The 243,793-nt window shown below is 34.9% G+C and overlaps 1 protein-coding gene and 1 non-coding gene across 2 annotated transcripts; one reads left to right on the forward strand and one right to left on the reverse strand.

The window, feature by feature from the left end:
- Window positions 1-104,700: 104,700 nt before the first annotated feature.
- On the forward strand, window positions 104,701-242,815 carry trps1 (trichorhinophalangeal syndrome I). Its single transcript, XM_088928427.1, has 6 exons — window positions 104,701-104,934; window positions 129,117-130,054; window positions 144,519-145,639; window positions 152,780-153,374; window positions 224,332-224,454; window positions 238,265-242,815. Exons 2-6 carry the CDS (start codon window positions 129,119-129,121, stop codon window positions 239,324-239,326), a joined length of 3,837 nt encoding a protein of 1,278 aa, XP_088784553.1. The 5' UTR covers window positions 104,701-104,934; window positions 129,117-129,118; the 3' UTR covers window positions 239,327-242,815.
- On the reverse strand, window positions 217,166-217,237 carry trnag-ucc (transfer RNA glycine (anticodon UCC)). The gene has a single exon. It is a non-coding gene; the product is annotated as a tRNA-Gly (tRNA).
- Window positions 242,816-243,793: the final 978 nt, after the last annotated feature.

Genomic DNA, 243,793 nt, shown 5'->3' on the forward strand with positions numbered 1-243,793 from the left:
GTGAAACTTGGAAAAGTCCATAGCACAACACTTTAACACTAAAAATGAAAGTCATAGAATGTCATAGATACACAATTTTTAATTCACAGCTATTTGATTTAATAATACAGTACATAGTGTGGCACTTTGTAGTCAGTGTTTGGGATTCTTTTATGCATGATCATTAATTTTATTTCACTATAGGTAAGCAACTGAATTTTTTTTCTAATTCTAATGCATTCTATTCATGTAAAGAGGTTATCGTTTTGTGATAATAAACAGGTATCACTGGCTTTTTTTTAAAATCTTTACAGCCTGCTTACATTAGAAGCTAGAGCTTCTAATTTTCCAGGTTCTTGGGTTTGCAAAGTTTCAAAGAACACAACTTCCTTATTTACATAAACGTTTTGTGTTCAAGTGTTACTAAAGCTGTTTTTCTAAGAAATTAACCCTTCACCCATAAGAAAGATACATATCTGCTGCTTTGTTGCATGACGTGACCACTCCTATTGCAAATTAGCTTTATAATGAACCTGCATCTCAGTAGTTTTCAGAATTTAGTCTGTCAGTGTTTTAATTGCTGGACAATGTATTCTTAAACACACATTTCAACGGTTTTTAGAAGCGTTCTGTTCAGAGAAGACTGAATTCCCCTGCAATCGCGATTGACACTGCCTTTGATATGCAACAGCATATCAAACAAATGTGCTTACAGGCAAAAGTACAGCAGTTTGTGAGGTGCCCATGATAGTAAAAACCAGGTCTCATGATCCAGACATGATACTGGAGTAGGAATGCTTAGAAAAATTAAACAACAGGAAATGTAATATCTGGGATTTACCAGAAATTGTGTGTGGTTATAATAATTCATTGTATCTGTGAAGATGCTTTGCATCCAAAAGGATTCCAAAGCCATTAACAAATAGAGGTGATCCACTTTGTTCACCAATGAATAAAGCCCCCACCTACTGTATGGGGCAGCCATCGTGTGCAAGCAGCCCCATTAAAGAACAGATTAGGTATAAAACTGGGAAAAAGGCTAGACTATGTAAGGCTTAAGAGGAATATGGAACAAGTAATAGGTTTATTCCATGCTGAAAAGAAAAGAAAGAAAACACAATGTTTCGGCCGTGGAGCCTTCCTCAGGTGTGAGGGGTTAAGAGGAATATATCCAGGATATTTGGGTTAATATTTCTGTTTTTACAAACAGTACTAATGGACCATTTACAACCATGTAGTCAGGACCCTGATTTAACATTTCATCTGAAGAACAGTACCTATAGAAAACTGTATACTCTTAAGTTTTACTTATGTTAAGTATTATTAGGGTTAAGAGTTTTTGATTTTCATATTTATCACATTTTGGTTTTATTATTGCTTCTGAGATCCTCTGGGTCAACTTAAATGAAATAAAATAAATCGATACATATTCACCAGTGTGTGGCCCAGTTAATGTATATGGCACATCTAGTGGTTATTTTGAGGAGATCAGCAATGTCTTTGCTGTGGGCAAGGGTTTCTAAAGTGAGTATGAGAAACAACATAACATCAACTGTGGCAACTGTTATGAAAGGTTTACTATATCAAGTCAAAATGGTATTAAAAAAGTAATAGCAGTCTTTCAATTTCATATTCTGTTATATTCAGTTGAATACTTAGATGGTCTGAGCTTGAAAATGATAAATTGTGTTTTAGAATATGTTTTTGCAACCATATAACAAACTATTTCCCAGGGTAGACAGATTAGCATCTGGCAGACAGCGGATAGATTGTGTGAAAGTGGGTATAATTTACTCTACTGCAACATGTAGGTAAGTCCCAGTCTGTTTCCAAACTAGAAATCATGTTTTATACATCGTTTACATTTGTTACTTTATCACAGCACAACTGAAGTACAGTAGTACCCATCAAGTGGCTACAGACTACTTATCTCCAAACAGTTACACAAGTACTGATAAGACATGATAGGTGTGACAGTGTACTGTATTTAACATTGTAGTTACACTAGAAGTCACAGAGTGATGACCACTTCATAGGTACAGACATTCGAGCTGGATAGATTGTCTGGAGCCAAACAGAGAAAGTTCTTCATAAATCCATATAATTGATTTTATGACAGCTGAAAGTTAGCTACCCAGGCATGATGATTTCAGATTTTAATGCTTTTGGGAGTTTCTTTCATAACTCCACATACTGAACCTGATGCAAGGAAAAACAACAGTCTGGTGTTTCAGATACAGTATACAATTGACATTTGAATCAAATATGAAACTTAGTGATTATGCTTCAGAGATCTCCTTTTTCTATACCAGGGGTTGCTCATTTCTGGTTCTGGAGGACTGATGCGTCTGCTGCTATTTTAGCACTCCTAAAAGTCCCTGCACCTGAGAAGCTGAGAGAAGTTGATAAATTGGTCCAATTAAGCCAATAATGGGTTGATTTAGGTCATTAAGAGCTGAGTTGGGATGAAAGCCTGCAGGCACACTGGCCCACCAGGACTGGGATTGGATAATAATTACTAAGAATAATTACTAAGAAAGACAAACCAGTATCTTCAATACAGATAGACATTTTACCCACTCCACAGTAAAATGCTGCACTACTGTACGTCTGTATTTTCAAACAAAGTATACAGCATTTAAAAGAAAAGGCTCACATATCACTTGTACTTTCTGTGATACAGATGAGTAAGCCAATCTTGTCATGAAAGTAAAATTTACAGCAGTTGTTAGTTTTCAAGAATATAAAAATACATTTTTTTACTCATTCAAGTTTGAGTCTGAAAGGACTGAAGGTCAGATTACTTTTTTTTTATGTGACAGCGAATGCAGCAGAAAAAAGAAACAGAACGAGACACTTACGTTAGACTTGGCTTTAACATTGAATATTAACAGGTTATGAGAGTTTTTTTCCCCTTTCACCACAGATTTTAGATTTTGAAGGATGGTACCATTTTTCTTTTCAAAAACAAAGGCTTGATTGTATGGCCCATTAAGTTAACTAGTGTACTATGCCCAGAACCATTTCGGCTCATACTTTAGGTGAGGTAATGTTTATGTATGATTATGCTATGTCACTTACAAAAATTAAATGAATACAATAGGCATATTCACACACCATTTCTCTCAACAAATGGCAGCAAAAATAATAATAAAATAAATCCTATATTTCTAAGTTTAATAGGCATAATTATATTGGTGATATGGTAATGTGGAGCAGCTCTCTTCAGTCTGCTGTAGGGAACAAAGAAGTGGTTGTCAGACTTTTTCGAATCAGATGTTAATGATATTTCATGACTTTGTTGAGTCTGGGTAGAAACGCTACTGCACCTAAAAGGGAAATGACTTCCATGCCTAACCTATTTCATCCAGGCTCTCTGATACAGGGGAAAATTGGCACTGAACCACTCTGTTTTACTTTCTGTGTCTGAGTATGAAATAAAACTTTCAAGACATTATTCACAAGTTTTTCCACCAATATCAATGGGGGTATTAAGCTTTTCAGAAAAGCAAACAAATTCTATGAAGAGAACTGAATAACTTCAGTCAAATAATTTGGGGTATTATTATTTTAATTTTTTGACAGTGATTTTGTTTTCCAGTGTTTACTTAAAATGCCAAATTTGCTTTCATGAGTGTTTTTCTTGATCCCTTGTCTTGGGGTACAACTCTCCCAAGATCAGAAATATTTCAAAATCTGTTTTTGCAGCTTGACTAAACTCAATGAAACAAATTATTATAATTATTATATTATATAATTATTATACAATTCTTATCAGCTATTAAAATGATGTGTTAATATTTGTGTTTACATCAAATACTTTTTTATATTATGGTAATATAGTATATGTAGACATTAAAATACACAAGGATTGTGATTTAACAGACAAAGAATTGGTTATAACTGTCTGGTTAGTGATTTTTCCCATTGAAAGCAAAGGATTAAAACAATTTATTTGGCATTTTAAAGGTTTTCAACACAGTTGTTTTTCTAGAATTGACACTGTGTTTTAGTTAGGGAATCATATTTAGCGATCCATGTATTTATTTTGATCACACACAAAATTCATTATGGGGCCAAAAGAGCATTCCACATAAAATATCTGTTACAGTAATATAAAACTAAATTCAATATTATTACAGTATATATAGTATAACCGCAAGAAGCCAGTGACAGTCACACATTATAAAGCATCATACCAATTTAGCTTTACTAGCTTACAGTCGCATTATAACTGCTGTAGGCTTCACTATTTGTCTTGTTGTTTCTGATCATGTTACAGCCAAACCTAGATTCTGTATCAGTGTAGTTCTTGCTTCACCCAGGCTTTACTTTTACATTACTTCATTAGCTGAAAAAAGTACATTTCTTTCCAGGCCTGAAAGGCATACATTTTAGTTGTCATCCAATTATGAACTTTTTAATTTCAACACCCTTTTATGCACATCGCATAAGCTACAGTATTATAAAAGTATGTTTAAAGGACAGTTTGGGGTTACATCTGTATGCATTGCATAATGAGACAACTTCAGCTTGAAGACTGAAACGTAAATTTGCACAGCTTTTAACACATTTAAAACAAGTGCCTGCATATGTTAACTTCAGGAGAATAGTATCCACTTTTGGACCACACATTAATGTATGCTTGCTAAAAGCAAAAAAAGATATTTGGTATTGTTACAAACGGGGAGTAACAAAAATGGAGAAAACTGGGAAGTGACCGAGCGCATAAATGAATAAGAAAAATAAATAATCATCCTCCCAACTTGTAAGGATTTTTCTAAGAATGTAGCTGATTGGTTGGTATAGTTAGAGGTATGAGAATTCTTTGATCTCTGGCACAGATCTGATGAGAAGAGTAATAATTCAGGCACACTTTGTTAAACAAATATTTATTAACAATTACAGTGACACACACTACTCTACACACAACATAAACATACAACAAACAAGTTTCTTTATTTACAAGTTTACAGACAAGGCGTTTTAGAGACCTATGTCTGGACCACCCAGAAAAACCCCAGACTGGTACAAAATATTTGATTCTTAAATAATGTCTACAGAGGCCAAATGTAGAGAAAAGCTATGTTCTAAACTAAATAGATTACAACCTGTGGTTAAATGTCTTTCTCTGCAAACATGGATATCACAAAACATACGGGAACCTATCTCCCAATTCTAAAATGCACTTAATCATTTTCCGAGAACTGAATTAACTAAGGTGAACCCAGGTAAACTTTATGATTGCTTTGATCAATTAATCTGAACCCCTTGCATCTCAGCAAACATCCCCTTTGCTTTGATGCTGCGAATTTTGACAATATCTAGGCATTATCCATTGTTTCTAGATTCCTCCAAAGTCACCTACAGCTATAAAAATATTATGACTTTTAAAGAACTGTATTCTGTTTATTGAAATATGTTTAGCTCTAGAAAGTGCAAATGGCATGGGAATGAGAAAATAAATAATGATATTAGGAGGGTAACCATATGATCCTTAATATATTGTTTTTGTATGTGATATATCATTTCAGAAATGCATATACCCTTTTGTCAGAGTTCTGCCTTACAAATTTATCTTTGCACATGAAGGGTATTTAATCATCGCATAATCTAGTATTGTAGAAGTCTGCAGAGTAGTGCTATTTGTTTGGCGTCGTGGTTGCACATGACATACACTGACCTTATCTGTTGCATTGTAAGCCTATTTATAGCTCCCCTAGAGAGACAGATCTGACGAGGTAATACTTGTTTTCCACTAGCATTGCTTTAATACACCTTAGCTGAATATACTTATGGGCTGGCAGAGGTTTAACTGAAAAGCATTTTCCTGTATAATCATTTACAACACCTTACAAAGTATTCTTTCCTTATTGTAATTGATTAGTTTGTACCGTATATCGCTGAATAGAGTTAGAGTGAAAAATGACTTCAAACAAAACAGGGGATATGGAAATAGAAGAGTAACTATTCAGATTTCACAGGGCTGTATTGTCTAATGTCTTTCCCAGGTTTCCAATTAAAAACATGAAGTATCCCAAACAGGTTTTCCTCAAACCCTTGCTCAAATCTAAACTAGACCATAACCGAAGTGTCTTCTTCGTAACTGTTTCACTGTATTATACTAATCTTTTTAAATCTTAATCTGGAACGTTTACAGTATCCTTTGTGTAATCCATCCATTTTCCAACTGCTTCATCTAATTTTAGGATTGCAGAGGAGCTGGATCCCAGCAAGCAATGGGCACAAGGCAGGACATGATTCCAGTCCGTCACAGGGCACACACAGACACAGACACGCACAAACTCATGCCTGGGCTTTGGAGTGTAGGAGGAAACTGGAGCACCCAGTGAAAGCTCATGCAAACAAGGGAAGAACAAACAAACTCCACGAAGATAGCACCTTAAATCCAGAACTGAACCCATGGCCCTAGTGCTGCAAGCAGCAATGCTAACCACTGTGCCACCAAATTACTGTATATCAGCCAAGCTAGTGGGGAATGGTTCTCCACATTGTATACCTCATGATTACCAAGGAATGTAAAGAAATAGAAGATGATACCATTTCCTCTGTGTGCTGACCAACAGTTTATATAAATGACTATTGGTATATGTCGCTGGTGCATTACCTAAATCATCTCAAACGTGGCTAGCTAACCAGATTACGCAGTGCATGGGCAAGAATTAGCAGACACAAAAAATACCTAAAAGAAAGAATTCAGGTCGCAAGAGGCTACCGATGCCGAGTTGTGTCACCTGCTGTATGAGTGAATGTTGCACAGATTGACTAAAAGGTTAACTTGAAGTATTTGTATATGAAACCTTTATAAAAGCATTGTCTTTATTGCACACACAGATTGGCTAGCTATTTATAGTTATTAAAAATGTATAATAACTATATATAATTAAGAATATAATAATTATTTTCTTTCGTCTTATGCCCTCGACTGTAGGTACAAAAACGAGATTTGCAGAAAATGTCCATAAGATTCTAGACAAACCTGATTTTATGTATCTTCAATTGGGTCTTAATTGTGTGGTTTCAGACAACTGAGTTTAAAAACTTTTTACTTTATTGCAAATAAAAAACTATGGTAAAATAAAAGACAAAACAAAAGGCAAGAGCAGCTTCAGAGAAAAAAAACTTCAAATAATTTATTCCCAGGCGCCTCAGAAACATGTCAATTTACAAAACCAGCAAAGGTTATATACTTTTTAAAGTTCGGTAGGTTCACTTATCTTTTCTGTTTTTGTGAACCACTGCCTGAATAAGATATGTTGAAGCCTAAAACATGTGGAACTGTCATATACATATTTTGAAACTATGGATTTTGTTTTATTTAATAATTTTTTGTATTTTTCCTTTCTGAGCAGACCTTTTCTGTCATGGTGTTTTCTAAAAGGTAGAAATCTAGAGAAAAAAATGCTATCAAACGAATGTATCATAAAGAATAGTTTTGTAATTTTAGCTGGAGTTTATTAGCAAAATTGTAAATGGCACCCTTTTTATGTGACATATGGAATTAACATTTTCTGGTTTTATTAGTAATTGTGTAGACAACTGCATTGTCTTTCCATGTCTTAATTGGATTATAATTACATTACAAACAACTGAATAAAAGCTTGTAATTTAATTAGTGGGTTCTGTGAAACCTATTTTTTTATCTTAGATGAACTCCATTTTATGATGGAAAAATGTTTTTTGGCCAGTGTGTGCTTTTAGTAACATACAGTAGTACTTAGAGAAGGAACTTAGGTAATCATTTAATATACAGTATTTAGTCAGATATTTCAGTTAAAATATTACATCAGGCCTGACACCAGCCTTACAAAAGTCATCCCTTCCTGATTAGAGAATACTGAATGAGGTCACATGATTTTGAGCCATAATCAAAATAACATGATTTTAGTAAAAACAATTGGACACTAAGAGACGAAAGATTATTGCACAAGATATAAAAGACAGAAACACATATTTATGTTATGTAGTAGCTTTATTTAACTTAAAAAAGGAAATGATTTCATCTGTACTTTCCTAAAATTTTAAATTTTTTTAGATTTTTATTTTACTTTAAATTTTAAAATTTACGTTCCTTCAATTCCCAATACCCAATAGGTTTCAGTTCATCAATAAGAAATCCACTGGTGAAGATGGATTGCAAGCTTCTCTTCTGTCTCGTTGCTTGTACCATACTGTTACTGTATATTCTGTTCATCTTCTGCCCTATATGCTTTGTTTTAAGAATAATATATGGACACTTACTGTAATTTCCTGATAAGTGGTCTAGCCATTTAGTCTCCACTCAAATTGAGATGACATTTACTTAGATACCACTGCACCAATGTATATACCTCATTACCTCTTTCATCTAGCCATTTCACTATACTAATACGTGGATGCTTCTTTCTTAAATAATGGATAATAATTTAGTCATTTTAAGACCTCTAACACGTAACAGTATGGAAGAGACCTGGAATGTAAGAATGATTAAACACTTTCAGACAACCTCAAGAAATATGACAATAATAATATAACATATAGTATGAATAATATGTCATAATATGTCAAACATACTGTAAGTTTAAAAAAATAAAAAGGGCATTTGGAAATATTCCTAATAAAAACAGGCACCTTCAAACACATACTACATTGTATTTCATTAGTTTTTTTTAATTAATATTAAAATATATTAGTTAAAAGTGGAAAGCAATTTGCAAATATGTATTTTTTTCAAGGAACTAAGACATTCATGCAGCGTGAAGGAAGGCTTTAAAAGTCCAAACCTTTGTTTTCAAAGTATTCACCGCAAAAGGCATGAAAAAAGGGGTCCAAACACTTGTGGTGAATACAGTACAATGCAGGATACATCCTTATTTCACTGTGTGGAAAGCCAGGTTGAAAGGAAACTAGGAATGCCATCTGGAGCCCCAGGAACAGCTCCCACACTCACGTTAACAGCAGCCGCACGTAACACCACGCTAGGAATACGTAACGTAAAACCTGCATGTGGGTTACAGTTAAAACCTGCTTGGGCTACAGCATGTGGATGAGTTTTGTTGGGTACTTATGACAAGGCAAATGGTGAATGATGTGCAGTGTTACATTATGAGCTCTGATCTTCAAACCAAAGTGGTGGCAAGGCTTCTGCCTACTTTACATGAAATCCATGTTTTGCACACCTGCACTAACTTTTTTAACTTAGTGTAAACATGTTGATTGATGACAGCCACGGGGAATGTGGACAACAACATGTTGACTATCATATTGTCCTCGTGCATATACAAAGAGTGATTTAATACAAAATAAATAAAAATACAAAGAGTGATTCTACCGAAACCCATCCCATGGGCTTTTGGGGGGGAGTCAAGTCAAGCTTTGTCAGCAAAACTGGAAAAATTGATCCAGTTCTGATAAGTTTGTTGGAGTCCATTAGGAATTTGTCTTTTGGCATACCCCAGCTTGCTCAAAATGAGACACACAGGCACAGAGACAGGGAGAGAGAAGCTTGGGGTCAGAGCGCAGGGTCAGCCATTTATACGGCGCCCCTGGAGCAGCTGGGGTTAAGGGCCTTGCTCAGGGGCCCAACGGAGTAGGATTCCTCTGCTGGCCACGGGATTCAAACCGACAATCTTCCAGCCACAGGTGCAGATCCTTAGCCACAGAGCCACCACTCCACCCCACGCAGAGCCTATCCCAAAAAAGCATTAGGCAGAGGTTAACCATAGCCTATCCATTGCATTGCAGGGCAGACACACTAGCGAAGGCCAATTTTTCCAGAAGCCGATTAACCTACCAGGATGCTTTTGGGTTGTGGGAGGAAACCAGAGCACCAAGAGGGAACCTACATAAACACAGGGAAAACTATAATATAAATATTAATATTTATTAATTAAATATTAATATAAATATTTCAAAGTCACTACTGAATTCATAGTGGCAACCCTAACCAGTTTCTTGTTTGCTTGACTGGTTGGTTAGGAGGTGGCCTGATGTTCATCCAATGCCTAATGAAAAACGTCACTGTACATAAAGCAATGAATCAGTGAGTTTGGAATTTTCATGTAACCTTCGCCTGATCTATGCTTCTCTACTGATTTATCCCTAACTTGTTTAGAAAGCTTTGCTTTTCCTGAATAGTTTGGCATTTTACTATATGTGTTGTGGATTAAAATTCAATATTTAATGGAACAATCAGAGACAGATATGTTTACTCTGATGTCAAGATGAACATATCAAAGGGGTTTAGTACTTATGTAATTGTGAATATTCTAAAATTGAGAAGATTTTCTTTGAAAATGTACATTATTTTTGTAACTTACTATCAGCAGTTTTAGCCTTATCCATTTGGATAAGTTCTAAATATATAGTCTGGTTTAAAACTGGTATTATTGCAAGCTTGTAAAAAAACAAAATGTGAAAGATTTGGGTGGAGAATGCAAAATGTTCGTAGGGTATTTTACACAGACAAGAGACATTATTCATGACTCAGTTCTATAGTTCATCTGTGCATTTTCATTGAATATTTTTGCATTAAAAGAATAAATTTCCAATTTTTTAAAATGTAAAAAATGAATGTAAAACTTCCTTTTTGGACTTTTAAATCAACATATTAAAAGGTTTATGTGGCTCATTAGAGCATTACATTAGAATTATTCCTAGGTAGCAACAGGTGCAACTTGAAAATTGTGCTCAATATTTTATTAATGTGTATTAATAATAATGTTATGTATGTTATTAAAAGAATGGATAAAGTACATATTATTTTTCTTATTTTAATTTTTAAGGGTGGTATAGTTTCTTTAACACTCAGAGCTTGTAAAAGCAAACGGGTCTTTAATTCAAAATATGGTTACTTTGCATTGCTTTAATATGACTTTGGATTCTATCAAGTAAGATACTAGCTGTTACAATAACAGAAATATCCTTGTTTCATAGAACATACTGTTACTAACTAGAGAAGAGTCAGATGTATCTCTTGATTTGATTAGTACTATCAGCATCTCCAAATCACAATGACCTTTTTTAATGGCATTTCTTGGGGATGCACCCTCACTGCCTCCGGCTACAGTATGCAGCACTAATAGCTATAACATTTAGTTAATTACAGCACGAAAATTACAAGGTTAGTTCAGTCTCAGTGTATGTCTACAATGGCATTTATAATTGAAATGTTTTCCCAAATGCTATGAATGACACAAGAAAATGAAAGTGTTATATTCTATTGAAATATTTCTGAAAAATCAATCCAGTTAAAAAAAATCAAACCGTAATAATTCTTATATAGCTATTTCTAAGATGTGTTGAACATCATCCCAAAAAAATATTTAATTCTGTTGGCATTATTATTTTAAATCTGGCCTTATATCAAGAAGTTCTGGTGTATTTTTCTGGACGGAAAAAAAGTTTTAAATAGTGGCATATAGTAAATTGTTAGGTTTTGCCAGCATTATGAAGAATGATGTACCAAGTATGTGTGAGGGAAAAAATCACATCACTTGCTGATTTAGTGATAATCTTAGTTTAAACAAATATGTTACGATAGCATCTCAGCCCACACTATTACATTGTGGTGACACAATGCCTTTTGTTGAACAGAAACATGAGCGGTTTGACTAAGAAAATAAATACGGGTGTGTTAGTTTTATGATTGTGAAGCAATTTTTATGCCGATGTTCATCAAGCTCAGAGATTCGACTCAACATAAAATAGTTCTAATCTGTAAATAGCACTGTTTACATTGTTTTTGCTGGATGTTTTACATAAACTTTTAAGAGCTCTTATAAACTTTAAGTGGGGCATACACTGTCTGGTTCACTGAAATCTTGGAAATCCATCCATTTTTTCTTACTTCCTCAGGGTTTACTCAACGTGGAAAAGATGAAAACCATTTTACAGAACTACAGCATAAAACTTTCAGAATGCTTACAGTGACATTTTAAAGATATTTCAGAATGATGCAAGTGTGAGGTAAGTAAATGATAATGCAGGTGTTTTTCTGTGAAAGCTGCCCCTATTTGACAAGATATGAGTCTATTACTCATATCCTTGAGTATTATGTTGCATTTTATTGAAACAATATTTTGGAAGGAAGTGTTGTAATGTAATATGACTATCTTTATAACTCCATACTGAATTGGGGTTCACCCAGGACTGTTGGGTTCTAAGACAGTCCTGATGAAATTGATGGTTGGTTATTTTATGAACTCTATGAGCGTTGAAATAATTTGAAGACGTGCCATATGAGATTCGATTGGACGCATGCATATAATAAACATAAATATACTAGGAATGTTGACTTTTACATCTTCCATAAAATGTAGGGAAGCAAGCAAATAAAAAATTCATATCAATTCTGTTAGATTGTACAATGCCCTAGTAAGGCAGGGTAGAATATTGTGTACAATTTTGGTTACCATGTCACAAAAACAAAATACTGCTCTGGAATCAGTATAGAGAACAGCAATTAGATGCATTCCAAGACTTAAAGGAATGTCCTACACTGTAAAGCTGAAAGAACTGATCATTTTTAGTCATGAACATGTTTGTAAAACTATGACCGTATCTGTTACAAGTATTCAAAGTTCTCAAAGCCAACACAGGTGACTTCTTCAGAATAACCAGTGAAATACGAACCAGAGGAACAAGTGGAAATTATACGGCAGTGCATTTAACAAATTTACCCAAAAGACTGTAAGAATATGGATACAAATATGGATAAAGCTACCTGCCATGGGGTTGAAGATGACACGTTCAAGAAACGGCTCTTTGAGATGCTTGGGTCAATAAGCTATATTGTGTTTATTCTTTCTTTTTTACCTTTCAGTGACCTCTAATTGTTCCTTTGTCTGTGTTATATAGTTTGTGAGAGATATTGTTCTGTACTATGCTGCAAATGCCACAGCATGATATATGAAATGCTGGGTTCATAAAAATAATGAATGACAAGACACCTGTAATAATGTAACATATCAGGAGTCATAAAAAATAAGTTTTGTGAATGTTCATTGTTATCTTATTATGTTAAGGGTTAAATGAAATTAATACTCCCCGTGGTTTTTCACTGCATTGCTAACAATAGTCTATTATAGCGATCTTGGTAGTAATGGAAAGTCTATCATAAAAAAACACTATTAATTCTGGTTATAGAGCTTCTAGAATGTTCCAAAAGAATGTGTTATGTGAGATATTTGATGTAATTAGGTTTTAATCTTGGTACAGTCTTGGTAGTTTTTCCTCTACTGTGTTCACAGAGAACATGACATTGTATATAAACATGGTGGGAAATCAATCTCATTCATGTTGTTTCTTGTACAGTATTGATCTTAGAGTTATCATTATCAAGCTGTTTATTAAAGGATCCCTAAAGACCTGGCTTCAATAATGGAGATTCACAGATTATTCAATACTGTATGAAAATATGTGTATGAAAAATTGTATTACTGTTTCTGCATATTATTGGGTATGTGTATATAATGTGTATTACTGGGTTCTGTGTTTGAAATAGTGGCTTTGGTTGTGTTTGTACAGATATACTATTAGAGACTCTTGACCCTCTTCATTTCTGAAATGTTACTATGAATTACTGTAATTCTGAATTCTGTTTGCCTGTGCATAATATGCCGTTAGAACAGAAAACAGCGATAAGTCAAAATGGTTTCCAAGGTAGCATAATTGCTTCATTTCTGAGCAATGCTGTTGGTTTCCAACTTGTTTTACCATTTTTATTTTATTTAAAGCAATACTGAGAGTGCACAAATATTTTCATGTGTATACAGTGTATGTCTGCACCAGCTGTTTATTTCGGGTTTTTTTGCAGCATTTCTAATTTACCTTTTTCTTGTGACGATAGGATTATTCATTAATAAATGTATATTCTTCTTTTTTAAAGTTCAAACTGTTCGGTTTGTGGATTAAATCATAAAATTATAAAATAAACATGGTAACACATCAGCCTTGCTATAAATGACAATTGTTTACAATATACTAGCGATTAATTTTATTTCATAATAGACTACTTTGTGCTTGCCACTGATTTGTGTTCACCATGCTTTGCTTTAATTTGTAACTTGTATGTTTTTAGTATGTATAGATATTAAATGTTTCAAGTGGGTAACTGCATCAACATGTATAGGCTAGATATGAAATTAACTTGCAAAAAGCATGTATTATGATTTGTTTTAAAAGTACTGAGGATCTTAAGTGGTAATATTAGAAGAATATATATTTTCTAAAAAGAGAACAGCTAAGAATAACAAAGGCAGGAACCATAAGAACATGTCCTTTTAATTCTTTGTTGGATCTATAAATGCTCCATTTTATATTTTTAAAATTTCAATTTTCTTAACAAACACCAGGAGATGCCGCTTCTTCCCTTTAGTATTGTAGCAACAAATGTCTCTTGAGGGCAGTGAGGGCAGTAAAGAGTCAAGGAGATTTCTTACAGACTCATGGGAAGCTTTATTGACCATTTTATTTAAAATAGGTGTGCTAATCATTTTGAGGTAGCTAAGGCCAGGGACAGAGGAAGAGAGAGAGATGGGCTTTCCTTGGGAGAGCACAATAGAGAAAGTGAAAAAGCAGGGGGCTCCCCTCTTTTTTTATAGAGTAAAAAATTGGGAAAGAGGAAAAGTCACTGGAGCAGTCCATTGCAAGGGGGACAGAATGCTACAATATTTATTACAATGTATTACTCATTTACATGAGTAGTTTTGTCTTAAAGGAACATCAAAGGGGAGTTCAAGGTCTTGGGCAGGCTGTTTCACTCCTGTGTTACTTAATGTCAAAAAAGGTGCTTTTACAGAGAGAGACTTTGAGGATTTTTGGAGCTTTGAAAGACAGGTAATATAAAATGTACTGTAACTGAATGTTCCAATTGACTCAATAGACTATTCAAATAAAAATAATATATGCAGTGTCACCAGTGCTGTTGGCACTTGTTTAATCATCTGTACCACCACGCTTTGCACACTTTGTTGTAAGAAATAGGTGACAAAATAAGTACTATAAATACAATCAGTATCAGGTCCTGATACCAGTTGCTCTGCAAGCAAATTATTAAAGTAACAATAATACACCCTCTATTGTCAGGGAATACCAAACATCACCAGCACAACATAAGACAAAACTATTTTTCTTTGCATCAATGCACAATTTTTGAACTACTACTACTGTATGAAAACATATTGAAAATACTGTGAGCATCAGAGTTTTACCATCTACAGAGATATATACAGTATATAGCTAAGCACAAATAAAGTATATGGGAAAAGAGGGAAACTGTTCACTCAAAATAAAATGTATTTTTCTCTAAAATAGATGCTAAGCAAATAGGAACCTATCTACCTATTTAAAGTAATGAATAATGAGCAAAATGAGCTATTTATTTTAGCATGTTCATTACCACAAATAGGAAATCTGTATTTCCACTGATATGAAACAACAGTCCCTTACTTAAGTCTAGAGTTGGGCTCTTCAGTGCTCAAATTTATAAAAGTTATATATTCCTCGTCTACAAAGGAGAAAACTAACACGGCCTAGTTGCTTATCCTATCATTTCAAGTCTCTTACTTTTCGCATACCTCTCCCTGCTTCTATTTGCTCTTGAGGCCTGCTTTGCTGTCTCATATCTTATGCAAGCTACCTTAAGGATTTAAATGCAATTCATTTAGTCCTAGCTAAAAATGACGACAGTTGTTTGGCTGTGCTTACTGCTTCAGATTTGACCTGATAAAGACGGCTGTGTATACTGTACATCTCATTGTCTTACATTTAAAGAACAGGGTACTTTGATGTGAATTCTAAAGATTTTGACACCTCCCCAGATGTAACAAGATTACAATGGGATAGTACTATGTGTGGTTATTTACAAATAAAAAAACACACAGGTCCTTGAAACAGAAATATACTGTACAACCTAATCAAATTCCAATGGCATTGGCTGATAGACTGCACCGCTTTAGGTCTGGAATGATTTTGTTTTTTAAAAGCCTGTTTTTGTCTATTCAGCGATTCATATAACGTGGAGAAATCAAGAACAGAAGAAACAAAAATGCATTTTTAACTTCCTGTAATCTTTGGATACAAGTATATCATTTAAATCTTTAAGTAGTTCATGAAAAATCTTCAAAGGCAGATTTGAAAGATGGTGTAAGCTTCTGCTTAGGTAGAAAATCACCTGCATTATTAAAAAGACTCTAATAAGTGCATGTAGAACAGGTACTGGCATGTAAATATTTGCAATTTCAGCATTCTATGATGCAGAAGTAACTTGCTTATTTGTTAATAGAAGTCTGCCCAGGAGATGGGAATAATTTCAATAAACTAATGGTTATGCCATTACAATATGCTGACCACTTAATCAATTTAGGTTTAAGTACATCTAGTCCACCCTTTTTAATAGTGTTAATTTTCTTCACTATTGACAAAACTTCAGTTAGCTTTCACATTCCTGAAACACATTTTTGAACATACACAGGTTCAATATTTCAATCCATATGTCTCCACATTCCATTCAATTCAATTCCATTCATTTTCACCATCAGAAGACATATTGGCATGCAAAACATTTACTCAGATATAATGTTCAAAGCATTACTAGTCTGCAAGCATGTTTGCAAGGACTTGATTTTATTTTTCATTGTATTGGATGATTGGCAGAGTTCCCAAAAATAATCACATCTTTCCACAACTGCTTAGCTTTGACAAAATTCTGTATATATTTATTCCAGTAATACTGTAGGTAACTTTAAAATTTCTAGTGTTAGTCTTACACATGTCCCGTGGGCCGTGATCAATTTCCTAATCTCTAAATATCTTTGTCTTTCTAAATTTGATGAAAGCAGTACTCCTTACTCTCATCCAAGGCTTGTCTTTTACCTTAACACTTTTTTCCAAGCAATATATCACAAACCACTGTAAGTTTAGAACAGCCTATAATTCCATGCTTCTCAGACAGATCAACCCAGATCAAAATTAATCTAATTTATATCTAGAACAAATTAAAAAAATATATCTTAAACAAATGCCGATGTCCTAGTTTTAATTACCCTAGGTGAGGAATAAAATTAGTTTTTGTGTTACCCACTGAAACAACAGGCAATTAAATGTTTGTCTAGTATGGATACAAAAACCCAGCTAAAGGTGTAAAAAAATATATATATATATAAACGTGAAAATATTCAGATTTTCTGTTTATTTTTGTTAATTGCTCAGCTGATGACTGATTAATTAATCAAATAAAGAGCACTCGGTGGTTTTAACCTTTTTAAGTAAATGTGTATTACCTAGATTTTTCCTTTGTCTTTGTCTCATGCAGTCATCCTGTAGTTTTGAATTACCGATTTTTAATCAAGTAGCACATTTCTAATTCATCACACTGTATGGTTGGTACAGGAATCTTAACAGGTCGGATCCACCTGGTAGCCCCCACTGTATTTCAAAGCGTTTTTAGTTCCTTTAAGCAAAATTCAGGCCAAGAAAGGTTCACAATGCCACCCCTGATTTTGAAGCTTTATTGGGAATATTTTCTAGCATACTTTTGTTTAACTTATTTGTTGTAATTGACCATAGCTTCCTTCTGCAGGAGGCTGACTGTATTTCATATACTGTAAGATCTGCAGGTGTAATTAGATTTTATTCCTCAGCAAAGAGAATCCACTTTACATAAATTCTCAGCAATTTCTATTCAATCCCAAAAACATACAGAGCAAGGCTACACTACACCCTGGACAGAATTCCAATCCATTACAGGGCACAGACACAATTAAGAGACACCAATTAGGAGGAGGAAAGTATGTAGAAAAAATTCCACGTGCCATGGCTATAACATGTAAACCACATGAAGAAGACACCCCAGGTTGGAATAGGCCCCAGTACAAGGGTACTGTACAAGTACAGGTACTGTACTGTACAAGTACGAGAAGTGAGGCGGCACTTATAACTACCATGCCACCTAAATTAAAAATATGAATGGTAGTTTTTTAGTGTGCGTGTGTGAACAAATAATCTGTGTTTTGACTCATTAGTCAGCTGATGAACCTGGAATTGGGAAGAACATTTATCAGTAAGTGAGGTGAAACTATAGTTTGATAAAAATCAAGGATCTAAATCCAAGATCAAATTCAGAGTTTTTTTTTCTAAAAACATAAGTTAAATATTTCCAATGTAAAACTTGATATGTTGGTATACCCTTGAGCCTCACCCTTTTCACTGAATCTGAAAATTGCCCATGAAAGGATTCAGATCTGCCATATAACTTAGCATCTTAATATATATTTTTTAAATTGAGTACTTTATTAAATACCCTATGGTAGTTTTCATAAGAGTGGGTGTGCTCACCCCAGTATCCTGACTGAATTTCACTCTGACAATACAGCTTGACAATACGGCCTGCCTAAAACCCTCCCTGAATTTCAAATAGTCAAGTCACTTCTCTCTTCTCTACCTGATATGCTGTGTAATGGGGCTGCTAGCATATAAAGGCTGCCACATATCATCCAGAGTGCTGCACTTCAGTGAATAATAAAAAAGGTTTCTACATATGTAAAGTGATTTGGGGAAACTTTGAGATGAAATGTGTTATATACAGTAAATGCAGTTAATTGGTACTATTAGTATTAATTAAACAAGAAATCTGTGGGTTTTTAATGTACAAAACAAAAGTAAATGAATAAATGTTGTCAGAAATACATAAGAATTTACATACATAAGAATTGTCAAGGACAGGGATTAAATCAAAGCCTTGACTCAACTGCTAATTACAAATGTAAGAAATGCCACTTGATGACAGTTTTTTATTTGCCAGTGGTTTCAACACCTACCTAGCAGAAGCAACCATCAAGTGCTGGATTTGAAATATACAGTTGGTAAGAAGCCATGGTTACTTTGGGCTTTTGCCAGCACATTTGATTATTCATTTATATATATATGTGTGTGTGTGTGATGTAGTGAGAGGTGGCTCATGGAGGAAGCCACCATCTTGGCTTAAAATCCAGGCTCGGTGGAGTGGCCAACAGGTAAGTGAAAAGAGCAGCTGGATTAGACAGCTGGACTAACACTAGCCTAGAGCACTCCAAGGGTTCTATGGCATGGAAAGAACAATCAGGATGGTAGATCGAATGGTCATGGAATTAGTCAAACCTCTGAGTAATCCAGAAACCTAAAAGACCAGCCTAGAAAAAAGGGAAACAGTGTGCATCTAGGCTGTAGCCTAGAGTGAGTGAAGGTGTTTCTTGATATATTGAATTGAGCTGGCTAAAATCCTGTGGGACTCTGTAAGCTTTGGGATAACTTTAATAAGGTCAAGTAAACGCTATACTGAGGTGTGTCACATGTCCTGGACAGGTGGGCTGCATGGGTAGTCTGTTTGCCAGACCTAACAGGGAAGCTCTACACTGTGGATGGCTAGGAATAGGAATGGCTAGTTGGACCAGTTTGGACAGGAGGTGTTAGCACCTTGAGAAGTAGGGTATTTGCCTGGCAAGGCAGCAAGTATATCCATCCACCACAGAAAGGTGAGCAAGTAAGTGGCAACACAGAATGAGTCCCTACAACACCCTATGTCTTAATAGCTGTACATAGTCATCCTAAAGAGTGAGTTAAAGGGAAAAGAACAGTTGATCTTTTGAAGCTCTCAGGGATGCTAGGTTATAGAGAAGGATCCCTGGCCAAAGTGAGATAGATCCTGGGAAAAGTGAGATAGATAAAGAAAATGAGATGAGTGTAGTAAGAAGACTGTAAGGTGTAAGAAGAGAGAGAGTTTATGAAGAGAAAGTAAACTGGGCACAATAGAGGAAGTCAGATTGAATGCTATACCTAGTAATGAGAATGAGAGAACAAGAAAGAAAGGGTGCCATAGAGTGAGTCAACATCTATTTTTCATTACCTAATGTAACAGAATAAAAAGGTTTGTGAGAAGAGGAAAAGAAAGTGTGTGCAGTCAAAAGCGTTGAGTTTGATAGAAAATACCAAGATAGAGATGATAGAGAGCTAGGATTCCAGCGAGGGTCCAAGTACTGTAGTTATATGAAGTCCAAAAAAAAAGCCACTAAAAAGCTTAAAGATCATGTGATATGGCTAGCAATAGGTAAAGTAAGGTAGGTTTTTAGGAGACTGAAAACTGCAAATCAGCATTATTGGTAGATGGAGTAACTATAACTGCATTTTTTTTAAATAATGAATTTTCTGCACAGTCCTTGTGAGTTTAAGCTGAATAAATAGGTAGATAAAGTGTAGATTAGTACAAAGCTATTCTTCCATTAGAGTCAGCATATTGGTCTGTATGCTGTGGCTTTACACCGTCCCCCAGGTTATATATGACTCAACATTTGTAAATTTTGTCTTACAAGGTCCCATAATAAAATTAAGAAAGTTAAAGAAAGCTTCAGTTACATACAGTACATAAAGAGCACATTGTGTGGTGAGTTCTTTCCATTGATAAATAGTGTGGAATAGGTAATTACTACCAGCATCAAACAGGGCTCAATTTTACACTTTGTCTCATGTTGTTCATGTGTATAATTTATTATTATTCTCATCAGCATATTGTTTTGTGTTTTCTTGCTGAAAATTGTGAATCACACATTTTGCATTAAAATGATAGTTCATTTTGTGTTAATTACCAAACAGTACAGTTAAGTGTAATGAAATATATAGGCTAAATTCGTTAAAAGGTAATACTCTCTTTTATGTGGTCACATTTAGTGTTTAAGTATTTTAATTGCATGTTTTTAAAATGTTTTCTATTAAGAAAAACATTTCATCCTAATCATTTCTGACTTATGCAAAAAATAAATGAGTTGGGGAATGGGTATACTTCAGTCTACCAATGTCTTAAAAACACCTACACAAAATGTGTTTGTGTCTGAGTTTGTTTCCATGTGATGCTAAATTTATATATTCTCCAGTACACATCACATCTGTTTTCAGGGTTTATTTTTCAATACTAATCCATAATACTGTAATGTTACTACTTCTCAACCATTTACAAGCAGTTCCATTCATATTCATTTAAAATTAAAGGTTTTTGTTTGGGGTGCTAGACAAGGTCAATGATAAAGTCACCTGTTCCTGTACTGAGTGTTGTCAACCCTTGTAGCAATGTCACTGTTGCTTCAATGCTTCATTTACCAAATAAAAGCTTGAATCTCACTTTGGGAAATGGTATCCCATGCTGTGCTAGAGACCGCGGTTGTCTTTTAAGATCACAGTGCAGACACTTACAGATGTCTCTGGGATGTTCACCTGGATTTAAATCTCAATTCATAAAAGTCATGTTAACCTACTGAATCTGAATTTCATACATGTACTGACTGGATCATGGATCTGTGTGGGATGAAAACCCGATTTTTGAACATGTTGATGGGCATGTACTCATCTTTCACATACTGTAGATGCCTCCTATGGTTTGTTGAGCACCTTGGAAGCATTTTGTGATTATTTATTATTCAATTCTGTTGCATACACTTGCTATTTGTTTTTTAATTTAGTTTCCAATATTCCGATTATATCTAATATTTAGATTGATTTGTTTTAATATAACTGGACATGATATCCCATTTATTTTGTCCAAAATATATGTTAAGATTTTTTAAATGAATCACGCAATGTCTTTAAATCAAGTTAAATGGAATATGGCAAAGGGCTCAACAAACACCTTACATTCGTTTTTTGATATCTACTGTAGGAATGATTTTGAGATATAGCTAGGTGACCCAACAATGGACAGAAGTGAAAAGTATGTAGATGTGCATTTAAGACCAAGAATAGGAAGGCATTTCTTCACACTAAGTGTTGGAACAAGTTAGTGTTGTTGAAGCTGGTATCCTGGTTTCTGTCAAGAAATGTCTGAGTAAGATCCTGAGATCAATTAGCTACTAAATAAAACATAGTTTTTGAGCTGAATGCTCTCCACATTGTGACTTTTCTTAAGTTCCTAGATATTTAACAATATCATACATTCAATTTGAGATATCAGTGAATAACAATTTGTCTTACTGTAAATGTAGTCATATTTGAACACTCTTCAAAGTCAATGTATTGGCCAGCAAGAGACTGGGCTAAACCCTGACATCTGAGACCAGTTCTGGTCCCTGTCAGCAGGAGGTTCACCTGGTTTAATAATTTATGTCCACACTAGATAACAGTAAAATGGATAAAATCATTTAATTGTCTATTTCAAAGAGGAGAAAGAAAACATACTGTTTAAATTTTCTGAAATAAGTTCATACAATATTTAAACTGATATTTAGACTAAGTAACTGACTGACTTAAAGGACCAGAACTGATATTTACATTTTATAACAACAAAGTTGAAATCTGGAACCCAAGCAACATTTCTGATAGAAAGCACTCTGGTCTTCAGGTGTGTGTCAAGGAATTGCAGGTGTTGTTTTATTTGGTATTTATCTATCTCAAATCCATTATCATTTTGTTCTTTATATGTTTATATGTGAAACTTACCAATAGTTTCACATCCAAGTAACTATTCTTGGACAACCTAGTGTTCTTTTATTTAAACAACTCTAGGAATAGCTAATCTTGGTGTGTGAAACGAGTCCATACAGTACAATGTCTATCATTTTTTACAGGATAGTGAATAACAAGAATCAAGACTTAATTACCATTTATTATTATTTAACCATCCATAGTCTATGAGCATCTCATGGCTGTTCATTTGCCCAGCCACTCTGACAACACCCTTTTTATAATCACAGCATCAGATTTACAAAGTCAATGACTGTACAGTCCCTTCCATATAATTATTCCTTGATCCCTATCGCCCTTCATATACAGAAACAAATGACATGCATGGAAAGCAATATGTGAACAATAAGTGTTTTGAATCTTAATCCCAACTTTGATACAAATATGTAAATATTTAAAGTGTATATAATTCACTTTTATGAGCAGTATGTAGAGATGTAAATACTGCTTTATTCAGCATTAAAGTTTTTTATTTGGTCACAATATCCTTCTGTGCACATGCTATCTCCACTGTTCTTTGCCAAGTACAGGGTGTAATTTTACTCTTTCTTTAAAGAATCGTTCATTGAAACTGACAGAATCTGTAACCTCTGTGGGGTCATATCTCTAAATAGATTAGAGCACTGAAGTCTGAGTTGCAAAGCTTAGCAGAGAGACCTAGGCCAAAGGGCATCACATTCTAAATTTAGGAATAGCATGAAAGGAATTTAATGCAAGTCGAAGAAAAGAAAGGAAGAAGACTTATGTCCTTCTGACAGCTTTTTGAATTAAAGCTTTTTTCACAGTGAGTGAGAATGGGGCAGAAAATCAGTAAGACTAGAAGCTTAATGAGACACATTCATCCAATATCATTGCCTACTTTATTCTCAAATTAGCATAGTCTCTATAGAAGAGAACATTATGCTTTTTTACTTATGTGGCATTTGTGCACATCTCAATTTGTATGTACTGGTCTTATTTCATAGACTGCATGCCAATTATATTTTAATTTGTGACTTTTGATTAATATTGGAATCAAATCACACACTTTCATTGAACTTGGGATGAGACATCATCTTGCGGTGCTTTTCTTGGACATTGATGTATGCGAGTTCAAATTGAATCCAAATACTATAATGATGTGTATTTTTTTTTTGCTCTTTCACAGCATCTCATGTGTTGGAAACAATACAGATTACAAATGATTTGACCCTCTGCAAAATAAATAGAAGTTCAAAAGATTTTGCTGCAATATGTGATAAAAGAAATGTATTATTAGCTGTACGTTTTGTCTATTTTTTCTTCATGATTTTGTAAAGGACAAAGTTAGGACAAATGCAAAGAACCTTTGCTTGAAAAACATCACAGTGGAATCTTGGCAGAATGGGGCACAAGGTACACACATAAGCTCAATTGAGAGACACCAATTACTGTATGTACTGTAGTCGGCATGTCTTGGAAGGAGTAGGATGAAACTGGAGAACCTAGCTACAATGCTTGTGAACACAAGGAATGTTCAAATACTGCAAAGAAATGCCTTGTTCAGAATTGAACCCAGGACCTAGGATCTGTGAAGTAGCAGATCTTGGACAACTCTGCTGTCCAAGATTCACACCAGGAGAGGAGAAAAGAAGACAAAAAGTACAGTATGTGTCCTACAAAACATGAGCTGTTTTATTTCGTAACAACAACAATAATAATAATAAACATTATTTTATATAGCAGAGTTAAAAGTGGCTTCTCAAAGAGCTTTGCAGAAAAGAAACCCATACAAAATGAGAAGAGACAACAGAATTACACAGTTAAAAAACTGCAGTAGGAGTGCAAATGGCCAGGCACAGCAATCAGTTAAATAAAAGCCCTACAGAAGAAGAAGGTTTTGAGTCTTGATTTGAAAGAGCCCAAGGGAAGTGACTCTTTTGGGCATAGCAGGAGAAATTCTGTTACCTATAGCGTGTAAACGGGCTTGGGAGACATAGAGGAGACAAGAATGAGACAAATGAAGTTTGAGAGGTTGGGAGACGGACAATAGTAACTCAGACAGGTACTGGAGTGCGAAGCCATGCAGAGCCTTATTGCAAGTCCTGCAGTACAAACAGCAGGCTACTGGGTAGAGAACTGTTACATCTTCATTGATAATCTTCACCGTTCCCTACGGTGTTCAAGGGAATGTTTCCACAGGTCTTTCGTCACGGCGGCTGTCAGGGTGTATAACGCTGCCCTAGGCTAGGACTGTTAGCCCTTCATCTGCTCGTCTATGGACAACATGTTGCTCCATTATTATACTTTTTGGACAATCAATTTGTATAAACCTATGCACATTTTTCTATTGTTTTTTTGACAGTGACTATGATCATCATATTTTGCACACACCTATGTATTTATTTTTATTATTTATTTTATATTTATTTTGTATAATTCTTCGTCTATTCTGATGCCTGTTTTTGCTTGTCTTGGGCGGGACTGCTGTAACACATCAATTTCCCTTCGGGATCAATAAAGCCTTATCTATCTATGACACTGTAAATTCACAAGTGTACTGTCAGCCAAAAAGGCCATAATCTATTGTACCCATCTGGGGTGCATTTGGAGAATTGTCCACTACTCTTAGGGAGTTCCAATGTCAGATTTAAATACAGATCTCTGATCCTAAGAAGACTAACTTTTGAAAATCTGCTAATTAGTGTACTGTATACAAGTGGCTAACTTTGCAAAAAAAAAGTTTGTGTTTAGCATGTCTCATTAATCTTTTATAGAAATGGCATGGGTTTCAGGAAATCATTTCGCATGTGTGTAGATTTTCCACTCAAAAATTATTTTAAAGTTTGAAAGATACTGTAGCTGTTTTGAAACAAACCAACAAAACCTGAGTGTGTAAAAAGGTTTTTATGCCAGCATGGTTCCTATTGGAAAAAGGACAACTGTATATTTTTTCATTTCAAGGATAATAGTGATTTTTTTAAAGAGTAAATAGTTTTGTAAAAAATATTCTTAAAGATATACTATAATGATTTTTGGGCAAGGTGTTTATGAATTCTTCCAGAATCATACTGGTAGGCAATTGTGCTACAACAAAATGAAATTTGTTTTGTAATTTATTGTTGTGATTTGTAGGTCATGCACATCTGAAAGATTAAAATCAATATTAAGTGACTAAGGGTATCACAGCAGTTTGAAATGAAAAAAAAAATATTTCTCAGGGGAAAAATTTCCTTGAGAAACAAAATATTTACCACAAAATATGTCAAAAAGGCTCATATAAACTCTGAAACTCTAGTTGTTTCTGCCTGATATTTTAACCGATGAAACTGTTCTTTGAAGTAAAATGTCCACTGGTACTACAGTACCTAGTCACTATAATTACAATAAATATATTACTAGACCACCATTCTCTTGTTATATTTTCAGTCTTGCTTTTAAAACTTCTGTTTAATTTCTTATTTTTTTTAATTTAAGAACTGCTTAGGCATAATGCCCAGTATCAGTGTAGTTGTTTGCATCATGTTGCGATTTCTATTGAAAAATACTTATATAATGGATTTACTAGCAGGAGATTATGGACCAAACAATGATGATTCCTGCTCAGGGGTCTCATCTAAGAACTAATGAAGGCCATTTGTCATTTTCCTACTGTGTTCTGTGAATTCTGTGAACATGCTTTTGTGGCAATGTTAATGTTAATCAGCAGTTGCTTGTTCCAACTAAAAAAAAACAGCTTTTATTACATGATGTGGTGTTACCTCTTGCCTTTCAAAAAGAAGCCACTAAAGACATCATTAGATCTTAATGAAAGGGGCTGCTTGGACAGCACAGCAGCACAAAGCATTACAGATGAGGTCAGGCCGTGCCTTCTGGCATTTACTGTTACACTGGTTTTTCGTTATTTTTTTTAAAACAGAAAAAGCCAAACAATAAACTATAACATACAAAAAATGGAATAAATGGGAGCTCACAAAAAAGAAAAAAAAGGAGGCTAATCAGACAATTTGCACAAGCAAAATGTAATCTAGCTCTATTTCTTTTCTTTCTTAGGAGCATTTTCTGCAAATGAATGGAAGCCGTTTAGGGGTATCTCAGTCTTCAAGTCAGTTTCAGTCAGTTTCATTATCTCACTTGCCACTAGATTTTTGATGTAGTTAGACCTGTGAACAAAAGATATAAGGCTTGAAGATTGATCGTAACCTGAGAATTGTTATTTAACAGTTGAAAGATAATCAGCACAGTCACCGAAAATACATTAATCACCTATTCACAAAAGCTCTCTGTCACTGGACACTCCCAAAATATCTGTCGTAGGCACCAGGTACACCCAAATTGCTTTTATGATAGAGAAGTGCCGGCACGGTGATGCATGTACAGTATTTAATGTGCAAATTTGAAATTAATTAATTGAGGTGTTATATTTATACAGGGAGAGAATGTTTTGCCCCAGACTACATAATATTCAAGACAACTGCCAAGCTTGTTCTCTATCCCACATAAAAATGAATGGGAGGGGACTGATTTTAACTGTGAAAAGAAAGGAGACTAGATGTTGAAACTATTACATCAGTTACTGGATGTGATTGTAAAACAGTGTTACACAGCACCCCATAGGCGCAAAGGACTGAACAAGGTCTGTGATAGATAGGTTAGGAAAACCTAGGAAGCATGTTTTCATCAGATACTGAAACATGAGCAGACCATTACTATCAAGGATGTCACCTAGAGTATGAACATTTCTTGTGACCTGAGGACTTCTCAGTAACAGAACATAAACAAAAGAATTAGGGCTACATTCAGGCAGACGTGAGCCAGCTGTACAACCTGTAAATATAAATGGTCAGATTGTGGAGATTTTTCCTTGTTTTAAATATCTGGGTACACAGATTGATAACAAACTAAATTTCTCAGACAATACAGAATATCTTTTCCAGAAAGCCATGCAGAGATTATTTCTCTTGAGAAGGTTTAATGTAAGACAAATTTGATGTCTACCAAGTCTGGTAGAGAGTGCTGTTTTAACATCTCCACTTGCTAGGGGAATCTTGATGACAAGGGTAGTGCCAAAGCCCTCAAAAATATAGGTATAGACAACAAATTTATTGGTCAGAAACAGAGCCCGTTGTACCATATCTATACTAGACATGTTTACAGGAAAGCAGGGTTAAAAAATACCATCCAGACAATGTTTCAGAACACCTAAGGTTATAAAAAACATTTTTAAGAAGTCATTAATTCAGAGTGCCATTACTCTTTTAATCTTTGATCTTTTACATTTTCATAGGTTTAGTAAACTTTTATCCCTTCAGAGCATTGCATTGACATCATATACTGTACTGTATATGCTTGCAGCTCACACTTGTATCTTTGTACTGCATTGTATGGTACTGTTATTTACTGTATATAACATTAATTGTATACATCTGTAAAATCCACTGAATGTTTTATATACTCTGTATATACACTGTTTTTATTGTTGTCTCAATTGTTGTCTCAATGAGGCCAAAGGAAAATTTCCACTGTATGTGGACAACAAAGTAGATTCTGATTCTAATTCTGACATTACTGGAAGTTAGTGAAAGCTTGTGAAATCTTGAGAGGTTGCCAAGGGAGTTATTGACTTCCAAATTTCCACTGAGTTTACAGTGTCTGGGCCCATTTGCCCTTGGTAGCAGAAAATAATAAAAAAATCTAAAATATAAGTAAAGCTTATTCAGCTGGTCATCATGAAGACGATGTCTCTTGGTCCAACATTACATACCTGAAAACAACTGAAACATAACTGGAATTAGATACTTTCAGGCCACCAACATCTTTGAAGTGTAAAATTGTCTGCCAAATCCTTAGCCACTTACTCCTGTAAATTAAACAATTATAATAGAGGTTGTTTCATTAGGCATTGTGCAAAGGGGAAATTTTATTATTGAAAATAAAATGATTTAAAAAGTTTATTATTTTTTATTTTGGAGATCTTACCATATAGTGTAGCCTCAAAAAAGAACAATTAATATAATCCAGTTTTCAGTAAACAAATTATTTTTAGAATTCAGCTGAAAATGAAATTTAACATATAAATACAATAACTACTTTGTGATGCAACTAAAACCAAAAATAACATTAAATAGTTATAATACTACTAAAAGTACATACTGTAATGCTGTATTCACTTGAAAAAGCTTTACTAAGGGTGTTGATGTTATGTACTAGTTTTTATTCATTCCAGGCAAGAACAATGATTATAATAGTTCAAAATAAGATCAATATCAATTAAGTGGAATATCCTTCAGAATTTGGGTTAAAGAGCACAGAGTTTGAGTTTATTAAGAATACCAAGAATAGATACAGTATAATTATACTGGAAGAGACATGGTGTCATTGTGTTGGGCAGACATGGCCACTTACTGTCCCTCAGGCTACTGGGTGATCATTGTTCCCACTATTAAAAAAACAACAGTAAACACTCAACACACTTGGTTAAGATACTCGGGATCATGGGTTATTGTGTGGTACACAGCAGAGTTTAGTGACTCTATACAGCCTGTAGAAAGAGAAGAGTCACTAGTTTGGTGTATAATCTGCAGAATATTATCTCTCCATCACGGAAAATAAGGATTCACCACTCACAGATATGCCACTTTCAAGGGAAGTGTGCTACTTTGTTAAGACCTCAATGCAAGAACAGGCACACTAGCAGACTTCATCAGCAACCCAGGGACTATACAATCACTGATGTGGACCCCTCCTTTTAATAATGCATTCAAATATATGACTACAAACTCCCTCTGTGACCACAGCCATATAATACTGTACATCAAGAGCACACCAGTCCAAAGGCACACTGATAAAGCCCAGAAAGCTGTATTGCCTTAACCACATGTCACATTACAGTATATCACCACATACCATGAGATAGGGCTGAAGCCTGAGACAAGTACTTTTCAAATTCTGTATCAATGAACTAACAGAGGTGCTAGAAGTCCTCATCTACTGGCCTTTATACTTGGCTGGGTAAACCAGGAAATTCCAAACTCAAACTGGCAAAGGGATTTCTGAATTGAGGCAAAACGTTGCAATGAAAGTGGAATAATCTGGGAAGAACAGGTGCATCACCTGTGTTATACCATGATGATGCATTTAAATTTCTGGCTGACTGAAGGATAAGCTGTCAAATAGTATAGTAAAGAAATTTTAGAAACAGGTTTGAGCCTGATGGTACATGGCTTGCTGCTCCATCTCTTCACCATGCCTTCAACTGCTTTTGCATTTTTGATGTTCTATGGTATCTTAGGGATGGCTTCTGTTGTATCTTTCTTCTGGTTCGACATACAGTATGTTCACACACTACACTCTGACTATTCTAACTACAACACACATACTTCACACCACATTTGGATCTGAGGCAGGCTTTGCTAACACTTCACTCTATAACAGGGTCACCTACTTCATCAAGAAGGAGAGAGCTGCTGCAATCTTTTCTTTAGCTTCTGCAGGTGATGCAGACAACTTTAACATCAGCACAAACACTGGTTTTCAGCAAGACCAGGGGTAACATATAACAATGTCCTTCAGCATATGGTGCAACAGATAGTCATGCTAATACTTGCGCCACTGAGCAGTCATATCAAAGTATGGTGAAAGCATCTGCTGTATCTGCTAAAAGCTGTCTGTGTAGTAAGAAGCTGTTTTCTTCTTTCTTACCACTGATTTTGGAGGATCTGGTGCCCTGCTTCATGGCTGCCAAAACGTACTTTTTGCTGTAATCATGGTGAGACTATACACTTGGAGAATGACATACACTGAAATTTTATTTATTTTAAGTAAAGCTGGTTCTAAGATGCAGTTCCTTGATTAATGAAGCACTTTGGCCAGGAGCCATAGGAAGTCTCACATTTCATTCCTTTTCAAAAAGTCCTTGGTATTTTGGTAGTGGTTCAACCTCAACTTGGACTATAAAATATTTTGTGGTCTATTTAATGCAGAGTGCAAAACATTTTTCTTGGTGTAAATTTTGTACTCGGATGAACAGATGGCTATAAAACAGGGAGTTTGTTTTTTAAAAACATGCACTGGAAAGTAAGCAAATACAATTTAGGTTCAAGCATGGAACTAAAGGATACGTGATGCTGTGTTTTATTAACAAAACTATATTTGTTTCAGGTTTCTAACTTTCTTTCCTAGATTTCTTGCAATGTCAAAGTGAATAAGAACCAATAAGAATTTATTCTAAAATGTACCTTTTGCAGCTGAAACATAAATGAGATTTAATAGTACAGAGTATCAGATCATTGTGATATAAAATATTATAATGATGGCACAAACCCATCAAAACCATTACCTTTATTGTATTGGCATAATGTTAATTATCCACTCAAGAGTATAAGTGGAATTATGACCACAAAATAAAAATATTTTTAGTCTTTTTAAATTGGAATATTTATGACATATACATGAGAAACATTTCAGTCTTTGTTCCCAGAATTTCTTTATTTTCTGTATTACTGATTTTACAGGCAGGCATGTTTATTAGCTCATATATATTTCTATTAATATGTATTATAATATTATTATAATATATAAATATCTAAAACACTGTTTGGTAGTCATTTTCAATGGACACTAGCTTCCCTGCGGAATATGAATAGTAGTGAATTTTGTTTTACAGTGTTTACAAAAAGCTTGATGCATGTTGTGTTTATGTTAAACAAGTTTGATACATTTTTTACTAGTATATTTGAATTTAACTTTATAGCTTGCTTCATTCTGCTCAAACTTATAACCTTTTATAAATAGCAAATTTCTCAGCATGTTGTCATATGCCTCATTACTGGCATTAATATTAAATAAGAAAGTAATAAATATGTAGATTTCAGCTTCAGATTTTCTGAAGTTTTTAGTAAAATTCCGGCTGAGCCAACACAACGCAATTAATTATTATGTTTTTTAATAAGAATAAAAAAATACACTTGTTTCAATTTTAAAACTCCCTAACCAGAAAATCACAGGGAAATCACTTTATAGAGATACCATGCAAAAGAGTCCATGCTTACTAATGACAGGACACTAGCACTTTTGATGTGGTAAATATTTAGGGTGCTTGCTGCATAGCTTATGAAGCATGACATATTGAAACATTATAATGACTATTCATAAAAATCATTACTGGGCTATAATAATAAAATTTCATTTATGAGTACTTTTTAAGAAACTTATACCGCTGCTGTACTACTGCAATAATTCTTGTATACTATCATGTATTATACAATGGAAATCAAAAGATAAAGAATGAGAAGATGACAGTTTTAAAAAATTCTCTAATAAATCTGGACAGTGAGATCTGCTGATAATGAACTGCACACCTGAAACTTCTAACCCTTATTGTGTTAAGCCAGGTCTTTATCAGAGTACGATTCAACAGGCTTATCTCATATTAAGAGCTGCACTATGCCTGATGTAACTATCTGAAAAAAAACGATGTTGGAAGCTTTTGAGCAAGGCCTCAGCCACAATTTAACTTCAGGAAGATGTATGGTATCCATATCTTAATATGTATAAGGAGCAGAGACAGTAGAGGTAGTATAAGACTGCCCATTGAAAGAAAGTTTTCCTATTTAATTTCAAATCTGTGTAATCTGTGTAAAAAGAACCAAGGACTGACTAAAAAACAGTAAACAGAATGTAATTTTAAAGGGCATAAACTAACACAGTAGTGAAACAAGATCACGTGAGGACATAGGAAATTTAAGGGGAATTAATTTAGAACAGAGGATAGAAAACATCTATTTTCTTCCAGCATAGAACACAAGAAGCAAAAACGAATGAAAACGGAGAGAAACGAAGCCGTAGCAAAACAAAAGTGAAACGAAGCTGAGCTGAGCAGAACCGAAGTCAAGGGAAAGGCCCCTTCATTCTGAAAACCTCCAAGTTAAATACTGAATAAGCTGAGTTCTGATTGCTCGAGAGTTGATTGATGATTACGTAATACGGGATATCAACAGGATGTCATGGATGATAGTATTAAAGCTGCACTTAAATCCAGAAGTCAAAGAATATGAAATAATTCACTGTGATAAAATCAGGCTGCAAATGTTCAGAAGAGCTCATTAGATGAAGACAAAATTGTAATTGACCTGCTAATTCCAGCTTCCTATTTTTTTTCGAGTAAGACAAGTGGGAAATAGCATGTCAAATACTTTGATATTTGACTAATGATATTTGTCAAATTCTTTAGGGTCCAGAATATTACTGCAGCCACTGCACCGATCTGCTCGTCAATCTCATGATCCTCTCTACCCCCACTCGTGAACAAGACCCTGAGGTACTTAAACTCCTCCATTTGGGGCACCTGTGACCCCCTCACATGTAGAGAGCAATTCATTCATTTCCTGGGGAGAACTATGATCTCAGATTGGAGGTGCTGACTCTCATCCCAGCCACTTCACACTTAGCTGTGAAATTGTCCAGTGCACGCCAGAGAGATCACAGTCAGACCAGACTACATGAGGTAAAGAGGACAACATCATCCCAAAGCAACAGAGATACAACCCTCAGATACCTAAATTGGATAAATAATAATCATCCAATAAAATCAAAACTCAGACAGCCCTGACCAGATCAGGAACACTAGAACCCAACCCTGGAGCCTGGCCTGGGGTGGGGGGGGAGTGTGTTTGCCAGCTAACACCTGGTGTCCAGGCCACCCACATAACCTGTTTGGGCTCAGCTCAAAATGGCTATGATGAGCCATAGCCAGTCAACCAGCAAGGCGAAGGGATTGAGCTTAAGTGCTATGCCCGTTGGGTGACAGGCATTAGCGTGACAAATCTAAACAAACTAGACCCTGACAGTGGAAACTGCCTCTTGGGATGTGGAATATCACTTCACTGTAGGGGAAGGAACTAGAAGTTGTACAGGAGGTTGAATAGTACCAACTAGATATACAGTAGGTGATATTACGTCTAAACACAGCAATGGCTCTGGAACTAGACTTCTTGACTTAATCCGATAGTAATACAAATTATAAAATTTGTGTTTTTATTTAACTCTTTATGGCATGTTGGGACTTGAAACTTGAAATTACATCACTGTTTGGGACATCGAAGAAAATATAGTATGAGTCATGGTATCTGCTGTATCGTTTTCATAAATGGGGGTGATATGTTGTCCCAAAGTTTAAAATGAAATTCTATAGCCAAGCCATGTATCCACAGGTAGTATTTGTGAATAAAACTTCTCAGTATATCTTCAGATAGTTTACTTTTCTTAGCTTGAAATAGTTGGTGGAGGTCCACTGAGCTTAGAAAAACTGAAGAGTAATATTTCACATTAGGATTTTGAGATCTGTAATTTACAATATTTGAACCCTTTCTCTGTCATGCTCGCCCTCACTGACAAGTGGCAGGGCAAGCTAGCATTGATGCAGCAGCTGGTTACATCATCTTCCAACTTGTCTCTTAGCCCAGGTCACCATGGATACCAATTGACAGAAGACAGAAGATGATTTACAATAATGCCCACTTCAGGTGGTTCAGAATATAAAACTCTGATCTGACAGAGCTTGGAGTTTTGCCATAGAATTTGATATCTGAGCTTCTCAAGTTACCCTCTCGAGTCCCTAGCTTTGTTTCTCTGCTGTGCTTTGTAAAATAACTATCTCTGCTTCTTGCTACTTCATCTACGAATCACTCCTTGGCTTGGTATCTCTCTAATGTTTATCCCGGCTTGGACCCCGGTTTGCTTTTACCTTGCCTCCCAGATGTTCCGTTTGTGCTGTGTTATTGTGTCTTCCTTGTGTACTGTGGCCCACGAAATAACATGGGAATAGTGAATGACAAGCTGAACTCCAAGCACAGGATTTCCAAGATGCCCTGGAAGTATTTGGAAAGGCTCACAGGGAATAAGGATTAAATGAGTGAATCTTAAATGAACAAAATTCTACAGGCTGATTGGAAGGGTGAGAGAAGATGAGTGAATGAGCGATTCTTGTAGCAGAGAATGCTACAAGGATGGCAAGTTTTAGGAAAAAGGTGTTTGTTACATAAAGTTAAAGCAAGAGCTAGCACTGTTAACTCTAGCTCAGTGTTGGACCACTGAATAAGTGGGAAAAAAACCTTAAGTAGCCTGCTTAATTACTTGATTGATTGTGAGCTTGACTGCCTGATTGAAAGACAGGCAGTCTTTGAGAAATGCATCCAGAACACATTCGCAGAGGGTCAGAAGGAGGCTAAGGCCTCTGCAAATGTGCTGGTTGCCCACGAAAATGTTGGGACACAAGCTGCTCCCAGCCTGGGTGTAACACTCGACTTTGACCCCAGTCTGCTCGACCATGAACCTGGACTGTTTGCTTCCTGGTTTCCTTGCCTGCCCCGGCTCCATGCCGTCAATCTGCCTGCATAGTTCCCCTGTATGGATGCAGCACTGTGCAATTCCCCTGTCTGTACACTGCCTGCAGGTTTTCCTGACTCATCTGCCTCTCGCCCAGCATGTGGGTTCACTCTATGCCTCATAGATCTGCTGCTAGTTCCACCACAGCAGTGAATTATTACACTCTCATTAATAAATTTCATATTTCAGTGGAGATGCAGCTGCCAAATTGGGCCTTTACAATCTTATAGTCTGTGTATACAGTACAGTCACAGTTGCCGATACACAACTGCAATATATATTCACAATTAATAAATCTGTGAACTTAGTCAATATATTATATACACCAATGGAAGTATTCTCATGTGTTTTATTTTTTAATTCATTAATGGGTCTGAGAGAAAAAGAAAGTGTGTGTGGTGTTATTCCAGTGATATTCAGTGTGCATTTTTTTAAAGTATGTCTGAAAATATATTATTCATAATTTTCAAATACAGTAGTTAGAATAATTAAAAAAGGATAGTTGTTTCTGAAGGCATTCTGAATACAGGTGGTGCTAATCAGACAGCCCAAGATTAATAAGAAATACTGACTGAATTAACCATCACTCTAAAGTGTTTAATTTTTGTTGTTTAGGTTTTGGTTGTGTAGATTTGTTCCAGTGTTTAGGAGGAATAATGCTTATTCCTGTCAATATCATTTTTGTATAAAAATATAAAATTTTGGTACTAAGGGTGATCCATTATCTCCACCTAGCATATCTATCACAGTAAGGTGAACCCTTTGGACAAGGAATGTTCCTGCTTCATGTATGACTACGCCACCTAGCGGACAGAGAGTTAGGCCCCTTTTTACCACAGGTTCGATTTATCTCCCAGAATCACCAATGCACTCACAGACCAGCAACAGACACTAGTATTTGTTAAGTTCCCTTTTTATTTTCTGCATACTGTACATCAACATGATCTATTGTTCTAAGAAGCAAAAAATAAAGACTTTCCACAGCAACAAAAAGGTAGTTCCAAAGGGCACAATGAAATCCAGAGGAACAGCAGTCTTTTCTGTAAGTACTGAAGAGAGGCCACTAGAACATTTCTTCTTAGTATCTGTAAAAGCAGTTGATGGGTCAGAGAAGAACAGCCACTTTAAGGAGAGGGGTACCACGTACAGTAGTTTAAGTTCCCAGTCTCCATTCAGGTTACACTAGAAATCCTCCCTGGGAGGGAGGGCTGTATTACATTCCCCTCAGTTTGTATCAGCTATCCGGGGAAGTTTCTTTGTTCTTTGGGGTGTGATAGTGCTGCCCTTAGGTGTTATGGGCCCTTTTCACTTCTTTGTTCACTTTCCTGCTCTCCCTCTTCCTCCCTTGGCCTGGTTAAAACTGGCTCAGCAACTCCTCACACTTCATGCATCAGTACCTAATTGCTTCCTGAATGACTTGGGTGTGACCGCTGTTACTGACTGTTCCCTGCTAGACTGTATTCATTAGAACAACTGAAGTTGCAAACTTTGAGTGAGGGGCAACATTGACACCATCCTGGCAATCAACATAACCCAATCAAATCACAGCCTGCTACTGCCTCAATGACCCACATCCTGCGACATATCCTTTTACCATTTTTGAATTATTGAAATATAATCAGAGAATAAAAATAAAGAACACTTAATTCTTCAGTTAAGAACAAAAAGAGAACCACTCATTGTATGTACAGTACCACTGACATAAGAGAGTTAATGATCTACACTACTTGTATATATATATAGATCTGTTTTTTTCAGTGCTGGATTTTTCAAGTGAGGCCTTAAGACATTCTACAGTATAATGAGCATATGCTTTTTATTTTGATTCTGTTTTACTTGGTATTGTTTGTCTGCTTCAAGCTAAGATATATGTTTGATCTTTATTGGTCATGTATTGTATTGTAAACTTCCAAGTGATCACAGTCTTTTGTGCTAGTCAGCCCAGGGCTGCTTTGCTACCCAACAGCACATTCCATTCAACTGTCAACTTTCCTTTCTTATATGGAATGGTCTGAAAATTGTGAAAATACAAGTTGCCCCCTATCTGCAAGTATACATTTTCTATCACTTAGCCTTGTCAAGGACCAGTTATTCAAATGTTAATGGATTGTGTTGTAAAAACGTTGAGAAATTTTAACAAATTTGAAAAAATATTTTCCAAAGACACCTCAGACTTGGTTTATTACAGTAGATTGTGATCTTCAATAATGATTGAGGGTTTTCTTATCAATATAGTCTTGACTAAAATTGCAAATTAGGTACAATATTCTAGACCTTTTTTTATAGTTATGAAAAGGAAAAAAGGAAGTAATAGTTGACAAATCTAAATTTAAAATTAAATTCTGGGATTTGTCATTTCTTCCATTTCAATTAACTTGTATATCAAACATGTCACTTTTAATCTAAGGTCTTGTCATTGTGGTTTCATAAAATCAATTGTTATAGTCTGTTAACAAGTAAACTTTTTGAGTAGAATCTGAACCAGCCGTAATTAAACGAACTCAATAAAAAAAAGGATTAGCTAGCTTGTGTAGTTTGTATGATTCCATAAACTTACATGTCCATGTTTAATTTGACTGCTTCCAAGTAATGTTCAGTAAGTTAATATCTGTTCCATATTATAAAGAACATCAAATGTAAAATAATGCTATATGTGCATTATTATGAAAGGCCCTAACATGTTGCTCATATTAACTACATAACTCCTGTTGTGATTTTATAGTATAACATGGTAGGACATTTCTAACTTGCATAACAAAATAAATGAGTTTTCAGGAACTTTAAAAACTCTAGTTGAGCTGTGGCACAGTGTGCCACATGCATCAGTATTTTAGCTGTGGAATTTCTGAAAGAGGGCCAGTTATACAAATTGCCTATGAACAGCCTGCGCCCTTTTCCCAGTAATCTCTGCATGCAGGGGAGTATAAAGAATCAGGCACACCAAGACAAAGAGAGTATAAAGAAGAGTCTCTACGTTTGTGAGGGCTTGGTGCCGAGAAGCGTTATGAATAGTCAAATTGGCATAGAACAAAGTCCAACCCTATTGAATAATGTATTACAGCATATAGTACTGTACAGTATGTATGGTTAAGATTTAAGTAACCCTCCCTCAACAGTACTATAACAAACGTATAGTATTGATTAAAATAATCAAAATAAATCCCTCCTCTGCATCCAGCCTGGACATTCTCTGCCTCCCTGATTATCAGGCCCCACTGTAATGAAACAGTCACTGTGAAGTCATCTCCAGCTTATCTTTTTCCATGTTGAGGACACAAAGTGTTCTCTGGAGTGGTTATTACAGTGTTCTGGAGTGTCCGTTACAATATAAGAACAAGCAATATATAGCCTGTTGTAATGTCGCATATTACAAATAATTTTGTACCAGACTACTGACGCTTTGAGGAGATGTATCACTTGAAGGCCAACGTCCCTTTCCAAACAAAAGAGGTTAATCTGTAAATTACCTGTTGGAATGGGGAGAATACTTGGACAAACCTTTCTCAAAGGGCAGAAATGATGTTTTGGATTTTATCCATGGAGTTTGTGCTTTGTGTGGTACTATGTGAAAAGTGAAATACTTGCAGAAGTAAATGAATCAGCCCTGAAAAAACAAGTTACCACCAAAAGCTTTGGCCATCACTGGATTTGTGGACTAGTTTTCCTTCGATAACTTCTTTTTGACTGATGCCACAAGATGTATTGTAGCCAAAATGTGTATATTTTGACAAGTGTGGTTTTGCCTTGTTGTGGATCTTTGAATTGAAAGGAAGCTGTCTTGTGTCTCATAGTTCTCCAGCATGCATATTTGTTTCTTGTGAAATGTGAGACACAAAACTTTTCATCGTTAAACAGTTTTAAATGGTCGGCTTTAGTTAGATTACAAGAGAGAACTACTTTGATATTGGACTTTGAGGGAGTAAACTTGAAAGTCTCCTTCATTCTTCAGTCAGAATCAGTGCTGGACTTTTTCATGTATATCCTCAGTCTCAGAATATGAATTTAAAAATAAACTGGATTTGTTTTTCTGTCAGACATTTTTTGCTGGTATGCGGACATCGCTATAATCGGGCTTTCTCTCAAGCACTGAGTTTAAAAACATGCCAGAGGGCAACACAGACATATAAAAATAAAAACAAATATTTTCACAGTGCTTTGTAATTTAGGAAATTGTATTTTAAAAGTTATAGGACATACAATACATTCATTACTCCCAGGGGCTCACAGAACTTTTGATGTATAATTGCATCCGTAATACTCGTTAGTTAAATGCCAGACTTAAAATATTGTGCACAAATGCGTCTGTGAAGTTAATTTTATTCACAATTTTTTAACTGTGATGACAACTTTTTTTCTGTAAAGATTTTCAGAAATATGGAAAAAATACAAGATGGAAGAAAACAGACTGGATGGTGCTACTTCCCCAAATAGTTAAGATATCAGAAATGCCATCTGAGGTAACTTGAGAAGAACATTAGATTATATATATTCTTGCATGCTTCACTTTCTGAGGCACACACTCCACACATTCTCTGAGAATATCAGCTCTGCTGCAAAGGGGACAACTATCGTAATATCAATTTCACCTGAGCCTTACATCATAGCCTGCTGCAACCATGGCTGCGGGTGCTGCTGTACATGCCATTGTGTGTCTCTGCGTTGGCCCACCAGGTAGATACATCTGTTCTGACCAAACTATCCTATTTTCTCCCCACATGTCCGGATGGCACCCGGTCTGGGCACCATTTGAGATGGATGCTGCATCACTGCTATGGATCCAAGAGGGACATCGTGGATATAGCTATCGTTTAGGAGGATTTTGCTGGTCTACAGAGATGTGCATTGAGAAATTTATTAATTTTTTCCTTTTTTTAGTTGTATAATGTTAGCATGCCCAAAGGAGTTAGGCAGCCAGCTGACCTTGGACCCCTAGAGGTTTTTTTTTCTCCTTACTACGGAGTTGAGAAAATTAACATGGGAACAGGACATTCTTCTGCTGACTTGACTTGGAATAGACTGCTGTTTTTAGCACCTTGCTGCAGAGATATACAGTCCAACTCCTCTGATGCTTTCCAGATAGTGGACAGTTTAGTGGCAGTAAAACAAAGGTATGATGAGAGAAACTAAGTCTATAAACCTTCATCTGTGTCCAGTAGGAAGGTACCTCTGTTCCCTCTGATTAAAGAGACTTCAACACTAGCTTATTTATTTAGCTGATTTATCTAATCTCATTGAACCACTGGATTCTTATTCTTGTTCCTGTTCACATTATATCACTGTGGTTAGTTTGAAAGCATTGTATACTGACTGCCTAATAGGAAAAAAGAGTCACTTCAAAATCACTTTTTATAAACAAATGAATTGATAGAAACAAAGGTTTCAGTAATGATTTGTTTAATTAGTTACTTTTTGCCACAATAGATATGTGTAACAGAATCAAACAGAGTATTTGTTAATTTTTCATTATGTTTAATAATCACTGATTGTTTACTTATTGATACTGGCATGTGTTGACATCCATTAAATTACAGAGCAACATTTTACAAACATAGCTTTTAAATGGATGTTTTCATCCACGTAGTGCTGTCATCTAAAATTCTAAATGCAAAATTCTGCATGCTTTTCATTTCTAGTTAAATGTCTACAAGATATTTAAGAATAAAATATCTTAAGAATTTAAGAAATCTGTTATCCTTGCAAATGAACTCTCCTAAACATCAAAGTAGTCTGCAGGTCTGTATAATCTGTAACCATTTTTGAATATTATTTTCATTGCTTAACATTTATTCCCCATTTTTAAAGAACTTCCTCCTTTGCCTTTATATATTAGACTAAACCTTAATTAATTAATGCATTTGTAAGCTGAAATCCTGTGGAGCATGCATTGATGCTGATAAAGCATTTTTGATCATTACTATTAGCTGATCACAGCTCAGTACATTACATGATACTTTTTTCTTCTAAAGTGTCACATATACCACAAAATAAAAGTAAAAAAGAGCCAATACTAGGTATGACCTCAAAAAAGGGTAAGATCACTGTACCCATTGATAACTTTGAAAGGCCATTATAGAATAATGCACTGTATATGGCTATGGTTGTTTAGGACATATACAGAGTAAAAATATTTTGTGATCGATACTGTAAATAGGGACTTCCCTTTCTGATATTTCTGTTTAGGAACCTGGAAATTGCTACAATAATTAACCTTTTAAAGTTTTGATGTTTTTTTCAGCACTGTCTTCTGCAAGGGCTGAGAAGGTTCTTGGTCTGTTCATGCATAGAGCAATGTCCAGTCCTAAAACAGGGAGAAAGACTACGCTTTGTAGTTTATTAGAAACTCTCGGTTACATTAATACAAAGAAGATGAAAATACAACACTTGCATTAATACTGTATATTGTGGCGGTGGAATTAGCTATAAACAAGTGCGGAAACCTATTGGAAATACTGTATGTTAAGAACTCATGTGTTAAATACATTTTTAAAAATGTATTAGAAGGTATATGGCTCAAAAACTCAGTACTTTATGAACCATGAGGGTGAGCCTTGTTACTGTAATAGCCGGTATTTCAAAATAAATGCGAGGTTAATTTTCCATTGGTATTTTATGGGGTAGCAATGTGGAACTTGATTAGTTCAATTATTTTCCTTTTTTAAGACATTTCTCTTAGGTCATATAAGTATGTTAACAGAGGTATTTAAAGTCTTCTGTCATGGAACGGCTGCCCCTGAACCTTTTTTCCAGTGATTTTATCTCTGTTGAGATTGCCTGCTGCCACAGTAGCGGGGAGATTTCTGAGCTGTAGCCTCAAAGAATTTTATCACTGTGATAAATCTATCATCTAATACAGAGTTTTAAGATTAACCTTTGAATTTAAGGCCAAAATAAGTTATGATGCCATCTAAACAGATTTTAAAAAATAAAGCTTTACATGCAAAGTAGAAAAAGAAAACAGTACAATTACTCTCAGGATGTGTTTTATTTATTTAATAATTGAAATATTATTAACTTATTAACTTCTATTTACTTATAACTTGATTTAATAAATAGAAACACAGCACTTACCAGTTGTAAAACATAGGTATCACTTACTGTACATATGTTGCCTGCCTATTTAATTTGCTTAAAAATGTCAGAATTAGAAATGGACCAGTAGAAGTCAGATCCTTCACACAATTTTAATAAAAATTTACCATATCTTTTCTCTTCTTTTACCTTTGCAAATTAAATTAATAATGCTTCATCTCACATATAGAGACTATATTATACTCTATATCCTAGTTATGGTGTTCAGGGAGTCAATGAAGTAACAAATATCTATTTAAAAAATTAATATTTTTTTATTATACTTATTTATACTAATGAAAACACCAAATGCATCATCAACTTTAACATCATTTGGCTGTATCACTTTGTACATTTTGCAAACATCTGAAACAATAAAAAAGCAGTTATAGCACCATTGCATTAAAAAAATACAAAAATACAAATAATACTGCACTCCATAAAATAGCACCGCATACTGTACCACACAGGACTCATACAGTATCTCACAGCACTAATTTTATAACACTACAGAACAATATCAACTATAGAAAACAAATGTTTTATCACTACAGTATCAACTAGAGTACTAGAGTACTTTATCATAATGTAGAACAATATCCAAAATTACAGAATTAAAAAAATGTTTTATCTATTTATATATATCAAAAACTGATAAATGATTATCAATATAAAGTCACTTTATCTTATTTATATTATATACATTTAATATACTACAGTATATGACTCTCTGTTCAGTACATAATATGTACAGTCAAAACTTGTCACATCTACCACATTTAGTACAATTTTCATAAATACAGATTCCACAAAATGACATTTATATCTTTGGTGAAGATGCATGTACAGGCAGCTCTCCTGTCTTCAGACAGATTGAGTTGAATGATTTCAGCTGCAAGTATTTCCATATTTGTTTTCCTTCATTTCAAAATGTTTCTAGGAGGTAATGTCTTACAACTGTTGAACACTTATACCAGCTGTGGGCTCATTTTTCTTTTTTTTTTGGGGGGGGTCATGTATTATTTCTTTAAGAAGAAATTCTACTGACTTAATTCCTACTTTCTTTAAATCCTTACAAGAACTTTGAGTAGGTTCCAGAAAAATGGTATCCATCGCAGACAAAGCGAATGCATTTACACTTTTACATATCCTTGACTGAAAACAATTGATTGTGAGCATCACATGCCTTTTGCCATCTTCTCCCCAAGTGCCATGGGAGCAGATTGATTTCTCTCGGTCCATAATTCAAACTCGTATTGTCAGACTCTCTATGCAGTGTGCCTTCATATGGCTCTGGGGTTTAATAGAAATGAACGGGAGTGATTTGAAATCTCTTTTATCTCACTCAGTGGCAGTTGGAAAGGAGAAGGAAGATGTTTAACCCAAGGGGACCAAAATATCTCAGACAGCGTCTTGGGAGTTTGAGTGGGGTTGCAGAAGGGCTTTAAAGGTTTTACTGAAGAATTGCAAAGCTGCCACAGTTTGATTCAAATATTCTACAGTTTCCAGACACCCTGCAGCCTTACAAACCCCAAATAGATCACCCGTTACTTCAAACACTCAATTTTACAATCTGTGCAGAAAGTATATATATTATATATATATATTCTGCCTCGGTTCTGATAGGTTGAAACAAAAGCTGCAAAAATATTTTAACTTGTTTTGTGTGTGTTTCACCATGTCCGATTTTACTAATAGACCCAATTAGTTTATTGCTTTCTACTGTATACAGATTATTAGATTATTCAGAACTCTAACAAAGTAATCCAGCATATGATGCGTATAAAAATGTTCCTCATAGCAAAGGGTGAATAACATAAGAGGGGAAGTATTCTATTTTACTTTTGCACATACATTACTTTTGTACAGAAGTATTCTCTTTTCTGTTTTTACAACCGTTTGCATTCTACCAATCGTTTTCTTGAAATTATTCTAGAAATAGCAACTTTCCACGGTATATTTACACTTTTCTGCTTGTTTTTCCTTTAGATTTTACTCCAATTAAAATCACATAACTAAAGTTTTGTGTGGCTTGGCTATACCATCGTAGTGCATTTATAACAGGGCTCATGCACCAAGCCAGTTACAGAAGTGACATAAAACCCCCTTTGGAAAGCTAGACAGGGTAAAACTGCTGAGACAGAAGACCAAATCTAGTGGTGCAGCGTAATTCTCTGCTGGCTATAGAGTGGCACTGTTTGGCTCTTGGTTTCCTAGCAACTTTGATCGAATTCTGGCATGGACAGAGTTGTACTAGTAACTGGTCTTTTGGCGTGACAAAGTTGCTGTGCATACTCAGAGCATGTGAGAGATTCTAGTTCTGACAGGCAGAGAGAGCTGCGTGCATTACACATTATTATAAAATTCAGTATTGACACTTTTATCCATGATAAATAACTGGAATTGATGTTTTGTACGATATTACCCTTTTCATAGTTTACGATTATAAATCAATGTATAATAAAAATAACAATTATTGCATTTATATGAGGCTTTTCAATCCTAAAGGTGTCCAGATTTCCTACTGAACATGTACAACCCTGGGGATGTGCAGCAACCCAAATATGAAGAAAACCAGTTACGGAAGTGTAAAACTGATGCATAAATGAGTTCTTGGAAACTTTATGCATTCCTGACTGTGTAAGCTCAGAGGGGAATTTAGCCAGGACACTGGGGATAACTCTCCTAGTTTCATAAACACTGCCATAGGATCTTTATTGACCATATAGTAGCATTTTTATATCTCTTTTATCTTTATTGTGTAAACTACTTCTTTAAACATACTGTAGATGTACAGTAAAGATTTGGTGAACGACAATTGAAGTTTTAGGGCCTCTGATCTATGTGCAGGAACCAATGTATTTTATGGCTTATGGCATGGAAGAGTGTTTTTTGTTTAAAAACAAACTTCCCAGAGGGATACGGTACATCTGGCTATTGACAAACTATACTTTAAGGATCTTGTCCCTTCTATATAAAATAATCAGCATATTTAAAAATAAGTGCTGTGGTTAGGTTTTGCTATAGAAACTTGACATTTTCTGCACAGTTTTCTGTATTTTCCTATTAGCGGGTGGTAACTAATGACTAGAAGAATTCTGCTGCCAGGGATGTCCTTACCACTGGTTAAACATTCTCTCATTCTATGGCTGGATCTTATATTTATATTTCCTCTGGATTTATATGATATATAAATATTTCCTGTGGAAAGCAACATTTTTTAAAAAAGCTACTAGTTTGTTTAGAAAAACTTGAGTATTTTTGCAGATATATCTGAATCTAAAAAGTTGAGAATAATGAACCAAGTCTCTGCAAACCCTTGGGCATGAGGAGTTGTAATGCAGATAAGACCAAGAGTTGGTAGCTATTTAGTAATGTTAATAGTGGAATTTAAAGCTGTGATGGAAATGTACAATACTCATTCCATGTTCTATATATTCCAACCTTAGGTGGAAATGTGCTACCAATTGAATGATATGCTATTGTCAATATCTATTCTGACTTTCTTTATTGGAGTAACTAGGTGTGCTAATGAAAAAATAGTTACTTTTTTATTTTTTACTTATAAAAATAGTTTTTATTTTAAAAATACAAATTGATATGTATTTCTCCAAGTCTTTTTGAATGATTGGGTTATGTGAAGCAGCCTATGTTTTTCACAAGTGTGCGGGAAGTTTCTAGAGTGATCATAGCCAGCTTTATATCCCAAGTACAAATTTAATACAGCTTTCGATAAAACATGATGTATTACTTCACCCAAATGTACAGACAAAAGTTTGTAATCTTATGTTGTTTTGCTAAAAGCAGGCTTCATAAAAAAACTGAGAATATAACAACAGCAATAATAACAACAGCTTATTTTAGTCAAATTAAATCTGGATAAATTAATGCGCTTTGGACATCTGATAAGACATAAATTCTGGAACTACAGCACTCTTTCCTTTTCAGGATGTTAAGTGTACTTTTATTATAATTGTAGTTTTGTATAGGAAAATACCTTTTGTTTTAATGTTTGCCTCATTCTCACAGTGAGACAGGAAAAAGTATATATTAATTTATCTTCTAGCAAGTAGGTATTATAGTATAGAGTTAGTGGTATACTACTCTATACTATACACAGCTACCTCCTGTACATCTCATTTCACCCCAACCACACTTCCTTTTTCACAGTTCCTTAGGCTACAACGATTATGCAGTGACAACATCGACTTTGAGAACCAAGCCCTCGAAATGTACTCCTTTTTCATCAACAGAGGATACCCCAGCAGTGTGATTGACAGGGACCTTGCCCGAGCCAAAAACACCCCCCGGACCATCAACCCGATCAGGAACTCCCGCCGTAACAACCGCATTCCTTTGGTGCTTCCTTACCACCCTAACACACTTCCTGTCCCCAGGACCATTAACCACAACTTTTCCATCCTACAGGATGATCCCTCCATTGGGGCCCTCTTTTCTGATCACCCTATCATCTCATATCGCCGACCACCTAATCTGCGTAACCTTCTTGTTCACAGCTCCCTTGACCGCCCTCATCAACCATCCACACCAGGCACTTTCCCTTGCAACAGAGCTCGCTGTATCACCTGCAAGTACATATCCACCACCACACTCATTCAAGGCCCCTCAGGACAATTCCGGATCACCCAGACAGCATCTTGTACCTCCAGCAACCTTATTTACTGTATCTCTTGCAGTAAATGCCCAGCCATCTACATTGGAGAAACAGGAAGGAGACTCGGAGACCGCTTCAGAGAACACGTCAGGGCTGTGAAGATTAAAGATCTCTCCAAGCCCATTGTTTCTCATTTCACTTGTGATGGCCACGACCACTCTAATCTCTCCGTCTGTGTTCTCAAAGACGGTTTTCCGAACTCATACATCAGAAAGACCACCGAAACCAAAATTATTCTGCAGCTAGGATCACACATTCTCCCTTCTCTTAACGACAGACTACTGTTCTTTTAAATTTTCTCCATTCATTGGAAGTTTCATTTCACACCTCTCTGCACCCATTCTGACTTCACACCTCTTGATTAGCCTCTCTTTCTGTCCCCTGCTCTCCCGCCTCTCACTCCTCCTCCCTCCCAGCCTTTGTTCTCCCGCTACTTTACCTTTGCCTACTGCCCTGTCTCTCTCACACCTGAAGAAGGCTCCACAGCCGAAACATTGTGTTCTCTTTCTTCTTTTTTTCAGCATGGAATAAACCTATTACTTGTTCCTTAGAGTTGGTGCACTGTAAGTACTGTAATATGATGGAGGTTTCTGTTCACTATTTAGAACTCTTGTAAATCCTGGTGTTATGGAACTATGTTAAAGATAAAGATATGGTGGAGTAGAAGTGTATATTTTATGAAAACTATATTTAGTCACCAACTTATTAATTAATGGGCAATACAGGGGGTTCTAACAGTGAAAAACTATATAGTATGCTTGAGTTTAATGAGTTTCCATCCTGAGTCATACTCCATGTACATTAGATAGGTTATACAAACACCAAAGCATATGCTAAATCTAAAAGGTCTAACAAAAATAATCTGTTATGAAAATAAGCTCCTTTGATACTGTGTAAGTTTTTTGCTTTAATCTTTCCTGACAAAAAAATTAATGCAGATGTATCCTTCACAAAACATCAGTATTGTATACGTTTCCAGAAGTAAACATTTTCCCACCTTCCTCCACTTGCAACAAACCAGCAGTTTGAGAAATCCTACAGAGGTATTGTGATTATATAAAAACAGTAAGGCAATTCTGGGCTTCTGCTGTCCAAGAACAGTTGCACTTCATAATTGTATTGATAGAGGTGTTAATTAAATAAGACAATAAGTGTAAAGGTTACAATCCCGATTAATTTGTGAATGAGCGATCTTTCACATTCATTGACAAACCATGTTAACACAAGACAAAAATACAATGCACCTGCTAAAATTATTTTTTGACTGAGAGAAATGTTGTTACAATACAATAATACACAATTGTTACAAAGATGACAAAGCAAATACAGAGAACAAAAATCAATCAAATGTACATAATGTAACAAGACATAACAAAACAGAATGTGACAGTGTGAACAAGTGTACGTGTAAAGCAAATACAGTTTTATCATGCAACTGCATATGTCCTTAGATACAGTACAAAGGTTGATAGGCTCAGTTTACTGATTGTTCCAATCATTGGCAGCAGCAAATTGAGAGGATGTGCACCCAAAGTTGGTAGTTGCTCTCGGAAGGCTCTATTTGATAAATGTGCTATATCATAAATTGTAAGATGGCACAGAGAAAAGCAATAAATTATACAGATAGTAAGGTGTTTTCCCAATTAAAGACGTGTAATTAACTTAAACCAGCGAAGCATTTGTCTTATATGCAGAGTGGGTGAATCAATCAAACAAGAAAGATTGCAATGATGTTGTGATAGTGGGCTCCAGGGATTAATTTTATGGAGACATTACGTTTTACAAGAACAGCTTTAGAGACCATTCTGTACACAACAAAACCATAGTTCAAAATGGGAACTGTGTACATTTGAACTACTGCACACCTAGAAGAACATGAATAACAAGATATGTTTGGGATAAGGAAACCAATTCTAGACTTCACCTCAGCTTCTAATGTATTAATTTAATTTTTCAAATTTTAAGCACTATCCTTCCAGTTACCTACATATTTGACATGCCCCAAGTTTTTCTTACTTAAAGTAATGATTTTTTTTTATCAGTTGAGCTAACATTTTATGAAGGTCAGGCTTAAGAGCCCTCAATCACCAAATGTTCACCACCCAAGTAGTCTCTCCTGGGACCCTCTTTCCTTTCGTTTTACCATTTTTGATCTAGTAATATCTTTTGGCATCCTACCAGCATAACTGCCCCCTACTACTTTATCTCCCCAGCATGCAATTTCTAAGACGAGTCTTATAACAACATTTGTATCTTTGCTTTTCCAAGTTTTTCACAGACTTTTTTCTGCTGCTCCCAAAGCTTTAAAACTTGCGATAAGAGCTTTTTTTCTGCTTTTCGAAGAATTCAATTATTTTTAAGGTGAAACTGGAGGTGACCCAGATCAGGGCAGATACAGATCATGACACCTCTGGCAAAAGGTCTCCTCTGGAAACATTATTTTGGAGGTTGCTCATAAAGAGTTTTTCTTAAATTATTCCATGTCTTATGAATACAGAGATCATATTAAAAATTATATTACATTCACTCGTCTTTGTGGTCCTTGTGCTACACACATACAGTATGTACTGTATACTGTATGTTCTCTGGCTTCACAGATTATTAATCTGTAAGCCATATTTTTCACAAAAAAAGATGGAAAATCCATATTAAGAGTTGGCAGAAACTGATAAAAATAACATTGAACTACCTGGTTTCTTTATTTTAGTCTGTCTGAAAGACTTTGTGATTGAGAGATGGGTCAATTTGTGTTAAAGGGTTCTGTTCTTGCTTCATCTAAACAGGGAAAGATAAAAGCAGTTCACAGCACAATGCTATCTGGGACTAAAACGAGACGTGCCAGGGCTCAATCACTATGAACTAAACCATAGGAAGGTTATTACAATTTTCATGAAGACAGTCTGGATGGAATTTGGTCTGTCATATTCTTCTATTTTTCTTTAATAGCCATCTCTGATCCAAGTCTGTTATTTGTGCCCCTGAATGATTGAATCTTTTTCAGAAAACTTATGACTTCCAGAGCTGGTGTCAGCCTCCTAGTAAATGGGGCTGCTGAAGTGGTCTTAAAAAAATTTGGGATCACTTCATGTGGATGGGTTACGGGGACAACTACACAGATGTTTTCAAAAGTGGGTCCCCAAACCTTCTAGAACAGCTCCTGCTTATAACGTCCAGCTACAGTTTCCAAATTATAGTAGATATTAGAGGATAAAGAATTTATAAGTATTTAAGAAATCGCTATTGTTACACTAGTTATTCCCATGTTTGTTCTTTTACTTCATCTTTTTTTTAGCATTTGTTTTAACCACTAAATTCTCACCACCACTGTCTGCATTTCATTAGCTCACTTTTCTAAAGTTTGTCTTTTTTTCTGCAATGAAATATAATTGCGTCTGTATTTTTGCACATGAAGTAATGCTAACTTTTCTGGTTCAGTAAAAGCTCTTTTATTGTACTGTACTTGAGATAATTAAATGTTATTAGCAGATGTGAACACTGAGTTTAATATGTAAGTTATTTGTAAAATGTTTGTTTGTATTTCTTTCTTAATTACTTAATTTATCCCCATACCAAAGTACTTGTATTGTTTTGCTTGGTTTATACATAGTTTTTTACACATATTTTCTTAGATCAATTAATGATATGTTTAACAAAATTAACAGAAAAATGCTAATTTCATTTGTTAAATTATTTATTAATTGTATGTTGTTTAATTTATTATGACCAGTAAGGATGTTTTCCCCTGTGTCTTAAAACTTTTGATCCAACTCAGTTTTGGAATACAATTACTGAACAGTGCAATATACAATATAAACAGCCAAAACTACATTAAAAAATTGAAGATAGTAGCAAAATATTACTCATGCTTAAGTTCATTTGGGCCACAAAATCCAGCACTGAATGTAAAAAATGTCTAAGTAATGTGGGATTGCTTACCCTAACCATAGTTGGGGTTTTAACTGAGCAATTCTGCGATCTATCTCTGAAGCCCTTCAGTTGATCAGATTTGAAAATGTTCTCAAACCAAAAAGTATGAGTCTAAAACAATTAAAAGCATTGAAAAAAGCTTTTGGAAATTCATATTCTTCAATAATGTCTTCTTTAGACACATTTCCAATCAGCTAAAAACAGCTGGTAATATGATAAGTAAATGAGAGTGTATTACAGGCCAGTGTACAGTTAAGGTTACAGGAACCATTAAATGTTTATTCCAGTTGTACATCTAGTTGCAACAAGATTGAGAGAGTTTACCCAATAAAAAAAGGTTTTTTTAAAACCAATTTTGGAATACAATTACTGAACGGTGCAATATACAATGCAGGCTGCCACAACTATACAAAAAAAAAATGAAAATGGGAACAAAGTAACACTCATCCTAAATTTAATTTGGTCCCCACATTGCAGCACTGAATGTAAATAAATGTCTAAATGCTGGAATGATAACCTTAACCCTAGCTGGGGTTTCAAGTGAGCAATTCTGCGGTCGCTGAAGCCCTCCATTCCTCAACCAAAAAAAATATGAGCCTAAAACAATCGTAAACATTGGAAATTTATCCTCTTCAATAATGCATCTTCTTTAGGCAAATTTTCAATCAGCTAGAAAAGGCTGGTATATACTGTAAATAGCAGTGCATTTCAGGCCTGTGTACAGTTAGTACAGTTAGAAAAACCATTAAACCATTAACCATTAGATTAAGAGAGTTTACCTAATAGAAAAGTTTTTTTTAAACTAGTTCTATGTTGCCACATTAAAATAAATACTTCTTTTGTTTATTAATTCTTAATGCATTGTTTCACAGCATACTTAAAATATACAGTAAAATAAGTTTTTTTTAGTGCATTTGCAAAAGCTGAAAGTGGGGATTTTCCTTTAACTTTAACTATTAATACTTTTTGCACAGGGTTGAATACAAAAACTACAACTCTAATATTTTAAAGTCTTCTTATTCCAAAATTATACATCTTGTTTAGCTCAAAATTTCAGCCTTTTTGAAAACTGGCCCAGCACAATGAAGTGTAAGAAATACTGCAGTCACCTTACAATGCTACAGTATAAGAGTGATGGGGGTTTGGAGAGTTTGCTAGAGAACATGAACAGTACATGAAAGGACATCAAGTCTTCCCTGTTCTGTTTCTTCAATTTTCATTTAAAACCACATTAGAGAAATTGGCCTGCCATTAAAAATATATGAACTCTTTTATATGTATCATTATGATGTGTACAGAACAAAGAGATGAGTTCTACACTGTCTCGTGACTCAAAGAAAATAACTTAATTAAGCTGCTTTCTGTATTTGGAGGCCCTATATGTCATGAAAAATACAGATCTGTGATGGGGAAGCCCTGGCAAAACCATAGTTACAAGTGATGTGGAGACATTTGCTTCTTAAACTGTCCCATGAAAGGGAAGGGGATGTGAGTTTTCTGGCATACAGCCAAGCTGAATACAAAAATGCCAGAAGACAGATCAATTTCTGTGGAAGAGCAAATGAAGTGAAAGAGCTGTAGAATTTAATAAAAGGGGCAAATGAGGTCTTGAACATTAATATTGCCAATGAGGACCATAAGGATAGAAGTACTGTTTAGGACTTTGAACAAAAGACTTAATTTCTTTAGTAGTAGTTTTGTTTCGCCCTTTCTCGTTTTCCTCATATGGATTTCTGTGTGCAACGCAGTGTTACAGATTTTTAAATTTTCCCTTGAAGCTTTTGCAAGTACTGTATGTATTTTTACATAGCTCAGTTTCATTGAGGAACATACCAGTAGACATTTTGGACACCACATAAACTGTCATTTTTTTAAGAATGCCTCTAAACTGTAAACTGTAGAGAGCTTTAGAAACAGTGATTTATTTGAACGTTCTTAATTATAATAAACAATTAAATTCTTAGTCATTCATAATCTCGGCATGTGATACACATTGCAAATCTTTATATCTTATATATATCTTGTATATCTTTATACATAGTTTTTGTATGAAAGGTATGGTGTGCCATGAGGTTGATTTCGGACTCAAAGTCCTTTCACGTTGATTATTTGGAGAGGAAATTTCATACACAAGTAGTTAATGTGTGCAGTTTCCCCCATAACCCAACACCATATGCTGTACTGGTATCCTTTCCATAAATTGATACGATCGTGTTGCCTCAAAAAACAAATTTTGATTTGAATCTTTATCATTTTATAATTGATTCTATGTAATAAAATGAGATTCAAAAAAAGTAATAAAAACTCCCCAAGTCAAACTGAATTCTTGATGCAGTTTCTGTTGGACAGAGACTTCATGCATCTACCTGCCTTTAAATATCGATTCTGTAACTTTCAATAGGCTTGTGAGACAAAGCTTTGTTTAAACTGGCCCAGGGTGTGATCACTGAGGAATGAGGTAAACAAATCATTCAATCATGTATCATTTCAGGCAATTTGTTCAGTTAATTGCTTTCAATGACTTGTCAAAGGCAAATGTTTACAGTCCTATCCAGTCTGCAAAATGTGTATGCATATCAGAGTTGCATTAAGTGCATGGGGATAGTATGTTTCTCAGACCACATTCAGATAACCGGCTCAAAACCTTTCTATATACTGTAGACTGCATCTTTCAGTCTTTATCTGTGCATTGTGATGTACAGTATGCAAAAATATCACCAGCACTGCTCTTACATGGCACACAACAGGAGATTCAGTAAGTACATTTTGTTAAATTATTCATTTTTCTGCGTTGGCATTTTTCTCTGCATTCTCGTTTCTTTGTCAGTTGTGTTTATTGTTTTTTTGCATAGTACAGTACGTTTGCTTTTCTGTTTAACGTATCTATTTGATATTGCTGGCACCTATTTATTTTCTATCGCAACATTGCATTCACTTTAACACTTTAAGATAATAATATGGTAATGCAAATAAATTATTAACTTTACATCACATTGGAAGAAAGCCCCAATCAAATTAAAAAGTCAACATTTGTCACACATTATCATATTTTTTAAAGTGGTTAGCTTCTTGGCTGAATGTGTAGATGTGGCTATCTACCAAAGGGCCAGTGGGTTTTTAAGCCTTTTTTGCACTGTTAATCATTGGTGTTATTTTGTTTTACTTTTATGTGTTTTGTTTCTTTTTCAAAATCTGCCTTCACATGAACCATGATATGAAATAGTTATGCTTTGCAAAGTTGAACTGGATTCGTTCAGACCTTCCTTACAGACACCCATGAGGTAAAAGCTATCCTTTGTCCTTCAGCTTTATGTGAAGAGACAATTTTGTGAAAACGTTTGAGCTAAAACAGATGCCCTCAAGTCAGCTCCTTCGAAGAGCTGCAGTGCTTTGCTTTTGTATGGCAAACGGTTGTTACATGCTGTATGCAGTACTGGGCAGTCAGTAGTCAGTGGACAGGCCTTATAGTGGGATGAGCTGTCCAAGTCTGAAGTTTTCATTATCAGTTTTCTAAAAGATGTCCAAGATGCCATTTTCTTGGTCACATTTTAAATCACAAAGGTGTTTGCCTTAAAGCATTTGCTGCATGATTTACCCATGGAAATTATGCAATAAAATAGCACACTGATCCATTTCATCAATATGGCCTGGAGTTTATTAGGTTGCTTGGAAGGTGAGAGCCCCACTTGAGAGGAGAAAAAAATAAGTAAGGGCTATGTGACAAAACAGCATAGATCATTCTGAAATGTCAGGGTGTTGTTGTGCTACTAATAAGGATGGGAGAAGAGACACTCTGTCAAAGACGAAATGGCAGCATAGGCAGTTTTGGCATCATTCCCATCACGGAAGATCTGTGGAACTGGAACAATAACAATCAGTCACATTCTTTGTAGCTAGATGACAAAAATATGACTAATGGGACACTTGCTGACCTCCAACTGCTTACATGTGACCATGCTGAATTCCATCAATAGATTATGCTCTTGACATTATTATTCAACAAGCACTAGAGCTGATGTGAAGTACAACCTACAGAGGAGTATCTGGTTTTTCATCAACAGGAAAACTGTTTGCGCTTGCACAGAAAATCTTTGTGGACTTGATACTAGGGGAATTAATATATATGTGTGAGTGCATGAATATATTATAGACAAATATATGACATGTAAATTGAGAACTTCATTATCAGGATAGGGATTTTACTGCTGTCAAGTGTTCCATTGAGATTTTCACTTTTGAAGCATTAGTAGTGATTTAGGCTTGATCATTTGGGGTCTGGGTAATGTATGCACTGTATATTATGAAAAACATTTTCAGTTTACGGGCTGTTGCTTTGTCCATAAAACATTGTAGCTTTGGCACATTGTTAGAGATTTTTTACGCTGGAAATCTACAATAGCCCTCTATTGTTTTTATCTTTCCTATGTTTTTTGGCATTAATAGGACTACAGTACAAGTGTCTCTTTTCTGCTTATTATTTTTATTGTCATTAAATTTTTAACTGTTTTCTGTAATGCGTTCATGCTCTTAATTACCTACTGCATCTGGTTCCTATCATGTCTTGAATTTGGTGTTAACAGATTTATAAAATAATCCTTGTACTCTTGCATAATACACTTCATTTTGCAAAAGGGGCCATTTTGAATGACTGAGTGTGTCTGGGAAGGGCAGAGGGATAGAAATTAGAGTACTTTGTAAGCTACAACTAAATTGTTGTCTTTGTTTAAACTAAGACAGTATGTGAACTGCAAATTTGTAAAAATTATCTAAAGGCGATGGAATACCTAAAGTTTCTTATTCCTAGTTGATATTTTTGCAGGTGTTTCTGTTAATATGGAATTCATGATGAAAACAATAGACCTGAGAGTCAATGTTAATTATGTCTTACTAATGAGCACCAAGAAGACCAAAACAGTTGTGGCTACTAACTGTATTCATATTTAATAATATACTTATTGATATTATTACCTACGTTATACTTAATATGAATGTCCTTAATTCATACCAACTGCTTGCTCTAAAGAAAAATAACCCTGAAAAAATGTTCCCATTCCATAGGTCAGAAATATTACTTATGTAGGTCATGGATGTTGCTAATTATTATTTGTGTATAATAATACGTGAAGTAAATTATTTACTATTCTATGTTTGTGTACAGTATAAAACATATTATATTGTATACAATGATGTTATGTTATATTGTTTATAGCACTGAGTAACTTAATAGGAGTAGATACTGTATAGTAGACGAATAAATAGTATGGAGATATTCTATAGTTTCATCAATGTCTACCTTTGATCAGTCAAATAAAAATTTACTATTTCATTGGCTAAATTAAAAAAAACTGCTGCACCTGTCAAATAAATACATTAATAATATAGATACATATGCATTGTTACTGACAATATCAAGATGATAAAATCTACCCTCTATTGCTGGCTAACACAGGGATTTTTTGGAGGCATTTTTAGCATTATATTTTAATGTTATAGAGAGATTTAAGAAATTAAAATGTGTGCAGTAATTGCATTAGATCCCCTCTCTCACTGTCTGCACTGAATACAGCACAGTGAATTCTAAAGGAGAAAATAAATCCCATTTGTGTGATACTTGTAAAAGGTCTGTACCTCTGAGATTATTCTCAGGACAAACTGACATAAGCTGAGAAATGAAGAATGAAAAATAAAAAAAGATAATTAAAAGGAAATTTCTGGCTATGCAAACTTGCTTAAGGTACTTAAAATGGATGCATCAGCAATATGTATAGAACATTGTTTCCAATGTTCAGTCAGTATATCCACTGACTAGAGAAAGAGATACACTTATATATTTTTAAGGATCCTGTTCGAATAATGTCATTCCTATTAGGGTTAAAAAATAAAATGATATTAGCTGAAACTATGAAGATGGAAGTTGTAAAACACCAGCTATCACAAATTGGGTAACAGATCATTATTGCACTACAGGTTAAATGTGGAGACATCTTCAAAAAAGTTGCCAGGAGTTATTCAATTTTTTGCTTTGCTTCGATACAGCCTGATGAGATCCTTCTCCCTTTATACAGTATCCTTTCTTGTAGTCTTCTATTTTCTTCAAAGAAACAAAAATTAAACACATTCCTAAAATTAACCATTAATAGACCTTCTTTTCCTCTCAAAAAATGCAGTTATTTCAATTTGCAATTTTAAGCTTGAAAGCACAAATGAAAAATGAGTCAATCATTTGGAAATATTAGCCAAGCAGTCCATACTCTAGTTACAAAATGTGAAGCCAAAATAGAAGATTTTTTAATATCCTCTACTACCTCAGTCACCAATTTGCATAATGGGATGCAAAATGTGGCTTTATTAGAATTTCAACCACAATGTCACATTTGATCATCATCAACGTAATGTCTAATACTGTATATGTGGTATTGCAAATGAGGTATGAAAAAGTTAGATAAAAACCTGTAATGTCTATTAGTCATATTATTTATTGCATTTTAAACAATACCTCCTCCAAGCAACCCTATCTAAGTCTACAGATATTTGTAAATTAGTACAACACGAAAATATGTACAATATTAAGATATTACAAAATTACTGTATATCATACTGTATGTGTATAAATATTCTTCTGATTGTGGTTATTTTCCATTACTGTGCATTGGAATATAACATGAAAGTGCAAAAGAAAAATAGCCATTGTACCAAATAAGGACAATATAGACAGCTGACAGCATTCTATGGATCCAACTATGAAGACTAAGAACTTCTCAGTTTTTATGTGGTTAAAAATGTTTTCACATTAGAGCTTCCAAGTGACCCAATCACTTGAGGGCTCAGTTCAGAGCATTGGCTGGACCCTGTAATTAAGAAAGTATTGGTTTGAATGTGGGCTATGCCATTAGTGATCCATGACTGGCTGCCCCTATTGAGTGGTGAACATTTGATGGAGTACTGCTTTGTTTAAGTGAGTTTAGATTAAGCAACCTTTTTTTTAACTTGACACACAACAGGGACCATGAAGGCATGTTTGATACCATTGAGCTTGTAGCAGCATAAGTTATGAGCTCAATCAACCAACCAATACTGTGGATCTAATGTTGGTACTGTGGGCTTACCATATGAAAAGTCCTTACTGTGCCTTTCTAAGGCTTCAATGTGCATATCTCTCCAGTACTGATATAAAATATTTACCAATGAGCCAAGCTGATAAAATATGGGGATAGCACAAGAAGTTCCGGTTCTTTTAAAAATAATTAATTCATACTTTGCACTTATCGCTATTTTCTTTTTCTTTCTGGTATTATTTTTTCAACATAATGCATTTTGCATGAAGAAAATACAGTGCTTGTGTCCATCATAGTATGCATGGTTTAAATTTATACAGTATTTCAAAACAAATGGATTGTTGCTGCCACGGATGGCGGAAGGGACGAACTGTGGAATGGCAGGAGAGTGAAAAAAGACCCTATGCGTAGCGGCGGGACGGGGGTTAGCCCGGGCTCAGCTGTTCAGGAAATGTTGTATAGAAACCTATGTCCTCAGGCCACAGATGTGGGGCGACCTGGTACCTGGTCAGGACATCCTAACCTCAATGCTTAATGAAGAGGAAAGCGTGACCCGGAAATATATAGCCCCAGACAGAGACACACCGGAAGGACAAGCAAACCACAGGAAACTAGGGACAGGACAGAGTAGGAGTGCCCTCTAGCTGTAGAGGGCGTGACAGTTGCCAAGAGGAATACTGTACATCAGCTCCCTTGGATTCATTATATATGATTGGTCCAGAGGTGATAACAGCTTACATATTGAACGCTAGTGTTGCAGAGCCTGCTTCTGCATAGCTTTTTCTGAATAGCCAAAATGACAGAAAATCATAATTATTTTCAAGAAAAAACAAACATTTGTTTTGGCCCTTTTGAAGTGATTAGTGCATATTGCGATGTTACAGATTCAAAATAGTACCCCCTGCTGTTCAGAGAATGTATGAGATTTGGCCTGTAACAGCACTTTCATAAATAACAAGACATGAAAAACAGCAATAATCTAAGTTATGAACCTAGCAGACAAAGCTTCATATCAGGAGTGGCAATAATCAGCATAAATTATGGCCAAATACACAACAAAAAACTGTGCTTTTTTGGATAATGATACTGTCAGCAAAAAATAATGCAGGATCAGCATGTGTTTGAATGTACTCAAAATATGTTAAAATAATTGTCCTTTCTCTTTAGTCATTATCCTTTATACTTTCTGTTATTTTCATTGGATGAAATGCCGGTTTTCTACTAGAAGTCAGAAAAGTATCCAGAGCTTAAAATGCATGTGTGGAAGACATCAGTCTTAAAAACCATTTACTAATAGGTAATTAGATTACAACACCTTGTCAGTCTCACCATGGAGCTGTTTAAAGACCTTGTCTCTTGCCATGCAGTTTTCAGCTTCTGAGATTAAGAGTACTACACATGAGCATGTATAACAGGATCAACCACTTTTTTTTCAAGAAGAGATAATTTCAATATTCATCGAATTTGTTTCTAAAGGATTCTTCCAAATGAAAGTGCTAGCTACAAAATTTAAGAATTTGTTGGGTGGATTTGTTTTTATTCATTAGCCCATTGATAGAGCATTAAAAAACATTAGAGCAAAAACGATCTTTCAAAATGATGTTTGTTCTGGTTATGTGTTTTTGCTTTTTTATTGCAAAACACTTAGTAATTAAATTTATAAAATGAAATTATATATGAACTGATAGCCTAATCTTTGAGGGGACTGTATTGTTAGCGTCTCATGCATGACTGAAGTCTTCTATTATTTGTAATAGACACATTGGGTCATAAATAGTTAATTAACAGATATTGGTGATGGCTTTAAAATGCACTTTCTCACATGTGTATGGTATATAAAGGTAGCATCAGAAACTGAATTCATTTGTTCCTTAGGTACTTGTATTTGTTATATCATATCTGCTTATAAAGTCAGAGTTTTTTTGCTTTTCACAGATGGCTTGCGTTGACAGAAATCACACAGATTTCACAGAAGATAGTGAGTAGTCTACTACCTATAAGAAGTTCAAATCAGAAAACCACATTCAACCAGGTGCTAAATGTTATGATGTTAACATTTTCTGTGTAGTATTAATTTTCCTGTAGTCTGCAGTGATTGATAGAATGTTCTATTTATTCTTGCTTGTGCCTTTGTCCTTTAAATCTAAACAAGAGAAATTAATTTAAAAAATGTAAATTAGACTAAGAGTTCGATTTTAATTTTACCCAAAATTTTCTTCAACAGCATCCAGTACATATGCATCTAGAAAGACATGACGTTTGCCCCTCATCAAGATGGTTGTGGTAAAAATCAAAATCACTTCTGTTTAATAACTTTGTATGTTTTTATATTCATGCCTCAAGAACATGGTACACCATAACTTTGATACGTACAATTCAAAAGCTGTAAAATGAAGGAGTCTGTAAATTGTGGAACTTCCTTTAAGTCAAATGCATGTGCTGTAAAGTACAAGATCCATCCAAGTCATGAAAGGTCTACTTTTTAATAAAGAATCACAGTGTCAAAAGCTGACAAAAAATGACCTTGAACTCTACTAATCATAGTAGGATGCTGTAGTAAGTAAACAAATTCCTGTCACTCAGTACAGAGACAGATTCTGTTTTATGGGAAGTGAGAATCCTGTGAATAATTTAACCAATCAATTGCAGTTGCATGGATATAGCTTTCCATTGCTTTGGGGAATTCTCAACTTCAGACAGCAAGGGGCACAGTATTTAAACCAGCAGTTCTTAGGCTGTAAGTTTCATTGTGATTCATTAAGGGAAGGAGACTCTCAAGAACCCAAAACATTTACCAGTGCAGTTACAAATGTGGAATGTGTTTAACTTTCCAATCTGTAAATGTAGCCACTTCTTTAAAATAAACATTTCATTATTTCCTAACAAATGAGTCACTAGAAGAAGTGTAGTTGAAGAAGAAGAACATTAAAATAAATTTAGGTTTTTCTTGTCCACAATTATATATTATACTAATAATATTAATACACATTTTTTACAACCTGTTTTTGTACTTGAATGAACATATTTTACAATCTTAAAATGAAAATGGTATCTAGGAAATAGATATCTATCACTGAAAATGCAACATACAGCAATGTACAGCATAACTATCAGATATAAGATGAAATCATACTACTCAAAATATGTAAATATATCATGTTCATATTCCAAATGCACCTAATTAGATAAATAAACCATTTACTTTAAAAATACAACTATAAATATTTGAATTATTCTTTACTATTGAATTTTTTTTGCATTAAATTACTTGCAGTAATTTACAACACAAAATACACGTTTTCAGTCTACAAAAAGTCGTAAATCACACCATATATTAGATATTTTTTGTCCAAAAACCAAATCTTAAACAAAACATGCAAATACATACCTCTTAATAAAACTGATATTGTTAAAAATGATTACAGATTACTCAGTCATATATTAAGCTACAGCACAGTCGTTATTCTGCATTCATTTTGCATACTGTATGTCCTGATCAATGCCAGGTAGTGTATTGTGTATCAATGTCTAGTAACACATCAGTTACTGATGCCAATTGGCTAATGCAATACACAGGTCTTTTGGTTGGTGGTTTTTGTTAGGCACTGCTTCCATGCAAAATGAAAGAAATGAAAGGCCTTAAAGGGACATAGAGTTATGCGTTTTAGCCACTGATTCTTCTCAGAACAGAATTCAAAGGTTCAAGTGATAGGATTACAGTATTTTCCTTTATTAAGGGAACTCAGAAATTATAAAGTAATCAAAAATCCCAAATAATCAACCATATACAAAATAATTTTCTCACAGTAATTCACATCAGAAACAAATGTCCAATGATTAGTTTTATACTGTACATGAATTTATTTCAGCTGTGGTAACTGTCCTGTCTGGATTAGTTACTTAACTGTCCAGGACTGTAGATGGGGATGCATGTTTTGTTGTTTTGATGTTGATCCGCAAGTGGCAAATTATATTTTAATATCAGAAATCATGGGTTTGATCTGACAATCCTGTTTTTTTCTTTTATCGATTGCCCACAACACCTGACCCCACTACAGATGCAGTATACTACAGATACAGTATACTATACTACAAATTAATTGACTAACAGTAAGATTTGATATTTTAAAAACCCTACATCTGGACAGAAAAAAGTAAATCAAAAAACTAAAATGAACCCATACGTACATAATAAATAACCTCATATCAGGCAAGCCGAACAGCGAATTGTTTGTTGTAAAACTAGAGGTCATTGATGTATTTGTTTACTTGAACCAACATTTGTTATTCAAGTCTTTTATTCTAACATTTTTTTTATTTGCAGACAAACATAATTACTTTAAATGTTTTAAGACCAAATACAATGTAAACAGAGACTGAGGCAAATGACAGTACTATGCACTGACGTCCAAGAATGTGGTTTTCTTCATGGAAAAATAATGAGTTAAAGATGAAGTCTGGCCTCCAGTTTCTTTTGCATCTATGTGCAATCAGTTTTAGCCTGGGACTGTAATTCAAAGCGTTTAGAATCTTCTTTTTTCCATTCTTTTCATCTGAAAAGCCACATTGGCATTATTGTCATGAATGGTTGTAATGGCAGCTCTAGCGACTATACAGAGATGAACGAATTTAATGACAACGCTTGAAAATTCCTGACATTACCACTGATGTGCCCTTAATCCATCAGGTTGTAACGCATGTACTCTGCAAAATCTTTACCCTGACATGAACTAGACCTCTGCCCAGTGCAGAAGATGTGAATAAAATTGAAAACGTCTTCAGAAAAGCCCTTCATTTTATTTGAATAGGGTACACAGCATTTATATCATACAGTGCACAGACATTTTAAATAGCTGATTTAAAGAGCTGATACTGATACTGTGTACCTAGGTATGTCTGTGAAGAGAAAAGTCAGAATATCAGAATATATTTTAGCATATTATTTAGAGATTAAAAATAGGGATTACACCATAATTTCTATTAATGCCATATGTTTAATTTTAGCTAATTTTCAAATAACATTCTGATAATCTTTTCTAGCACCCACCTTTCTTCTTTGTTCTTATTGTATATCAGAAAATGATACCAAGGTATTATATACAGTACAGTATCATTATACCACAGCATCATCAATTCTTTGAAGAACAAACAGTTCTTCTACATTTTTTGCAAAAAAAATGTCAGTTATCTCTTTTAAATGCCTCCTTTTATTGATTACTTACCAAGGTATTTTTAATTTGTACAGGGTATGTATCTTCATCTACATAGACAACATAAACATTCTCTTTGTTGACCAAATTGTTAAGGACACATTCAAGTGTTTATTACGCCAATGAAATAACTTTTTTTTCAGTAGTTACCTGCCTGTGAGTCATATCATCTTCAAGAACAAGCTATATATAATTTTGTGCTGCTAAACTTTTGACCAGTAAAATATATTTAGATTGTTGCACAACTAAAGCATGCATCAAGTATGATGACAACAGTCTAGTATAAGTCAAGTATAAGGTTATGACTTAATATGATTAAACACTTGATTCTTTTCAAGACAAATAAATATAAATTCTTATACATTTGTGGTTTGTGGTGTGTCTATTTATTTCTATATGCAATACAGCATTGTAAAATGTTGTCTTCAACTTTCTAATATTGATGATATAATTTTAGAAAATCCTCATGATCTTTTTTAATGTGGTTTCATGAATACACAGAGATTGACAAAGTAGCAAATATTTAGTTTAGGGACAAGGTTGAGGAGAATGTTAATATAACGTATTTTTCTCTACTGCTGCACTTCTCAGGATTCCAAGCTACTGACAACTGTTGTCAGTTTGTTTCATTAAGCAACACTTTACACTTTGTAAAATATGATCATTTTGATTACGTTTTTTTTTTTCATTCGCGGGTCTTTTTTTGTTCAACTTCGATCTCTAAATATTCTAGTCCTCTTTCTGTACATGCTACACATACTTTCAGCCTTCCAGCTGTCAAATGTGTCCATTATTATATTAAACTGAGCAGCAGATTTCTGTATTATTAGATTTAGGAAGTTGTGTTTCAGAATCAAGACAGTTTTATTATAAGCCTTACTGATAAACTTGTCTTTATGTTAAAGCGCTTTGCAGTTGTGTCCCACAGAGGTCATTTTCAGGTTCCTTTTGTGGTAAATCTGTAATTGTCAAATAGAAGGATATTAAATTCATTCTTTTAATCGTGGTACAAAAAAAGCAATGTGATCAACGAAGCAGTAATTTATATACATAAAGTATAAACTTTTTTGCTGTGGTCTCAATTTGGCAATGAAGATGCACATATAATCATAAACAGATTTTTGCCAGCAGCACAAAATATACCACAATTTCATATTTTATGGTGGAATACTTTTGTTTTAATATGTTCTTTTACTAAAAAAAAAACTTCAAAGGAACATGCTCAGGCTAAACGTTCCTCCAAGATAAGAGCAGAAAATCAATTTACTTTGGAAACATTTGTTTTTAAAAATCCATAAACATCTTGATGGAATACATTAGGAAGAGTGCTTTCTGTACTTAATTTAACAAACAGAATTATGAATTTTGTACCAATTTGAAATATGTAGTTTCATGTTCTTTTTATATTTGCAGTGACATAAGACTTTTGTTTAATATTTATACTATAACAGACTAATATTGAAAAGGTTTTGGTACAATGCCTATCAATTTCTAAAGAATGGAAAATATCAAGATTTGTTCCATGTGTATTTCTAGTAATCCATCCATTTTCAATAAACACTTAGACTAATAAAGGGGTGCACACATGTGTTTAAGATTTAATTTAGTTAGTTAAAGAAACCCAATTTTAACCTCTTCTACTACTGCTTTGCTGAAAACTGGGATTAAAATCCCTGATTAGTAGGTCTGTAGCAATACCATCCAGCATAATTCTTGTACGCTTGTATTTCATTGTATGATACCATTTATATACAGTAATACTGCACATGAGTATTTTCTGTATTGGTTTGTAAAATGAAAAATGCCAGGAAACGATGAGGATTCTGGTGATACCTGTGCCTAACATTATAAAAGAACAAATGTTTTCAGTATAGTGGTATTTTAACAATTTTTTCTGTAAAATGAATTGTCACTAAGCTGAGGTTTTAAATTAGAAAAGAATGTCCTTAATATTTTCATTTGTGTTTAGAAGAATAAGCCTTATCAACATCTATAATTTTCATTAAACAAAGTATTGACTGGGGTGTAGAATGGTGAAGAATAAAAACAGAAGTCCTATACTCCATGGTATTTAAGGTGTAAAATGCTACAGGACAGCTTCTGTTCACATTGATGCAGAATTTGCTTACAGAATAATACATTCTGTATTATTCTTGGTTTGTTTTATTTACGGGAAAAGTAGGCATTCATTGGCTGGATTGTATGGGAGATGACAGTGGTGTCAGATGGACAATGCTGGAGTTACTGACTCAGCAAGAGGAAAGGGTAAAAGGGAAAAGACTCCTGACTTTTCGTCTTGTTGTTCGGGATGAAGGAAACGGGGACCAGTGACAAAAACAGAATTATCTTTGACTGTCCCCAATAAAATGAGAGACTTAACCTTAAAACTCTCATTTTGATGGGACGGTGGCATTTAGTTTCTCCATATTCTGTACCACAGTAAAATAAAAGATTCTGAGGCAAAAAAATGCCTGTTTCTGGGGTATGATTTATGTGCAGCCGAAAAAAGTAATTTGGCTGAGGGGTAAACAAATGCCATATATTCACCACACCCAGATCAGACATATAATTTCTCTGTGCTGTAGATGCCAGCAATAGGACATTCATCATCGTCAACTTTGATCAGTCATGCATACGATTCATGACAGATTTCACGGGATGTACCCAAAATAAATATTTAAGTCAAACGAATACAGGAATTTGGACTGGAGAAAATAAAAATCTGGTTCGGACATTGTAGGGCTTAAACTAAAACAAAAACATTTTTTTTCCCGAAAATATTATTTACCAAATATGCCAATCTCTTTAGTTTATCACCCCCTGGTTCCAATATAAATATTGAAAAATTCCTTTGCAATACAATTATAGCATCCTTTATTTAGTTTTCTGCACAAAATGAAGTTGCCTTATACTGTATATATGGAAGAAAAAAATCTGGAGATATCATTAAAAGAACACTTTTCCTAAATATTATTTCTGTCCTAAAACACTGCCATGACCTCAAAAAGTATCTACGTTTTGCAGAAATCCTAACCCTAACCCTATCTTTGGGTGTGCACCAGGTTAGGGTTAGAGTTAAGAATTTCCTCAAAAAATTAATGCAATCTTCCACTCATTGGAGTGCAAAATGTACTTCACTGAAACAAAATAATCTTCTGAAATGGTTAAGCAAGCACTCCATACTAAAGAGAATGTATTAACATGAGTAAAATTCAAGTTTTAGACAAGTATTCTACTATTGGAAATGTTGTGTTTGAAGGTGATCTCAATGAGCATGGTTTCAGGTTCAACTGGGGTAAGAGTCAGGAATAGCCCAAATATTTGGGCTATATTTGTTAAAATGCACGTGCATTCCTTGCCAAAGGCATGATTTTGAACTGTATTATCACTTTGTCAAACATTTGACTTTTGGACAATATAGGCAACATCCCCTTTTTGAGCAATGCAGGGCAAATAGCTATAAATGAGAGAAAAAAAAATCTGCAGATACCATTGAAAGAACACTTTTGCTAAATATCATTTCTGTCCTAGAACACTGCCATGGCCTCAAAAAGTTTCTACGTTTTGCAGGAATCCTAACCCTAACCCTAGCTTTGGGTTTGCACCAGGTTAGGGTTAGAGTTAAGAATTTCCTCAAAAAATTAATGCAATCTTCCACTCATTGGAGTGCAAAATGTACTTCACTGAAACAAAATAATCTTCTGAAATGGTTAAGGAAGCACTCCACACAAAAGAAAATGTATTAACACAGGTAAAATTAAGGTTTTGGACAAGTATTCTACTATTGGAAATGGTGTGTTGGATGGTGATCTCAATGAGCATGGTTTCAGGTTCAACTGGGGTAAGAGTCAGGAATAGCCCAAATATTTGGGCTATATTTGTTAAAATGCACGTGCATTCCTTGCCAAAGGCATGATTTTGAACTGTATTATCACTTTGTCAAACATTTGACTTTTGGACAATATAGGCAACATTCCCTTTTTGAGCAATGCAGGGCAAATAGCTATAAATGGGAGAAAAAAAATTCTGCAGATACCATTGAAAGAACACTTTTCCTAAATATCATTTCTGTCCTAGAACACTGCCATGACCTCAAAAAGTTTCTACGTTTTGCAGGAATCCTAACCCTAACCCTAGCTTTGGGTTTGCACCAGGTTAGGGTTAGGGTTAAGAATTTCTTCAAAACATTAATGCAATCTTCCACTCATTGGAGTGCAAAATATACTTCACTGAAACAAAATAATCTTCTGAAATGGTTAAGCAAGCACTCCACACTAAAGAGAATGTATTAACACGGGTAAAATTCAGGTTTTGGACAAGTATTCTACTATTGGAAATGGTGTGTTGGATGGTGATCTCAATGAGCGTGGTTTGAGGTTCAACTGGGGTAAGAGTCAGGAATAGCCCAAATATTTGGGCTTTATTTGTTAATGTGCATGTGCATTCAATGCCAAAGGCCATATTTTGAACTGTATTATCACTGTTTTTCAAACATTTGCCTTTTAGACACTTTAGAGTACATTCCCTTTTTGAGCAATGCAGGGGAAATAGCTATACTGTAGTATTGCTTATTAGCAAATCTACAAACATCTTCTTTGAACGAGCCTTCTGTACCAAGTACAGATTCCAAGTAACAAAATGCCATAGTCCCTCCCTAACCCCCCTTCTTCATTGTACCTCATCAGTTAAAATCACTTTACAGATTTGTATGTGCTACTTCTGTTGCTGAGGAAATTGTTTCATCAAAATTATTCACCTAGTTTACGTTTATTAAATGAAACATTAGGCTGTCATAATGTGTTTGGAGATCGGAGAATGAGAATGAAGATCAAGAAGCATTTTCTGGACAGCTCAGACATGGCACTCCAGTTTCAGTAATCTAATTTCTTAAATCATTTCATAAAATGACCTTTTGCCATTCATGCCAGCTTAATCATTCAGGTCATAACTCATGTTAATCATTTGAAATGTTTTACATTTATTTATTCTCGATCAACTATTGCACTGCCATATTGTGGTCATGCATTAGTGTTCACTTTTTGTGAAAAAGATGACCAGTGCCTGTTAAACATGAGCTTTGAAACCAAAACTTTGCAACTAAACATCAACAACATGCTTCAAAGTGATGATGGGTTAGGGTGCAACGGAAGGGTAATGAGAGCATGGATTTTTGAAGCAGAGAGAAGGGAGTTCTTGAGATGGGAGTTTTTTAGCATGGAGTGTGTACTTTTGGAAGAGGGAGGTGGATATCCTAATATAAATGCTATATTCATGGCAAAATCTATATTTCCCCTTACAGCAAATCTAAATAACTAGCACAGTTAGTGGGAAAGATCAGTCTGTATAGATTCCAAGACAGAATATGGATATTATTCATATCAGAAACCAAATACATTGTCAAGAAATAATGTCTTGATTAAAAAAGAAAAACACATAGCAGCTTCTCAATGAAATAAGAAACAATGACAATGTACTACTGCACCCCACTTTCTCCAATCAGGACAACCTACACAGAAGAAGGGACCACAAATGTGAGCCTCTTTCCCCATATCCCATACCCTAGCCCCATACCCTTGCTCCAATGATATGTAGTAGCACCAGCTACTACATATCAAAATTCCCCTAGTAAAATTCCCTAAACAAATCACTTCAATGCAACAATGAATAGCCATCAGAGAAGAAAAGGAAAAAAAAATAAACAGCCTCCAAAAACATGCAAGAGGTAGGTGCCAACATGGGTAAAAAAGGAAAAAAAGAAGTAATAATTCAATTAACATTAACTATTGTAATACAGAACCTCTGAGTTGATACCATTCTACAGTATGTAACAAAAGCAACTATCTGTGTGTACTGTCCATGTGAAAGATAAAAAAGTTATCTTTATTTTTTCTCCATCAGAGATGGATCAAAACTGGTGATTCCCCCTGCCTCCTGTACCAGTGTAAACAGATAGCTAACATGGGGGATTTTAAGTACAGTGAGGTGAATTAGGAAGGACTAGACACTTTCAACTCCAGCAAAAGCCCATATCTGCACGGCTGTTGGTGGTGTGCGTTTCTCAATTACAGCACACATTATACAGTGATTTTCTATGATAATGAGTATATTTTCCCACAGCTGTGTGCCGAGGGATACAAGTGTAGTTTACGCCTGGCAAATAGGAGCTTTTACAAAATGCCCAAAAAGTTTCTTGCATATTCTCACAGAAAGTTCCTCCTGGAGTTACAATACTTAAAATAAACATTACATACCTTCTGCTGCTTTTCATTTTGCTTTTAAATTGACAGCTTCTGCAGGGTATATAATTTTCATAATGACTGGCACGTTATTTGTATTATTTGCATATTTGCAATAACATCGAAAAATGTTATTTACATGTACAATATTCATGTGGTCACTTAATGAATTATGAAGAAAAAGTACTTCAAATTTTTTTTTTATTTTAACTATTTAATTTGGGTTAAACTGTGATATTTGTGCTGTTTACTATTTAAAATCTTCAGACGCTTTTGTGCTGCAGATTTTCCCAGTAAGCTACAAAGAGCAGAGGTTCATAAAACCCTTCTTATATAGTACTTAATTTTAGGCTGGTCAGCTTGCAGCCCAAAGGGGTTTGCTCAACAGAGATCTGGGGATTAAAAAAAAAAAGCTTTTTCAAAGCCCTTTTATAAAAAAACTATATAAAATGTCAAATACAGGCATAACTTTGATAATATAAAGGACAAAATCTAAAACAATTGAAAAAAAGATTATAATTTTAGCCTCTTTATATGCAATGGTGTTATTCATATGAATTGGGTAAATCAACAATCAAAAGCAATAATAGCAAAGGCACCATCATAATGCTATTTTTGTAAAAGCGATAGAAAGTTTGAGAGCATGAATTTTCACAGTGTGCAAACAGCCTACAGTATGTAATCTATTAACTGGCACAATGGGCAGTTTATCCATAGTAGAAGATATAAGGCCTGGATCTCCTTAAAGACAGCTTCATTCTGCCCAATACTGTTGATCCATCACCAGTTAAAAGTCGAAGTTTCCTGTCCTATGAAGATTTATTTCCATCCATAAATGTACAGACATAATTAACTTTCTTTTTATTATACAGAATTTAGGTTGTGCAGTACTTTCATTTTGCACATTTAGCAAACTGCATCTCCAAAACAAAACAAATACAAAATGTGTTTTTGTTTGGTGTAAGTATTGGCATTAGACACAAAGCATTGATAATAAGAAGTGTTCAATGCATTTTGTGTTCCAGACCATTTAGCTTTTAAAATAAAACTAGCCACTACCTTGAAAGTTAACCACTTTTCCTTCTTGTTCTCTTCTTTTTCAGAATAGTAATATATTTAGTCAATACTTTAACTTATCTGAGATACACCTTCTCCAAGTACAACACAATATAAATAGAAACAACAGCATTGATCCGAATTCACAATTGATTCCAGACTCTTATTTAAATTCTTTATTTATACCTATAATCAAAGATCTAAACTGTAATCTTTTTAACAGAATAATATTTGAAAATCCAGTGGTCATACTCCCTTTTTTAAGTATAAGGAATGATTGGCAGCTCCTATGCCATTCAGTTAAACCACTATAGGATTATAGATGACAATAAATGTGCTCAAATCAAAATGAAAGGAGTACAGTATTCAGTATTTAATTTCTTTGTTGTGCAGCTTTTTTCCCTTTGTTTTTTTTGTGACTGAGCATTGTAGTTTCTGTACTTGAATAATTTGTTCTTAAATATATTTCTCAGGCCTTAAAGTTTATATTGTTTTCTGAAGGTGATGTTTTATAAATAGTCACCTTACTTTTATTTCATTCTGTAAAACATTGCCAACATCATGGTTTAATATTGCAAAAACAGAGACTACATAAACTTAACCAGATACGCAAGTATGGAGAAAAACTGCATGTTCTAAAGTCTTACACAAACAGGCTGCAAAATACAGGTGGGGTAAAGAGCTTGTGGTTCTGCAATGTGCATGGAAGCCAGGGCTCTTGTGTGTGAGAAACCAGGATTCTTGGTGGCCAAAACTGTCTTAAGGGGATCAGAGGATTTGGTATTGTATATAAAGTCATTTTTTCTAGGCTTTATCAATGATAGCCCCAACATGGTAACAAGGAAAGCCATGACCAACCAAGCTGGGATGCTTGGACTCTTTCAATTTTAGCAATTCATGGGCAATGTTGAAGTTTGGCATGGGCCAGTACTAAACATTTTAAAAACTAAATCTCCTAATAAACTAAGGGATCTCATTTACATACCAGGATTGTGAAGGTATGTGGTGACGTTTCATAAGGCAAATTGTATTTACACCACATATTTGGACAGTGATATTCTGTATATATTATATATATATATTTCCAGGTGTTATTGAACAGGTGACATTCATATATACTGTACACAACCCACTCCACATATTCAAAGAAAAAAATATAGATAATATAAAAGAAAAATGGAGAAGCCATGATTGCACAAGAATTTAAATCCTTTTTTGCGGCAAACAGAAATTAAATTAGGTGTCCAAGTCACACCATTAGTTGATTCTGTGCAATAATAGTGGTTGAATACTTTCAGAATAAATACACCTGTCTCTGTAAGGACAGTAAATTCCAAGTAAAAATGCAACAATAAAGACTAAGTAGCTTTCAGACTTCAGGGATAGATAGAGTTGTATAAAAGCACAGAGTAGGCAAAGGGTATAAAAACATTTCAAAGACCCTTAATATCTCCTTGAGCATGGTGACGATGATCATTAAAGTCATCTCATGATGGATGGCCATTTCATAAAGGGGGCTTCTATGGAACTGAAAAAATAAAATATTTAATGCCTCAAATACTGCATAGGGTTTGATACAAAGCACTTAATTGATACAGTAAATGTGGTAAAAGGTTTTATGATCAGACTAGACAAAATTTTGAACTTTTTGGTCTAAACTCATAGTGTTACATCTGATGTAAACCCAACATAACGTATCCCTCAGTCAGCACCATCCCTACTGTCAAGCATAGTGGTGACAGCTTTACTGTACTGTATATAGTTCTGCTTCTTATGAGAAAGGAGTTGGAAGATTTTTTTGTGTAAGTCTTTAACTTGTCAAGACTGATAGCAACATAGATAGAGCAAAGCACTAGAAAACCTAAAACTGGGACATGCATTCAATGTTCAGCAGCACAATGATCTAAAGCACAAGGCCAGTGCTATAAAAGTGTGAGGCTAAGAATAAGAAAGGGAATGTCCAGTGCCCCAGTCAAAATCCTCACTTAAACCCTAAAGTTCTTAATAAGATTTATGAGAATGGGCAAAAAGCTACATCAAGCTGGTACGTAAAGCTTTGTACAAAACTACCTTTTTAGCAACTTCACAAAATCATATAGGCTGTAATTGGTGCCAAACATGTTTCCACCAAATACTGAGTTCACAGGTCTAAATATTTACAGTACACAATCAATATATTTAAGTTTTTCCTCTTTTATTTTTACTGGCAGTTTATTATAACATCTTACACTTATAGGTCTTGGTTGAATATTCAAGTTTTGAAAGACACATTAAGTGAAAAAAAATAATTTGTAATTTCAAAGAAGCAGCTTTTGCAAACTGATGTATCTAGACTCTGTGAATGTTAATTAGTTTTCCAGGGTACTTGATTTTGTATTGAATGCAGTACCAAGCATAATTGGTAAAATGTAACAACAATAAAACACAAGGACAGGTTCATGATGTTTAATGAATGCTGTCAATACCAGTAAGAACTAACACTAAACCTAGACAGCGTCCCTGAACTGCAGGGAACACAAACCCCCATCCAGCTCCCTCCTGGCTACTAATATACCCTATGTTGATTCTGTGGTATGTGGAATCACCAACTAGACCAATCACATCAGTTCTTTCCCTCCAGTGGCATTCCAGTCCCACAAGGCACTAATCAGGCAATTGAGCCAGGTGTGACCACTTTTCACTGCCAGAAGAGAGTAAAAAGCCTTGGCTTGGTCCATCATATAGTGATTGTGTTTAATAGTTTCACATTATATAGTGAAATGTTTTTGTCTGATTGCTCTCTAAATGTTTCCATTGTACCTCTGTCCTATAACTTGTCCTTCTTTAGATCAGAAATCTTCAACCAATCCTTAATTTAGGCCAGGTGGCCATTAAAAGCAAAAATTAATATCTGCCTTCATGCCAGTTGCTGTTTCATTAATTTGTGTTTTAAGTGCACTGAAGTAATTATTTTCTAATATTTATTTTAATATTAGAAAATTGATATTCTACTTGAATAAAGATTAACTTTTGTTAACAATGTGTTTGTTTTGTATTATTATTCCCAACAAATTCAAGCAACAGCTTTAAGGTAAGTTGTTAAGTCATTCCATTCCTTAACGAGCAATTTTGTTTCCTATTGCCATTACTGCAGTATCTTGCTGTGTATGAAAACACATATCCAATTTGCTTTCTAATATGTTTGTTTATTTGACATAATAATTTACAAAACAGGATACATTTTTTATGCTTGAAATATGTTGAAAAAGAATAGGTTAGAATACCTCCTGTCTATAGTTATTTATGTTTCATACAGAAGATACTACACCATCCCATTTACAGTTACACCCAGATCACACAGTGTATGAGTCTATTTTATGGTTCAATCATTTCCTGCAGCAACCCACTACAATATCAAAGAAAGCTTTTTATTTAAACTTTATAACTCTATCATCTTTCGTGCCCCAACAACATGTAGAACTGTAATTATTATGACAGGGATTGTACATTGTGCAGTCCAGTTGGTCACTAAATGGCCATCATCAATACTACCACCAGCATCCAAATGATGTAGTGGTTCATTGTAGACGCCTGGGGTTGGAAAGATGTGGGTTAAAAGCCAAGCCAAGTTTGAGTCAGCCTTAGACCTAAGTCTAAAAGGAGATTTCTTGGTCAGACGAAATGACCACAGAGACTTCATCTACTTCAAGGTTTCTCTGTCTTTGCATGAAGACAGAAGTCTGCCAACAGAACAATGCTGGTTTAAATATGCTTATTAAGAGCACTGTAAAAGAAATTAGATGGGAACAGCAATGTTTGTGACATCTGCTTTCCTTGAAGCTACATGGTACTTTGTATGTGGTGAAATATTGTTTTGATGTGTGCAATGTCTTTCTTTTTAATTTGAATATAGTGTTTGATCTTTTAGAGTTAGTTCATTGTATTAGCCTTTTTTACTTGACTGCAAAACATTGAGCTCTGATATTTTGGCTACTTTAGCTCTAGAAATATTGTGATTTTACTGTTTAAAGCAATGCAGTTTTCATTTTTCAGAATTTAAGATACAACAGAAAGATAAGACAGCACCCAACTATAGTGATTCTGGATTAAAGACCCATAAATCCGTATAGACTAAATGGTGTTTGTCAAATAAAAACCTGGAATGCAAAAAAATCTAGGTTTTTGCCGTGCATCAAAATAGATGTACAGTATTATAGATCAGTCAACAGGAAGACATATCTGAGACTATTACATAAGATAATACCAGACAAGAGACTGAGAATAAGAAACAAGTTAAAATCTTCACATATTGTAAGTTGTAAACTTTATAAGAAGAGAATAATAATCCAATTTAGTTTTCCCTTTCAAATCATTATTTTGGTAATCATTCAAGAACACCTTCCTTTCACTATAATAACTGTTACATTTGCTCAACATTTTTTCCATTGTAAACAGATATATCATACTACTACAATTTTACAACAAAACTCATCATACATTTTGGTATCATCTGTGGGTTTAGCTGTCTTTTAAGTACTGTATATGTCTCATCTAAAAGATTATATATAAGTACAGTGAAAATATTTTAAATACTTATTTTAACACTGCACTCTACATGTAAGTTGTTTTCACTTTAAGACGCGTGGCTGTGTGTGGTTAGGTCATGCTGTGTGAGAGAAATAATACAAATAAATATAGAATATTTTATGAACAAACAGTATGTCAATTTAATGTGCATAACATAACACCTTCATTAACACAGTGTAATACTAGTGTAATGCTGGTCTACCAATACCACTTGCAATGGTGACTTGTCTCCTCACCCAGTATGGAGAATGCCAAACCATCCTTGATTTCTGAGATATGAAGGAATGGTTGAGATATAATTACATCAATATTCTTGAGACTTATTTTCTTTGTAGTTTATTATTTTTCTGTAAATTTCTAATACTTTCTAACCTATTAGAACCACTAGTCACAAAAGAAATTAAGAAATCACAATCCATGCTCTAGATCTATGATAGATAAATATGCTCCACTGGACATATGGGTGCAATGGCAACATGGAAAGCCATTCTCACTGATAAAATGAAGAAATGGACAACACTACCAGTCCCTTCCTTTGTATTGGGTAATTGATTCATCCTGGAAAGCATCCAATTCAACTTCAATCGCCTTGAGTAGATGATTTTTCTCACTGATGCCCCTTCTGGAAGTGCTGCTGCACTGGTTTTCAATTGCAGCTTAATCGAGACACCCAGAGACAATGATACAGTACAGTATATCAAATAATACTGCCTACTACTGAGAAGAAATAACTCCTAAAGCTAATTGTGTGGATCAAAGAACAGAGGAGTTTGCTCAGATATGAATCAATGGATAGAAGCCTAGAAACTTGTTTCAATTACTGTAATAAGGGATTTTCAAACTCTGTCAAGAGGCTTTCAAAAATGCCTCCACAGGGAAATTTTCTGTCTTCTTCTCTGGCTGGTGAAAGATAGTAGGCATGAAGATGTCAGCTGAATAGACAGCTTATGTTTGCTATCAATCAGATCAATCAAGTCTCGATGGAAACCAACAAGTTAGAAGTCGGCGGAGGCAGAACAAAAGGTTCAGCAAATAAGGAGCAATACTGTTCTTTCAACCATCATCATCAGCCGTTAGAATGCTGTTGGAAAAAAAGAGATACTTTGTGAAATCAAAGGTAATTCCTGAAGTGTGATGGAAAAAAAAAACAGGACATCAAAAATCCAATGATAAGGAATAGTTACCTTCTTTTCATTAGTGAATGTCAAATTTTTTCTGTCTTCCGAAAGGGTGCAATTACAGTCTATTTGTTCTGATATATGTCAGAAGGACCAAAATGCTATGTGAACATTTTAACACTTTAGCTCCCGGAGGGTTAAGAGGACCTTGATGTGACAACTCATCCCGATGACAGTGCTTTCCACAGAGAAGGTTCTAGTGGATTTTTTTTCTGATGACTATAAATGTGAGCCAGTTTGACATTTTACTGATTTTACTAAAACACTTGCATTGTGCAATAATTCTACATATTACTTGCTGTTTCAGAGTTCATACACAGTACACCTTAAAACTTTGTCAGCTATTTGTTGTTCTTACCCTAAACATCTGCTACGTCTTAGTTATTTATTTTAATTTGCAGCAAATTGCATGTCAGAAAGTCCTGTTAGAAAGCAAATTTTAAATTAGTACATATATGAAAATAAAAAAGCACAACAGATATGACTATGTATTATTATATGGCCCTTCTGTCATGAGCATTCAAGAATCCAAGATTGATGACAACCAATGTGCACAAAACGGCATTTTTATTGGCATTATATGCACTTCATGTTTAAGCCACATTTGTCATTTAATTAACTTGTTTTATGTACATGATTGTTAATTTACCTCATGTAAATGCCTTTTATGCATTGCATGTCACTCTGGATAAATACATGTGCTAATAGAAATTAGTAATAGAGTTTGTATCTGAAGCCAGGATGAGTAGCTCAAGAAATGGTTGTAATAGTTGTATTGGTTTCATTACAGAAATGTTGCTGCCCTGTTGTCAGAATAGCAAAGTAAAAAAGCCAAAACTGAATTTGTTTATCCTTAATTGACATTCAATGACAGCAAGTTTTTTTTTTGTTTTTGAAAACCGTTGAACATTTGGGTAAAAGAAAGAGTTTGATGGATTTTGTTCGCATAAATTTGGGTTAATCCAGGTTTCTTCATTTATTTTTTCCCTGCTGCATGACCATGTAATTTATTGCATCCTTCTATGTGCATGATTAACAGCAAGACGTGAAAATATACGGATGGCTGTAGCTATTTTTCTTCTTATAACTCCAACATCATTAGCATTGTAAAATATGAAACATTACCTGTGGATATGACTGCACAGCACTACACTTTTTATTTCAGATAAATGAGAGAGGCATTACTACTGATTCAAAAACAGGCACCATCCTTTGATATATTGCTTCTTCAGTGAGAGAAGGATTTTGTTCCTTAGCAGTCATATGTTGATGTGTTGAAATAACTTAGGCAGTTTAAGGAAATAAGAAACAATAAAAGCAACAGGGCATCACAAAGCTGTTACGTGAAATGCATTGTAGCATGCTATTAACCCAAGGAGATAAGAAGTGGGACTGAACTTGGAATGCACTTTGGTGTGTTCCTGATGGTGTAATTATTCATACTGGGAATAAAGGACCTATGGCATATCAGGGTAGAAAACTATTGATGTACTGGTAAGTGTCCAAGTGATAAATTTAACAGATTTAAAATGAGCTTGGAAATGGAGGCTGGTTCCCAAACTGAAAAACCCTAGAGATAATGACAATTTACTAATTCACATGCTGAAAGTATTTGGCAGCACACTCGTTGTAAAACTGACTTTTATCTTTAGCAGAATATGGCACAAGGAAACTTGTCATTGTTTACAGAAATACAGTGCTTGCGAAAGCTGAAATAAAACTCTTCCATATTGCAATTTTATTTCTTGCACAATATAAATAACCAAATGTTTCTACAATTCTAGAGCTATAACAGATAAGGGAAACTTGAGATTTACTGGTGGAGAGATCGTGACTGAATGATACTCTGCACAAATAAGAGCCTTAATAGAGCCGTTCAATATAAAAAATGTGGTCCAGGTTCCTAGAAACAAGGAACTAGAAACAAATTACAGTACTGGATGTATTGTATCCTAAGAATATTTCACATCTTTTCAGGTATTTGATTCTGGAAAATTAAATTTTGTCTGTGGGATCTTGTTTAGTGGGAAGTGTGGTGACAGTGATCAAATATTTGCATTAATAATAGAAATTGTTGATTAACATAATTAGATTTATGTTTGCTAACAGGAGGTTTGCAGACAGGCTGAACTGTAGTTGATCATTTATTACTTGCTTAACATTCGCAGCTTACCTTTCCTCCAAACTCCTGGGACTTTATTCAAGAGGTTTTAAATACAACTCAGCCAAAGCCCATAGAGTTTCTATACTGACACATGCTTTCCTGATTCATGTCTTCAGGCTCTTTAGAACATTAATATCTTGACCTTGGATGCCTCCTGACCGTTCTTTACATATATCAGTCATGTCCATGAATTCTCACTTTACAACCAACATTAATAATAATATACTGTAATCTTTGGAGTGAATTCCCATTTACTCATAATGTCATTACAAAGACAAATTAAAAATAAAAAGCATCAAACCAACAGCGAAGCATTAAATCAATTAATCTTTGCTAGATTTTGAAAAGAAATGCATTTTGAAGAGTAGGATTCTTTACTGATAATATAACAATGAAGTTGCTCCTTAATATTCTAAACAGCATTATAATTAGGGCTGTGTATTCATCACAGCGTATTTTCTAACATTGCAATATAGTATTGAACCTCCAGAGGTCTGTATAGGCACTTAGGTTAGCCGCTCATCTAAATAAAAATCTTTTAATCAATTCATTAAACTGTCTCATTAAGAAATACCCCCATCCTTAATTATAAAGAAGATAAATACAGCTATAAACACATAATTTGTGTGTATTCTACAGTTAATTAGATTAAGTATCTAACACATGTATAAAGACAGATACAGATAGACTTTTTTAGCATTTTTGTCACTATTTATCATATTCTATAACTGGGTATAATATTTGTTGTAAATCAGAAATATGAGGATTTTCTTTTTAAGAGAGAGAGATAAGATCACTTTATTGGCCCTATACAATTTCTTGTATTAGGAATTTGTCTTTTCACATTCCCCAACTTGCTCTGCATGAGACACACACAGACAGGGAGAGAAGCTGGGGGTCAGAGCAAATGGTCAGCCATTTAAACAGCACCCCTGGAGCAGTTGGGGTTAAGAACCTCACTCAGGGACCCAATGGAATAGGATTCCTCTTATGGCCACAAAATTTAAGGCTGGTCTGGACCATTTACTAGAAACATGACCAGTCTCTTCCAGCCATCTAGCTGGCCTAACCTTCTCTTAACTTGTCAAACTTTTGTGATACCACCAGTCTTGAAATATAAATATAATAGTTTATACATATACTTTATATCAAGTTGATATCTGTCACTGTGTGGTACAATCTTAGACAATAAACAAACAATAGCACAAATAAAGTACAACATTGTGTGTTGGGAAAAAAAAGGATGAACATTAACCAGTGAAAAAGAGTATCCAGAAACAAAGGGGTGAAGCGGTGGCTCTGTGGCTAAGGATTTGCACCTATGGCTGGAGGGTTGCAGGTTCAAATTCTGTAGCTAACAGAGGAATCCTACTCAGTTGGGCCCCTGAGCAAGGCCCTTATCCTTAGCTGCTCCAGGGATGCTGTATAAATGGCTGACCCTGTGCTCTGACCCCAGGCTTCTCTCTCCCTGCCTGTGTGTATCATGGAGAGCAAGCTGGGGTATCTTAAAAGAAAATTTGCTTTCTAAATATGCTAAGAAATCATCAATCCATGTCTGTTTTATATTACAAGTATAAAATACTTTATTACACAAGTATATAAAACAAAGAGGAATATAGACAAAAAAATGTCAACACTCTTAATTGAACAACCAGCGAATTACAGTATTTTCAGCCTTTTAAATTTTTTGAGTGGGATATATTTAAACTTCAAATATCAATATTTAGAAATTGTCTTTACGGTATTGCTTATTTTCTGTCTCTGCTTTTTTCTGTTTTATCTCAGACAACATTTTAAATATCTTCTAATGAACTTCAACTTTCTTAACTATTCTCTGTAACGACATGGACAAAATGTTAACACTTCCAATTTAAATTGGAACAACATTCAGATGTTATTAGATTTTGATTTTTTTTTTACACAGAGACCAAACAGAAACAATTGATAATCCTTATATTGTTCAAACCCTCTGATGTCTAGGTCTCTTTGAGTCATTAATTGCTTTGTAAATATGGATTTGGGAAAATGAATTTAATTGAACCCACCTTGCTTTGGAGATTGGAAGTAAATAATTTAAAGAAACCTACAAAACTCTCTCTACAAGCACTTGGATTAGGGATCCTTGAGATGTCAACAGAAAACATGACAAACAACCTACTGTAGTATATGCTGAATCTGAATTGCTTCTTGTAAAAGAAAAGAAAACGTTATGAAAATATGAACATAAATTATACCGTAACATATTGTATTCTTATTTGTTCAAGAGAGTATAAACAGCTACAGCTTTGTCTGCTTTTAATACACTTTTTCTTATTAAAATATCAATATTTTTGATCTTCTTACATTTTAGTTTTTCCTCTATGATCATGGTTATTTGAAATAGATATTAACAATACTATACATGTGAACAATGAAATAGAATCTTATATTTTCAGGTGCTTAGCAATATGAATATGAAATGTATTGTAATATTTTGATTAATAATGGTACAAAAAGTTCAAATCTGAAAAGTTATTTATTTCTTTTAAATATGATTTATTTTAATATGATATGATTTAATCGTGAAAAGAAGAAATATGAGTTTTCTAAGCAAGATGATTTTGTATGTTCGTGTTTTATATAATTTCAGTTCTCAAAAAATGTTGGAAAAGGTATTTACTGTATAACAATACCCACAAAATAATTCAGTTTTGTTTTCTTTTTTGTTTGGCAAGTGCAAAACTATTGAGAGTGAAATCTTTTTTGGAGAGCAAACAACAGGAGATGATACGTACAGAAAGATGAATTTAGGGGAAAAATGTAAAAATGCACATCAAAATATTATTAAAAACAATATCTGAAATTGCAAAGTGCGACAAAAAATTAGTAACCTGACCACCAGTTTCACCGTATCTATACCAGCCTCACCTGCCATATGAAATGTATGAAAAAACAGCACTGTATCCTTAATACACTGTTAATGTCACTGTTAGTCTTTTTTTTATCAATTTTGATTTAATGCAATATTTTGGTTTATTTTATATTTATTGTTGTCTTTTACCAAGTAGAAAAATAGAAAATTGTGTCACCTGATTAAATACTAAAAAAAAATAATGTAATATAATGGTGTGTGAACAAACTGACATTCACTTTCCTTTTAAGAAAGCTTTCAGGAATACTTTAGTACATGGTATAGATATACTGTATACAAATGTCAAATATCACTATTCAACCAGCTGTCAGAAGGCCAAAATTATATCTATGTGATATAGTGACAGGTTGCTTTGTAAGAAAGCTACCATCTTGGCTCAAAACAGTGGCGTGGCCTTGAGCCAAGATGGCAGCCAATAAATTGAGAAAACCTGCAGAAAGAGGCATGGGTGGACTGGACGAGTAAAGTGGACTCAGAGGGGCTGAGATTACACATCAGTGAAAAGAAACTGTCAGGATTAGCACTCCTCAGGACTAATTAAGAGGCTTATAAGACCAGTTGGGAGGAAGATTGTCTCAGTCTATATCTACACTTCAGCCTCCAGAGAGCTTCAGGAGGAGAGCTCTTGCTAGTAATGCATTGGGCTATCTTACAAGAAGGTGGGACTTGAGCTAGGAAGTCTTGAGAAAATATTGCTTATGTCTTACTGAGGAGATTCTGGACAGGTCAAATGGGGATAAACTGAGTGAGCGAGGGCTGCCTCACTAAACCAGGGCTAATGGAGGTGCTGACACCTGAAGAGAGTAGGGCATCACCTAGTAAGGTACAGTAATAGTGTTTCTTCTCCCCACAGTTGTGGAGAGAGATGAGTGTAAATGGCACAGGATGAGTTCTGAGTACTCCGTGTGCCTTGTCTTCAGCAGATAGATGGACTATCTCTGAACGTGAGATAAAAGGAAACTGTAAATCCAGCCGCTGGTGTGTAAAGGATACAGATGTTTATTAGAGAGAGGTGTCTCTGGCCAAACAGGATAAACCAGGGAAAGGTAGTGATTATTTTAATACTTAGTGATATAGTGGATATCTGCAAGAGTAGTGAGTAGAGCTAAAAGAAGATCAGCATAGAAGGAAGAGAACTAGGACCCCAGACGGGTCTGGAAGAACAATGTAAAACATGAAAATTGTGAAAAACACTGGCACACACTCATCGGACATCCTAACACTGCCAGCGTGCCACCTTAGTTGTTTTGCATTTTTATGGTCTTTCCTTTTAATTATGTGCAAGAATTGTCTGGCAAACAGAAAGTCTCTGTCGACTACAACATTTTCTATTTGTACCTTTTGCAGGTCCACCAAATATAATTTAATTTTGGTCACAATCTCTCTCTCAAAATTGTTTTTAGAAACCTTAAACTGAATTTTCTGTAAAAAGGTGCAATTTGATTTTATGGTATGCTTAAATAATTTGAAATATGGACGCATGCAAAATGTTTCAACCTTTTCTCCTGGAATTACAGTGTAACTGAGACTGTAGGAAAATCTAGAAAAAATGCAAGAAATTCAAATTAGTAAGCAAGTGTGAAACTATTTCCTACATATTTTGGCCTTTTACTATAGTAAATAGGAATATTTTCTTTCTTTAAGAATTTATTATTATACTTTATTATTTGTTAGAGGTATGCTGGTGTATTTTTTTCCAAAAGGTTGTCATAAGTTTACAGTACAAGTGCTTTGATATTAATCTCATCGCTAATGAGGACTCGTATGTCAGCAGTGTCCTTCTCTTTGATCTTGCATTTTTATACTCTTGTTGCATACTGTATACAAAGACTGAATTGTGAATCATTTATTTTATTTGGAAACCATGAGAGTTTGCAAGACCTTTGTTGTTGAGTTGATTGACTTTTACAGCTTTTGTTTTCAAATTCTTCATGGTTTATTTCGTAAAAATTAGTACACTGCAAATCATGAGTGATTTGTTAAAAAATATGAAAAAGGGTAAACAGATTTGAATACATAAAATACAGTATAATTAAGTTTTCAGGAGATAAAAATCGGAAGAGGGGACACTTTTTGTTTGTTTATTTTCAGATGATAAATTTATAACAAATTGACTAAGCCTAATCTCATAAGACATTTCAAACATGCTTGGATGATACAAAACTGAAATGATAGATAGTAACAGCTGAATGCTGAAAAAGACAATTAATAGTTTTGTAGCACAGGATCCTTCTTTGAATCCAGACAGCACAAACAAGTTGGTGTCCTACAGGACAAAACTGAATAATTGAAATAAAAGTTATGCTTTAGCTTGTTACCTGGGCCCAATCTCCTCTTTGTAATACCCTTCTGTGTGTAGTAATGTAAAGAGATGTTTCTCAAAAAAAGAACTTAACCAATTTGCACAGAGGGTATGAAAACTGCAGCCAAAACTAGCAAAACATTTTGTTTTGCCCCTAGCAAAACTGTCTCAATGGAAGGGCAGGGTCAGAGCCACCGTGAAACATTGTCATATGTATATACTGTTCCTTCCTGCTCTGGATCATGAAAATTATTCATACAATGTATTTTAAAAGTTTCTGTAGTGAAGAGACACATAGGAGAAAATTACTTGCTAAAAAGTAACAGCTGTAACTTAAGAATGCCTATTATTGCACTACTCATTGTAGGCAGGCTCTTTGGCCTGCATTCCAATCTTCTGAAGAACAACTCAGAATAACCTTAGCCATTTTTATCAATTGAATAGGTTTATTACAATACACAACAATAATGCTACATAACTTGAAATTCCTGATACATTACTATCTAACCCCACCCAAGGGTGTACTATCAAAGCTAGTATAAATGTACAAGCACTTATAAATTGCAGGGATATTGTACTGTATATCGGAACAATGTTCTAACACTTGTATAGAGAACAAAAGAGAAAACATTACTCAAGATCAAGTACATCCCCATTGCTATATCCATTTCATGAATCCCTCAAAAGATTTCCACATTATTATTTTGCATTCTTTTTTGACAAAAATCAAATCTTAATTAGGAAGTCATGTGTGCCATGTCAGTTATTTAGTACTGTATTAACACTATTATAGTGTTTAACTGCATGATTTATGGGTAATTCTGTTAAAAATACCTAATGTAACTAGAACTTCAAGGTGAGACCTGTGTTAGTGTGTGTTGGCTGCAAAGGACAAATTAAAGATTAATTAAATGCTGAAAAATATTAAGGAGAAACACAACATTTTTGCATTCAGCACAGAATTAAACTTGTTCCTTATGAGCTAATTACCTTCAAAGTGATATCACGCATATGTAAACTGAGCATAAAAAACATATCACTATATACACATAGATGTTCTTTGAAAAATAAAATATAGAGATTTTAAATGTTTTGATGCAATTTTTTAAATTCAACAACCAATATGTGCTGCTTTTGAAAAGAACAAAGCCTTTATCTTTAAACAGTCTGTGGTTTTCAGAGTCTCACTTTCTTAATGGGAACAGCATTACTACTAAACCCAGTCAATCAATCCAATATGGAAAACCGTGAGTCAAGATACCTCACTAAGACTGATGAGAAGATCCAAGTGTGATGGTCTGGCCAAAAGTGTGTAGTTGCTACAAAACTCAACCCAACTGCACAGCACTGTAGCGGCGAGGCTTAATAATAAGGCAGAATTAAGTGTTTCTGAGCTTCCCAAATGAGGCCCCATTTCTCTGTTCATCTCTGTGGTGCAGCCACAGAGAAACTATTCATGCAAGATGATTTAAGGTTTCCTAGGACAGCTCCCAAAGGGGGATGCACTTAGCTAAGTCTGGCTATCATGATCAATGGTCATCCACTGGCGCCTATCAGTCTAGGGAGTGCCGGATGGACATCTGGACTGCATTACTAAGTGTCAGGACTAAGTGACTCATATCTCACCTTGATCAACCAATCAGGGACTGGTAGGGCTGAGTAACCCACGTGGGACTCTGATGCCCATGGAACTTTCAGCCAATCAACAAGCTGAAGTTCCTCCAGGTAAAAACAGGCAACACAGGCCTGGAGATTCAGATTCAACAAGATTCAGATTCGGGAGATTCAGTAAGATTCGGGAGATTCAGTAAGATTCTGGAGAGGATTCTGTGGACTGTTCTAAAGGGAATTCAAAGGAGAATTCCAGGGCAGGACGGCCCAGGAGCAGAAGGCTCCCAAGGGCAGGACATTCTCGCAGCGCGCCTCCTGACCATCCCGAGACTCAGCCCGGACAACCACGGAATGGCCAGTGTGTCCGAGTGCCAGAACTTTCCTTTGTTCTAAGAGTCTAGAGTGGAGGTTGCCAGAGAGTAACCAGCAGCAGGCCTCGTGGACAGGTCAGAACTGTGGACAGCTGAATCACTATTCAGAACTAGCTCTTCATCAGGAACGAACCGGTCCTCTTCCTGACTTGCTGGGATCCACAGTCATCTTTTCTCCTGTGCACAAACTTTGCTAGTTAAAGCCAACACTAACTAGCCGGTCAGTGAGCATCAGCAGCGCACCGTCGCAAGCCGCACAGCACAGCCTGGCACGGAGCCAGAGAGCGCGGATTGGACAGCAACAAGCCTGCAGCTGATTGTTTGTGCCTGCAGGAGATCTGAATCCCCAGAAATTGGATGAGTATTCAACTTCAATGCATTACAGTTCGAGTATTCAATTGTTATCCAAACCAGTTGATATCAATTTAATTCCTAAGAGTTATGTACTTGTTTCAAGTATCTAATGTAGAAGTTATAACCAAGTTCAACCACGAAACGGTCTTAATGAATGATATACTGAACGTATGTCCTCTTGATGTGTAACACTTCGTAACTGATTGAATATATATCTTTTGTATTCTGATAACCCTCTCGATAAGATCTGTTAGGTTTATATGCATATTCTATGTATTAATAAATGTATCCTCGTGTATTAGTACCTGTGTGTGTGCGTTGTTTGAGTTATGTCGCATGGTTGGATTCTAAAGCCATCAAAAGAATCAATTTTGTGATTTACTGCTACAATTGATAATTGTCTCAGTAAATGCCCAAACCCTACAGAACTGGTGCCTTCAGAGAGCCACTATGATTACATATTTGGCGTCCCTGAACGGCTATGAAACACTACAGCACTGTATTGATCTAGCTGTGGGGCACCACTTGCTATTTCTTGCAAGTTTATTCCTAGAGGGCAACATCATAACAGGACAACACTCATCCCCATGGTTCTTGTGTAACAGTAGATTTTTTGCAAGATGAAAATGTGACCTATGTGACCTAGTTATGTTGTGCCCTACTTGCTAGACATGTGCCCCGTTAAACAGTTTTGAGATGAGCTGGAATGACGTGCGTCATCTAGGTTGGCCAGGATGGACAAGCTCAGGACAGGTAAAGGACAAAAACCCACAAGACAGCATCTGAAACCTGATGAAAAACATGCATCAAAATTATATTTCCTACAGCAGTGTCTACACCCACTACTAACCTGTGGCTTTCTCAGTAGACCACCTAATGGTCACTTCTGTTCATGAGAAATAGCATAATGAATTTACCTGTCCTGTGTGTTCAATATAACATCATCGCACTGTCTACAAAACACTGACATTTCCTTCATAATAGATTTATGAAATTCTACATTTCATAAAAGTTAGTTTCTTTCCATGCTCAATATATTTACAGTTATGTATTTTTTGCAAGCACGCACACTTTGAATCACCGGTAATTTTCAGTTTTCATACTCTGAACGTGAAACCACCATTTGCTATCCAATTCAGCAAGCTACTGTTTGCTTTTCTCTTATACTGTATAAACATATGTCCCCATTCAGTAATTAAAGACTAAAACTTCAGTTTTTGTAGACAAAAACAGGCATTTCACTTAAGCACAATATTGTGTGTGTCCCCAAGGACAATTAAAAATGTTTTGGGCCAGATTAGCAAAATGTGAAGAATTGATTACAATACTGATCTAATTTTTTCTCAGCTTTGTGTTTTACCATATCATAAGAATAAATCAAGTAGGATTATTACAGCTTTGCACAAATTTTCAATTTTGTTGAGGAATATCTGGTAACATTTCTACATTACATTGTATTTCTGTCCAAGAGAGGTGTTCAACAGTTGATAGCTTTTCAAAATCCATTATATCTCTGGAATGACGCTAGTTCATGCTTTCTGTTGAGAAGTGTTGCAGTCTGCGGATTTCACCTGTCCAACTTTCAGCTGCTCTGGACCTCTTAACAAGCAAATTGTCAATTAGTGATTTTTCACAGAGATCCAGGACATGCTCATTAGGAGAAATCAGAATGGTCTGTCAAGATGAGTCTCACCCTGTCAAAGACAACCTGAGACATTAACCATAAGGGAGTCAGTTGTCAGTTTTTGCCTCACTTAATCCAGAATTATTCTTAATTTTATCATCTGGTGTCACACACAGTGGCTCCTTAGTGTCAGATGTCACTCCAGTTTTGTGTCTATTTTTGCCATTAATGCATTATCAGGTGTCATGTGCATTTTATGTCACTGCTCAAATCATTTTTCTAGTGTACTTCTGCATCTTGTGCCCAAAGTGATTGTTACATGTACTGTATAACTTGAGATGGAATACAAACATACAGTACTAGCACTAGTTGAAAATGACTGACTGGTTTTAACCAGTAATGAACCTTATAAAGGTATAAACCGATTTCACATTTAAAAATGCTTCCAATTACACTAAAAACATGGTACTGTAGATGTCACCTTAACAAATGACTGATTCTTAGACTCTTCCTGCCTTTGCAATGTTTTTATCAAAAAGACACCAGTTCTATTGGTCTGTATAGGTGTTCATGCATGTATTTTCTAACCATTTTATCCAGTACAGGGTCATGGGTGAACCAGTAAGCAACAGATACAAGGTGGGATAATAATAATAATAATTAATAATAATTGCTTACACTTATATACAGTAGCGCTTTTCTGGACACTCCACTCAAAGCGCTTTACAGGTAATGGGTACTCCCCTCCACCATCACCAATGTGCAGCATCCACCTGGATGGGATGCCAGTCCATCGCACTACACAGACACACAAATACTCACACCAGAGGTAGGTTTTTTTTAACAAAGCCAATTAGCCTAATAGTGTTTCTGGACTGTGGGAGGAAACCAGAGCAGCCAGAGAAAACCCAAGCAAATGCAGGGAGAACATACTGTAACGCTTACGGCCGACAGGCACTGTGTAAGAGCCGGCGTACCAGAGCAGGTGATGTCACCGCCCTTCCCTGTGATAGCAGGACTACAGCTACTGGGCTGTAGGGAGATCTCTCTTTAGCTCACCGGGCTGGGTCCCTGCTGAGTGACGCGGGAGTCCCGGGTTCGAGCCCTGGACGGTGCAGGGCCAACCTAATGCGGCAAGGGCGCCCGCCTGAGCCCCCGTTGCGTTACAATACAAACTCTATAACAAACTCCTGCACCCAAGAAATTGTACGATTCTAAATAGGGCCCCGGCACTGTGAGGCAGCAATGCCAACCAATGTACCACCAAGCTGCCCCTTATTGTAGACAGGTATGTATTGTGCAATATACAGTATTTTTACCTTTATGTGCTCCCTTGGAGGGATTTAATACAGATCAGTATTCAAATCAAAATGGGTTTGAAGTTGTTCATGCAGAATTAACCCCCCATGCCTTGCAGGCTGCTGGAAAAATGTATCTGCTAAAGAACTTCTACTTGGTTTTGATGCAGATTTCAAAATAAGGTGATCCAATACCGGTTGGACCAAATATTTGGAAAGGGTGAGGGCGGAGATAAAACTGAAAGAAAAAAACCCACAAATAATGAATGGACTAACACCCAAGTATCTTGTTACAAAAGAACACAACTTTGAATGTTACGGAATGCATTATCTTTAAAAGCTCATGGCAGCTACACTGGAAATAAGACATAAGATTGCTGTTCAGATTGATCATTGTGCAATAAGTGTCTGTTTCTAAACAACAGTATGCCTTATGTGGCAAATAAACATCATCAGTACAGCCTTCAGTCAGCTTCTTTGGTGTACCTCACAGTGTACTCACACAGAACGAATTGTGCCCATTTAGGTGTAGAGTGTGTTAGTGAACACAGTAAAGCCTTGTGGACCCTTTTAATGTAATGAAGTTAACTGATGTGTAGTTGTGGGGTTTAAATGAAAATGGAAAGATTTCCAAAATTGGATTTAAAGCTCCAATGGGAGACGTTTGCACAAATTAATCTTTTTGTAATGTAAATACAATCATATTCAATGATCACTCTTTGAAAGTATGGATCATACAGAATTTACATATCGCTTTTCATCTCATAGTGTTATACATACTGTACATGAACAGGCACACTTCATTCACCACTGAGGTGCACCATTCACCTGCCCGGCATGTTCCAATTTTCAACAGCATCCTCTGTACACACAGATCAGGAAGAATACTGAGAAAGTGAATCAATAGTTTAAAGGGAAACTTTAGGAAGGCCAGATTGTGAACTCCGAAGTAGGAGGAACACAGGGTTTGACGCACCTTCCCTTATAATCAGTGTCTCGAGTCACCATACTGGAATTTTTTTATCTTAACTACTTAATTGACAAAATTAACTAATTATTTGTTTGGCTCTTCAGGTTTTCTGGTTGAAAAATACCTGTAGGACTCTGGCCCTAAAAAACTGGGCTTGGCCATTCCAATTTTCCCTATTTCACTGTCCCCATTGTAGTAATGTTTATATGTACTGTATAGTAATGCACAGCATCTTGGTGGTTAATTCTGATTTCCAGGTCCCTGGATTCAGTTATAGCCTTAGACATCAGCTTGTGTACAGTATGAATGTTCTCCCTTTATTTGCATGGGCTTTTTTGTAAGTGATCATTTTTTTCTCCAAGCAGTATGCTGTCTAGGGCTGGTTGACTAATCTAAATTGTCACTTTCTCTGTTGACCTGCTATGGACTGGCAGCCTGGGACAGGACAACCTCACTGTGTTATGTGGCTTGTTAATAGCAGTTGGATACATAGTGATTATAGGGATTACTAAAAATGCAGTTGCTCTGCTCTAAATTTTACTTTTGAGAATGATCTGTTCTGTCCAAAACAATACAAAATGAAATGTGTTTTAACATTATATGATTGAATTTCTCACACAAATATAATTATCATACTGTATATGTTTACTTTCTCAACAAAAAGCAGCACAAACCTTGCAGCATAATTCAAAGTACAGTATCAGTGATGGGAAGCATACAATTACTTCTTATGTTAAACAGTGCTGTTCACTTTTCATCTGAAATATGAAATATTTGTTGATGTTAACTTCTTACATAATTACATATGGAAAGAAAATTAACTAAAGTAATTCTGCTACTTCTTAGTGTTAATGCAGTTCTGTATGAAGCAATTGCTGGTATTTGTCCAAATTGTGACTTACACAATTGCTCAGGGGAAGTAAGCTTGAGATTCAGTGGTCTAGAGAGAATTTTAAAAGTTTAAATTTTGCTAATGGTATTGCTACTGACAACACCTTACACACAAACTGCAAAATTATATTTATGTACAGTAATTATATCATTCCCTTGGTAATATGGAGCATTTTAAGATTAGTGTAGATTCCTTAATGATTCTTTTATATCAAATTCATTGGAGTGGCTTAACCAACATCTTGATGCTTTCAATTGAAAACCATCTAAGCAGGCTCTACGGATTCACACCTAGAATTTTGCAGAGCCTCACTTATTTACCTCTGTGTCCTAATTTAGTACAATTTCCACAACTTTAGCCTTTAATTTAACAGTAGATGAAATTGCATTTTTGAAAATGATAGTGTTTTAAGATAACGTTTAAGAAGTTCAAAGTTTGTTGTTTCTGTTAATTAATAAAGATGTGAATTAAACTTTGTTAGCCCTGTTAGAGGATCGGCTATAGATTATTTGTACTGAGATTTTGAAGTTCCTTATCTTCAAAACAAGGGGATTTTTGGATATACTGTATGCTCTTCTCCTTTTACAAAATGGAAGCAGTTTTGCAAGGCTAAATGTCGCAATGTGTTTTTTGCTTTATATTTTTTGTATTGTCCAAGATCTATATAAAATAGTGTTGTTTTTAGCATTGGATATTATTACAAATGTATTACTAACTGTGACATAAAGACTAAAAATGTAGATGAAGTGGATAAACTGTATTGAATGATTCTGAATATTTTGCAATCTTCCTGTGGTAAGATGAAATAAATGTCATCAAGAAAAATCAATACAAAATGAAGAACAAGAAGTTGCATCACTTCTTATATTGCAATAATTTGTGGTTCCTCATATCAGCAACTTATGATGACTAAGGCATCACAGTGACAGCCTGAGATTCCCCAAAGAGTCAAATGGTATAAAAATATCCACCTACTGTAGATGTTATGATGAGTCTTAAAGGCCAATGACTGCTGGACTGTACTGTAAGTACTGTAAGTACAGTAGCTTTCCCTATAAACAGGCTGTAGCACTTGGAAAGAAGATATGTTGGAGCCAAGTCTCCTGGAGGGCTATTTGCCTGAAAAATCTATGACGTTTTAATTTTGGATCATTTAGGTGTAATAATATTAACAAACATATATGTATACAATAGCGATGCTATTTAATATGGTATACCGAATATACTGTACACAATAACATGCATTTTTAATACAACACAGCATTGCCTTTCTATTTATGAAATACTGTGTATAATGTATGAAATCAAGCCAGATAGTGAAAATGTCAATTAAAGATAAGTATTGTTTGTCTAATTTGTAATATGGACACAAGCAAATTAATTTAAGAAATTTGAGAGAAGACAGATGTATAGCCGCAATTTAAAATGTGCATGGGTCTTAACGTAGGCCATCTCACGTTATTCATGTAATTGGTGTTATCAGCATAATACTACAGTACTTCAAGCCCATCGCACATCTTGATGTGTAAAGAAACTAACTACTGTAGGTGTAACAGTTACATGTACGTTCTTTGGTACCAAAGACCATTGAATCTGAAAAGTGCTGAAACTTTCTGCAGTGGGAGACTTCAGTCTTTTGATGCACTGTAGCAGAATTCTCTTTTGTCTGGGGAGTTATGCTTGTGAAGCTGAAGCTGGAGATACCGATGAGAGAATGTTTGAATCCCATCAAGGGCAGAGCTAACCCTAATTGCTTTTCCAAGAAATGGAAGAAAAAAATAGTTCTGACGTATGAAGATCTGGCAGAAATTTCTTGATATCTTATTTTATAAGTGACTCTTGTAGCTCATACAGTTAATGTCTTCAGGCACTTAAGAAGAGGCAAAGGAATTTCAAAAACAACAATTCAGACTGGGCAAAATAACATTTAGTGTAGTGAAGAGCAGAGAGTTACACCACACAGCAAAAACATAAGATAAGTGCAAAATCTGAAACCCTGAACTTGAAAAAGCTGCATGAAAAAGAATTTCCTGTTAATTTTGGCATATCATTTGCCTCCTCTAGACAATTTAAGGAATAAAATAGTCAAACCACTACAATATTAGGAAATATAGTTATTATTCATTCATTCATCCATTTTCTACTTGCTTTACAAAATAAAAAAATCCCAGCAAGCAACAGCCACAAGGCAGTATACATCCTACATGTGACACCAGTCCATTGCAGGGCATACACATACACAAACACAGACACATACTGTATACACTCACGCTTACCAATTTTCATCAATTTGTTACCTGCCCTACAAGGCATAATAGGATATTGGACCTGTGTTATGGATCAGTTAAGAAAGCTGACAAATCCCTGTTAAAGCACCACTGGGATCATCCGACCACAATGCTGTGCAGATTCTGACCTATAAAACTGCCCTGAAGAGAGGTAAAACCGAATGAAGAGTGGTGCTGGTCTGGATCGAGGACTCCATACAGCGATTACAGGATTGCTACAGTATGATGGCACAGACTGGGTCATGTCTAACCACTCATGGCCTGATCTCGATGAGCTGACTGATACCAGTTCCAGTATGTGTCTTTCTGTGAAAATCCTGTTATCCTTTTGAAATCTGGCAATGTGCATCCTCACAACAAGTCTCTCAAGTCAGCTCTGAATCGGAAAAAAAACCCTTTCCATCAAGGTGCTGCTGTTCTGTTTAAGGAAGCGCAAAAGAATGTCAAACCAGAGATTAAGAAGGCTAAACGTAGGTATAAGGATAAAGTGGAGGAAGCAATGTGCAACTCATGCTCTGCATGGGAGGGTATTAGGTCTATGTTAGGAATGCACAAGAATGGAGGTAGAAGTACAGTATTAATACATATGGTACTGTAAATCAGACACTGACTTTGCCGATGATCGGAATCGATTTTATCTTCTTCGGTTTGACACACCTGATTTTAGTGTGTTCAGTGGCAGGATCTCTGATTGTGCAATTAGAATTGATGAATCTAAGGTTTGTAAATGGTTCAGTCAGACCAAGGAGAGGAAGGAGTCTGGGTCCTGATTCGGTTGGGACAAGAGTATTAAAAAGGTGTGTTAGACAGCTGTGTGTTTCTTTTATTTTTTCAAATGTCTTTAACCCAACAAAAGGTTCCTAAGATGTGGAAAGAATCAGTCGTCATCCCAGTAGCAAAAGTCAAATCTCCCAGTTCACTCAATGATTACAGACCAGTAGCCCTCACCTCTCTGGTTAAGAAAAGTTTTGAACAGATTGTGAAAAATGAGATTGTGGCCAAAGTACAGGATCAGCTAGATCCATTACAGTTGCTTACAGGGTAGGTAGGGGTTGGAAGATGCTTCTGCATGCCTTCTCAATCTTGTCCTCCAACATGTTGAGGAAAACAAGACCCATATTAGGCTGCTGTTTGTGGATTTCTCCTCTGAATTGTATTCAACCTCACCTACTGGCAACTAAGCTATTGTCAAACTTTGGTCTTGATCTCAATCTTGTCACATTATTTCACATTACACCCTTTGCTATAGTCTCAGTTGTTTTCAAGTCACCTGTGCGAAATAAAGTCAAAAACTGATTCCTTAATCATGGTTACCAAAACCAATTGTAACAGGTAAGGACAAAGAACCTTAAGCAGCAGCTTTGCTCTCACTGTAGTGTTCTTATGTTTCTTTTCTTTCATTTGTATTTCAGTATTGCAATTGTGAGGAAGTTTCACTTGTTTATTTTAGTACTATTTACCATTGCGTGCTATATACATGCTTTCTCTTTTACAGGAATTAAATTACTCAGTCTGCCGATACCCGAGTCATTTGAAGCCCTTACTATGTGTCATCAAGCCGAGTTTTCAAAACTAAATTTCTGTTTTCTTTTTTATTATCCACATGTGAGACATATTTGAGAAATCCGTTGCTCAGCTTTGGGTGTTTATTCTTCCAGATTCAGAAGTCCCCTTCTCTTTGTGTTTTAATCCTTGCACTCTTCAAAGTGTGCATTTTTACACTAAATGTCATTATGTGTAGTGCTTTACACTGCTCATGCACATGATGTAAGGAACCTGTGAAGTGTGAAATGCCCAAGAAAAGACGAAACAGGGAGCAGTAGCATTAACAATGCCTGCCCTTTAATAAATGTCATGTGTCAAGGAAATGCAATCATTTAATCCAACATAAAATTTAAACACATTTTTTGTAAGTGTTAAGTGTCATTCTACCATAGCCTTATTTAACCCAACTGATTCATACATTTCTGTGTGTATTACAGTACCTGTTCATGTGATCTGACGAGTAAGATATAACTGTGTTTTTCACATCTCCGAATGCAGCTACGAACACTGCACCCACATCTATCTATTAGATATTGAATGTCATGCTTTGAATCCTGGCTGGCCAGACTCACAGGAAGCCAGAGCCTTTCCCAGAAACACAGAGCACCAGGTGGGCCTGAGACACTGCTGCTGCCCCCGGTTTGTGAGTAAGTAACAGGACGTATGTCACGAAGAAAGGTTAAACTTAGAATAACCAATCAAACCTAGCCACATTTTAAAAGAGTTGTAAAAAGACACTGGTGTATGTGGAGAAAACCCACAAAAACATTGGCAAAGTGTGCAGGCTGTACTCATACAAATGCTTGAGACCAAACCTGAGATCTGAATGCTGCAAGGCAGTATGACTAAATGCCACGTTACCATGAGGCCCATAAATTTAACATTAAATGATTAAATCTGCTAATTCTACATAAACCAAGTCACACACCTGGCCCAAGGTCAAAATATTCCAAGTTTTCTCCAGAAATACCAGTTTCTTCAAAGCAAGTCTGAGCCTTTTCAGGAGATCCAGGCCTAATCTATATATATCTTAATTTATCCTGAAAATAGGATGGCATAATGGAATGGGGTTTAATTTTGTTGTCTCACAGATTTTCTCACTCTTTACTAGCTGCTCAAATTTTCACCCACAAAAGAAATATATTCTTATTGTATAGTATCTCTATATTGTGCAGTCTGTGTGCCCTACCATGGACTGGTGTCACTCCCTGGGCCTATGATAACCTGTTCCCTTTGTCTTTCAGGTTATTATTGGGCTCACTGCAACCCTCTATTGGACTAAGTGGATACTGAAAATTGATGGACAAATGTCCTTAAGATAACTGTTGGCTGTTTAGAGATAATGATGTTCATCATTTGAAATCCATTGTGAGGAAGTGTTTCTGAGAAAAGGCTACAGTATAGAGCATAAAGCCAGCCTTGACTAGAATTCTTTAGTAGAATACATAAAGGAGGCTAAACACTTCTAAAATATTGGAAGGATCTTAAATAAATATCTCCAAAAGCTTTTCACTGATGTATAATGAATTAATGAGGTAAAGAAGTAATGACGCACAAAGTACAATTGTGACCTTGAGATACTTGACTGACGCAGTTTGTGTCTTGTGGGACTGCTTTGAAAGGAGGTGGTACATCTCAAAGGCGTACCCTGTTGTACAGAATTCTGCACATATAAATCTTGTTTTGCAGAGTACAGTGAGATTGAACAAGAGAATTGTTTAAATCTTCATCAAAAGAAGCTGATAAAGAGTTTTAGAAGATCATGCATAAGTCAAGGTCTGTCGTTATTGTGCAGCACAGGACTTGTCTTTGAAAAACAGTAATTGTGATGAAATTATTTTTTTTTCTGTTAATTGATCTTAGCAGAGGAATTTGTGAACACTTATTGAATTCCTCTCATAGGTGAAATGTAAAAATGATTAACTTGTGCAGAATTTCTTAGGAATCTGACTAAATTATTGTTTAATATAAAGTATACTTTGTAATGTACGGTGGGAAATGCAAAACCTTTGGGAACATTGATGCATGGTACATATTCTCCTCACCTTTTCACCTATGAATTCATTTTACTGCTACATACTGATAGTGAGATATTTCTGCACTGTTAGATGGTTGCATTGAACATATTGTTAAAAATGTATGAACAAGCATCATGGACTAAAAATAGTAGAAGCAAGAAAGTAATTGTTTGCAATTGAAAGTATTTTAGCCAATGTTAAAATGATGCAAATAAAAATGTTTGAGCAAATCTTTAAGTTGAAAGTAATCTAGCCTGATTTTCTTATCATCTCAACTGGTTAGAGAACTAATAAACAAATGAGAGATTTTTAAAAAGACCACAAGAAAAGGTTTTGTGAATCTTTCTTGTGACTTCATGGCACTTTGATATAGCCATTTCGTAGAAGCTGAATCAATTTTTTGGTATTCCTGGAAAATACTGTTGGACCAAGTTGGTCATTTTTGCCTTCCATAATACCATTTGGTTGTAATATTGTAGCAAGCCATTTTAGAAAATATAATTGTTGTATATTATTTACTATCAATCTATACACAAGGGATCAGACTAATTAAGATGTTTAAAGCAATATTTTTAGTTACGATGTTGTATGGTCTGAGTGCTTCCAAAGTAAAAGAGTGTTCCCTCATTGTCTTTATGTGTGAACAACAGCATGTACACACCCGTGTTTCTCATTTTCTATCTGCTGAAGTTTTGTATAAAATATTCATGTCTAGTTTTGTAACATAGTTATGGTGTGCAAAAAATAAATACAGTATTATTGCTCAGATTAAATCAGGAAGATAAATTTAAAATAAATATTTCTGGTGAAGCTATACATTATGGTAGCCCAGGATTACAATGAGTGTTCGTGCTGTTTTTGATTCTTTAGATAGCATTTTACTTACTCTTTTGCCTCTGATAAATGTTTCTGGAACAAGACCAATGCAAGATGAGGGTCCCCTTAATTACTGGATTGGGCTCAATGAGGCTGCTGAAAAAGCAGAGCAGTGAATTAGGACCAGAGCATGTCCATGGAAAATTTTGTCCAGGATGTGGCTGTTAATTATCTACAATTGTCCAGATGAGGAATTAGTTTTGATTTTTAAGAGCAAATCACTGACTATATGGACTGATTTTAAGGTACAAGAGAAGGTGGATGAGCTTAACATCAAATTAATGGTCTTGGTGAAGACAGTGTCTCAACTTGCTGTCACTACAGCAGTCTCCAGTCATTCTGGGATGGGCTTTCTTGCTGCAGAGTGCAAACAGGCTGCATTAAATCCTGTAAAACAAGGTGAATCAGACCATACATCTTCTGAAAGTAGGAAAGCCTCTTAGGAATGTTTGAGCTAGCTTTGGGACACAACAGCCAGGCTTCTTGGAACCATCAACCCACCATTAACTCAGGATATGCGTTCCATTGGGAATGGTTTTGTTTAGAAGGTGTGTAAGAACAAGGAACATTTAACCTTTTCCCTCTGTCGTACAGAGAAACTGTGTTTTATGTTTCATTGACTAGAACATACAGTATGTGTGCAGATGTCTCAGGTCAGTGACAACAGGGTCCTGTGCAAAGCAATCTGATGCAGGATCAAGGAAGCTAGGAAGTCACCATTAAGAGGAGGACAGTGGTAGTCTTCAGATAAAGTCCTCTACATCTGACACCAGTTTAGAATCTATGCATATTTCTTTTAGCTAATAACTACCTGTTGGTTGTAGAGGTGTGTTTCAGCTACGTTAATACCACTGTATTGATTCAGGACACACTGAAATAGCAAATTATGCTACATATTGAATCTATGGCCATGACCCTGAGTGTTAGTTTGTTTTCTCAGCTTAGGAAGGCAGAGATAGTCAGCTATAGAGTGAATCAAATTTATTATGTGTGTTAGTAAAAGAGTGGCAGGTTGATCAGTTGATCTCAGACACTAATGTTCTTAATCAGCCTTACGGAACTGATACCCATGTAGGAGTATCTGATTTGGGCAAAGTTGCAGCCAAAAACTAAGATTTCAATGAGAAGCACTATAGTTGTAAGTATCGTGCTGCAAAGTGCACACCTGCAATCATGTTCCTGGGCCATACAGCAACTTTTGTGGTAACAGATGGGTTCCTCTTAATGTCAAAGATGCAACTGTTAAACAAATCACATTGCATAGAAACAGTAAATTCACGGATATGTTCCCATTCACTGTGTTGGAAGAATTTGATGTTGAGATGGAAAATTAACAAGTGATTTCCTATCCTGAGAATGTGGGGGTAGCTGAGTTTGGCAGTAGCAAATGTGGTACAACACTGCTAAGAGTCTCTTAGCAGTGTTGTACCACATTTGCTACTGTCCCAGTAATGAGCAATGATTACAGAATGCAAAACTCTGGCTACCCATTAATGGTTATGAAGTATGGCATTGCTTTTCTTTTCTCACGTTCACTTTTTCTGTGACTAACAGCAGAAGGTGCATGTGAATGCAAAATTCATCTGATGCATTTTCTGTTTTCTGCTATTTTTATGTGCTAGTTAATAAAAAATAAATCAGAAGAGATAATCTAGTCATTGTATCATCCATCAAACCCAATGCAGCATAAATACTACATTATACACCTGCAAACAGTAAAATATGCTGCATATTTTGGCAAGACTCTAGTGTAGAAAGGTTAATCTTATGATGTACAGACTCAAGCATACTGTAGTGCAGAAGTGCACGTTAGTGGGAATGGCTTATACAGTATACCACAAATGGCTATAGCGTGTTAGAGTTTATTTTACTCTTCTGTTTTTTGCCATGTGTTGCGTGAATGTGTAACTGTAGTTTGTGTATGGCACAGCATAAGGAAAATGTCACTCTGGGTTGAACTTTGACCCCCGACCCCCACCAACATCCTTTCATCTGATAGACTTTAGCCAGACTTTAGCCATCTTATTGTGGATTTGAAATATAACTCTACATCATATGATTCATGCAAAAAGAATTTCATTTGGAAAATATTGTAGCTTGAAAATGGAGTATCTGTTTAAAACATTTTCATATTGGTCACCTTTTTAATTTGTTCTTTTATTTGATATACAGATCTGAAATAAACATACAGTCTTAATTTGTTCCCACAGAATTTATACAGTAGCTTGCGGATAAACTTCTTTTTATTAAAATTGTTATTTTGGCGATTGACATTTAAAACCTAACACACATCATAATGTGCCGAATGGCTGTCCAGCTGAGCCACCTGTAGGACTGACCCTGTGCTCATACCATTTCTATTCTGTAAGTCCTCATCTGTATGCCTTTTCTTCTGTGCTCTTTAAACCAACTCTGTGCATCTGTTACTGTTTTTGAACACTAGAGTTTGCAAAGATTCTCCCCCTAGAGGTTCTATTTCTGAGTTTAAGGCTGGGGTCATTCTTTAAATTAAAAGCTGCTTCATGGTGCATTCTATTTCTCTGTGGCTTCCACATAAACAGACTTTTTAAACACATGCATGTACTGTATAGTGGTTGTAGTTGAATGGCTAGATGTCAATGAGAGTTAACTGAAATGAGGAGTATAATTTAACATAGTTAAATAATGCAGAACTGGGTGTTTCAAGCTTATAGTCAGGGCTCAAACTTATCAGTTTGTATTTTCTGACAATATTTACATTTTATATGACGTAGTTGGTCAAAGGATTTTCTGAACCATTCCTAGAATGTTTTTTTTATATTATTGTAGGATTTTTTTTAATTTCCAGTCTACTGTTCACATTTTAGTGCCACTCACTAAGTTTATAAGAATCTTTTAATAATTTGAATTGGAAGACTCCTTTGCACTTTTTACATTTTACAGTACACATGCTAAATTCTTGCTGATTACACGAGATCATATTTCTTCAAAAGAGTAAAATGGCATTACATTCTTTTATGATCAAATAAAAAGCTTTCACTTGATCAGTGATTGCACATATTTGTGGACAATGTAATGGTTTCACTGTACAGTATGAATTAAATTTATCTTATTATATAAGTATGAAGTTTACTTTAATTTTAGATTATGCTACTGTATTGACTAACACAAACCACACACACAAATCTCTTTTAATTAGCAGTAATTTCTATGTTGAGCTAGAAAGAAAATCAGATCTAAATAGGTTTAGAATAACATCACATCACTTCATTTGCAAAAAGAAAATATGGAAATATTATATGAAAAAGTTATCCACATCTTAAATATCCATCTTAAAAAAGAGTAACTTTTTCATAGCTAACGGTTCAATGTTAGGCTACACTTCAAGAATATGATATGTTTCTAAGAGATACAGTACATTATCACTGAAAAACTGTATAAATAAATGTGCATTTAACAATATATGTGATGTATTTAGACTTGTATCTTTAATGGAGTGAAAATACACTCCTTCTGATGCAGGTTTATCTGAGCTTAAATATATCAAGGAAATGACCAGGGGACAGTTTTGTCTGAGTTGGTGCTCTTGATTTAAGAATATTTTACATATTTAATTCTTAATATTTACTGGATTTGTTCAGATATGTCAGGATTGTGGACATATATCTAGCTTCTGAAAATATAATTCATCATAAATGTAGATTGGGAATTTCTAATTAATAAAAAAACAAAAATATATGTGTTTAAAACCATCATGCACACATAAAAATACTGTTAAGGAGAAATGTTTTTTTTTACCATTGATAATTTTTTACTGTGTGTTTTACTGTATACTTATTTGTGTTGATTTTTTACATTAATCTTTTTACAGTATTATAATTAGAGTCTTGGTTTCAATACAATAATGACACTTTTTACATTCCTTATAAGTATAGAGAATGCGTAAGGGAAATATATTATTGTTGTTTTTCCATTTTAATGCTAATTTAAGCTTGTTTTAAATACATTCGTTTTGGAATTGTGGACAAATCATACTACCCAAAGGTGTTATTTAATTTTTTTTCTGTAATAATAAAGCTTATTCTTCTGCATGTTTACCTTGTTTTCGAGCATTTAATCTTTGACAACTGTCATATTTCACTGTTGTTACTATAATTCTCGTCTGAGAAGAAAGAGAATTTTGCCCCAATTTACTATGCAGTGGCCCTGAATGTAATGTGGAAACTGATTTAACAAGGCAGCAGCAGTGTGAAAAAGTAAGTGATTGCAGGTGGGACAATGCTGCTGTTCCCCTGAGCAAGGTACTTCACTCAGATTGCGTCAGTGAAATTCCCAGCAGGATAAATGGGTGCAAATTTAAGTCACTTTGGATAAAAGCATCAGTCAAACAAATTAAACATTATAATAATATCCTGCATGATACAAAGCTGCTGCAGACAATTTAGAGTAGAAGTGCAAAGAAAAGCATTTTATGGTTCCACCAAGAGCTTTCAGAACTTAAATATCTCACACTATCACTCTCCATTTTTTCCCATTTAGGGGCCTGAAAAAAACGTTTCCCCATAACTTAAATTTTGTAGAATTATCTAGATTTCAGTAAGGATGGAAAATGTTCTCAGATACAAAGAACAAAGTTGACGTTATGAGGCATCCCCATACTTATTGAGTGACAGCCACAATTAATTTACAAACTGAAAGTAAAATGAAAAGGAGTTTGCAAACTGTACATTCGATTTCTGGTTATTAAGGACAATGCACAGTGTGTAGTTTAATAACCTAAAAACTCAAATATGCACTAAAATTCTAGCAATGTAAACCATGCACTGAAGAGCTTAAATCCTAATCCCTTTTGTGTCTGGGCTAAACAAACTTTGGAAAGAGTTAGGAGAACATTTTTTTTCCATTGTGATAAAGGACACAGTGCTTTACTTGGATTTAACAAGAAGACATAAGGCACAATTTCAGAATGATAAACATCAAACACCTCCCCTTCTCTACCTCCAAACAAAAAATAACCAGCTACAAAATATTTATTTCCTTAAGTAGTGTTGCTTGAAATGAAACCCACCCCATTCCCCCTAAAACCTTTCATTCTTACATCATTTATGTCTGTAGAACTTTTTTTTACATCTAACATGACTACTTTGTGAATATGTAAATGTAACTACAAAGTTTAAGTAAGCAACACAGGTGAATCAAGCAATGTACAGTGCAGGTTTAAAACAGCACACAGTGAGTATAATAATTGCCAAATTAAACTAAGATTTGATTTACTGATATAGTTCTGATGGAACATAGATTCACAGATTAACTGTTTATCCTGCAAGTCGTGTTTATTAATTTGTTTTTTTTTCTCAGAACAAATATAGAACTGCTTTTGTTTACTTTTAATTTTCTGTGAATATTATAAGCTTTTACTCACACTTTATAAACTACGAGGCATGTTTGTGTATACATACAGTACATGAAAAGAAATTGCACAATAATATACAACACATGTGCAGACATTTAAGGGCAAAGAGTAGCAATCGAAAACCTTTTCTGAAAGTTTTAGTTGTCTGGTAGTTCCATATGCTAAAAGGAAACTTTAATGTTAGTTGTGCTTTCTGTGGAGTACAGTATGTAAACAATATAAGGTAAAAACATATCAAATGTATATATTACATAAATAAATAGTTTTGGCAACTTTTACAAATATTGCCTTTATATATATTTATTTAAATAGAAGTGCAAATTTTAAAATAATGCTTATCAAACACATTAAGGAAAACATTTTTTCTTATATACATTAGTTTAAGGAAGAAGATGCATGTTTAGAGTTACACATGACACAGTATATACTGTATATACAACATGATAGAGATATGGATGCAAGATAAAATGATTAACTCATATTACTAAGTTTTCCTTTATTTACAGACTTTGAAAGAAAACTTTAAACAATATTTTTCATACTCCTTGGGAAACTGAACTAAAATGGTGCCATTTTTATCTTGGAAAATTAAATGATTTTTATTACAATAAACATGCTGATAGCATTACATCATATATATTATTTGGATCAGCAGTCTTGTTAAGGTTACTTGCAACGTCTGAAGTGGTAGCAGGAAATAATTGCCACAGTGCCACACTCATGTTATTATATTTCATAGAATTATTAAAAGACCTACAGCAGATAGCTTTATACAAATAAGTCACTGCTGGGCACATCGATAACAATCAATACTCATTTTTGTTGATTAAATTTCATTTGTGTGGGTGATTTAATGGAAACAATTTATAATTCACTATATACTGTAGCTCACAACACATTTTGGTAACATTCAAAATGGCAAACGTTGTTTAAGAAACTTCAAAATACAAACTGCAAATAGATTTCCTTAGGAACATTTTAACTAGATGTTTGGCAAAATATATAACTACACTGTATGCCATAGGGAGACATTTTATTGTCGAGTATTTTTTGTTTCTGAGAAAGTAAAAAGAATCAAGAATGTAGTCTAATAAAATCACTATTTTTTTCTGTACCGATTTTAGTATATCAGGTACTGTAGTTACAAAATCTGTTCATGTTCTTATTTTTAAAATTTTCCTATGATATTCGCGTATCACCGAAAACACTTCGAAGACAACTGTGGTGTCAAATTTAGACAGACGAGGGAAATAGGAGCATTTTAATAGGGCATATTAGTCTAAAACTTGAAATACCTAGATGATTGATGGATACAACAGGAAAGTTAAATAGTTCAGTAGCAGACCATTTGAAGCTTACAAATTACACGACATGAAGGGAAACCAGGCGCTCTTAAAATTACATGGTGCTAAAAAAAAGTATTTTTTTAATCAATAAATGATCTCTGACAAGAAGGTCATCACAACATTTATGTATAAATAATTTGCTTACAGTTTTCAAAGCAGTTCAGTTTGTCATAATTATTGGATCAGAGAGAATATTTAGAACCGACTGCTGGCATATCTCTTTAATTAAAATTTAAATTAAATCTTCATGAATGTTAATCGAGATGCTGAAGCTATAGGCAGATGTTGTTTGAAATGCATACTTTTAAAAATAATTGTCAATAGAGAGTGTTGTCTAGGAAATGCAAGTGCATAAATACTTTTGCAAAAACTTAATTTTCGGATTTATTTAAGTACAGTATCCTAAGTGCATGCCAGTGCGCGCATCTCAGCAATACGATTGTACCATTTATTTCCATAAAGATCTGCTCAACATAACATGAATTAGACGGGGAATGTTACGTGTAGAATGAGAACATTGTCATTAACTACCCTATTATAAAAGTATTTTAGTGAATGTATTTTAGTCAAGTATTTTATGAATGAATCTTTGTAACTAATAACGACTGAAGAAAAAAATACATTGTAGTGTGTCCCTGTCGTTATTTATATTTTCTTAAAATGATAATCTTAGTAGATCGCGATTTTAGTAAGAAAGAGTGTGATATCGTTACGGAAGCCGCATCTTATTATAGAGGGTTTATTCCATCAGGAGTTTTACATGGGAGACGTACTGTAAGTCAACCTGTAGCGCTCAATGTCCAAGAAACTGCTTGTTGTACGCAGTGTACAGCAATAGCATCTGTCTCTTTAAGAGCGCTCAGGCTAGGGTGGCGCTTTCCTCTGCAAAGGCTTCTTGATATTAATAGTGTTGGTGTCTTGAAACTGACGTAATGCTTGGAGTCTGAGGTCCTGACAAGCGATAACATTTCTGATAAAGAACTGAGCTCACTGCAAACTAACCTCCTTTTTTTCAGATACAGGCGTTTATTATTAAACACAGTCACCCCGATTGCACTTGCATAGGAGAAATCAGAAATCTCTAAATCCCCTAAAATAACCAGAGATCAACAAACAAACAACACAAAGACGGTTCATGGCTCAAGCCAAAGCTCCACCATCTTTCAGACTGCAAAGATTATTGCAATTTAATCAACAGGTAAGGTGAAAAGAAACAGTCAACGTAAAGAATGGAGCAAACAATGTGATGCGAATAATAGTTCCTGAATGCTGATCTCTTTAGGATTGTTATGTAATGTTGGGGAGAGCTAAGGGATTTTGTGAATCAGTTGTGAGCTACTTTGCTAAGAAAAAAGAGCAGGGCTTCTCAGATTTCACATGGCATTTAGGTTTTGTTGGGTCAAATGCATGAGAAATTGAAATTGGCTACTTGCAACTTGCAGTAGCCTTAATCGAGAGGTCACGTTCAAGAAAGGGAAGAAAAACATGATTTCCAGTAGGTTTGTGGCGAAGTTTTTTTCCCTTTTTTTGGTTAGTGCTTTGAAACGTTTACCACTTACAAGATTGTGACGGGCGAAAGTTTCTTTTAAGTGTTGTGAAATGTAGCGATATTATGTAGTGCATGCTGTGTACATGTTGGTACTTATGTTGTAAATATGATACATGTTTAAGTTTTGTTAAAGCTTATAGCAGATGAGAGAAAAGGTTATCAGCTACGCTGCGGGACTGGTGGTGTTACTTAAAACTTTCTTAAAAGGAAGGTTTCTGTAAAAGGGTAATGATGCGTAACATAACTACGGAATGGGGCCGTGTGCTTGCAAGTTTGAAAACTTTCAACTGTGAAGTCTGATCTTAACTATAGATAAGCGATTAGAAAAGTATACGTTTTAAATGTGTTTGTCGCAGACAGCATCCTGAATGGACTGTGTGTTTAATTCAACCGGTTACAAAATTCTGCAGTTTATCCAGAATAGTGGAATATAACTTTCTTTAAAGAATGTTTTACTTGAATTCAAATAAAAAGAGAAAAAAAAACAGGTATTTTTGTGTGAGTTTATGTTGCGATAGAAAACAGAACGAGGTTTTTTTTTAAAGATAATCTTTATCTGCTTTAAGGTTTGGATTGAAATGTCTAACGTGGTTTTAAAGTTTTCAGCGGATATTGTTCTTGAACTCGGTCTCTACTTCTCTATATTTGGTATGGCAAGACTTGCAAAACGATGGTACTCTTTTATATAAAATTAAAAGATTAACAAGGCAGAATACTTCAAAGTTACGGGGTTTTGACGATGGCTTTAATGTAAGCAGACAGGCAGTTCGGCGCTATAGTTCAGTAGTAAAAAGTTCTGGGTAGCGTGACTAAGCAACATGTAGTTCTTAAGTACCTTTACTAAAATTCCTTTTCGTGAAAGTTAACAAAGGAAAGTTATATATCTAACTCCTTATTTCCGTACCGTTTGATTAAACAAAAAATGAATTAAAATATGTAAATTTCTATCTTTATTATTCTTTTTTAATACAGAAGAAGCGCTGATGACATTATTTCCAGACTTTCAAGACCAAATGCTTTTTTATATTTGCTCATAATTTTAAGAGGAAATAGTTGCTTGATTATTTTAGATAGTGATGTGTTTCTTTTATGAAAGTAACTAACCTGGTAGTGTAAATAGGCTGCGCTGATACTTGTAAATTAATTAAAAGCTTTTGGATTTGGCAATGCCAGCTTTAAGTCATTTTCAGAAGTTACCTGCTATCATCTTGAATCAATATTAGGCTGCTACTATGTATAGCTGGTTATGACACAAAAATCCCGTGTTGGTTCCAGTAGATGAATTACAGTATTTCCTGTAAACTGTGAAACTGACAACACTGTCTGGAAATGATACGGCGCTTCTACCCATGAAAGATCTCATTATTGTTGGTGAAAGTTTGTTAATGACGTGGCCAAGGCAAACAAATGCGGCTCATCTTTTGAAAAAAAAAAGGCCATGTTTTCAACTTGTCAGATGAATAATAAGAACTTTCAACGTGAAAGTGCTACCAGGAAAACTGATATTTGATCAAAAAATACCAATACGGGGTAAATTATACTGTTATGCGTTATTAAACTCCTGACGGGGTTAGTTATTTCAATGTTATGTTACATATATTAGATGTTGTTATTATTATACAGGCTAACCCCTACTTGATAAACAATAATAAACTATTTGAAAGATGCTTACCTGCTCATTTATATACTTCTATCCTGAAGTAACAGTTTTAATACTTAAAAGAATTCGGAGAAGATCAATTAGGCACGTAAGAAAAGGCAGATTTTAACCTTCAGAAATAAGCTGCTTCTCAAATAGTAGGGCGAGAAAGAATTATTAAGCATCGTTTTGTAAAGTAGTATTTCTCGGGGTGTGTTGTATTCTTTCTAGAAATACCATATGGTATTATTCCCTATATTGAAATTGAATAGTCTTTAATATGTTTGAAATGTAAATGGGCCGACTTCAGTTTATGCTCCAGTACGACTATAGATCAGTTCTATGTAGTGGGAACTTTACGGGTGACAAAAGAATTTTAGATCTCAGTGTTAACAGAACCCATCTGTGGGGGGCAACCATTTGTTACACATGGCTTTATAGTTTGCACGACTTAAGAAAAGTTAAGACATTACTTGTGTCTGTTATATTTATGTATTTGTGTTTCCATCGATTTTTTTTTTTTGTACAGTTAAATTGGATAATGTAAAGGTTAGGTACCAGTAAGAAATTCTAAAGAAAAAGATCTCTTTAATGTGTCTAACATTAAAAAAGAAAAAAAACAACAACAACAACAGGCGACTGACCATATTAGCAAGATGCTTGGAGTCCTATAAAGCCACCACGCCTGTTCAGAAATAGTTTTTAGTAATTCGAAAGTGCAGCTGGAATGTGTTCTTGTGTTCTATTTAATTTTAAAGGAACAAAGAATGCTGTACAGTAGATCAATCTACAGAATGTTAATTTGTTTTGTCTCCTGCTAACTTTAGACAAAATACTAGTCCGTCTTGAGAAATGTCTTATGCTCCTAACTGTAGTTTTCTTTTAATACATTACAATGAAAAAATGTTATAGCAAATACTTACGCAATACTTTATTATGATGGATAATGAAAACAATTATTCTAATGCATTCTGTATTTTGGTATAACTCACAGGAAAAAGAAAGACATGGTATATATGCTTCTGCTTTGTACAAAAAAACTTAGCTTGGGGACTGGGGACTGTTAGGACAACAACAACAGTTTGAGCTGTTCATCAGTAGTTTCCTATTAAAAGGATGTACAGTACGATATAGAGAATATTTGATATTAATGTACCCAAATTAAAAATGAGTACAGTGTTTTTTTTACTCTGCTAATACAGGAATTGGTATAAAAGGGAGGATACTAGGATCTGCTTAGCCATCAATTTAGTGAACTTTTTATCGTTACAATAGGTTACATCTATAGTGGTAAAAGTAACATTTTTTCATAAGACTCACTCTTAAATATTTTTTCTAGGATAAAAAATGTACGCCACACTTTGAGCAGGATGCTATATGAAAATGAACCTTTCATTTTTTAAAGTATTTTAATATCTGAGATCTGCCTTTACGCCTGTGTGAGTACTTACACTGCAGTGATCTGATGATTCTTGAGTGGCTTTCTCTGATTTCTAAACGGAGAATAATCTGGAAAACCACTTTGTCGTTATTTGAAATTGTGTTGCAACATGAAAAGTTTACTGCAAGTAAACCAGTAAGAACAAAGTGCAGAAGAAAAATAACTATTTCAAAACTAAAATACTTGTCTAAGTATTCATTTTTACCAAAGTGCCCAATGCTCGGGGAAAAAAATGCTCTTGAAACAAAAGACCCTTTGAAAAAAAGGTGACACTGTCTCTTTAAAAAAAATGTTCCATTAAAAGTTTTTGCAAGTGGCTAGACACCTTCCCTGGTGGTTTAGTTTATCCAAGCAGGAAACTTTCGATTTTTTAAAACCATCTGACGTAATGCCAAAGTTTACTTTGAAAGAACAGACAGCAGTAATTGGTAGCCTTAAACTTTTAATAACGCTTTGGATTCATTCTGGTAACCAAATGGGTTGTTTTTCAGATTCAGGAAAATAGGACTGTGGTCGGAGTAAGAAAGGGCTGGTTGATGCAGTTATTTTTATTCTTGTTTTTAAATCTGTTATTTAAATCCTATCCTGCTGAGCTGTGCTGGATTCCTCCAAAAGGGCTCTTTTGTGATTGTTAGTGCATTTCAGGCTACTGCTCCTTGATAGTTTTGACAACTGTAGAGTTTTCTGTTGTTACATTAAATGAAGGAATATCCTTTTTCAAAGGTTGTTATTTGGTGATCAAGACACAAAACCCCACTTTAGAATCTGGTCTTGCTATTTGAAACTTCCTTAAAACATTTCATCTGACCTCCTAAACAACCAAGTCTCAAAATAAACACAGTCCAATTTAATTGGGAAACATATGTCCTGAAATGTATTTGTAGCTATCAAGAAATCCTAGATTTAGAGGTGAGGCCTGCAAGAAATTTGAACATTTAGGATTTCAGATACTACTAATTAAAGAAAGAGGTATTAGTATTAAAGCCGTATGTGACTGCATGAGAAAAAAAATAACATGGAGAAAAATGTTAAAATCCTCACATTCATTGAAGGTGCTTCAACAGATGCGAAGTGAGAGTAAAAGAAATTGGATGCATTCTTAAATTAATTATTTCTTGGTTATAGGTGAAGTGGTGGTGGCTGTCTTAAAAAGTTAGTAACTTAAGAGGGAGCTAGTGTTTTCAGAAAAAAAGAAGTGCTGGAGTGAAACTTGCTGTTTTCCTACAGAGAAATTATAAATAAACATTTGGTTGTTGGCTACTGTAGCAGTCAGGCAGAAGCAGGCTGGGGGAGACAGGCAGACAGTGCGTTTCATACATGACTTCTGACCAGTGTGGTAATTTGTCACAAGCTAGCAATACTTTCAGAGATGCATGTCAGCCTTTACTCCTTTGCTGGTGGAACATTATAGCTTTTTGTACCTGTTGTGGGAATGATAATCACATTGGAAGGGGATACTGTACATTGGGGGAGTTTGAAGTTCAAATAGTGACTTACACTTTTTAAACTTTTACATCTATTTTGTGTGTTAAAGGGGAGTTCTGTGAGGAACCCCACAGGAAACTGCCACATGAGAGCCTTCTAAATTGTAAATATATAAATGAAATACATTTTAAAAGCATCAAACTGTCAACAAGCAGCATATTATTAAATTTAAGGCCTTGATAGAATCATCTTATCTGTAACCAGGCAGAGCCAAATTTGGAAAGCTTTAGATGCTCTTCCAGGGATTGTGTAAAGTTTAGATAAGAAAAGATTTATGTTGGCAAAATGAAACTGCTGTGAGACTTAAAAAGAAATAAGTTGCTCAAAAGTTTTTTTTGCATGTGGAGTACTCCTTATTAGTCTGTCTTTCCATTACCTAGTGTTTTAGAGAATGGCACCTATACAGCTCTGAGGATAAGACCAAGACTTTTTAAGTTGCCTTCATTTACTATTTCATCTTCAGTGTTCCAAACAGTTAAATGTCCTTACTTCCTTTCAAAACAACACCACGATTTGAGGGTTAAGCGATGTGTTTAGCCTAAGATCTTCCTTACACATCTGCTTTCCAAGAGCTCTGATGACTCAGTCCTGTTATTTTTTTTGTTTTGTTTTTTCTTCTTTTTCTGGGGCTAAATGCTCTATCCAGCTGTGTGGTCCAGGAATGATAAAGTGGATGCATTATATACTGCAACATTGTTGAAACAGGTTGGGCAGGATAGCATGAAAAGTTGTTTTCCTAGTGAATGTTTCTTTACCTGCTTCCAATTTTGTCACCAGAGTCGTCTTTAGAGCTCAGAGCATCTATTCATTAATCAGCATCCAGTTCTGAGATGCTAGAATTAATTCATTTTCTTTCAGTCAGTCTATTTTTTTTGGAGGAAAAGGGGGTAGTGGTTTTTGGCTCGTAGGAATATTAATGCCATACAATAGACCACCCTTATAGACAGTCTTATACAGTAGGCTTGAACTTGTTTATGAGTTTGATTTTTCAAACTATCTTGATAGTGCCGGTTAACAATTTTTACATTTTTTTTTCTAGAGTTCAGTACTTTGACTGCTGTGGTAAATTTTATGTCCTTCAGTATTGAAGAAATCCCTCTTTTGTTGTCTCTTGAAGAAATGGAAATAAAAGGATATTTTTCATTCTTGCTTTGCGAACCAGACAAACATTGTAAAAAGACAGAAAATCTGAATAATTTGTGATGCGTTACTGATTGTTTTTAAAAAACAGTACAATCATTGCAAATAATGCAGCGATTCAACTGGGGCACTGAGGTATGTATTTGGTTATTGGAAAAACAGTTCTTAAAATTTCACTTGAGTATTTTATTGCAATTTTAAAATAATTTGCACTGTATTCTCACATTTATATCTTCTAAATCTGGAAATTTAATTTTGTTGTTGCTTGATACAGTATTTATAATTATGAGCTTTCTATTCGCTGTGGTTTGGAATTTTATAGTAGAAATTTCATTTGTCATGCTTACATGTAAATTTGAAACTAAACTGTCTTGTATCACAGCAATTCTTTCTTAAATAGGTTATTTGAAAGATAATTATTTGCTCTTGTATGAACTTAACAATAATTTAAGCTAATAATATAAAATATGTTTCTATGAGCTAAGAGAGGAGAATGTTCAGGAAATGTAAAATTTTGTAATAGCTGGAGACATGTATAACAAAGTTATTCTACACTTCTTTAGGACAAAATGCTTGTACTGTAAGAAAATTAGAAAATAGTCACAATACATTCAATGAAGAATGCAGAGTATGTTTCAGTTTCATTTCAGTACTTTATCTGATTGGAAAGAAACTTCCAGTACTGTTAATGTGCAGTATCAGAATCTGAATAACGTTCAGCTTTTTAGGCACAAGATATGCAAGAGGCTACTACTAAAAGACAGTTTTGTTAACTTTTATCTGAGTCACAATTAATAAATCTGTGCATTGAGGTTCAAGGCTTTCCACAGCTAATATATAGTCTTTGTAAAATGTTTACTGTTCCTTTAAAATTCTGTAATATGCGTGAGTATAACACTGTTGTAGTTGTATTGTAAAGTTATGAGTCCATAAACGCATGGCTGTACATTTGTACAAAGAAAAGAGTTATAATAATTGGAGCTTACTGGAATCCTATATTAAAATTTAAATTGTACAGTATATTTAGGTTACAGGGATTTATTAGGGTGTTGTTGGATTCATTACATGAAAATAAAAAAATGGGTACCTATTCCTCATCTGTACCTATAGGCACTAAATAAAATTTCCCAATTTAAGTTGCATACACTAACACATCTTTTGCAAAGGGTTCTGTCTTTTCAGCAGATTGTATAATTATAAACATAAGGTTAATTTTCCTGACTATACAAACTCACAATTGCTAATAGTTACAATCAAATCACTTAACATGAGATGTTTAATTCTTTTCTACCTTCCCTGAGTACAGTGATGATAAATTGCCAAAGTCAAATGAATTAACCCTTAATCCACTCCCCTAAAACATGTAAAGGCACGTCTACCTTCTCAAGTTTGCTTTCTGTGGTATACTTGATTCACAATGAGCTGGCTGAATGCTCAATTGGTAACTTCTGTTTTGAGTAAGGTTGATAATTGATATGAACAGTGAATTCTCTTTGCACAGCAAGGTTCCATTTCACAGTCTCCCAGTCGCAACCATTTAAAAGTTCTGAAAATACAAACAAAAGAAGTAGCCCATAACACAATTAAGAAACGGATGAATAGGTTCTTTTATTATCTGTATACCAGCATATTAATCTATTTGATTTACGTGTGTTATCCCTTTTCCAAATATTAATATTAATGTCAGCATATTTTGCTGTGTATGTATGGCTGAGCCTCGTTTGACAAAGACGATTTGCATATGACTTTAATTTAAAATAGTTACTCAAATAAATGATCCTTGTCTCTGTAAGCGCATTCTTCTTACAAGTATGTTTTAATTAATGTACATGCAAATCAAGTTGCACTGTCTTCATGTGTGTGACTGGATATTAGTTTGGGGAGCTTGTCTTCTGAGCAAATATGCATACTGTACATGTATTATAGTAAGTACTTTTTTCCTAAGATGACTGTATTCTGATAATTGATAAATTGTGAGTGATTATTGTGCGAATTGATGAAACAAAACTTATTTTAATAAATTTTTGTAGCCTGATAACTTAACTATATGTACATTTTTTATATGAACTTGCTCAAATTCAAAGCTCTAGTAATGTCACACCAGTAAATTGAAGTAGCTCAACAAACCCAGGTGTAAAGTTTCTGAAAACTTAAGGATTGCTGCTGAACTAGGCCAATCACATGAGGCATTATAAAAGGATTTGTCAGGCAAAAGGTTATGTGGTTACAGTGTTAACATTGTGAGATGTAGAAATCTAGCAGGAATTTTCTTTATCTTATCAAAAATAGGTGTTTTCCATTATAGATGTATAGTGTTTTATTGGATTACTATTGGAATGGTGACATTTGAACATCATTCTGAATGAGGTGGGCTAACTTATCATGTGTAGTATGCTGACAACTTGCTGGCTGTGTGTTTAATATCGCATTAAGACTCTGCTGGTTAAATTAAGATAAGCCTCTAACTTGTTCAATCCCAGTATTTATTAATCATGTCTTTTTGTAGAGGTAATAAGGTAAATCTTTCTCAATAGAACTTCCACATACTGTATATTATTTTCAGCAGATTTTGAATGAGGATATCCCCTGAATTGATATTCCTGAACAAACAAAATTTGAAATTGTAGGAAGATGCTCAACTTTCTGATGAGGATATTGCCTTTTCCTTCTCATCCGTTGTAGTTTATTGTTTAACTGTTAATATTTTTATTAACCTTTTATTAATCTTTAAAAATCTTAGAATATATATGTCCAATTTATATAACCTGAATATCAAAATTTTTTTTTAAAAAAACAACAACTGTAGAAATAAAAACATGTTCAGTACAATTTCAAGAATGCCAGAGTTCTCTCGTAAAAAATAACATTTTTGGAATTCTGCTCCTATTATTTGACAAAGGCCATAAGTATGAGCCTAAAATGCACATATTATTTCGCTAGATGCTACTGTGGAACTCATAATGTCAATGCAACCAGAATCTTGACCAGGTCTAGTGCAAGTGATCACATTACTCCTATCCTGGAGTCCTTGCACTGGCTTCCTGTCAGATTCTGTGTGGACTTTAAAATCCTTATGCTTACCTATAAGGTTCTGCATAGCTTGGAACCTCAGTACCTGTATGAACTATTATCGCCCTACTCCCCACCTCGCAACCTCCGCTCTTTTAATTCTGGTTTCCTAACTGTCCCCCAAGCTCGTCTACATTGTATGGGTGACAGGGCCTTCTCCAGTTATGCCCCCAAGCTCTGGAACTCTCTGCCCAAGGATACTTAACTGGTTCCATTCTTTACCCTTCTGCTCCTACTATACTTCGTACCACCATCCACGGTCTCCTCTGTTTATTGTAATTGTGTTTTATCTTGTGTATTCTTTTTATTTATTGTTGTTGTCATTCGAGAAAAAAATGCTTTGAGAAGCCACTACTAAAGGCGCTATATAAAATAAAGTTAATTTTTTTTATTATTATTATTATAATGCAGCTGACTTTTATAAAAGTGCTTTAGAGGTTGTCTTTAGAACCAATAAAACCTGGCTGTGCAAAGACAATTCTCTTCATATATTAATTATCAATTTTATTTAGTACAGAAGTTAACAAATGCACATTCAGCCAACTCCTCATGTTTATTAAATATACACTATGGTGCGTCGATATTTGTAATAAGATGCGGAACAGCTAGATGATGTGAGATTGCCAACGCCTCTTTAATTAATTCAAGTGATGGTGATCACTTGTGCACATTTTTATTATTCTTGATTGTGGAAAAGAAAAACAAAAGCAAATTACGGGTTCTTGTAACAGTGGTCAAAGGTCTGATTCTCCTAGAGTGAGCCGCAGGTTTAGTAGATGCACATTTTAAAGTGAGAAAAAGTGAATTGGAAGGGTGATAAGAATTAAACTGTTGTACCACATTACAACTACAGGGGGAAAGGCAGAAGTTTTGAAAGGACCATAGGAATAGGCTTAGGAGCGAACTATTTAAAAGATATATTTTGGCCTTTTACTAAGATAAAAATTGTGCATTTTAAGTCTATATAGTACAGTATGTGTGAGGATATTCTTGAACAAATGTTTTTTGACATGTAAATATACTATACTGTCCAAAATAAACACAGAACTAAAAGTGTAAAAGCATTTTAAAATCATTTAAAAATGCTATACAAACACAGTGTTTTCAAATACCTTTCATAAGGTGCGATCCATACCTGTAAATGACTACCCAGTGGATGTATGTTTTTTTTAGGAAGATAATGGAAATACAGCTTCACATACTTCACAAACATATATACACTTCACAAAGATATTGTCTAACCTTGACAAAAACAAACCAAATGAATATATCCTCAATGATTATTGTCTATGGAAGTGAAAAATAGGAAGGGTAAATGAAAGTAAATGTGCTGCCACCTGATAGCTTTGCATATTCATATATTTCCTCTTGGTTTAATGTGTTACAATGTTTAACCCTATAGCATTAATTTAAATCTGATTCGGAGAAAGCAAAGGGATTTTCTCAATATCAAAAACAAAGGAGCTACTCATAATAATATACTTTTAAAACGTTATGTATAAGCTTGAAACTGCAGAAGAAATAGTTTTGCAGAGAAACTGCAGAAATATGGCTAACATAAGTCTTAAATACATTAGAATCTTAAAAACACCATTTTCATATATTTCATGTAGAAGGCTAAGTTACAAATGTTATTATCTTTTTCATTGTCCTCAGTGGCCTAAATGATTTGTTTTACAATTTGCAGTCAGAAAAAATATTATCTCCTTAAAATATTTTGTTCACTTCAGAAATCATTACAATATCAGAAATTCACAATCCGGAAATCGTGATTTATATCAGTAGATGCATCTGGCATTGTTAGATGCCATTTATTTCTGAGGAAGCAATTTCCAAACTGGCTTGCATTATGGTACAAATGAAAAAATATGTTGCAGAAAGTTTCGTATGTGAGATGCTAAATCAAATGGTCTGAGAGAAAGTGAGATGAAATGAATGGTTCTAAAAATAGCCTTTAAAAAAATACCTTTACGGTAATTGCCTGTATTGATGATATACATTTCTGTGTTCCACCTTTCTTCTCCAAAGAGTACTGAAGAGATTATTATAGGATGAATTAAATGTTTTTCCTCTATGAAATTTTAAATACTTATTTTCATAAACAATCCCGTTTTATCTGGCACACAGTGGAAACAGTATCTCTTTAAATTTACCGCGCTCTGAGACTTTGCTGGGTTCCTTTAACTGTGGCTGTGTTTTCTTTTAATGAGTTCCAGGAGAACTGGAGTCTGTTATCTTTCTTTTTGTACCTTCACATAATTCTTCCGAAATTCCTATGGTTTGAGACGAAGCTGAATTGCTGATCTCTGCCGCAGCACCTCAACACCTATTATGGTAAACAGACACAGAGCTATTTCAGTTCTCCTCCACTGATAGACCATGGTTTGAAATTCTTCTTATTTGTCTTTTCAACATGTTCTTAACTTCTAGATAGGAGATAAAATATCTATAAACAGTACTTGAAAGGAAATGTAAATGTTTATAGGCTTGCTGCTAAACTTATCTGATATTGTTCTTATTTATACATTGTGGACTTGTGTGAGTTGTTCTGTGCTGAACACAGCCAACGCTTTTAGCACTGGATGAAAACTTTGCCAGCTGCAGCCCACAGGGAAGATTTAAGGTGACAATTGGATTGTAAAAGTTATAATGAAGTAAACTGGAAAGGATGATGTGAAACAAAAGAAAATCAGATCCCCCATTTTTAGTTGTGCATTGAAATGAATACACTTAAATTATCACAAAGCAAAACCTAAACCTCAAAACCTCTCTGCACTGTATTACAATTTAAAGGCTTTGAATTCAAGAACTACTGTTTTTTGTTATACACTAAAACCTTCTTGGGTTTGTTGACTTTGTTGCTAGGCCCAGTCTTTGGAATAATTAGCTATCAGGAAAAGGGACAATCAAGTCAACATTCACGAGTGTCTCTGTTTTATTTTTACTGTAAATATGTATTGTAAATTGACGAACAATATAGTTGTTTTGTGCATTACTTTGCTTCATCTTCTTATTTGAACAATATCTTCTCTTAAGGAGTTATTTTTCCATTAGTTTGATGTCCTGAAATTGAAAAGGAAATCCCCATTAGAAGCATGCATGAAAAACTAATCTGGGAATTGTGAGAATCAAAAGTTCAATTGATTAAAAGACAAGGATGACAAAATATGAATAAAATACATACTGGAAATTAATGTGGTTACTAATTAAGCAATACATATAATCAAGTTTAATGCTATTTTGTATTAAACAGAAGCCAGTCCTGCCAAAATCATTGAATGTTGTAGGTGTTAAAAGCTGAACTTTATGTTATGTTTTACAAGCTTTACCAAACAGATTTTCCTTTTTGCTGCTCAGAACCACGTGACTTAGGTTATGTCCATGGTGGATGCAGATTGCAGCTCACAGGTTTGCAATCACATTTCACTTTTTTTTTGCTGTGAATTTTACTGATGAGTCATGCTTCAGTGGTGTGTGCAATTCACGAGAAACTGGAACTTATAATCAGAATCGTGAGAACATGAGAACAAGACACAATTTATTTCCAGGAGACAACCTTAAACAATTTCACATGGCTAATGTAATATTTAAATAATACTCCCTTTTTATCATTTGTACTGCATGATAGATCCCCAACATAGCTGGAAGGAGACCAAACATCTCTGAGTTTTCTTCTGTTGTCTTTGAAGGCCAGGTCAGTGGTGGTCTCTATCATGTATTTTGTTTTTTGGAGCTCAACTTTATTTCTACAATTTAATTTCCAGTATTTTTTTTTCCCAATACCGATTCCCGAAAATCTACTTTTATTTATTACATCGATTGTTTAATGTTCAGCATGCATCTCTCTTGTTGTCACCACTTCGATATTATGTATTTCTTGCAATAGTGTTTGATGTAAGTAGAAACAATCTGAAGAAAAAAGTTGCGGATGTTTACCAATGTACTTCAGAGCCATGTGTGTTAATAATTAGTCTGTTTTTGTATTTAGATACCATGTAAAATGAAAAAAAAATCCATCCAGTGATAGAATTTGGCAGAAAAGAAATTACTCAGTAGTAATGAAATTGGTAGAATCACTGATAATTCTATTTTATAGATAGTGTGTTAAATATTTCATTGAGGCCCATTCTGTCATGATGTATCTCAGTTTTCTAGGATTTTCACTAGACAACATCATTAAACATCTCTTCTGCCCTTCTTGAAAAAAGGCCTAGACCATGGCATTTTCTTTTATATCTTAAACTCTTTAAGATTAAAGAGTGAAAGTCAAACATACTGTATTTAAATGGTTTGTTGTAAACTTTATGATATGTTTCAAAGTATACCTAGGAATCATACTGTGTGTCATGTAAAGAAGTAGAGAACTATACTGTGTTATACTTGTGGTGATTAAAATAATCTTTAAAATAGCAGTTCAATTTTTCTGAACTTTGTAAGTAAACTACTCTACCACATAGCTGCTAAACATGGAGCACCATGGGTTTATAAAGTTATGTATTATTTTTCTACTTACAGTACATTTATAGTTAGATTACACTTTCAATACTGATGAAAGAACCCACTTGTTCTGCTTAAAACAGTACTTTGGAGTCGTTTTTTCACCTACTGTACTGTATGTGTCTGTGGTTTTCAGTACAAAGTGAATTTGTTGCAGAAATAGAATGCATTCTGGTCCTTTATTGTTGATTTTCATATTTGTGTGGTTTTAGTTAGGTTTTTACAGTTTTCTTATTTTTTTTAAAGTATAAGTCAAATATTTTAGTTTGCAGTGGTGTTGATGAGATTGAAAGATATACTGTACATCATGCTTACAAAGATCTTGCATGAGTTTCAGGGATACAGTCCTTATATTAAAAAGAATCATAAAAGAAAATTTCAGTTTGCCATTAGACTTGGATACTTTAGAAATGTAATATAATGTTACCAATAGATTGAGAGATATAGAGTGATCAGAAATAGTTATTGTTGGTCTAGTGCTTTTCATATAATCTATTAAGTGAATTAAAAATTAAATTAATCAGTGGATTCATTTCATTGGTACTACCCTGATAGGTCCTATGTACTGGGAAAACTATTGGGTTCCTTTAGGAGATATTGAGATTCTGCCACCTTAAAATGGATGCACTGATTGAAGTGCAATTATGCGATCCTTTGAATCTAAAAATTAATTTTTAAAGTTGTCCAGTAGATTCTGATTGCAGTGTTTTGTCTCATTAATTTTTCATGACGCAGTATGTGATTCTGAAGCAGGCAGTGTGATTTGTCTTGTTTAAATTTATTATATAAATTGTTGTTACACTGACTATGATTCACTTTATAACCATCACAGTTGTGGTGTGGGATTTTTTTGGTATTACTTAATATTGCAGTATTCCTGTCCATGGTATTTCTTGGTTCCTTAAACGATATTTTGAACTATATCCTGTTTATTGCAGTTAGGTACTATTGCCATCCTTGAGGGTAGGACATTGAGGAGGTAAGAAATTACATTCATAAAAATCTCATAATAATCGTTTCAATTATCAAGTGGGATAGAGGAAATGAAATCTATAGTCCTGCTGCAGGCTATTAAATAAAACAGTCTTAAATTCCTTCATTGTAAAGCATGGAACAATTGAAATACAATTATTTAGTGGAATATTTTAACACCAAGTTCCGTTCCTTCAGCTTACTGAAGGAATTTCATAAAGAAAAACGAATTGATTTGAATTTTACAACACCCTTCAAAGCTGGTGAAATCAGTTTGGTATTTCCACAATGTTTTCTGCCTTCTTTCCTGTTGCTAAATACTTTATATTTTTAGAAGACTGTATTCAGCCAGGTCCTGCATGTTGTCTTTGTTGGGGAAAATACATATTTTACATATGAGATGTGTCAGAGCTCATAGGTTTTAATTTTCATTAAAGAAAATAATTTTAGACCTGTGTAAATGCTGACAACTTTAAATGTTATTTCATCTAGTTTTTTTTAAAGATGTCAAAAATACCAGAATGTAAAAGCTATCGTTTGAAAAAAGTATAATTGATAAATTTTAAAAAGAATCTTAATTAAGTGGTAGATCACAGCCTTAGAAAAGACTAGAGACTAAGAGTTGAATTGAATGGTGATGGCTAACTGAATAAAAATCTTAAAATTAAGCTCTGTCTCTTTAAAAAAGTGCAGCTCAGGGCTATTAGGAATACTGTGTGAAGCGACCTGATTCACATTTGCATTCACTTGAATCTTTTAAGCCCTTTGAAGCTGTGATCTGTGTACAACGACCGATCTGCCTTATCACAGGAAGTGTTGCGGAAAGCAGTTGTTCTCTCTTTCTCCAGTTCCCAACATGTGTTGATTAACAACTGTGGTCTCTGAGAACTGATCATTTAGACACAGCCCTTATGGGGAAGTGAATATGGAGACATTTAAAAAAAAAAAAACTTTCAATAGTCATTTCTTAATTTATTTGGGGGAGCAAATGGTATAACATGGTTTTATACAAGATGACTAATGAACATATGTAAATTAACTTAAATTTTTGGAAAATATTTGCTACTTTTATCACTCTTATATTTATTATATACACAGCCTTGCAGAAGTATTCAGACCCTTATACCGAGTTCATAATATGTTGTTGTAAAACTTGCAATCACTTTGAAATAACAATCTTTAGTACATACACAGTATATTCCATGCACTCAAATTAAAAACAAAAAGGAAGACTAAATAGATAATATGAAAGAAAAATAGAAAGGTCTTCAAATTATTTGCTGTGTGAAATTTAAAATAAAATGAACACAAGTGGCTTCTGTCTACGTGCAATAATGGTGGTTCTCATGAACCACAGACTAAAAGCACCTCCTTCTGTAAGGTTCCTGGGTAGGTAGAGAACTCAAGCATGAAGACTAAGCTGCATTTGAAGCAGATAAGGGATAAAGTCATTGAAGTCATGTCCAAGCAAGCATGATGCAATCATCAAAAAAATTAACACAAAGCTGACCTGTATGGCATCTCAGGTTCCACATGTAGTTTGCAGCAAAACACCTGAGTAGATTGGTATAAATGTGGCAAAATGTGTTTTGGTCAGATGAGATCATATTAGAAGTTATTGGTCTAAATGCCGAGCGCTACATTTGGCTCAGATCCAGCATAGCCCATCGTCCCAGTTAACATACAGTAATCTCTACAGTCAAACATGGTGTTGGCAGCATCATACTATGGGAATGGTTCATCTCAACAGGACAGGAAAGCATGTATAGATTGTAGAAAAACAGACAGTGCAATGTACAGGAAAATACTAGAGGAAAATCTATTTCAGTCTGCCAAAGACCTAAAAATGCAGCAGTACAATGATCCAAAGCACAAGGCCATAGGTACACAGCAATGACATAACAATAAGAAAGTGATTGTCCTTGAGTGCCCCAATCAAAGTCCTATATAGAATCCTATTGAAATCTGTGGAGAGACTTGAATACTGCTGTCCATAACTGATCTCCAGGCAGCTTGAAAGAGTTTGGGTAAACTGGCCACTAAGCCAATATGCAAAGTTGGTACAGACCTACCCAGAAAGACTTAATTGTAATTGTTGTCAAAGGTACTTCCACCAAAACCAGAGTTCACTGGTCAGAATACTTATACAATCAACATATTTACGTTTTATTTCTTTCCTTAGTTTTAATATACATTTCCTGTATCTTATCTTACCCTTAAAAAACTTCAGTGTGCCCATTTATGCTTTGACTAAAAGATAGAGTTTAAAACATTGTTTACATTGCTTTTTTTACATTTGCAAATGAGACACCATAGAAAGGGTCTGAATACTTTATGTTATGTCAATGTGATGTGGGTTGAATGCCATGAGAGTTATTTCCCAAATAATTTGAAAGGTTGTTTCAGTTAACATGTGAATAAATAGCTATCGTCAAGGTTTTTTTTCATAGGGATCAGGTCTCAAAAATAACAAAAAGAGTAAATCGTTATACCATCTCTTGCTTTTCTTTGTATTAAGTTGCATTATTTTTTAATGTCTTTATCAGATGTTGATATAAAAGATCTTTTATTAGTGTCAGTTCATTGCTAACTGCATCTTAATGCAACTTTTGGTTTCTTAATAAATGTGAGCATGTTTATTACATACTTTAAATGGGATACATTTGACAGGCCATACTTGTGGATAACCATTTGTGTTTTAAGCATGCATTTGTTTTGGGCTTGGAGTGATTTTATTCTTTCACAGCAGTAATAAGATTTCATTTTGTTTTCATGTGCCTCTCCCACCTGCTCTTTTGTCATTTACCATGTTTTTTTCTGCTGTAATTGAAATTGCAAACAGCTGCAAGTAAAGGATTCCTTTAAGTAAGAAATTCCTTAGTATAGAAAGCCACTTACAAACGTTTTTTTTTAACAAAACCTGCGGCATATTACTTATACTACTGTAGCAATCCACATACTGTGACTCATTGTTGTGCATTTGAATTTTCCTCCCCATTATTGGATTTTTGAGATGCAGAATGAACTTTATTGTTGTTTTAGTCCAATTAACATATCTTTCCTTAAGTACATTGAGTGGCCAGATTGATACAGTATTATTTTTTAAAACTATAGTCCGCTTATATAAACCACATGGTTTTAACTTTTCTCTTATTTTCTGTTGTTTTTGTACATTTTATATACAACATGGCATCTTTCACTGTCAATATTACAAGAAAGCATCATTGACTAAGAGTACCATAATTAATCATGTCTTTCTAAGCACCTTTCGTACTTAAAAATTAAAGAAGTACACATTTTGCTCATTTTAGCTACAGCTCAATGGTGTCTCAGTATGTCGCAAAATATTTTTCTATGAGGAGTGCTGTCTTTAATTGGGTAACACTTTTGGTTTAAGAGAAGGTAATCGTGTTAAAAATAGTTTTTATTTGGAAGCTGGTATTTGTCCAAGGAAAAATTAATGGAACTGATAAATTGAAACTTCATAAGTGCTGTGTTCTCACCTCTGGGAATAGCTGCACTGCTTGATTTCATTCTCTTGGCATTTAGCTAATGATAATTAATTGTAGATGCTTTGTCTTAGTGTTTGTCATAGAGCTTGCACAACTACTAAAACAGTATATAGATGTATTTTTTAATCTTCTAAACAAGTTTAAATGCCAGTCTGACAATAAAACGTGTGGCATTCAGCACCATTTTCTTAGTCTCTTGTAGTGACATTAGAAGTGTTCTGCAAGGGAAAAAAATGAGCTCCTTTTTAGACATGACCACACACACATGGTATGTACTGTAGACCAAAGCATGTCTCTCAGCATACACTGTTAAAATATATATATATGTATTTAAGAAAACTAATCTGTTTTGGAGCCCAGCAAGATTTTCTCATCTTATGTTACCAAAAGTCTTTACTCCGATTTTCTTAAATGTGCTGAACAGAGTCATTTATGGATACAAATGCCCAGACAGCAGGGCACTAAGAGAGTAAAAGGAAAATTTTTGATCAGCCGAGTGTGTGATGGATAACAGAGCTACAACCAAAGGAAAAGCATCCATCCTTAGTTTTAACGTTATTTTTCCTATATATGTTGCTTAACTTTGTTTCCTGTTGAAAAACAGCACTATAGGTTTTTATTGCAGTCATTTATAAAGGGAAATGAGAGTAGTGAGGTGAACCACCCTGTTGGTACAAGATTCATAGAACTCAATTCTTTGCCTCAATGATCACAAGTAGGGGTAATTTAGTTGCAGTAACCATCAGTTTGAAAGTCAGAGAATCATGCCAAGAAATGAAATGTAATGCAAATGTATCAGTTGAATTATGAGGGAGACTGATAGTCTAGTTTTAATAAACATTTTTGCCACCTACTGAAGAGAAATTGACCCTTTTTATGTTTTATTAGGTACTGCAGGATGCATAAACTAAAACATGCGTTTTTATGCTGGCACTTCATTCTTATCAGAAGGTCAAATAGATTGTGGAAAATTATGCGAGAAGTGCATGCTTTGTGTGTTTTAAATAGTATTTCTCTAATTTTTCAATTTAAATTTGGCGTTACAGTCATCGTCTATACGTGTAAAACAAAGTCTTCATTTTTTAGAACACCTCCTGTATCAGCACCCCCCACTACTGTAAACCATATGGATTTTCAACAATGATTTACAACGTTTTGCCCACTGATTTTAACAGTGTAGCAAATGGCAACAAACCAAACAGCAAACAATATCACTTATCGGCAACTGATTTCGCTTATAGTTGCTCTATTCACTTCAAAGAACTTTCAGACCTGAAACCTTGATATGTTGGATAAATTATTCTAAGCTTAGCAGTGTTATTGTTTTAGAATAAAACATTGAATGCAGAGCGGAAAGAATAATCCATTGTGTACGAATGTTTGTTTATTTTCTGAGGTCCCATGGTGCCTGGACAGTCTCCTAGGACCTCCAGGCATTGCTGGGCCTCTGATTGAGAGCCAGTGAAATAGTTAATGTGTCTTTCATTGCAGAGGAAATAAAACTGCTGTTTAAAAACTTTTTCAAGTGCTTTTTCTGATTTGAATTTTGACTTTAAGGATTTTGTTTATACGGTGCAGTCTTGCATAAACCCAAGACATTTAGATGTGGCCATTATTAATTGAATTTTTGTTCCAGTAAATATATTCATCTATTTTTTGTTTAACAATTAAAACAAGCAAAATTTAAAAAAAACATAGAATTAGAGGGACACAAAATGCATGTGCAACTTTCTAATAAATCTTCTTCAAGTTACTCATCAAATACAAACATATAAAAGACAAATAAGGCCTACAAAATGATTAGCTTGTCATCTTTTTAATAGTTTTTCTTGAAATACACTTTCTCTTCAGGAAATTTAGGAAATTTCCATAAAGTTAATCTTAAAAGTGATTAGCAAACTTCTGTGAGCAAAACAGAGTCTTGTATTATTTTCCTGTGAACAGCTGGACTCCAGGCAATTTTTCTTTAATGTGTCCTAAAGTTTATTTCACTTTAACTTCAGAGCTGTTAGAGGTAAAATGCAGCAATTCATCCTATTCGGTATGCAGGTCTTGGCCAATATACGATTAGTCCCTTTCTTAGTCCCACTTTTTTAATTAAGAAAATTGATTGTACTCTCCATTTCAAAAGGCACATTATATTCTTATTAAGCAAGTTCTTGAATTAACACAATAATGGACAATGAATGTTCAGAAAAGGGAAGTAAAACAGCAATTTGATTTGATTGGTACTGGAGCATTAGTAATGCCCGGAAACTATAAAAAGCAGATTATACCATTTCTGATTTGGGATCAGTATTCTAATATCTTTTGGTTTCCCTAAAGTGATATTAAACACCACTATATCCAGTGAAATGGTAATAGTAAGGTGCATTGAGAACTTCCCATTTTAGGTCATAGAAGATATTATAAAATTGGCAAGTCAAGATGTGAGAATTTATATACACTATTCCGAAATGCATACTTTTCATTTGGTGTAATGTGACTGATGGCATTAATAACTAAAAAATATTAGCCTAGCACTGTTATGGAGTTAATTTTAAATATCCTTCATAGTTTCAAAGTGCACCTTCAGAATGATTCATTTTTAACACACCTGTGGCACATAACACATTGTGATTTCAAGCTCCCCCATGCTTATCTTTGACACTTAACCATGTTGCATAAAATTTAAGAATCTGCAGTCTTTTCCTATTATATAAGAAAATTAAAATATCCCACCTGTCACTGTTCCACTGATTCTGCCAGGCTGGGCTCATTCATTGAGCAACAATATACTGTAGATCCTATAAACTAAGATGGTTTCAGGTGAAGTAGTGGTGCCATTGTTATATCATAATGGTAAGGAAGATCAGTCCTGGGAGTATGTGGTTATGTGTTGCACAAGACTGGCAGTCAAGGAAGTTGAGTTGATTTTAGTGTTCTGCTGGGCATTTTTATGAACACATTTCAATTTCAGTGTGTAAGGTGTGAGTGTTGGTACACCAAACCAGATTGTAAAACTCAGCTCCTGAAGATCTGCCATCTTTTTTCTTATGTTTCATAGGTGCCACTTGTAACTCATAGTTTAAATCAGCGTTACACCCCAGGTGCTCTGGGTTATCTTCTTAGCTTTGTTGTTCTGAAAGAGACGTTAAGATTTTTGTGTGCTTGGTGTTTGTTTGAGTGGAACATAGTAACAATTTGTTTTCCAAGTTTGGCTTGGTGTGCCATTTCCAGAAGCCTTTAGCCTCAGGAAATGATGTAGAGTTTTGAAGTTTCTTCAAGCATCATATCTTATATGACCAAAGCGATGTTGTTACGATTATTGAAATAATTCTATGAAATTTTATTCCATTGCTACTGTATATGAAACTGGCACTGTGACGTAACTCCGTAAATACATGACAGTGGGATTACTTTCTATGAGGGTTTGGCAGTTAATACACTTACTGACCTTAAAAACTTTTTCTGCCTTCAAAATTAACATATGTGCCATAGGAGTGAGAAAAAATGCATTTGTTATTTGGCAACAAGATCCTACAGTGGATCAGCCATATTACAGGAACGACATCTGGAATGTTGTTCTGTAAAAAAAAAACTGTTGTATGCTGAGTGAAACTAATCTTTCCAATTAAAATTTTATACTACACCTTTTCCAAGTACAGTACATTGCTGTTCATTATGGCGGAACTGTTCACATACAATATATAAATTCTCCAAGTGTATAATAGACCCCTGGGTAATTAAATGCTATACTTATTAACATTGTTGTGGGGTTAAGTGGGCAAAAGCAGACCAAACTTAAGTACAGTTCTATTAAGTTTTTCCTCTGTTATTTAGGGCCTTTGCACTCTAAATCCAATCCATCATTTGTCAGCCCACATATGAAAAATGTTGTATGTCACGTTGATTATACATTGGATATGTTAAAACTGCATCGGAAATACTTAAATATTGCAGCAGTTAAAATAAATAAACAATATGTAGTATAAATGTTCATAAGCAAGAATACTCTTCAGATTAAAATACATTCAAATTATACATCTGTCATAGGAAAACAAACTTGCTATATAAAATGTCAAGAGTACTTTCTGTATGTGAAGTAAGATCCTGTATAACCTTTGTGGATATCCAGTTCTTCTGAACCATGACAAACAAATGTTTTTTCCTAAACCCTTCAACTACACTTTATTCTGACAGTACTTATCTTGCACTCTGATAAAGGAAGGTTGTCATGGGCTCAGTATTGTATGTTCATGTCATAATTGTTGTAGAATATGATTTTAAGAGTTTGAATTAATTGCTCTGCCTAGATTGCAAACCAATTGAAATTTGTGGGTTTGTGGTTTGTGGAGGGGGAGGGGTCACTGCACTTCCATACACAAATAAACTTGAAAATACACAATTCAATAGTGGTAGTAAATGCTGTATACAATAATATACAATAACAGCTTATTTCTGCCTAGCTCCCTGGCAATAGCATTCAAGTGTCCTTGTATCCTTTATTTTATTATACTTTTCCTTGGGTTAAGCTACTTGAAAGTTAAGCTTCTCCAGAGTTATGTTGAACACACAGACATGGAACGGAAAACATCTGTGTGTAGTAGACAAGCTGATAATCATTGATCGGTCTTATTGTTAATGGGTGTCAAAGTGGATCATATTGAACTTGTTCAGATTGATGTATCACAGTTATACGATCATTTTAGACATGGTGGGCAACATGCAATAGGGAATACATATAATGATTGTTTTGCAGAATTTTTCCACACATAAAAAATTGGATGTGTGATTAGATGCATTGTGCATAGGTTTTTAGTTTGCCAAGAGATATAAGCTTTTCAAACGGTCTACATTTGTCTAAGTTTGAAAAAAGCCAGCCAAACATAGTATGATTTTCTCAATAAAGTGGGCTAGAATTAGTAGGGAAAAGTATAGAGACATATACTGAGTGTTTAATTTAATTCTCATTCTTGATTAAAAATGGAAAATATTTGAGAAAACATGATTTGTGTGATAACAGCTCTCTTAAGGTAAGGGGGTGCCATGAATTTGGCTAGTATGATTAAATTATAAATATGGATTGTTTAGCAAATTCTGAAATTATATGTTTAAAAATGTAAATGGTTTGTCACGTAATTAAGGTACTTATTCATGTTTCCAATGGTGTTCTTTGTGAAAAAGAATTTGACTTATTTCATACAACCCAAATGAATTTTGTACAGAAAAGTCACTTGAACAGTGATTATTGTGAAATAGTTTAAAGTAAAAAAAAGACAGTACAGTGGTGAGACAGGGTGTGGCGATGTCAGAGAGCAGTTTACTCACATTTTGTCTGTCTTTTGTTTATAATAAGAACAATGTTCTGAACGGCATACTTTCAAACAGAAATCACCTTCACCTTTAAAACAGTAAAGAGAATATTAATTGTTATAAAAAGATATAAATGTATGATTGTGTTCAGTTTTAGATGCATGACGTTTTAAGCACATAAGGTAATGTCTAGATTTGATCTTTGTGCAAACATTTATTTTCAGCTCCTTTCTGACATTTCAAAACCCAAGTCTAAAGGAACTAAAACTTCTACTTTTTGTGTATATCTAGAAATAATACACAGTCTCACAGTCTTGGCTATGATATGAAAATGACTGCCTTGTAGTTTAATATATGCTTTTTCTTATAAAACATATTTTAGCAAATCCAAAAGGTACATTTTCTAAACACCTCAGGAAGTACTTTCAACAACATTAGTAACTTTAATAGTATTTTTTGTAAATTGCTGTATTTCTACTACAGATGGCATTGTTTTTAAAGTAATATGTACAAACTTAAAAGGGACTTCCTCACTTTCCTCACTGATTTCCAGTGTTGTTCTGTTGTTTGTTTGTGGTGTGTGTAATGCTTGTGTTATTAGTGTTATTTGATGTTCAACAGAGTTGTTAGCATGGTGTTGTAGAGCAAGAAAAGAGAGACATCATGGTTTATTTTTTTAATGAAATGCTATTGTAAATTTAAGAATATTCTCTACTCTTTGTAGTCTGGTAGTTATACTACACTGCCACTAAATCTGAGCGTTTCTTTTCTTTCTTGGTAGATATGGTCCGCAAAAAGAATCCCCCTCTGAGAAGCTTTGGTGGCGAAGGTGAAGGTCCAGAGCCCACAGGTACTGAGAGTGAGGAGTGTGTGAGGAACAAAGACCTATCTTCAGATCTCATGCAAGACGACCTCAGTCAGGGAGATGTACTGGAGCCGGACAAGAAGGAGGATCATTATATGCTTGTCTCAGAGCCCTCTTCCAGCATCAAAAAAGACTTGAAAAGCTCAACACCAAGTGAAAGGGCTGGCTTCAATTATGAAAGCCACAAGAAGGGAGGAAATGTTCCATCCTTCCCCCATGATGAGGTGACAGACAGAAATATGCCGGCTCTCTCATCTCCAGCTGCTGGGGGAGTCTGCGATCTGCTGAAGTCTCCTCCAAGATCAGATCCAGATGATGTCAAGGATGGGGCCTGTGGCCCATCTGGGGACCTATGTGAGGCAAAAGAAGGGCACCAATTGTCGCCAGGGGCCGTGAGTAGCAGTGTTATAGTGCAAGGTGGTCAACTGGACCAAGGAAGCCCTGCCCCAGATGATGAGTCTGTGGCCTCTGAAACCCCTTTAGTGCCTTCTACAGAGCCTTCTGTTGAGGGTGTGGACAGATCAAAGCCAGAGACCCAGAACAGCGACAGCTCTGCCGACATGGCCCCCTCCTCCCCCAAACTGCAGGACTTCAAATGCACCATCTGTGGTTATGGCTACTATGGCAACGACCCCACAGATCTCATTAAGCACTTCCGCAAATACCACCTAGGTCTACACAACCGCACCCGGCAGGACACGGAGCTCGACACCAAGATCCTGGCTCTTCACAACATGGTGCAGTTCACTCACTCCAAAGACTTTCAGAAGCTTAACCACAACATGCTCACTGGGGTTCTCCAGGACATTAGTGCCCAGCGACCCATGGTACTCAACGGGACTTACGATGTGCAGGTTAGTATACGTTGTGACCAAATTCTTCTAGATTTCTGAAACTGAGCTGTTGTTTTTTTTTTTGGACATATGAAGACGTGCATTCAGGGATTTCCACTGGCTCATAATTATGGAGCTTATTTAGAGTCTTTTAGTTCAGCCACCACTACTTTGGAAATGTGTAGGCCATTAGCCAGCTAGAATCAAGATATCCCAAGACACACAACTGCCTGAGTTCTTCTGAAGTTACCCAGGCTATTTCCAGTTTTCTGTGCAATAGAGACAATTAAGATTTGTTTAGAACCTTTTAACTTATGATGCTGTTAATACGTGCAGAAACTCTTACAAAATGTCTTTGTCAGAGTCCAGTTCCCTTTCTTGATGTGAATTTTGGTCCTTTGTATTTTTTTTAAAGAAAGTATTAGGAACAATTTAAAAGCTATTTGTAGATCTGCTGACATTTTTACTAAAGGAATTTTTGTAACGTAAGTACTTATTCACTAACTTAATCCATCAGTGAGTAATAAGTAGGTTTAGAATTTCAGGAATGTTCAGAAAAATATAATCAAAGTAGTTGTTCAGTTTTCAAAAAGGTTTCCTAAAAACAAGTTAAGATTTAACTTCAGCTGATAGCACACCTGCTATTATCATAACATTTCAAGTTTCTTAAATGAATTCATTTGTTCATTTTTTAATTACAGTATGTTTGAAATTCACTAATTCAGTATTTACAGAAAATGTGAAACTGTAAAAATGAAGAGTGTAACTCTGGATTCTTACAGAAGTAACAGTTAATGCACAGTAATGCAGAATTACTTTGACTAAGTGTATTGCAGTTTTCATCTTAAACCTTTTGACAGTGTAATAAAGATACATTATAGATGCAGTTAAATATATTGGGGGTAAAACTAAATGACCTATAACTGCATGGAAAATTTTAATTTTGACATAACTCTGCTGGATGTTCATTATAGCCTTATGACTTATGATATTCGTCTTTAGACGTATGTTTTGGCAAGATTTCTGAATGGTCATACAGCAAAGAGATTCATGCCAGAGTGCTCAATTAAGAGCTCCAATTAATTTATCGTACTACATAAAGTTATCAGTGTGATCGTCTTAGGCAGATTCTTTTGATAATTAAACTGTGAGCCATCTCAGTAGGACATTCCTGATATTTTAACTTTGAGTTTCGACTGCAATGTGTATTGCCGAAATGTACGCACCTGAGGTATGTGTTAAAAATAGAAAATTCATAAAATGGTGGTCACAAGGAGACTACGTGCACTGATTTCTGATTACTGATTACCTTAATGTTGGCAGCATGCAAGTAATATAAAAAATATAGATTTAAGGTATGTATACTCGAGGCTGGGGCAAGCATGTACTATACATGGGGGAGGGGGCAATTAATGGTTGTTTTGTAATCATATCAATGCATATTGTGTTGCACATGTTAGAATGTGTAATTCTTTCAGTAGATAATGACAAACAGATGGCAAGGTAATACTGTACTTAATTTACTGCAAGAAATATTTTAAAGATGCCTGATAACTAAAAGTATAAGTGTACAGGGTGTAACGATACAGCACTGCACTTGCTGTGTGCACATACACGGGCTGTTTTCTGAGATTGCACATACTGTATGCAATTAGAGACATAAGAAACCAACAATGCAATTGCTCTACCTCACCCCCATTCAAATCTACGTAAGGACACGAAGAGAAAGGAGCCTTATTTATTTTTAATTGCAAAGCACAGTTCAGTGCAAGGGCTGAACAGTGGTGATTAGCATCGGTGCCTCATGGTCCTGGGGCCCTGAGTTCAATTCCTGACCTGGGGTGCTCTCTGTGTAGAGTTTGTATGTTTCCCTGGTGTTCATGTGGGATTCCTCCAGGTTCTTCCATACCTTCCTGCAGTTCAAAGACATCCTTGCAGGTTAATTGTCATCTGGGAAAATTGGCTGTGGTGTGAGTGTGTGTATGTCTGTGTGTGCCCTGCGATAAACTGGTGTCCTCTCCAGGATGTATACTGCCTTGAGCCTGTTGCTTGCTGGGATAGGCTCCAGCCCCACCGTGACCCTGAATTGGATGAAACAGTTCGAAAATGGATGGAGTTCCGAGCAAATATGAAGTCGAAATCATTGAAGCCAAATTTCTTACAAAAATGAAATTTATATCAAAAAATCGAGAGAATGCGGGCATACAAGTTCAAAAATGTACGCAAAGGAGAATATAATAGAGAAAAAGAGATCAAAGTAAATAATCTATTGTACTTTGAAGTGCTTGTTTTTGTTTCAGACTATACTATTCCTGAACAAAACATCAAAACATAAGTAAACTCTGTCACAACACTATAAATAAGAAATTAAGTATACCTTCTTTTTGGGATATGAAAATGAAACTTTTTTAGGTAAGCTAGTCCAGTAGCCTTTTAACCTGCTCTTAGCTTAAAGATACCTTCCACATAGTTTTCCACTTGTTGTATTAACTAATTCTTTTAGATATTTCTATTTCATTTCATTGTAGTTGGTCATGGTTCTATAAACCTTTCCACTTCCAGCCTTGTATGAGTTGGCATTTAAACTTACTTGATGGACACATGGTTGTGATTTCATAATAATGCTAAAAGATCCATAATGCATGAATGTGCTATGTAAACAGATGCCACAGTGTGGGGCTTTAACATCTTAGGATAATTTCACTTCCACCCTAACAAACACATCCTTTCTACCTTCTCATCCAGTTTTGAAGTGAAATGCTATTGTATGATCTATGAGAGTATAAAGGTGATGATTTATACTCTCATAGTATAAATTGGCTTTTTATATAAAATATAAAATCTATACATTTTTATATGGTTTAGAACAGAAATGGTGGTGAAACTTTGCAAACAGTAAAATTACTAACTCTGCCAGTATAATATTTAGGTATAATATTAGGTATAATACATGTAGCAATTTTTCAGATATGGTGATCACATAAGGTAGCAAAAATAAAACCTTTTAATACATTTAATACTGACCTGTTGTATTCTCAAATGCTCATCACAGGATCAAACTGTATTGTTACTGGCCAGCCTAATGGTGTCATTTGATAAAAACCACTGCCATTTCTGTAGGTTTGCACAATGTATAGCTTTGCTCTGAAAATGACAAATTCGAGGTGGTCAGAGAACACTGAAGAATATTTAAACTTGCAGTGGAGAGTCGTAAAACATGAAAACAAGGCAAGGGTTTATGGACCTTTTACATAAAAAAAACTGTTGAAACAGGCTTAGAACATTAAAGACTTTAATTTGCTGAGAGATTGGGCTTGGCTCACACAACCTTGTTGTGAGTGTTGCGGTTCGTCACGACTCAAGCTGTCTTTTTATTCGTTCAAATCCTGTTTTTAATAAGTGCTGGACAAACATTAATGACTTGGGCACAGTAGATTCCTTTCAAATAATCATCATAGTGCGTCATGTACTGTGTGTTGTGCTCCATCATACACTGTAACGTTTACTCTTCAGTTTCTTCAATACAAACCTGACCTGAAAAGTTGAGAACGTACAAAGGCTAAGTATTCTCTGTCTCATTCTGTTAAATAAATGGCAACTCCTAACTATAAATTTTGAATGTGGTGTGGTTATAATTAGAATTAAAACAAAAAATCCAACATATGTGTCATCAACGGAATTTTCCATGCAGTAATAATCTAAAATTATGATCTCTCATTACACAAAAGGAAAAAAAAATAAAACGTAAGCCAACATGATATAAGCAACTCAGATTATTGAATAAGAAAAAAAGAGGTAATGACAAGATGTCATATAAATTTATCTGCACATTTGTCATGGGGTCGGTTCTATAATTCAGCATTGTCATGTTTACTATTATTGATTATTTCTTGAAAATCATGTAGGCTTTCACACTGCATGTGATTTGGGGCATACTGTATCTGAAGTTACATTTCAAGTGACATATTTTCCTTCCTCAAATTAAATATCTCATAGAATGTATTTTGCTTGTTCTTTTTCTGCTTTGGAAACAGTTTATCTGCTGGATGATCAATACAAGATTTCTAAAAATCTTGAAATTATCACAAATGTGAAAAGGAGATTAAACAACAATAATGATTCGATCTGATATGCTGCATTCAAGTTTTTGAAAACAGTCCATGCTTATGAGAGCTTATTGAGATTGTTTTGTCATTTTAACCGTCAAGGGTTATTTTAACGTTGCCTAAAAGTGGGTAGGTGTCCTTCAGGAATACACATGTTGTATAGTGTGAGCACAATTTCTAAGAAAAATAAAAAAACATGAGTGGTTTTCACTGTGAGGCCTATAGCATGGAGCTTGGTGTTTCCAGTGAAGGAATTGCAGCTTACCCACTGTGGTGCAAAGTCACAGGACAGTGTTTAATTTCCCTGAATGCTGCTGGCACTAGAAAAGTAAAGAATAGGTAAAGCCTTTAAGATAAAGTTAAAGTCAGTACGTGTTGGCTGGAAGGGTTTTGAGGTGTCAATGAAAATCGCAGTTGTCCTCTGACGGATGCTTGAACTCCAGCTACCTTTATGAGACAAACTACCCAATTTCACTGATGAATAGCAAGTATCAAGTCAGTCATTTCCAAATATGTTAATTCTATATAGTTCTAAAAAAACAAATGTCACGACTATTATTCCAGATGTGGAAGTAATTGCATCCTGTTTCCTTGTTATTGTATCTCAGCTAATGTTCTATGGGAATTTAACAAGAGTATATTAACTGAAAACTGGTCTTGCGCATCATAAAATCCTCCGGAAATTCCATGCCCACTAATCCACATCTGTAGTATGTGCTCTGACCGACAGACTGCTGGTCTTGGTAGTGACAGGAGTAAAGTCTCATCTTTTGAACAAATGCAACCACACCTCTGTCTAAGGCGCCTCACACATGAAGTAACTGTATATTTAATTTCCACACTACAGAACGTAATTCATTACTCACTTTTAATGCTTTGTTTTTCAAAGTGTCTTTATCTAGCAAATTAAGACTTGTTTTTATTTTCTTCCTTTCTGTTTGTAACATAGTGTGCTGCCTTTTATTTTAATATTGTACTATAGTACAGATTCTCTGCCATACTGAAGGTGTGTATGTCTTTCTGAAAGCATTTAAGAGAAGTTGAAAGATCAATATAATAATTTTGCGTTCATAAGATTACTACAGTATGTACTGTATCAGCAGTGTATTTGCAGCAACAAGATTGTACACTTTTTCACATGTATGCTTGAGCCCATTGAAAGTGTGTCCGTTATATTAGGTTACTAAATCCATAGAAATAAAATAGTCCATTCCTAATACATTATTAAATGAAACATTTATTTCAAAAGACCTCCTTTGTGTTAATGTGAGCCTAGAAAAATCTAATTTTAAGTTGAGTTTTTCTTGTATTACAAGGTACTTTTTTGATGGAGGTACAGTAGATGGTTACTTACGTAAGCTGTTTTAACACTGACGAAAAAGACAGCCAATATATTCTGTACATATTCTGTAATGTGCAACTCTGAATTCAATGTGTAGTAACAAGAACTACAATCTTGGCAAACATACAGATTCTACTTGTTTTATTTTGTAAAGAAAAGTAAGCTGTGTCACTGGATGGGTAGTGAGTTACATCATCATGTATAGTATGATCTGCAGTCTAACAAGAGGACTGTTTTCTATATAGAGCCTGATTCCTTCTAAATGTTGCATAACCAGGCTTCAGAAAGTGTTTGTTGTGACCTTTGATACTTTGGTATATTTAAATGCTTTTAATTACTGTTCCTCTTCACAGTAAGCTTCATAAACACTGTGTACAACTTCTCCAATAATGCATTAAATTGGCTCTCTTTACTGTATATCAGATTAGCAACACATGTAACACACCATTAACTTCACTCCAAGTCCTGTCATGTTGCAGACCTTGTCTAATGAAAACAGGATTTTGTTTTTCCAATCTTTTACACATTCAGGATAACCACTGGAAGGCCACAGTCCACCAGGTTTTGCAGCTAATTTATAATCCTTAGTGAATAAAGTTATGGCAACAGGGGTAATATAGACTCATCCAGTTTGCTTGCATTGCATTTTGTCACTGGACTATATTCCAAAACAGATGCTGAATTTAAAATTCACCTAGTTGATTCCTTCACTTTCTCATTATATCAGAGCTGGATATTACTTTGTCACTGAATTGTTAATCTTGTACAAAAGGTACAGATTAAACAGAAAAAATAAAGCTGTATTATCAAAATGAATTACCCATTTAATTAGTCAAACTATTTGTACTTGTTTTTGCAATGAAATTTGGTGCAAAAACCACAACCGATAACTAGATTACATGAAACAAACCTCAAGTTGCTTTATTGTTTTTCCCAGCTTTGCTAGGCTTGACAGTTTCACAGCATTCTGCAGTCACTTGACATACTGTAGTTTTTTAACTGAGTGAAAAGTTCAGTTATTTGGGGTGTCAAGAGCTTTTAAGTCAAGTAAAAAACTTGTCACCAGATCATGTGAGTGTCATATCTTACCACAATTGTCTTGAAGACTGTTAGGTGACATACAGTACTGACCTGTTGTATCCAGACATGTGGGAGGTTTTGATACTATTTATGCTACTGAAAAGTACTACATCCTGTATCTATAGTTTAGGAAAGCATATATACTGTACCAACTTCTTTCAGACCATGTTTCTCTGAAATACGACATTTGTTAACATTTATTGTGTTGCTTATAGTTAGACATAGTATTAAAAAAATATTTTTCGGAGATGGTGAACCAAAAGAAAGTTATGAATACTCCTAGTGCTCAGTTCTGTGTTACCGACCATATACTGTATTTTTGAAAAGTGTTCCCCAGATGAATTGGAATGCTGTGTGCATGTAGTTTTCAAATTAATGCTAATAAAAGAGGAAGGACAGCAACTTCTTAGTTTTGTTTTTTAAGTTTAAATGGAAAATTCTGTGTACTTCTGAAATCAAAGTAGGAAGGAATTGTTCCACGGCCAAAGGTTTTTCATTCAGTACTGTAGGGCTCTTAATGAATTTGACTCTAAAATGCTGCATTACCATGAAAAACGCACCAGGCCCCATGATCAACATGCACATTTTGAAGGTTGTCACTACTACTGTATGTAAGAGTTAATTTTTAAGTTTAAAGTCTACTGCGAACATCATGGACTTCACTTTCACTTCTAAATATCTCTTTAACTCCTTGAAAATTACTTCCTGTTCACGCTTCTGTAATTTATATTTCTGTGCTCATTTACATTAAGGAAGGCCATAAATGGGAGCTAGAAAATATATTGCTCCTCATTAGTTAACTGGTAGATTGCTGGCACACATTAGGCCATTACTCTTAACACCGTTTTCAGAACCTTTGAAATGGAACTTCTTTTGTAGTGGTACTCTTAGAGCAGGTTGAGACTGCTATGCTAAATGTTTCCAGTTTGTTCCTAGGTTCTGCTGGGATTCCCCATGTGAAAGCACACAATTAGACAAATACTTCCAAGGAAGTGCTGGAGTTGCCCAGTTTTTAGCTTGCCATTCTGCTTTGAGTGAGCATGTCAGAGGTCTCCTGTGTGGCATAGTTGCAGCAGTGAGCAGAGTATATTAACGCTTGTCAATTCTTAATTGGAAGTCTATAAAACAAGAGGGAAAGTGATGATTCCAAGGTAATAAAGAGGAAAAAGAATAAAAAAAATGTGATCCTCTTATAACTGAAACAATTTGTTCAGTAGTCCATAGGGCCTAATTACTTTGTTTTAGCGGGCATTTGTGTTATCACAAAAAAGAACACCATGTTCCTACAGTAATTGACAGTTTAAGATGGGTGTTCTCCATGATTTCTTTTTTGTTGTTTCCTTAAGGAGTTATCAAGGGCTTTTACATCATGGTGCCTGCTGCCAAACAGGCTACCTTATAGAAGATTTGATCTTGCATATTTGATGAGTTATAATCAGTGGTTAGACGCCTGTAAAAAAATAATAACTCATACTCCACCATTAAGACTTACTGTTAATTTGGTTTGTTTTTTTTGTCATTTTTCTGTTTAGTTTCAAACTTCTGAAACTGATTTTGATCATGCTGGTTTAGAATATATAAATTACTGCCTTAATTTAGCAGGTTAGGATAACATCCAAAGAAACAAATTATGATTCAGAAGAACAGCACTTGACATTATTACATTATATATTTTACATATTCGTCATATTTTGTTTTCCAGTGTGATTATTATCCGTGCTGCACATTATATACAGCAGCACCTTTCATCAAAAAGTAATTGAAATCCCATTTCAATGAGAGAACATGTGGCTATGAGGCACATTTTAACCTTACAGTGGTCTGACGAAACAGATCAATAGTGTAAGAAATAAGTTAAGCAAGAATAATCATTAGCACCCACAAAATAGAATATGAATGAAGTGAAAACTGAAAGGTAACTGTAGATTACATAAATTTATTTCCTTCAAAAAAATAATACTGTACAACTGAATTATTTTCAAAGCTAGGCATTTGTTGACTGGCAAGAAAGGCAAAATTAGCACAATGCAGTGGGAAAAGACAGAATAGTACAAAGGATTATCTAAAGTCAAATAATTCTTAATTGTAAAAGTTCTAGTTTTGACATCTCACTGTTCCTTATGTAGTGTTACTGTGTGTAGGTGACCCTGTCAGACGTTTTTTTGCTTCACACATAGCTCGTTATATAGTGGGATCTAAATCACACCCTTTCTATTGAAGTGTAAAACCAGTAACTAAAGCAGCAGTTTCATAAGAGAAAAGAGAATATTTTGTTGCAGACCCTCACTTACTGTGATAAAAAATTCATTTAAGTTAGTAGTATCTCTATAGGTGAAGGTAACTTTCTTTTGGTTCAGTATGCTTTGGCTAGAACTCCTTCAAAGTGCTAAGGATATTAGAAATGTAATCTACCTGAGTGGTTTCAAGTGAAATGGACCCTTTGTTCTCTTACTGCTTCTCAAATCTTTCATCCAGTCCTGCTTTGAATTCTAAGAAAGAAACAGGTATATCAAAAATTAGTCTTTTTGGATGCCAAGGTTTCAACAGAAGATGACAAATCATTGCGCCAAGATAATTTTGCTTTACGATCACTTCTTTTGTTGTGTAAGTTATTGGTGACTACTTGATATATTTTTAAGTTTTTCAACTTTTGGACATGTTTTCGTATCAGAGCTGGAAAGTCTTTGTATGAAACCTGCCTTCATTTAAATTCCTCGGCTAACATTCTTACTTGAATTATAAAGAGGAATCAAAATCAATAAATGCACAGTTCAGTGGAAACCTTATGAACTTTTTTTTCTTTTTGCATAAAGCTTTTTATGCAAAAGCGTCTTTTTCCCACCGCTTTTTTGTACTTTTCAGTTCATACTCCTTCAATTTGATATCTGTAGGTGTTTCATTTAAATCAGGCATTTTATATTTTGAAAAGCTGTAAGCCAAATAGAGCCTTACAGAAAAATTAGCAACAGGTGAGAAGTAGTGCATTTCTAACTGATTTCACTGCTGGAATGTGTGTTACTCTGAAGCTACAGGAGTGACTAATTCTAACCTGACCTCCAGCAGCACTTTGTCAATTGTGCAAATGCTCTGGGGGATTCTGGTTCACAATTATGAGCAGTTATGATGCCTGCTTAATATACAGTATCTCAGTTTGTTTGGAATTGAGTGTCTGCATTGGTTAAGTCACTTGGGAATCTCCTTGATGCCCATTTTTTGTAAACATGTGTCACTGATTTTATTGAGGACATCTTCAGATACACTTACATCACATGTGTATCTACTTACAACTTTATTAGCTTATTAAGATCTCTCGCATACTGTTTATGATGTTTTCTGTTAGATGTCATGACTAAAATATCATTATAGAGACTGTTTCATGATGCTTTTAAACTTCACAAACACAGTATACACTTATTTGTTCTGTATTTTATTGGTTTATCTAATTTCAGAGAATTTCTTAGACACTCAGAATTCAGTATAAAGTATAGAATATAGTATAAAACAATATTTGCCTCATTTTCTCAAGCTTTCAGTATTACATTTTCTTGAGGGCATTGTTTTAGCACAGTAGTTTTTTATCTCCAGTTTCTTCATGGCCGATTCATAAACATGCACAACTTAATGCTTTTAAGTCCTGAAGATACAGTATATTCAAAGAGTTGACTCTTAATGTATTCATGCCCTTAACCCATCTGAAAGTTGGTTCTATAATAAAATCAAGTGCCCATTCACTATTTGTTACAGACAGTAAATAAATTAAAATATAAAAACTTGTGGGGTTTCTAGTTCCATTTCTGAGAGTATGCAGTATACTTGACTTGCCGCTCTGAGTTGCTTTTTTGTTCTTACTTTATTTTTCAGTTTACTCATTTTAAAAGGAATTTTAACATTGGCATTCAGTTTTTCAAATTTTAAATTGAAATCATTGTGTCTTCATTGTTCTGTGCTCACTACAGTCGGCTCTGTTGTGTGGCTATTCTGGGTTTCTGCTTTGTTCTTGGTGCAGTGAGCCTATGACCAGTCTGAGACTGCAGTAGTTGATGTGCTCACTCCTGCTTCTAGATGTGTGTAGCCCTGCTGTGAAATAAGAGATTGTTCTGTTATTGGTCATGTTGCTTGGTCACTCTCCCTTGACAGTGTATTATCTCCAGATTTCTGCATTTCTGACCTGGATATTGCCATAGTGGTCGCTATCTTTTTCACATTTGAATTAAAAATATGCTTATGAAAATTGCTGTCGGTTTGTTTTTCTGCAGCGGGATCTTAATATTTCTCATTTTGGAACTGACTTATTCAATCCAATACCTTCTGAGATTTGAAAATGTTCCATGCTATTCCATACAATATGCAAAGATTGACTAGTCTTGTTTAATACTTGCTCATTAGATAATAAAGCAGTATTGCTGAATAACATCAATGATAGGAAACAGGAGTTTTTTTTCCTGTTTAAGTCAAAAGTATACATTTGCCTTTTTAAGTGATTTTTTTGTTAATTGTGCTTGAATAAATTATACTTTAAATTTAACAAGCTCTTGGATTTAATCATCACTTTTTTCTTCCAGACGACTGTTTGTGTCAGTGAGACATTTACTGTTTTTTTTCCATTTTATGCTTTAGTTTGAAAGCTTAGACAATTGGCAGTCAGTTGTCTCACTTTCTTATTTTCATTTCTATTGTGATTTGGAAGGTAAGGTACAGCAGTTCAATGTCTCCATAATACTTTTATTTTTTATTGTGGATCCAGTTAAAATGTGGTCTGTCTGTTTTAAGAGAGCAGCGTCTCATAAACAGTGTCATAGGAAGCACATTTTCTGGTTTGAGTGTATATCTGCAATTATAGGTTTGCCTGATAAAATATTGAAAAGCTATGGCAAGATCCAGCCATTATGATATCCAAATTATCAAGAATAATCAAAGAAGACCTTTTATCAAATTATCAATAACAAAAAAAAATCCTAGATAGCCATTTTTCCACCATTAATTGGTTGCCTGGTAGATTACCTGCCTCATGTCATTTATCCAAACACATTTTTCACATCTAAGCTTGATAACATCTGGCACAACATTCTCATGGGATTTTGTAGCTGTGAGACAGGATGTAAGAAACACAACAAACCATTTCCAATCAAATGGGTATAACAAAATTGTTGATGATTCTAATTTTTATTTAAAAAATACTTCTCCACGTATGCCAGTCCTATAAAAATCTAATATGGTAAGGGATAATCTGATTATTTTTCAGCCCATATCTAACCTGTTCTTTTCTTTAAAGATAATAGCACATACTGTCGCAGTGCACCTAAATAGGCACTGCACTTTAAAAAAACATTTCCAGACAAGTACTGTATATAGCAATGAAACTTATGTTACAACAGCTGCTAATGATCTTCTCATGATGGTTTATAGAGCTCCACTATCTTAGTTCTAATACATCTCAGGGCTGTAATTGATACTGTAAATCATGACATTTTGCCCAGTTGGAGAGCTTATTTGGCATTGAATGGCTTAAAATTTTATATTCTCTATGTGGGTTAAGTCCTGAGGTTGGATTGCTTATATCTGATGTTCCACAGGGATCATACTTAAATTAAAGTCTGAAGCCATTTCTACAGAATGTAGATGATACTCAAGTCAATGTCCACACTCATCTTGACACCATGGTAGCTACTTCAGTGCTTTCTGATTGCATATCTGATCTAAAAGCTTGGATAATGCCGTTTTGTCACATCTTTATTGTGATTAAGAGGTCATGTTTTTGTGTTTCTCTTATCAGTTTTGTAAAGCTGGCGCTTTAACCTTGTCAGCTGACATTGCTGTGCTTTGGATTAAATTCAGAATTAAAATTTGAGGATAATTTTTCTTTCTGGATTTATCTGTGTACCCCATATGAAGGTAATTGTAAACACTTTGTTTTTCCATGATAAAATTATTGCCACGCAGTATCCTATGCTGATTCTGTCTGTAAACAGAAAAAAATAATTTGTTTTGTAAAGGACTGTACTTATTATAAAACTGTAAGTATACTTTAGTTGCTGTGCAATATACTCTATTCACAAACTGGCAACTAGAATCCCGTCTAGGTACGCCAGTGCACAAGTAATCACATCACTTCTGTCTTCTGAGTTCTTGCACATGACTCTTCAGTATCTAGACACTATCTGTTATCTGTTTACTCTCCCTAACCTGAACTTCCCACAGCTGATTCTGGGTACTGTGTGTTATCACTGTTCCTCTACTAGACTGTATGAGTGACAGAGCCTTTTGCTGCAAAGCCCCAATGCTCTGGAACACCATTCCAAATGAAATCAGAAAGGCTTGTGATTTATCTTTATACTCTGTTTTCTTAGTTTGTAATTTTCCTTATTTTTTGTGTGTGCCTTTAATATGGTGCAGAGCAATTTATGGTGTTTTTAAAAGTGCAGATCTGTCATAAAATATATTTTCTAAATATTAATTCAACATTATCCACAGCTCAGCGATCGGTATTTTGTTCTTTGGCTTTAAGAAAACAAAGAAGGTGCTTCTTGTAGCCTTTTAATAGGTTGGAACACTTCTTTGTAGGGATACAGTATACTGTATGAACATTATTCCATACATATCTTCTCCATCTTCTTTAAATTAAGTGAGTTGTGCTTGCAAACTGTTTTAGTTAGTTCGTACAACAAGCTTTTTATTTTTTAATAAAAAAACTTAAAAAATGATGTTTTATTGGACTGGATACTGAAGATTGCGATGAACGAGGATCAAAATCACAAAAGTTCATTTAATGCTCCTTTAACCATTTTGCAGTAAGTTTAGAGGTGAGCTTCAGGTCTTTATTCTTCTGAAAAGTCCAAAACTAAGAGGTTTTTAGATAAAGTATCCCGATATTCTTTGGAATCCATCTATCCCTCAATTTCCAAATGGGCACTAGGATCAGAGTACACAAAAAGCTCCAAAACAAAACATGTCCCATACATTGTGAAGATTTTGTATTCCTTTTAAACAAGAATATTATCTTCACATGTAAATATTACCAAAAAGGAGACTGTCCAAAAACAAAAAGTTAGTGCGTCACCATGTCTTGCACTCATTAATTGATACTTAGAGACGATATATCATGCGTTCGAGTTTTTGAAGATTCACTTTTTGCTATTGGGTGTGAGTTAGCTTCCCAAGCCACCTTTCTCATCTCACAAGTAGGTAGAAGGTTCTTAAGTCCTTTTCCTGGACATCAACCATCCCATGAACGTTGAATGTCTGGATGATGGAAATCATGGTTGAAACTGGGTTCTCTTATGAATTGTTACAGCTGTAACTAGAGCTGTTGAGGTCAATAATCTTACTTTAGATCTGTGCTCAAATTCTCTGAACTGTTTTTAACGATGGCAGTGTGTTGGTTCTGTGTTCAGCCTCCTTCAATATGCAGTAGTAATGAAGGTGGCCTCCAGAAGCTTCTGCTAATAACCTGAGACCTTGTGAAACTATGAGTTGACCAAAAAGCATTATTTTAAACACATCTGTTGGCTCTGAAGAAATGTTTGTACATATTTTTGTGATATCCAACACCAATAGCCTTGTGGCACAAAATTGCAAAAATATTGAATGCATGCCTTCATTTTCTTTAGGTTAAACCACCTTTGTCACATATTATCAAGGTTATGAATATATTGGCACCAACTGTATTTATATATGAATATTATGTGTAAGAATAGACTAAGAAAAGTCTGAAACAATGTTTGCGTGTTCTGCCTGTACTGACTTTACAAATCATATGAAATTCCATCCATCCATTTTTTAACTGCTTCATCTGATTTATGGCTGGGGGGAGCTGGAGCCTATCCCAGCAACCAATAGGCCCAAGGCAGGATACACCCTGGATGGGACGCCAGTCCATCACAGGGCGCACGCTGACACACAATTTTTCATTTCAAGGCCAAACCTGCATGTAGTGTGATTATTGTTTTTTGTTTTGCAGGTTACTTTGGGAGGTACTTTCATTGGAATTGGACGGAAAACGCCAGACTGTCAAGGCAACACCAAGTACTTCCGATGCAAGTTCTGTAATTTCACCTATATGGGCAGCTCTTCAACAGAATTAGAGCAGCACTTTTTAGCCACCCATCCAAACAAGATAAAGACGCATCAAGGAAACTCTGACATGTCAAGAGACTGCAGTAAATTGTCAGAGAGAAACTCCGGCAAAGCTAACTGTTTGCCTCGCTCTGTGGAACCAGGCGAGATTGGGAAATGGCCAGACCGAATTACTATCCGAGCAGAGGATGATACCATTGTGGGTTATTCTGTCCCAATCAGGTCTATGGACTCCCCTGGACAAAATAGTACGGATAACACCAGCTACTACTGGTGCAAGTTCTGCAGCTTCAGCTGTGAATCATCCACCACACTACGATTATTAGAACATTACAACAAAAAACACTGTCAGGCAGTGAGCCCCAACAAAGAAGGCGGTGAGAAGATCTTAAGAGAAGAGCCGATGATCCAAAGTGATGTCAGTAAAAATCCCGACGGCGATGTGCTTTCCCCAGCAAATACAAAAGAGCCCATGAGCAATACAGCAATCGAGGACACAGTGGTGACAAGCTACAATTGTCAGTTCTGTGATTTTCGTTATTCCATGAGCCATGGTCCAGATGTGATTGTCATTGGGCCTCTTTTGCGTCACTATCAACAGGTGCACAACATCCACAAATGTACAATTAAGCATTGCCAGTTCTGCCCAAGAGGCCTGTGTAATCCTGAGAAGCACATGGGGGAAATTACCTACCCCTTTGCCTGCAGGAAAAGTAATTGTTCCCATTGTGCCCTTTTGCTGTTGCAGTTGTCTCCTGGTGTGGCAGGGAGAGCCAAAGTTAAGCACCTGTGTGATCAGTGCTCCTTTTCAGCGCATGATGTCGATGTGCTTTTGCTTCATTATGAGAACATGCACAATTCCCAGATGGCAATGGATGTCAAGCCTGAAGATGAGCATCCTGGGATTGAACAGGGACAGTTGCCAGTGAAAGAAAATAAGGAGCATTCTTGCTCCAAGTGCGATTTTGTTACAGAGGTTGAGGAGGAAATATTTCGTCACTACAGGTGAGGTGAAAAACAGCCATATATTTTTCTTTTTCTTCAGTTATCTTATGTTTTAACATCTTTTGAAGCTTCTCCACTCCAAGGGGATGTAGTTAAATGACTAGCTTTTGGATGTTATCTTGATAATATGAATTATCATAACAAATGTTATGCAAGAAGACCACTTGACCTCTACTTGGTGTCATGGTTTATTCCATAATATAGACAAAAATGAAGCATGTTTTTTCTTTAATTTTAACTTGTTTTTGTTTAACTTATTATTGAAATTGTTTATTATAATGCTTCATTAATTTCTTACTCCCTGGGTGTTCTTTATAGGCTTAATATTTTACTGTACAGTATATGAGTAGCAAGTGGTTTGTATGTGCTCCAGAAATATTGGTGTAAAACTGAACTGGGCAATAAGTACAACCAGTTAAAATAAAAACATAGCTGGTCATTCCACTGTCAAATAAAATGTATAATATGCTGTATTTTCAGTTTGGACATTTTTGACATGTTGGTGGGATTAAAATAACATTTTGGTAGAAATTAGCTATATACTGTGTCGTAGTGGCTTTTTATATTACAGTTATAATAGAACTATAATATTGCTCATAAAACCAGTTGGGTATATAAAGTTTCACATAAGCAGTTAAACAAGGTGAAGGATAATGTGAAATGGAAAACTCTACCTCCCAACTTCAGTTAATAGCTAGAAGAAAGGTTATTAACAAGCTATTTTATAAATAATGAGACCATTGGAACTCAGACACTAGAGGCACTGTAGGGGTGATTCTTGTAGAAATTAGAGCTAAGCTAAAAGCATTATTTTTAAGGTGGAGGAATTAAAATGTATGAATGAAAAATATGAATGCATATTTTGATATTATACAGTATATCATGTTCATATTATATGAATGCATTAATAATGCATAGTAATATATAATTATAATATTTTAGACTTTATAGGACATGACAGAATAGAAAAGACAATGTTTACTATCACACATATAAATGGAAATATATTTGGAATTCTCTAAGACCTAGAGAATCCTGTAGAATCAATGATAAATTCTTGTTCATATGGTGAACCCTATGTGGAAAAGAATTAGTTAAACTGAATGTGATTTAATGTGCTAGGAGTTACCCCAAATCAAGGGTGGTCACATGCTTATTTATGAATGTCTGTCATTCTGTAAGTTTTTAACAATTACTTGAAGAATAAAGAATTCATAATGTCGCCATATGTACCATAGTTACATTTTGTGAAATATTACCAGGTCTCATGTGAAATACTAAGTTTTCCTCCCATAATATAATAATAATAATAATAATGATGATTGCTTACACTTATTTAGCGCTTTTCTGGACACTCCACTCAAAGCGCTTTACAGGTAATGGGGACTCCACTCCACCACCACCAATGTGCAGCATCCACCTGGATGATGCGACGGCAGCCATAGTGCGCCAGAACGCTCCCCACACACCAGCTATCAGTGGGGAGGAGAACAGAGTAATGAAGCCAGTTCATAGATGGGGATTATTAGGAGGCCATGATTGATAAGGGCCAATGGGAGATTTGGCCAGGACACAAATTACCTTAATGGTTATAGCAAACAATTTTGAAAATGTACACAAAATAGTGGGTTAAATACAAAATGGCAATGGTATTCAATAAAATGGTGCACTCTTTACTCACTATGGAGGAGAAAGTTAGAAAACTACGGTATGTGTTTGCTCGTATATACCTTTCTCTCTCTTGCCAGACAGACCAAGAGGTGACGTTTATGGATTGCATATCACAGGAACCCCTTAAATTCTAATAATCTTATTATTGTGTGAATTCTGGAGCACCTGTAAGCCTGAGAACAGTCATTAAAATTTAGTAAAAGGGTCTCTTGCGTTATAGAAGCTCTTGTTTGAGATTTTCCTATCAGATACTCTGAACAAATAATGCAGTTGACTGGCTACAGCTAGCCACGTGTTCTGTTTTTTTGGTATAGTATGTCTAAGATTCACAAGTACAGTTTCTGGGAAAGTGTTTGCAACAAATATTGCCATTCATTTTTCATGTAGCTGGCTGGTAGGAATCGTTCAAATCATGTTACTGTTTACTTTAGACATGTAACTCTTTTAAAACTTCTTAACATGTCATTTTGTTATAAGTATAAAGGAATAATAATAATCCTTATATAGAACTTTTCTGGACTCTCCACTCAAAGCACATTACAGTGGGGACCATTGTGCAGCTGGCAAAGTGCAGCAGTACACTCACCACGCATGAGTTATCAATGGGGAGGAGAACAGAGTAATGAAGCAATTTCATATATGGAGATTATTAGGAGGCCATGACTAGTAAAGGACAGGGAGAAATTTGGCTAGGATGCCAAGGTAATACCTATTCTTTATGAGAAATGCCCTGAGTTTTATAAGGACTACAGAGAGTCAGGACCTTTGTTTTACGTCTCATTTGGTGCCCCTGTCACTATACTTGGCTATTATAACCCACACAGACCTCAGGATGAGCACTCCTTACTGGTCCCACTAACACCTTTTCCAGCAGCAACCTTAGCTTTCCCAGAGGGCCTCGCTTCCAGGTACTGACCAGGCTCACACCTGCTGAGCTTCAGTGGGCTGCCAGTTGTGAGTTGCAGGGTGATATACCTGCTGGCTGCAGGTATTATAGACAACAAACCTCTGCATCCCTCAGCATAATAGATATAAACTGTGTATCACTGTAATAGAGATGTTTGTTTTGTGTGTCATTTTTCTATATTTACCAGTTTATGGTACTCTAATAGTTCTTCACTCCACCTGGTACCTACAGTATTTGTAACTGCTTATATACTGCATGTTTAAACATTATCAGTTAAATCTCAGCTGACACATTTCCATGCTGTGCCATCTTCCCAGCAGTATATTGAATCCTCACTCCCATCAACATTTGTACTGTTTTGCAATAATATTTTTTGTATTTGTATTGTATTGTTTTGAGACTCATACTTCAGTGTGTGGAATAAACTTAAAAATTATCAAACATCCAATCCATTCCCTGAGGACCTTGTACTATAAGCTGATTTGAAGTCGGTTCACTTGAGTTGACTGTCATTGGAAATAAATAGAACAGTATTGGTCTGAATTTACGAGAACACAGGCGGAGACCACAAATAGCAGTCCTGCTTCTTGTAGCTATTTGACTGCAGACCTTCATACAGCTAGATCGTGAACGTTCCTAATAAATCAGAAGCTTAGCAGTGTACTCCAGAAGCCCATAACAGTCTGTGTCAGAGGGGAAAAAAGCCCATTTTAAAGTATGTCTTCTTGTGTCTGTCTTGTTGCTTAGTTAGATTTTGGTTGTTTAATGTACAGTGTCGATCTCCATCAGGGTTCTGTAGGCCTCAATAATTTCCTGTCAGACTCCACAGCAGCACAGGCTGAACCAGCTGTATTTAAATGTTACTTTTTCATATTAGCATGTCCAATTTAATTTCTACTACTTTCTTTCGCCACAGTGGCGTGTTCCTGCATTTAATCCAAGAGAAAGCAAAAAGGACAGCAAAGTTACGACTATTTTGTCCTTGAATTTTATGCACGACAAAATAAAGAATTTACTTTATTATTAGGAAAGAGCTATTTTTTATAAACATCTTAGCACTCCAAAACATTAGTGCACTTTATCAAAACGAAATCCCACTTGTGGCAAGAAAATAACTTTAAAAAGAGTTTAATTAAGCAGACTTCAAAAAGGTTATTTTAAAATGATACCGGGAAAAGCTAACGTCACCAGACATAAAGAACCAGTTTTTTAAAGTAAATAAGCATTCCTACATAAAACAGTGCTTTCTAAATTAGAGTTTATAAATCAGAAACATATCAGAATTATATTTACTATGACAGGTTTAGCTACGAAAATTGAAATTCATATCTCTTCTTCTATGATGTTTATTTACTGTACTGAGCCTGCTTCCAATAGCTTACTAATGAAACACCTATTCCGGTTTGACATGCAGACAATCAATATAAGCTACTTGTCACAAAGCCGCTGAGTATTTCTTACTGCTTCTTACTCTCTATTTGTGCTCAGGGTAATAACTCAATAGTTTTTTTTGACCATTAGTATTTTTCAATAGTAGTGTTTCAGCAGCCTTTCTTTCCTACAGCCCAATACTATTCAGCTCTCCAGTAACAATCCATTACACAGTTTTGCAGAATCCACCCTTTCAATTATTTTGTTGATAATTAGAAGGATTAATAAAGCAACTAAACAGCTGTTTGTATCAAATCTCTGCAATGGGATGGACTGGAAGAGTCACACGTTGACTAGCCACATTTGAGTCTTACCTTCCTGTTTGAAAAACTGGGGGGGTTTTTTGGAATGAAAAGTTCTGTGCAAGTGCAGGAATTATTATTAAGTTTCAAGTATGGTGATGATTGTGGAGCACTTTGTTCCAATCAACAACGTGAGTAGGCGTTATTTACTATTTGATCCAAATTTAAATCTTGCATTTGATCTTTGCAGCACATTTTAAAATTTTTAAACTCGTAATATAGAATAGATTTGTTCAGAATTATTGGGGGTGGTCATGGTGGCATAGTGGCAAACATTGCTTGTTTCACAGCCCTAGGGCCCTGGGTTCAATTCCTGCAGGGAGTTTGTATGTTCTCCCTGTGTTTACATGGTTTTCCTCTCGGTGCTCTGGTTTCCTCTTACAGTCCAAGGGCGTACTGGTACGTAAATTGGCTTCTGTGAAAATTGGCCCTCTGTTGTGAGTGTCTATATTTGTGTGTACCCCGTTGAGGGCTGGCTTCCCATCCAGGGTATAATTCTGCCTTATACTTGTTGCTTGCCAGGATAGATGCTGGCTCTCCCATTACCCTGCATTAGATAAAGCCATTAGAAAATGGATACATGCATGCATGTATAGATGGGAATGGAAAACAATCGGGGTTATCTTTTTCCCAAGTGTACTGCGGTGAAAACCTCTTGATTAGGAATTTTGTTTGTGCTGTGCTTTGAGATCAAGAAACTTTTCATTTCAGTGAAAGAGGTATGGGGGGAAAAGGAAGTACACTGATTAAGTTAGCTGTTCTAACAGGTTCATTGCTTACCCAATGTTACTTGCTGAATTAAACAAGCCAGTGGTCTTAATGTTTATGATAGCATATCTAGGAAAGGCAAAGACCTTCTTAACTGAGTAACTCAATCAGTTTCCTCCATAGTGCTAAAATTAGATTGGGTGAACATCACAAGATGGTAATTCATTAAAAATAGAGGCATGTTTTAGAAAGGAACAAGTAATAGGTTTATTCCATGCTGAAAAAAAGAAGAAAAAAAACACAACGTTTTGGCCGTGGAGCCTTCTTCAGGTGTGTTTTAGAAATACTAATTGCAAGTTTAAAGGACTGTTGGAAGTAATCAGACATCACAATTGTATTATTGCTACCTTGAATAGGTGGACAGAAACAATGGATTTGGTGTTTAATGATTATTTCTGAAAATGTTAAAGAGGCTTGAGCAAACGTTTTTGCATTGCTTTGTGCAGTTCACATTACAGTGTTACTTGTTTTTGTATCTTGGAAAACTATACTTTGTGAATGGAATGAAGAATGGAATGTTGCCACTTACTTTGTTTTTTTGTTTTTGTTTGTGTTTTGTGTTTTTTTTTAACTTTAAAGCATAATAATCCACTGTTACCACCCTTTTCTAATTTTGGCAAAACCTAAACCTATGAACCAGACCAAGCAGCTGCATTATCATTGGAGTTGATAAGCAAAGTTGATCACTTCCTATTCTGTGGGGAAGTTTTGTGTTGAGTATGCTTACAGCTACAGAAAGCAGGATAAGCTCTGAACTGAGCAGTCAATCAATTCAGGTACTTTTACTTTGTTATCAGCAGGGACGGATCGGTGCAAGCCAAACATTTGCTTCTGCTTAGGTATAAATACAGGATTTAAGCCCATCCTTCCCAAAATAATTGCTTTGTCTCTCATCGCCAATTTCAGCAGTCCCTGAGCTTGTTTCACATCAGTGTCCGTCCTCCAACCAAACCAGCTCAAGTCAAAGCATTTGTATTTTGTATTTTAGTAAACCTTTAACAAAATTAAATTGTTGTGGTTTTTTAACTGTACTCTGAGAGGTAGAATGTTAGTGCAGATGTATTTAAGGAATTCTAAATTTGCTGTCTGTTTATTCAGGCTACACAAAATTACAAAACTCTTCTGAGCAACAAAACATTTATACTGTACCTTAAGAGGATATTTTGGCATTTGATGAAGCCTTGATTAAGAGTACAGAACTAAAATATGAAACTGTGGTACTGTGATTCGGTATGCATAAAGATGAATAGAAATAAAGAGAGGCATTCGAATTGATAATTTCTATAAGAATATTTTTTATGTTTTTTTTCTAGCAATTGTCTTAAATTAAAAAAAATAATTTATAAAACTAGAGCTTAGAAAGTAGTGCTCAACCTAAAAATGATTGTTGTATTTATGACCAAATGTGACTCTCACAACAGTTAAAATCTCTTTTAATGTGATTTCTGCATTATATATTTATAAAACGTATTATTAACTGTACTGAATCTATTCTTACGTCTTACTTCCCAGTGGTATTCTCAGAAACATTATCAAAAATGGAAAAGAAAACATAGCACTAGAAAGTCTTTATGTGTTTAGAAAACATAAGAATTTCAATGATTAAAAGGAGAAAAAAAATAATTTGGTTTTGAAACATTTATGCATTTTATTGTCATTTGTTTGATTTGCCAGAAGTGGTCATGAACTGTGTATCTTTGAATAAAATCTAATTATTTACTTACATTTTTGGAGAATGTGTATACCATTGAAAATTAGTTTTTGATATACCAATGGTATTTCGCAATTGAAACCAATAAGCAACTTACAGTTAAATTAACAGGCACATCTGGTCTGTGAATGTACCTGTAAAGTTTTTCCATTGCACATAGTTTCAAAGAGGTTTAAGAAGGGGAAAAAAATGTTTTTTTTCTTTTCTTTTTTTTTCTTTCTGCGCAGAATCCTCAAATAAAAAAGTCTTAAACCTTTTGGTGATCTCCTTTGTACAGCACAGAGTGCCGGGCTGCAAGATCACGGCTGACAAACATGAACATGGTTGTAATCTCTGTCTCTTCTGTTTAGGAGGGTGCACAACTGCTGCAAGTGCCGCAACTGCAGTTTTACTGCAGTGGATACCCAGGCCCTGCTCGAACATTTCAACACCGTTCACTGCCAGGAGATGGACATGACCACAGCCAATGGGTGCAGCCTTACCAGTAACGTGAGCATCAAGGAAGAGTCCAAGAGCGACTTGAAGTTATACAGCCTGATGCATCCAGAACAGAGACCACCTGACACGGCTGGAGACAGCACAGTGAAGAGAGAAACGCTAGAAGATAAGGAAGTGCTCAGGGAGAAAGGCTGGGGGGAGTCCTCTGGCGACCAAGCACGTGGCATTGTATGGGTTCCCAAAGAAAGAGGCATGGATATCTTAAGGGGAAGTCCATCGTATGGGCAGGGTGCCTTAGGCTTGCTCACTACGGTTTCTGTAAACCAGGAGCAACAGAAGCCCATGATCAGGGATACCCCTAACATTGTCTATGGGTTGACTGGGGAGTCTAAAAGCTTTCTACAGGGGACACCAACAGGCAGTGGAGAAAAACCTGGTCATCTGACTCCTCAGTATTCGACGACAGGTGACAGCAAATCTAAGGAGGAATCACAGTCACTTCTGCGGGTAGGACATGCACTTTCTTTTTCCCTTACTGAATTATAAGTGGTAATAATTGGCCTATTGTTCTAAATTATGAGGTCATACGGGTAATCAAGAAATGTTTATGAATTAAATATTTCGCTATTTAATGTTTTGGAAAGAAGACTGTATCGATAAATAGAAAAGATGAGACATTCTATAACATCTCTTATGTCTGCATTGCTGTTTTTCATTTTCCTGGCAGATCATGTAGTTAGCAAAACCAACAGGCAATGTATTTTGCCTATTTTATTTACTTTTACATCTTTCTGTTTCTTGAAGTGCAGGCGTGCGCTAAAAGCATATACTGTATGTGAAAGACCAACTAGTTTGTCGTTCACATTCAAATGCGAGTTTTTCTAAATATATACATATGTATGCAAAGCAAATATATACTGTATATGCCTTGTTGTTAATTTTTGGTGGAAAAAAATGATACTCAGTACCTTCGTTTTAATATTATTATGAAGGTTAAGGATTGTGACTAATAGAAAAAAAAGTTGGAATCCTCCCCCAAAAAGCAAACTTTTAAGTTTATGAACTGCAGTTAAATTACTATAAGTGAGGCCTTTCTTTATTTGCACAGTAATACTTTGGAATATTCTCATTTTTTATTTAGATGTCACAGCTGAATTTTCAGTTATTTTATTGTGTGCTGCAACTGTAATGAAGACCAAGTGCATTGCAGTACTACATTCCAGGGTTTTGAAATGCACGTTTCACCTCTGCAATTTAGTAGGTTTTGGTCTATTTCTATAAATGAGACAGGACTTGATAAACATTCTTTGACAAACATTACTTGATAGAATTAATTGAGGACTCTTTATTTGTAGGCTAGAGGATTAAATCTTCAAAAATCTTCATCACTTTGTGGTTAGCATTCTTCCAGGTGTCATTTAAACTATGTAAGAAAAAAAGTATCTGTGAAGGTTGTTACATTATGTTCTGGTATTTGAATTGTTAAAATACTCCTTCTGAGCATTGTGGTTCACAGATGTTTTTTTATAGCCATTAAACTATATTGAATAGCATTTTGGGCTATTACTTCATTAAACAGAATTGAGTATTCATCTGACTCAATGACTGTCCCTCAGGGTTTATGTGTTGTTATGCACAAAGAGATAGTGGGCTGTATAAACTGAGAATGTATTATTTAATGTTCTGCTACTTTTTAAAACACTACACGAATCTAACCTCTCTGTAACAGTTTCAATTTAACTCCTATTCCTAAGATGCTACATGATCCGAGGAAAAATTGCTCGCTTGCACAGCAAACAATTTGGTAATCTCTAAATTAAATACCAACTCTCAATAAAAGATCAGCTGCAACATTGGTATATTGCAGTGCTGTCATATTCTGCATTGAGATGATGTAATATCGATGGTAGTCTCAGGAGTAGTTATGCTTTGCAGACATCAGCAAGGGGTGGTACATCTCCATGAACAAGAGTGGTGCTGCAGTATTACTCTGCAAATGATGATAGCTGTCTGTTATGATTAGTGGAGCTGCTTGAATCTACAAAAGTAAGAGGTCGACAGAGACAGTCTGACAGTGACAGAAAAACATGACACGACTAAGTAGAGTTCACCTTTTCATTCCACAATTAAAATGTAAAATACATACAGTAGGTTGTTGCCTGTAGGTAGGTTTCAGGTTTTCCTTCAGTACAAAATGCAATCTTTTTTACAGCTAAAAACCTGTAGTCAATATACAGAAAATAATTATTTAAGTAAAGAAAGGTGTTGATTTTTCTATTTAATTTCAATGTTGTGCCTTGTCAAACATATATACATCTTTCAGATTACTTACTTTTTTTTCTCTGGAGCAAAAACCTTTTAAAATCACACTGTGAGCAACTTGTTACAGCACATCTTCAAATGTAAAAAATATCTCTCTTGTCTCTTGATCTGGGAACCAAATCATTTAATTAGTAACACTTGATCAAGAGCAAAAACTATTTAACTGTTTTATGGCTATTTTTTGCTAAGTGTATACTATTCTCTTATTTAGCTCTCCGAGTCAAGTGTTTTGTTTTTGTTTTAGATATTGTAAAATTAATTCCTTTTAAGGACTGTTAAATACAAAAATCTGTCAAAGAACAGATTGGGTGAGAAGTAATATTCTAATTAGGTCAAGATCTTTTGAACATACAACATACTGAAGTATTAGTCCTAATTTCCTATTACTGTTTTACAATGGCAATAATCATGTTTCTCAACACTACTTTTTGCTGTAAAGTATGTCTGTAGATTACATTATGTTGGGATTTTTTTAACAACCACTATAACTAAAACTCCAGTCACTTCCATTATATGATTGCATCAAAAATGAATATGAATGAAGCACACATTTGTGCATACCTTCTACTAAACAATACAATCATTTCAAGAAGCAAAACTTTGTTTTTCACTTGTCAGATTTTCCCATTTTGCATTGATTTAGTGTGAAAAAAATATCTCAACAAGCGGTGAAATTAACATAAAAAAAGATTGACAGCAGTGTTTTTTGGAAAAGCAACTCCAACAACCTGATAAATGTACTGGGCAGTAGTTCACCATGGTTTTGATACGTATATTTTTAGCGTCAGTATTTCATTGGACTTTTTTAAAAGAAAATATCGAAGATCTTGAAGACTGGGTGTGGTGGAAAGGGTGGTGAAGTCATTATCTAAGGCGTGTCGGTAAGCTAAATGTTAAGGGTGTAGGTGGATGTTGTATTATAACCTTTGGAAAATGTTGAATCAGATTCTAACTGCCAAAGTGGTAAGGCACATCTGATTCTGGGGTTTCTATCAAATATTATAATGTTTTCAAGTTACCAGGCTTTAACTCATGAGTCAAGAATTCAAAGAAGAACAAGGCAGGGCTGAATGGGTTTTTCTAAAGCTGCCCAAGAATGTACTTTCATAACATTTCTTATATTCTTTCTTAGTTGGTATGCTCTGTAAAACGCCTCTCCCTGGAGACCAGAATTCACAAAATATTCACCTGTCGTTAGTAGCTTCTGTACGATTGTCAGTATGGGAGAGTCAACCTCAGATGAGATTTTACTTCTGTACTGTAGTTTGTATTTTTGTTATGATGACAGGTCACAAAGGAAATGTCCAGTGCCTCAGTGATTTACAGTTAACTTTCACTATAATATATTCATTTAATAGTGAAGAATATTATATCCTGATACTTTATGGTGACAGGAGGTGATAGCAGGCGTAGTTGAAATGTTAATATCACAACTACCATGTGGTGTTTTGCAGATAGCTGTTGCAAGTGAGGTGTTCATTATAAAGAGATTTAAAGACCAGTGCATGTACTATCAGGTCTTTCCAATCCAAACAAAATGAGTGCTTGGTTTTCAGCAGGGCGGCAACAATAATGAAAATGGGAAAATCTTGCTTGTTTTGGAATTGGCATTTACTGTTATGTCTTTTTTATTTTCACAGTTTCTTGTCACAATGAAAATTGAAATAGATTTTGAAGGTTTACTGTGAACAATTCAATAAAAGGTGACTTTTTACCACAGAAAATATTATAATCAATAATATTTTTCTTAAGTGGTACAATATATCAGATGTTATCACTGTCTTTCAGTGACATTTATAGTAACATTTGCATAAAAGTAAGAAGAGCATAACTGTCACATAGTATCAAAATACTTTGGAAGGAAGCAGTCCATAATGATAAAAAATGTTGAGAACGTTTGGGGAAATAGGAACATATCCTGCCTATGGCCTGCCATCCCCATTTCTTTTGATATTTTCAAATTCTCTAGACATTTACCTGCAAGCATTTCTCTAAAACTTTAGGATTGTTTCTTATGATCAATAATTCTTCTGTAAGACTCTTCTGAAGAGAATCCACAGGGAAGCCATCTGCTTGAAACACCACATCAGACAAAAGGAAATAACATTTAGGAATTCTACAGCACGGTTACCTGGGAAATGTTTTTTGCCAGCACTTTCTGGTCCTTTTAAAGAGAATAATTGTACAGAATGATGTAAGAACTATGTATAAAGAACCGCATTTCTAATATAGCACTTTAATTTATTTTTACATTAAATGCCAAATTTCTGTATGGCTCCCAACAGATTAAACATAATACGCAATGATGAAATATATGTTATTTCACATTTTAAGGAAATAAATGTATATTGCAGGCTGAGTCTTGTCTTTAAAGTTTTCTTACTATATATTTAACATTGAGGAAGTTTTCTTTTGCCATAATGCAAAGTGCTTTGGTGAATTAATGTGCATGATATGGAAGCTTAGCTTAGAATCCACCTGTGTTAAAGCAAAACACACTTTTGTCGGTTGCTTCCTTTCTGTTCAAATTTTCCTACTGCTCAGTTCCTTAAAGCACTTCCTTCCAAACTTAAGAATCTAATCAACTTAATTTTTTTCTTAACCCCTGAAGCTGCTTCCTGCTGCTTTATTTTGATCATCATTGCACACTGGATTTCTGCCACATTGGCAAATTTAGGCATTGTGACCCTCATTTACATATCCCTTAACAAAGCATTTGCCCATTGGCTATGTGACGACCTATAAAACCATCACCTCTCATGAAACACTGCAGCATATAAAGTGACATTATGCTTATTAAAAAGGTCACACCATGGTGCTGCTTCAAAGTGTTACGGGCTGCACTACCTTAAAGTCATGATGACAGCAGCTATGTTTTGTTTATTACAAGTTTGCGTTCCATCTTTGCTTCGATGTAGTAATGTTCCATTTCCGTAATAATTGTGCTGTCTTCAATTGGAGCTAAAATAATATATAATATATAATGTATAATTTTTTGTCTTCTGTTGGCTTTTTTCATGTGTGCTAATCTTCTAATCCAGCACATTGAGGGGTCGTATTTTGAAGTATGTTGTGAAGCATGTTTTAGATTTTTCTGTTTTTTAGGGCAGACTGGTAATGAGGGTGGAAGTTTCCAGGCAGTTGAATTCCTTGGTGTCCATTTGTTCCAGCAATCTACCGGTGTAAAGTTATGTCATTAATATGAATTTTCTCAATTATTTTGATTAAATTGAGGTGTAAATATTATTTGCCTCATCAAACAAAATAATGTAGACAGACATATCAAATTTATGAAAATGTTCAAAATAGATAATTATTTTTAATCAGGCACTTTTTAATAACATTTTTATTGTTTATAAACTGGGATTGTTTTCATTCACATTATAGGGCAAATTATGCATTTTCGTTCATTCCAGGAAGATCTGCTCTGACTCTGAGGTAGCATAGCCGGTTGGAAATGAGCCACCCTGTTCCCCTCCTGTTAGTATTGTTCAGGTTTTTAACAAATCTTAAAAAGATTTTTCTTAATGTTACCTTTGACTTAAACACATTGCATACGCAACATTTTTAGTTTGATCTTTTGTGTTGGTGAGTAAGAGGTGTGTTTGTAAGAAAGGTCAAAACATTAAAAAGAACGTTTGTTGTGTTAGGTTTCTCCTTGAGTCTAAATCCTAACATGCACCTAATCAGACTTAAACAGACCTGTGATGATAAGTCAGAGACAGCTCCCTTACCTGGAGCTGTTTTCTCCCTCAGGTACAACTTAGCCATTCCCAAATAACCTCAAACAACAGCAGGTGTAACTTGAATAGGAGTAATTTCATATCGGTTTTTAATAATAGGGTGTGCTTCTTTTGTAGAAGTTAAATCTATTTGTAATTGCCTTTAAAACCTTCCTTATATTAAAAATGTATAGTATCATTAATTTTTAATATTTTGTTTTACTGTAGCTCTTGATTTCTTTATAAACTTATGGACTAACCTTATATTTTCATTAACATGAAAATGTCTAAAATGTGTAATTGCCGTCCTGTTTCTTGTAGTTAACCATATAACAGAGAAAACAAATGGAAATTAAGGGGAAGTGTGTTGGAAAAGGAGAACAACAGGTACTTTGTTATACAGAGAGCTGTGGGAGTCTGGAACAATTTACCTATCCATGTTGTTATACAGTACTTGATACCCTGACATTCTTCAAGAAGTGAGAGCCTTTGATCAATTAGCTACTAGAAAGGAAATGATCTAGACAGCCCAAAATGACTCCTTGTATTTGCAGCATTTTAGATGTTTTTTAACTGTTGTGTTTATGTAATATTGTGGAATGATCCAGAACACATATATTGCTTTTATTGTTAGACTTCCTACATTTGAACATACATTGTTAGCAGCTTTCTTAAAAGTAGACCATAATCAGGGTTTGAATGACGTTCACTCAACTTTAATTTGTGAAATAGCTCTATCACTGCATATCACTGCATTGTGCTCTTCTGCAGTGATACGTGGAGGTCCTGAGATCGACCTTCCAAAAGTTTGTTTTCTCCCTTCACACTGCAAACCTAGGCAGCGCCAGCAGAGTCAATGAGCCAACCAGGACAGATATGACTTGCAGGTACACATGCACGTGTAGGTGCCCTATGAATGCTGAAATCTTACCAATGGACAATGACGGAGCATAACAGCAACAACGAGGCTTTTCTAGTATGATATTTGTTCCATAATAATGTATCCTTTCTCTAGAAAAGTGAAATGCAACTGGGGGTGAATGCTAGGCACATTGCTTAAATGTCTTTGTTTCTTGAGGGGAATGTGCCTGATTTATTCCCAACACAAACCAGATTTTATTTTGAAGACATGCGCCACTGATGCAGTTTAGCAATACCATATTTGCAACAGAAAGTCACACCGCAGTATGTAAAGGTATCAAAGCTTCACATGACTGCTACAACATTAAAGCTTGAAAATAAAATGAACAGTGGTTGTTACCTGTATATAAAAAGGGACAAAGCCAATTGCCCGCAGTGTAATAACACATGTGGCAGTGGAGCTCTGCTGTTAAGGAGAAAGCATATGTTGTCCTTGGAGGGATGCTGCTGTTGCTCTGGTGTGTGCTGTTTTGAACTATGTAGACTGTTTTAAGCCCAGCTGTTTAGTTGTGCTTAAGTAATGCTGACAAATACAGTAATGTTTTACACACATCTAAAGAACCACACATTTATGTTGATTTGTCTTTTGTAATTAAGTTGAGCTTAGCTAAATACCTTGCCAAGTACAAAGCATTCTTAAATGTAAAAAAAAACACTCTCCATAAAAGTCGAGTTATGGCTGCTTGCTGCCTCATGTACCCATAAAAATATATACAATCAATTGTCTACTGCACTCAAAAAAATAAAACAAATACAGAATGGAGTGCTGCATGATAAACAGTAACTATTTGTGCATTATTCACAGATTGAAAGTTATATAATACTGATTACTTTTATAAGTATAGCGTGTATCAGATATTCATATCAGTCACAGGATAAAAAAAGATAATAAGTGAATACAACCTCTATATTAATAAGATGCCTGTTTCTGGTGATATATGTTGAGATTGGGATTAATTCTGACTTTTGTAGTTGTACATAAAGTACTACCTGTGATGATTTATATGAAATACTTATCTGGACTCACAGAAGTACACTTTTCCATTGATGTTTGTATCCTTTTTATTTTCTCAATTATAAACTAACACGTGGCTGCCTCGTTGTAATACAGCAGTAACCTTTCAGCCTCTGGTCCCAGAGGAATATGTGCAGTCAAATCAATTTGTATTAGAAAAAGTTGGCAGTGTTCCGTGGTCTTCAGTCCCAGCTGACAGAATTGACACCACTGGTTGTTAGTTATAGTCCCTAAAGACTTTTCCATTTAAAAAGTTGTTAGAGCTCAGTGAAAAATGTGATGCATCTGAAATAATAGTTATACTACGGACAGTTTTGCTAGTGGTTAAAGTTTTATTTTTAACGTTTTATTTGTTGCTGTCTTGTTCTCTTTTCAATTTGCTTACCCTGTTTAAATGGGTTAAATGGTTTTGAAAGCACATCTTCTTGTGTAGTACATGAGATTGTTTATTTAAACTCTTGTGTTTCTTATTAAAATGTCCCTACACCAGCTGCACATGTAGGAAACACTATATTGGCAAAGCTGCAAAATTAATTGTAAAATAGTTCACTAGAAAGAGGAAACAGAATATTATGTTGACACATTCCTCAGTAAAGTGTTCATGCACTTTACAATGCTAATATTAGTCTATTTTTATTTTTCATATTCCATACATTCTTTTCATGTATGGTATGACATAATGCTTCAGGGGTAGTCTCTAAATCACTAACTCATTAAATATTTGACTGTTATTCATTGTCTTTGTAAATGTTCTTTTCTTAGAAAATCAAAGTAGTTATATTTTCTATACAGTATATAGTGTATAGAAGGTATTTGGGTGGGGAGCTGCATCAGTGTGCATTAGCTGCAATGGAACAAGTAAAAAATTAATTCCATGGTGAAAAATAGAAAAGAGAAAGGAGCCTTCTTCTAAACCTTTCTCTAGATCTTTAAGCAATTCTTTCTCTTCCTCCCTGGAACCTTTTCTCTTAATAAATGAGTATTTTGTCTCTTCACAGCAAATTGCTCTAAGACTAGATTGTCAACAACTTCTACTGCAATTATACAGAATACTAATGCTTTCTACTATCCTTCCCTTAAAAAACAGGTTACCCACACCAGCAGCAGAATCAAAGAAGCAAAGAACTTTTTGTGACAAGCAGCTCCTCAACATCTTCCTTTTATTACCAACCTCATGAGGTCCCTAAATTCCAAGCTTTACCCTCACCCCGAACAATTGTGTCAAAAAATTGTTTCTCTGTTGTATTTTCAGCATGGAATTAACTTTTACTGGTTCTTTTATAGTATATACTCTATATATTTCACATTCAAAGATCACAATCTTATTGTGGAACCTGGGCAATGATTAATGCATGATTAGCATCAGTTTAGTGAAGTAAGAAAGCTGCTTTGGTTATGGTGAACTCAGTACCATTGGTATGATTCAGTCTCTGCCAATGTCCTCAAAGTCCTCATTGGCAGAACAGGCAGAAGATGATGCCCACCTGAAATATCTCCATTACTCTTCTGGTAAACAAACAGTGCAGCAGAATGAAACCATATTGCTCTCCATACAATTGGAGATGCACATGTCACATACAAAGATCTTCCATCTCTCGCACATTCTCCTTTCAAACTTGGCAACAAGATAATGGCAATGTGAGATAGGTAATGGATCCCTCATTTGTTCCCTGCCTAGGAATGGTTTGATTGTACCCTTATGAGTTTCTTTAACATTCATAATTATTGCCTTTGAGTTAGACACATTCACATTTCTGACTACACATTGAAGTAAATATTTTCTTCAGTCCTTTTATTTTTTGGAGAACCGACCATACCTTTAATACTGAGCTTCATAATGACGACCATCACAATCAAAACTGGGATGTTTTTTTTTTCTGATTTTAAAGCAGGTTGAGTTTGGTCACTAATATCCTCCTTAGATCCTACAAAAATTATTTTACTTTCCCTAACATGACAAGCAGCTAAGTGTTTTGCTCCTGAGTGTTCATGTATCCTTCTTTAAAATTCAGGGGCAATCAATGTGACTTCCAGAAGTTTTTGTCAACTTATTGAAACCTTCTGGATCAACCTCATAATCAATGGTATAAATACATTAGTGGGGAACGTACAGTATATACATGAAGATATACAGTATTGATATTACTAATGCATTTAAACATTATATCCTTTTGGTTGGGAAGTTTATGAAACAGTATTACATGTTGAAAGTTATAGTGGCTACTCCACCCTTTGGTGTTTTTGGCTAGAATAGTGTTTGATAACCCCGGTTTTGCAAGGGAGTGATTCAGACATAATACTACATTATCTAAAACTTGGCAGACTGCTTAGTTTTTTTTTTTCTTTGAGGGAGCAGTTCTGTCATTATCCAAACAACATTTTATCTTTATAAATAAATATAACAATTTTAGTTACATTGTGTTTTTCTTTTTTAAGGTGGCAAATAAGAAATAAAAAGTCATCATTATACTGTAAGCAGGTCTGATTTTGAAGGTGAGAAGATGGATTAGGTTTTTTTGATAAACCGTTCTCAGTAATCCCTTTTACGCTTGGGTGTACTGTTAGATCTTTGGATTCACACTTCACTTGCCCCATGTGTGTTGTGAATACATCACAAGTTGCACTTTCAAGACTGCCAGCTTATATCCCTCTGGCCTAAAACTATTTTAAATTGGTATAAAGTAACAGTAGGTAGTATATGTCTTAAGTCTCTAAAAATACTGTCTTAAAGTACTGACAAACGTTTAAAATGGTATATTAAAAGATAAAAAAATAAAGTGAAACTCGGCAAATTACGCATGCAATCCTTGAAGCAAAGTTTGTGGTTTGTCCATTTAGTGTTGCTTAAGATACCAAAGTGTACTGCTAAAGTTCATTGAAGCTAGATTCCAAATGAGATAAATGGTTTTGCCATTGTTTCAGTCATAAAGAAACTGCTGACTATATATTCTGTATATAAAGTCTGTATTATATCAAAATTAAAAATGCCGCAAGTTAACTTCTTTGCAAATTTGAAGTTGTAAATTTTTAGCAAGGTCTCTGTAACAAAGATGCGTACCTCTTTATTACAATATATTTTTGATGCATTTACTTGATCCTGCCTTCAGTCTTTCAAAAATGACTTCTGTTTCATAGACCACCAGCATGTGCCAAACAATCTGCTGTTGTAAAGTTTTCACATATCAAGTTTAAAAAAAATAATGTAAGAACAACAATGTGTATTTCACTGTTTTTCATTTGACAGTTTGATTTTTGATTTTGAGTATAAACTGGATGGTTGAGGAATTGAATTTAATGTGGATGACTGAACTCAAGGAATACATCGTCTGTTCATGTCATTTCATATAATGTATCACATCATCTCGTACTTCGTAAGAGCTTCATATCAGTTTCTTTGGCTCACTTTCAAAAAGAAGTAGTTTTTTTTTCAAAACCTTTAATGCAAACAGTTTGGAAAGGTCTTACGCATCAAAGTAACAGTAGATGTGTGTATGTTATAGTAAGTGAATTATACAAATGAGAGTTACAGTAAACAAAATGTCTATTTCAACCAGATTAGAAATGAAATGAATTAAAAGTGCTATAGTTTACATTTTCCAATGTAGCTTCTAATTTTATTGAAAGAAATGATATAGTATATACAGTGTGCAGGGTAGTGGGTAAAATATTGAGTTACATTTGGACTTTATTGTTTTCCTTCCTGAAATGTCTCGAAACTAATGTTTTATTCAGTTCAGTGTGGTATTAAAATTAAAAATCTCATAGCACATTTGTGAATGTGAAGCACACGATAGTAACTTGACTTATTTTCATCTTCCTAAATACCTGCTTTTCAAATTTGCAATGGACTTTTTACAGAAACCTGTTCACCCTGGTCAATTAGTGTCTCCAGCTATAGCATGACAACCTGTCTCATTTCAGATTTGTGCCACACCACAATATCTGAATACCAAATGCAAATGTGTCTTTTAGTAGGAATTGATTTGCTTAAGTTTAGGCTTGACTATCTCGCTTTATAACTGTAACTCAGAGTTGGTCAAAATATTTTGTAATCTAGCATTACCAATTGTAGATGACAACACAACTAAATGACAAGAAAACAGGAGACATTTTGTTTTACATCATGACTAAATGGAATTTGTCAGTGAACTCCGATAGTGATCAGAGATTTTAATGTTTTTTTCATAATGCTGTATTTATCTTGCTGGCATTTTTGAAATTGTGACTATAAAATCTTATAATTTTCTATGAAAAGAGCTAAAGATAATTTCAGAGAAAATAATACATTAAATCCAAGCATATTTAAAGTTCTTTTTTAAAGTCTAGTTCAAAACACAACTAGAATTTTAGTTGGGCTGTAGGGACCTAGTTCCAAGCTTGAGCCTATCCCTGTAAGCAACAGGCGCACAGCGGAATATTTCCAAGACAGGACTCCAGTCCATCACAGGTCACACACAGACATGTACACACTCACACTAGGGCCAATTTTCCCAGGAGCCAATTGGCCCACCAGTATGTCTTTGGAATGCGGGAGGAAACCGGAGCACCTGGCACAAACCCATGTGAACACAGGGAGACCATACAATTTCCATGGAGACAGCACCCCAGCACTGTGAGGCTGCAAAGCTAACCACTGTGTGGAGTAGGTCGTATGTATAACAAATAGGAATTGCTACTTCCAAGTGTCATGACTGCAAGATTTAAATTTTTAAAAATGTTACAACTGTGCAAGGGACTGAATACTTTTACAAGGCACTGCAGATAGTCCATTTATCAAAACTGGCACATGTATTTTTGCATAATGTAAAATGCAAACCTATCTCTTGTTTGTCTCCTCTCTCTATAATGAATATACAGTGAGCCTGTATATTACAAAATAGTTGCCAGAAATGTCTTGTGGTGGGGCTCAAATAACTTTCTTGTTCACTGTCAATGTACTGGTTGGTCACTGCACGTCGTCAGCCTGGTTATTATACTCTGTAATAACAAAATGGAGTTAATACAGATCAGAAAGCAGTAAAAGTTGACTGTGGCTGGATCCAATTACAAAAGCATTTTTATATCAATGTGAAACTGACTTTTCTTATGCTGAACTTCATCCCAGCAGGGTTTTATTTCCTACATGGACTTCCACCAGCATGCAGCTGCACTAGGCCTGCCTTCCTAATGGAGTACAAATCTGGTCTTCATAATGATTAGGTAAAGAAAACATCAGCAGGTTATGTTATTACCAGATCAAACAAAAACAACAGAAAGTATCGTCTAAGGTCAGTATGTTTTATAACCAAATCCCACCATCATGCACTAATGTCATTATGCACAAATCCGTCAGGAAGACTATTGCAATGCTTGCCCCTTTTTACTGTCAGATCATTTTGAAAGCGATTAAAAACATTTTAATCAAAAGGCAGTTTATGTGTACAGTAAAATCTTGATTTAACAATCTAAAAGGGGGTGAAGGGCGGTCCCTCATTGGTGATTGTCCAAATCGCCAATCGCAAAAAAATCGATAAAATCGCAAAATGTACAGTATATTACCACCACAGAACAATGGTATAAATGATACAGTAAAATATTTAACTGGTAAACACCATAACAACTTAATACATCAATATTCACTTTAATTAAAATAACACTATACCTAACAATATAATGAATGAAGCAATGATTTTAAAAATGACAAATACCATACTGTAAAAATACAAGGATATGGTATGCTATTGCTATTGTGGAGTGTTAACAGAACAGGTAGATTGATTTGATTGTGTAGTTATTCAACATCATGGTGTTTGTCAGTTTTAAGGTGTTCTTATAGATGTGCATATTTATTACAGAATGTATGGTAATAATAATTGCATTATTGTTTTTCTTGTAACTTATTCAATTAACACCGTATTTTGTTTGGAAGACCTACGTTTTTTGTCATATAACTGTGCCTTATTTACACTTCTTCTTCATTGGAGCCTTTTTTCTTGGCTTACATAATTACCATTTTCGTTGACGAAATCCTCATATTCAGTCATCTGTATATACTGACCATGAATCCAATAATTCATAACACCCAGTATTATATACCATATATGATTGGTACTGTTATGTAACGTAATCGAACAATACATATTTAGGTTTTACAGACAATGTCCATTGATTTAGCATATGTCCAGTATTTATTGACTCTGGAAAAATGGATCAGGATTATTGGAAACTGTTAAATCCAAAATCCATTCCGTCAGGATTAAATGGAGGTTGTATTATAATGTATATGATTAATAATTATTTGCTTTTCTGTAGTATTTTCTCCCCAAAGGATCCCAAAGCACTTCAAATCTAGGAGGGAATCCATTTCATTCACCACAGTAATGTAACAACCAGTGCCATAAAATGTTTAGTGAGTAATTTAGACATTGGATGAATGTATTGCACCTCCTTCAGAACACTGGGGCAATCTGGGCAATTCATTCGAAATTTTGGCTTCAAGGGATGAGTTTCAGCTAGTGATGTACCATTCAGGAATCCTTAACCTTGTTTTCCAAAGATGTCTCCCATCACAGTACTAATCTGTTACTAAGGTACCAATCTCACCTTGCTTTTGAGATCTATTGAGACCTACAGGCTACATTGTAATAAAACTGTTGTCTTGCATATTTTTATTGCTGTTTTTTTTAGCACTACCAAATGATCAGTGTTAGCTAGGAATTGCTAATCATGTTTGTTTTGAACATTTGATACCACATTATTTTGAATAGGACGTCTGTAAAAGGGTTGGGTTTTTCCAGTGTTTAGTTAACGGGGAAAACAAAAAAGCATACAAGAGGAAAAAATGAGTAATAGTTTTTTTTTTCTTTATTGGTAATAAATTGCATGTGGCGCATTCCACTGACAAACCAGACCACAATGAATGGTGGCTCTAGAGAGAAATGGATAGACTTTAACAATCTCCTTGGAAACTCCAGCTGAAACCTGCATCATATTTTGTGTTCCGCATTGAATGAGTAAACTGAGCAATGTGTACAGTAAGCTTGTGAAGTCTGAATATCTTGTAATTATACTTTTATGGCATAGTAGAAATTCACATCTGACAGACTATTCTCTAGTATTTCTGGATAGTTAAAGATAAGACTGAAAAATTCCAAATTTGTTGCCAGCTATTTCCATTTTTTCAAATGTTCTGTTGTTACACATCGCTGGGATGTCTATGGCCTTGATTAAATGTTTTCACCTGCTAGTCCCCTGGTTTTATATGCATAGTCTGATTTCATTTCACATGATACATAATAAACTACAAGTTCAGTCTGTAACCCACATGCGTTTTGGACAGGGGTACTGTTTAGTGTTTAGAAGGGTGTGAGCATGATTAAAACAAATGAATCACATTAGAATTGGCAGTTATGTTGCAGTTGTGGAGTCTGCTTATTACATTTTCCTAAACTGGATTGTTCTGCTCTGACAATGCCAGCAGGGTCACACTGATAGTTGGTTTAATTGCTTCCTTATGGAGGGCATGGCTATCATCCATTGGCTATTTCCTCATTCTGTCCTCTAGTTTGATGGAGTAGATTATAGGGAAGTGAGTGATAGTAGGTTAACTTATCAGATGTCTCACGTTCACCAATCATGTGGAATGCACAGGTAATTAGTTGCACCTGTAGTTGTGATCTTCTTTTAATGGGGGGGGGGGGGGGGGGGGTGTGGTGGTGGGCGCATAGAGTTGTGAAAAGTGTATCTACGTACAGTATCACATCAGTATACAGTATATTAGTCTAATTTATTGTATCAGTAAAGATGATTGCAATTGTATATATGTTTATGTATATTCTGTTACAACACTGGCTTTAAATGATAAATTATTAATACTTCCTAAAATGCGATTAACAAGTGCATAGGTTTATTGCAATGGTCTTATTTTTAGCTCTTATTCCAGTGAAGAACATATTCTAAAGAAGATTACATTTATGTGTTTGCGCATGTATTAATGCAAAGCGTGTGCAAGCCTAGCACTGAGATTTGCATAATAAGTGTTGCTGTTGAACATTGTATAGAGTTAGCTGGAATTACATCGCTTCATTCACTTCTCAGTAGTGTTTGATAAAGTATTGAAACCTGATATTGTTTGATGAACATGTGAGCCTAGTGTTTTTGTTGTGAATGGATTTAGAAGTGCCATAGTCTATTCTAGTGGTATTAATGTTGTTCTCAAGAGCACTTGTATAATGTCAACAAAGCTGCTTAGCAGTAAATTATGTCCAAACACATCATGCAGTAAACTGACAATAGGTCAGATCCTCACTTCTGTCTAGATGTAGAAATGGTTACTTATAAATTTACTTACATATCTCTGAATAGAAGTTTCATTTTCATAATTGATATACTTTTGTACACTTTTTCAAAAACAAGAATATACTCCCCTACAGAAATCATACAGTCTCATATACATGTGTTCTGTAACTGCGGTGCAGTTCAGTGACAGCATCTTCAGTAGTGTTGGCTTTGACTGTTTTTATCCCTATATGACGTTGCCAATTCATTTTATGTCTTTCAAAGAGAAGAGAGTAGATTGAATAATTCCAGGATTTTGTTCTGACGAAATGGTGGAAAATTGGAATAGCTGGAAGATAGTTGGAAGAAAATTAGACGATTGTTAATATACCAACACCCTTGACTGGCTGGCAGAAAACGATAGAAATGAATCGAAAGTCTTGAGTTTTCCCTGGATGAAAAAAAAATATTAGCTGTCTGGGTGGTGGAATGGAAAAGATCTTTTGGAGCTTGTGGCTTTCAAAATAATGACATAGCGCAAAATGATGCAAAGGAGCTCTGCCATATTTTCAGTGAAAAGCACTGTGAAATTTCTGGAATAATGTTCCTAGAAAACAGTTGACTTTTATATTATTTTTAAAACCATATTGAAAATGTCATATATCTATGGAAACAAGCTTTAAGTACTTATAAAAATAAGCAATTTGCAGTTATCAAAATATTTAAGAAATTGCGTTTGTGCCTTACTAGTGTCTTGAATCTTAAAACAAACTCTTCCTCGTAATGACTTTGCATCATGTAAAATGATGACTTCACATTCACCATTAAGTGAGCCAAATGTTGGGAGTGTACTGAATCCATATGAGTTCATGAAATGAATTGTGCAAGGTGTATTGTGTACTTATAGGCACATTCATTTCTCAAGAGCTTTTTATTTATATTTTCACTTTTTAATGTATATTCCTATGTCTTACTATATAAAAATTAAATGCTTTACACTGTGATTGCAGTTGTCATTTGTGCATAAATTGTTTGGGCTTGTATTTTCATTAATGTGTTCCTGTTCAAATGAATTAATTACTCTGAAAGAAATAAGGTAGGGTTGTAATGGGAATGTATATATATATAAACTGTATACTGGTCAAACAGTGGTTTTACATCTGCTTTAATTAAATGGCCTACAAAGTAATACATACAAATTCAAATATGTACAGTATATATAGTCAGTACTAGCTTTAAGACTATAAAGAGTGAGAAGAACTTAATGGGCCAAATGGCCTCCTCTAGTCTGTGGACTTTCTGATGTTCTGTTGAAAAGCTTATTTCATTTGTCAAAACTTAATCCGCTGCCAGTGATACTGGCAGACGTTTTGTTGCTCATTATTTCCTTCATCGATTTTGTGCTGTTGAATAAATACTTTAAATGGCTTTTGGGAATGCTTGAGATTCGAGGGTTTAAGTCAGACATAGATTGAAATACTTTCCCAGGTTTTTTCATCTATAGTATGAACTGAGGATTACAGAAAGTAGCAACTTTGCATGTAAATATAAATTGGAAGTATTCTGACCTCTTCTATGGTTTCACTTTTTGTGAAATTACAAAATGAGGCATACACATTTATATTATTTGTTTCAAAACCTGAGTTCTCAAACTGAAGACTTTTAAGGTAAGATAATTTACAATAAATGGCTGCAAAAATAAAAAGAAAAATAACAGAAATGCAGTGATTGTAAAAATATTCCAACCTGTGACCTACATATTTGGTGAAAGCACCTTTGGCAGCAATTACAGCCACAAGTCTTTTTGGGTAAACCTGTGCCACCTTTGCATACCAGGTTGCAATTTGCAGTGGTAAATTTTGCCCATTCTTCTTGGCTGATTCACTCAAGCTAACACAAGTTACTTGAAAATCACTTCATTGACAGCAATTAGCAAGTCTTTCTACAATAAAAGGATAGGATTCTCAATAGGATTTAAATCAGATGTTTGACTACTAGACCACTCAAGGACATTCACTTTCTTATTCTTAAGTCACTTCGGTGTAGCTTTGGCCTTGTTGTCACAATCAGCAGCATTGTCCTGCTGAAAGGTGAATTCTTTCCCCAGTCTTTAGCAAAATGAAGCAGGGTTTCTTCTAGTGTTTGCCTCTACTTACCTCCATCCATTTTTCCTTCACTCCTTAGAAAAACATCTACAGCCCGTGCTGAAGAGAAGTTTCCCTACAGCATGATGCTGCCACCACCATGCTTAAAATGTTTCAATCTGGTCTCATCCGACCACAGTCCATTTAGTCACATTTTTGCAGGATCCAGACCCAGGTGCTTTGTTGCAAACTCCATGTAGCATATGGGATGGGTTTTCCACTCTTAAAGGCCAGCTGCTCAGAGTGACTGGTATATTGTTGAGTGATGTGCATTTTTTCCCATCTCAGCCATTGAATTCTATAGATCTTTCAAAGTTGTTGTTGACCTCAAAATGACATCTCTCACTGATTTCCTCATTGCCTGGTTGCTCAGTTTGGAGAGACTGTGTGATCTAGTCAGCATCTAGCTTTCTTTTCTTGATTGTGTAGACTATGCTCACTTGCTTTGAAAGCTCCTTAGTCTTTGTGGCTGAATCTGTGCTTAGAATTCACTATCTCACCAAGGAACCTGACAGATACAGGTGTTTTTATTCTGAAATAATGAAAACCAGCCTTGCCATTACCACAGCTAATCCAATCATGATTTCATGAATGCAAGCTTTAAAGCAACAAAATGGGAAAAATGTTCAAGGTTCTGAATAGGTACTATATACAGACTGTTGCATGTACTGCAGCTTTGTGTAGATGTTACAAGAAATAACATCCAAATTCATCTCACAACACAAATATGATAAAATCTTAGTTGTTTTTTTCTATGAAGTACAGCATGTTCTGACTAAATAAATCAAAGAATACTGTTTTTCAGTTTAAAGACACTTTTCCTCTGTTAAACATGCAGCCTTCAACTAGAAGTAAAAATTAAAAAAAATGTTTTTCAAATACATTAGCTTTCTATTTTTTTGTTTTAGTATTGTTTATGTCTGCATGGTATTATGAAAATGTGCCTTGGGTGGTGTTATTCCGTTTTTCCTCGGAAATATTTAGAAGCAGATTTGAAATGCCATAGTATTTCATATGGTAGTGTTAAGTCTCATGCTTCAAGGGTACAGGTGGACTTAATAATGGAAGCTAAATCTGAAGCCGGACGGAGTTATTTATAAATTAGAATATGTACATAAATATTAAAAGTTTTGCTTTACATGTAATTTGAATGTTTATTTGAATTAAAGCTTCAATTTAGTGAACAAAGAGCTTGGTTTATTAAATGTTTGAACGTTGAGGTATCAAACCAACTTTGGCTGGCTACAGCAGTCCGTCCTTTTTATAAAGTACTGTACAACTCACTGATCTGACAGAAATATAACCAGCATTTTTTTATTGCTTTCATACTGTATTTAACTTTACACTGTCAAAGGGGTGGAGTGGCAGTCTGCATTGCTGTAGTCCAGAACAGAGTTGCGTGTAGATGAGTAGTTGTACTTGGTGCCCAATTGCAAATGAACATCTGGACTGCATATTGGTTCCATGTGTGAAAATGAGATCAGCCCAAATAATGACCAGAATCAATCAGGCTTCAATGTAAAAGTAATGTACACTGGTACTGATTTGTTAGACAGCTGAAATTGGCAGCACCTTATATAATTAGGCAGCAATTGGCTGAGATTAGACTGGCTTCGGACCCTGACCAATCATTAATTTGATCCCCCCCCAAAAAAATATTTGGAAAAGCAATATCAGCTGCAAGCTATTTGTCAGGACCCCCCTCTCATACCAGGCTTAATTGTTTTAGACAAACAAGCAAGCTTGTGGCCTAGTCGTTTTATACAGGAAGACATGAATTCTTTGATCCATACAATATTTCTCAGCAGAGCCTTGGAGCTATTTACTAAGGAGATTTATTCACAGACAGACAGTGGAACAACTGTTCCTGCATGAAAACGAGTTCAGTTTGCAGGGCTTCTGCCACTTCAGAGGAAATAAAACCCCAAACAGTTTACTGTGGTTTCTGAATGTTGATTAAATGCGATTTCTAGAACTGACCAAAACTGTTGTTTTCTACATATTTTCACTTACTGCTGAACAGATTCTTATATATATATATGTGCTGATAGTGTTTAGTTTTCTATGATTTGCCTTTTGATTTTAAAAGTTAGTCATTGGCGGAAAGACTAATTGACTTGTTCTGTCTTATTTGCAGATGTTAACATGGAATTAACATGAGCACGGTGTAGATTGTTTATCCTCAAGTGAAATCATATTTCTTCTTAAAATGGCTTCTTGCTGCACAGCTAAATTGCCATGAAATCTGTTACTTTTGCAGCCACTTTCGAAGAAAGTGCCAATTTTTGCTTGGTAATGAACAGGCAATAGCCAATTAGGTAGGTATAAAATCTTTCTGTTTCATGAATCCTTTCACAGTTATTAATGTGTTCGGAGAAAAAAAATACAATTTAACTGTGTTAACTCTCACAAGGAGTGTGATATTTTAAGCTGGTTTTCCTTAATATGAAACAGACATGGAATAGTGGACCAAAGTGTGTTTACGACTTAGCCAAAGCCATGAAGTTCAAGGTGTTTAGACAGCGGTTTAATTTATTATCTAATTTATGCATTTGGAAATAATCACTTTTCAGGACCTTCAATCAAAAATGAAAATATTTTTTTTTAAAAAGAAGTTTCATGTAAGTTTCATGTATTATATCACCATTTGGTATGAAGATCCGTTATCATTATAGTACAAGTAATCACAATAACAATGGACACCATAAAACAACAACAAAGCACTATTAAAGCACATTGTTTGGTTAAGGGGGATATTGAAGTCCTGTCTAACACAGTACAGCAGTATGTCATTTTATGATATTCTTTAAGCTATTTAGCCTGCAGTTTTTGAGACAACACCTTTTCTGTCCTTCTTAGCCGATCCTAGTGCAAGTTATGGCATGCATTTTCTATGCACTTATAACAGGTAATTTTTTATATCTCTTTGTTAATGTCTTTTTTTTAGTTCTCTCCAGCTTGGCTTTGTTTGGAGAAAAGCCATGAAACAGAGTATTATAAAAACATGCTTTTTGCTAAGGAATGTGTGTATTAGCTTTAGATTATTTCCTATTAGTAGATTAGCTGCAAGGCTATTGGCTCAGGGAAGGTCTTAGTGAGTATTTTGTTTTGTAACTAATTCAAACCATGGGAGAGGAGGACTGCCACAGAAAGCACATAGAATAAGCTGCTGCTGCCATAGAAACAAGGACTCACAGTGGCATTGTTAACTGTGGAAGTGAAGAATGAGGTGCTGAGACTAGAGCCAGGGCTTTGTTAATCAAACGATTGGACTTCTTTTTTTAGATGTAAGAATCGTTGATAATGAACATTATGTAACTATTTTAAGTGTCATATTGGCAAAAATCAAATTGATTTATATTGCTTTGAAAAGAGTATTTAAAGTAATTATAGTTTATTTTTTTAATGGGGGGGGGGGTAGTTTATGCAGAGGCTATTGTTCTGATGTTTTTCATGAGATCAGTCACAAATAGTTTTGTAGTTGGGGATTTGATTGGCACATTAATGTTGCATTTCTCACTCAGGTTTTTTCCACAATAAGGCATCTTCTTGAGGGGAAAGTTTCACCTTTTTATTTTAGTTTTTAAATATCTTCCCATTTCAATATCATTTGGCATGCAGTATAACTCTGTGTTAGTTGTTGGAAAAGTTGTAATGGAAATCTCATTTTGAGATGCTTCTGTGAGCAGAATGCTCCAATATCAATCCATTCCTCAGCCTTACTGGTTTAATGTTAAGTTTACTTTTAGGCTCTTTTATGTAAACGGTGTACAAATTGAGTATACTGTATGCATTCTTTGTCAAGAAAGGCACAAGTCATTAGTAATGATCGATGAGTAGTCTGTTATTGTACTATTATCATGGATCTTTTATTCATGCTCTTATTCCTTCCTGATCTGTATGTTTCAAAATTGTTTCACTCCTGCAAAACATATTTCTACTAAAACCATTTATTTTTAGGAAAACCATTTCATCAGTGACTTCAGAATTTTTAACACATTTTTGCAAGGCAAGCATGCAGTCGCTCAAAGCCATATACTCTTAAAATTAGCAGCAAGTACAGGTTGAGGCTTTATAGCAACTAAATTTTTTATGCCTCAGGGAAATAGAAGTGGATCAGTGATATTATGCATATTTTGCTTTTAAGCCCTGAAAATTCAGCTCAATGTTCTTCAAAATGTCAAAATTCTTTCATACCTATGGTAATGTCTTTCATTGACACAGACACACTATGAATTAATAAAATAGCCTAAATTAATATAACCTCTTGAATTGCATTTAAGTTTCCAATAGTGCTTCATGATTGGACTCAGCTAAACTATCAATTGCAATTTGCCTTTGATCTGCTTTGAGCTGACATATAGTTATCTTTACAAACAGATTCACCTTCTGCTCATCACAGAAAACTCTGGAAAAGCAGATTTACATGAAAACCCATAAATTATTCTGAATTCATTTTTTCTGTCACCAGACGATTACAGCTGTTTTTGGAGTTCTCAAATCGAAAGTTCTTTTAAAACAGGTTCCAAACTTTCTTTTCCACTGGATTCTGTATAACTGGAATATAAATGTATTCTATATTATTATAGAGCCTTGCATAAGACTGTTAATTTAGTTCATGGAGTAAAAGACCTTTCAAGAGCTTTAACATCTTTCAACAAGTTTCTTTTGTGGCTTCAACTGAGCCTTAAAGTCAAACTAAATTCATATTGTACAGTATATACTGTGGTGTTTAATGACTTCTTCAGGGCTAAATAGAAATAATTTCAGTGGCGAGTGACCCTATACATGTATATTCCTGGGTTTAAAGTAATCCTTATAGATGTATATTCCTGGTTTTAAAGTAATGTTCTACACTACAGAGTAAAAGAAACAATTTTTTTAGTCTTTAACAGAGAAGATGACCAGGGTACCTACAATATTCCAAATCCTCAAAAGCTTTGAGGCCATAAACAAAAGGGCTTTTTCAGTATCACAAGGGTATGACAAATTAGAAGTCACAAACAGATGTTATAGTGATGAGTTTTAAAAATATTAACTGAAGGCACCTTTTTACACAAAGACTTGTGAATGTCAGCAGCAAGCTACCCAGCCAAGCTATTGAAGCTGATGGCTGGCTTCTTTTAAAAAGCATCTGGATGAGGTCCTGAGATCAATTAGTTACTACCAACCAATTGAAATAGATGGGGTGAAACCTTGCATATTTGTTCATCCTGCCACAATATTATTTGGTTGTATACTCATAATGCTTTGTTGATTCTCACTTTGATAAAAAAAAAGTAATCACTGATAAGTATTTTAAATCAGACAGAATGTACAGAACAACAAATGTTATATTTTCTTTTATATGTGCATAATCAGCATTGTATTTTTATCCTGGTTGCTAATATTCAAAAAGGTATTAAAAATCGCATTATTACAAGTATCCTTTGCTTAAACATTGCAATGTACATGTTACAGCCTTCAGGCAGGTTTGATGCCACTGATCTGGAAAAAAAATACATGATTCCTAATGAGAATTATTGATGTTGCTATACACGTTATTTTTCATTTCTGTTTGATTTTACGAAATCAAAGATGAGGAAAAATAGAAAAAAATAGAACCCAAGAGGAATGGTTTAAAATTGAACAATGAGTGCTTACCTTTGGAAATATTAAGCTTGAATTGTTCTAAATTCCAAATGTAACTTTCTTATTCACTCATTTTACTTTCATGTTAAAAATAACTTATTTTGGTCCACTTCTCCATTCTTCAGTAGTGCTTTGAGCTGTCATGATATTAAAGTATGAAACCCTGACTAAGAGTACCAGTAGTGATAAGAAACCTATTGAATTCAGTATTCCCAACTGTCCCTTGAGAATACATCCTAATAGTTCTGTTCTCAGGACTTTCTCATACAGATTCCATGCACTAAATAGGTCATAGTCTCACAGTCAAGATTTCTAATCTAAACCATACAAAATGTTAGTGTACTATTGCATAGGCCACCACCACAGAGTATATAGAGATATTTCCATATTTTGCCATTGCTGTATTTATTTCCAGAAGAAACAGGTGTTTCTTTTAAACGCAGATCTTTATTCACTTATTTCTAGTGTTTGTGTGCTATACAAATGATTAATTGAAACATATCTTATTAAGCAACTCTCAGGTAATTTTCATTGGTATCAGGAAGAATATTTATCATAAATCTGAAGGAATTTAACAGAAGTTGTGAAAAAAATGAAAGGTTTTTATTCTGGAAAAAAACCTGTTTTCTCACAGATCTGACAAAAGCCTATGAATGAATGTAATAGTTCCTGTCTAATTTTTTTTAGAAATTCATTTTCTGCCCTTTCAGACTGTATTACACAAAAAAACATATGTGACTAAAAATGATCACATTGCTTCTGTGCATAAATGTAGGGATGTTAAAAGTAAAATAAATCTTTGCAATACTGCAAGCATTAATCTGGTTTCAGCATCCTGCTACATGTTGTCCTGGTAAGTAAGTGAAACCATATACAAGAATTGTTCCCTTGTCAGTGACATCATCATGTATTAAGAATAATGTATTGGTCACTTGTGATTCACAGATGTTTTTCACCAGGAGTATGTGCTGAAGGAGTGTCAGAGACAATTGGTTTAATCAGCAGATCCAAAGTGTGTTGCTTGAGCTAAATTTCTACTTGCAGTAAAGACTAAGAAACACTCATAAGATATGATCTGTATTGCAACCTGATATTCTCACCTTTAGTTAGCATTGTAGACATTTCTGCAACTACCTCTGGATCTAAAACAGGATATCATAGCTGTTTAAGCTAGACGTTGGTTCTACATTTATTTTTATTGTTTTTAAGTAGAAACATTAAGTTAAAACATGCTATATTATATGATTTATATTTATGATATAATTTATTTTTTCCTTATTAGAATACATTTTACCCTTGGGTATTTTTTCAACATAAAATTTGGTTAAATACTAAATTGTGAGGTGGCATTGTTGTTAGTAGTTCTAAGTGTATTAGCTGCTGACTAAGGCAGTGTACATGTATGGGATGCAGAAAAAAAGGCAGATATGGAAAAAAAAGACCAATTTGCTTTGAAAGCGGAGCTACTGACATGTACCACACTTATCCAGAATAAGGAAGATGTGTGGCATGGTGGCACAGTTGTGAGCATTGCTGCCTTGCAGTGCTGGGGCTCGGGGTTCAGTTCCAGATGTGGGGTGCTCTTTGTGTAGAGTCTGTATGTTCTTGTGTGGGTTTCCTCTGGGTGCTCTGGATTCCTTTGACAGTACAAAAGGAAAATTGGCCCCATTGGGAGTGTGTTCATGTTTGAGTTTGTGTGTGCCCTGTGATGGCTTAGCATCCCATCTGGGTTGAACCCTGCCATTGCTTGCTGGGTTAGGCTCCGGCTCCTTGGCAAACCCTGTTTTGGATAAATTTGCACACCTACAGAAAATCCTGAATTCAAATATATTAAATCTTGTGACTCAAGCCTACAAATGTCAAAGATGGTTGAAAATGTGTGATTGGAAGTTAATTTAAATGATCACCTATATTTGAGTACCATGAGAACTGGACACGATTAGTAATAAGAATTGTGGCGGTCTGCCTTGAAATTCATTTTTAACTTCATTATATGAGTGAAAATGGATCAGTTCCCTTTTAATACCATTACTTTCAGGAATGGGAGACTGAAGAGTGGTGAAATGAAGGTCGTGAACCCACCTACTGTATCAGAAATGGACAGTCTTTTTTTTAAATGTATTTTTAAAGAGACATAGTCAATATATTTCATAGCTTCGTTTTATATTGGCAGTACTTGAATGTATTTCAGAAGTTCCTGCTTTAACTTTTATCTCTGGTGAATGTTCACAGACATTGGGAACATAACTTTATTCAAGGAGGAGCTCATGGTCTGTGTTTAAAAGTAAACATTTTAAAGTTCTTATAGACATATGGGAAAGATCTCATGGTTAGATGAATCCAAAAGAAAAAAATACTTAGCCTTGAGCTTACAGAAAAGATCACAGATGTCCCCTCTACCTCACCATGAAAAAGTCACAGTTATTTGACACAGAAGAGTTGCATAATTGCATCTGTAGATAGTGACTCCATTCTTCTTTATATTTGGTCCTAGATGGGAACTTATTCCAAATTCATCTCTCTCTGAACATTGCTTCATCTTTACAAAGACAGAGCTTTTTCAAATCTCCCATTAGTGAGACTGTTTTCCCAGAATCCAATTAGCTGTCTCTTCATTACATTATTCTTGAGCATTCTGAATTTCTCCATGGGTGGGTGGATTAATTTAGAACCTGGAAACAGAAGTTACCATATTTTAAACAATTTCCATATAGGCTTCCTTGTTGGAACAATAAGAGCCATTGCTGTATTTGGAGGCCTGATCTCACTACAACACATCTGCTGCATTTCCACGGTGATACATTTCCCGGTGATACTTGTGTTTAGAATATGACATCAAATTGTACTTTGTGAAAACAAACAGTAGCTTAGATTTTAAGGTTAAAGAAGTCATAAAACATAGGTTGTCTTCATTTTAAGAAAAAAACTGTGAAATTCCACAATGCAGGGTTAGCTCAATGGTGAACCTGTTTCAAACTTTTTGATGTACAGTAAGTACACACCCTTTATGATTTTATGGTTTAAAAAACTTAGTCCTACCAAATTCTCTCCAAAATCGGACCGTATGATGCTCCTAAAAGTCTCAAACTCCTAGTAGTCTCAAGATATAGCTCTAAGACTATATACAGGCATATATATATATAATTAAAATTAATTAAAATCTTTTTAACAAATTGGTCCCAGTAAGGCATTTTCTATACACCTTCTTTACAGATATTGTATCTTTTACATACAACTTTGTATACACCACAGTTTCACTGAATGTTTTACATCACTAGAATGTCAATCTGATGGCATGTGCTCCATTGAAAGTGCATTGTATTAAACTCTAGTAAAAAAAAATTCTGAGGAGCAATAACAAATGCATAATAATCAAATTGAGGTCTGGATAACAAGCTCTGTGTTGACTGAGCAATTGCGATGTGTTTAGAACAAATCTAAATTACCTTGAGGGTGTAAAGCATTATTTACCTTGAAATAAAGAAATTAAGATTCATTAATTCAAATGAGCTGCTTCAAATACCCCTTAGGATTATGACTCATCTTTGGCAGATTCTCTGTTGTCAAGGCTCAGAAAGTTGTACTCAATGGGGTCGTCTTTAATAAGACTCCATGCCCATATCTTTTTAAAGAAACTGAGGCTGACAGGGCCTTCACTGACTTTGGCTAATATGGTCTTTTTCCTGCATCACCTGTTTTTAAAAGCATGTTATTAAATGCAGGCCCTGTTAAAATGTTGTATCTTAGCTCTGAGTCAGCAGGCAATTTGCCATCTCCTTCTGGAAGAATAGTTCTCTCAGTAGTATTATCTGCTGTCTGACCCTGAACCTCTAACAAACAGGCTGATTCCTGTATTTGTGTTTCACTGTGCTTTGTACCCAGAACAAAGGTGTGTCCTCACTTTAGAAAGATGAAGCAAAATGTATTATGAGACTGCTTTCCTGTTTTCCATGTTTTACTTTGCAAAATAACAAAACCCTTGCAACAGAAATGAATAATTGCTCTCTTCAACACTGATGCTAAACTCCATGGCAACCACTTTGATTAGCTGTCGGAGGGACACAGAAGGTTTTAGTCTTTGGTGGTAATGCAAAAGTTAAAGCAGTATTCATTATAAGGAAATTCTGATTCACTCACCAGTGCAGTGACCACAATCATCATAAGATGAGGAAAGATTTTTTCAGACTAGGTCTTCAGGATTTTAAAGCATAGCTTTCTGTGTCAAAAACATGCTTTTTGCAAAAAATAAATGGACTGGTTTGGCTTTCATGAAATGTGATAAATAAACTTTGGGAGAGCAACTGGATGTGCAAATTACTTTTTTTTTGAGTGATAGCATATGTTAGTGGTGTCTGTAGCTTTCTAATTAAAAGACAGCCCTTCTGCCAGAAACTGAAGCTAATGTTTTATTATTCCATTGCTTTAAGTGATGTTTATAAGGCCCCCACCTAGATCAAGTATTTCTGAAACAGAAGTACCTGTATGTTCTTTCTTTCTATTTTCGACTGGCTTGTAAATATGTTTTAGTGTTATTTTTCATGTGTCCTACGTGTATTGTGCTGAATCTAGGAAAAAAACCTCAAATCACGTTTTTTGGGATCTCTAAATTTAAAAATAATAGATTTAGTTTTTCTCTCTTGCTTTGCAATGTACCTTACATTTCAGCAGATGCATACATTAAATTGTATGAGTCAATAGTATTAAACTACAGTCAGAGGGGGAACAGCTCTGATGTGGAAAAAAGAGAATAATACTGTTTAGTGCATCTTCCTAAAAATATGCTTCAATAAGAATATACTTCAAAGCTCTTAAAATGTATTAAATATATTTTTTTCATAAATACAAAAACACAGATCAATCTCTAAAATTCTTAGATTAGATAATCAGATATACTTATATATCTTATTGTTATGTTATATTGTTTAAGAACTGCATTTCAATAAATCTGGTGAATATCGGTAATGTTTAACTTTCTAATCCTTCTCAGTAATATTTCCTTTGGATATCATGCTTAACTCTGCATATTATCATTGAATATGGAAGTGCTTATTGATATTCAGCTTTCTTCCCACACTTCCTTTATGGAATCCAAAACAGTGGAGCATATGTAGGAGGCAGGGGAAAAACTACTCACATGAGATGTTGCAAAATAAGCCTCAAGAATTTTGGTCGAACAGGGGGATCCCTTAGCTGCCTATCCTCCTCAACCCACAGCTCTTTTGATTGGCTGTGAATCAGATGCAAGCTTTTGCCAGGTGGAAGCACCAGAGAGGCCCCAACTACGTTTGATCTAGAGATGGTTTTCAGAGATTACAAGTAGATCAGTAGAGAACTTTTTGAAAATCTGTTTATTCAAATGGTTTTGGAAGGCAAAAGAGCAAACCCATACATCAAGGACAGAAGGTATAATAAAGACCCAAAGCCTCTTCAATTAAGCATTGAGGCTCAATGTAAAATGTTAATTGTTTGTGGTATTAAGGGTTATAAACCAGTTATAACAGTGAGTGATTGCTCAGAGGTAAGATTGTAATAGACACAGAAATGAAACAAAAGACTGCAGATTGTGAATGGTTTTGATGCAAGTCACAATCTCAGAAAAGTTTCCTTTACAAGGGTTTTTGATAACCATATGATTTTTCTCTAGTTGATTTTTGCCCTTAACCTTGTATGCTTATCTATGGAATTATTGATAACACAGTTAATAACATATACATAGGAGGCATTAAAAAAACAAGTCTGCATTTTTAGAGATTTTATGGACAGTAATAGTGTTACTGATAAGCAAATTAAAACATATGGTAATGTACAAAGGTACTCTCTTATAGTTTGGAAAGGTTTGGGAAGGGAAACTGGATTCAAGCATCAAATTGTATTAACAGTTAAAGTCTTTCTTATTACAGATGTTGTGTCACAGATGGGCCTGTGATCATAAACTAAAACCAAAAAACTTTACCCTAAAAGCCACCTCACTCTTCCAGCTCTCACCTTGCTTCATGAGACTAAACCACATTCCTACAAAGGAAAAAATAACAATAATATTGTAAGAAGTACCTTTCTTACATACTGGCCTATTAGCCTGAGCAGCTGAGCAATTATGTTTGAGCAATTTAATATAATTTATACAGACATATATTCATGTAAGCTACCTTAACATTGTAAAAACTTTATTTCTGATGTTTCTAGCTTCATTGATTTTACTTAATCTCAGAGTTTAACCTTCAAAATTTTGTGAAAAGGTAATCTCAAACTAAGTGCTTTTTAAATTCAATACAGTTACTGCTTTAAGAGCTTCGGCGTGTCAATCAGTCTGTATTAAATTCAACACTGGCAATAAAATGTTTTCAGGAATTACCTATATTTTTAATTGGCAGCTTTTAGTATTTGCCTAAAAAGGTCAGCTTTTAAGTTGTCCAGTTGCTCACAGTATGTAAATCACAGTAGGCAGATTTTTAAGAACTTGTGGAGGGCATAGTTCTCTTGTCACAGTCACAATTTTCTGGATCCTGCCTGTTTCTATGTGTACATATACTGTATATTCTCACAGTAATTTTGATTTAATTTATATTATAATTATATAATTAGTGCTTTAGAACCATTCTGTACAACGTTTTGATAAAACCTGAGAGGGAAATATCCCATCTGTAATTGCATTTTCAGCTATTTTTCAGAAAAAGATGATGTTCAGTGATGCTGAACACTAGCTGCTCATTAACATATATTAATGAGTATTCTCATTGTAATTGAGTACAGATTAGAAAAAGGCATTTTTGCATTCACAAATTTACACCCAGAGATGCGGACAGTCCAGCATTAATGTGTACGTTACCACAAGTAAATAGAAACAAACTTTTAAGCAAACAACTACTGTATGTCCATTATTAAAGTCATAACTACTGTTTATCAGCAGATCTGCAATGATCTGGCATCCCATCCAGTCCCGACTTGTACCCCATATCTACCTACTTAGGCCTTGACCCACTATAGAATGGAGAAGCTGAAGATAGTGGATAGATATATCAGCTGAGTTCAGTTCTGTTATGTGTGAAAAGGGGCTCTCATTATGGATATCTCTATGCTTCTATGTACTTCACTTGTGGAAAAAAAATGAATGTCACAACGTCAAGCTCCTTTATGTTACTCGGATTCAACAGTATTCATAATCATGCATCTGTGTTTGGAAGTCAGTTATATTTGTATGTATTCAGACAACAATTGACAGTAGCTGTTTGAATACATTATTTTGAAAGACAAGCAATCTCAAGTAATGAAAGTGAGGTGGATGATGAAGAGCTTTCAATGGATTTGTGTCCAAATGCTCAAGGATAATGTACTGCAGCCACATCAGTAGCAGAAAAAAATATAAAACAAGTTCTGTTTCTAAAGAAAAAGCATCATCAATGTTGCACTGCTTCAGATTCTGAAGTTCAGTGATAAAAGATAGCATATTTTTTCAATGCGCAGCATCTTTGATTTGGAACAGGACCTTAACCTTGCATTAACCCAGCATAATGTGTGAATTCTTAATCATGAGCCAACAGCTCTAAATTACGTGTTCCTCTCATGACTGTGAAGCACGCCCTTTGAGAAATAGCTCAGTTATCATATTTCCCTTCTTACAACTGTGACCTGGTAGAAAACTAAATTTGTGTAGTGAACAATTTGTTGAGCGCCTAATGCCAGTCTTCAGCTGGCACACATATGAAACAGTGTTTATTCTTCCTGCAGTTAATTAGCTGGAGAGATTTAAGAAAGCCATTTTTTCTCTCAGTATAAGTATTTCATGATTAACCACAGTGGAGATCAATAAAATAAAATAAAATGGAGGTGAAAGAGAACAGTTTAAGTACAGTACATACTTAGAACACTTGCAGTTGGAATGAAAAATCCATTGTACCTACAGTATGTGTCCTAGATTTCTTTTTTTCCAACAGAGGATTCTGTAGCTGCTAGTCATCCACATTCTTTATTTTTTTATATGGTTACATTTGACTCCAGGCAGTATGATAGATATCCTTATTAAACTGTTTTTTCATGATGCACACCAGCTTCAGAGCTATCATTCTAATGCTTGAGAAACTGTATGAGATATATCCTTTCTCTCATATACCCAAACTATGCGACTGACAACAAACATTAAACATAAGTTAGATCCCTGTCTTACTCCAGTCGGAATCAGCCTCAGATTTTCTTATTACTTCTTGACATGTACCAGTATCAAGTAAGAAAACTATAAAGCACAGCCTCTATTGATGCATGATATGTTATGAATTAGAATGTACATTGATAAAAGTAATGATATTTAGATATTTAGTTTCTAAAAAAAAAACTTATCTGAGCCTTATCCATCCACAATGAATCTGTTAGTATCTCAGGGTAGATTGAATGATAAAACTGTTCTTCAGACAGATCTTTGAACATATGTTTTGAATACAGCTTCAAGGCACATCCTAGTAACTAGTGTTATATTACAAAAACGAGCAGATTAAAACAGAAAGGAAACATGTTTCAACATTTTATCATCACTTATAGTACACCAGCTGTAATGAAAGAAAGACTGAAATGGTTCAGTGCAAACTCTGGCTTTTTTCAGTGAAAACAAAAGGCAAATACTGAATATTAAAATATAGATTATACAGTATATAAAACATTGAAAATCCCTAAAATGATAATAGACTGTTTTTCTGGACTGTTCTGCCATATTTCATTTACCTGTTACAGAAGGTTCTAAAATACTGTATACCCTAAAGGTCTGTGGAAATCAATAGGCTTACAGTTCTTCCTTTTGTTAGTGTCTATCAAAATATAAGTTATGGAGCTCTGAGCATGTCATCCTTGCCAAAGTAATATCCCCAGACATGGATGTTCTGAAATGCTTACTCTGCATATATATATACATAGCTCAGAAAAATTGAATTCAAAAAGAAATTGATAAATCCATTTGTGAACTTCTGTATATGAGCATGCTGGTGAAGTATAGACATATTTAGTATCATTTGGACACCTGCACAGTATGTTTGTGTGTTGCTTGGATAAGTTGTTGATGAAGGAATGGTTAGTTCACACGAGAGAATTCTTCACATCAATAGAACAGGAATGTCTTCTTATTACAATACAACTTCTGACAGAGTGGAAATGAGATATGAATCTTACTCATCCAAACCCTAAAATCTATAATCCTGAAAGAAAAGGAAAAGAGAGTACATACTGTATAAAAATGCTCATTTTCATCAGCAACAGAAGGCAGGTTTATAATACAGGTGTCTTAAGTATCTTAACATTCGGTACATTATGCTTTTAATTTGAAAGAGAATCTTTGAATTTTGTGTATATATCCTACTTAAACATTTTGATTTACATTTTGAATATATAGCCTTGTAAGTTTTTATCCCACTCTACAATTTGTTGATAACAGAGCTTGCAGTTATGACACATTCAAATAGGACTATATATTATGAAATTTACACAATCTACCTCCAACTGACAGAGCTGCAAAATGCTGTTTGTATGTAAAGAAATTAGATTTTTTAAGAAAATGAGAAGATTCTCATACTGTACATAAGTATTCAGTCCCTTTACCAAAGCAAAAAAACATATCAGAATAAAAACTACAGATTTCAAAAGTAATTTTTCAGGAATAGGTACAGTAAGGGTTGTTGATGCCATAGTGTTCAATAATATGAGCTTTACCTTGCCAAGGAACAGATATTTTTTAATGTTTTTCTGGAAAGCAGGCAGATCTTTAAAATATTACTTTTTCCTTATTTTTAATACCTTTTAATATGCAAATTGCATAGATTTTGCGATACAGTTTAGAATGATTTGCAAGTATGAAAATATATCTGTTTACGGGAATATGTCTTGGAAATTAGAAATAACATAAATGTCATACATTAGTCCTCACCCTAAATCAATCATGTACTGTAAGTGCCCTCAAGGCCAAAAGTGATAATATCACACTTTCTCGGTTTGCAAGAGTTTTCAGAGGCATTTGACAAAGTACAAGTGTAGAATGGGATATGAGAAAACAAATAATAGGAAACTGACAATATTTCACTGGGGACTGTTTAATGAGCTAATCAAATCAATTCTCATCCTGTAATTTGTTTTGAGACCCAAATCTTGTAACAAAATGAGAACTTGGAGTAGCCCATTACATCTGGTAGTTCCTGACATATTTTCTAATCCTGATTTTTTTTCATATGTTGTTGTTTTCTATGCCTGGAATTTTACTTTGTCCTAACTGTTCCCATAAAATATCACATTCAATATCATCACAAAATCAGTTCAAACGCAGTATTAAAATATAGTAAGACTAATTGGCATGGCTCCAACCAACAACTGGCCTTTGGCAAGAATTAACTATCGCAACAACATTATACTGTACTTTTCAACTTTGTTTTCTTTTGTTGTGATTTGGAAAACCTTATTTTTTCAGCATTGTGTAACACTAATTTACTTCCCCTGAGTACCTCCCAGTAATCAGCTATGAGAAACCTTTTCAAAGGTATTTCACCAGTATAATAACTTATCAATGCAAATCATTCTCCAGGGAGCAGTAACATCAGAGTGGCACAGAATGCATTTTGTAGAGGCTACAAGCAACAAATAAGGTAACAGAAATGAGTGGATGACATACAATTATTCTTTAAAGTAGCTGTTTATCTCTCGTGTATTATTTCACTGCATGTTCTGCTTGCTGTTCATTTTTAAGAAGAAATCATAAAGCTAAGCAAGTGCGAAGCTGATGCACATAACTTCACTTTGGTCATTTAATTATATTTTCCAGACCAGACTTTCACTCATACATAACCATGTTCATGACTTTCACTTAAAGAAGCTGTTTCCACCTCATTGTACACCTGTACAATCATCTTCAAACCAGCTCAAGTTGTTGTCGGAGATGGTTGGAATTTCTTGGAATGCAGATACTGTATTTTACAGGTATGGTTGCTTAGCATGTGAGACAAGAAAAGTAACACAGTGCACATACATTACACTAGTAACTTGAAAAAAAATAATTAAACACAACAATGGGGAAAGCTGCACAATTGGTCATATAAAGTATTATTTAATCCAAGCACTGTAAATACCAACTATAAGTATTTGTATTACAAGTAATGTCTTAATCACAATTTGACTAAGAATAGAAATGGGTAACACACCATAGATCTACAAGATTCTGTAATGGCTACTACCTGTTAAGCATCATTATGCTGTTTCCTGAGCCTAGTATCATATTAATTGCTCTCTGTTTTGTTTCCTTCCAAAAGGCAAGCCCTTAATATTTAAAATTAGAAATCATGGGTTGTAAGTGCTAGAAGAAAACCAGAGGGAACTCAATCAGTAGTGCTTCACTAATATGTTTAAAAGGCATTCCCCTGTGAAAGTATTTCATGCCAGTTTAAAAACAATTGATCAGTCTGAAAATGTGAAACAATACCCCTGAAGGGGGAAAAGTATTGAAATCTGTTTATTCAGGCACTTCTTTTAGAGTTGCTTTTAAACCAAAAAAAAGTATTATAAAAAGGCTGAGTGTGTATCAGTGTTTATTGATCAAAGGATTGGTAATGACATTTTCCGAGATTTTGTGGAACACATTGCTTTGTTTATTTAACCCTGCTTAAGATCCTGGCTGACATTCCTGAATAAACAGCAGTAAGCTAGTCTGTTTTCCATTTTCTCTTAATGAAACACTTGTTCTCAAATAAATTGATCTGCAGAATTTGTGGAATTTCTAAATTGGTGAAATGATGCGTATGTTGAAACTGGCTAGTTCAAAAGTATTTTCTACAGTAACAAAATTAAAGGGCCTGTTACTGTTAACCATAGAACTGTGATTAACAAAGTGCAGGCCAGCAAAAGGAAGATGGGATTTGCCTTTTCTTGTCAAAAGGAATCTTGGTTAATATGTACAGAACATTGGCCTCTTTAAACAAAACACAAAAAGTATGAATATTTATTATATTTTAACTTTCTGATGTCAAGCCATGTATTTTATAACAAATTTGAATTTTGTAAACCATTTTTAGGGCTCAGGATGTTTAGAATGTAGGTTGTTTCTTGTTTTTTTTCATTTTTGAAAAATGGTCTTGTACACAGTGACAGATATACAGTAATTTTAACTGACATCATTGAGGTGATCTGATCTCTCATTGAGATCCGTCAAGCAAGCACAATATTCTAGCTAAACGTGTGGTCAACTGCTATTGCATTAATTTACAGATTAAAATTTCATTTGCCATTGCCATTGGAAAGGAATGCCCAGTACAGAACTCACAAATGCAATGTTTATACAATACAATTTTTCAGAGTGAGGTCGGAACTATAATATATTGTATTTATGCATAACTAGCTTATGTATAGATATAATAAATCCAGCAGAGAGACAAAAGAAATCCACAGAGAGCCTTGGTTTTCAATGTGTTTTTTTCCAGTTTGTCAAAATTTAAACTGGGCAGCCTTTCATATTCTTTACAAATCAACTAATGCAAAATTAACCATGTTAATTACTGAATATCTATCTATATATTGTACACTCAGGTCAGAGATAAACATTAAATACAACCCAGCATACTGTAACTCCTCAACTTTGTTACATCGTGTACTGTAAATGTATGGGGTGGCTCAATAGCTTGATGACATATGTGCCATGTCACTTTGCAGAGCATTTTGTATTGTTTCCTTGGGGTGGATATACATACAGGGCTGTGCAGTTAAATTTTGAAAAAAAAACAACAACCAAGTTTTATTTCTATAATAAGCAACAACAGTTCAGTTTTTTTCAGCATTCTCAAGATCATTCAGTTTGTGATAGAACGTTTTTAACTGGGAAAGTCTATGCAACTTCACAAGTTTTTTGAATATTAAAAAACAAGAAAAATGAATTTTAATAAACTGCCTACCCAGTTAATGGCATGAAATCATTATGTTTGATTTCTCTGCATAGCTTAGGGCATTGCAGTGATGTGATGTTTAGCTCCAAGGTTCAAGGTTGCATTCCAGCTTGGGGCTTCCTTCTGTATGGAATTTGCATGCTCTTCCAACATTCGTGTGGGTTTTTTCTTGGTTTTCCAGTTTCTTCCTCTCATCTCCCAAATTCATGTGTATTTGATTTGATTTATTACTCTAGTACCTCTCAACCTTGGTCTTGAGAGACCCCTGTTTCAGATACATTAATTGCAGGCCAATTGATTTTGTTTTCTAGGTGAGGCATTCCTTTGAATTTGTTTTCAATTCTTGAAAATATAGATGGGTATTAAAAATGGCATCACTTTCTGGGATGCCAAACGCCCCTCACACAGTTGTGTTGGCTAAAATGTAAGAATGTAACCCATTGGAAAGAAAAAAAGATGGAAATAAAATGCTCACCGTAGGAGCAACTGATAAGTTGTTCCCTCCTGTAGTTTTTCCTCTTAAATTGATTACCCTTTAAGAGCTCTTCAGAGCTATTCCTTACTGAAAAACTGTGTGCTGACGTTGTTGTAACAGCACTCTTAAAGTACGATATTTTTTTAGACCAAAGACTGAGTTGAGAAACAGGTAAACAAAAGTCTGAACAAGCAAGAAGGTCAATTAAAGGCATCAGTTACCACTGCTGATTAACAGCTCAGTTGGAATGAAAACCAGCAGACACAAGAGTCCCCCAGGACTAGGGCTGGTTACCTCAGTTCTAAATTGTCTCTTTCCAGGAAGGGTTTCAAGAGGATTTCATAGTTTGGGGGTTTGTTACCAGTATTAACTAAGGAAAAACAGAATTTAAAAAAGGAGCATGATGAGTTGAACGATCTCCTGTCTTCTGCGACATTTCTAATATTCTGCATAAGCTACAATTGTCACCAAATCATTGAAATTATATGTACAAAACACTAGTTATTTATTTTTAAATCAAAGTAAATGAATAGTAACATGTAGACACAGTAAATATACAGTATATGTATATGTGTACACGTAGATAAACAGCTGCAAATTGTCTGCTGTTATTTGCAGAATCCTAGCACCATCTTCTTTGTTATTATTGATGTTTCCTCTGATGTTTTTAAACATATTGATGGACAGTTTAAGAAACTAAGTTGCTCACTCTTTGGTAATTTTGCAATTATTCAGCCATTGTTTCAGCACGGCACAAAAAAGCACACCTTCATCAGGGCATGAACATGTACTGTACTTCTAAAAACAAATTAGTCACACAATGATGAGACAAAATCTGATGATTACACATGGGTACCGAGGAAGGTAAATGAATCATTTACCAGGAATTGTCATTATTTTCCATGCAATCTTTCTGAGCATTTTGCTGAAAAGAAAACATACATTTTGCAATACAGGCTGTTCTTTACTCCAAAATAGCCAACTCACTTGGATGCAACATAATGCCTTCTGTTGCCCATGTTCATGCTGGATTTAGTGAATTAGGAAGGAATGGGATTAAGGATCTCCAAGACTTGGAAGTAGTTTTTCCCTAGCCTGTGTGTCTTGTTAGACTGAAATGTTTTTCATTTAGGATTTATGTGTGTTACTATTTACTTAAAAAACTAATGTTTAGTGATGAGACATTTTTATAAGGCAGCCTGTTGTAATTACAGAAGTAAGGGACATACTGGCCCCTGTTTTGTAAGGAGGAGTGGTAAATTCATGTAGTGCATCTGGTCTAGCAGAAAAAAAAACAGGGAAGAGCTCTATAAAATTAAACAAATTAAATGTATTAAATGAATACCTGTCAGATGACTGTCTAATTTTACAGATAGTTAAGTCTCATTCAAGCATTCTAAAGGTCTCACTGTTTAGGACACCCATAACATGTTGTTTTACAGTCTTTACAAGAGACCTGTTTCCTGTTGAGAAGGCATGACTCTAGCTTTACTGCATCAAAGAGTAAAAAACTGCCTTTGTCTGGGATGTCTCTCAGATTTTGTCATGCTAAATCAATTATAGACCATTATTAATTTATTGTACCACTTCTTCCAAACAAGAGACTCCCATTTCCTCTTTTAAAAATGTATATTTTCGTTTTTTGTTGTTTGCTGAAAAAAGATACTGGTAAAGTGATAACATCTGGCTGGAGCTATTTTGTGCCAAGTAAAAAAATGGTTTCCTCTCAGTGGGCCTGGCCAGAGTCTGATGTTGTGCAGATGTGCAGCCATGCCTGACTGTAAAAGTTATAAGTATTGTCATAACATTGTTCGACTTCTCTAGTATTTCCTGTCTTCTGCTTAGCACTTTATTACTAATTCTGGCCCTCCGCCAGTATAGATGCAGTGAGAGACCTTTTTTTTCTTTTTGGCTGCTGACTTGGTTAATTTCATTTGGTCTGTTCACTATGATGACCCACACTTGTTAAAAAAGGTATTCAATTAACTTTAGAAAAAAATCAGGTGTGGAAAAAGGAGTTGGATATAGCTAGGTTTTTCTTTTCTTTTTTTTTTACTTAGGCTACTGTCTTTGAAGTTTTAGAAATGAAGAGAAGAGACTGCTATAAGGAACAGCTGATTCAGAAGCTGGATAGTTTACAGAAAACTTGTGTTCATTTCCTGTATTAGATACAATCCCCAGACCAGAGAAAGAGCCTTTCTTTCTGTGCTTCTGAGCGTGTTCTTTCCTTTGGTTTCCTTCTAGATCAGGACAGCTGAGGAAAGGTCTATGCCCATAAACTCAAAACATCAGGGGTTTACCAGTGTGAAAGGAAGGACTTGGACTAATTTAATGTTTTCCGTCTGAAAAAAAAAAAAGCTTGGGCTTACTTTTAAAAATGTTAAAATAGCATGTTTTCTCTGTTGAAAATTCTTTGTTTAGGCTCCTGGTGTTCTATTTATCTAACATGGAACACCTTTCAGATTTATGGTGTGTGTTAAGAGCATGCAGTTGCTATGGATTATGGGAATGAATACTAATTAGCTTGTGGTGTTTCACAACACTGAGGGGGATGGAACGGTCCAAAGAGACTTCTAATTGTGCCTTTTTTGTACATGAAGTTCAAGTTTGCAGCCTTGGTCAGCTTTCTGCATATACTCAACAGAGTGACAGATATATGCAAAATGTATTTTTTTGAAAGCTCTTTAATGGGTTACACCCCCTCAGCAATATGGAACAGCAAGAGCTGATAGTTTTGAAGATTTGAAGAATAGATATACAGTAGTACAGATATAAACAACTAGACAAGAGATGTAGCAGACAGTAAGCTTATATGTTCGGTAAAATATCTGATAATCCTTTGTTAAATGAAAGGCTAAACTTTATTTTCTGGTCATACTCTTTTTTTGACACTGTTCTGAAGTTTATTTATTCACAGTACTACATCTTGTTACTATACTGCATTCTCTTTTCTTACCATTACATCTCTGCTGGTTTTTACCTTGATTCCCTACACTACTTATATTCTATTGTTAATAATTTACATTTTATTTATTATTTGGTGTTTGACTTGGCTTGACAAGGCAGCAGTTTTTGTTTTCTCTGTGTGGAACAATTCTTTAAAATATCATTTGTAATTGATTTCAGGTGAATTATGACAGTAAATAACATTTCATTAAAATGTGAAAATATAATATTACTAATCAGTGTTTAAAAGCCCTTGAACAACTGGACAAAAAGCTCTTTTAAATTCATAGTAAGACCAAAGTTTAATTACTCATTGCAGTTATGTGAAACTAGCTGCATTGAGATGCTATAAACATGCAATTTCCAATTGATGGAAAACTTTATCAGTTGGATAAATTATTACTTTCATTCAGAGTCATGTGATGCTTCAATTTATGTTTATAGTATGCTTTTAAATTATTTTCATTTTAATTAGATGGCTACTGTTTATGGATTTTAACCTTTGTTATGTAAAGTACATCTTCACTTCATGAGTCGTCTCTCATGTGTTCTTGCTGCTATGCTTCACACCAGAAATAGGGGATTTTTGATTTCAAAATGCAATTTCAAAATGAAACACAAATAGAAAAGGATTGTGTCTTAGGACTAACACTGAGGGTTGCATTTGCGTCATGATGTTTATATTGCGTTTATATTACGTTAATGTGACTTCCAGTTACCAAGACTGGGTAGCACACGTATATTCCCTTAGTTGCTTTTGCAGCAATGAGGAAAGCAAAGCATGACAGAGTATAACAAAATATACTGTTGTTTTTAACCTGTATACCTTTAATTTTAAATAAATGTGGTCAACAACTGTTTGTGTACTGCTTTGTGATTTATAAATTAAAAAAACATCAAAATGAAGAATTGGTTTAGGATAAAAAGAAACATTTTTAATATATGCAGTATACTGACAAATACTGTACATCCTCTGTTTCTATAATCTTCTGGGAAAAAAACATCCTATGTGTGTAAATCCTTAACAAGACAGCTGAGAGTAAACATATAAACAGTTAGGACATGCATGACATCGCCACATGTTGTCTCCTACTACTGGTTTTACTGTAAAAAGCTTCTCATAGGTAGGCGGTACCTTTTTTCAGATGAGACGTTTAGTCATTAAAGATCACATGACAGTGTTCAAGAAAATAACAGAATCAGCCTACTAGATAATTCCACTTGGGCCTGAACTATCTGACCTACCAAAGGTACCTTCCCTTAGATAAATTGATTACATAATTTATTTCTTCTCAACCTGTTCTACTACTGTACAAATTATTGCTTCCATATGTCACCCAGGTAGACACTACACTTCAAGGACAGATGAAGTGGATCCCTCCCTATATGCAAAGCACTTTGGGAAGAAAAGTGCTATGCAAATGCGGATTTATTATTATTATTATTATAAATAATAATAATAATAATACTTAAGTCCTCAGTTCTTAGACCATTGACTTATTTCTATCTCTGTGCATAAATCTTAAGACATCGCAAAACTGACTTTTATTGCATATTGCAAAAAAGTGGTTTAATTGGTAGTTTTGTCAGACATCTTCAGTAAGTACCTTTAGATTGTTTACTTTCACATAACTTTTCTAAACAGATGTTCCAACATCTTGAAAAGCTAGAGTGGATCATGCTTCCACTCTATTTCACATAATTAATTTCAAAGACCGCTATGAAAAGCAGAAATAGGCTTCACCTTGCTTAAGTTAATCCAAAAATAATTCCAAAATATGTTGTGTTACTAGGGTGTTTTCAGAGTTCAGAGATAAATCATTTGTATTCTGCACAGTATGAAAATGTATTCATATTTTTAAAGGTATTAAATTTGCATCAGATTTAGTAAATTAAATTAAAAGTGCTCCGCTGCCTAATAACAGTCCCATGAAGCGGATGAGAGGCGTTGTTCATGATGGCTGTGAGCTTGGTCAGCATTCTCCTCTCAGCCATCACCTCCAGGGGGTCAAGACTCAGCCCCAACACAGAGCCAGCCTTCTTGATAAGTTCATTGAGTGTCCACCTGCGCCGCCCTTAGCTTATCTCTCAGTAATGGGGGATGTATGGTGTTAAAGGCACTGGAGAAGTCAAAGAACATAACTCTCACAATGCTCCCCGTCTTCCCAAGGTGAGAGTTAGCTCTGTGTAGCAGATAGATGACTGCATCCTCCACTCCCAAGTGTGACTGGTAGGCAAACTGCAGGGGGTCCAGTGCTGTACTCGCCAGGGTTCTGAGGTGGTCCAGTACAAGCCTTTCAAGAGTTTTCATTAGGTGAGATGTCAGTGCCACCGGTCTGTAGTCATTCAAGACTTTAGGGTTGAAGATGTACTGCACCACTGAACCCAGTTGGTCCGCGCAGATCTTTAGCACCCTAGAGCTGACAACATCAGGACACGCTGCCTTCCCTGCATGGAGTCTCCTCAACTCCCTTCTGACCTGGTCAGCTGTGATGGATAGGCCGAGGAGGGCAGGGGAAGATGGAGTAGGAGGGATCTCTGGGGTGAATGGACAGTGGACCCTGTATCGCATCTGTTAAAGAAAAGATTCAGCTCATTGGCCCTCTCCAGGCCTCCTCACTCTGTTGGCTGCCGGACAACTTGTATCCAAAGATCTTCCTCATGCCATTCCACACTTCTCTCACATTGCTCTCCATCAGCCTGTCCTCCATTTTCCTCCCATAAGCCACCTTGCTCTCCCTAACTCTCACCATCAGCTCTTTCTGTGCCCGCCTCAGCTCCTCGTTGTCACCTGCCCGAAAAGCCCTCTTTTTTCTATTTAGGACAGCCTTCAGATCATTTATTATTGGAGAATCAGCGCACTTTCCTGGTGGGCACTGCACTGTCAACACAGACATTAGGATTATTATTTTTTCAACAATAATGACATTGCATTTTAGTAACCATCAAAGACTGTGTTTTAAAAATTGCAATATTAAAACTACCCTTTACACCTTTTTGTCAGATAACTGTATTGTCTTTTACTGTTACACTGTAATAATGCTCCCAGTTGCAAGCTTCATTTCCTGTTTTGACTTGCTTATTTTAATGAATGCATCATACTTTACAATGCTTATTGGAGAATATTGTATTTTGCTTTTTTGTCTCTTGAGGGTGTTTTTTTTTCTCTCAGTTATGCTCCTGAATGAAGACAGCATTAATTTTGGAGGATCTTATTGCATCTGATACACCTGAGCATGCTTTCCCAGCAGCTAGGTGTTTTCTAAATAGCTATGGAGCAGCTGCTCTAGCCAAGGCCTAATTTGATGGTGGATTTTTTTGTATCCTAGCAGGCTTTTAAAAGATGAATATATTGCAGAGAATAAGAAAATGAAATTGAAATCTGGAATTCCTGGATCATTGCCAGGAAGTCTCTCGCTGGCTGTCAAGACAGTTAAAAAGCAGCCTTTTGTATTCAGGGTCGTTGTATTTCAGATTTAGTGATTCTGAAGGCCCACAATTTGTTTTCTGTGAGAGAGATTTGTTGCGGATTTTTTAACAAGGCATGCGTATATGTGATGTTTAACCAAATATATTGGCCTTCGGGTTTTTTTTTTTTTGAATCACAGTAAATGCCATGAAAGTTTCAGAGGTGCTGCAGAGTAGAAAATCTACTTCTTCTGGTGTCTTTTGCAACTAATACCGTGGTCTTCGTCAACTGGAAATTGATTAATACATTTCTGTTCCAATTTCAAGGACACAATGGTTTTTGTACCGAAAAGAAAAGTGGCAGCGAGATTACTTTTTTCATTTCCAGCACCAAACAAATTATTCAATGGTTTATTATTTCTAGTGCTGTACATTGTGTACGTTTGGATTAAATATGTACTAACAGGCTGTACTGCAAACCTAAGAGAACTGAATCATCTACACCCCACCCTAACAGAAAGGGCGAGGTGATAAAATGCAGGTTTTGCAGGTTAGGAGTACTGATGTGATCTGTATATAATGCATGTATTATCTACAGGATGTGATTTTGACTTTGAGCCAACATTTAATGTAATGACATTCATTTTGCGATGCCTTAATTATTGAATTACACGGAAGAGAAGTTTCAGTGTTCAAATTTACGGTTGTATTATTTCGGTACATCATGTGTGTGTGTGACTGAAGCCAATACATGTACTTTTAGTCTAATTACAACATGGAAGGTGTTCATTAAAATTATTAATATTCACTCATTGGTTACATGATTGCATAAAAGCCAAGAGGTCTTAAAAGTATTCTGGCATCTAATATAAAAAGTTACATTCATTTTTGTAGTTTGCCATTACTTTTCCTTATTTATGAAAACTGTAAACCTAGTTTACAAAATGTATGTAAAATTAAGATTAAGATGGAAGATCAACATATAGATCTAATTTCTGTTTGTATGAAGTGATATAGTTGAAATGAATACATCATTGGAAGTGGCTGAACCCACAATACCTTCCTTTAAAAAAAAATACAATCTCTAGTTATTTGTGTTATTTTAACACAGATATTGTAATCACCATTTCAGTTTTTTTCACGTTTTGGCTTGCAGCTACAAGCTCTGCAACTGCACATAGGGGAGAATGAGGAAGTGCAGGCAGATTGCTCTGACCTGCCTACACTCAAATGATTTGTCTCAAATAGCATGTCCTGGGCTACATGGCACTGTACCAGCAGTTGGAGGAAATATTTGTCCCTCACCAATAGCACAATGAGCCGGTAAGTGCACAGGAGGCTGCAGAGCTCCGTGTTGCTCAGACCTGCAAAGAATCTGGCTGAGAAGTCTCCTGGGATGGGAGACTTCAAAGTTCAGCTGAGCTTTTTAGAAACATTACAATGATATTTTAGTCATATTGTATTTTCTTACATGTGTTCTGGGGGAAAAAAGGTCTATTTAGAAATCTTTAAGAGTTACTTTTGGAGGGAAGTCCCTGCAAAATTAATTATGAAAGGGAAACATGGAAAGCCTTGTTGTCAATGGAATAAAAATAGTTGATTTAAAACTAAAACTCTGGCTGTGTTTTCTATTTATGCCATAATGGAATCTAAACATCAATTATATGCAGTAGTTACACTGGTTTGTCTTTCATGTACTTTAAATATCACTGTCATTGTAATTAGCTGAACTCGTCGTGATTATGAGCCACATGATTAATGTGGCTGTAAGCTTTTACCTACAGTTTGGTAAGATGAGTAGTCATCATTGTGTACTGTATGTGTACTAATGTCCAGAGGACCCAAGATGGAGTCCTTCATGAGATGTAGACCACAGGTCATCACAGCAGGTGTCAGGGTGTACAGTAGATTATAAAATAAAGAATGGATCATTATGGTGTAATATGTAGATGTAGGCTTTTCTTCTGTCCTTTAACTGTGCTCTTGTCAATGTTGGCATACCTGCTGTGTAAAGTATGCTATATTTTATCCATCAACCCATTCATTATAAGTTAGCCACTTGTCTTAGTGAGGGATGAAGCAGTCCAAGGTTAACCCAGGGTTCAAAATGGGACTGGTATTCCATATAACTACTGACAAATTCCATATAAACAGAATCCCATATCCAGAATCAAAACTAGAGCCTTGGATCCGTAAAGCAGCATGACTAACTAGCTCATCTTTTGCTCATTTCTTAATTTTTCTTATCATTTATTCATTGCAGTAAACTCCGCAAAAATGTCACGTCTCCATTAAAGCATCAGTGAGATATTGTCCGAGTGGGTTAGGGTCATGCTACAGTACAGTACTTTTCATTAAATTTATATTCTGAACTGCACTCTGCTAATGTCAAAAATCCTAATGAAAAAGGCAGTAGTTTTAAATTAAAGAGTAGTTTCATGATAACATATAAAGTGTAAGCTGAATTTTGGGGGGAATCTCAGTGTGCCATTATCTAAGACTTTTTGCCAAACGTCATTGATAAATATTTAATGTATGGTGAAGAGGCTGCATCTGAGAAGGTAAGAGTAAAAATATATCCTTAGTAGCCTCATAAAATTGTACTGATATCTATAAGGTATACAGTGTTAACATACTTATACTATAGATTTTTAGAAGGTTTTATATTACTGTATGTATGGTTTATAACCTAAGACAGTAATGGCGTGGTGGTCAGAACTCTACAGTTTTAACTGGAAGGGTGGGAGTCCAATTTCTACATGGGATACTACTGTGGCACCCTTGAGCAAAATGCTTCACTCATATTTTGCCAGTAGAATACTATATGCAATGGGTAAATTGCTTTGATAAAATTATCATCCAAATAAATTAACCTCAATACAATGCCTTAGGAATCTTACTACAGACTGTTCAGTCATGCTGTAGTGTTAAATCTGTGAGGTGCAATAGCTAATATACCCATTGTTACCATAAAATATCATGTAACTGAATTGGAAAAATTTTAACACAAGTCTTTTAGGGAATATTTACTGCATTGAGCTGTCATTTCTATTCTGGTTGGGGAAAAAAATGTTTTATAACTCCCATTGAGGCATGGTGATTCCCCTTTTCTCCATTGTGGAATAAATCTGGTAGCCCATGACAGTTTTGCAAAGTTTTTATAGCTGGCTTCATTTACATATTCTTTGACATGTCAGTTTTTCTTTGTAAGTGAATACTTTGTGCCTTTTCTTCCATATACATTCAACATTCTCTGTGTTTTATTAAACATCCCCCAAAAGGGTTGTTAGTGTTTCCATGCTAGCCATTGCAAATTTAATTGCTTATTATGGATCCTTTTATTGTGCTTCCATCATACATTGTAAGTATAACATATCGCACTTGGGAGAAGATATTGAGGGGCATCAGTTTCTAATTGCCAAATGTGTCCTAAACTGGTAGGGGAAAGGTTTAAGATGTTTTGATAGCACACTACTGTTTGTCCTACTCTGCTTTTGCTTTTGGATTTGTTCATAGGATGTTACTGCTTTTTAAAGCAAATCATATGGTTCTAACATCACATCCCTACATAAAGTTGCTTCACTGTAAAAGCTTTAAACAAGACTCATGTTAGTGTGCACACTGACTCAGTAGGAGTCAGATAAGGATCAGGGGTCCCACCTGTTGTCTCTGTAAGTTGTTGTTTTTAAACTCTGATCTGTAAAATATACCAATGCAAGAATATCAAAACATATTCAAGTGCCTTTGCTGGAAGTAATTTCAATTTTTTTCATGTTGACATTACATGTATTTCATTTTGGTCTATTTGCATAGGTACAGTACCACTGATATTTTGGTGGTTTATTTGTACTGTATCTCTTGATGTTATGTCTTTAAATCCCAGTATACAGTATGTACTTCTTAATTTTAAGAATTGAGGGTAGTACAATTGAAAGATGCTCCTTATACTCAATTCTTTTTGAAAAACATTTATGTTTCCAAAAATAAACACATTTGCACCGTGCAGATATCTCTGCATCGTACATGTAAATTTCATTGCTGAAAAGCACAGTTTTTTTCATAGTGTTTACACTATGAAAAGTAACACCCTGTTCTACAGAATCTTCTCTGTGGCTCAGATCATTCCAATAGTATAGCATTGGTTAGCTTTGTTACACTGTGGGTCAATTCATTAACTCAATAAATGTAACATTCTGGTAAGAACCTGCTCTTATAACATTGATTGCCCTCTGCCATTAGCAGCTCTGCAAGATATGGTCAAATAAAAAGTTGAATTCTGTATTTTACAACTGTTGAATAGCTTAATGAAAAATAGAAGTGCTATGAATTTGTGGTGTGTTTCTGCATAGCTGTTGGGCCCAACTGTGGATTGTAGGAAAGACAGCAGCTGTACTTGGCATGTTTTCAGTGATTTCTCCCCAATGACCATTAACAAAGCAACAACTATAACAGTAACAACAAATTACATGCAACTTGATATCAGTGTGCCTTAGCTAAAGAAAGTGATTTTACTGCTATGCGTTAGCAACTCTTTTTTCAAATTCTAATAAGTTTAACATTAAATAAGCCTTCATCCCAAACTGGAAATTTGCCTTTCCAATACAGTGAGCTGAAAACACACTAATTGTATCAGAACCCTGCAGTGCTAATTGTTGGCAAACATGGCTTTTAAATTATACATTTATTTAAAACATTACTTTTATTGATTGCTAAAATACTCATAGCAAATTGCCTGCTAGAATAATTAACAATTGTAGGCATGCAATCATTCAGGAACTTTAAATGATTCTGTTATATACAGTGCATATTCTGCACATTTGTTTGAGCTGGAGTGCTGTAATATTTTTTGTTTCCCTCATTTAACTCACTGTATTAGGTATTGTAGGTGTGAGTAGGCCAAATTAATCACTGCAAAATTTAGAGTCACTATGTCTAGTTGTTAGGCTCATAAATGGAGCAACCAATTGTGAAAGTTGGGATTATGATGATCATGATTGTTGGTAGAAATAATTATAATGATGATGAAAAAGTTACATTTAATTTGATATATACTACTTTGTCTAAACACTCTTTTCATTTTTAACAATTTTGTTTACATACACAAATATATAAAGAGTTTGTTATGTAATCTTATATTTGTCTGAAATGCACCGCACTGTCTTCTTCCATATAATGAATTTCTTAGAATGGCATTACTAGCTACTGGAAGATTGTAGATCATTCACCCATTCTTTATGTACAGAATAACAGATTTATGGAAGTAATGTTAATTAAATGTGCTTAGCCTCTATATTTAGGGTTTAAAAGAGTAATTAATAATGGCTTGTGACTACAGTTTTTACAAAGGTCAATAGTGAGGTTGTTGGAAAAAAATGCTGGTCATGTTATTTTTACATTTAAGGTCAATGCTTAATTTGTACAGGGTATCTTTAAATACAAGAGTTGGTGGAAATTAGAAACAGGCTTGTTATTCAATTTGCTGCAGGGCATTGGGGGTAGTTCACTGTATCTCCTGATTGAATCAGTAATAAGTCTCAGTAGTGCTCTTTCCCATTAATGTTAAGGGATTCACTGAAAGAGATCCAACATTGAGGCAGTTTAAATGCATTTCCACAGTTTATATGATAAATGCCGGTAATGTTTTTGTTTTCATGCTCCAGTGTCAGTGCATTTCAGAACATATTGTTATTTATTGAAGAACCATGATTGTTGTGCTTCTCTGTAAGTCAGGTTCTCTTAAAGGCCTTTTTTTTGAATGATAAAATTACATCACGCTTATGACATCTGTGGCTCTTGTTTGTTTAGATTTAGGTACAGTGTTAAACTAACACAAGTGAAACTGTGAACATAAAACAGCGCTTGGGCTAGACAGATTTCCATTAGTTTTAACATTTTGTCCTGACAGATTGAGTAATTTAAATGCAAACATTTTTTCCTACCATCTTAAAGCATGTCTGTCTAAAAGGTTCCATTTTAATTCAAAAGCACTGCTCGAGTGATTTGATCTGTAGTTGTATCAGCAAAAAAAAAGATATTCTCCAAACCTACAGTAGATAGCTGTTTTCAGCAGTGCTTGCTTATGCTTAAAATAGAAGTCTACTAGAATCCTTAAACATAACTATTTTCTTCTACATTAAAATATATTTTTATCTAATTAATGGCACATTAAATTATAAATCTTGTTTTTTACACTTGCAGTTAGAAATCCATTATGTCTTCACTTACTGTACTGTACATCAATGGAAGTAGGAAAACATGAAAATGTTGATCAATCCATCCATTCATAGCTCCATCCTTTCTTAAGATACCCAGAAAATCTAAGTCTCGTAGATTATATTTTTAATAAGATAAACTCTAAGGCTGTATTCAAAAACAGCTAATGTACCACTCAAAGTCCTTGCCTCAGTAGTTTTACAGCAACTGTGGATTAGGTGCATGAAATAAAACAGTTGTGCTAGGATAACATTTCACTATCGCAATTTCATTATTTCTTGACTGCAGACAGTGACAGAATTTGAAATTGATTCAGCTAAAAATAGGGGAATAAAATAGAAGAGGGTAAAATGTGTAAGAACTGTAATCCAAATTGGAATGTAGCTATGGTGTGTGGGATACTAGTGGCATTACATGTACATCTTATAGCTACAAGACAAAAAGAAATCAGAAGCCAGAAAATGCACAAATACGCACATTTATACTGTATGTAAGTGCAGTATTGTCATTCAAATTACATAAAACACAATGTCTAAGATGAAAGCAGTAAAATGATCCTCTCTGAAATAAGATTATTGTATTGTTATTGTTTGAAAGACAGCAGAATCAGTGGTTAAAAAACAGTGCTGCCCATTTGTAAGGGACATCAAGTCGAGTAAAATGAAAAATGACAAGGCAAGCTTTAAGCAGAATTTCTGCCCATGGCATTCAAGCAGAAGATTGATGGAAGTAAATTACTTTCAGATCACGTGACAGTGACACTGTCAAACTACTGTTTGATTATCATCTCCATATGCCTCCTGCTTGGAATTCAATACCCCCTGCTGCAGTTTGGGTCAGGGCGTAGCTGGTTTGAAAAACCCTGCGGATCAGAGAAAATCCAAACCGACTCTAGGCTTGGATGCCTTTGTACTGTTGGACATATAATTTTTTTTTTCCTTTTCCTCCTTAGTGACCTGTATGCGCACATTAACACAGTAGTAGGGCTAATGTCATCAAAATAAATGTAATATGGGTCACAGGGGAAAACAGACTTGAAACAAAAATAGTCAGTGTGCCAGGCTTTCTCAAGATGTTGAAAGTTTCCGCCTCAGCCCATTTAATCTGAGTGTCAGGACGGCTCATCTGTTACTCGACATACCTGTACACATCTGTTACTAGACACGACTTGCACATGATTCCTACTATAGGGTTTTGTTTTTTTGATCAGCACTGAAAGTCATATGGAGCACAGTGCTGCATTGTAGCATCTTTCTGATTGGAAGTGATGGGTTCTAGCCCGAGTGCTTTTCCACATGGATATCATTAACTGGGGATTTAATAGAATAAAGTGGCTTTCATTACCCATCTGTCTCAGGGCACAGATAATCAACCTAATTACAAACAAAGAAAAGTGGACTTGTTATGGCAAGAATGAAGGTTTTTACTTGACTACCACTCTTTTTGGGGTGGGAGTGTACATCTGCACAAGCTTGTATTTGTGATTATTATATTGCACACTCTGATTATGGAAGTCAAACTTTCATTAAAGTAAACTTGGTTCTGTGAAGGTGGCTTTATGGAATATTGTTTTACTTTTTTCATGAGCAAATGAGCATGCAATAAATATATTTTACATTGGTCCTCTCCATAAAACATGCACAGCCACCTGTTCCCTGTATAATGAGCAAACAATTGCATTTTCATACATGTGTCAAGGTCATAAAGTTAAATGAATTCGTTTTTTTTCCCAAAATTATGATTTATGCCAAAGTCCATTGCAGGCTGGTCATGATTATCAGAATAACACAGGTGCAGGTTTATTTTAAATAGATTATTTTATTAGTACTTAAACTATCCCTAGGTGACAAAAAAGTCTTGAGTATCCAGATTAAATTTGTTTTGTTTTCATGCCAATGATTTTAATATTACTATTTTCTACTTCTGTTCTACAGCAACAAGGGAGATAAATACTGACTATTATCCTTATGCCTCAGCTTGTGAGCTGAACAGATGTCTTCCAGGCATAAAGTACTGAGACAGGCAAAGGTAGATATATGAATATAAACACTTTATTATGTTATTCAGAATAATTTCACATGGGGCCATACATTGAATACTTGGTTGCTATGGTAAGCATTCAAAACAATGTATTAAGATAAGCACTGAAACCAATTTTTGTTATAGCTGTATGATGTATTGAGACATTTTCAGATAGATTAATATGCATTGTGCTTAAATTGATTGTATAGATTGTATGTATGCATACATATGTATGCTAATGAACAAAATAAATGCCACTCAGAGTTCTTTCAATGGTTTCAATGGAGAGTGGAGAAGTCCCAATGGTTTTGTAGCAGATGTTTTAAACCTAGATAAATAAAATCAGAGAAAATGTAAACAAAATATAACAGAAATAATCAGTGAGAAGTGACACATTAAAAATGAAAATAGTCTGTGTCAAGTCCTGGCATCACTGATACAGTATGTAGACCTCTTCTGCCTTTGAACAGAGTGCTATGAGCCATTGGGCCACTCTTTGTGCAGCTACAGACAGCTGGCGAAGGTTGGCCAATTTGTTCAGTAATGTTGGTCTGCTGTAATGGTGAGCTGTTTCCAGAGATATTCTCTTGGACACAGTTCTGGAGAAAAAAAAAATAACCGTGGCAAGACCTCAACAAGGATTTCTTGAAGTTGTGCCACTGCAGTCCTAACACTTGTGTGGTCTTGAGTTGCTCTGCTAGAAAGCCAGCTCTTCTGAATTGCCTTTCAGGAATGGAAAAACTGTTGACTGAAGTTCTCACTGTATCACTGAGCAGTAATTCTGCCCCCAGTGTGCAGCAAAGGTGTTCTTCTGTTATGGGGGTTCGTTTCCAACTCTTTCATACTTTCACTTTCCTACTAGTTCAACATTAGACAAGAACATTTAACACAACATGTCCACACAGATTGTTATTTATTATGCCCATCAAATGGAAAAACGCCATTCACTGATGAATAAAATGCCCCCTTTGCCACCACCTTGGATGTTCTTTCTGCCAGAGATGATGGCACTGCAGTCTGTCAGCTGTCAACGTGTTCCCCCTTAACGGCCTCTGAGCGTGCAGATGATTGTTATTCAGATGGCGAATTTCAGTCATTTTGCTGACAGGCAGGTTAAGTTTTCCTTTCTCATGCTACAGTACAGCCACTACAGTCTGAAATACATTACGCAGATGAATCGGGTGATTTTGATTATTTTACTGGGGCATGTTCATATCTTTTCCTACATTAATTCAAATCATGTCTTTTTAATAGCTATTTATACAGATACTTAATCAGTTCATTTTGATCATTTTAACTTTTCCTCAAAAAGCAAACATTGGGTACTCTGTTTTCATGAAATAACAAATACTCAGCTTAGTGTTTTGTTATCAGAAGAACCACTCTAATATACAGTAACTAAATCAACACCTACTGAAAATAAAAGGAAGTAGAAAAGATTTGCTCACCAACAAATGTTTTAAAATTTAGAAAGCACTTTTGTCATAAGATATTAAAGTTCTTCTCAGTAAAGCTATAGATAATACGTCTATAATAGCATTAAAATGGAATATAGAAAGAAGGAAATAAAATATTTTGCTATTTCAGTTATTCAGTGAAAAACTGACTTGTATATAGTATGTGCAATACTATGTGAGGAGGAAAAAAGACTTCTCACTCTGAATAAGAAATTAAGTAGTAGTTTTTATATCCTTTTAGTATATCAAGAGAATTAGTTTGAATGAAAAAAAAAGTAGGAAAAGACTCAGAGCTGTTGTCACTTGATTCTTTTAACATTGGTCTTCCTTTTTCTGAGATATTGCTTTCAGACCTCTATGTCATTACTTATAATAATTCCTGGCATTGATATATTGCTTTTCATTCCAATGGATCCTAAAGCACTTCACATATAGGAAAGGGCCCACTTCATCTGCTACTTAAGGAGAGCACCCACCTGTGTGATGTGTGGCAGGTGTTATGCGACAGTAGACTCAGCACACATGAGGGAAATTGCTGCAAAAATGAAATTAAGGGGGAACTTTAGGGAGACTGGGTTTTTTCAAACTCAAAAAAATTAAGCCAGGATACTGTTGTTAACATCCCTACTCTTCCAGAGAGGGCCATGAAATTTTAAATAACAAAATAGTTTTTAAAGTCCTGACATACCATGTCACTTATCTCAATACTCAAAACTAAACCAGAGTAAATAATGAGGGAGCCCATATGATTCATTTACTGTCTCTACACTCAGGCACCTAATATGGATTTAGTACAACGTATAAATTATCTGGCTCAACGTTATCACAGGGACGTAATACAGTGTTATTAGCTGATACTAAGATTTTGGAATTTTGAATATTCTTTGCTGCATTACTGCTTGCTAACCTTATTTTGGTCTTTATGTGGTTATTTTGTTAGTTTGGTTATTATCGTCTGCAAATTTGTCTACTTTACTAACTATAGCAGAATCTAAACCATTACTATAAATTAGGAAGAACAATGGTCCTAACACAGAACCATGTGGCACTACAATAGTTGCATTATCCCAATTTGAGAATAACCATCTTATCTGTATGTACTCTGTTTTCATTCCATTAACCATTTCTAGATGTGTGCATGAATAAAAAAAACATGCCGTACATTTGATATGATCAAGAATGCATACGTATAGAGGGGCACTCACATTAGCAACCCAGATTCAACCCACATTTAGTTGCTTCCTGGTAGAAACTATGAACTTAACCTTTACCTTTGGTAAAATATTTTTATTTCAAATTGAGTTCTTTCAATGCTTAAATGTTGGATATTTTGCCAAACAGTAAGGTTAATAGTTTATTTTAGTCTGGAATGTATTTTGTGCCATTCCTTTCAAACAATACTGAGCTGAAAACAGATGTTGGTTAATTTTGTATAGTCATTTGTTGTCATGTTATTAAAGTATACTTTCACTGGTATAACTGAAGCTCACTGGTATGTGAATGAATCTACACAATAGGTGAGATCCTGTGGGTTTCTAATAGTGGGGTGAGATTTGCTCTCATCACACATCCATACAGTAATTGTCTTTATATTAGACTGCATTATAATTGGTACCTTAATTTGGTGGTTTGCAGAACAGACCTAACACTAAGCTTTTTGAATGTTCAGAGATTTCAATTACATTATGATCGCATGCTAATACAGTTGATCTACTGTATCTCATATATTTTGCTTAAAATACACCTGACACATAGGTATAAGTACCTAATTACCTGATCTTTTGATTTTCAATATTGCCCCTTGGGTTCCCTGTTCGTTCTACTCATTGTTACGCTTTGCATTCTAGTTTAAGAAAATCAAGGAAGAAGAAAGAACAGAGAATGTACCAGGAAGAACATCTCTCTCAAAGTAAAACTAAAATTGTCTTGTATGAAAGAAATGCACAAATAAAACTTTACAGTCACATGAGTATGCTCAACTAAAATAGAGGGGAATCACAGGCCGTTATCTTTGGCAATGATGGACTACCGTCATAAATTTTGCTGCTGTGCTTTCAATAAATGGAAGTTATTAGATTTATTAGTGTGGACATTCTGTACTTCATAAAGTTGCAGTGAGAGTATTAACCTTCACCTACTGCATACAAATACGTTACATACTTTTGTTTTTCAAGAAGCTTTGCTTGCTACTACTATATCACTACTCTCAAATATGTAGCTCAGAATTTCTTGCTTTGAATTTAATTACTTTTTTAATTACAGGTTGAGCAATATGCATGTCCTTCACTGTTATATTATGTATTATGTAAAATATTAGCTTTTAGTTTTCTGTTCAGATGGGAATTTCATCTCTGGGTATTTTGTGAATTACGTAAGAGAGAGATTCATATCTTCATGCACAGCATTCTATGACAATGCAACTCTAATCATGGTATTTGAAAACAATGTTGATGGAATCATTTGGTTATTTCTCAGATCTTCTACATTTATGTTCCAATTCTAATGAAATCCATACCCCAGAATCTAGATGGCAAAATCTCATGAATTTTGTCTGGATTGCAAAGGCCCAGGGGATGCTTTGATAGCGGGCACATGGCTTGACTGTCATATTTTGTTATGGGATTTATTTGACACTTGCCATGTCTAAGTTCAAACTGTATTCATGGCAAGCAGACTGGTAATGTGGTTTGGTTGCTGTCTGGAATTTGGCAAAAGGCTGAATTACAATGATTTTTCCTACCAAAGTGTTTAAGTTATTATATGTACAGTATAGCAGGCCATGTTGTCTAGATTGTTCATAGTATGTTGCTACCTTAAACAAGCAATGCTATGGTTCGTTTGGCTGCTATGGGTGATGATGGTATGGGTAATTGTGGGTAATTGTATTTTGTGTATATCATTTGAAATCATGGTGGTACAGTGTGCCTGATGCATGAAGCTCTAGTCCGAGGCTCACCTGAATCCACAGTGAATGTGGAAATGAGGCAAATCAGCTACACCATTTGACCACATGGAGAGCCTCTTTTAAAGAGAGGAACCAGAGTTTTTAACAGTTTTAAAAACTCATTTTAAATCAGGTAAAGTACAAATACTGGTTTACAATCTCACCTCATATCCTTGTCGCAAGATTTAAATTTGTTTATGATTAGTCATACTGTATGTTGTGTTATATTTGATTTGTCAGAAAAAGCTTTCAAAGTTAGGCTTTGGATACTAGAATTGAGTCCTTGTCAGGATTGTTCCAAACAAATTGCTACATTAATACCGTTACTTCAGTACCTGTCTGACTTACCACTGTCTTACTTCCCACCTCGCAACCTTTGTTTAAAAGGGCTTTATTTATTTATGGTTCTATGTCTGCCCACCTGCTTTCCTACTGTATTACAGCAATTGTTATTGTAATTATGCTGTTTGCTCTCATTGTGTGTTTTTTTCTCCTTACTGTGAAGCATATTCAGAAACTACATTCAAAATGGCTTTATATAAAAATTCTTCTTATGAAGAAAATATTGGAAATGTAGTCTACAACTGAATCATATGATTTGGTAGCCATATAAGACCTTTGATCTGTCATTGTTAGATGAAATAAGTAGCTTGCATACATCTGTATGATTATCATTATAAAGGAACATACGTAGGATTGTCTTTGGTTTAGTAAAAAAAAAGGCTGTGGTTATAACTCTAGTCAGGGTGTAGATAAGGCCATGTTTATTATGGTACACATAGTGTATAGGAAACCAAAAGGAAAATAGTGTACTTTTGATCAACCTGTGCTGGTTTGCATGATGGAATGACTTGCCTTTCCCATTTTGAGCAATTTTAGTTTTCTTGAGGAGGAAAAATATCTTAATTTTTCTTTAGGTTTCAGTGTTGCTCACTACAGATCAATTTTAAAATTAATATATCGCACACACATTACATTTCAATGAAGCACTAATTATGGTGAACAAATCCAAGCATTTCACTGTTTTTAAAAGTAGTATGATCCTAAAGTGTCGACTTATTGATCATTTGGATGACAAAATGTCCCATAAGCAAGGGAGAACATATTAAATGTTTAGCATTTGCATTGATCTCAGACACCAACAAATTTTGAAATTCACATTTTCTTAATAGTTTTATATAAGGTCAATCCCTGTCAAATCAGCAGTCTGGCTGCATTGATTTTTAACTCCCTTAGGAGAGGTCTACTTTAAAAAAGAGATTGATTATGCATTTTCTATTTTTACACCACCACCAATAAAATACTTAAGGAAAGAAAAAAAGGGGTTTCACTGTATCAAATTTAAAAGTTAATACTGAACTGTAGGAAGTTAATCGGAATAGTTTGTTATATAGACTATATATGTATGAAAAATGAGGAATAGAATAATTATCTTAAAAATATCCCTTTAATATTTTGGGTAGTGAAATACCTTTTTTTCATGCGAGAGTTAAGAGCAGATGGATAAATTTAAACTGCATGATTTTGAACCTCAAATCTTGAAGATAGGTGTTGTGTAAAGAAGTTCCCCCGGTTTGACTTTATTCACTGTATTTCCATGAGAAAAGATTGAGAGTGCCTTTCTTCATCCGATTAATAGGTTCAAAATTTGCAAAACAAAACAAAAGCGCTAATAAAAGCTGTGTAGATTGTGATTTGTAGTTATGAATACGTGGAACCATTCTGTTCACCTTTCCTGTTCTGATCTGTTTTGTGATAGGTAGGCAATGTGCTTCTCAGTCTAACATTATGCTTGTGTCATTGTTCTCTTCATTGTTGTTGCATTTGTTAAAACTTGACATAACATTTGTTATGACAACAAAGTGACCTTACAGTCCACAAAGAGGACAATTAATAATTGCAATGTTAGGGTTAGTCTTACAACAGTATCATTTTCTAATATACAGTATACCCTTACTGAATACATAAGTTCATTTCCAACTTTGCTACAGTATATTGGCAAAATATTATAACTACAGACCCTCCAGTGAAACTACAGTGAATTCAGCTTCTTGTTCAACAACAATAATAATGTAGAAAACTTTTATCAAATCATGTATCAAGTACAAAGTAGTAAAGATGTGTCTCACATACAGTACAGTATCCTTTTTAAGAACTATTTTAAAAGGAAATCTATGCAGTTATTATCTAAGAAAAAAGGTTTTGCTACTTAAAAATTACTGCGTAATTAAAAACCAAAGGAATTTGAGAAATAGTCTTAAAGTTTTTTTCCCCCATCATATTCACGTGATGATTAATTAAATTCTTTAGAGAAATCCAGGCACAGCATGAACTTAGAAGAGACTTTTTCCATAATCCTTCAGGGCCTGTTTAACTCTGATCAGTAAATTTATATATATACAATATATGAAATTGGTACTCTAGGCATGAATTTAAGTAGCTAATTTTAGAAAGATTTGTGCGTTTTGTACATCTCAGGTGCTTAGTTTCTCCGTGCTTTTGGTTTGTGGTGTTTTCTTACATTCTCTTTGCTTATAAATTCAGGAAATTATAGCAGTGCTTTATATACTGTATACAGTACAGATATAGTATAATTAAATTGCCTATGTAGATAAACAGTATAGATTTACATGCTGAGTGTTTCTTATTATGATGATGTTAATGTCAGTACTAGGAACTTGAGTTTCAAAGAGTTGACAGGCAAGCAGTATGGTTCTGGAATTCACTAGCTTTCACCATTTAATTTATCTACTTTCTTTGGAACCACTTTAAATTATTTAACACTTGAGGGCCGGATTTTGTTAACCAGCACTTTCTCATATGGTATGCAAATGAAGTCTGCTATCATGACATATGCACAGTACAATTACCCTAATAAAATCTTAGAAAGGAACACCTTTCAGGTTTATGATGTGTTTTACGACTACACAGTCAGCTGAATTTTAGAAGGTTCTGCTTTTCTCGGTGTTGTGAAATGACAAGAGCTAACGTTCAATCCCATAATTCATTGCTCTGAAATCACACCTTAAACTTTAAACTGTATCATGCTCATGAGATCTAATAAGAGGCAAAACAGATGTCTGTTGCTGCTGACTTTGGCTTGATAAATACCAGCCAGAATTAGAAGTCTCTTTTAAATGCCCCCTTTCCCCTTTAACATTGAATTTTAAAATAGGCTTATGACTACTTGAATGAAATGGTTGGTGCTAAACTGCACACCTTCTAAAAACTAGCTATTGCTTTTGGCATCTTGACCTGGTTGTTCACAAGGAGCTGTCAGGAAAATATAATTTAAACTTAAATAAATCAAATGGGAGCTGGACTTAATGGAGCACATTCAAAAACCATGATACACACTGCAGAAAGATTCCATTGTGATAAAGAAAATTATTTAATTAATTATTGAATACAAATGGATGAAAGAGGTCATTTTTATAAAAACAGCATAAAGATAAAGCTTAATTGAATTTTCAATTGACTGTGACTGACATATAAATTTTGTAATGAGACGTCATAGGACAGGTCTCTCCTGTACTATTATGATTGGAGTAATTGCTAATATTCATACCCAAAATCCATTGCAAATGCTGCCCTCAATTCAATTAAAGTAGAAAGGTGTTCCTTTCCATAGTGTATGTATATATAATATTATGTGTGAAAAAGTGGAGCATTTCAGGGTTCTCTCTAGCTACTGAAATTGAGATTTCTGTCTTTTCCATACTACATTAAAACAAACTATTAAATGAAACTATGTTAGCATATACCTTCCAGCAATTTTGTGTTTTTTTTTTGTTGAAATGGTTTAGAAAAGCATCTTGCTCCTGTTGACAAATTACTTCATAGCCACTGGATAATAAATCATAAACATGGTGAAGTTCTACTTTATAACACCATTAGAACTTTTCATTTCCAAAGAATTGGGAAAATAACAGATACTGTATTATTGATATACTATACTTGTATCCTAAAAAATAAAATATATGTTTCTACATCGCAATGTACCTCAGTGAGACCAGCAGTTCAGGCAAGTGAAAAATAAATTATCTTACATTTTAAATAAATTATCCTTACTAAATTATGTTTACTGATTTTATTAATTGTGCTTTTTAGGCAAAATTGGGACTTTGCTGTTAAAGTGTATCCTATTATAATGTGAGCCTTATTAATTTGTACATAAGCATATTGCTTTACTTTTAAGATTTGCTGGGATTTCGGAAAAATAGAGTCCTGCAGTGTCATTTTTGATGGAGAAGTCTGAAGTCAGTATCTGCAAGTTAAACAGCAGCTCACAATGATAACTCAACATTAGGTGCACAAACATCTGAAGCAGGCAGTGTTATGACGCAATGGGTAGATGTAGAAGGACGCATCTTGCCGACAGGCAGGAGAATACAATAGCTTAAGCCCAGTGAAGGCTTGGAGACAGATGAGAGCTGATGGAGACTGCCAAAACAGGACAGAGAGTAGTAAGAGATGGGACTGATCCGTTATAGTAGGCGAGGGCAGCTACTATAAATGTATCAAGGCTGATCCAGGCAGTGTGGCTGCATTGCTCACAGGGTTGCAGGAAGGTGGGTTTGGATCCATGCCACTGGTCCGGTGCTTGGCTGAACAGGGTGCAGACAAGCAGGCGGGTTTGAGACAGAGGTACTTCTGGGCACAACTGAGGCCAAGTGTTCTTCTGAGATGCAGGTTAGTTATTCTGAGAACACTACCCAGGTTAGAAGTACCTCAGTGGCAGAGCACTGGATCAGTGGCAGATCAGGATTTAAAAATGCTGAGCTTGATGGAACTAGCACCCATTAATTGGAAGAAGGCAACAGGGACAATTGACTTGAGTGAGTCCGCACAGCCCTGAGACGTTTTTGACTCCTCACACATGTGCCCAGTTTCCGAGGAGAGCGAAGGCTGTGATCCCTGCTTGGCTCATGCTACAAAAAAGTTCAGGAATAGATACACAACATTGAGTTGTTTATTGAAATGTTTTGAACAATGCTTTCATTTTAAAAATTAAGTTTTTAGTGAGGTTTTGCATTTTATTTTCTGTGCCATTCATGTGAAACGTCCACTGCTCTTAAAACAGCTCAGTCAAAGTCAGTGAAGAAGCATCCTTTACGTAGATAAGAAATAATATTGCCACTTTAAAGATATATAATAATTGTACTACTCAACAGCATTTGAAATTAAGTTTGGCAGTTGCAAACTGCAAAATGCAAACTGGTGCATACAAAGAGCGTATTTGAAAAATAATTGAAAAAATCATAATTCTGCATCAGTTATGGGAATAGAAGTAGTGGCTCCACACTATAGCTTTTGATGACAGTGAAAATAAAGGACTGAACAAAATCTTAAAAGACATTATTTTTTATTCATTCATTTTTGTTTAATTTATTCACGACAGTAGTGTGTTGGGTTTTTTCATGCTAGAGTGTTCTGCTCATAATTCACAGGTTCTGTGCATAATACAAGCATTAAGTTACAGCACAAGGTGTTCTTTTTTTAAACTCCCAGTGTCTTTTTATATTTGAAGCAATTATTGGCATAAACTCAATTCAGTCCAATTTCTTTCATAGAGTATAGGCACATATACACCTGTTCACTGCACTGGATTCATAAGTCCAGAGGAAGGACAGTAAGAGAGGACTTAACCAGTCTGGCCCCATGCAGTCCAATTGCCATAATTCACTGCAAATGGATTTCTATGGTGACAAGACATTCCTTCCCCAGACTATTATCTTGGACCTGCCCACTGATTGCTCTGTTGTACACAACGATTAGGATTTTCATTCACAGCCATCCATCGGAGTACCCTGATGATTCATTTCTAAAGACTACTGAAACTATCGAACATTGGGCCTCTGTGTGGTCATCTGGCCTTCTCAAATTTGAACAGCCAACGTGCAGGTTGTTATGAACTGGCATTTCAGATTTGGTAGAGCTGGCTGTACAAATGAGATTACATGGATGGAGCATGATGATGTTTTAGTCTTGGCAAAGTATGACACATGGGCTTCCACATTGTGAAGCTTGCGAGTTTTAAAAAATTGCTGGCTGTGAATGCCAGCTTCCAACATGAAGGTGTATTTTTCTTGATAAATGAAGCCTATTGATTTCTTTCTTCCTTCATTTTCACCAGGCTTGAAACTCTCTAGGGTAAATTACCCCATCACTTGAGCCCAATCAACTCTCTCAATATTAAGATAACTTAGACATGATGTAACAAAAGTCACACCAGCATATCATTAGTAGGTCAGTTACAAATCATGAATTAATCAAAATGACTGAACAAACTGAGTATTTTTCAAAACATTGTGATAAAAATGTTAAAGAGATCTATTGTAGGCCCAGAATCATACACAGCAAAACTGTGCAAAAGACCAAGCACAGACAAACAGCTTCCCCAGCCCCACCCTTTTATACTTTAGGTTGAGACTTGATTAACAGGGCCTGTGCTCAACAAGCTGCAGGTGGATTTCAATTAACCCTGGGCTCCACCTCAATTAACTTCAATTAACAACATAAGGAGAGAGGGGAAAAATGCAACTAAAGCTCAGAGTATTACATACTGTAATTTTCTAAATATACATTTATAGTGATAGATTTATATGATGGACAGAATAATTAACTGCAGTGCTACAGGCATCTGTAATATAGCAAAATATGATAAATCATTGTCTTTTAGTCCCCCTTTTCCATAATTGTTCCTTGTTTCTTTTGCTCTTGAAAATAAATATTCTGGACAATAGACAATTTTTGAGAAATCATGAAACAGATGATGTGCTGCCTACCTTTTCTTATAGCTCTTTGCAATTTTGATGATTACATTTTTAACATTTTGAAAGGATGAACGCAGTTTAGCCTGTTTGAACAAATGGATTATGTCAACTGTATTTTCCTGTCATTTTCTGAATTGTCAACCAATCTTGTTGTGTGTTCAGTAGATTCTAATCTGGGTTAGATTGCACACAATGTCTCAAGTGTTTTAGATTTCTTTAATAGAAAGCAAGTTCACAACATACAGTACAATACTATCTAGTCTGTTGGAGAAAAAAATCGAAAAATAACTTTATGCAATAACAATATACTGTATTTACTACTTTTTCTGCCTTGAGGGAAGGTGTGTTTGCATTAAACATTGTAAATGATGCAGTAATGTAAGAAGGTCTGTAGCAAGTTTCATGTTGTATATTGTTTCTAATCTTCCTTTCTAGCAAATTTAGAGTCAATATACTTTCTAAATTAAAATCTAGAGTAGATTTCAGTGGCATTTAAGTTAAGCCATTAATGATGCACAGAAGGAAAGGGCACAGCTTCATGTGTTTTGCAAAGTAGGTGCACTTGTGTGAAGCACATTTATTTCTGCCAATTTCTGCTTTTGCTAAATGGTACTTTTAATTGGTTGAACACATGGGCACCAGGTATTTTTGAATGGCAAGAAATGAACACTGGAAAAGTAAAAATATCGGATATCACAATGTTATGAAGGCATACGACAGGAAAACACAAGTAATCACTTCAAAGTGTGGGAAGATGTTTTGAGGAACCTTTACATTTTTTTTCTGTGTTCTACAAGTTCAATAATAAATTATTGATGCACCTAATCTTGTTACACTGCAACACATGGGAATGTATTTATTCAAATGATATACATCACTTTATTAACCCTTTACAATTTCTTGCATTAGGAATTATCTTTTCACATGCCCCAGCTTGCTCTCCATGAGACACACAGACAGGGAGAGAGCCTGGCGTCAGAGCACAGGGTCTGCCATTGTATGGCACCTTTGGAGCAGTTGGGGTTAAGGGCCTTGCTCAGGAACCTAACAGAGTAGGATTCTTCTGCCGGCTGCAGGATTTGAACCAGCAACCTTCCAGCCACAGGCGCAGATCCTTAGCCACAGAGCCACCACTCCGCCCCAAAAAAACACAGGCGTTGGCCAGGAATCGAACCCGGGTCAACTGCTTGGAAGGCAGCTATGCTCACCACTATACCACCAATGCTTGCTGTATATTGTATACAATATATTTAGATATTGTATACAGTATTGGATCTACTTTAAGGACAGTACTTTCATATAGCAGAGGTTCTTAATGTAGATCTATCAGATTGCTGTGATATTGTCAGTTTATTTTATTTTCCTGGGAAAAAACAGCTGTTATTTCTTAATCTAAGTAGGAATGTTACCTTAAAGCAAATATACTTAAGACTTTTCAGTCAAGGCGATTTGAGAAAAATCAATGAAACCTTTTCTTACTTTACAAAAGCTAAATACTTTAGTACAGATATTCAAGATGTGTTGTTTATTTAAAGTGCAGGGGAAAAAAATAAAATAAAAAATAAGTAGAATGTGTTTATATATATGTACATTTTCTGCATAAAGGGTGAATTGTTGAGCAGGCACAACAAAGTTGATTTTGAACTTTTTGTTTTAACGTTTTTGTTTACCATGAATTCCAATTTACTGTGTTAAAGAACAAATTACAGAAAGAAAAAATTGTGCATTTACAATTTTAATGTTATATTGTATATTGTGACCTCTTGGGGTTTAGAAAGTGCTTGGGAGAATATATTAAACTCTTCAAACTGAATTACACAATTAGGGCAGTAATTTACCAAAAGCCATTGGATTCAAGTAAACCCCAGATAACCTCCACCTTATATAGGACTTGATGGTTCGCAATGTCTAGAATTGTAACCAGATGTGCTCTAAAGGCTGCTAGATTCTAATGTCTGAAGCTGAAATGTTGATGCAGGATTTCTAAAATTGAAATTGTCAGCAGGGGTCCACCTAATTTCCCTGCAGCTGATTAAATAATCGTTTATTTAATATGAGTGCCCACAGATTGCTTAAGTGAATTAAATGTAATATTGGTTCATAGGGTATGTTTATAGTACACATTTTCTTTCAGAAGCATTACTTTCACTGCAGTTACGTTTGGATTTATTTTTTATTCTAAAGATACTGTATTGAATATGTAAATGTACGGTATATAATGCTATATACTGTATTTACTCACACATCATAAGTGCTCAGTTCTCCAGTAAAAGTATTAAGAACTAGTACCTGAAAATAACTAGTTCATCACAACAAGCAAAAAACCTTTGTTCACTACATAAATGTGTGTCAATTAAATAAGCCATGTCTGTCTTGCTGAAGTGGCTTTTTGTCTGCCTTTAAACTGGTATATCTCATAGTTGAGGAATTGAACAATCTATAGTGGGTCATACCAGATTTTTGCAGCCTGGTAATTTATACATTTTTGTCGCACTTACGCTTTATGCAATAAAACTGCATTCTCTGGGATATAGATATTATTTCTGCATAGTCAAGTGGAGTTTAACCAATCAAAGGCTTATTTTGGTTGCAAAGATGTAGCTACAGATGTGAACACAAAGCAAAATTATAGTGGAAGACAAATGGATCTTGCTTTTGAGGTGTGTTGTGAATGGTTAATGAAAGTGGACCTTTCAAACATTTTATGTTGCCAATATCCATGGCTGTAATAGGATGGTAAAATAGGATGATAATTACTAGTGTAAGATAGTGTGCCCGTGTACTGTAGTCTGAGATGATGTGATGCATTTATTTGGAGTGGGGCTGATGAAGTGTGAATGCCAGAAGCTTCTGCAGAATTTAGTAATGAGGTAAAGCACTGGCAATATAATATCATAGTAGAAGATAAAGAATATATTGTGTACGTCTTTGAGTCACCATGATTCCCTGTATGTATGTGGAGGAAAGAGCTAAATCTGTTGCATTATTATTCACAGGGGAATTACAGGTTTAATGAGAGGATTTATGGAAACCTGGCACCACACTTGTTAAATACATGAAAATAATTAGGTCTTAGTCCTAATTACCTCAGTTTCTTGATTTCTACATGGCAAATGAGTAGAGGTCTCCAGTCACCCATAGAAATACATGGTAATTACTTGTGTATTTTAAGAGGCTTCTTTTCAGATTTAAGCATTAACCAAACCTGTTTCATTATGAAAATAGTAAAAGAAATTCAATTAGATCATTCACTAAAAACATTTCTTTTAGTATGCACCTACAATTGTAAAACAAAACCCAAACAACACTGTGTTACTCCGCTTGGCAAATTGACAATTTGTTTTTCGGATTTACGTTTGTAATTCCATTCGATAATTAAAAGTACATGTGATAAGCCAGCACCTGCTTCAGTATTACCTATGTGATATATAATTTACTGGAGTCTAAATGTTAATGTGAATTGTTAATACTAAAATTAAATTTAGTTATGAAGTCTGGGGGATGTTTAATATGTGATATAATTTGATAGGCTTTAAGTTCCTGAAGCAAAATCAGCAAAATATTTTGGCATTTAAAGTATAGTTTTTTATATTGATTTAATGTCCCCTGAACTCAAATTATTAGCCAATCTGTATGATCACCCATTGAACATGAAAAGTATTACTGTATCTATGCAAAGTGCTTGGGATAATGCATTGCACCTTAGCGTGGGTAGTGACAGATATTAGATAGAGCTTGAGCAAGACAAGATATGGTGATGTACTGAATCAGGTCAAAAAATGAAGAGGGCCCACTTTTGCAATAGCCTGTGCTTTGGCAAAGACAATACATTACCTTGAGCTGACACGTGCATGGCAGGGAGAAAAATGGGCCTGCACTTAGGGAAAACAAAGACAATCACAGCTTTCTTTCGTGAGCAGCTGCAGCCAGCTAGTTTAATGGAAACTGAAAAAGCAGAAACTGGCAGCGAGAGGTATGTATTAGTTTTTACAGATGGCAATGCAGACAAGTTGGTAATTGAAAAGGAAGTTGGGGAACCTGAGTTATTTGACAGGGACAGCTGATTACTTTGCTTTCCTGTGTAATTGACACTCGAACTGACCAGAGAAATCCCTCACTCCCACTCCACCTACTCCCTTCCCAAACAGACCCCCATTTTGTATTTATATGTTGTATATTCTGTATTTCTATATTCCTAGGTTGCCCAATCCCCCTACAGAATCTGTATTGTTAATAAAACATAACATGTGGCTTACCAATTTTTGGCTTTATCAGAAATTTATCAGCGATTCCCACTGTGCATTATGTAGGTTTAGTTTAGTAGGTTGGGGATTTTGTACCACAGGTCTAAAAGTTTGTTAAAATCTTATATGTTCAGTAGTCTTTTAAAAGAGGATTGTCAGTGTATTCTAAACAGTGCTTAATATTCAGACGTAGGGATACACAGAAATGATGTGGACATAGTTTAGAAGGTACAGTAGTACATCATTAGGACAGAGTGGGCATGTTTATTAGTGAAGAAATATTTCTTGTTGACTTTATTGATTACTGTATAGAGATTGCTACTATGAAGTTATTAATTACAGAAAAGTATGCCACTGTTACAATGCCAGTTACAATTAATCACTTTGAATAATTTTAGGACCATTTCTGGCTATAAACTGTTGCATTAATATTTGAATGAAGTAACTCAACCTAGTTACTACCTAAGTTTGCTTTATCAACTGTCACCTATTAAGGTTGCAATTTTCCCACTCTTAACTTTTTGCCCTGTTTGCATTGTTACAAGCTCCCCTGAATACAACACCTTTGTCAATTTGGTTAAAAGTTGTAAACATGTTATTGGATTTGTGGATTGGTGGATTTGTGTTCCAAAAAAGAGACGTAATTCGGAAGTGGTCTTCAGTATTAATATAACATCACGTTATTATCTTGTGTTGTGGTCTTAAATGTCCAGCATTATTTCCTTGGTTAATTGAAAACAACTTTCTCTTTGAAGTACAGTACATAAGACTCTGAAAACTGGTTTTATAAAGGCAGGCTAGAGAAAACGTGGCCACTTGTAAATATTTGTCATGAAATTCTTTTTGTAAGTCTTTGATGAAATTCAACTCTTTAATGGAATTCAAAATGGCTACTTCTATGCTTCTCTGAGAAAATTCAAATTTCTAAAGCTTCTTTGCAGAAGTTTCTGCTTTGATTGAACACAAAATTTATTATGTGCATCATAAAATGATTGTATTTTCAGTGTTGTGACCTAGGTCTCAATTCTTAGAAATGAGACTATGTACTGTATTAATAGGTTAATTAATGTAAAATGAAAAGTTTGTGTTCATTTCTTTGTACTTTATATTTATTGAAGTCTCATGTTTGACATCTGGAGTATTTGAAAAGTAAGCGTATCATATAAATATTGTATGGTAGGACTAAGACATTTATTTTTTCAAAATAATGTGTTCGAATAAATGGCTGCCATAGAATGCTTTCAGAGTTACATTTAAACATTTAGATTATTTCCGTTTTTATTTAATTGTGAAGCTTCTGAAACCAATTGGTGCCCTGCTGTTAGGCAATAATCATTGTTTTTTAAACTAAGTTGTTTGGAGTATTTCTGTTAAAAATGTTCTCCTTACCATGGGATTTAAGTAATTTTATGTTTTCTCCTTTGGTTGAAAACTGAGAGACATGCTGGTTATATTTATATAAATATATTTATATTTCCTGATAATGAATGTCCTAGTTGTTGCTAATCCTGTGGTGCATCTGATATGATCACTTGACATTCTGGGTAATTATTGCAGCAAAAGACTTTTCAAAGTTGACTACTTAGAAATTATTGCAATTAATGCAAGGTTGGAAAGTGCTCTAGACTTCTCTATTAAAACTCAAAAAGCAACCATACACACATACACAAGTAAAACTGCTCATTCTCGTTTCCTCATTTCAGTCACATTTTGATTATGCCATTTTTCACATTCCAAAGTTCAATGCTGAATGACTTATCAATCTGAAATTCTCATGACATATATTACTAATATGTCTGGCCAAGCAAAGAATGGTTCTTTTCCCATTCGCCACTTCTACATTGAGACAGCTCACTCACTTCCTTGTCTAGTTGTATTGTCAGGGCAGAATGTGACCTTTAATCTGTTATACTTAAGGCTTGGAATTTGTGGATGCTTCTGAATCCCATTCATCTTTCAAAACAGATTTTTTTTTCTGTCATGCTTGCAGAATTACTTAATTTTTACCACACGTTGAAGAATATAAGTATGGTTTACGCAAGAAGTAAGAAATGTATTTATAGGAATATTCAGAATATTTTTTCCTAAACACAAACAAATGGTAATCACATTTGATTTTGGCCAAAGACTCCTAAGTAGAGTTATTATAAACGTGATACAACGTAATGGGACAAAAAGGACTATTAATTATAATATATTCAGCCACTAAACATTTATAATTTCCATTTGCAGTGTGTTTTGCACAAAGTTGTATAACACTGAGTAACGGAAAAACAGATGAAAATCCTTTGTATTAGTTATCCAAGTGAGAGGCGTAAAGTAAACCAAAGAATTTGACCACTATTAAGTAAAAACATACCACTAATGACTGGTATGTGGAAATTAATTCTAAAACCTACAGGAAATTATAGCTATATATTTATCTCGATGAAATGCTTTAGCTTTTCAAGCCTTCAAACTTCATATATTTATACACAAATACTGTAATTAAAAAAATTCTTTTTGATTTAAAATATTCAGCTCAACCGATTGTGTGTGTACCACTGACTTCCAAAGGTAAGACAGAATCCTTCAAATAGGCAAGTTTTTTTATGTTTCAGAATCTGCTTGCAAACAGTAGGCTGTTTGTTTTAGGTGAAGCCAAGGTAAAACATTCATATTCCATTAAGATGTAAAAATGAAGTGCAAGCTAAATGACTGAACCATGAGTAACTGCTTTAGGAGAAATTTTGTTCTGCAATATGCAAGTTTAACAAGAAGCTGCCGAAAATCTTCTGTTTACACCATCAACTAACGGAATACAACCAGCTGTAGTGAATGATATTACGTTCCTGGTTGAAAAGGGCAATTGTCAGACTGACTTTGCACTTGCTGATAGCTCACTAAAAACATTTCCCCAATCTCATTAAATTATTGCAGTCATTTCGAATTTTTATGGCTGTGCAGGCTACCGTCTCTCATTTCGTTTCATTTCATTCATTTTCCTTGTATCAATGATTAATGGCCGATGTCGAATGTTAGAGTGAGCAGGCATCAGCAAATGCAAGATCATAATTAGTTTAGCTGACGAGGGCCTCAGATAGCACTTGCATCTGGATGGAAAAATTACCCTATAGGGAACTGGCTGCTCACCAGAACTTTTTACTGATACATTGTGAAACACCCGATGAATCAAATGCCCTTTCATTGCCAAGAAAGTGCTCTGGCCTTGAAGCCAAAATTATGTCTGCAGAAAGCTTTCCATTCTAAATGTATCAGAGTACAATTATAAGCATTGTATTTTTCTGGCATAGATTCTGCAGTCCTACACAGCCATGTAAAGTTAAAATAAATTGCATGAATTCTATAACACCAAATGTACATGACTCATTATATAGGTAATTTATATAATTCTTTGGTCTAAGATTACTTGACACTAAATTTGGTTGTTAGCTGATGACGTTATTGTCATACTTGTTTTGACAGTTCTTTTTTGCGTTCTTATACTTTGCTGTCTTCCATGTTTCATAAGAGGGTTTTTCAAAGGCTGAAGATTTGGTTTTGTGTAGTTTTAAGCAAATTAATGTCACAGCTCGTATCTACTATATTAAAATGTATACTGTACTTTTTATTACATGTTTTATGACCAGATTGTAAAGAGCAGGAATTGCTGGATAGTTTTATTGAAGAATTGTTTTTTGTGATAAAAAATGTAATAAAAACAGTTCAGAAATAAAAAAAAACAAACTCAAAATTACATTTCTTTTTCTCATAACATAACTGTTTTTAACTCACTGCCTGTTGATGCCTTGTATACAAAAAATAGTTGGGAGTTTGGAAAGTTAAGTCCATTTCTTCTCAAACACAGTGGTGTCTTACAAGGCTCATTAATCACTCTTAGGTTAATTATAATGAAAATCAGCTGGATTCTATTAATCACCATTGAACCCGACCTTATTATGGGTAGTGTGGTTTCATACCATTAGGGCTGCCATCTTAGTGCATTAAACCCTGGAGTTGATTTGTCCTGAGGTCTTGAATCACATCACATGACTCATCTTTGACCTTTTTTCTCCCCTCTTTTGTTCTGTTTCAGAGACGCAGAGGCTCTGGAGTATTCTGTGCCAACTGCCTGACCACAAAGACTTCTCTCTGGAGGAAAAATGCTAATGGTGGATATGTATGCAATGCGTGTGGCCTGTATCAGAAGCTTCACTCGGTAGGAAGGACTTGATTGGTTTGCCCAGTGGAAAAAAAAAACCTTCGAAACAAAACACACTAAATGAATTCCTGGTGAAGCAGGACAGCTGTGATGTGTGCTGCTTGTTTGATCAGTACCACTCCCTGGCCTGCAGTTAATTTCCTTGCCTTGGTCACTCCCCTCAAAGTCAGATGCAATTCATTGGCATATGCAGTGAGCTGCATCTGAGGAAATGTCTCCGCCTCGAACCTTGTTGCTTTTAATTATCTTGCAAGGCTATGATGCACTGGTGCATGGTATAACCTAACATGGTCTGTCTAAACCACACTGTGGGATCAGTTATATCATAAATCTGACATTGTTAAGTTTAATGCTTTATAGAACTATGATGAAAAGATGTTTGCTTATCTAAATATTAGCAACAAGCCCTGAAGGTGCAGTGTCTAAAATGAATAGTTATTCATTACTGCTGTGCTTCATGGTTGGTACTGTACATGCCTACCAGGGTGACAGTAACAAACACCTATAACATTTCTGCATGGAGAAATGCAAATTTAATTACTGTAAGAAAAAAGATATTTTGAAGAGATGTAAATGAAAATGGCATATTAAAACAATTAATTTGAAATGTTATGTTTTAAAGCGAACAAAAATGCCAAACACCCTTTAAATTTAAGTTTAATCTTACGTATAAGATGTAATAGAAGGTTTTACCATATTGAATCCCTGCACTGACATTTTGTATTGCAGAATGGAATACAATAGCTCTGTATCTATAAAAAATATATTCTACATATTTGGGTAGTACTGGTTCAGCTTCCAAAGTAAATCTTCTCCTGGAGGATTCAAATAACCATTTGGGTGGCTAATATTAAGATTTTGTCAGCATGCTGTGATCGAGATCACTTTTAGTTGTGGTATGCAAGGCAGCCTTTGGATTATTTTAAAGATAGTTATTTGAAATTTACAGGTACGTGCCATCTTGTGATTTCAAAAAGGTTCTTACGATCAAGCACTTATGGAAATATTGAGGTTTTAGGATTACTTTGGATATTTTGAGTTTTAAAATATTTAATGTTGAGTCCACATTGATGGACACGGACACCTTGATATCAGGACAATGTCATAGACCTACATCATTAAAACCCATATTTTTTTTTTAATCGATCATTATGCTGTAATGCGTATCAGATTTAAAAGTAACTTAGTGGAGTCAATACAGTCTGTTCTACGAATCACATTATACTGTAGCATGTTATACATAGTGTATTGCATTTTTTATATTTTATTTTTATATTGTACTTTTTCATTACATTTTTGAGTGCTCTTAGCGATAAGTCGATTCATGAATTACTGTATGTGTACAGTACATGGAAATGTTGCATAAAATGAACATTTATTTCTTCAGCATATAATATTGTTTTTAAAGGTATGATTTTCTCTACTTGACATCCACATGCCAGAATACCCTTACATTTGTAAGATGAGGTTTTGACAGTTTTCTTTCCATAAAAATAACACACACATCTTTTCAGAACGTTTTATATATTTTCCGGTTTTTACAGTGTCATGACAAATGGCTTATGATAAATTAAAAATAATGTGTGACTTGTTTAGGATTCTAAAAGACTTTCAGATAATGGGGAAAAGAAGAAAGTGTGATAAGTACTTCCTTATCTGTACATTCTTGCCTTGTATATTCAGGGCAAATCAGTTGAACAGTTAAGTAAGCACCTGATGAAAGAACCAGATGTACTGTATCTGCCAGACTATAAAGACATCTCTGCAAGATTATTTTGTCTGTTCTTTAACTGTTTCACTGGGGTTTCAGATGTTTCTTGGTCTCTGAACTCACTGAATATCATGTAATGACAAGCAGGAAATGCAAGGGAAAAGCACAGATATCACCAAATAATGCTTCCGTTATTAGAGGCATATTATAAGTTAAAAGAAAATCAATCAAGCAAACAATATTTCGTTAAGTTTCTTTGTATACAATACCTACTGTCAACACAACGCTTAAAGTTTGTTCAAACTTACGAAGCATGCAATAAGAAATAGTTGGAGGGATTGTGTATTGATTTTTGTTTTTTGTTATCTTGCTACAGAGCTTGAAAAGCATTACAAACCTGCTGAGTTACCTGAGTTTTTTTTTTTGGCTCAGCGGATTTGTTTGATTGCCTGTGTATTGCATGGGTTTGGTGATGAGGACGAGATGAGAGATATCAGATCAAATCCCAGCTAAGGATGAGCCTTTTATCACCTGAGGGTCACTTTTAATCATGGGACATGAGACTTACACAGTATAGACAGTATCCAAGCTTTTATATTTACAGTGTTAATAGATATGTTTCTTTTTTCTCTTTTTTGGTTTGTTTTCTTAATTGTTTTCTTAAATATCATTTTTTTTAATCTTATACTTAACACAAGACTTATAAATTACACTGATAGATGGTAGTCACAAGTACATTAAGCTTCTTCGTTATTCGTTAAACTTTTTGATAAGCTTATGAAACTCTTCAGAGATGATTGATCCTTTTTTCAGGTCAAGGTGTTTTTTATATATACATTTTTTATATTCTATTTCTCTGTTTTTACATAATACTTTTCTCTAGTGTGGGTATATCGGGTACAAATAGTTCTGAACAAGTGCCTCCATTTTCTTTGTTGTAATGCCAATTACCACAAAACACAACATATAACTGTTTATGTTTTATAACACTCTACAGATATTAATGTAAGCACAGTCAGTCCTTTTACTTGGAATTTTGCACTCATGTACAGTAGAAGGCATGTGTGCTGTCTGAACCAACTTATGTTACTTTTGTATTAAATATTGTTTTTAAAATACTGTTATGTTTTCTCTGGACAGTTATAAAAATATATTTAAAAAAATTAAAAATGAATTTATTGAGAAAGAAACAGTGGCAATGTTGTTCTGCTTCTCGGATGCTTGGTTGACTTATATCTTGGCAACCCTGGGCTCTTTAGAAATACATTGCTGAAACTGATAAGGATGGCTCCTGTGATGGCATTCAAATTTATCCTGCTTGTATAAGGAAAGCTGTGCAATTTCTAAAGCTGATTTTGTCATTAAGACCTTTTAGTTTACATATTTGAACTGCTTTTTAAATTTTGGTAAATATTTCACATTCAAAAACATTCAGTCTTATAACTGCCACACATTTACAAAGTTATTATCAGGAAAATGACAGTTTTTTATAACTTGTACAGTTTGTTTTTTTTATGGAACAGACATGACTATAGATAAGTCAATTCATTATGCTGATTATCATTGCCCCCAACAGAGCTGATCAACTGGGGGTTCATTGTAAAAGTCTCAGGCTAGTGGCATGTACAGTATGACCATGCTTTGCAACAGGTTGCAGATGCTGTTTTGTGGGAACCCGCCACATTTCTGGGCCTGAGCAAGCTAGTGCATGTTAACCACTCTTTGAGTGCTAGATGCCATATTTCATCTCAGCTCTTCCTACCAGTGTTCAGTGGGGTATGATGAGCAGAACATCAACAGTATAATTATTACATTCTCATTTCGTAAAAGAGCAACTGTTTCACAGGTAGCAGGAGGACTTGGTAGTACCATGCAGTCAGGATGTCATTAATCATAACAAGTGGAATTCAGTGGTGACTAGACACTTCTGGCACAATCTCCAGACATTGACCTCCCTGTTGATCATGGTGAGGTGTTCACCCAATTTGTGCATCTTAGACGGACGGTTTTTGGCCAAGTTAGAAATTGCTGGCTGCGAACGCTACAGATGACGTGTGACATCCAACCTATAGCATATTTATGGTACAGAGTTATTGTTCTCTTGATAAGCAGAGCATATTGTTTCCTTACTTTTTTATTTTCACCATGCTTGACATTCAGAAGGATAAATGACCTTATTCCTTGTGCCCAAACAAGTCTCCCACTAATAAAGCAATTTAATGCTTATACAAAAGACAGGGAGTCTCAAGTGACATGGCCAGTCATGAATAACTAATCAAATAATAGCAAGAACATATAATCAATATCCAGAATTCATACACTATACTGTACTGTACTATACTGTTTTTCTACTAGATTTTTATAGAACAGTAAACCCTCAGTTTAACAGTCCAATGAGAAGGAATGTAGTGTTATTGCCATTAAATCACAAATGATGTTTTATTCAGCCCCCAAAATGCTACTATGTGAGTATATACAGTTTATTATGTATACAGTAAGCTTTCTGGATCTTTTAAGTTATTTTTTAACAAATGCAAGCTACATACAGTAGTCAATGTTCCTGTGCTTTTCAAAATTGTTTGTGTGCCTTTTATATCATAAATATACAAGCTCTTTATATAATGTGTTGTAAATATACTGTATAATACCCAAAATTCCCCATTAGCAGATTTTGCCCGTTAAATCTGACGCCAAGGGTTTACTGTATATAATATCCTAACTAATGTATCATCATCATCATACCACAGGGTGACAGAAAAAAGAGGACATATTAGGCCTTCACAATTAGACATCAATCTCTCAGATATTAGGGAGCACAGAAATGTATTCAAAGACATTAGTGATTCCAAACAATAACGTCTCGATTCCAATTTTTCTCTACATAGTGCTTCACATCATTTTATGGTTCTGTAAGTATGCAAAAAATGGAGGGAGTAACATTTTCAGTACAATTTTCTAAACAATCACCACGGATCTTTTTTTTTCTAATTATGAGAATCAACCAATGCTCCAGTCATTCCCATCTTGGCAGTAAAAATTAAGTTTTTATTTCATAACAAATTTATATCCTGTACAGAAATCATTTCATAATAGCACCTCATAAAACTTTGCTGTAGTGGGCCATTAATGGACGCTTGCGCCTTTGCTGCCAGAACACATTGCAACAGTTAATATCTTTTGGATTTTATCTCCTAATAATATTTTTTGACAGACTTCTATATATATATGTTGCATTTCCTTTTTTCCCCTTGCACCATACAGTATTTATGAGACAGCCCTTAGTTTAAGATGTTGTCATACTGTACCATTATATGTTTATCCACTACGGGTGATCCATAAAATAATTATACGCCTCTTGTTAATATTCTTTCCAGCTTTGCTAGCAAAATGAATTAGGGTCAGATGGAAAAAAATATGAATTGTGAAATGAATAAAATAAGAAGTAGTAATGTTTCGCATAACCTAAAAAATAACTGATAAAATGTTTCACTATTGCTTACCTGGTTTTTCTTATTGTGTACAATGGCTTAATTGTTTTCATAGTATTTACAAGGCTGAGCATGAGAATCAGGCTTACTTGTCACTTATTTAGATACTCATAAACTCAGTTGTCACTTAAATGAACCCAAGAGACAGACTATACACACAGTCTGGTGCAGGTCTAAAGTTTGAAAGCAACAATTGTCTCTCAATGAGAACAATACATTGTAAACTTTTAATGAGTAAAAGTGAATTGTTGCAGTGCATCAAATATAATGCTTTTACTGGCATTGTAGGAAGACTTACATCACATTTGACCTAAAAAAGATGTTTTTACCAAAATGCACTTCTGTAATCCTTGCAGTTCCTGTTGCATCGTTTGATTGCTTTCTGGGTATATAAATATAAAATTAATAATAATAAAACTAAGAAACTGTTATGCCTTTATACTATAATAAGACAACACATATTCTACTGTAACTGGACAGCACACTCTCTTCAGACAATTCTAATAAACTGTTATATGATTACAAAGTAGAAATAGTAGAATATATATATAGTTGTCAGTCCCACAGACTTTGTGAAAAGGTCTGGTATTCTTTAAAGAGTGCTTTGTTGATCAGTCTTTAACTGTAATTTAAGGAAATATGGAGAGATGACAATACTTGTAGGTATTCTGGCAATTTATTAATTGTTGATTCCATAACCCTAACCTGAATTTGTCATTTGAAATGTATGAAAATCGATCTTTTAGTCTTTCTGTATGCCCGTAATTTAACACAAGTCCTTCTTTGGTATAAAATTTAACTTGCTGATGCTGTTCTGTTTTTTCAGTACATATGAACAATTTGTATTTAAGTTTAGATTCACTTGTTTGCATTCAGTTGATATGACTGTATTCAGCAGAAATAGATTTCATTACGTTGTGAGAAGCCAAGTCTGCTAATTATAAGAATTTTGCAAGACCAAATACTTTAGAACAGCTGAATCTATATAAAACTGATATCTGCAGTTTTTTTATGTATGATAGTATTTATAATTTTGTTGGATCTTTATAAAAAAAAAAGAATTGCAAGGAGCACTAAAGCTGCAGTAGAAGAGGAAACAAAGACATCAGTAGAGGGCACTCTTTCTTTTTGGTCAAAACTTTTTGTTGTGAGATCTATCTGGCTTTGTACCAAGGTTTGTGTGCCCAAGAGTAATTCTCACTGTATTTATGCGAGGAAATTGAATGTTCTAATGATACATTATAATATTAATCTCAGTGGACTTTTTATCATTACTTTTTAAAAACATTCACCAAAGTCTAAAGTTTATTATTATGCTTCATTTTTTGCCTTTAGAAAGTAAGTTTAAATTTTATCTGGGAACAAAAATATAGATTTGTTTATGAAGATGCAGCTCAGATGCATGTACTAATTATTTAATTAACTGCATATATGCAATACTGACATTTCATAGGTAATTGAATCTGTAATTAAGTGATATTGTGAGCAATCAGCTGACCCTAAGAAAAATCATACTTGTCTAACAAAAAATAATATTTTTTAAGATTAAATGATTAAATGACTGCTGAGACTGGACCAAAATTTATAGATGACCCTCGGTTCCTGGGGAGTTCGGTTTGAGTCTCCACAACACCCCCAAGACAGAGTTTACATGTGGGACTAAGAACTAACTTCACCAGCATCTATGAGGTGTCAAATACACTCCATGCAGGATGTTTATGTGGATCTTTCCATCGTTAAGATTTTTGTAAGCAGCCTTTGTAATATCCCAAATATTGCCCAAGAAAACTGTTTCCTCTGTGGAATTGAGGTCTCTGTTTCAGATAGTAACCACTGCTAAGAGCATGTATGTAAAGCTTGCAATATAAAGATGAACACTGTGAAGGTCAATTCCTTTGTTTTGACACTGAGGTCCAAAATATTATGTATTGGGTGCATAGACCATCTTGCTCCCTGTGTGAAACCATAGGCATACCATGTAACTATAAAATTAAGAGGATCCTGCCTGCTTATATTGGGATTGAAAGTCCAGGAGCAAGCAAAGACCATCCCTATCGAATCCAATTGGCCCTACTTTTTGATTAAGAGAAAGAAGATATGCCTATAAAGGTTTTATGGTCATATACAGTAAAACAGAAGACTGAGCATACCTTGTCTTCTGTGGTTTTGTGAATCTTCCCAATGAATTTCAAATTTCAGTTAAGTGCATAATCAAATCTATATGGAAAACCCAGACTTTTGTCAAGGGATGCCAAGATAAAGTGAGGTAAGGGTTAAACCATACAAATAATACACCAGCAATAGAAATAAGAATACAGAACTAAAATTGAAAACTTGGCACAGACAGGGCTTCCTGCAAAACCTTTCATGCACTATAGTGGAGAACTTAATACAGGGTCAGTTCACTTTCCATATGAATTTTGATATCTTGTGTGCCATCTACCTAAATTGACAAAGGGAAAGAAAGATGAATCATTCAAAAAAGAAAAACTGATAAGGAAGCACATTCATTTTTATTACGGAGACAGGAGCCTAAAAAGAATTGGGAAGATGGGTCAGTCTTTTTAGGTCATCAACTACTTGTTTAATAATGTTATATCTGTGACGGTATGTAAAGAAGAGTAAATCTCATTACCAAGGTGTCTGGGATGTTTGACCAGTGTCACAGTTTGAGTAACAGTAAGTGGGTTGGCTGCACTGCTGACTGTACTGGGAGTAAGTGGCTGGCTCCGCTGTAAATCTAAAATAATTCTGTTTAAATCTATGTACACTAAAGTCAGTGTAATATCTAATTAACAAATTGAATCCTTTTCTCACGTGTTATGTATCCCAATGCCATGGCTTCAGGGTGTATTTCATTTCAATTCAGTTAGTTTCAATTAAATCCATATTTATGCATTTGTTAGGCAAATAGTGTACAATTGTCTTTAGTAAAACTTTTGATTACAACCCGTAAAATGTTAAGAATGTCAATCAAGCCATAGTTAAATCATGAAATTCCTCAAATTTATCTATGCTCTGTCATTTTCTAGAAATGCATCAAAACAGCAGTAAGGGGCACACAATAATTTATTAATTAAATTAGGCCTACCATTTCAAAATCCATACAGGTGATCCTCTAGTTTATAATTATGTCTATAATTTTATAATTATATCTGTCAGGAACAGTTCTTTCCGGGCCCTATGCAGACGACGCGATCCGGTTGGTGAAGACACAGTAGGAATAAAAACATGCAGGAGTAGGAATGGAGACAGGGGGCGTGTCCAAGAAGTGCAGGGGAAGTGAGTCCGGGGCGAACAATCCAAGCATAAATCCAAAAGGGAAATCCAATACAGGAGACAGAGTCCAAGACCAGGGGATCCATCCAAAGTAATTAAAAACCAGGTCGGGACCGGCGGGGCAGGGAATCAGGAACAGGAAACTAAAACCATAACGGAGCCAGATGCAGCAGGACCCCGGGCTCTCACGAAACGGGATTCAATGAGAAGCGTCGGGGTGACGCCTGTGTATGGCTTTTAAGGTGGGGCAAGAGCTAAAACAGGTGCAGGTAATGGGGCAGAACAAGGAAGGGCTGGAGCGCCCTTAAGAGGGGGAGTAGCGATCGTGACAGTATCACCTTCCTTATAGACAGATACTATGATAGCATTATCCAATTCATGTGTATGATCCCTGTCTTGAGGTCTTGAGCGACTGTTGGTAAAGTTGCATAAACAAAAAACTGTTTTCTTGAGTAGGACTAGTCGGATATCATTGAGCCCTGGGGGTTTATTAATCTTGAGTACTTCTAGTACCTGAAGTAATTCTACCTCTTATATGCTATAATTAATAATCATAGTATTTGGTAATATTTTGCTATTGCTTAATAACAAATGTACTGCTCTGTCTTCTGTGCCAGTCACAGAAAAAGTCAGATCCTCTTACTTTTGAAAAGATGCATCTATGACAAGATGTCATTGAACTTGTATGCATAGAAGCACAGCACTGATCTCTCTGCAGAGCAATAAGGGCTGAATGCCTCCTTTCAATTATTTTTTTTCCTTTTTGTTCCAAATTTCGGAATCACTTAGAGATCTCTTTGGTCATTCCTATTAAGGAATTTTGTGGTTCAAAGTAGATCTTGAAGAACCACTGCTATGGTTTTAGGTGGAGTTCCCTTGATCTGCTGCAAAGCCAAATCACTTGGAAAGTTAAATAAAGAATTTGCCAGTTTCCACTCTTTCTTCAGGATATCACACAAGCTCAGATGTATTTGTTTTTGAATCATAAAAAGAAAGAAAATAAAATATTTGCATTTCTCCAGAATCAATTATCAATAGTAATATGTATTGGTACTTCTAAATAGAGTTCTAAAAGGGGAGTATGACTAAGTGGTCTCTTTCATTATAAATCTATATTCATATGGATTTATATTAGTTTTTTTAGGTGGCTTGCCTAAGATGTTCTGTATTTTTTCTCTCATCTCTGTGCAACTGTCCATTGTGTCAGTCAATCTGCAGTCTCTGTCTTTCATCAAACAAGCCTATACTCTGACAGAGTCCCGATGATTTCTTTCAGTGGGTACAGGTTTGATAACATAAGAATGATGTCAAGACCCCCACATTTCCAGATATTTGAAATTTCTACTAAATTAAATTCCCATGTTTTAGCTTGTCACTTAAGCTCCAAGACATTGTTTGACAAGGCGGAAAGTCCATAATTTGTCAGAGTGAGGGGTGTGTCTATTCTCCAGGTGATACAGTAGGTGATGTTAATCATTTAACAACCAACAGTAAATTTAGCCAGTGGGCTTTCTTTAAGCAGTACTCACTGTTTGGGTCAGTTGAGTTGTGGTTAGGCAGTGACTGACTAGTCCAAGATCTGTTTTCCTTTGTTAAGTTGCATAGCAACCAGTGGTTATTTGGGGAGGAAAAAAAATCGTATTGCAAGCCTTGACAAAATCAAAATTCTAAAACCCACTTATTTTGGTTTTGTGCTTGGCAGTTATTGCTAGTGATTGTAGTGCATGCCAACAGTAATAATCAGTAAATACTTTGCCAGTGACTTTCCTTATATACTCTTGTAAATGAATTGCTGACATTATTGTTAGGAATTTCATGATAATTCTTAATTCATGGGAAAAACTGGGTTTACAGACCTGGCCATCAGACCTTCAAGTGACAGAAGAAACAAGGACTGTAAATAGAACTTACAATATGTACATAATAAATACCAGTAATTTTCTAGTAATACCAGTAATACCTCTCTTGCTATTGCACTAGGCAGTTTGCCTACAAAACGTTATTTCTAGCAAAAATTCCTTACTAGCTACTAATTACAAATAATGAACTATTTCTGATACACTCTTTCCAAACAGAAAAATGAAAGAAACGGATAAGAAGTCATATAATTGCAATGTATACCTTCCATTGTTACTCATAAGAGCATCCAGTTTTGAAGCACTTGCTATTTTCACAGGGATCTGCATATAGTGGCAGGCCGCGGAATAACTTTATTAATTTCTACAGATGTATTTATTGAGTTTTGTAAATTTGGAAGGCAATTACATTCATGTCAATGGTATACAATGTAGTGTATTATTGCATATAGTTCACTGCAAGTCAGGAAAGAAGCCCAATGGTAGACAGAGGAAGAGAACACTAATGGTCAAACTCCTCTTGTTTGATGATATTAAAATTAGGACAAAACCAAACGGCCTGATACTAGAAAAATATAATTTAATTAATTACAGTTAGTAATTTCATTACAGTGAGTCAAAAGTCTTTTTCACATCATGGAATATTCTCCTTCCAGAAAGGGAAGGATGGGGAGAAGGAATATATATTGTGTCAAAATGGCTACAAAGGTTAAAAAAAGAATATTCCTCCTTGATTAAGGTTAGATCTGGAAATATGGATAAATATAGATTAATTTTGGGAAGCTAACATTTTGCACCCATGTTTGAAAGAGAAATTAGATGGTAAGAGTGGGTGTCAAGAGAATCTTTATCCTTCTTGAGAATACAAGATATACTGTAGATAGTTATAGTTTGATTAAAAAAAGTTGTTGGAAGAGACATGGTGTTTAATGATTTGTTAAATACAGAATTTAATTGGAGCCGTCGTAAGTAGAAATTTTTATACTATTCTGTGGTCATCAGTTCCAGGAGCTTTGGAGAAGTGTATAGATGTACTTTGGTGAATTCCTTAAGCAGAATTCTTGCGTTTGATGGTAAAATGATGAATGGCTTATCTAAGTTTAAAAAACAATCTACTAGTACAGAATCCCTAAGGGGTTCAGAGGAGTAAATTTAAATAAAAATGATTGAATTCATCATCAATCTTGAGTTTATTCACAGTTATAGAATTCAAATGTGCACAACGTTGTACTGTACATTATTTAAGATGTAGCTGTTTTTGGAAGCTGATGAGCCGAAACTCTTCTATGTTCTATGCTGTGATTTAATAGTTCTGGCAAGAAGGTCACATTTTATTGTGTAGATCTTTACTCTGTTTGTATAAGAGGAGTTATATTTCAATATTGACAATCCAACTGAAAGATAAGGTCATTGAGATCTGTTTATTAGAATGGACAGTATAAGAGATACTTTAGCCCTGAAGGTAAGCTTTTGAGGTCCCCCACAGAGTGGAATGGGAAACATCAGTGTTGCTGTTAGTATCTAAATAGAACTTAATCTCTATATTCAGAAATTCAACAAAGAATTAAGTACTCCCCTGAAGAATCTCCCCAACTGAGATGTGATTATTCCATCTTACCCTAAACATTAGATGATTTTTTCTGGATTTATTTGTGCCATATCACCCTGCAACTCACAACTGGCAACCCATTGAAACTAAGCAGGTGTGAGCCTGGTCAGTACCTGGAAAGAGGAGACCTCCTGGCAAAAACTAAGGTTACTCCTGGAAGAGGTGTTAGTAGGGCCAGCAGGGGGTGCTCACCCTGCAGTCTGTGTGAATCCTAGTGTCCCAGTATAGTGATGGGGACACTATACTGTAAAAAGGCACTGTCCTTTGGATGAGACATAAAACTGAAGTCTGACTCTCTTTGGTAATCAAAAACTCCCAGAGTGATTCTTGAAAAGATTAGGGGTGTTACCCCGGTGTCCTGGCCAAATTTCCTCCTGGTCTTTACCAGTCCTGGCCTCCTAATAATCCCCATCTTTAAATTAGCTTCATCACTTTGTTCTCCTCCCTACTCATAGCTGGTGTGTGGTGAGTGTACTGACGCACTATGGCTGTCGTCGCATCATCCAGATGGATGCTGCACACTGGTGGTGGTGGAGGGGATCCCCAGTACCTGTAAAGCGCTTTGAGTGAAGTGTCCAGAAAAGTGCTATATAAGTTTAAGGATTATTATTATGAATTTATATTTTTCCTTCAAGCAACCAAAAACATTTTTGCTTCTTTCCCTCATAAAGTTTTTCTTGTATTGTTTAGTTACGTCATTATTGAGAGAGACATTCTCAGAAACTGTTTATTTAAAAACAAACGTGGTAAGTTCATTTTGTTAATGAGTTTAAGGTTGAAAGTGGAACATACTGTATGTCTTCCTGAAAGAACAGAAAAAGCAAGGAATTTAGAAAAACCTGAATGACAATAAATAGAAAAAAGAACAACCAAATTATTTGAATAAAAACCCAATTTTTCCTTCTCTGGACAGGGGGAAAAAAGTATTTTATTGAAATGTGTTGTAATCAATGATAAGCAATTCTATTGATAGAAAACAGTAGATCAAAACATATTGCAATAAAAAGTATGTAATTATTTTGAAAGTTTAATTTTGTTTAAATTTATGCTTTTTTGAAAAAAAAAAGACTGGGGCAGTGTCTCGTATTTGGAATTCCTTAATTCAACTATTGCTTCTCATTAGAAACAGCTGTAACAAATGTTATACTTAATTTTAATTAGTCCTATATTGCCACTATTACTGACCAAGTTATTTAGTATTGAAAATATGTGTTAATTGTGCAAAAAGGTTCGCTTTCACTTTCTTTGGAATAAAAATATGCCAGTTGGCTGGGATTAGAACCTCTGTTGATATTTTTGTCTGTTGTTGGTACATAGAGACAAATGAATTGTAACAGCATGAACATGAAGATATGAGTTGCCCAGTATGGTGACATTTGCTTTTTCAAAAGGGGTTTGCACATAGTTTATGGTCATGGATTATAATACATTTTTAATAACAAGTGTCATCCATAACTATGATTGCGTATGTACTTTTATTTTGTTTGAATTTTAATTAAATTCTTGAGCACTTTAAGTTGTACCAATCAGAGTTCTTTAAGCTAAATGCAAAAGGAACACAGCTATTTATCTTTCTAGGCTCTGTGAATTTTTAATTTAGCTGTGCAGTATGAACTGTAAACTGTTGTACTTGAAATCAGAAGGAGAAAAAAGAGACAAGACTAATGATAATGAATTTCTTGTTATGTTTCTTCAGTGTAATTGTGGTTGAATGATGTCTCTTGTTTATAAAAAAAGAGCAAATTACTGAAGCTGTAATCACAGTCTTGCAAACAAAACTTTCTATTTCTCTTGTTCTGGTAAAAAAAAAAATGCTGCTGGGAAATTCTGAGGTGACCTTTCTCATTTTCCTTTATTCCTTTAGACACCCCGGCCCCTCAACATCATCAAGCAAAACAACGGTGAGCAGATCATCCGCAGACGTACCAGAAAGCGCCTTAATCCTGAGTCCCTTCCCCCAGAGCAACTCGTCAAGCAGCAACGTGTTAACAGTGAGGAACAGGTCAATGGAAGCCCTCTGGAGAGGAGACCAGAGGAACCTCTGTCAGACACCCACCAGCGAGAAATGCAGCAGAGTAACCTAAACAAGTATGACGCCTACAGTTCTGGAGCCAAAAACCACCCAGCTCCACAGGCCTTACCAGTTAACCAGACGCTGGAGATCCACAAAAGAATGACGCCTTTGCACATACACTTAAAAAGCTCTCAGGAAAGTGGTGGAGATCCTGGAAATGGCTCAGCTGCGGCAGAGGGAAAAGGAAGCTCAGAAAGGGGGAGCCCCATAGAGAAATATATGAGACCCTCCAAACAAGCTAATTATTCTCCACCAGGAAGTCCAATTGAAAAGTACCAATACCCATTGTTTGGACTTCCCTTCATCCACAATGACTTGCAAAGTGAAGCTGATTGGCTGCGGTTCTGGACTAAGTACAAGATGTCTGTTCCGGGGAATCCACACTACTTGAGCCATATGCCTGGCTTACCAAATCCTTGCCAAAGCTTTGTGCCTTATCCTGCCTTTAACCTGCCTCCACACTTTTCATCTGTTGGGTCAGACAACGACATTCCTTTAGATCTGGCAATTAAGCATTCCAAGCCAGGCCTGACAACAAATGGAGGTGCCAAGGAGAAGAGCAATGTGCCAAAAAGTTCAAAGGACAAGGAGCCAGTGAATGCTGAAAGAACCGAAAAGATTGACAGAGGCACTCAGGATGAACTGTCAACGAAGTGTGTTCACTGTGGCATTGTCTTTCTTGATGAAGTTATGTACGCCTTGCATATGAGTTGCCATGGTGATAGCGGGCCTTTTCAGTGCAGCATATGCCATCATTTGTGTGCTGACAAATATGACTTCACAACACACATTCAGAGAGGCCTGCACAAGAATGTTGCACAGGTGGAAAAGAATGGAAAACCGAAAGAATAACTAATACTTAGCACTTCTTAGCACAATATGAAAGAATGAGGTTTGCTAACAGCAAAAGCAGAAGCTTGTACTGTCCTAGCAGTCTGCATAGGGAACTAATGACATTTTAACATTTAAAGGTGTTTGATGTAAAGCTAAAGTTATTTACTATTTACCTATTGTGATTTTTTTTCATGAACATATTTTAGGAAAGTGTAGGTACATGACCATCCATTGTTTTATTATGGTATGGTATCTCAGACAAGGCAGTCCAGCAAAGAAGGTACAGTACATCTGCATATTATTTCAGTGGATTGACTACTTTAGAAATCAATTATTCTTATAATGTGCTTAAACATACAAAGTTTAAACATTTATTGATTTGTCTTTATTCTTCATCATGTGCAGTAAGCAAGCCATGTGCTGTTTTAAAAAGAAATTACAGATGCATTATTTTGTTTCAATAATGCTGTGTCATCTGATAATAATTCTATTCATGTAAAAAAACAAAGCCCTCAGGGAATTCATTCAACTGAGTGAGAACATTTCATATATCATTTGTCTTTCTGGTGATGGTTAAGATTGAGCATCTTTTTTGTATGTATGGATTTTATGTTTGTCCTTTGTTTTTCTTTACCTTACCTGGTGGAAATGACACCTGTTACACAACTCACTTTAGGCATTGCAAGCTGCTGCCTTTCTGGGATACAAACCTTGTATCACTAAAGAAATTGGGAGAGGAGGTAGAAAAATATTTTTCTAATTATTAATGTAAAAATCATAATATCGGTGCCTGATATATTGTATAAAAATATTTTCTACAGTGTATGTTGGTATGCAACAATGAATACACACATTTGAATAAGAGTCAGCTGTTTGGCTCTGGGTGACTGTTTACATTTGCAAATGTAGCAAACAAAGTAATGAAGCAAACTTCTCCTAATTCAGCATTTTTTATATTTTCTTTCTCTTTTTGAAACGATGAGAAATGCTAATAGAAAATTGATGCCTGTGTTTTGTTTTTTTTTAAAGAAGGAAATGCATATATTTTTATGCCTAAACACACACAAAAGTGATAGCACTATTCATTCCAAGCAATGTTCTCTTTTTCTTAAGCTCTTAATACATATTATGCTTGTAATAGTATATATCTATACTCATTTTATTTGAAATTGTTGTTCCTATTTTATGTTTTCAAAGAAATGTTTGAGAGTGAATTTAAAAGTACTGTTTGAGCTTTAAGACACCTACTATATCTTCCTGTTTTTATCCTTAGCAGTGCACACCAGTTTTGCATCTCACTGCAATAGGATCTTTACATTTAGCTTCGTAAGTGCTAAATCTGCTTCGGTGTCAGTGTCCACATCTTAAAGTACATTTTAAGTCCCTTATCAAATAGTTTTAATACTTTCTTGCTTCCATTGGAAATGGTCAATTCTAGGTGGATGTTATTAGTTGTAAAAGACAAAAACATTAAATTATGAATATAACAGATTTCAAAGTAAACAAAGTCGGGTGAGTTCTCCGAACTACGGACAGTTACAGTATAACATCTGAATGGATGAACCATTCAGTCTAGGAGTTAAGAAGAGATGCTGGCTAGTAGATTCAGCACTATTTAAAATTCTACGGTAGACAGCAGACTTTCGATGAATTAATCAAGAAGTCAAAAGCATCCAGGGTCCTGTTTTGATAAATTATGGTGAAGCACTAGCACGTGAAAATCAATTTGTGTTTCTGATGGTGTGATTTTTAACCGGCTTCTTTATTGGTTGGCACCATTCAATCAGTGAATGTTAAAGAAAATGGAAGTGCAGGTAATCCCATATGAAAGTATATCTCCATAACACAAGGAATGTATAAAGAGAAATTCTCAATGTAGTCTTGTAAGTAAACATATCTTAAATTCACCATTTTACCTCTGAATCATTTACCATCTTAAAGATTTTGAAAACATACTCATTAGCAAAAAGCATACAATAATGCATTTTAACTACAATAAAAATCATAATTGAAACACAATTCTTAAGATTTTTGCGATGAACTTGGATGCTCTTTTTCATTATTGTAAGCAGATATTTTTAACCGTTGATGCTCAGCTGAAATAGTTTCAGAAGTGGAAGAAAGAGAAGACATATATCAGCTAGAGAGAGCAATAACACTGCTAATATGCAGAGAACATTTGGCACTAATAATACATTATTGTGTATGCAGAACTTTCACTTGTTTGCCTAATTTAATTGGTTTTAAAATGAAAACTTTTCAGTGATTGTATGATTTTCCATTTATCAAAATAAGGCCCTGGGCGAATGGTTATATTTTTCTCTGTAATTGTAGACACCATATGTGGGGTGGTGTAGTTACTGTATGTCCATCATTACCATGTATGTATGAAAATATGTTACCCTGCATTTTAATGAATAACTCTGGAATTTCAGGGTCACCTTAGTTATAATTTATAAACTAGTACCAAAAGCTCAGTAAGACCTCATAGCGCTGCTTTATTGCAATTGCCTCCTCTTACGAAAAAAAAAAGTTTTTTTCCCCTTTCATAGGAGCATTTAAGGAAATAATAAAAACCCATAGGAAGGTTCTTTTTGTTGAAAATCTCACTTTCTTTTAATTTAAACTTTTTATGCTTGCACTTCAATTATTATTCATTTTTTACTGCAGAGGAAGAAAGAATAAATGTATAATTAGCATGCTACATACAGGTACTGCAACATAATTAGCAAAAGTGTTGATTAATATTTTAAAAGATTTACCTTGAGGCTTAAAATACACAACTATAAAAACATATGAAGAATATCTAAAGCTGTAAACCAGTGAGGAAATGAATCTGTCACAAGGCAAAATATGTAAATGTTTAACCATGAGTCTAGAATGTGTTTGGTTTTTAACGTTTCTGCCTTTACAGCGTATAGATAATGATTTAGGTTATCATAATTTATCTTATTTTCTGCTGGCACTTAAACATTTTTATTGTTTTATGTTCTTCATGCAAAACAAATCAGTCAGCAAAGATGTCTGTTACATCTAAACTTGAATAATAAAATAATAATAAAACATTTTTACCACAAATTGTAAGTTATTTCTAACTTTAGAATTGTTGCAATAAAATCATTTGAAATTCCTTGTGGAAATAAATTTGAAGTAGGGATGAAAATATTGTGAGATGTGCAGTTTGGTTTTATTAGCAATCATATGCAAATGTAATGCAGTGGTGAACAAAAGGGCTATTGTGTTATCAAGAAACTTAGAGCTTAGTTAAGAACTTTGAGGTGGAGTCACTAGAAGAAGAATTTGATGAAACATGACCTGCCAAACTGAGAGCTAACCTCATTTGCCTTTGGTAGTTTCCAGTTATACCTCTCGCCTAACTGTGCTGAAAGCTGATTATACCTACTGTTTTCAAATATGTATCTTTTTGTGCTGCTCAAGTGTAGTGAGACTTTGGCTTTTGGCTTAACTAACTAGATTCCGTTTTGATTGACAAAAATAATAAATGTAAAAAAATAATTTTGTACAGAGACAACACTCTCTAATCCAGGTCTTGATGGTTCTTTGATACAGTCAATTTTTGTGTTGGCCAGACTTCACACAATCTTTTATTTTTCAGACCAATGTCTTAGGTACAGGACCGGACCCAGGAGGTTGGGGGGCTGAAACATCCAGTTGCTTACCCTGGCAGGAAGCTCTGTTACACATAGAGCAGTGATACAGTGACAATGAGAAGAGAATCTTTATTGATTAAAGGGGTGAAGGAAGCCCTTTGTACTATCTACGGTATTGTTCATTTACCCTGGTAACAGATCACGCACTGCAGATGTGATTACTTTGATTACTAAGATTTCAACCATGGATTAGATGACGTTCCTCCCTGCAGGCATTCCAGTTCTGGTTGCAGCACAAGTCAGAGAAAGAGATCCCAGATGCCTTGGTCCGAGTCTAAATGGGTAGAGGACTACTGCATCTGAAGATGACACAGCTGGTGATAATTACTGCTGTGCTGCCTCTCTGTCTAAACCAATGCTCTCTGTCAGAAAGAGGGGTGTGACATAGCCGGAAAAAGGGTGACAGATGCTCAACTCCAAGGCTCTGTAAAAAAAGCCCTAGTGAGAAAAAGAGAGACTGGATTGAACCAAAGACCAGAGCCACTGAAAGAAGCAGCCGACTGGCTGACAGCAGGAAAATGAGAAAGAGAAACCAGACAAATTAGCCAGCGGTCAGAGTCACTGCAAGATGTGGGGTTGATGGTTGAAGATAGAAATCTGAGCACGGAGAGTTTTCTTTTTGAACTTCATTTTTTCTGCTTTTTAAAAAAATAAAGAGCATGGTTGTCTGCAATTTCCCCACCTGCTCTGTTTTTTTCATTACCAGCCTGTAACAATGCCTCATTGAGGGTCATGATCCACTTGGCTTTATAACCATCCTTGAATTCACTGCTTTAGACCTCAGAAACTGATTTGGTCATATTAAGTAAAAATG

Source organism: Atractosteus spatula, chromosome 12, assembly GCF_055471065.1.
Source record: "Atractosteus spatula isolate fAtrSpa1 chromosome 12, fAtrSpa1.hap1, whole genome shotgun sequence".
Classification (NCBI taxonomy): Eukaryota; Metazoa; Chordata; class Actinopteri; order Semionotiformes; family Lepisosteidae; genus Atractosteus; species Atractosteus spatula.

Excerpts from the sequence above, each read along its gene's own strand:
- trps1 (XM_088928427.1), top strand. The coding sequence starts at position 129,119 with ATGGTCCGCAAAAAGAATCCCCCTCTGAGAAGCTTTGGTGGCGAAGGT. Across the intron at positions 153,375-224,331 it reads AATCACAGTCACTTCTGCGG|AGACGCAGAGGCTCTGGAGT; the intron begins GTAGGACATGCA and ends GTTCTGTTTCAG. Across the intron at positions 224,455-238,264 it reads TGTATCAGAAGCTTCACTCG|ACACCCCGGCCCCTCAACAT; the intron begins GTAGGAAGGACT and ends TTATTCCTTTAG.